Below are 288,358 nucleotides of genomic sequence, written 5' to 3' on the forward strand. Positions count from 1 at the left end.
AGGAGGAGGGAGAGACAGAGAGCGAGAGGAGGAGGAGATGGAGACGAAAAGGAGGAATTGGAGGAAACAGTAGAGAGAGAGGGAAATAGGTGGAGATGGGAGAGAGAAAGGAGGCAACAGCAGAGAGAGAGCTTTACATTTTCCACACTGCTCAGTCATAGCAGGAGAAGGCAGCGTATAAATGTGTCCTCATACACCTTGGGGTAAATTTACTAAGAATCAAGTCTGATCTAGTTTTTTTTTTAGCATCACCAAAACTTGGGTGATTTGAGGCTCCTGAAACTCACAAATTTACAAAGAAGTGAGTTTAGCTGAGAGTGATATGGCCGATGGAAAAGAAGATCGAGTTATCTCAACCGAGTAGCAAGTTTTGAAAGAGATTACTCACCCATGATTGCTGTGTTTTCTCTCTGCAAAACTCTCCTGAGCAAGCAGCCTGCACATTTCAGTGAGGTATGTGAAGGCTGCCTGTGTGTAGTAGCTTTAAAAAATTGATTAAATGTAAAAAAAAATTATGTAGGGGCCCCCCCAAAGACATAACCAGCCCCAGACTGCACAGCCAGTACTGGTTCCTAAAATGACGGGCAACAAAACGTTTAGGGTCCCCTCATAATTTAGGAACCAGCACCTGGCTGCAGGGCCTGTCCTGGTTTTAATATTAGGAGGAAAAATGCATAGAGGTCCCCCTATATTTAAAGCCAGCATCAGACCCGAACCGACCGGGGTGTATTGCCACAGCCAGTAGTCCCTATTACTAGGTCTCCAGGGCCAAAGCATTAACACCCTAAGCCGGTTAGCCCATGCCAGGGATCTCATGGGAGGTATGGACTCCCCCAAGAAGGGGTCCCCCCTCTCCCGAAACCCCTGGCTTGGACACCATCTAAAGTAAAACTTTATTACAAACCTACTTACCTCACTCACACATACTTACCTGTGCCAGCTGGTCGGTCCACTTCTCCAATGTAGAATCTGGAATCTGATCCGTATACTTACTGTAACAGTGTATCTGTGTGACCACATACACCCATCTCCTGACTGATAAGCGTGAACTGTCACGAGCCGGCAGCCAATCAGTGGCTGCTATCTGTAGAGCAGCCGCTGATTGGCTCTGGCTCCTGACTCACTGGCCAGCCCACATGGGAACTGTCAAGAGGCGGAGCCAATCAGCAGCCGCTCTACAGTTAGCAACCGCTTATTGGCTGCTGGCTCCTGACAGTTCACACTGATCAGTCAGGAGCCGGGTAGCAGTGTATGAGGTCACACACATACACCGTTACAGTAAGTATATGGATCGAGTTCCATATTTTTATTTTGCCAAGACCCCTGGATGCTACGGATACCAGCTGGAGGATGGTGGTGAGTATAGGATCTTTATTCCAGGTACTCCAAACAGATTCTACATGGGAGAAGTGGACCGATCAGCTGGCACAGGTAAGTATGTGTGAGTGAGGTAAGTAGGTGTGTAATAAAGTTTTACTGTATACGGTGTGTGTGTACTGTGTTTTTTTAACTATTTATTTTACAGTTGAGGTATGGGTACAGGCCACCTGCTGGCACTTGTAGTTCCACAAGTGCCAAAGGGCAGGCAAGCTGGCACCTGTAGTTCCACTGTAAAATAGAATATTTTATAACTATATAACACATTATTACCCCCAGTCCCACAGCCCAGGGGAGCGAGGAAAAGCCCCGGGCTTCAGACCAAGCCTGGGGTTTTGGGAGAGGGGGGCCCCTTCTTGGTGAGGTCCCCACCTCCCCTGAGATCCCCAGCTTGGGTTATATGTCTTGTGGTGTGAATGTTTTGGCCATGGAGCCCTGGTGACAGGGTCTCCTGGCTGTGGCATTACACCCTGGTCAGTTTGGGTCCAGTGCTGGTTTGAAATATAGGGGGCCCCGCTACGCATTTTTCCCCCCTATATTTAAAACCAGCACTGGCTCTGCAGCCAGGTTCTGGTTCCTAAATTACAAGGGAACTCTACTCGTTTTGTACCCCGTAATTTTAGGAACCAGGACTGGCTGAGCAGTCTGGGGCTGGTTATTCTTTTGGGGTGGACCCTATTTAATTTTTTTTTTATGTAACCCTTTTTTTTACTTTTTGCATGCAGAAACATACATGGATTACACTGATCTGTGTATGTTTCTGCCAAACTCGCAGCTCACAGGCAGGTGAATTGATTTCATAAATTTTTACAGGAGTGTTGTCCGCTCTCCTGAGAGTTTATAAATGCTCCTCTTGCTAAATTCCTGAATCCTATCTTCTAGTGAAAAGTTACTTGAGTTTAGCCCATGGTGAAGTAAAGAGAGTTTGCTAACTCTCCAGTATTTTAACGTAGCAAAGAAGATTTCTCTCCCAACTTTGTCATTAGTAAATTTGCGAGTGGAAAAAAATGCCCAAACTCTCCAGAGAATGCAAACTCTCCCAAACTCGATTCTTAGTAAATTTACAGCCTAGCCCAGTGGTTCCCAAACTGTGTGCCGCGGCACACAGGGGTGCCTCGGGAAACACTTGCAGGGGTGCCTCAGATTGGTGGTCCAGCACCAAATCAAATTCTCTATGGTCAATGTAATGTAAATATGTGCACAAACAGAAGCGCAAACCTGTCCACCACTATATAACCAAACCTAAGGATGACAGGTCAGCACAATTTACTTCACTGTACTAATTCACTACATTTTTTCCTGAATTTCTCAATAACAATCTTTTGGCTTAGGGGTGCCGAGAAAACAATGCTGAGGCACTAGGGTGCCGTTTCAAAAAAGTTTGTGAACCACTGCCCTAGCCTCAATACACCATGCAGCGTATAACATCTCTAATACTAACACAGAGGGCCAAATATAACAGGGTGAGACTTTAGAATATGTGAGAGAAAACTCTCACATTTTTAAACTCAGCCTATGTAATAAAGTCACAGAATATGCAAACTTGCATGTTTTTCAGACTCAAAAAACTCTCAAGATTTAAACTCTCATCCAGATGCTTTGCTTCTAAACTCTCACAGTTTCTAAACTCTCACCCTATTACATTTGGCCCATTGTGTCAATTTATCCAGGACTTAGCTATAATATTCCCCATTTGATTATGCAAACAGCAATGTAGAAACCTGTGCTGATTAAAAACACCTAAGGGCAGATAGGAGGGGTGCTAATACCAAGTAAAAGGACTCTCAGCCTTCAGGTGTACAATATATAAACATATTCTTAGTACATGTTTGGCCAAAAATAACATAATGACATAATGCGTTAGTATTAGGGATGTTAGGGACCCATTTAATGGGGTTCACCCTAATGTGGTGAATAGGCAAAACTTTTGGCCAAACATGTTCTACGAACCTCATTTGTACCTCATGTTAATTGTAGAGTTTATCAGGATTATTTTGACTATCATTGTTCTTTCTTAGAGGGCCTGATTCAGAGCTGAATGCTATTCCAATGTTCAGGCAGTTGAGTGACTATCGGTGGTCTGTGCATGTGTTCCAGCTGCATTGCGCACACGCTGCCTATGAATTGTGATTGCGCTTGCTGTGAGGATTCATTCACAATTGATTTACAGGAAGAGACCATTATGTGGGTGGTTACGGGGAGCTCCGGCCAAAATGCCGGCGTGTCTGTGCAGTTTCCTGGGTGTGTACTAGCCAGCGTCTGCAATCGCACACGCACAGAAGGAACCTCCAGCGTCTCAATTACCACAGCTATTCTGAGTGAGCATAGACTTACTCAAGCTGTCGATGTTATGAGGATCTGCGTAAAATGCTGTATTTGTGTACGCTGGTGCGGGCAAAAATGAGGGCTCCAGTGGGCGTCTCAATACAAAATCTGCCGCCTTTTGCATTAGCATATTTTAGCTACTGCGATCAGTGAGAGTATGCAGTTGCATATGCATTACCGTCCGTCTCTAAATCAGACCCAGAGTGTGCACCTGCATTTTCTTTTTCCTGCATTTTACTACAAGTATCAGCATGGTAGCACCTCTTATTATGTTTAAAATTAGGATGTGCAGTCCAAGCCCCCTCCCCTTTCCTAGCAAAAAAGCAAGTAACTTTGTATCTGGAACACACCATGTTGCAGTCCAATGGGTGCAAATATATTTAGTATGTTTGCATACAGGGTAAATACTGGTTGTGTTTGCATGTAGCCCACAAATGCTGGGCAGCTTTATTTTTACACTGCAGTTTAGATTTGAATTTGGACATGACCCTCTCACATCTATATCTCTCTGCACATTTACATCTGCCCCTCCTGCAGTGCAACATGGTTTTACCAAGGTACACAGTTACTTGCTCTTTTTTGCTTTGCTTCCAACTCAGAATCAGGCCCATTTTGAGCATTTCAATGAGAAAGCATCAGTCTTCCTGTGATTACAGTTACCCTTTTCTCTTAAGATTTAAGTCTGTTGAGAGATTTCTCGTGTGGGTAATTGTGGTATCTTAGATCTCACCTACAGTAGTTCAGTACTTGTCAATTGCACAAAAAAGTAATCTGAAAACATCACCTTGAGGGGTTTGTCCCCAAAAGTATCTAATTAGCATATTAATAATGTCAGAATGCAAATAATCATTAAAGTAACTTGATTACAGCAATAATTATAACAATTTAATGTAACCTTTCAAGTTTCATAGTTTAATGGAGAATTTAATTTGCAAGTACACTTAGGAGCATATTCAATTGGGCGTGAGGTTTATTCAGGTAAAATACCTTGTGCCCCTCGCGGACTATTTTGCGCGCTCCTGATACCCGCGGTATCCAATTGTAAAAAGTGGTCATGGGTTTTCAGCTCTGAAAACCCTGCGCCACGTAAAAAAAAAAAGAATTCTGCACTTACCTGCCTGGTGGTCTTCGCAGCTCCTGGTGGCCTCCCCTCTGTCGTCTCACTGGAGAGGCGGCTGCTGGGAGTCACAGGGACTGCTGGGAGGCTCCAGGGGCTGGTGGGAGGAGCACGGACTGTTGGGAGATGTAGTTCTCCCAGCGCTCATTTCGGGTGGCCACACTGACACTGGGGGGGACACACATACACCGGGACAGACACACACACTCATGCACATACACATACACACTCACACACACTGCATACTCGATGCTGCTGCTGGAGTCCGGTTCCTGACGCTGGATGCAGAAGACAGCACTTCGGAAGGTGAGTAATTGTTGACTAATTAAGCTAATTGGAAATTTCTAAAAGCTTAATTAGTAATTAGGAGGGGTGTCGCCGAGGTCCCAGAGCAAGTCCCACTGTTTTTTTTTCTAAAATTAGTGAATTTATAAAAAAATGCACTTGTTCTGGAGGTGCATGAAAAAAAACCTCCTGGCGCGCAAAAGAAAAAAAAACACACCTAATTGAATAGCTTTTCTCGCACACAATTGAATATGCCCCTTAGAAACCCACAAATTTTGGAAATGTTTATCCTTCCCCATGCCATCATTCTGTCCATGTGCCCAATTCCAAGAAATGCTTCAGTCTGTCCTATCCATCTCATCTCATCAAGACCACTTTGCAGTTGCATATTGATAACCAAGCCTGGGCAACTAATGTAAATCTGTCCAGCTTCAAATATTCTGGGAAAGTGTCTTCTGATTGGGCAGGAGCTTTGCCCACTCAGTGTATTGAACAATGTATTGAAATACTGTTAACTTATTGGGACCAGGGTTTCTGAATTCTTCTAAATAAAATTCAATTAGCTCTTGAATTACTCTATATGCTTTAGTATATATGGTTGTTTGCTATAATATTTTTGCAAAATCACTTTGGACATTTCTAGGAGGTATATTTACTAATCGCGACATTTAGCCCTGTCCCTTCCTCATGGACCCACGAATTGCAGCCTTTTCCCATGAAGGGGCAGTGCTTTACAGTCTGGCCCCGCCCCCCGAACCTGTCCGCAGCATCCTGGAGAGGAGAATTGTAATGGGTATAAACACTAAGGGGTAAATTTACTAAAGTGAGAGTTTTAGAAGTGGAGTTGTTGCCCATAGAAACCAATCAGATTCTAGCTATTATCTTCTAGAATGTGCTAGATAAATGATAAGTAGAATCTGATTGGTTGCTATGGGCAACAACTCCACTTCTAAAAACCCACAATTTAGTAAATATAGATTTGTAACTATAAAGAAGCCTGTTTTAGGACCTTATACTGTAGGTGATAGACCAAGTTGAAGCATGAAATGAAGTGCAAATTAGAGATATGCGCCAGACCATTTTTGCTGGTTTTGGTTCTAATTCGTCGTCCAGTTTTAATTTTGCCAGACGCTGTGACTAAAAGCTATAATCAAATAATTTGAGCCTGGTTTGTTCCTATAGTAATATTAAGAGAAAATGAATGGGTTTTGCTCTAATTTGATGTCTGTAAAATTTATATATTAATGTTATTCAATACTATTACCAAATATGGCAGAACCAAATAAGATCAAGATGCCAGAATAGTTTTAAATCTATTTATATGAAATAATCTAATTAATAAAAAACATAAACAGCATGCATATTCAGGTAACCTATACACTAACATGCTAAAAAATCTGCACAATTATATATAGAGGGGGGTACATCCAATAGCCGGTTCTAAACCTCAATACAATGTTAATGGAACAAAGTATGTCACTTTAAGATCTCACCACTTACCTCCTACCTCCTTATTAGTGATTGGAGGTAGTCCTTTGAAATAATTTGGTTTGTGGGAGCCCAAATAGACCAAGCACTTCAGCTACAAAAGTGGCAGTCCCTGTTGCTGAAGTGCTTGGTTATTTAAACTGCACATGTCCTAGCTTTTAATATCCAACATATAGGTGGGTGGGAGGGCCCAAAGACACTTTCATCTTGCACCACTGTTCTTTTCATAATGGACTGTATTTTTGAGGTGCATTGGGGATGGTCTATTTAGCATAGACAAACCACCTCAAATAAAGGGAAAGTTTACTGCTGAAAAATACACTGGAATCCACCATTATGGAAGTCTCTGTGCTTTGCTGCATTGGGCGGCAAAGGTCTTTCTCATATAATTTGAAATTAATTTTTTTTCACATTTCAGTAGATGATGAGGGTGTTAATTAATTACATTATAATTTTGTAAAATACATTTCATGAACTTGCCGCAAATGACATAACATAGATGAGGTGCCTAGATGGTTAATGCCTCACTAATGGAGTAGTTGTCTTCATAAACGTAGTCAGAATTTGGGTAAAAATAATCTCACATAAAGCGGTGGCTTTTTGGTCTTTTGCCCAGGAATCACAATCTCTTTCTTTTTATCATGGTCAAGAACTGCAGCCACTGGTGACTGACTTACACAAACAACATCATCAACATCCTCATCCTCAGTGTCAGATAGTAGTAGTACACACATATCCCCCTGATCCTGTTCTACTTCCACACAAGCATCCTCGATATCTATTATGTCCTCATCACCATATTTACTTGTACGGCTCCTCACATGTGCAGATGGTGCAGAAATGGTGGAAGAAGGTAAAAAAGACTAGTATCATCATGACTGCTGGCATCAGTTGCAGCAACAGTATTTGGTTACTCTTTTCTAAACTGAACATTATCCATTTTTCAATTTGCAGATCACTGCATGGCTTATATATGCATGTGAACAAAGCGCACAAGGGTAAAGTGCACAAAACAGTAAAAACAATAAAGTTATTTAAGTTATTTTTTATGTTGCAGCTCTATTCCTGCATGAACTGGAGCCACATGGCTTATTTATGCATGTGAGCAAAACAAAGCACACAAAACAGTACAAAAAAAATTAATTTTTTTATGGCATAGCTGTATTCCTGCCTGAACTAAATCCACAGGGCTTATATATGCATGTTAGCAAAGCAAAGCACACAAACAATATTTTTTTTTTATGGCGCAGCTGTATTCCTGCTTGGACTGGAGTCACTGGTCTTATATATGCACATGACCAAAACAAAGCGCACAAAACAGTACAAACAATACAATTATTTTTTGTTTTGATGGCATAGCTGTAATCCTGCATGGACTGGAGCCACAGGGATTATATATGCACGTGAGCAAAACAAAGCGTATAAAACAGTACAAACAATACCATATTTTTTATGGCGCAGCTCTATTCCTGCGTGGACTGGGGCCACAGAGCTTATATATATGCACATGAGCAAAATAAAGGGCACAAAACAGTACAAACAATACAATTATTATTTTTTATGGCACAGCTGTTTTCCTGCATGGACTGGAGCCACAGAGCTTATATATGCACGTGAGCAAAACAAAGCACACAAAAGAGTACAAACAATACAAATTATTTTTGACGGTGCAGCTCTATTCCAATACAATTATTAAAAAGAAAATTTGATGTTTCAGACGCAGCTCTATTCAAACTACGTGGAATCACAGGGCTTATATATGCATGTGAATGTCTTACTGATGGAGTCCGGACACAGCACAGCCAATACAGCAGAATACAGCAGAGCATAGCATACAGCAGCATGCACCCTCTATACACATTGACTAAGCAGCACAGCCACTTGTGACTTGTGAGTGTGGACACAGCCTATACAGCAGAGACAAAACAGCATACAGAAGTGTGCATCACCTATACAGTACACATTGACTAAGTAGCACCATCTCTTGTGACTTGTGAGTCTGAAATTTGGACACAGCCTATACAGCAGAGTACAGCACAGCAGAGTGCACCCCTTATATAAACATTAACTAAGCAGCACAGCCTACACAGCAGAGTCTCATCCACTGCGCCTTATATAGAATCCAAAACACGCTAGAATCCGATGCCGCGAGGATAACATTTTGCTTCGATGTGGAATCCGAGTCAGGTGGGAAGATCCAAGCCGCCACTCAGATCTACTAGGATTCCTGATGTTCATGCGAATTCGGATTCCAAGGAAGCTGAACCGCTCATCTCTGGTGCAAATATAACATTTGCAGTTCTGGTAAATCTCATATAGATGAATGTGCATGCAGCAGCTAAATTGTGCAATTTATTATTATATGAAAGCACATTAAATCACAACCTTATTCTTTAGTTTAGAAACCATGAACATTATGCTGATGAGATCAGATCCACAGCTGGCAAATGACAGGAACAAACGAAAGTATACTTGACAGATGGTATTGCTTTTCAAGAGGCATATTTCTGAAGGCTCAACAAACTCTATAATATGAATATTTTGAGTATTAAAAACCTTCTCATAATATATAATATAAAATGAACTGCAACAATATTTGTGATCCTCATGTCCTAGCACTGCATTCTACATGTGGCAAAGAAACAGAATCACATAAGCTCCAGCCCGCGGCAAACAGTCAGCTTCATTTCCCTCTGCATTTGGACAATGCCAAAACCCAATATTAATCACTTGAGAAGAATTACTTTTCAAATTTTCAAAGCAGACAGTGATTACATTTGTATGTGGCTGATTTGATAAGTAATGTCGAGTGCAGATGTACTACAGTGTACGTAATGTATACAAGTAAGTCATAAGCGGCTCACAGTTCTGCTCCTCCTGCACTTTATCTATCAGTACAGCAACTGTTTCATGGAGATATATTTTTACATTTCATTTGGACAATTTACAGGAAGCTTTGACTGAGTAAAAGGTCAGTAACAGAGTTGTGAATAACTTTGTTAGGCTGGATAAATTCTGTTCTCCAAGTAACATGTAAATGTGTCTGGGAGATCGCATGCACCCTGTGCATCCATTTTCCCTGTGAATGACAGCTCCTTCCTCTGTGCACTGGCAGAGAACCATTACATATGGATGTCAGGGTTTACAGCTTCCATGCACAGTGTTTTCATAAAATGTGCTCTTTATGCTGATCAGAGAAAGGCTGCTGTATTAAACATAGACCCCATAAATAGGGTTTTGAGAGATGTGTGGGTGGAGGGTTATGGGCTAGGTGTGGTCTGGCACTTACCAACTCCACCTGCTCTCACCTTCAGGATACTGGTGGCTCAGCAGCCAGTCCTATAATGCAGGTTGAACAGCTCCATAAGAGCGATGTTAAGACCAGACAACCCAAAAATACAGCCTGGGAATAGCCTGAGACCGCATCCTTATTGCTGGGGTGGGTATTATACACCCTATTTTGCCTCTAAAGTGCTTGCACACTTTGGTGAAACTCTTTGTCATAATAAATTACCCAGCATACTCGTGACGCACAGGGGAAACACTTAGGGGAAAGAGTGATACTTACCAACACAAACTCTGGTTACCTAGAGGGTTGCCCACTGCATCTCTGTATCAGAGCCCTCCCTCACAGCTGCTCTAATCCATCTACTAGGGTATAATATCCCACCCACTCTAGACTGACTATAAAGTATACTTGCTTACTTTTGAAAAAAAACACATTTAGGGAGATTGTGAAAGCAACACCTAGGGGGAAAATTTGGCAAAATTCCGTGATTTAGTGCGATTTTGTAAATTGGGAATTTACTAATGGTCAGATAGTCTAATAGAAAAGTAATAAAAATTAATTTTGAATTAACAAGTTTTATTATGTCATCACCTGCATATAATGTTTTTACAGGCTTTTGGTGAAAGTCATCTTGTTAAAAAAAAAAATACTTCAAAAAGGGAACAAACATATAGTAAATATAAAAAGCTCTGTTTTATTACAACATACAAATATAACAACTTTTTCCAGCATAGAAATAGAAGTGCAATATATTTGTTTTTTTTACTGCATACAAATAAAACTGGCAAACATATTAATCCACATTATTGTGAACATCTCTTTTTAGGTGGGTGACTAGGGGAGGATGATAAGTGGCTTGGACTTCCAGCTCCACCTCAAGTGCAGGCTCCACGCCTAGGTGGTGGTGGTGCAGGTGAGGGGTTTAAACTGCTACAGGTGCGACTTATAGCCTCAGGGAACCAACTCATAATGATGGACTAGAAGTTACCATGTTTTGATTCATTTAGAGTATTAGTTTGAGTTGGCAATATGTGTAAAAAACTTTCATTAAAACTAGAGATGTGCGCCAACCCCCGTGTTTTGGTTTTGGATCTGTATCTCCCCTGGTTTTGGATCTGGATCTGGTTTTGGATCTTTTTCCTTGGTGTTTTGTTTTTGTTGGTTTTGGTTTTAGATCTGTATTGTGTTGTTTGTGTTGGTTTTGGTTTTAGATCTGTATTTTTAAAAAAAATTATATAAACAGCTAAAACCACATAATTTGGGCCTGTTTTTGCTCCTACAGTATTATTAACCTTAATAACAATAATTGTCAGGCTTCTCCATGCATTTTTAACCACCTCACAGCTCACAATATTGATTTCACTATTTTTCACCAATATAGGCCAAAGGCTGCAGCGGGCTGGCTGGCTAAAGTAAGCAACAGAGCAGTGGCACAAACGCACGGCAGTTTAAAAAAAAAATAGGACATCTATGAAACATTGCCACACAGCAGTGGCAGACAGGATGGCAGTTTAATAAACTATAATAATGTTAGTCGGCAATGCCCCAAATTGTGCAAAATGTAAAGAAAAGAGGTGCAAGATGGAATTGTCCCTCCCACCCACTCTTATGTAGGATATTAAATAGGACATGCACAAACCAAGCATTTTAGCGACTAGGACTGACTCTTTCATGGCTGAACTCCTTGGTTTGTTTGGGCCCCCACAAAACATTTTTTGGAAGGACTACCTTAAGTTAGTGGCTGAGATTGCATGTGCTGGTCCAATCTGCTGGTAGCTGATACTGGACTGCTTGTTATTAATTTACAAATTATTATAATTTTGTTAAACAAATTGCATGAAATTGCTGCAAATGACGTAACAGGGAGGAGGTGCCTAGATGGTTAACGTCCCTCCCTCTGCTAACTTTGGCTTTACAAATGGAACAGATGCTTTCACAACTGTTGTCAGAATTTAGACTAAAATAATTCCACACCCAAGACGTGGCTTTTCTGGCTTTCTTTTTAACATGCACAAGAACTGCTGCCACTGGTGGCTGATTTACGCAAACCACATCCTCATCATTAACATCCTCATTAGTGTCAGATAGGACACAAATTTCCCCCTCATCCTCCTTTTGCACTATCATCCTCATTTTTTATTATTTCACAATCTAATACTAGCACAGCCATCCTGGCATCAGTGATCCGCTGTGGAACTGGGTGACAGCTGTTATACTTACTTCCTTTATCAAAGGACTGTTTAATAGTCAATTGTTTTTAAAATTACTATAAGTAGTAGTCTTCTTGGTCCCTTTCTGGGATGAAGAACCATCCCCAGCAGCAGCAACAGGTGTAGCACTCAAGGGTCCTTCTGAGGAATCACAGACAGGAGAGGAGTCAGTCATGCTTATGAAATTGGATGCAGGACTACTTCCGATCATGAATGAGGATGTTGATGATGATGCAGGTGTTGGTGGTGGAGATTGCAGGCGCTTGGATCCAGACAGAAGGATGACACTGGACTGATTGTTGTTCGTTTTTTTATCCCCAAAGTTTTAGAATTTGAAATACCTTTCCAATTTGATGAATGTGCTGCAAGTGCTGTAACAGGGAGGAGGTTCCAAGATGGTTAAGGTCCTTACCTCTACTCACTGTTACTTGGCAATGGTTACAAATGGCTTAGCAAAGTTTGTCCGGATTTGGGTGAAAATAATTCCACACAATGGAAGTGGATTTTTTGGTCCTTTGCCCAGGAATGGCAACAATGAGATTTTTCCCACCATGGGCAACAACTTTTTTTACACAAACATCCTCGGCATCAGCATCCTCCTCATCATCAACATCCTCATCATCCTAGTTGTTATCGCCAACTACATAAATATCCTCCTCATCCTGTGCTTACTACTGTTGTCCCGCACCAGTATACTTTGTATTAATTGTTATTTTTATGACAGAAGAATTGTCTGTTTCATTTGTCTTGATCCTAGACTTGATCCTATAATTATATTCATTTATAATGCCTTATTTTGAGGTGCCACCTTTAACTCTGAATTAGATACACATTTACTTAGAAAAAGAAGAAAAAAGCAGAGTTTTTAATTTGGTGCACTTAGGAACAATATTAAATTAGTATCCTGTCAATTAAAAAATTAAAATGTAATCAAAATTTATTAATTCCATCTTTAAAATAATGTGTTCAACAAGTCAAGAAATATTGCTTAAAGTAATAGTACATAAAGTTAGAGTGTGAAATAAATATTTTTTATATATTTTTAGGAAATTTTTAATTAAAATTCCCTTTTCGACACTGATCACTGTATATAGTTTCACTGCTGATTAGTTCCTCCACGCAAATGACTGGGACCCCACGTGTGTTTCTTCTTGAATCGTTTGTAATTTTTGCAGTATATACAGAAACATGTCTTATGTTAAACTTCTTCACTGTGCTACTTGGCCACTTTTTAGAGCAATTCCAGACGTGAAAACCTAAGTATGATTTTATTCTAAAATACTTAAGAAGACATTTACCTGACATTTAAAATGATAATGCATGGATTTTTTATTATCGATACTCACCAAATGGCTGCGCACAAGGAGGTGTCTGTGGTGTGGAGGGCAGTGCTGTGTCTTTCTATTGCCAAGAGAAGGTGGCAGTGGTGGTGGCTGCCTGGCAGATTGTCCAGCTGAAGATGGACCTTAGAGAAATGAAGCGTGTAAATTGCAATCCAAAAATGTGTCTATTCATTTACCAAGGCACAATCTGAAAAATGTATTTACCTGGCCATTTGTCATCCTGCCTTAAGCTTGGTCTGACATTTTTCTTTTTGCCACTACCACTTTTGCCTGCAATGTGATATTATAACAAATTATATTGATGAAAATAATGTTTTTGTTATAAAGAAAATAAGACTTACAAGGACATTATTACCAAACAACAAAAGAAAACCATTGTACATTGGGCCTGATTCAGCCCCGGACGCTATTTGCGTCCGCTCGCTGGCTAAAAGGGGCCAGCTATTTAAATCATGTGCTCACACTGCGTCGCATAAAGCCGCCCACTAAGTAATAGTGAGTGGCCGCACTATGCGCTCGCTCCTGTATAAAGACGCCCCTATGCCACTCGCAACACCCGTCATCTCCAGCAGTTGTAGGATTAATCGGGAACATCGAGAGCCATCGGAGCTGCTCGCAGCGCTTGTGGTAGCCTTTTCCCACCACAACAGTTCAGGCTAAAATACAGCCCAGTCACGTGTGTAATGATGTTACTTTGCTAATTATGCACACCCATTAAACGCCGTTCTGACGGTCGGGCACGCCTGTGTTCGCACATCCACACCCCCGTTTACAAGCACCTTCCCGTGTTACCACCCACGAATGGCACTATCTGTCACTCAAAATAGTGGCCCGACTGTGGGCTACGGGCAAGCACTTTCCCATCGCACTGACTGGTTCGCGCACGCACATTGCGAATCATACGCATGCGCAGATTGCGAAAAATCGCTCAATGCGAGCTAGCGGTCCGGGTCTGAATCTGGCCCATTGTCCAAAACATTAGCAGAGCAGACGAGCAGCTGTATTTAGTATCGGCCTAATGTTTTACTTTTTGTACATGTTCAACACAGTTGTAATGCACTTATAAATGGCACAAACAAATAAATTTGCCTTTTTCTTTGTCACCACTAAGGTTCATGTTTTCAGTTTTCTACCAAACAACATACAACATGTGCAAACAAAATAAAATAACCGTATGGTGACATATATTAGTTAACATCAATAATTCACACATGCAGGTATGCACATAATGTCACCGTAAACACATTAAAATGACATGAAAAAGATAATCATTAGGATATAACTCACTCTGCTTGGATGGGGCTTCTATGTCGTGGACATGCACAGCCTGAACCACCTCTGGAGGGATGAAGGAGCACAATGGTTCTTCATATTCAAGCCACACCTGCTGCAAGGGGGATCCGGCACAACTCTGCCTCTGGTGTTGGGCCGCTGTGGTCATTTTGTTTTTGACATGTCGCTTTATATCACAGAAGACCTTTTTACACATATCTACAGTGCACTTCAGTGTCCTTTAGCAGTTCACCTCCTCCAAGATCTAATGCCACATCAAGGATTTTTTGCAACCACTTGTTCGGGAGGAGTATCGCCCAAACAAATGGCCATAATGCCTCATGACCCCTTTGACGTGGGACTCATTTTCTTCATAAGCAAACCGCACATTGCAGCCACTCTTGATCTTGCTCCTGACCACTGAGCCATCATCCTCCTCCTCCAAGTCTGAGTCCAGCAAAGGCTGCTGCACAGAAGCCTCCTCCTTGTCGGACTCCATCTCCCCTGCCCTCCTGCTACCACTATCCTCCTCAGTCACAGCACAAAACACTTAACACTTATAAATAAAAGAAAATAAAAAAGCCTCCAACACCACCTCACACACACACACACACACACACACACACACACACACACACACACACACACACACACACACCACAGACACTCACACACACCACAGACACTCACAAACAGGGCCGCCATCATGCGGGGACTGCCGGGACTGGAGTCCCAAGCCCGGACACTGGCAGAACGCAAGGAAACACAATTTTTTGTAAATGTGTGTTTTTGCTGCGAAAAACGTTCCAGCGATAAGATGTGAGAATGGATAGCATCCCAACACGATTCTTAGTAAATTTCCCCCTTACTGAGCACAGCGATAAAGTGGACGTCTGAGAGGCGTGTCATAATACTGACTTACAAAATGTAAATGTGCCCCAAAGCAGTTAGTAAATCTACTTGTTGATGAAAACACACAGATACTTATCAGATCTTTTTCATGTATTTAGTCAGAAATTATTTCATATAAGTGGCCACGAGAGACCTTTTTTAAAAGTGCATATAGCCAAAGGGATCTTTGTGCCCTATAACCAATGCAGGAAAATAATACTTGTGATCTCATTTGAATGTATATATATATATATATATATATATATATATAATCTCTGATTTTTTTTATATAAAAGCTTCATAATGGGGGTAAGGTACAAACAGGGAGATTGCTGGACTCTTCAAGAAGTCAGGGAGATTGCTATTAATTCAGGGAGTCTCCTTAACAATCAAGGACTGTTGGCAAGTTTTGGCAAGTATGCTACAAAAATACATAGGCCCTACGATTGACCCCTAGGGAAGGGGTGTTTATAGTGAGGAGGGGGCCCATGTGCAGCCTCCATTACGGGCCCCCTTCTCTCCGTTCGGGAGCCGGCAACGCTGTGAGCTGTGTGTGGCCAGCGCCGGAGTTATAGACTCTGGACACTAGAGTGTGCCCAGAGTCTATAGTGTATGCACAGGTCACCGGGAAAATGGCCACGGCTGCCATTTTCCCTGTACTGTACATTCGCAAACGATGGGAAAATGGCAACTGCGGCCATTTTCCAGATATTTTTAGAGCGCTGGACCCCCACGCCGATGTGGGACTCTGGAGAGGTAAATATATTATGGGTGCAGGATGTGCGTAGCGGGACCCCCCTGGACCCTGGGGCCGTGTGCCCCGCACACCCTGCATCCATTATAGATACGCCCCTTCCCTAGGGGTATATTTACTAAAGTGAGAGTTTTTAGAAGTGATTAACAGGCAGGTAGTGTTTGGGCAGGTAAGGCAGGCGTGTCATGAAGGTTTCCGGGGCATGCAATATCCTATGCCTACAATCCCATACACAATAAACATGGCTAAGGTTCTCAGCGGCCATTCTGCGAGACCATAGACTTGCTCAGGACTGCTAACATCGAATGATCTGCGACGGATGCTGCGCATTTGCACTCAGATGCTTGTATTGGCAATGACACTGGTGGGCGTCTCTATACATATCCTGGCGGCTGCAACACCACATCTGTGTAAAGGATCACAGCTGCCTTGGCAATTGCGTACAACTCGGAATTAGACCATTATGACATAGAATGACAGGGAAGAGAAGGCAAAGACCCCACTCTAGCAATCTAAGAGGTGTGGGGAACACCTGATACTGTATATAAAAGTACCTAATTAACCATTTTAGCTGCTGGTAGGGAAAGTGTGAGCGACTACTGTACGAGTTGGTGCAGAAACTGTGACTATGGAGAATGGGAAGTGTGGGGGAAAAACTTTATGAGCTATTTAAAAAGGTTGCTGGAGATTTTCAGTTGAAAAAAAAGAGCAGAAAGATTATTGTGCAATCATACTGTATATTCAATTAGTTAATAGAGGGGTAGAAATTAAAAGTCACTGAAGTAGCTCAGAGGATGACTGGGAAAATATGAATGGGGTAATTAGAAAATACAGGAGTTATTGAGGAACTAAGGTATTGGCAGAGATGAAGAATGATGAGAAATGTAGGTGCATGCGTCTTGCAGCCACATTCATGATTGATTGCCATTGGCACAACCAACATATGGAGGTTTGTATTACTCAAGCTGCAAAATTATAATCTAATGGATCAAACCCTTGGTGTAATTTAGTGGGAGGAAATGAGACATTTTTGAGAATTTCTGCAGATGGAAGCAGCATAATTAGCTCAATGTAAGGAAAAGGAGAGAAAATAGTCGAGGAATAAAAAGAGACAGTGAACTTGGTGTCGAAGCTGAATAATTGGCTGAGACAAGTTCAGTTTAAAATTGAATCGCGGCGACGCCATCTTGCGAATGGCCGCAAGACGCCATCTTGAAAATGAGATCGCAAGATGCCATGTGTAGTACATGTGGCGATAATACTAATAGCACCATGCATTTGCATCTTTCACCATTTCTCATACACACATTAATACACACAATTGCGCTGTTAACTAGTCGCATATTAGCGAAAGCATAGGACTTTGTATGAAACCGCTGTTTTATTAGCTTTATGCGCACGCATCTGCCCCAAGTTAACTAGCGACCTTATATCAAACCCTGAATACCCACACATTACATATTCACACATAAGGTTCAATACGCTTTAAAGTGTATGATTTAAGTTGGTTCAGTTAGTTTAAATGCTGAGAAATAAAGATATTTGATAACTAAGGTATTATACATGCTAAACAAGTCGTGTTTGGAGTTGTACTGATGCGTACTCTTTTTACAGTCTTCCGGTGTTATCGGTGGGGAGATCGCATCATGCATTCTATAGTTATGGATCGCAGGGCCTACAAGCAACAAAATGTATATTTTAGGAACAACTGTTAGGATGTTGCAGGGGGCGTGAAGAGGAAGATCCCCAGCTGTTAAAGGCAGGGAGAGTCTATTTGAACTAGCCTGTTAAATGTGCTGTAACAGATGCTTCTCCCCTGGGAACCAATGACACCAGCAACAAACTTCCATATTGTCCTGTTTATTCTGGGGGGGTATAAATATGTGTGCATGAAGGCTGATTCTCAGTCTTCGTGCTGAACGCTGTATGACTAGGGGTCTCTTGCTGATGCCTATCTCCGGGTCCGGAAGCACCTGCGTATGTACACTGTACTTGAGTCTGTATAATTTTCCTTTTGCGCCTAAATTGTGTCTTGATCAATTGCATGTAACTGTCTGAACTTTTACCTGAATAACACTTGTGTTTTGGAATCACTGATTCCACGTCTAAGTCTTTATTTATGGTATGACTGCGTACGCAAATTAGCATCATCCTTAGAGGTTTATAGGAAGGGTTTTAGAAGGTACAGGCAGGGGTATATAGAGGTTCTGATCCAGTATCTTCAGTTGGGGCCTCGTATTGAAGTCACTTACCTGCTCACACGGTACATACATTTATCGATATTTCTGCAAAGGGTGGAGTGTCCACATGCAGGATTTGCCTGCAACCGCTTTGCGCTGAAAGATCGCTATCCGTCTCCGTGTGAATCAAGGATGTGCTGCTAATGGAGGCGCCGATCGGATCGGCCTGTCGTATCATGCATCCCCAGTACGGTACTTATGCAATAAGGTATTGTGATTTATGGTTTAATATGATGAGGAAGAGTGTTAGACCGTTTCCCAGAATTGGTAGTTTTGATAAAAATGTGTTAGACAATGCCCGGGATCACATCAGTTTGATGTGGTCCAGAGAGAAAAAGTTTAAATATTTTGAATGTTTAAAACTGTGGCAGCATGTAGGGGATGCGTGGCTTAACAATGTGCAAACGACGCAAACTAGCGTCGTGAGCACATTGCCAGAAAATACATCCGCGACGCTGAATTGCAATACGGGCGAGCCGCAAAATGCCGCGCACGTGCGGCAAGGTAGCATCATGGAGAGTATTGCCACCAGTTCACGCTCACCTCCCCCACCTTATGTGGATGGAGGTGCAAGTACAGTTACCAAAAATACCCATAAAAATGTAACAAGCAACTTGTACCCTCTCTTAAGCAACTATAAAGAAAATGTTCATGATGCGGATGATGAGCCTATTGTAATGTCTGCCATTTCCCATGCTGTGCAGATGATAGATGCTGCATCACCACAATCACGAGCGGTGCCGCCATCTCCATCGGTAACAGCAAGGGAAGTGTTAATGCCCTCTGCACCCGTAGAGGAAGTTGTTCATACCATACGTAGCAGCAGCAGACTAAACGCCCAGCCAGGTAATCAGGTCAAAGGTAGCAGCGCTACCGGTCTCATCCCATTCGGATGAGACCAGCGCTACCGGTCTGCATCCCATTCGGACAATAACTGTAGTAATGCATTGTCCTTGGACAAGAGCAGAACTAAATTCCATCATAAATGATTTCCCTGATCCCAAAAAGGAATTAGCCAAATGTCAAAGATTTTTGAGAAATTTGGGTAGTTCACATGAGCCCACTAATAAAGATTGGCGTGTGGTGTTAAGGGTCTGTCTGCCACGCAATACCGACGTGACAAAATTTATCACGGATTGTGTATTGGATGGTGACGTCCCCTTAACAGACTAAGTAAACCAAGGTAACTTTACCCTCTGTGCAAACCTCACAACACCACATGTCTTCACCCGAAACACGAACCTGTTTTAACTGTAAACAAACAGGACACTTAAGTAGAAACTGTACAGTAAAAGGAGTAGGGATCCCACATCAGGGAAGACCTAGATATCCCCATAAGGGATATGCACAGTGGCCAGCAAATGTTCAGCAGGCACCAGCTCCAATTGTAGCCGTAAATGCTTTATTGGAGAATGGTAGCCAACGCTAGGGGTCAGGTCATTGTCATTGTATGACATATCTGAATCAGACCTTTACTGCTAGACCTGACATACATGACACACCTTTAGAGAATGTGGATGTAACTTTTTATACGGATGGGAGTTGTCATAGACAAACAGACACAGGTGAATTATGTACAGGTTATGCTGTTGTAAATGACACAGACATCATAGAAGCTAAACTTCTCGGTCCTCCTCACTCAGCCAAGGTGGCAGAGTTAGTAGCACTGACTAGAGCATGTGAACTGGCAGCAGGCAAATCTGCTAACATTTACACTAACTCGAGGTACGCGTTCGGGGTGGTGCACGATTTTGGGGCTCTATGGCGTCTGAGAAATTTTATGACAGCAGCAGGCACACCAGTTGCACATTCCCGACACATAAAACATCTTTTAGAAGCAATCCAACTGCCCAAGGCAGTGACAGTAATTAAATGCAAGGCCCACACATGTGAGGATGACCCTGTGTCACTGGGCAACAACAGAGCTGATGAAGCTGCAAAATGGGCAGCAGGGTTAAAAATGTTTCCTCCAACTGAAACAATTATGTCATTTCAAACTATTGATATGCTGAAATTAATTGAGATGCAAAATTTATGTTCAATTCAGGAAATATCCATTTGGAAGTCCAAGGGATGTGGGCAAGAGTCCTCTGGGCTCTGGAGGGATGGACATGGTAAGCCAGTAGCCCCCAAGGCATATTACCCCAGCCTGGCTGAGGCAGCAAACAGCCTGACTCATCTGGGTAAACAGGGTATGTGCAAGTTGGTGAGGGCATACTGGTGCGCACCAGGTTTTTCTTCACAAGCAGAAAAGATAACAATGTCCTGTCTGACCTGCTTGAGAAAGAACATAGTGAAAGCGATCCCTACCGAACCGTCCCACATTCCACCGACTGATGGACCTTTCCAGGTGATACAAATTGATTTCATCCAGTTACCACCCTGCAGGAACCTTAAGTATGTATTAGTGTGCACAGATGCATTTTCTAACTGGGTTGAGGCCTACCCAGTGGCCACTAAAAATGCTGCGTTTACTGCCAAGAAAATAGTTCAGGAATTTGTATGCAGGTACGGTATCCCTAAAATCATCAAGAGTGATAGGGGTACTCATTTCACAGGTGATGTTTTTCACAATATGTGTAAGCTGATGGGTATTAATAGCCGACTTCATACCCCCTACTGACCGCAAGCCAGTGCCAAGGTAGAGAGGATGAATGGGACTATTATAAATAAGTTAAGTAAAATCATGGCAGAGACTGGACTAGTCTGGCCAGAAGCGTTACCTTTGGTCCTACATAGCATAAGGATCACTCCTAGACCTCCTCTGAATCTGTCCCCATTTGAAATATTGTTCAGTAGACAACCTCATTTGATTATAAGTCCACAGGAAGACGTGAAGGGTAACAACGAGGTAACTGTAAAGTATCTTATATCAATGAGTAAGCAGTTAAAGCAACAGCAGCAGAAACTGAAATTTTTGTCTAATGATATGCCTGAAACGAACTGTCATGATGTTGAACCAGGAGAATATGTAATGATCAGAAATTTCTTGCGTTCAGGTTGTTTGACTGATAGGTGGGAAGGACTGTACCAGGTGCTGCTGACGAGTACTACATCTTTGAAGGTGGCCGAGAGAGATACCTGGGTCCATTCCACTCACTGCAAAAAGGTCAATCAACCAGTGGAGAAACAAGACGGAGACAAGGCTGATAGTGTGGACCTGTCGCTCGTGAGCTTGTTCCGGGAGGATTGAACAGGTTGTAGTGAGATACCTGAACAAAAAAAAAAGAAATCTGCAGGTCTTGTTGTGACAATGGACGGGCCTGCTGTGTTCATTTTCATATTCTCTTTTAGAGTGTTCACCATCTTGGTCGGTTCGGGAGTATCCAGTTTCTGTGATGGGAGACCGATCAAGGAAATGGGAGCTGATGGCAGTGCTGATGGAGTGGAGTCAGGAGGAGTGTAATGCCAATCAGGGGAGTGTCTGACCAACCTTAGTACTGTTATCGTTAAGAGAGCTATCATTCCGGATACTTGGGGAAGGTGTAGAGGGTTATCGTCTGAAGAATCCTGTATTTGTGAGCTTTGTGGGTCCCTAGTCGATGAGAACTGTATCCAACGGTGCCAACCTAAATATAGCCCGTACTGGGGTGGGTATCCTTTAGAGGATTATCATAGCATGGAAGGCAAAGTGTTAAATCAAACTGATTGCTGGGTGTGTTCACATGTGCCACAGGGACAGCATAATGTAGGGTAGGTGCCATTTCCGCTAAATACCATGGAAATTTTAGAATTGCAAAAAGGGAAAACCCTGGATGGAAAATTACTCTTATCCAAACCACCTCATTTCAAACTCCATCAATTCCAAGTAGATAGATCACTTTTGTGCTTAAACATAACCAACCCCAATAGACCCGGGAGTTGGGAAGTGACGGGGAATAATCAGACGATGACCTTCTCACAAAGAGCTGATAATGAGTCCATAAACCATGATCTGTTATGCTCCATTAAGTCTGGTGGGAAACATTTTAGGTATCGGTATACATTGAGTTCCACCAAAGAAATTATTGGTAAGGTGCCAAATGGTTATTGTGCTAAAATAATACAGCCAGAAACTTGCATGTACCAGATGGAAGACCAAGAAATAGGATTGTTTGCAAGGGAAATGTGCTTAATGATAATGATGCATACCATTCCTTATGTTCTCCCTGATAATGTATATTTCATCTGTGGAAGAAAAGCATATAAATGGCTCTCCCCGAGTTCCGAAGGTTTGTGTTACCTGGGAAGAGTAGTCCCAGAAGTTATGACCCTCACACATGTTGAAATGCTGGGTATACATAAAAACACACCGTCACCATATCTTCACACACAATATGAAAACAGAGGCAAAAGAAATATGATACCTGGTGACGTACATAAAGCCACTCAGTTAATCAGTGAGACAACTGGCTTTCAAGTTTTAGTCGCATTGGATCCCACCAGGATTGCTCGGGGTACATTAAATTTTAGATATATCTAGGAACTTGCTAAATTGATAGATAATATCACCGAGATGTACGATGACACATTCAGGTATACAGGGAGAGAATTGCAAGCGTACAAGAAAGAACTGTTGCAACACAGGTTAGTGCTGAATTATTTAACTGCTGTTACTGGAGGGTATTGCGTAACATTGGCCACCCAATTTGGAGTAAAATGTTGCACCTATGATACCAGCGACCCCAAGGAGGTGATAGACCGAAGGATGGATGAAATTCTGCAGCTAAAATGGGAGTTTCGTAAGAACCATAACGCTTCAGTGGCTGAAGTAGGGGAGAAGATAGAAGGATGGGTTTTATGGCTGAACCCAGTGAAATGGTTCTCAGGTCTAGGGGAATGGGTCCAGGAAGTGATCGCCAGCATAGGTAAATTCTTGATCCTTATACTAATTGTCATCATAACAAATTGGCATATGCGTCCTGTGTGTTCCTATTGTGTTGAAGTGTGGAAAATGTAAAAATAGAGTAAAACGCAAGAACGAAACTATGATGGTGGTCAGTAATGACAATATGAATACCGAGGTAAATATAGAACTGCATTACAACCCTGAACTAGGAAATACCATCACTTAATGTATTATATTTAGCCATGCATAGAATGTATTATTGAAATGTTATTTTTAAAACACCTCAGATAATGTAAAGTCTAAATTCCACTTCAAGACTGCTTTTATAAGACTGGTGTATTCCCACACTTTTCACATGATCTTCCAAGATCCGCGGTGTGCGTATAATAGTAGTTTTATGTCCCCATCCAGAGACACATTATTGATGGATTAAGAACCACCTTGTGCCATCCCACAATAACACTAAATAATATGTAAATGTAAGCCTAAATTAAATTCTAATAGCAGATTGTGATAGCATGTTGTTTGCTATCAAAGCGTGGACTGTCGAAGCTGAGTAATTGGCTGAGACAAGTTCAGTTTAAAATTGAATTGCGGTGATGCCATCTTGCGACTGGCCGCAAGACGTCATCTTGAAAATGAGATCGCAAGGCGCCATTTTGCGAATGGCCGCCTAAGCGCCATTTTAGATAAACTCACATTTTAGTACATGTGGCGATAATACTATTAGCACCATTCGATTGCATCTCCCATAATTTCTCATATACACAATAATATGCATAATAGTGCTGTTAACTAGTCGCATATTTGCGAATGCACAAGACCCCGAATGAAAACACCGTTTAGTAGCTAAATGCGCTTTCATCCGCACCAAGTTAACTAGCGTCTTCATATCAAACCCCGTACACTCACACATTACATATTCACTTACAAGGTTCCATTAGCTTTAAGATATAAGATTTAAGTTTGTTCGGTTAATATAAATGCTGTGAAATAAAGATATTTGGTAACTAAGGTTTTATACATGCTAAGAAAGCCGTGTTTGATTTTGTACTGATGCATACTCTTTCCGGTGTAATCGGTGGGGAGATCGCATCATGCATTCTCGAGTTATGGAGAAGACTTCAAGCAACAAAATGTATTAACTGTTAGGATGGTACAGGGGGCGGGAAGGGAGAGACCCCCAGCTGTTAGAGGCAGGGAGAGTCTATTTGAACCAACCTGTTAAATGCTCTGTAACAGATGGATCCCCCTTGGGAACCAATAGCATCAGCAACAAACGTCTCTATTGTTTTACCTATTCCTGGGGGGTATAAATATGTGTTCTCCAACACTGGGTTTTAGTCTTCGTGCCGAATGCTGATAGACGAGGGGTTTCTTGCTGATGCCTAGCACCTGGTACAGGAAGCGCTGCGTATGTATACTGTACTTGGGTCTGTATAATTCCTTTTGCGCCTAAATTGTGTCTGGATCAATTGCGTGTAACTGTCTGAACTTTTACTTGAATAATATTTGTGCTTTGGAACCACAGATTCCAGGTCTAAGTCTTTATTTACTGTATGACTGCATACGCAAATTAGCGTTATCCTTTGAAGGTATAGGCAGGATATTAGAAGGTATAGGAAGGTGTGTATAGAGGTTCTGATCCAGTATCGTTAATTGTTATAAAAATATAGAAAAAAATAGAAAAAAAATGACATGAGGTTCCCCCCCAAAAGCATAACCAGCACTGGGCTCTGTGAGTCAGTCCTGGTTTTAAAAATATGGGATTTTTTGTGTGTTTTTTACAGTGAGACTACAGGGGCCAGTGTGCCCCCAGACTCAAATCTAGCTGGGCTGTAATGGCACACCCAGGGGACACTTTCAGTGGGTCTCCCCAGCCTAAGCATTGGAATGGGTATGTAACACCGGCTGTCGGGATGCCTCCTGTCAGAATACCGACAGCAGTATCCCGATGGTTGGTAACCCCCTATGCAGCATCCCTTCTTGTAGCCTAACCCTAACCCTCCCCACTCCGCACCCAGGACCGCTGCAACCCGCTCAGCAGAGCCTGAACTGCAGGAAGGTGCCGGGCTAGAGAGGCGCTCTCCCTACAGATTCTGCATGATGTCTTTCCAATAGTACCGGGCAGGTCGGGAGGACAGAGGAGCTGACAGCGGCGGGAGCAGGAGCAGGAATTCAGGTGTTTGTTTTTTATTGTGTGTGTTATAAGTAAGGGGCACTGTATAGGGGGGACTACTATTGGGGGCACTGTATAGCAGGGACTACTACTGGGGGCACTGCATAGGGGGACCACTACTGGGGGCACTGTATAAGGGGCACTGCATAGGGGGATCACTCTTGAGGGCACTGTATAAGGGGTACCATGGGGGGCACTGCATAGGGGAGACCACTACTGGGGGCACTGTATAAGGGAGAAAACACCTGGGGGTACTGTATAAGGGGCACTACTGGAAGCACTGCATATGGTGGACCACAACTGGGGGCACTGTATAAGGGGAATACTGGGAGCACTGCATAGGGGGGACCACTACTGGGGGCACTATATAAGGGGCACTACTGGGGGCACTATATAAGGAGCACTTATGGGGGTGCTGCATACGGGGACCACTACTGGGGGAACTGCATAGGGGGACCACTACTGGGGCATTGCATAGGGCATACCACTACTAAGGGAACTGCATAGGGGGACCACTACTGGGGGCACTGTATAAGGGGCACTACTGTGGGGCACTGCATAGGGGGACCACTACTGGGGGCACTGTATAAGGGGCACTACTGGGGCATTGCATTAGGGGCACTACTGGGGCTACTGCATATGGTGGACCACTACTGGGGGCACTGTATAAGGGGCACTACTGGGAGCACTGCATAGGGGGACTGCGACTGGGGCACTGTATAAGGGCCACTATATAAAGGGCACTGTATAAGGACCACTACTGGGGGCACAGCATAGGGGGATCACTACTGGGGGCACTGCATAGAGGGACCACTACTGGGGGCAATACATAGGGAGGACCACTACTAGGGGCACTGCATAGAGGGGGACCACTATTGGGGGCACTGCATAGGCCAGACCACTACTGGGGACACTGCATAGGGGGACCACTACTGGGGGCACTGTATAGGGGGTCCACTGCTGGAGGCATTGCATAGGAGGACCACTACTGGGGGCACTGTATAAGAGGCACAACTGTTGGCCCTGCATAGAGGGTACCACTACTGGGGCAATGCATAAGGGGCACTATAGAGGGGGGACAACTACTTGGGGCACTGCATAGAGGGGGAGCACTATTGGGGGCACTGCATAGGCCAGACCACTACTGGGGGCACTGCAAAGGGGGACCACTACTGGGGGCACTGTATAGGGGGACCACTACTGGGGCACTGTGTAAGGGGCACTACTGGAGACACTATATAAGAGGCACTACTGGGGGCACTGCATAAGGGGACTACTACTGGGGGCACTGTATAAGGGGCACTACTACAGTGGGCAGTGCATGTAAGGAGGCACTATTACTGTGTGCATTATATGTAAGGGGCACTACTACTATGGGCATTGCATAAGATGCACTACTACTGTGGGCATTATGTATAAGGGGCACTACTGTTTGACATAATGTAAATAAAGGACACTACTATGTGGTGTAATGTGGTGTAATGTATAAGATTGTGCCGCTGTGTGGCATAATTTGAATCGGGGGTACTAATGCACGACCATGCCCCTTTCTTGAGAGATCACGCCCATTTTTGCGAAGTGCATTTGTGGTGCGCTGTCCTTTTATAAAAAACTGCAAGGCAGGGTGCAAATTTATAATTTGCAGGGGGGCTACGAACATCCTAGCACCGGCCCTGCCCGCACCCTCCCCGTTAGTGCCTAAACCTAACCCCCCCTTCATGCCTAAACCTAACCCTCCCCCCTAGTGCCTAACCTTAACCCCCTCAGGTGTGCCTAACCCTAACCCTCCCCCCTAGGAGTGCCTAATCCTAACCTACTTCCAATAAAACCTAACCCTAACCCCTCTATGCTCCCTAAACCTAGCTCTCCCCCCCCTGCAGCTAACGCTAAAGGTGCCCCAGACTTATCTGATTCGGCTTGGAGGTCTTCAGCATTCCGGCGTCGGGATTAAGATAGGCATCGGTATTCGATGCCTATCTTAAGTCCCTTGTCGGGCTTTGGATGTCGGTATTGAGACCTGCGGCATCACAGCCACTGGTCTCATAGCTACGTCCCTAAAGATCAACACCCCAAGGTAGTCAGCACAAGCCAGGGATCTCAGGGGAGGTGGGGACCCCCCAAATGAAGGGGTCTACCCCTTCTGAGCACCCAAGGATTACGCTGAAGCCCGGGGCTCTTTTCTGCACCCCTGGTCAGTGGATGCAGGTGTAATAGTCTGAAAAATAGAATTATACTATTGTTTTTTACAATGGAACTACAGGTGCCAGCCCTTTGGCACTTGTGGAACTACAAGTACCAGCAGATGACCGGCACTGGCACCCCCACTATAAAAAAAAATATTCCTTAGTACTAAGCTAGAGTCTGTGGACCTCATTCAGAGTCGGTCGTTGCGGCCGCACGGTCGTAAGGTAAAATGGGCCGGATATGCAAATGAAGCGCTCGCAAGTCGCGTCGTTAAGATGGGATCGTTAGCTCGACGAGCGAGGGGAGGATGCGGCTGTAAGACTAAAAATACGCCACCTTCTCGTTCGCATTACACGTCATCTCCGGGCATATAAGGATTAATCGAGACCATCGGAGCTGCTCGTAGAGATTAAGGTTGACCATACCCTCTCTTAAGCACTACGATGAAGTCAGTGTAAAAACCTCCCATGTCACATGTGCCAGGACACTACTTAGTTAATTATGCACTCCCATAAAAGGCCATTTGGAAAGTCAGGCACGGCTGCGTTCGGATCTCCACTCCCCCGTTCACAAGCACCTTCCCCTGTTACCACCCACAAACGCCTCATCCTGTCACTCAAACTAACGACCTTTCTGTGTTCAAGGAGAGAGCAATTTCTGATCGTAATAGCTAGTTTGCGCACGCGCATTGCGAATTTTACACATGCGCAGTTTAGCGAACATCGGTGGCGTACGACCGAGCGGCCGCAATGACCGACTCTGAATGAGATCCTGTATGTATTGTGAATTGGTCCAGAAATGTTATGTAATTGTATTGTGATGCAATTGCCTGTCCCCTCCCCCCCTTGAGTTTACCTTTCTTTTATCTGTACCCCTTTACTTTTACTTTCTCTTGGAAAATTCTAATTAAAAAAATTATTGTTTAAAAAAAAAAAAAAAAAAGACAGGACACGCACGTAGAAAGTATAAGTTTATTACACCCTAACACACACATACATACTCATGTTTGTATATATCTCAATTTGGTCAGATACAATGTCTCTATAATATTTAAACCATCCGAATATATACTTATACTTATTAGAGATTGTTTAGCTATCATTCTTGGTGGATGTATTTTCTATGTGGAATTGCTATTAATATATGTATGATGGTTGACATCTGTAAATAGAGAATACATATTGGGCAAACTAAGGTGATACCATAGGATCTGCAACACATTATAACCCTTGTTCCTTTATGATACTGCATATGCAAATGCAATGTGATGCTATTTTCATAATGAGAATATTAGAATTGTTATGTCTTTGCATCTCTAAATTTTCTGATATGATAATTTGGGGATTGCTATTCTACCAATTTGGGAGAATATTTATTTATTTCAATGTGGAATCACAATTGCAATGTACATGATGATTTATATATTGTTTACATTTGGAACAGTATGTGCATATAGGTAGACTAAGGTGGCATTATAAGATGTGCAACATACCACAGTATACATTACTCTAGGTTAGTGACTGTATATGCAAAATACTAATGATGTCATTTCACAATGTGGATATAAAAGTTGAATATCTGATGGTTTAATCTGGCCATGTTTTCTCATGTACCTGTTCTAACCTACTGTAAACATTAAGATTTTATTGTATCCCTTATACATTTGGATTTCTTTTACATTATATTTAATAAAGGTTAAGTTTTGTTTTCTTGTGTATGGTTATAAGACAAGTAATTGCCCTGTAGATTTCCCCTCAAGTGTGGCCCCAAAAAGAGTCCTTTAACCCTTCCTTCTCTTAGGTTATTTATTACATACCAATGTTAGACTCTGAGGAGTACCACTGGTAGGCCATTCTATCTGATATCCCAGGAGGTGTACAGTACTGCTTGGCTCATTATCCAATTTAGAAATCAGTCTGTGGGAAACACATTATTTAATGCTAATTATTTCCTCTCATGTTCCTGTGCGGTCATTGTTTTCATCACACATACAAACTCACTTTTTCTCGAGTGATCGGTTCCCTTCTCCAGTAGTAATCCCCGATTATCCCTAAAAAGAAAAAACTCACCTACCTTCTGGCACAGGTTGGTTCTCTTCTCCAGTAGAGTCCCGGCCGTACAAAAATAACAAACTGGCTTAAACCAGACCACGGACAGAGAAGAGATGTATGTATTTCCACATACATTTCTCTTCCAGCAAATGGCGGACACATCGTGGGTAACATCAGTTGCCGGGCCTCCAGCCAAACAGAGGCCACTCTAGAGTAAGCGGTTGCTGATTGGCTGTGAGCTGTGTGGCTGTCAATCAACGGTGTCTTGTGTTTTTGGATTCCATATAAAAGTCCCTCCCATGTGATCAGGCACCATTTCACACAAGGGATCAGAGGGATAGGTGTGGACTGTGGGCTGCAGCACTATGAGTCACTTTTGGGCACTAAAAAAATGCCATTAGGAGCACTGTGTTAAAGGGGCATTGTCTATTTAAACAAAAATGCATAGGAGCACTGTGAGTCACTACGTTGTGTGTTCAGGGCTTCAGGCAGGTACTACATTAGAAGCACTGTGTTAAAGGGGCACTGTGTTATAAAAAAAAATGATAGGGTGCCACTGCCATAGGAGCACTGAGAGGCACTGTGTTGTGTGTTCAGGCACTGTGCTAAAAAAAGCCTTTAGGACCCCTGTGTTAAAGTGGCATTATTAAAACTTCATTAGGTTGCCACTGCCATAAGAGCACTGTGTGTGTTTCAGAAACTGTGTTAAAAATAACTAAAACACTGATGTCTGCACTGTGTTAAAAAAATCATTAGGGTACCATTACTAGGAGCGCTGTAAGCCACTGTGTTGTGTGTTCAGGCACTGTGTTAAAAAACAACATCATTAGGGTGCCATTAGTAGAAGTGCTGTGATGCAGTTTGTTGTGCGTTCAGGGCCTTCAGACAGTTAAAAATGTTAATATAGAACTTGTGTGTTAAAAATTATAACGTCATTATTAGGGTGCCACACGGTTTATACTAGGGGCGCTGTGAGGCAGCTTTTTGTGTGTTAAAAAAAATTACAATAAAACTTCTATGTCAAAAAATATAATGTAATTTCATACTCAGACTCTCTGGTGTACATCATAAATGTACTACAAGGGTGTGTAACCCAATTAGGAAGGAGGGTAGTATGGCCAGCTTCTCTTGTAACCCTTGTCAGTAATCCTTAGCTATTAATATTGTATTCTTTTATGCCCTTTTGTCTTCTCAGTTGCTGCAAAACAGCTCTTCCAAGGCCACGTCTCTAAATTTAATTATTTAATCGATCAATCATTATTTTCACCTGCCTTTCACTACATACTTCACCTCCATTTCCCTGTACTGCCCTCGAGCCTCTGAGCTAGTTCTTGATTAATGAAAACATTCTGTAACTTAGCATTGTATAGTTTATATTAGACTGCCATCCTGTCTGTTTTTATCAATTTATTTTTAATAAAATTCAGATCCAAAACCAAAGCACTTGAGGGTGGTTTTGGCAAAATCAAAATACAACAACAAAGTAGAACCAAAACCCAGAGGTCCATGTACATCTTTAATTTTCATATGTCCCCAGGCCCGTTGACAGGGGGGGGGGACTAGGGGCAGAGCTGTGATGGGCCACGAGGTTGTAGGGGGCCCAGGAGGGACCCGCACATAATACTTCCCTTGATCACTGCTTGTGCTGCTGCATGATCAGGAGGGCACAGCAGACAGGTACCGGCCGAGTCTTTACGGGGAGTCTGTGAAGGAGTGTAGCTTTATTGCACTGGTGGTGGCTAGTGCAATAAAGTCTTTTTTGTTTATCGCAGTGCAGTGCATGGCATCAGCCAGCGCCCCACTGGCACTACTAGCAGACAGAGGAGCTGCACCATGGCAAGTGTTGGTGCTGCACTATGGGGAGGTGGTTGGTGAGGAGAGGGCTGGCTGCAGGGAAGCGGGGATGGGGGGTACCTAAAAAATCTGTGTACTGGGCCCAATGATTTCTGTTACCAGCCCTGTATGTCCCAGCCTTAGTAGTGGCATATCTGGACTATTCTTTCAGGAGTTTGGTTTTGCCCTTTCCCAACCTCAGTTTAAAAAAAAGATATGTGTAGTCATTATAATATTGTGTCTGCCTAACTAATCTCTGTTGTAATAAAATAATCAGACTCTAGATCTCTGGTGGTATTATAATGTAGAACCATCATCTCTCAATCTAGTAAAAATACAAATTGGACTTCAGATCTCTGGTGGGATTGTAATTCGGAGTCAACCCCCAATCTTTCTCATAATACCCAAAGACTGGTAGATAATACAGAGCCCTTGTTTCCCTGCATAATCACTATGAAGCCAAAACCAGGTTTGTGGGTGCAAAGCAATTAAATTACTTAGGGCCTGATTCACTACGGATCGCTATTCTGCTTATATGCACACAACTGCGTTACTAATATCAGCAGCGTTATTTAAATGTTTGCATTGACATTGCGATCGCAGCCTGACATAAGGACGCCTACTTCCCTTACTCACATCCGTATATTTAAACAACATAGAGAAACAATCGGTAACATCGAGAAACATCGGACAGTTAGGAAAGCCCAAACCTTACTCAGGAATTGTTTACTTCAGCACACCCTATGAGACCTCAGGCGGCGTCTAGTATCACAATGGCTAATTTATGCACACCCATGCAATATGCACGCCTGCATTTGTCTGACCACCACCCACAAATGGCACTTCCTGTCAATCACTCTGCCATGGGTCTGAGTATCCTCTACGATCACAGTTCTGAGTGCAGTGGCTAGTTTACACAAACACAGTGCGATGCATATGCATGTGCAGTAAGCAACAATCGACCGATTGTGTGCATATAAGCAACTGCGTTCCCTGCTGAATCATAGTTTCTTGATGTCCTAAAGACAATCTACAGCCGGCCTCTTAGCCCAACCTTACACCCCTCTGAATCAACCAGAGTAACTTTAACCAATATCTATATTTCTATAGTTTTATTTTAAAGTTGTAATCTCGCTGACTTGGTTTCAAAGCTTGCATCTTAAATGTGTATTTCTATACATGTTTGCATATTGTCTTTTCTTGTTCTTCTTTTACTCTATTAACAACCCTTAGATTTAGGCATGTTTGACTGGATATCAGCACCTACTGTATTCACCTTTCTTCTCAGTAATGAGAGTTCACAATTTTAAAGTGGGCATGGTTAGAATTAATTTATATCCTGTCTACTGTATACACTAGAATGATTATTTGGTTAAACTAAACATATGGTTGTCTGCATTAGGAATTTTTCCATTCAATCATCTAGATTGATTAAAGTAAAAAATGAATACACAGGATTATTTTTATCAATATCTACCAAGTCTAAAACAAACTACTGCTGCTGTACGTACCTTCAGAAGTCACATAATTAGTGAAATGAAGTCGACCTGTGTGAAATCTAAGTGTCACATGATCTGTCAGTATAAACACAAATTTTCTGAAAGGCCCCAGAGGCTGCAACTCCACTAAACAAGAGGCATCACACCATGACGACCAAGGAGCTCTTCAAACAAGTCAGGGACAAAGTTGTAGAGAACTACAATTCTGGGTTGGGTTATAAAAAAATATCCAAATCTTTGATGACACCCTGGAGCACCATCAAATCCATCATCATCAAATGGAAAGAACATGGTGCCACAACAAACCTGCCAAGAGAGGGCCGCCCACCAAAACTCACAGGCTGGGCAAGGAGGGCATTAATCAGAAAGGCAGCACAGAGACCAAAGGTAAATCTGAAGGAGCTGTATAGTTCCACAGCAGAGACTGGTGTATTTGTGCATGTGACCACAATAAGCTGTACACTCCATAGAGCTGAGCTTTATGGAAGAGTGGCCAGAAAAAAGCCATTACTTAGTGATAAAAATAAGAAGACATGATTTGAGTTTGCCAAAAGGCATGTGGGCGCCTCACCAAATGTATGGAGGAAGGTGCTCTGGTCAGATGAGACTAAAATTTTACTTTTCGACCATCAAGGAAAACGCTTTGTCTGGCGCAAACCCAACACATCCCATCACCCCAAGAACACCATCCCCACTGTGAAACGTGGTGGTAGCATCATGCTGTGGAGATGTTTTTCAGCAGCAGGGACTGGGAACCTGATTCGAGTCGACGGGCAGAGATTATCATTTTATTATCATTTATTTATATGGTGCCACAAATGTTCCGCAGTGCCTTACAAAGCACATAAACAAGTTGTAGACAAGCGACTTACAGAACAATACAATACAGGACCAGGACATGGATAATACATATTGCTACATTAGTGATCATAACACCCAGATAAGCAACAGAGCATAAGCAGCCAAGTGTTAGGTGTCCTAGTGGTGAGTAAGAAGTAGATGAAACTAAAGTAGGGAGAAGTACAAGAGGTTAGAGGGCCCTGCTCATAATAGCTTACATTCTAAAAGGGGAGGGGAAGACAAACAGGGGTGACACAGATGGGGAGGAAGGTGTATGTATCAGGGAGTTAGAATGACAGCTGGAAGGCTTTGATGAAATAATGGGTCTTGAGAGCCCGTTTGAAGGATTGCAAAGAGGTGGAGAGTCTGATGGGGAGTGGGAGAGAGTTCCAGAGGTGGGGAGCAGTGCGGGCAAAATCTTGGAGGCGGGAGTGGGAGGAAGTAATCAGCTGGCATGAAAGGCGGCGTGCATTAGTTGAACGAAGAGAGCGGAGAGGAGAGTGAAGGGAGATGAGATCAGATATGTATATGGGGGAAGTTTGGGTGAGGGCTTTGTAAGTGATCGTGAGAACCTTAAATTGGGTTCTAAAAGGGAAGGGGAGCCAGTGGAGGGCTTGTAGGAGAGGGGAGGCAGATGTAGAGCGTTTGGAGAGGAAAATAAGCCGTGCAGCAGCATTGAGGACAGACTGGAGAGGAGAGAGATGGGATTTGGGGAGGCCAGATAGGAGGAGGTTACAGTAGTCCAATCTGGAGATGACCAGTGAGTGTATTAGGGTTTTTGTAGCATCCTGGGTGAGATAGGGTCTGATCTTAGAAATATTTTTGAGATGGAAACAACAGGACTGTGAAAGGTTCTGGATATGTGGTTTGAAGGAGAGGGATGAGTCCAGGATGACTCCAAGACAGTGCACTTTGGGGCTAGATGAGATAGTTATACCATCAATTGATAAAGAAATAGTGGGAAGTGAGGTTATGTGGGAGGGTGGGAAGACGATCAGCTCTGTCTTAGACATATTAAGTTTAAGAAATCGCTGGGACATCCAGGAAGAGATGGCAGAGAGACAGTTGGAGATACGAGTCAGAAGAGAAGGGGGAGAGATCAGGGGAGGAAATGTAGATTTGAGTATCATCAGCATAGAGATGATAATGGAGGTCAAAAGAGCTGATGAGCTCACCTAGTGAGGAAGTATAGAGGGAGAATAGAAGAAGTCCAAGAACAGAACCTTGAGGAACACCTACTGTAAGAGGCTGTGGGGGGGAAGAGGAGTCATGAGAGGAAACTGAGAAAGATCGGTCAGAGAGGTAGGATGACAGCCAGGAGAGGGCAGTGTCACATAGACCAAGGGAGTGAAGGATATGCAGCAGGAGAGGGTGGTCCACAGTGTCAAAAGCAGCAGAGAGATCAAGGAGAATGAGAAGAGAGTAGTGGCCCTTGGATTTGGCAGCAAGGCGGTCGTTGCTGACTTTTGTGAGGGCAGTTTCAGTGGAGTGGAGAGAACGGAAGCTGGACTGAAAAGGATCAAGGATGGAGTGGGAGGAAAGAAAAGTGGTAAGGCGTTTGTAGACAATCCGCTCAAGGAGTTTCGAGGCAAAAGGGAGGAGAGAGATGGGTCGGTAGTTAGAAAGAAGGTTAGGATCAAGGGTAGGTTTTTTAAGAATGAGGGAGACAAGGGCATGCTTGAATGCAGAAGGAACAGTGCCTGATGAGAGGGAGAGGTTAATGAGGTGGGCAAGATGGGAGCAGGCAGAAAGAGAGAGGAAGCGGAGGAGGTGGGAGGGGATAGGATCAAGGGGGGAGGTGGAAGGGGGGGAGGACCAGATAAGGGGCATGACTTCCTCTCCAGATACAGGGGAGAAGGATGCTAGAGTTGGTAAAGTTGATTGGGAGGGATGATCTGGGAAAGGAGGAGGTGGAGAGCTGGGGGACTGGTTGGATATGATGTCCTGATGTATGAAATCAATTTTAGATGTAAAGTAGGTAGAAAATTCAAGGACAGAGAGCAAGGAGGGGAGACAAGGAGGGGGTGGGCGAAGGAGGGAGTTGAAAGTGGTGAAGAGACGCTGGGGATTAGAGGACTGAGAGGAGATGAGGCTCTTGAAATATGACTGTTTAGAGAGGGAGAGAGCAGCACTATAGGATGAGAGCATAAATTTGAAATGGAGAAAATCTGCCATAGAGCATGATCTTCTCCACTGTCGCTCGGCGGTTCGTGAACACTTTGCAGGTATCTGGTGCATTTGGAATGCCAGGGTTGAGGAGTAGATCTGCGAGTGTGAGTAGTGATCGCCGGAGCAACAGAGTCCATAGCAAAAGTAAGGGAGGCATTGTATAGGGAAGTGGCTTGGTCAGGACAGGAGAGAGAGGATAGGGGAGAGAAGAGAGTCAAGCAGGGAAGAAAATAAAACTGTGTCGATAGTGTCAATGTTATGCTTAGTGATGGTGGCTTTTGGAGGTAGAGAAGGGGAAGGAGAGAGGGACAGGTTAAAAGAGAGAAGGTGATGGTCAGAAAGTGGGAAAGGGGAATTGGAGTGATCAGAAATATCACATTGGTGAGTGAAGACCAGATCAAGCAAATGGCCACTCACATGGGAGGGTGAGGAGGTCCATTGGGAGAGACGAAGTGAAGATGTGAGGGTGAGGAGTTTGGAGGCAGAGGATTCTGTGGGGATATCAATTGGAATATTGAAGTCACCTAGGATAATGGAGGGAAGGTCTGAGGAGAGAAAGTGAGGGAGCCAGGAAGCAAAGTTGTCAAGGAACTTGGAGGGAGGGCCAGGGGGACGGTAAATGACAGCTACTCTGAGGTGTACTGGGTGGAAGAGGCGTAAGGCATGGACTTCAAATGTAGAGAATGTAAGGGATGGTTCAGAGGGTATGGGTTGGTATGAGTAACCAGTGGATAGGATGACCCCAACACCACCACGATGGGAAAAGGTGAGGCCCCCAGAGGAGAGAGCTGCAGGAGAAGTGGTGTCAGAGGGTAAAATCCAGGTTTCAGTAATGGCTAAGAGATTCAGGGATTTGGAGATGAAAAGGTCATGGGTTGGGACCAGTTTATTACAGACTGACCTGGCATTCCAGAGGGCACAGGATAGAGGGACAGAGTTTGTTGTAGAGATTTGGATGATATTATCAGGGTTGCTATAGCGTGGAGGTGAGATTAGTTTGGGGGACCGAGATGAAGAGTGTAGCGATGGTGTGGTCTCCAGTGCTAGAAGGGGAACCAGCAGAAGGTGGGCAGGAAGGGAGATTAACGATATGTGGATGGATGTGGGGTGAAGTGACATGGAGAGGGGGGTGGGAGGAGGGATTAGCAGTGAGGTAGTAGGACCCCAGTGGAGTATAAGAGAATGAAAGTGGAGTAATGGGAGAAGATGGGGAGAAAGGTAAACAGAGAAGATAAGGGGAAGAGGAAGTGGAGGAGACAAGGGGTAAGCATAAAGGTTGAAGCAAGGGGCAGGACAAAAGATTAGGTAGACACTGAGTGAAGGTGGGAGTTGAAGAAAACATGGTCATGGTAAGGACGATGTGAATAAGGGAAGAAAAAGTTGAAAGTAGGAATGAAGAAAGAATGTGAGAGAGCGCAGATTTCCAGAAATGTAAGTAAGAGTACAGTGTGGGAAAAGTGTGTATGTAAAACAAAAGTTTATTATTGAGTATAATAAAAGTGGAGATTTGGCGGGAGCAGAAGTTAAATAATAAAATATACAGTGGTTGGAGCTAGATGATATAAGACTTAGAAACAGAGCTTAGGTAAAAGTACATTAGAGATGGATGGTGCTAAATACAGGGATATTCTTGAGCAAAACCTGTTTCAGTCTGCTGTGATTTGAGATTAGGACGGAGGTTCACCTTCCAGCAGGACAATGACCCGAAGCATACTGCTAAAGCAGCACTCCAGTGGTTTAAGTGGAAACATTTAAATGTGTTGGAATGGCCTAGTCAAAGCCCAAATCTAAATCCAAATGAGAATCTGTGGTCAGACTTGAAGATTGCTGTTCACAAGCGGAAACCATCCAATATGAAGGAGCTGCAGCAGTTTTGCCTTGAGGAATGGGCAAAAATCCCAGGGACAAGCACATAGAGACTTATCCAAAGCGACTTGCAGCTGTTACTGCCGCAAAAGGTGGCTCGAAAAAGTACTGACTTTAGGGGGGTGAATAGTTATGCATGCTGAAGTTTTCTGTTATATTGTCATAAATGTTGTTTGATTTACAATAAAAAAAACTCAACTTCACAGTTGTAGGCATGTTCAGAGAATGAAATGATGCACACCTTCAAACAATCCATTTTAATTCCAGGCTGTGAGGCAACAAAACATGAAAAATGCAAAGGGGTGTGAATACCTTTGCAAGGTACTGTATAAATGCTAGATCTAGGATACTGAACAGCCTCATGAAAGTTTAGTTTATGACTCTTCCCCACACAGACTACCTGATCTCTCTTGTCCAACTCCAACTTTACTTATGCAAACTGTTTCCTCTCCAGTTTAGATCTTATCTCACTCTTCACTTCCTCCCAGCTCATATCTTACATTACAATTTGAATTACTGAATCTCCCATCATTCCATCTATTCTCTTTAGTGCTTGCTGTTCTGATTTGGCTCCGCCCCTCGACAGTGTTGTGGGTTCAACTGTCTGAAACTGTAGTCTATTTTAATCACTGCGAGGCCGGGCAATTACCAGGAAAGTTGCTGCCTCATTAATTGGTCTGACCTAATATCCTTGTGGGATGCAATTTGCCCAGCCCTGATCTAAGGTGTAGTTAAAAGATGTGAAGCCTTGGGATTTTGCTTCTACAGGGGGACACACTGAAAAGAGTATAGTTGTGAGATAGTTGTGGTAGTTTGGTAGAGTGCAGTATAGAACACGGATACGTTGGCACTGTGTGCAGTGCATAGCATGCATTAAGGTATATGGAGGTGTTGGCACTGTGGGAACAGTGTGTAGCATGTGATGAGTTACAGAAATGAATTGATACTGTGGGAACTGCACGTAGCGTGCAATGAGAGGCACGGATGTGTTGGCACTGTAGGAACAGAGCACTGCATGCAATTAGAGGCACAGATTTGTTGGGACTGTGGGAAGAACACATAGCACTCAATTAGAAGCACAAACTTGTTGGTAATGTGTGATTAGTAAATAGCATGCAATGAGATACATGAAGTAGATGCAATAACCTTGGAGCTCAAAACCAGATGAGTGTATCAAAGTACTCTCATGCACATAGATCACAAATGCAAACAGTTGAAATTGGCGCAACCAAATACACTAGCACGTAGTCTAAGACCCCACTGACTTCACTAGGGATACCTGCAACAGGATATAGACTTTACTCAGGGTTGCGACCCAGGTCGCAACCCAGTGTAGTTGGTTTCCACCTTGAAAGCAACAGAGTACTTGGCTGGTATGAAGAATCTGCCTGCTAACAGCGCAGATGGAAATGTGGGCATGGATGTGCTGCTGTCAAGGAGACCGAATACTGGAGTTGAAACACTGGAAGCAAACTATACTGGAATGTATAGTTCTGAAACAGGAGCATCTATGAAAACACAATTGATACTCAGGCACTGGGGAAATGCACTGAGCAGGCTTTTATAGTAGTTGGCTGATAGGTGATTACCTGCATTAATCATCAGTGCTGGAGGTTATTGGTAACACTTGGGAGAGGTGTTATGTCATCTCTAGCCTGAGCCTAGCTGGGTTCTCTTGAGAATTACATGAGTCATTAATGCTGGAGGTTAGTGATAACTTCTGAGAGAGGTGTTATGTCATCTCAAGCCCGAGCCCAGCTGGGTTCTGTTGAAAATTCTGATTGGAAAGGCCAGCAATCAGTAACCTGCAGATTTTTGGGAAATAGGCCAGTCATGTCCATGCAAAAGAGAAGATAGGGGCGGGATCTTTTATATAGTGGGTAGCACGGTTAGACTACTAGTTAACATCACTGTAGCATAAGTTAAATTTCTTACCAAGGCACTATCTGTGTGCCGTTTGTATGTTCTCACCCTGTTTGCATGGGTTTCCTCTGTGTCCTCCAGCTACCTCCTACACTCCAAAAACATACTAGTACTGTAGGTTAATTGGTTAGTGTGCAAGCTCCACTGGGGCTTAACCAATTAACCTACTAGTATGTTTTAGAAATGTGGGAGGAAGCTGAAACACTTACTGTATGTGAATAACTGATAACATGTGTGTGCTATGCAAATAACAGTTAATACACATATAGCAACACTGGAAATGCTTAATATTATTTTATATTTATAAGGCAGCACAGAGTGTACGCAGCACTGTAATATTATGACAAGGCAGAAAAACATCAATACATTTGTACAAATGGAGTTGTATATGCTTACGTATATATGTAATAGATGTAAAACTTGCTGAAGTACCTGGCATTGCCCGGGTTTAAATCTTCAAATTATTAAGTTTTATTATGTGATGTCGTCCAAATCCATCCAGTGGAAGGCCCATAACAGGCTCCCTAGGTCAAAGTTCTGCCCAGCATACATGAATGGGATGTCTGACTTCGACCCCTTGTGTGTCTTCTGGGACCCAATGTTACCACTGTGAAGTTTTTGTCTAAATTATGTGATGTCATCCAAATCCTTCCAATGGAAGTCCCAGAACAGGCTCCCTGGGTCAAAGTCCTGCCCAGCGCACTCCGCCATGAGGTCCAACCAGGACCCTAAGCACTCCATTAGGCACCCCAGACCAATTGCCACCCCTCTGTGAAGTTTTCATCCAAATCCATCCAGTGGAAAGCCACGAACATGCTCCCCGGATCAAAGTTCTGCCCAGCATACCCAGGTCAAAGTTCTACCCAGCCTACACCAACAGGAAGTCTGACCTGGATCTCAACCCCCTAGTATGTCTTCTGGGAACCAATGTTACCACTCTGTGAAGTTTTTGTCCAAATCTTCCAGTGGAAGGCTTAGGACAGGTTCTCTGGGTCAAAGTTCTGCCCAGCGTACACCAACGGGAGCTCCAACAAGCAGAGGCATCACCGTGTCTGGTGAAACTCGGTGTACACTCCATAGCCCTGAAAATGGGGTGTGGTCTAACGTAAGGGTGCGTGGCCTAGCAGGAAATCCCAATTGCATCACTCCGGGGGTTGTGCCTACCATCCCCGGGATCCTAAGCTGCCCCCGGAGACCTGTGCCTTCATTGTTGGCTGCTCCTCTGTGACAGGAGCTGAGTGCTGCAGGATAATGTCACACTACAACAACCGTCTCCTGTCACTGAGGAGCCGGCATTTTTTTTTGTCACATCCTCCGAGGGTGACAACCTAGTGCGGCCCACAACCCCCCACACCCCCATTGTGACGCCACTGCTAACCGGACCTTAACCCCATAAAACCTGGTCAGGATCCAACAGGACCACCTTGCATTGGTTGTATCGCAGTTGGTGCAGAGGTGTCCAAATGCATAACCGAACAGACAGACAAACAAACATATAAACAAACAAAAACAAACAGACCAATGAATTTTATATATAAGATGCTCCTTTTGTGTATGCTTAATGTACACAGGAAAAAAATACACTCCATTATAGTTAAATTAACCTTTAATAGGAAATACAAAAAAAGATAATATTAAGCAATTAATATGAAATAGCAAGCAAAGGTGATACATTAAAACAGTTTTCACTTAAGTGTTAACATATCTTTAACCAAGGTCACAAATTAAAGGATGTCTCCATCACTTCTATTGGTGTAGCTACAAATGTAAAAATAGTCAATTTGGTCAGGAATTTTTGCACATTTTGGTTATGCACCGGGATCTCTTTGATTAAAAAGAACATTCACACACTAGTAATTAATAATTGCTTTATGCATTGCTTAATTTTCTCAAAGCAAATTCATTTTATTTTGGCATCAATTGTATTTTCAAAGATTACTCATTAATAATACAGAAAAAGAACATGCATCTTGCACAAGAACATAATATAGAAATACAAGCTTTTGTAACTAAGGTCAATTGTCACAGAAACTCTTTTCTCATTTCATTATACATTGTACATTGTTATCTTTACACATTTAGGGAAGGTATATAAGAAAAATAAAATATTTCCAACAAAGTATTCAGTAACATGACTAGAGAACTGAGGTTTAGTACATACAATTGCAAAGTATAATCCAAAAAACATGAGATATTACAGTGCAATTAAGTACTAGAATTGTCTCCATACTATTTCCATACTTCATTGCATGAAATTAAAATTAAATATATAAATATGTATAATGCCATTCTGCATTCAAGGGACAATATGTATAATACCATTAACCATAACTCTATAAATGCCTAAAAAGCATGTACATTTATAGGTTTTAGCATACATTCTTCTCATATATCTCCACATATGTACAAATATGGCACTAAGTAGCAGTAAATGTTTCATACTTATTAGGTAGTGCAAAGCAGTTCACAGATTGAGCTGTGCCTTTTGTAATAATTAAATAAATTAAACATAATACACATGTGGCAAAAATAGTTTTCAAATAATATTTAAAAGGAGTTTATGGTTGCAAATTACAACAGTAAATTATTTTGGATAAATATTGCATGTAAAATAAAATGCAGATACAATTTAATGTTGGGTAGAGTTCACTAGGATAACATGAAATGCAAAGATGTATTACATTGAGAGTCGTATTACCCAGATTTATCACATTCCCACGAAGGCACAGTCTAGCACTGCACTAATAATGCAGGATATTTTCAGATGCGCAGCACTGTTGTCAGTGACCAATCCCCAAAAACTTCACATAGGTAGGTGAGAAAAGTACAATGCTGACGATTTGGAGCCTTCAGATGAATCTTTTGGATCAGTGTAGGACTGCATCAAAAGTACCGTAGATCTCTGTGTTGTATCTCATCTAAGTGACCACTAACCAGAACTACATACAGTATTTCAATTTCTTTGAGTAAGAAGTAAAGAGTGCATTAATACAGAGGTGGCCCTCCAGCTGTTGTTGAACTACACATCCCAGCATGCCTTGCAACATTTTAGCAATGCCAAATAGCAAAACTGTTGCAGGGCATGCTGGGATGTATAGTTCTACCACACCTGTGGGGCAACTTATTGCCCACTCCTACTTTAATATGTACTGTAGCATCATGGAAATAAATATATTTACCAAATTTAGCTTCCCTGCTGTAATGTAGTGGAGAAATTGACTCTACTGAGTACAGTAGAACACCTCTATTGGTCATTCCTTACAAGTTCTATCAAAGCTCTTTGTAATAGTGAACAACTTATAGAAAGAAGATATGTTTTCCCTGGCATAAATCATTGTGATCAAAGACAGAAAGAAAGCTCTGTAATCACATTATTTGTTGAACCCCCTTTAAAATGTACTAATCTCAGCGCACATAAATGACATCCATACAAGACGCAGAGACTGATGAGTAAGTGGGAATGTCCGTGCCATGGAGCAGGCTTGTTGATGCTGTCCTGTGGTTTGTCCATGACCTTGTATGTCTTCCCATGAATATTTGGACTACACAATGTAATAAACTACCGGGTAACATAAATTTCTATTCAGCCATATTTTGAAAGTCCCACCCATGTTGTATTCACACAATTTGAAATATCCTCAATTATCAATTGGATATACAGATATAAAACAAGACTTTAGACATTGTTGCTTTCACTGATTCTATTTTATATTCCACCATGAAAAACATTAAAAACAGTTGACGTTATACAAAGACAAACAAATTCTTGCCTTGACAAAGACATGAAAACCTGATGCTAAACCCTTTCTTATTGTTGAATACCAAATAAGGCCTATCAGATATCTGCATTTCATGGATACACCTGAAAACTTACACGGTGGAAAGATTGAACCCTCTCTCTCTTCAAAGCCCAAACTGCAAACCTCACTTCACTTCTTCATTTACACTTTTCCAATTTTGCTCTTAACATACTGCTCATTTTAACCTAATTCATTTAGTGTTAAATTACAACTTTTCAAATGTAATCTAATGTACAATGTTCATACCATATAAAATCCCCAATCTAACCCTAATCTATTTTTGCATAATATTAAAACAAGTATACAGTATACATTTTGATATGGATATATGTATTTGATAGATATGTGTGCAACTGTCACCATTCTTCAACTTATTGACAAAAATCATCAGTCAATCAATCTAATGGCAATGGCTACATCTACTATCATAGTGTGGGGGGAGTAACTTCAATATTCATTTTAATCTGCTAAATTTAAATGACAGCATATTTTATGTGATGTATATACATTACATATTATTAAGACATTGTGCATATTCACTAATACAGCTTCTGTAAGTCTACAGTAGTAGCTACTTTCTGAATAAAATATACAAACAGACATTGGGAAGTGGCTAAAGTTTTTTAAGCACGTATAATGAATGAGTGACTTCCATGTAGCTTTGTCCAATACAATATTTACAGTTATTGTACCTCACATCAATATGACTTCCATATATGTTATTTTATACGGCAAAGTCCTTGTAGTAGTGCTCTCCCTGCTGCTCGTCTGGATGTCTCCACTTTGTAACTAGCCATTGCTTTAGCAATCTGGACACTGAAGATTGCATTCAACCTTTCTAATGGACCATTCAGTTTCTTTGTCTAGAGCTGTGGTTCCCAGACTTTTTTGAATCACGGTACTCTAGAGTATCACATTGTTTTCACAGCACCCCTAAGTTTAAGTTTGTTATTGAGAAATTCAGAAAAAAATGAAATTAAGGAATAAGTAGTAAAGTGAAGTTAATTGTGCTTAACTCTCATCTTTAGGTTCAGTTATGTGGTGGTGGACAGGTTTGTACTTCTGTTTGGCCACATATTTAAATGACATTGACCATAAATAATATGATTTGGGGCTGGGCCACCAACCTGAGGCACCCTGCAAGTGTCCCGAGGCACACCAGGGTACCACAGTGCACAGTTTGGGAACCATTGGTTTAGAGTCTCTTCCTCTCCTACTTTTTTTGATGAAGTTTAAGCACGTCCGATCTCCCGTCTAAAGTGACAGGAGATCGCGGTGCACTATTCAATTGATGCCCATTTTTGAGCTGATTGCGCTCATAATGGTCGGGTTTAGACGAGTAAAACAACTACCCCCGACCAAAGTGCAGGACGAATAGTGCCGTTTGGGTGCCCAAACAGGTCCCTTATGCCCGTTTCAGCACGCGCCCCCCTGGGGCTGTGAGCTGAAATATTGCACCAGCAGCTGATCGCGCCCGACAGGAGCAATACTTGATTAGGGCGCATAGGGAGGCGATACAATTGAATACCACCCTAAGACTCAGGGAACTGCATTCTGCTTTGGGGTTAACAAAGTTATGAATGTCTTTGAAAAAGACTTGATTAAAGGTGAAATGCGCCCATTGCAAAGGTAAGGACAATGGCTGACCATCAAAGTACAGGAGCTGTGAGAAGTAGCTGATTAAAGGTCTGGAACTCTGTTTATGTACTTTCCGTATGTATCAGTGGGATACATTGGCTAAATAAAAGAGTTGATTATACAGAAACTGACTATATTTTATTTGTCACCACTAGTTATTTAAGGAGACGGAAAAGAGAAATTGCGTTGCCAGTTGGTGCTAAGTGGGATAATGCTTCTGGCTGAATTGCTTCTGTAATGAATCTTAGGGGAACTTTTATCATTCTGGTTTAATTTGTGGACTAGTACATTTTGGATTAATAAGTACTTGTCAAATTTTGTATTTCACTAGCAAAACTGCCATTTAATGCCCTTCATACTAGCAGTTCATGATAATGCTCTTATGAATGACTTTATGATGTTATGTTCTATGTATGTCTGTGTCACGCCTGTCTGTCTGCCTCTCCGCTTTAGAATGTAAGCTCTCACGAGCAGGGCCCTCTTCCCTCATGTGCTTCTCCTTACACTTTCTTCTACTCCTTACGCCTCATAAGGGCACCTAACACGTCTCTGCCAACTCCCTGCAGCTTATTGTGTTTTAATCACTATTGCAGCAATGATTATAATGTCCTTCACTGTACTGTAAGTTACTTGTTTTTTTTTTGTTCACTTATTAGTTTTATGTCCCATGTAAGGCGCTGCGGAACACTTGTGGTGCCATATAAATAAAGGATAATAATAATAATATATATATATATATATATATATATATATATATATATATATATATAATTAATGTTTTATAGCCATCTTCATGGTTGTATTTGCCTCTTACTGAATTAAGTAGTGCTTTAGAAGTTAACTAAATATAACACACTGTATTTTTGCTAGTTTTTGCTGTAGGGTTATGATTGACCCCTCACATGTATTGCACTTACAACTGAACACTGCAGCTTTCCAGCCCATGCACTGGCACGTCGGAGTAATGGGAAGTAGAAAAGAGAGAGGGAGTATAAGGGATACTCATGGCTGCTTGGTGTGTGTAAACAATTTAGATCTCTCCCATAAATAAAAATTTACTAAAAGACAGAACATTTGCACACTTACGTTTCTGCACACAATACATATAAAGATTTTGAGGTTTGTGTCACTTTAAGCCTACTGTTGATTAGTATAATTCTTATCTTGGTGCTGTAAGCACCTTTTTTGAACAAAACTGTTTTAGGTATGTTTTAAGCTTTTAGAATCCAGATTTACTAAAGGATGCTAAAATCAATGTCTAGAAATGTATGTATTGTACAACAGCTAACGGTCAAAATAAAGCCTCCAGGAGAAGGAAGACTGTAGTATATTAAATATGACCATTCTATACTACTGCAAATACATTTACAATAATCCATTCTATGTTACTTTTATTTCCTATGACTCCAGCTTACGTTAAGTATGATGCTACATCTGTAAGGCATGCTTTGTTTTAGTATATTGATACAAAAATGTTTTCAAGTACTGTATGTCAGTATAATTCCACACAGACCAATTTAAAACTAATAAAGGGAAATACTACAGTTCCATTAATTATATCTTGTTAATTTTTAAAACAATACTGTAATGATACAGAACATTAGGATGTTAGAGTATATGTTTAATAAAAGGCTACTGTCAGTCACCTGCATTATCCCTGACCGCTGTACCTGACAGGTGGAGAACAGCAGGGAATTTGAACAGAGGTCATTCCGACATAAAGGGCACGTACCATGTAATTGTCTAGCTTTAAGTCACTTGCCAATGTCTCCCAAGATGGCACACGCCACCTTTTCTGAAGGCTGATTGCTGTCATATACTGCACTAGAGAAGGAGGGAGGAAGAACTGCGATGAATAAGTAACTATTATTACTGGGATTAGTCTGATCTCTACAAAGCATATTCACTTTTGCCACCAGGAATTATTTTTTGAATTTAGAGATGTGCTAATCATTAGTTACCGCATGTTTATCTGACCTTACATTTATGAACATTACGGTATTTCGTATCAGCCTGAAACATCTATTTTGTTGGGTTTTTTTTTTTAATGCGAGAATGACATTACACCCCCATAGCCAAAACTACAGTGTAAAAGTTTGTGTACCTATTTATGAGAAGTAATTTATGTAGTTTTACTATTTTATTGTCTATTTAATGGACAATTTGGCATATACGCTACAGCAAGGCCAAATGTATATATATATTTATTTTAGCTATTAGCAGGGCTAGGGAAATATGAAAAATTACTTTTTGCTAGTTTTTGTCTGACAAATGATAATGGCAGACAAAATGGCAGAACAGTTTAAAACTAATAAAGGGAAATACTACAGTTCCACTAATTATATCTTGAATTTGGCATACACAATGCATACGTGCGATGTTCTCTTTGCTCATTGTTGCCGCCCAACTGCCAACCAGAAACACGTGTTTAGCTGCCACCTGGAAATGACTGAAATGCATACGACTCTGAATCATGTGTAAGTTTGCAAGATGCGGCCTCATTAGAACTTGTGTGCTACTCAGATCATAATGTGCCACCATTAAATTAAAAGTAAGCAAACATAGTACATTCCCTCATGCACACATGCATATGAAGCTTTTTCTGAGGGACACAACTGGATGGGTGAAAAATAAAAATATATTAGCAATACTCTTGATTCTGCAATAAATAACTTTGCTGGGCAATTACAATGCAAGCAGCAATTTCATAATGCAATGAGAAGAATTTGAATTGGAGGAACATTCAATAGTTTCAATATATACAAATAAATGTTTCTTTATATACATTATGCTTTGTACATATATTTATAATTGTATTACAGTGCAACAATATACATTTATTAAATGTTAAATTTAAAATCTACAGCTCTCATTTCCATAGCTATAAATTAAAAGAGAAGAGTACTACATTAAATATTAACCATCATGTAATGAATCTATACTTGTACAGCTAGTTAAAATTACTCTTGTATGTTGACTGTTGTATGCATGTTGTAAATATGGCACATTGGTTATGTTACATGACTACATATGACTTGCTTTCTCAGTATTATTGCTTGCCAGTAAATGTGTATGTTATATTGCACACACCTCCATGGAAGATCCAGATTATGGTACATTACACTTCTGGTGTACACTGTTGGTGTTCTATTTTTCACTTAAGTATATGAAAATATATAAATTTCTGTCTATAATATGGATAAAGTGCTCAGCTTCACCTCATGTCCCTTTTTTACTGAAAACTAAAAATACAGTATGATATGGTGCATGATGGAAATTTACACAAAAAAAACAAGACCATTATACTTTTGAATCAGTAAAGGGGATGGGAAAAAAAAGTCAAAAAGTAAAAAAAAAAAAATCAATGAAAAATAAATACATATATAAATTAAAACAATTATCACTGAATTAAAAAAAATCAATGCTGTCAGCTTTTTATCTTCATAAAAATTAAACGTTTTCCCCTTAATGAAGTATTTAACTAAAAACACTGAAAGTTAGATTTATTTTACAGTACACAAGTTTGATAAATGTATGATGTCTTCAGTGAAATTGTTGATATGCATCCACTCTGATGCAGTGTTCCTTTGTTTAATCCATTTATTTTGTCATTACTAAGAGCTTGCTGATCAAACAAATTTGTGACCATAGCTATTAAGTTGTCTAGCAATGAACACTTTGATGTAGAGTAAAATAATATAAATTAAAAGCAACATAATGTATGTCTTCATATTCTACTTTATTTATTCTTTAGAAATATGTACAGTCTTCCCAATCTTGAATAATAAACCTGCAGTAATACTGTATTTAAATACTGTAAAATGGCTATAAAGGAAACTATCCCTACATGTTTTCATACAAAAGAAAAATAGTAGCATTTTAATTAAATGCTATCCCAGGAGACATTCAAGATTAATAAATTTGTAGGGTGTAAACTTTTTCAAAATAGTAAACACTTGTCACATAATAGTCAAATTAAATTCGTTTGACAATAAAGTTTTACTGTACCCACAGATGCTCCTATTGTGGCTTTGGGAAAAAATGCTGTAGAATTACACTGATTTGAGCTAATACAAGAAACGTGAAAATTAAAAGCATAATAATGATTGTACAATAATAAAATATAATAAACCTAAATATCATGGGACATAAGTTTTCTGGTTCCAGGGACTTTATACGACATTTCAAAAGCAGTGTCAATAACTGGTTTAAAGGTCAGCAATATTTAATCATCTCTTATTGAGAAGGGTGTTTTAACCCATGAATTACCTAATTAGTTCTCATCAGTTTCCCATGGACACATAGAGGCTGCATGGACCAAGATGCAGGAAATACAGTGATTGTATGAAAAGCACCACCTTACACAGAGCTGAATCATCAGAATGTTCCATACACCACCAACGACCCATTTGATTGCAGAATTTTAGGGCTATTGTGCTTTCATAGAAAATACATCTGCATGAGGGTTAAAATGCCCAGTTGAACAACTCCTTGTGTTATCATATTGAATATTGGAAAAAATTAATAAAGCACAGGGCAGTGTCTACATAGTAGTATAAAATAGAAATAATGGACCATTTTACTATATGTGATACTATTAATATTCATTTTATAAATTTAAACAAAAGCTGCTTGAATGTCAATTTAGTCAAAAGAATTAAAAAAGTAGCAAATAAATAAAGTGATTTTTGGGTATAATTGAAGTGTGACTCTATGGAACAAGCACATGTTAGTAAATGTTTAAATGTCTTTGACATATAATTTCCCTGGTCATTTTGTCTGATATCCAAAAAGCAATCCTACTGAAACTAAGTTACTCTTCGCTATATCCCATAAGGAAAAATTGATGGAACCTCAACATTTCTGACTTTGTACAGACATCACCATTGTTTCTGTGAAATAAATTATACACCTCTGAAATTAGAAAGGGCATTTAACACACAAGCATGTTGATTTACAATATAAAAGTTTGAAGTTCTAATTAACAAAATAGGGTCCCCAAAACAAATATGTACCCATAAATGTGTTCTCTATTAACAGGTAGCCATTTCTCATGAACTGCAGTACAACCTTATTCCAAAGTAAATATACTTTACGGCCAAGAAGGAACTGTTTCAGAAGCCATGAGTGCTACTGTGTCTATTCATAGCTGGTTCTAGTTAACAAAGTCCCCTCTCCTTAGGTAAGAGGTGCTTACTGTAAATGTCATTTTCATAAGTTAGCAGTTATTAGTCATACATACTAAAACAATCTGAGTCTCAGAATGACAATATATTGTTAGCATACGGGGTGCTTATTCTATTTTGAAAGGACAAGCCCTTCTATGGCAAGTTCCCTATTCAGGTAAGTGGCCCAGTATACCAAGTTAAATGTACCGAATAAAAGTGGAAATACTATTCTTGACATTCTGTCAATTTTACTAACACTATTGAATGTTTTCTTTGCTTCCTGTGGTTTTGCTTTGTTAGGATCTGCAGTTGCACTTTTTGATATTGTCGGCAGGGCAGAATCCTTAGTGATGTTTGGAGCGTAATTTGCTACAGCGACTGCATACGCATTGTTTTTCTTAATGACAGATGCTTTCTCTTTTTTCTGAAATAGAGAAAACCAGAAAACCTGTTAGCTGTCATTTTGCCAAAGCAATTTAAGAATACATTTTGTGACATAGATTTTTGTAAGTGATTGTTTTACAGAGCAATAATACAAACTGCAGTACTGTAAATACATATAATACAATCAGCACAGTACAATATTCAAGGCAGACACAAGGAAAGATAATGAAATATATAAATGAAAGGCAGAATGCAGGTCTTATAATAGATAATAATGTGACAGCTTGCTGCATTCTATTTGAGGAATGTAAAAAAATTTAGCTGATTTTATATGCAAAAAATACACAAGGGGGTATATTTGTTAAAAGTTGATTGAATCGATTTTGATCAATTTTAAATCGATCTAAATCAATAATGTGTTTCTGGGGTTAAGTTACAAATTTACATATGTGTCCTTGCACATCTTTACTGCAGTCGCGCTAAAAAGCTCCTCTCGGCGCACCATGTCCTGCAAGACTCTGCAAGAACCAGGCATGTTTTTTTGACGAAAATACGTCTAAGTCGCAATGTGATACAACTAGGACGCACCAGGAGACTGTGCTGCTTAATGGGATATGCAACATTTGTATATCTTGTGCGACTGAATCTCTGAATCTGTATACAAAGTGCAACAATGTAGAGGCAGCAGCTTTTTTCATTCTAAGTTCCATTGTGTTTCATATACAGACTCAAGTGCAGACAGATATACAAGTGTTGCATATCCAATTAATCAGCACAGTCTGCTGGTGTGTCCTAGTCTGCCCAATGCTAGCAGAGTCCCGCTAGACCTGGCGGCTCACTCTCGACAGGCAAGTCGCGCTGTGTGTCGAATTGAGGCTTGATACACATGTGTACTAACACTTAAAAAAAAAAAAAATCAAAACCTGTCTGTTAGTAAATGTGTGATTTAGTCCCAGAAACACAACATTAAATTTAGATCAAATTGAAATCGATCATAATCGACTGAAACCAAAACCAGGATCACGTCACTCTCTAAGCAGTAGTACTCAGGTTGAGCCTTGACCTGGAAGCATGGAAATATAATATATAAGCCAGCTTCGCCTTCCTGGAGGGATAGATTCCTAGCATCAGCTCAAACTGAATTCAACACTGATTAAGGAAAACCCTGCAGGCCATCAGATTTTGGAAGGTATCCGGATCTGATAAGTGGCGTCAGAAGCTAAAAGACTTGGTAACGAAGCAGTAGGAGCGATTTGATTGCCAGAAGTGACTTAAACATGTTCAGACTCTGCGAGAAACTCTGCAGAACTTGCAAATTCTGGACCTGGTTGATTTTTTGTTGCTCTGCTCAGTTGACCAGAGGCTGGAGAAGAAATCTGCAGGGATGTATTACCAGATGATTCCATGACCAGAGTATACTGTAATATTTTGTTTACCAGTTTAGAGAATTTGCTTATGCCTCCTGGAACTGTTCTGGCAGTAGCAGAGGAGTGGAGCAAAATGACCCCCTGGCCTTCACCAGTGACTACAAAGAGATTTAGATTCTGCTGCTTTAAAGCCTCCAGGTCAAAGCCCTCTGTCATGCCCCAGATGTAGCAGGCTGGTGTAGGTACAAAGAACGGTCATCAAACTAGAACTGGTACAGAAGCAGACTATCAAAGGACGGGTTGGAAATAAATTGGGAGACAGAAACAGAGCCAAATCAAGAGACATTAGAATGCAAAGCTGGTGAAAACACTGGAGCTAAGCTGGAAACAAGATCCTGGATATAGACAAACTGGAAGAAGGAAAGCAGGAGCACAGGTAATGAGCCTAAAACTCTGGCACAGGTTTGTGCACAGATGGGGTGATTCTGAGTCAGACTCATCTGTGGTCACTTTTCAGGATGGCCATGCCAGGCTCTTACTAGCGTATGCTAATGTGAGGATACGCCAGTGTATGCAGAAAATCAGCACGACTGCATGGGAAAGCCTAACCCGTCCACTGTCTTTTTGCCCATAGCTGTTGTATTTGGATTTGCCCCCAAAAGATCCATCTGAAAAAGGCATCCCACCTCCGTCTGCACTCTACGATCGAGCATGAAAGTCGGCCTACTTGCTCACGACACTCCCATGACACTGCTACAAGACCGAATAGATCCCTGCATTCCCTCCCCGAGATGCTCATTTCACAGAGAGTATAGTTTGTCAAAGAACGGATCAATCTGTACACACTACCGAACTCCATCAGTGCGAAGTCTGATTTGGCGCATGCATAGTTATCAATAATTTTTTTGACCCAAGATACATCTGCATTGCTACTTGTGTCCGACTCAGAATCAGCCCCAGAAGGGTTATTTACAGAAAGAGGAATTCCAAACTGCTGCCCTTGATGACATCAGTGGTCATTTTATAAAATTAGCACAACTGCATGTCCTGGCAGATAGAAGGGGCAGATTGCCAGAATCATTAGCAGGAGGATGATACCAGAATCTGCCACCATCAGACACGGTAACAAAATACTGGGCCCGGGGCCTAGTTATTTTGCTCCATGTACATTCACTAACATACACTATTAAATGATTGCAGTGTGGGGAGGGGTTATTTATAAGCCCAACGCTGATAGGAAATGTGATAAAAATAAAAGCAAAAGCTATACTGTAGGTAAAATTAGCATTATTAGAACCACAATAAATTAGAATCTTTGTCCTAAGTGGTTAACTCTAACCTTAGTGGTTAAGGTCCTAAGGTCATTATTCTGGAAGCATGATCTATCAAAAATAGAATGCTGAAGCACTTACTGTAGGCATACCATATCTCCTAACATTTCTGTTATCCCATTCTCGTACATTAGATCCCTACATTTTGGATTTTCTGTTCCTAGAATTCTTAAGTGTATATTTACTAAAGTGCTGGCTTTTAGAAGTGGAGAAGTTGCCCATAGCAGCCAATCAAATGGGCAACATCTCCACTTCTAAAAACCCACACTTTAGTAAATACACTCCTTAGTGTTTATGTCATTTTTGTGAATCTTGATTCTGTCTTTACTTTTATTTTTTATTATTTTCAAGTATTTTAATTGCTTTGGCATATTTATTTTCAATATAAATTATTTTTGAACTTTTGTTTGTGTCAAACAATATTATGGAATAGATATTATTTTGCATTCATCCTACTGAAGTTTTCAGTCCCACATCTTTTCACAGCAATAGTCTGGCACTAAGAGAACCATTACATTGCAACATTTAGATCATTATTCTTATGGGTTAGGTACGTGATCCTGATGGTCACAATGCCGACGGTCAGAATTCTGACAGCGGCATCCTGATAATCAGAATCCCAACGTATCTTGGTAAGTATTCTAACCCCAATCATAACTCTAACCCTAACTGTCCCCTCCAGCAGAATAATTTGAATCCTCTCCTCCCACAGCTTAATTAACCAGCCCCTACTGCAGCCTAGCCCTAACCCTCCCCCTGGTGCCTAACCCTAACCTTAAATCTAAAGGTGCATGTCCACTACATGACTAATGAACGACTGAACGATAATGCCATCATTATCGTGCAATCGTTCATTATACTGTGCAGAGGATATTGTGCCCACACTGAACGAAATATCTTCAGTGCAGCCACTCTCCCACATCCCCGAACCTGCACAACCTGACGATATCGTCAGGTTGGATAGCAGGTTCAGGCGATGACAGATGCCGACAATGACCAACGGGAGCGCACATCACTGTTCGTTGCCGGCATACTCACTGCACAATTAATCAACGATTGAACGATAACGATGTCGTCATCGTTCATTTATATCGTGTAGTGGATATGCGCCTTAACCCTAATCCTCACCGTCGGAATCTGTTGGGATTGTGACCATCGGAATTCCCCTTTCAGTATTGTGAATATTGGCATTCTAAACATCGGGATCCTGACAACATCGCATTCTTATTATTGTTATTATTAATAGTAATCATTTATTATTGGCATTATTTAGGATACAATACTAAAACTTATATATATTAAATACACAGGGCACTGATTCTGAGTCGGGGCGCATCTGCAGAAACAGACACATATCCCAATTTTCTGCTGACTGCACATGAATAAAAAATTCCAAACAGGGAAATAGGCATTTCTAGGTGACAATTGGGTGATGATTGTACAAATATACCATCTGTGCCTCGTGAGAGTGTACAGGAAGTGTCTTGGGCATGTAGCCTGACGTCAGTGCTTGTTTGAGACATCTGGATGCTGCTGGGACGCATGTTTCAGACGGATGTTTTGCACCCAACATGAGGTGGATTCAAGTGCCAATACTAAGGGTGATGGTGCGGCTGTGGATAGAAAAACAGTGTATGGTGGGACTCTGAGGGATGCAAATTCGCAAGGATGGGCGCATATTCACGATAGCCAAACCTAGTCAGTAGGCTACCCCGGCTGAACACAATAGCGGCCGACTCACAATCAGCCCCGGGATGTACACTATTCCAGATTTAAGAGCTACAGTGGATGACCACTATTGATGACCAATGAAGAAGAACCACACAGCTCTACATTTCACACCTAAAATCTGAAAATTTAGGCAAGAAGAACATGGCGATATTGGTCATTGAGAGGGCCTGTTCCTTCTAAAGAGGCACAATTGTGAACAATGGGCCTGATTCAGAGTAGTATGCTAATGCATGCGCAATTGCGAATTTTGTAGTTAAGCAATTGCTGGAATATGCTAATGCATCAGCCGGTGGAATTTGTATTGAGACGCCCACCGGTGCTCTCGCAGCTGCCCACTACTGCGTACACAAACGCAGCATTGGACATAGATCCTCAAAATATCGAGTGGGTCTATGGTCACTCAGGATGGACATAGTAATTAAGATGCTGGAGCTTTGTTCTCTGCGCAGGCGCAGGCTAGTATACACCCAGGAAACGGCCCCGTCATGCTCTCATTTTGGCCATCACTCCCTGTAACCACCCACAAAACGGTCTCTTCCTGTCAATCAATTGAGAGTTAATCCTCACAGCGAGCATGATCGCAACTCATTTGCCGTGTGTTCTCAATGCAGCTGCGACGCATGCGCAGTCCACCGATAATCGCTCAACTGCGTGAAAATTGGCATAGCGTTCAACTTTGAATCAGGTCCAATGAGTGTAGTTGCTCATTTCCATTGTAAATATAGGAATGTGCTCTTACCTTGTCATTGACTACACTTTTTCCATCCCAGGCCCATCCTCTTTTTGTAAAATAGTTAACTGTGGCAAATTCAATCAAAGCAGAGAATACAAATGCGTAGCAAACAGCAATGAACCAATCCATAGCTGTAGCATAAGCTACTTTTGGCAGGGAGTTCCTAGCACTGATGCTAAGTGTTGTCATGGTTAGTACAGTTGTGACACCTAGGAGAAAAACAAGCATCAATCAATGTATCATGTTAAAGTTCAGCTTTACAATTTTCCATTAAGAAGTTTATGGCCTATCTCCTTTCCTTTGACATAAAGCAAGGGGCGTTTTCCTTTCATCTTTTAACATTTACAATAGATGGGTCCGCAAGGAGTATTACAAGAAAACCACAAAGACAATTAGCCTTTTGCAGTCTCTTATTAAAGTGTTCCAGATGCATCAAAGATGTAATAATCCACATATTGCAATACATTGAAACGCTAGCCGATGGCGCCTTGCTTTCTGGTAGTTCTATTCTGTCTAATGAAATATATTGAACTAAATAATCAAATTTAGGCACTTTTAAAATGTACATCTAGAAGAAGATTTAGAGCATCTTTACATTCTAATTTGATATTGATTTCTGTCTTTCCTCCTTCAGAAGACATTTTCCTAAGTTGGTGTTTCTTTTGATGATTTCTTATTACTTCCAGTCCAGTGGGGAGTGTATTTGCAGCACGCAGCAGAGACTGCAGAGGTACAATTTTCTGGCTGGACATGTTTGCACAATTTAAAAGTAAAAGAAACGTGCACAGAAAAAAATGCATTTCAGTTGTATGAACCTTGAGATTCATGAGATATGACCACATGGGATGTAGTTATAATAACAACAGTCAGAATGCCGGTGCTTAGAATACCGCAGCCAGAATCCCGAACCTGTCAGAATCCCGGTGCCGGCATCCTGACGGTAAGTAGTCTGGATAGGGGGAGCGTTAGGAGTTAGGATTAGGTGCTAGGGGGAGGGATAGGCACTAGGGGGGAGGGTTAGGTTTAGGCTGCGGATGGGGGTAGTTAGGTTTAGGCACTGGGGGGTAATTAGGTTTAGGCAAGGGGGGGAGGGTTAGGGGTAGGGTTAGGATACTTACCAACATGTGTCGGTATCCTAACCTTGTCGGGATACCAGCGTTAGGATTCTGACCGCCAGTATCCCCAGCATCGGCATCCTGTACCCAACGCAACCACATCTGCATCCGCACTTTGACTTCAACAGTGAGCACTTGCGCCTGACCTATACTTAGTCCAAATATGGCATACAGTATTTTTGTTACAGTATATCAGGTTTGCATAGCCGCATTTGCGTGAACACATCCTCAATAAATACAGAGCCATAGCCCAATTCTACTTCTCTGGTCGTAAATGTAGATACAATCGAATAGTTTATGAGTATGCACTGCTCATACCTGCTGCAGCACCATAATAGGGCGCTGCTGCGTCCTGTGCTGCAACCGCCCCCTAAGTGGTGTTCAAGGCATCATAACTAAGCGCCCCAATGGGTGGGAAGGTGGGATCACCTTCTCCTGACACTAGCCTGCTCAGGGCATCCAAGAGAGGCTCTGAGTGGCAGAACAGATTCGTCTCTCCTCACGAAGTACAGAAGCCATGAAGCAGAGCAAGAAGCGGGTTGCAGCGGAGGTTGAGTATGTCTGGTACCTTTCTAATCGGATCCCGTCCTGTGCGACGGCAGCGGCTGCATCACCCTCCTTAGGGCCCTGACAGCATGCACCAATTATACACATTCACCACATTCACACAAACTGGTTTAGGTTCAACTTTGCATCATCTACTAAGACTGTTTGCTGTACTGCATTTGATAACACAGCATAGTAAGGAAAGATATATTGGCTTATTCCTTCCTTAGTATGAGTACCATGTCCATTCAACCTTGGTAGGAGCTCCATGTCTATCAAGCTCCTTTGTAGGAGCTCCATGTCCTGGTTACTATGTGACTTTCTTCCTTATACTAATAAATGTGGCTGGAACAAACCTGATCTCTATGGTCCAAAAACTACAGAAGAGTTTATGGTGCTATGTTAAAGCAATGCAGTGGGATTTATCTAACAAAATTACTGTAGGATGTGATCATTTTAAATACTACATATTATTTCTGTTTGTTAATTAGGTCACACAGTGCAGAATAAGAACAAGGAGTGTAGGTAAAATGGCATATAACACTACTTTGGTAACAACAAAGCAATTACAAAATTAACATTAAGACAAAATATGATTAAAAAAAAGTTAGTTTCACATACTGGGGTTGATGCAGATTTGGTAGCAATTATTCCCCAAATCGGAGACACAATTTGCATTTATTAAAAAAGCAGCAATAAACGAAGTGGCAAATATCTTAAGATGTGGGTCAGTCAGCAACAGCATCATATGTGCGTCATTTATTCCAGGCATATACACTTGTGCCTGTGCTTTCAATCATTTATTTCCAAAAAATACATTCCAATTTAGGTCTCAATAAAACTGATGACATCTCTAATACAGTAGAAACATCTTATGAACAAAAAAAAATCATGTGCCCGAACAATAAAAGAAAATAATCGCCACTCAGCACCAACTAAGCACCTGGAAAGGGCCAAATGGAGACTAAACTATAATTAGGTAACTTTGGATGTTTTTATTTTTCTCTATTACATGGTTCTGGTCTTCCAGCACTTAAAAATATTGTATCATTTCTAGGGACATATACAACATTCACACCATACTTGTCTACTCTGTCAGCTCCTGGGTTCATCTCCTGGCTGCCTGGAAGAGCATTCATGCTCCCCTGGCGCATCCATCCGGCTCTGCCCATTTTCCGAGTAAAGTGGGCAGTCCTGCATGGCCAATGATGTGATTCGTGTTGAATTGCATCATTTTAGCCACGCCTTTACAATGCTAAAAATCCCTGCGTTGACACAATCTCGCCATCACACCCCGCACTACACTCTCTACTGCGACATGCCCCCTACACATGTCCTGCTGTGCCGACCTGGCTGCCCCCTCTGGCAACTATGATTCACACTTAAGGGCCATATTCAATTAGCCTGAGAAAACGGGTAAGTGAAACAGGTGAAATGCAGGTGAATAAATTATCGCTGATTACGTCATTTTTGCCTGTTTCATTTATCCCCATATTCAATTACAAAGACTTTTCACTTTGTAAAAAAAAAATGGTGATAAGTTTTCACCACTGTTTAGGTGGCAAAAAAAGTGCAGAATTGGGGTTTAGGGGTGCAGAATAAAAAAAAAAAAATAGCCTGCAGCCTTTGTAATTTCCCCTTAAAGTAATCTGTGTAATTTAAAAAAAAAAAAATCTTTAGAAAAAAGGTACTTTAATTTTGGGTTGAAAAAAAAATATTGGGGGACAAACATCTAAACTAGCGAAATTGATCTCGGGGAGGTTCCCAAGTATGCGGCAGGTGTTTTCTAGCGGCAGGTGCATTTTTGAAGAATTTTCAAAATTCACTCTAGGGACTTAAAAATATGCTTGCACCCATTTTCATGTACCCCGAATTTGATGGACATAGTAATTTTTCCCCCGAGGAAAAAAACCTAAGTGCTATTCTTCACCACTTCGGTGAATACGGGGATAAGAGGGCATGCGACCGATACTTTATCCACTCCTAAAACGGCGATGATGGCGAAAAGTCCGACCTCAGACTTTTCGCCCCATATTGAATATGGCCCACATTATGCTTTGTTTCACAATAATTTAATGTTTAATAAATATTACTATGGGGCCTAGTCATTATGAGATATCGACCCATTACACATGCAGAAAAGCTAGTTTCAGCCTGCTTTTGTTAACGGGTCCATTAACTAATGCCATTAACCAATGTCCTACTCCTTTCTATGGAAAAGAGGGGTGGGGTTGCCCTGCAGCCGTGTTCAAGCGTGAACTCAGAACTTAAAGCACGCAAGCGCAATTGGCTGGATTGGCAGTGGTAAGTATCACTGCTACTGTAGCAGTGTTAGGGATCGCAGGGACAGCTGCCTTTCGGAGCAGCTATCCTCACACCGAGGCAATAATGAATTGCTCTGGTAGCTGAGTATTCAACTCTATAACTCGCAGCGAGTTAGATACTTAGCCATCCGACCCCCAATGATTAATAGGCCCCTATATGCATGCATAAGGGTGTTGTTATGGAGGCCTAACTTCTTCCATTGTTATGCATATTTTTTATGGGGTAGTGGGAATCATGTCACATATCTGGTAATATGAATCCTTATCTTACACACAAATATTTATAGGTTATCTAATTATTTGAGAATGAACTATTATTTTTTTTTTTTCAAATATGTCAATCACAATGATTATACTAATTCATAATAAAAAAAAGTCTGCAGCTAATGTTACTGACAATCTGGACATCTAAGCGGCAACACAAATGGACATTTCTAGATATACTTTGTAAGTCCATTGTGTGCAATCAATTTCTAAAACAGTCAGCCAGGAGCTTTATTTAAGGGCATACCAGTCACACATTTGCTAAAGCTACAGAGGTTTTGTTCAGATGATAAGACAGTCAAGCATACTGCAGGTGTGAATAATTGCGGGCCAAGTTTAATGAATGTGGTTATCCTATGTTATATTACAAAGTGCACTTTATAGAGCCAAGTGTACTGACCTCATTATTATTATTATTATAATTATTAATAATAATAATATATTTATTGTCTTGTACTTGCCATAAACAATATGTAGAGCAAACCACATGGATGCTTAGATGCTGCGCCTTTATCAAGAAACATTCAATGTTATAATGCTTGATGTTGTAACAATGTACATTTGTTTGTGATTATAAATTAACATTTGGTATACACATAGGGCCTGATTTATACCCCTTTTACACCAGAGCAAAAACCTGGGTTTTTGCTGGGTCTACCCAGGTTGCAGCTCAGTGTAAAAGGGTCCCTGAAAAATAACCCGGGTCAAGTGACCTGGCAATCCAACCCAGGTAGCTACCAGGGTTGGACCCTGGATGGACTCGGATAATGGTGCAGTGTAAACGGTGCAACCCGGGTTATCCGACCTGGGTCATGCCTAAAATGAGCCTAATTGGTGGTTGTGGAGCATTCACCTCCCACTTTTTATTACCTCACAGGTTTAGCAGGGCAGACCTGGGTTCAGTGTGAATGGGGTTGACCCGGGAGTAACCCAGTTCGAAGGTGCAGTGTAAATGGGGTCTGACCTAGGTCTAACCTGGGTTGGAACCATCTCCAAAAACCCAGGTCGAACCTGGGTTTTTGGTGGAAAAGAGGTATAAGATTTGGGGATAGAGTAAGAAAGAGCAAGTAATACCTCTTTTCCACCAAAAACCCAGGTCTGACCTGGGTTTTTGGACATGGTTCCAACCCTAGTCAGACCCAGGTCAGACCCATTTACACTGCACCTTTGATCTGGGTTACTCCCAGGTCAGCCCTGTTCACACTGAACTCAGGTCTGCCCTGCTAAACCTGTGAGGTCATAAAAAGTGGGAGGTGAATGCTCCACAACCACCAATCAGCTCATTTTAGGCATGACCAAGGTCGGATAACCCGGGTTGCACCGTTTACACTGCACCATTACCTGGGTCCATCCAGGGTCCAACCCTGGTAGCTACCTGGGTTAGATTGCAGGGTCACTTGACCCAGGTTATTTTTCAGGGACCCTTTTACACTGAGCTGCGACCCGGGTAGACCCAGCAAAAATATGAGATATGGTAAGAACTTACCCTTGTTATCTCTATTTCTACGAAGTCCATAGGGTTCCACAGGATACCTTGGGGTATAGGTGTGACGTCAGTCATCGGGCACCATAGAGTTAAACTTTCAGCTCCCAGGATGCACTAGGGTCCCCCTCCTATACCCCACCCCCGAGCCAAGGCACCTCAGTTAGTTACCAAGCCATAGGCCGGAGGAGGAGAAGGAAGAGAGAGAAAAAAGATCTGGACACACACAAGAATCACATTCTCACCAGAGGGAGATGGAAAAACCGGTGACCAGAGCAAAGCCCATCTGCAGCACAGGTGCGACAGGGCGGGAGTCCTGTGGAACCCTATGGACTTCGTAGAAATAGAGATAACAAGGGTAAGTTCTTACCATATCTCATATTTTCTACTTCAGGGTCCATAGGGTATCCACAGGATACCTTGGGGATGTCCCAAAGCAGTATCCTTTAAGGGTGGGGACACTCCTGTGCAGAAAGGAGAATCCGCCGCCCGAAGGAAGCATCCAGAGAGGCGAAGGTGTCAAACCTGTAATACCTCACGAAGGTATGGACAGAGGACCACGTAGCAGCCTTGCAGATCTGGACTGCAGAGGCACCACGTCGAGCTGCCCACGAAGGACCCACAGACCTAGTGGAATGAGTCTTCACAGAAGGAGGAACCGGCAGGCCTTCATGAAGATAAGTTTCAGAAATACCCATACGGATCCAGGCTGCCAAAGTTTGCTTTGAAGCAGGCCAACCCTTTTTACGGAAGCCATAGAGGACAAACAAGGCGTCCGACTTCCTAAACGAAGAAGTGCGGTCAACATAAGTCCTTAAGGCCCGCACAACATCCAAAGAGGCCTCACCCACGGAAAGACTAGGTGAGTTAAAGGCCGGAACAACGATTTCCTCATTAACATGAAACTGGGAAACAACTTTGGGAAGAAACTCGGGCCGAGTGCGGAGCACTGCCCTGTTCCCATGAAAAACCAAGAAAGGGGGTCTACAAGAAAGAGCCCCTAAATCAGAAACACGTCTGGCCAAAGCAATAGCCAGAAGGAAAACAGTCTTAGCTGTTAGCCATTTAAGATCCACTAAGCCCAGTGGTTCAAACGGCGGTCCCTGGAGAGCCCTCAGGACCACAGCCAAATCCCAAGGCGCCACAGGTGGAACAAAGGGCGGCTGAATGCGGAGAACACCTTGCATAAAGGTACGCACATCCGGGATTGTAGCAATCCTACGGTGAAACCAGACAGACAGGGCCAAAACCTGTACCTTCAAAGAAGCAAGGCGAAGCCCATGATCTAGTCCTGCTTGTAGGAAGGTGAGTATCCGAGACAGACGAAACTCCTGCGGTGCATAACCTCTCGGTCGACACCACTGGAAGAACGTATGCCACACGCGATGGTATATCCTCGCGGAAGACGGTTTCCGAGCTCGTAACATGGTACGCACTACAGAACTGGAAAACCCCCTGGACCTCAGCATGGCTGTCTCAACAGCCACGCCGTCAAAGACAGCCGAGTCAGGTCTGGGTGAAGACAAGGACCCTGTGACAGAAGGTCCGGTCGTAGCGGCAACCGCAGAGGACTGTCCACGGACAGACTCTGAAGGTCTGAGAACCAGTGCCATCTGGGCCACGCGGGAGCTATCAACAGGAGCATCCCTCCTTCCTGTTTGAATTTCCTGATTACCCGTGGAAGAAGGGAGACCGGAGGGAACAGGTATGCGAACCGGAACGTCCACCGGACGGACAGAGCATCCACCAGAGACGCCCCTTCGTCTCTTGTGCGAGACCCGTACACCGGCAACTTGTTGTTGTGCCGGGACGCCATGAGGTCGATCTCTGGAAGACCCCATCTGTCCACCAGCAGTTGAAAAACATCCGGGTGCAGGGACCATTCCCCCGGATGAACGTCCTGGCGACTTAGAAAGTCCGCCTCCCAATTTAGCACTCCCGGAATGAAGACCGCTAATATGGCCGGAAGATTGCGCTCCGCCCATACCAGGATCCGAGAGACCTCCACGACAGCCGCCCGACTTCGGGTTCCTCCTTGCCTGTTTATGTAGGCCACGGTGGTAGCGTTGTCCGACTGGACCTGTACCGGACGACCCTGGAGAACCCGATGTGCCTGCTGGAGAGCATTGAAGACCGCACAGAGTTCCAAGATATTGATTGGAAGCTCCGCTTCTGTCGGCGTCCACCTGCCCTGGAACAAGTGTGGACCCGAAACTGCTCCCCAGTCCCAAAGACTGGTGTCCGTTGTCAACAGGACCCAATTTGGAACCCAGAACGGACGTCCCTTGCTGAGATGGGTCATCTGTAACCACCAGGCAAGGGACAGGCGAACCTCCGGGGTGAGCACATTCGTCTGGGACTTCAGAGACTGAGGCAGCCCGTTCCACTTGGACAGGATCAGGTGCTGCAGAGGTCTGGAGTGAAACTGGGCATATTCCACCATGTCGAACACCGACACCATGGAGCCCAGTAACCTCATCGCCGAGTGTAGAGACACCCGGCAGCTGTGCAGACAACTGCGCACCCTCGACTGTAAAGCAGAGATCGTTTCCCCCGTCACGAAGATCCTTTGCTGTTCCGAGTCCAATAAGGCTCCGAGGTGCAGAATCCGCCGAGACGGGATTAGAGTGGACTTCTGCTAGTTGATTAGCCAGCCGTGCCGTTGCAGTAGCGCAATGGTCAGGTCCAAGTGGCGTAGAAGGAGCTCTGGAGATCCTGCCACCAATAAAAGGTCGTCCAAGTACGGCAACATGCGGACTCCCTGCAGCCGCAGAGAAGCCGCCATGACCGCCATCACCTTGGTGAACACACGTGGTGCTGTCGCCAGGCCAAAAGGTAACGCCCGAAACTGGAAGTGGTCGCTGCGGATTGCAAACCTGAGGAACTGTTGATGGCGCAAAAGAATAGGGACATGCAGGTAAGCGTCCTGTATGTCCAAAGACACCATGTATTCCCCAGGTTCCAGTGCCAGAATGATGGACCATAGGGTCTCCATCCAAAACTTCGGTACCCGCAAAGACTTGTTGAGAGCTTTGAGGTTGAGAATCGGACGATACGACCCATTGGGTTTCTGTACCAAAAAAAGATTTGAATAGAAACCCTGGCCCCTCTGGGAGAATGGAACAGGCACTATAACTCCAGCCTGGAGCATAGTGTGCAATACCTTCCGCAGCTCCATAGCCTTGTTCCGGTCTGATGGTAGACCCATGGTGAAGAATCGAGCCGGGGGTCTGTGCCGGACAGAGAGGGCGTACCTGTGGGAGACCACCTCAAGAACCCAAGTGTCTGTCGTAGTGACCAACCAACACTGGGCGAACTGCAGCAGGCGGCCTCCCACTTTGGGAACCCCCAAAGGGAGGCCCGGACCGTCAGGCCGCAGGCTTGTCATCTGGCTTAGGGGCCGGAAGTCTGGTACTCCATGCCTGCTTCCGGGGCTTGGCCGATTTCTTAGGGCCAGCCTGTCGAGGAAAAGACTGTGGTTTGGGCCTGCCCTGGGCACTATAAGACCGAAAGGACGATGGTCCAGAACCAGAAGGAGCAGCGGCCGATGGGAGACAAGCCGATTTGGCTGCCGCCAGCGTGGCCACAATCTTGTCCAGATCCGGACCGAAGAGAACTTCTCCGGTAAATGACAATGCCTCCAAACCCTTTTTGGAATCTGCGTCCGCCTTCCAGGATTGCAGCCACAAGGTGCGACGAGCAGCCACCGCTGCTGAAGAAATTCTAGACACCAGAGTACTAATGTCTAAGGCCGCCTCATTGATATAAGTGGCCGAATCACGGTGATTACCAATCAACTCCGCCTGTTCGGCCGGACAGTCGGAATCAAAAGACGCCTCTAATGAATCCGCCCAGCGCTCCATCGCTCTGGCAACCCAGCAAATGGCCATAGCCGGCCGTGCTGCCCCCCCCGCAAGGGAATAAGCGGACTTCAGGCAGATCTCCACCTTGCGGTCCGTAGCATCTTTAAGGGAGGACATGGATGGCATCGGCAATGTGGCACTACGGACAAGACGGGTCACGTGAGAATCCACCTGTGGAGGGGATTCCCACTTTGCAAAATAATTATCCGCGAACGGATAAGCCACTGCCAGGCGCCTCTGCGGCTGGTATCTTTTGCCAGGCTGTTTCCACGCCTCCTCTAAATGGTCCACTAACTGACCCGAAAGAGGAAAGACTGTGGCATCTCCCTTCACATCTTTAAAAAAGGCATACTTGGATTTAGCCGCTGGGGGAACTTCGTCCTCAATCACCAAGGCTGTGCGGACTGCCCGAATAAGTCCAGGAATATATACCTTGGACTTAGCGTCAGCGTCCTTAGTATGGAGAGGTTCCTGATCGTAAGGATCCAGAATCTCCCCATCATCAGACGTCCCCTCGTCATCCTCATAAGGAGCCGACAGAGATGCCACCGGCCGTTTATGTGGCCACATCACAGACTCCCCTTGCAACACATCCGACAAGTGCTGTACAGAACTCGTCAGGGAGTTAACCCACGTCGGCTCCTGAGAAACCGGGAGCGGGGAAATAGGGAGACTGTGGGGTACCACCAATTGTCGTGGGAAACCCTGCATGGGTGACGACACCACTGACTGCTGGGACAAACCCATCGGCGTAAACGCGGGCTGCGGAGCTAACTGGCCCACTAAGGTTGTAAGCGCCTGAGCGTAACAAGCCCAGGGCGGCTCCTGTACTGGTGCTGTAACCGTAATAGGCCGCGCCATAGACAAACACTGCCAGCAGAGGCCCTCCGCGCTACCCTCCCCCTCCGCTAACGGTACTTTACACGTAGTACACTGTAGCCGGAGAGGAAAATCATTTTCAGACATGATGGCACCAAGTATGTGACCCCTCTCACCAATTATATATTAAATAGGCGAGAGACCACCCTGCAGCACCGCACCGCAAGGGCTTAGCAGAAAGGACAGGGACAGTAATAAAGCTGACAGTTAGAAGAAAAGTTACAGGCAGCAGCGCTAGCACAGTCACATACAATGCAAAGAAAAATCAATTCCTGCACTAACAGCGCTGATCACTCAACTACGCAGACACAGGGCCTGGTAGGACACAGCGCAGCATACACAGACCTGACCCAAATCGGAGGAGAGGTATGCGGAGGGACCCAGACCACGATGCTTCCGTCCAGTGGTTCCAGCAGCGTTCACCATGCGTTGGAAAGATGGCCGCCGAGGAGCAGAGAGGAGGCTGGCCTGGGGGAGGAGCGCTGCTACAGGACCAGTCGGCAGTGTGCAGAGAGGGCTGTGTGCAGCGGGGGAGGCGCCGGCTGTGAGACAGGGAAGGCGCGCTCCCCTGGCATGCATTTAACCCCTGGGACGCCGCAGCGCTACCGCTCTGCTGCGGTCCGCTGTCCCAGGGGGTAGTGGAAGCGCAGGTTCATACCTGGCTCCACGCTGCAGCCAGTCCCCAGGGAGCCCCCTGCCTGGGGACTCTGGACCATGTAACAGCGGGGACCCACCGCGGGACCCCGCTGCTTACCTGCTGTCCCCCTTGAATCTGGCCATGGTCCGGAACATCTGGGGTCAATGCTAGCTGTGACCCCAGATGCTCACCAGCATCCCCGGATCGGTACCAGCGTTCTGGTACCGGCGGGGGTGTAGGGAAGACAGCATGGACGTCAGGACTGACTGTCCATGCTGTTCATCCAGATGTGCAGCCACAGCTGCATGAAGAAAAAGCTTCAGGGGCTCTTCTAGCCCCCACTCCAACTGGTGCACCCGACTCCGGCCGGGCACCAAACGAAACTGAGGTGCCTTGGCTCGGGGGCGGGGTATAGGAGGGGGACCCTAGTGCATCCTGGGAGCAGAAAGCTTAACTCTATGGTGCCCGATGACTGACGTCACACCTATACCCCAAGGTATCCTGTGGATACCCTATGGACCCTGAAGTAGAAAACCCAGGTTTTTGCTCTGGTGTAAAAGGGGTATAACTGTGCCTCTTGGTAAAACCATGCTGCACTGCAGGTGGAGCAGATTTAAAATTTTCAGAGCGATGTAGATTTGGGAGGGACGTGTCCTAACTGACATCTAAATTGCAGTGTAAAAATAAAACTGTCCAGCATTTGTGGGCTACATACAAAGGCAGCCAGTATTTTTCCCTACATGCAAAAGAATATAGGTATTTACACCGCTTCCATAGCAACATAGTGTGTTCTGGCACATAGTAACTTGCCCTATCTTATTCTATTCCCAAATCTGAATAAGGCCCATAATGTTTATTATGTGATACTTAGTAGAACCTTTGAATAACTTATACCACTATTATTCTAGAAGTTTATTTTTAAGATTAAACATGTAGCAGTCACGCTTTAAAATATGAAACATTTTGTATACTTCTGTATTCTTTAACATTTACTTTTCAAATCATGTTCACTGGTCCTTTAAGCACGAATGTTTTAGACTCCAGTCACTGCAGGGGTTAGCTGTGTTGACCTCTGAAGATGAATTAACCTTTGAGGAGGTGCCGGCTGTAGTGTGAAACTAGGTAGCATGCCAGTGGACCTTCTATGTTGCCCTGTATGCCCACGCTGTCACAATGAAAGATTAGCTTTGTTTGAAAAAACAAGCTTCCCGGTGATGCCTAAAAGTGAGAGTGGTCGTTCTGCTTGCTGTATTCCCTACTGTGACAGCAAGTTACATTTTGCAAAGGTTATGCTGGCACAAAAGTTCTGGTATGCGTATTATTAAGCAAACTGTCCAATGACAACACCTTCTGTATACCATTCCGGTAACAAACAAAATCTAATTACACTGCTCACAGACGCAGTGACTGGAGATTGATCTTAATGACTGAATTGCAAGGTTTATGGTCAGCTTAAAGAAGAAATTAATGTAAGGAAGCATCTATTTCAAGACAGTGGAATAAAGAATCAAACGGAAATATACTTAATCTTTATGCACAATGCTTTTGCAAATTTATCAGCAGAGCACTTAACCAAGTCATGTACTGTAATAGAAAAGTCCATCTGGACAGGTTACAAAGCTAGCTTAGCTACAAAGACTTTTGTCCCCTAAGGGTCTTTGTCAAGGGGTGTTGAACAAGACACTCCGATATACTCTTTAATATTTCATCATGGTGACTACCTGAAGTTGCTCAATGAATCTTAATGTTAAAATGTATCATTTGGGGTCATTTTTGGTGCATTCCCTTCATATATAAGTTCACTTACACATATATTACAATTGCATCTCTTATTCAGTAATTGATTGCCTTATGTACACTATAAAACTCAGCCTATTACCACATTGCCCCCTTTATTAATTAAAATTTTCAACTTTCGTCATTGCATCATTCCCATGGTCCATACAAAGGTGGTCCTATAAATATAGACACATGGTCAATAAACACAGTTTTGTCTCTTTCTCTGTGTTGCAGGTTTGTAAATTATTCCATGGAGCACATCACAGAAGGGGAAAGGGGTTCCCTGTATTCTGCACCATGTACTCTACTTCCTTCTGCTCTGAGCTCCAGCTGCGAAAGCTGTAGATAAGCCCAGTGATTGGGATCATGTGGAACAATGAGAGTAGCATACTAGAACATGTGAGTGGCTTGTGGGGAGGTCCAAGTAGCATGTGGGGGGGAGCATCAAGGAAGGTCCAAGAGAAAGATGGGGAGGTGTGAGTGGCATGTATGGAGGTGTGAGTGGCAGGTGGGAGAATTTATGAGTTTATGGGGGATCTGAGGATTTGTGTGGGTCTGAGTTCATGTGTTGGAATTTTGTGGCAAGTGATGGTCCTAGAGCATGAGAGAGTTTTGGAGCAACTATAGAGCATGTGGGGCATTTTGGGTGAAGTGATTCAGGGGTTGCTGATCTGGGACTAACTGAAGTTAAAGGCAAATTCAATTGTGAAATTTCCAAAGCAAAATGGACACATTTACCAAGGAGCCAGGATTTGCAGAGTTAACTTGTTCTCCCTGAGTACAGAAGAGGTGCAATGAGATTTCATATAACATAGCAATTGGCGTCGACAGCTATGCCTGACCATTCCCCCAATGCGAGAGGACTTGAACTCTGCAACAGCTCTAAAGTGGTGCAGTTGAAAGAGTTTGGACCCAGATCATATATGGGCCAGACCTCTGTTGGATGATATGCTACTCAATGTCCTTCTGATAAGCAAATATTTTTATATGATGCAGACAAGGACTACCACTTACAACAAAATGCATGGGAGCAGTGGCGTAACTAGGGTATTTGGAGCCCAGGGCAAATTTGAAAAGGGAGCCCCCCCTCCCCCATGTGCGCGCGCCGAAGACGTGCGCGTCAAAAAATGGGCGTGGTCACTTAAAAATGGGGCGTGTCACCATGACACACCCCTTTATTTTCAAACTGAACATTCCTATCCATATGCACCTTAACCCCAGTAGTACCCCTTATACAGTACCCCCAGTATGCAGTTGTGGTCCCTCTCATGCAGGCCCATAGTAGTGCCCCTTATACAGTATCCCCAGTAGTGGTCCCTCTTATACAGCCCCCAATTAGTTCCCCTTACTCAGTTCCCCCAGTAGTGGCCCCCCCAAATGCAGTGCCCCACGTAGTGTTCCCCCTTATGCAGTGCCCCCAGTAGCAGTCCCCACAATGCAGTGCGCCCAGTAGCGGTATCCCCTTATGCAGTGCCCTTTTATATAGTGCCCCCAGCAGTAGTCCCCCCCATGCAGTTTTCCCAGTAGTGGTCCCCTTATGCAGGCACCCTGTAGTGATCCCCCCTATCTAGTGCCCCCTGTAGTGGTCCCCGCAGTGCCCCTAGCAGTAAGCCCCTTATATAGTGCCCCCAGCAGTAGTGTCCCCCCCTCCCATGCAGTGCCCCCAGTAGTGGTCCCCCTGATGCAGGCTCCCAGTAGTGACCCCCCCCCCTATCCAGTGGTCCCTGTAGTGGCCCTTCCTATTATTGCCCCCAGTAGTGGTCCCCAGAGTGCAGTGCCTCTAGTAATACTAGGCCCCTTTTAGAATGCCCCCAGTGGTAGTCCCCCCCCCAAGTAGTAGTCCCCAGTAGAGTAGCCCCCCCCCAGTAGAGGTCCTCCCAATGGCACCCCCAGTAGATGTCCCCCCCAGTAGTAGCCAACCCCTCCCCCGTTGTGCAGATAGGTTTAAAAATAAATAAATATATATAAAAATATACTTACCTGATTCCACGCTGCTCCTGTCCGCGATGCCGCTCCTGCCCTCCAGTCTGCCCGGGCTGGCGCGCTCAGCATTATGGGACTGACGTCATGACGTCAGTCCCATTACCCACTGCAGGAGCCGGACGGAAGTCCGGCTCTTGCAGTGGGTGCTGCAGCAATCAATGAGAGTCTATCTGACTCTCATTGGCTGCTGTTTAACACACGCATCGCCGCCAGCGCTGGCGGCGATGCATGTTATGCACAACCTGAGCCCGCCTCCTGGTGCTATTGGGCAAGGGAACGGGCTCCGGCGTGCAGCACAGGACCGGCGCTGGAAGCCTAGCGCCGGTCCTGTGCAAATGTGTAGCGCTGACCGCACTCATTGCGGTCGGCGCTACACTGGCTATCTAGGGCGGGGCGGGCCGGTACCGTGGCCAGTCCAACGGCGCCCAGGGCACGAACCCCGCTCGCCCTGCCCTAGTTACGCCACTGCATGGGAGATACAGATATGTCCTCTTGCATTTTTCTGCATGGCGTGAGGTCTTCTTCCGACTCCATAGGATTGCATGGTTCAATTGCAGTGTGCACCATAGCATACCATAGCATATGCTGCTGCGGGTAATCACATGGAGTGATGCATGCGCACGTTTGTAGCGCAATCTTCAAGGATGTAAGAGGACACATTAAACTTGCAGATGAAGCCAGAACTCTGGCTTATTACAAATAGACAGGGCTATATTTCTGGAAAAATAGATTCAGGCACTGTGGGTGGAGCTATAGAAAAACAATAATATATATGTATTATCTATATTATATATACACATAAATATATATAGTATTTAGAAAAGAAGGCACTCAAAAGGGACTTTAAACTTAAACTTATCTTATGGAAAATAAATTTTCCATAAGATAAGGACATTACATCATAGTTAATGAGAGGTTCAGGAACTGAGGGCCTGATTCAGAAACGTTGGCAACAACTGTTCCTCATATACATTTTACATTTGAATTAAGCCTGATGTGAGCCTCCATCTGCCAGTTTATATATACATATATATATGTATTGATATTTTATATTTATTATTATTATTATTATTATTAACAGTTATTTATATAGCGCACACATATTCTGCAGCGCTTTACAGAGAATATCTTACCATTCACATATTTCGATTATAAGGTTAATACACATTCTTCGAGGACAAACATCAGTCATTTTCAATAACGTCCTCAACACAAATGACAGCCTTAGATTTCCAAAATGTATCCGTGGTGGTAGTATTCTTCAAATTTCTTTATGATTAAAAGTGCATTTCTCATGACCTGGATGTTTACAGATTCTATTGAAGTTGGGAAAAGTTCACTATTTTGTTTACGAATGCTACTCAACCGATATATTTTCTACAACAAAAAGTCACAAACTATTGACAAGTTTAAACAACACTATAAAGGCTGTTTTTTGACATATTTTGTAATTAGTATTAACATAAAATAATGAAATAAATTAAGACCTCTTAGTCCTCCACAATTACTAAAACAAAACGGTACCTCATTTTTAATTCCCAAAGCTTTAGTATTTCAACCAAAGTATAATATGTCTTTGTAAGGACTTTAGCCTTTGTTGATCAAAAGAAATGGGTAATACTACAAAATGATATAAGAGAGTGTAGGCAGTAATGTAATTTAAATGGTATAGATAGATAGAAACAACCCAATCAAAAGATTTATTTTGGTTGAGAAATAAACTTAATTTCAATCTTAGTTATTGTTTTAGCAAGATTCCAAAAATTCACATCTAAAACCATGAATTATCCTTCCCTTATTTTCACTCCATGTAAAACATATGTAATTGCTGATAAAGGTTAGGGATTGAGATGAAAGAATTGGTAAATTGGTAACTGTCAGTAAAAAATCATCTGCAGATAAGTATAGGTTATACTCAACAACAGTAAAAAAAAAACACCTTCAATTGTATTATCTGGTCTAATAGCTTCTACCAGGAGTTCCATCACTATTGATAAAACCAATTGGAACTAAGGGCATACAGTGCCATTCTAACGCCATACTGCGACTGCATCTTTCTTGACTGACTGCCCATTATCCTCAGAGAAGCAATGGGATGACTATACTAAAGACATTTAAGATAATAAAAAAACTCCTGAAATCCCCACCAGCTGCAGAGAAGCAGACAGAAAATCCCAACACACCCTACTGTATCAAAGGGCTTATGAACGTCGAATGATAAAAGAAACACATGCTGTCTTGATACTTTTGCTGTATAAATAATGTTGAAGAACTTCCTAATATTGTTTGAATAATTTACATTCTCAACAAAACCTACTTGGTCGTTGTGTAATTAGTAAAAAATTCAAGTAACCTCGAAGCAAAATTCCTTGATAGAATTTGTCTTCAGGTTTTTATCCTTTTTGTGTTGTTACAATTGGAGTAAAGGAAGAAGTAATAATGACATCACCATCAATTAACAAAATGCCTAAATAGTTGAACCACAACATGTCTTACTCATATACAAGTGTGCTTTATGTAATTAATTATGATTAATTCATTCATTGTAATTATGAGGTGTTTATTAAGTGTAATTGGAAATATTTTGTCACCTGCTTGTATACTGTATGTGTATATACAAATGTTCACAGTTGTCTACAGTCAGAAAAAGTTATAATTCTCTCTCTCTCTCTTTTTTTTTTTTTTTTTACTTTAACCAAACAGTGTAACATATATGATATACCATTATCACTTTGAATGGAAAAGTGCTTTTTTTTTTTTTGCACAGAAATTTTCCCTAAGGTGACATATAGGTAATATATTTGAATGATTTCTGTATTTCAATCTTAACTTACTATACTTACTATAGTTCCACCAATGCCTGAAATGTAGAAGGAATATATATATATATATATATATATATATCCACAACTGTGACCCACACTCCACACAACTTAGGCAATACCCGGGTGCTCACCCATGTAGCAAATTCGCTCCAACATAAATCCTGAGATGCGGATGGCACTCATGGGTTTTCAATAACCAGAATGGACACCTCCTTATAGCCAACGTTTCCGAAATTTTATATTTCTTTTATCAAGGATATATATATATATATGTATATATATGTTGTTTGTAGACCGGCACTCAGATCAATGAAATACAACTTGCCCAGGTGCTCCTCCAGAAATAACATATACACAGCAATGAGTGGATGGCACTCCGGGTCTCCACAGCAATAGAAAAAACAGACAACAGTCCCAAACAGCAGTCAATATTTATATATATAGTCTTGATAAAAGAGCCAAGAGCTCTGACACGTTGACTGCTATTTGCGACTGTTGTCGGTTTTTTCTATTGCTGTGGAGACCCGGAGTGCCATCCACTCGTTGCTGTGTATGTATAGATACAACGAGGCGCTCACAGTGTAGTATGCAAGTACCAATTGGTTTGAAATAAGTAATATGTATACATTTAATAAGAAATATTTGTGCTTATCTCAGTGGGCAGGAACCACCAACGCATTTTGTTTGAACCAAACTTACTCAGGGATCACTGAGGAAGTTTGGTTCAAACTAAACACGTTGAAGGTTCCTGCTTTTTGTCTCTCAAGACCACACACACTGAGGAAATATTACAGCTGTTGAGAGTTCCCAGTCATTTGTACCACTTTGGCTGGACCATCCCTGTCCTGGATTGGGTGAATTGTACTTGACTGATATGCGATTTGTCAAGTTTTTATTTTGTACGTGTTTTTAATCCCTATATCTGAGATAAAGTTGTTATATACTACCCTATGAGTTTCTTTCTGGTTTGTTTGGTGCTGGCTTTATTCCAGATTTGGAGGTCTTCACAAAGTGAAGAATAAATCATCTCAACAGAAGGTCGTATCCTGATTCATCATACCCCTGAATGGAGTCACACTGAGATAAACATATTACTTATTTAAAACCAATTGGTACTTGCATAATACACTACGAGCGCCTTCTTCTCTTTTTGTTCTGTATTAGATTTTAGATCCATTTGCTGGCAAGGATCAGACAAGGGGAGGAGGCTCTACATTATTATTCATTATTGTTTATTTATTCTTGTCTGCTCATTGTTTTATCAATAGCGCATTGAGCGTCTGTTATACAAGGTTTTTTATATTTTTCCCCAACTACTGTACCTTTTGGAGAAAAAAATAGTTTGTAAATTACAGATGGTCCACTTTTATGCATAAATCTAATGATGTTATACCTAACATCCTACATTACATGTCTCCCATCCTTGTTTATCTCCAAGCTTTTGCCAGAAATCCTTAATTATACTGCTTTTCTTAGAGCAAATTGAACATGGTGATTGTGGATGAGTGTGTATGAAATGTACAAAAGAGCAGGTGCAGGAATCTTACTGTGTATCGATGGATTATATCTCATTTCCTGGAGGATTCACACGAGCTCCTGTCCTACATTTTCAAAATGCCACGTTCTCCACATTTAAGACTCGCAGGTGGTTCAGGTTTCCTAGGACCTTCTTATTTTTCCCCCACTACAAATCTTTAAATCAAAAACTTGTTTTTTGATTCTTATTTTTTGTGGACTGAGAAAAAAATTGCACAATATTTTTATTTCCTTTATCAAATGTATGGGTGTTGGCAGAGTGCTAATTTATTTTACAAGAGTGATCATTGATCAGCATAACTCCCAAAGTCTAGGATCCCGGGCACCAGTACGGGCATGAGCTACATGAAAGTGAGTTTGGCCTATTGGGGTTGTTTGACAGGTCAACAGAATGCTTTTGATACAACTGGACGTATTGTTTCCCAATTTTTCTTTTATAATGTTGGAAGGTATGTATAAAACACAGGATTGTTAAAAAACAGAAGATGGATTATTAACCGGAAAAAGTACAATTTTCTGCACCTATCTTCTGATATCTGCTTAGTAAATAAAAGCCTGCGTATAATATAGGTATAAGTTTCAGAGCTCAGTTAGTTCTGTGCTCACCACACAGCGAAGAAAGCATTTTAATAAATGTGCAAAGGCACTTACAACCTAACTTCAGGGCCGGCTCTTGAAGCGTTCGACCAGTGCAGTCGAACAGGGGCGCCATCCCACAGAGGGCACACACCTCCCAACCATCCATATTTAATTGGGACAGTCCCATTTTGCTGGCACTGTTCTGCTGTTCCATCCGCAGGCTGAAGTTTCCCGTGTGCGGTCGGGAGACTGGGGGCCCCCACTGCCGCAGCTCTGCTTTGCTAATCAGAGAATGGTGGTGCCGGAGAAGCTGAATGGATGCCACATGCATGCGCACGGCGTCCATTCAGTGCAGGGAGATGGCTGGGGGCAGCCCAGCTGGTGACAGAGTGCTGGGCTTGAACCCAGCCTAATGTGAAAAGGACGCGTGCTATACGGGCATGCCCCCAAACGATGTCATATAGGGGGTGTGGCCCTTTTTGCGCTATATTAACGGTCACTGTCCAGTTTCTGCACAGGGTGTGGCTCCTCCTGGAGCCGGCCCTGGCTAACTTGCTACCTAGGGTGATGGCAGAAGGCTGTGAGCAATATATACTATATATAGCTGAAGTGATGCATGTTACGCAGAGAAAGTAAGACTTTAGCAATGTTGATTAGGAAAGTGCCCACAGTAGTTGTCCTCCTATGCATTGCCCCCAGTAGTAGTCCCCCTATGCATTGCCCCCAGTAGTAGTCCCCCTATGCATTGCCCCCAGTAGTAGTGCCCCTATGCATTGCCCCCAGTAGTAGTCCTCCCTATACAGTGACCCCAGTAGCGGCCCCCCCTATACAGTGCTCGTGCCCCTTACACACACACAAAAAAAACCAACACACAACTTACCTGAATCCCCGCTCCTGCCGTGACCGCCGCTGTTCGCTCCTCCCGGCCCACTGTGCACTATGGGAGAGACATCATGACATCTTTCCCATCACCCGCTGTGGGGTGGAGCCGGAAAGGCAGAGCTCCTGAGTGAGTTCCAGCCGGCTCCCTCCATGGACTCAGCAGCCAATGAGAGTCTGCCTGATTCTCATTGTCTGCTATAACAAACACACCGCCACCGCTGGCAGCAGTGTGTTTATTACTGTGTATTGCGGACCTTTCTCACTGCAGTCTGCACTACACTTAAACACTGTGGGGCCCGGGGGATGCTGGCGGCGGGTGCAGCGGTGCTGTTGGATGCAGGCGGCTATGGGCCCCTACACCACAGCGGGCCCCGATGCAAGCCACCGGCTGTGCCGCCGCTAGTTCCGCAACTGGCATAGCTACCAGTGTAAAATAGAAAAAAAAACACCAATACATATTGACTTCTTGACTTTTATAATAAATGCCAAGAAAAATCTGATTTTTCACAGCACTTTTTTCTTATAAACACTGAGTGAAATAATTTTTATTATGATCAAGTAAAATGCAGAACTGAACTAGGGAGTAGGAGGATAGCAAACTGTAGGCTTATTATTCTCTACAGAGATTTCACAAATGTAGAGGTACAGAGCAATAAAGTCCTGTCTTTAGTGACTCATCCACTAAAAACAACATAAAACAGGAAATGAAGGTATAGAAATAACAATAACAATTACAAAAGTGCCCCTGGTGGGTGGCACATGCCGAGCCTCTTGGTAACCATCTTGCACATAGGTAATATTTTAATATTTGTATTACTACTTGTTTATAATTGGTTATATAAATTTCCAGATTCCTAGTGGGAAATCATTGCACAACATTTGCCAACTTTGTGATTAACTAATAAGTACAGGGATGTATTGTGTTTGTTAAAGGAGAATTGAAGCCTGGGTTTCTTTACGAAGAATCCAATTCTCTCCAACTCATAGAACGATGGATGTCTCTCTCTCCAGAAGACCTGCAGTTACTGGGAGACTCCTCACCACTTCCATCAACCTCTGCACCTTATTCAGTGTCTCTCGCTAGCGCTGTGCGCTTGCAAGCGGCCCGATGGTTTGCGTACGGTCATGCGCACGCTTCGTTTTGCAAGTGCGCGAACTACTCTGTGCGATCACAGGCCGCTCGCTCACCCAGCAAAGACAGCCCAGTGAAATGAATGACAGGAGAGGCCGTTTGTGGGTGGTAACAGGGGCAGGACACTAATAACGGGGGAGTGGAGGTGCAAACGCAGGCGTGCCTGAGTGTTTCAACGCCGTTTTAGAGGTGTGCATAATTAACACGCAGCGTCATAGTACACGTCACATGCCTGTTTTTTACACTGAAGTCCTCGCAGTGCTTGCGGTAGGGTAAGGCAACCACAAGCGCTGCGATCGCTTCCGAATGTCCTCGATGTACCAATGTTTTAATTAGGGATGTGCAGGCTTGGATAGGTTCGAGTTTGCACGCCGAGTTCAGATTTTTCCCTCCAAAAAAACGGAACTCAGAAAGAGGCAAAACGTCATCTTGCATGGACAAACATCATCATTCTTGGACGTTGTCCAGGAATGATGATGTTTGTCCATGCAAGATGACGTTTTGCCTCTTTCTGAGTTCTGTTTTTTTGGAGGGAAAAATCCGAACTCGGCGTGCAAACTCGAACCTATCCGAGCCTGCACAGCCCTAGTTTTAATACACTTCCTGGAGATGACGTGTGCTGGTGAGCGGCTCTGCCTATGCGATTGGGCGTACGCTGGCCGCTCGCTAAGACACGGTGAGCGTGATTATGCCTTGGCGGACAATCGCTTCCCATGGCGTCACTTTGACAAATTTGCAATGCTGGGGGCGAGCGATCGCATCTAGTGAGAGACTCTGAATGAGGTCCACTGTTTCCTGTATTCTCCGTATAACTGAGCCTGTGTATTATTGTGCATACACACGATCAGATTTTTCCTTCAGATATGAACGATAACGATTTAAAAATCGTTCAGTCGTTCATATCTGAAGGAAAATCGTTCATATCTGACATGCCTGAACGATGGACGATCAACGATGCGCGTTCCCGTTTGTCAGATAACGATATCTGACATCTGATGGGTTTGCAGTCAGACTTGGACGATTCCATTCATTTTAATGCAGTCAAAAATCGTTCAAATCATTCAAAACTTTGGTAAAATCGTTCAAATCGTTCAATCGTTCAGTCGTTCATCTGACAAATCTGTCAAGTCTGACAAATCTGACCGTGTGTACGCTCCATTAGTGTGAGCTGCATAATAGGGCATTGAATGCACCTGATAAAAGAAGCTGCAGTAGCCATCAAAATAAAAATATCCGACACCCTGACTAGTGCGTCATTTACGGATTATGGTAAAAAAATATTAACTGACAACTGTTTAAATCCTGATACATTAGCCATAGTTTATGTTTACCAAATGAAATACTCGTATATGTTGGCACCATTAAAAAATATAAAGAAAATGTCACAATTATGGGATGCTATTATGTGTAAGCTATTCCATGCTCTCCAAATGTACTGGTACAGTACCACTTTTACAGTATATGTACTGGACAAATCTTCCTACAACATTTAGAAAACATTTACAGGAGCTGTAATGGACTGAGGACCTGACTCAGACCCGGACGCTATTTGCGGACGCTCGTTCTTAAAAAGGGGCCAGATATTTAAATTGAGTGCTCGCTCTTTGCGGTGTGTTGACGCCGCTATGTCTGGGCGAACGTCCGAAAAATGCGCTCGCTATTTTGTAAAGACGCCCCTATGCCGTTCGCATCACACGTCATCTCCGTTATTTATTAGATTAATCGGGAACATCGAAAGGCATCTGAACTGCTCGCAGTGCTTGTGGTAGGATTTACTTCCCGCTATAACTGCGAGCAGTTCAGGCTAAAAGACAACCAAGTGGTCCATGACGCTCCTTTACTAATTATGCACTCCCATTAAACGCCGTTTTGACCGTTAGGCACGCTTTCGTTAGGATCTCCACTCCCCTGTTTTCAAGCACCTTCCCCTGTTACCACCCACAAATGGTACATTCTGTCAATCAAATTAGCAGCCCCTCGTTGTTTTACGAGCGTATGATTTCGGACTGCAATGACTGGTTTGTGCATGTGCATTGCGAACCATACGCATGCGCAGTTGTGCGAACATCACTCAGAGCGAACGAGCGGCCACTTACGAGCAGCTCTAAATCAGGCCCTGATTCAGAGCCGCTCGCTCTGAATCAGGGTGTTTTTTTTTTATGGAGCGGCCTCCTGGCTGCTCGCATTGCTGTGGGTTGAAACCCACAGCTAATGTGAGCGGCCAGGATGATGTTCGCGATGGTCAAGACCATCGCGACCATCGGGCTTGCGACGAGACCCTTGTGGTACTGTCTTGTGGCCGCAAGCCCCAGAGAGCTTTCGGCTCAAACAGAGTTGAAAGTTATCCCACTAACATCACTTGTGATGTCAGTGGGGCCGCCCCTAGACGGTAGGCGTTCTCGTGGAAACGTGTCCGTCTGGGCAGCCACCCCCCCGGCCCGCCCACCAAAGGGGGCATGCTGTCACTCAACATCGACAGCACGCCCCCTTTGGTGCGAGACCCGGATTGCCTGTCACTATCCGGGTCTCGCGCATGCACACCACAGAGCCGTCTCCGTCGTGCACATGCGCACTGGCCCACGATCGACCCGTTTGCGAGCGCACAGCGCTTGCGACCGGGCCTGAATCAGGCCCTGAGCTCACTCCCAGCACTCCCTCCACAACTTGGCAAAGATGCACAACCCCAGTCAGTGTCAGCTGATCGTGCGTTTGGTGGGTTCTGACTAGTTTAATTGGACTCACATGGGTGTCAGTTTTGGGATGCTTGTGCGCTGCGCAGTGCTGATGTCTCTGCTGGAGCTCTGCAGTTGCCTTCCATGTGCAGGTATTGATGACAGAGAAGTAAGGCAGAGGAATATCTCTGGTTGAGAAAGACATTGGCAGAATAATCAATGTGGTGATGGATGCAGTGGGAAGTTAAATCAAATGGGGGTACAGCATATTGAGCAGCCAGTGTTGGTATCACAACATAAATATTGAGATCAAGGGAAGAAATGGATGTAAAGAAATTAGTTAAGAAAAGAGGAAGTAGAGTGGAAAATTGAAACAATCGGTGGTTTATTGATCAAGCTCTGCTGGCGTCACTGCATAATTACGTCCAATTAGTTGCACACATGGAGATCTCACAACACGTACTGTATAGCTAGGTAAGGGACTATTGTGCTGGGAGAAATGTATGTTCTGATGGAGAGCTAGTATGCGAAGTGGAGGGGAAGTCTGGAGGAAAAAACATGATGTGCGTGTGGGAGGGGGGATCAGAATGAGCTAGGGAGATTACCTGGGGAGGGTAAATCTGGTACTGTGCGGAACAATCTGTTAGACGGGAAGGAGTCTGTATAATATAAATATACTGTATTAATAGGAAGAGCAGCATGATGCACAGTCCAACAATATTCCATAATTTAATTGTATCACTTATGCTGAAAAAAACTAGCAAAGACTTGCACACTGTTGCTGGGCTCCTATTGATAAAATGATTCCTCAGCCATATAAAAGGTGACTTCCGAATAGGCATTAGGAGAAAACACTTTATGATCTTGTAGATTCTGCTCTTATTTATATTTATTTTATTTCACATTTACCCTGAATTCTGAGAGCTTTAGTAACAATACACAGTGCTCATTTATTTAGGGTTGTTGAACATTTTACCAATTATTGCAGGGAATGATTTGTGATGATGTGAAAAATGAGGGCAGAGAAACACAAGCCTCATGATTAGCTGGTAAAGAGAGACAAGGAGCATTTGCATCCATTTTTACTTTTCTTTTGCAATTGGCGCGGGATGTAGTCGGCATCCTAGCGGTCGGGATACCGGCGTTCAGAATCCCAGCGCGGGAATACTGTCAGCAGTCAGAATCCCAGCTCCAAAATCCCAACCGCTGACATCGCAGCGGTAAGTATTAGGGTTAGAGTGAGGCACTAGGGGGAGGGTTAGGCTGAGGCTGCAGGGGGGTGGGTTAGGTTGAGGGGGGGATGGTTAGGCTTAGGGTTAGGTTTAGGCTGCAGAAGGGGAGAGTTCGGTTTAGGCTGCAGGAGGGGAAGGTTAGGTTTAGGCTGAGAGGGGAGGGTTAGGTTTAGGGGTAGGGTTAGGAGTAGGGTTGGATACTTACCTACAAGCGTTGATGTTACCAACCATTCAGGATTCTAGTGCTGGTATTCTGTGCGCCGGGAACCCGTACCCAAAAAAATTAGCGCAAGTCACGCCTACTCTGGCAATGTGCTACTGTGCAAGCCATCAAGTATGTACCTTTTTTACCTGTGAAATGTATAAGTGTCTGATATTCCCAACTAAAATGATTTGCAAATAATTATTATTATACAAGTTCCTGTGGATTCGGATACGGTTCAAATCCCGACAGCGGCATCCCGGCAGCAGTGAAAATCCTGATCTTCGAGAGGTAATAACCTATTCGCCCCCCTAACCCTCCCTTAGGGGTGCCTAATCCTAACCTCCGCCCCAAGTGCCTAACCCTAATCCCCCCTCTAAATGCCTAAACCTAACCCCCCCTTCCCCGCCGCCAAAACCTAAGTCCCCAACACTATCCTCCCCCCGGGGGTGCCTAACCCTAACCCTCCCTTCCCCTAGCCTAACCCTAAACTACCAGGGGGGGGATGCCTAACCCCCCCCAGGAACCCTAAACCTAACCCCCCCCCGCGGCTGTCCGTGCCCGTTTTACCTTCGATCGGTAAGTCGGGTGTCTGGCTCCCGGCGTAGGTCAAATGACAGGCGTCGGGATATCAATGCCTGTCATTTAGCACTTGCCGGGATTAGACAGTCGGGAAGCCGACGGTCGGATTCCGTCCATCGGCTTCCCGACTGCTTCTCGTTTCTGCTGTCTTCTGTTGGAAAAATAATAGTATGTTAAAATTATCTTGAATGTACTTGTGAGCTGGAGATTTCAACTGACTTTAAAAAATGTGTTTGAATATAGAGTAGTCTTCACTCTCTCATGCCTACAGTAGAACTTCTAAGTAGTTAGCACAACTAATAGTTTTATTTAAATTTTATTGAAACAAGCTGTTGTACTCAGTAAAACTGCTTAAATGGGTATATCACAGCCATGGGTATAGGAACAAGACAACATCAATATGACAAATAAGTAGAGGCAAATCTGTGGTAGGAAACAGACACTGATGACTGGAGCGAACAGAGACTGACATGATTTGTGTAGAGAACAGGACAGGATACAGTGAGTGAACATAGAACTAAACACAAAGATGATGCTGAAGATGGTGCAGTCCCAGTGGACTATAAATCAAGTTCCTGTTTTTCAGGCTGATGGTAAGGCCAGGACACGTTTCACATAGGATATGGTGATTATGTCACTGGAGCCACTAAATGAAACATGTTGACAGCAAGCACTTTGAGTCCAGAATGTTTCAAAACCAGGACTTAGTCACTCTTACCCTGTCCGGCAGTGCTTTACCAAGGTGGGTCATTCTGTCCTAGTGTGCTGTCAATCCATTCTCTGAGGTTTATTGGCCATGTTGTCGCTGATCACTGATCAGATGAGCACCAATATACAGACTCTACCGGTCTCCTGCGCCCACATGACCACCTCATCCTATCCCTGACAAGAGCGTCTGTGGTTCTACTCCGGCTGTCTGCTACACTCACCGGTTCCACTCCGGTCTAAGACTCCAGTTCCACTCCAGTTACTCTGCTGTTAGCCCCAGTCCCATACAGGTTCAAGTCTCTGGTTCCACGCCGGCTATTTTACTGTTACCTTCAGTCCATTCCTCATCATGTCCAGTTCCATTCCAGTTCCACGTTTGTGACCTCCGGTTCTTATCAGGTTCATCTACTGTTTAAGTCTGTGAGTTATTCTGTGATTCCAGCCTGCTTGAATTCTGAAGTTTCCCAGGCATTACAAACACTTTCCTAGTGCTTCAGTGCTAAGTCTTCTGTCACAGTGACCATATCTACATGCAAGCAGGGGCTTCGACAGCCGCAGCGGGCCTGGGGGATGAAGGGGACATGGCCTAATCCTGGGAGGTGTGGTCATGCCCCCTTAGAAAAAAAAATGTAGCAGCGCCAAGAAGCGGCGTTGCACGCTGGGGAGGGGGGTGCTGTGAGCCCCTCAGCCCGGTGCATAGCCAGTGGGGGGCACGATCAGTGTGATCGCTCTCCCCACAGGCATAGGAGACTGCTATGGCTGCTATTAGCAGCCACGAGCAGTCTCCCAGTGCAGCCCAGCACACCGCAGCGTGTGCTGGGCTGCTTTGATGTAAGAGGGTGGGGGAGGCGGAGCTGGACTCAGGCCCCCACCGGGCCCCTCCAGCAAGCCCGGGCCCGGGTAATTAGTACCCGCTCCACCCCCCCTCTCAATGCAGGTTCAAGTGGACATTATCCTCACTGTACTTCAGTTTACTCCTGTCCTGCGTTATATTGCGTATACTTAGCAATGCAGCTCCTGACCTACTTTGGGACTCAGTACTCACTATACCATCGGTACCTCTATCGATGGTGGTTGTTGCCCTGTGGGTCCTCTCCTAGAGTGTTGGAGTTTGTGCTGAGTTTCTGCTACAGCATCCATTATGGTTGTTAGGGACTGGGGACCTCATTCAGAGGCGGTCGCTCGGGAGCGATCGGTAGCACCCAAAGTGATCGAGAATATGCAAAACGATCGCTCAGTCGCAACGCACATCGTAAGCGCGGAAACACCCACAACAATGAAAGCACACCTCCTATCTCTATGGCCTAATTCAGAGTCGGTCGCAGGCGGCAACCTACGTCAGCACGATTAACACCTGTTACAGTGTTAATTGCCTACAAACATCGGTTGAGGCAGAAACCATCGCCAGCACTCGCAATGCTAAAGGTAGACCCTGGGCTACCTTTAGCACTATGAGCAGTAGCATCGTAATTGCAACAAGATGACATGTGTGATGACTCGCTCAGTAATATATGCACGCCCTTAAAATGCCCTTTTTAAGGGCAACCACGCCTGCGTCCGCACCACCACACTCCCGTTCACAAGCACCTTCCCCTGTAACCACCCACAAACGGCATGAAATGTCAATCTCAGCTACGACCCTCGTAGTGACTAACGAGCAAGAGGATTGCAGTTGGAAAGACAGGCTGGCGCACGCGCACTGCCATGTACACGCATGCGCAGTTGAAAAAGACATCGCTCGCTACGACCAATCGCTCCGTGCGACCGCCTCTGTATGAGTTCCAGGGTGCTGGACCAAAGCTCCTCATTAAGGATTTAGGCTCCAATGCCTTAGCTCTGATAATCAGTCTGCAGCCTCTGTTAGCAGATTCGAGTTGGGATACCAATTACCTGAATTACTCTGCTCTGTCCCATGAGTTTTCAAACACTGGTTCCGAACCCTTATCCCAACATTCAGGGTAATTGATTGAGGGAGTCATTCAGACCCGCTCGCGAGCGCAGGACGCTCACAAGCGGGTCGATGTTACCCCAATGCGCAAGCGCACGACGGAGGGAGCTCCGTCGTGCGCATGCGCGAGACCCGGACAGCGACAGCCAAGCTGTCGCTCTGGGTCTCGCACCAAAGGGGGCGTGCTGTCGATGGTGACTGACAGCACGCCCCCTTTGATGGGCGTGCCGGGGGCGTGGCTGCCATGGGAACGCCTACCGTCTGGGTCCGGCCCCACTGACATCACTAGTGATGTCAATGGGAGTGATTTTGGCTCTGATAGAGCCAAAATCACTCCAGGGCTTGCGGTCACCGAGACCCTACCGCAGGGTCTCGTCGCAAGCCAGATGGTCGCGATGGTCTTGACCATCGCGACCATCTTTTGGCCGCTCGCATATGCTGTGGGTGGTCACCCACAGCTATGCGAGTGGCCAGAAGGCCGCTCCATTTTTAGGTAGGAGGGCACTGATTCAGAGCGAGCGCTCTGGTCAGAGCGTCTGGCTCTGAATCAGGCCCTGAGTTCCACTTAATTAGTTCCAGGGGTAGAATGACAGTCTTTTAGGTATCACTGACCTCTCTGAAGGCACAAGAGTCTCCTCACCCATGAGTAGATCTCTGATCCTACCACTTCTATTGTGCTACAACCCATCAGCCCAGTCCATGGGTCCTGACTCAGATCTAAATGTGACACAGAACATACTTACTTGCTCCCCTGTAACATCCAGGAGACTCTTGAATTGTGGGTAGTCCCCATGGACTCCCAGGAGAGCACTTCACACTCATGCATTCCGCCTACTTACTAGTGAAATGTGCTTGATGTGAGCATCCTTACACAAATCTCATCAAGCTGCACCATCATGGTGCTATTTGCTTTACCCCCACACTGGCAACCGGCATCTCCGTATCGGGAACTCTCCCGGGGGAAGAAGCAGGCAGATATATAGAACATTTCACTCATGCCTTTTAATTGATGTAGAGTGGCAGAGGCAACAACATAAGTCATATACTGATGACCCTTGTACAAAGGCTTAAAATTGCTACAGATATGCCCAGCTATTTTGTTGCCGCTAGTGCGGCAAATTGCACCACATATAGCGCAAGACGCGCACCAGCGAATGGATGCGTGCACTACGATCGCACCTGCTCCTCCATAGTAATGCATGGTGTGTTCGCAGTGCGCACCATAGCATACCGTAACATATGCAGGTGCGGGGAATCACATGGCGTGTTGCATTAGCACGTTTGTGGCGCAATCAGCAACAATGTACCTGGGCTCATCTGTAAGTACAGTAATAACTCTTTATGTTTTGCTTTCAGCTTCTGTAGATACTTACGAGATTGTCTTTAGACAAAGTTTAAATGTAGGATTTTTCTATGATGTTCAGATGTGTGACTGATATACAGTAAAACACAATGTTATTCTTTTTTACCATTAAAATACAATGTATACAAGTTCCTACAGCACCTAATGCTTAATACCCTTTAAATCTACTATGCTGCAATTAATAGGCATGACCTTGCACTTTTTATACACAGTTTACTAATGAGCTAGTAGTATTTATTTTAACATTATTTTTGACGGAGTACAAGTTAGCAACTGATTGCAATCAGCACAATACTGCTCACATTGCAAATTCTACAGGACAAGAGGTTATATTTTATAGCTAATCAAGACTGTTCAAAGATATTTAATTGTTGCATGAGTAGATGTGCAGCTATGTGGCAGTCAGATATTATATTATTAAGAATGTTCCATCATTTAATACATTATTCAGTGAGTATAATGAAAGAAATGCAGCCTTGTGTCAAAATGAATTCCTTCTCTTTAAGTTAAAAAGAGTCCGGGATGTATAAAAGTGCAGTTGTTGCAAACCAAGTTTTTTTATTGTGCCTTTTTTTTCTGTTTTTCAAACCAGGTCATTTATTATAAAAATAAGTAGAATAACGCATATCTAGAATAGATACATATTTTTAATTTGACAGATTGTAAACTACAATGCTGGTTTCACAACCCAAGATCCACTCCTTTAGAATGTAAGCTCTCACGAGCAGGGTCCTCTTCCCTCATGTGCTTCTCCTTTCCTTCACTTATACTATCATTTACTCCTAACTCCCCACAATGACACCAAACACTTGTTTGCTGACGCCCTGCTGCCTATTAAAGTATTATGATCGCTAATGCAGCAATGTTTATAAACCATGTCCTTGTCTTACATTGTTTTGTTCTGTTTTCTTGTATGCTCATTTGTTTATGTACTTTGTAAGGCGCTGTGGAACCCTTGTGGCGCCAAACAGATAAAAGATAATTATAATAATACAAACAGTGCAAGGTATCAATCTGCCTTTTGCAAAACGCCACAGAAAACTACAATAAGAGATGCAGCTTTTTTAGATGTAATAGGGATGTCCATTAGTGGGTTAACTTAAATGGTATCATCAGCGGTTAACATCGATGGCGTGAAACCATCTACAGAGAACCATTGATGGTTTGTACACAATGATGGTCATCCCTGCTGTGGGCGCAGTGGGCCATGGACTAATCAAGTCTGTGGGTGGGTATAAGTTCCATGCCCCCTGTATCTGAAAAAAAATCTCTGACAGGATGTCATCGATAGCGGGGAATCATCAGATCTCTGCCATCAATGGAAAATCATTGATAATTGTTATTGATGATCAATGGCCATCAATAAGCTGTAGTCTTGGCAAGATTGCTCTTATCTTATGCATTTTGAAAGTAATGCCTATAAAAATGTGCCTGATTAGGGGCATATTTAGTAGCAAGTGGTGTTAAACATAGATAAAAAAAATCATCTGTCTCGGTGATACTGGCTTGCCGTGGTTAGATTTAACGCACTTTTTCTCTGGGCATCTGCGCAAGCGAGATAGCGATAACAGAACAAGTGAGAGATTTATCAAATCTTGGAGATATATAAAGTGAAGAGAGAGAAAGTATCAACCAATCAGCTTCTTAATGTCATTTTACAGGTGGTGTAAGAAAAAAGAAGCTGATTGGTTGGTAATTTATCTTTCTCCAATTCACTGTATTTTTTTCCAAGATATGATTAATCTCCCCCTAAGTATTGCTTATCAGATAGACTTCCACATTAAATATCTGGTGAAACCTGGCAAATCCACTGCATCGGGTATGTTGTGGGAAATCACAAATTACAGAAATCACTGATTATGAATGCCGTTGGTATTTTACAAACTGCAGCTTCATTGCAAGCACTCTTTGATACATACTGGCCTGAATACTTTTTCATAAACAGAATATTCCATTATTCCTTCATAAGAAGTACCTTTATAAGAAATATGGAGGTCACAGCTTTGTGAGAATAAGTGACTGTCCCTTGCTTTGTAGCTAGAGGGAACTGTGGTCAGGAATTCACAAACAGAATCAGTAATATATACATGAGTGCCATTTACTCATCACTGGAATGTTATCTTCATCGCTCAGTGATCAGAGAGCAAAGTGAGCTAAGAAATGGGATCATTGATCACTACGCTAAAAGCACACTCTCTGTACAGTACGCAAGCTTTTTAGAAAATGATGAATGATGGCCCATGGCCTCAGCATGTGTCTTTACAAAGCCCATATTAATTGTATGCCTGATTAGCTATAGAATATGATCCATATATATTTCTCAGACAATTTCAGTGCTGGGTATATACAGTAGTGCCTCTGTATCCTTCCAATTATATAATTTTTTTTTTAAATAATAAGTTGCAGGAAAATTAATAAATTCCCAGTTACACTGACGTCATAAGGTATTTGAAAGCCCAGAATATCATGCACAAAAGCTAGAGTTCCAGTGCTTCAAAATTAATATGCTCAGAAAGCAAGGAAAGCTGGTGTTCATTTCTATCTGATCATTCATTCATTTACCTTACTAAGCTGCCAGGCACCTCTCTGACTCAAGAGGGAGTTGCAGCTATAACTTAGTAGAACCTAACAATTTCTAGATATTTTCTTCCAAAAGGTCTGTAAGTGGTATAGCATGTAGTGCAGACTTGGCCAAAACGTCGATTGCGATTTACTGGTATCTTGCAGGACATCCGCTGGTAGGCAGCAGTAGGGATGGCCATCGATGGTCACCATTGATGGTACTATCAGTAGTTGACATCGATGGTATAAAACTATTGACTGTGAACCATCAATGGTTTCATGCACCGATGGTCACCCCTGTTTTAATAATGGCCGGGCAGCGGGCCAATCAGGGAGTGGGGGCGGAACCATGTTGGTCGTGTTGGGGGCAGAGCATACTCCGTGTCCTGGCACATGGAGAAACAAAAAATATCACTTGGCTCTGTGCCATCGATGGCAGTGAACCACTGGATCTCTGCCATCAATGGCAAATACAGCAGCCATCGGTGGTTAACTATCAATGTTTGTTAACCATCAATGGTCAATGACCATCCCTGGATCATAGTCAACTTTCCAATCTCTGACCTCTAATGGCTTCTGTGGCCTCAGAAGTCCATCTCTCAATAGTGCAGCTAGTGGTGGACATCAGCTTGTAATAGGGATGGCCATCGTGTGACCTCCATTGATGGTTTCCATCAATGGAAAATACAGATGGAACCATCAAATGTATGAAATCATGCAATGGTGTGCTATCAATAGTTCCTGCCTGCCGCAGTGCAGGGCTACTGGCCGACAGCTCAATAGCTCTGCAGTGCAAGTGTGAGAAATAAAATACAAACATCAGGGTCTACAGCTACCATTGATGGTGGAAAACTATCTGCATCTCCGCCATTGATTGAAAAACCACATGCCATCAGCGGCATCCATCAATGGTTTCTAACAATCGATAGTCAATGGCCATTACTACCTTGCTAACCAGTAGTGCAGCATGTGGGTGATAATGGAGACACTTCTGCTGTGTCTGAGAGGCAGGCAACACTGCTGTGACGCACCTGAGTGGTGCACAAGGGGCGAGGCACCTGTGCCCGCACAGCTCTCTAATCAACGAGAAACCAGCAGAGGGAGACCCTGGTTACTGATGACCAATCCAATGCACCACAGACCTTAGGAAGGGACACTGAACAGGCCGTGGCTGCTGCTGGACTATTGGAGCAGGTAAACAAAATAAAGTGAAGGGAAGCTGCACTCAAGAGACGAGGGGGGAGGTGCATGGTGGACAAGAGTGTACAAAAGGGGTGAAATAAAGAAAGAAGAGTCCAAAAGGGAAAACTGACAGAAGGGGCAAAGAGGCACAGGGTCCAGTGGCACAGATAGGGCCACAAGGGGGCACCGATAGAGGCAAAAGGTTTTTTTTTGGGGGGTGGGGTATGGGTGTTAAAAAAATAGCGCTAAAATACATACCTCCCAACCATCCATATTTTGGTGGGACAGTCCCTACTACCCTTGCAGCAAGGCCACACCTCCTTTTTTTGGATGCGCTCCTATGGTATGCACAAATGTTCCTACCTGGTAGCTCGGAAAAGATTTTTGGCCTCTAGAGTAGATCACCAAAAGTCTGGCCAACCCTGTATTACTGCCTGAAGCACAGGAAACATGCTACAGTACATGATGTAAACTAAGGTTACTGTACTTTTCAGAGCACTGTCACTGGAGAGTTTCATTGATAGTAAAGCAAACTTACTAGTAGTAAGCAATTTAAATACCAGTGTGTGGAAAAATAACAAACTAACAACAATTAGTAAAGAAACAAATCAACAAATAGAGCTGTACCTTTTGACCAAGACATTTATCACAGATGTGTCTATGAATAACCTGAATGACAGAACTATAATGAGCCATTTGTCATGGCTGCAAGCAAGCGTCCACAGATCTTAACTAACGTGCCTATTTATCTGCATTGTAGACGGTAGCACTATATACACATATAGATTATTGTGACATAAATGGAAGAAGGTGACACTGGGATCCTTTAGAGTCCCCAAGACTAAGTGATTCCATGAATTTATAATGTGACAGAACTGCTGATATGCAGTCTAGATTAAATGATAGTTTATATAGCAATAGTCTATATGTTTTCATGAATTCAAGATGGTAAATAAAGTAACAATTCAGAAAGTCTGAAAGTAGCCATGTCTTGCTCTGAAGCTGCAGAGAATCATGAATTCAGTAACAGCTTATTTAAATTCTACAGGACTTTTAGTCAGTGTTGCATGCACATACTTATGCTATTGTACAGAGCCACAGTCCTCCAAAGATTGTCATAGGATATAAAAACCAGAAATAAAAAGAGTGACAGCACTTAAGTAAAAAATAAAACCCTTCTATGACCCCATACAAAAAATAATTATCCAGGTGTTGTTACCTGTAAGACCACTAAATTGTGCTGCATCTGTCTCTGTAGAGAAGCTTCCACCATATCACAGATATTAAGGAATTAAAGACACACTTAATATTGCTATAACCCTGCAAAAATTGCCATTGTAAATTCTTTGTATTGTAACACTGGTATTAAAAATACTGAACTGTAATGCAGGGAATATCGGAGATATCCGTACAGCTGCTCCCACAATTGTTTTGGGGATGGCAAAGCAGGACAATTAAACAAACAGTGAAAGCACACTCCATCTGAAGATGGTTCTGACCTAACCGGAGAGGGATCTTCTGAATGCTCCTCTCCTCCCACCTGTCAATAAATGTTTTTCTAATGGCCGTGAGTGAGCAGTAAAGAGACTGGGACAGATTCTGTAAGTATAGTGATAGCTATTGCTAAACTGTAGACTTTTATAGGAGGCACTGTCTCGGCGTGAGTTTAATGATACATTAGTCCAGTGGTTCCAAAACTGTGCGCCGTGGCACCCTGGGGTGCCTCAGGACACTTGCATGGGTGCCTCAGGTTGGTGGTCCAGCACTAAATCATATTATTTATGGTCAATACAATGTAAATATGTAGACAAACAGAAGCTCAAACCTGTCCAACACCACATAACTGAACCTAGGGATGACAGGTCAGCAGTTTACTGCACTTTATTACTTTACTACATTTTTTTCTGAATTTCTCAGTAGCAAACGTTTGGCTTAAGGGTGCCGTGAAAACAATTCTGTTAGTCTAGGGCGCCGTGATTCAAAATAGTTTGGGAACCTCTGCATTAGTCTATTACTTCATCACTTATTGCTGTAATAAGAGATGAAACTTATCAGCCCATTTCTAGAATTTTTCATACATAAGCCTCTTTATCTGAAAAGCACAAACAAAGCTACATCAGAATGGTTGGAGCAGTAGAAATACAGAGCTTTGGAATAGCCCAGTCAAAGTCTAGACATAAAGCTCGCTAAGATGTTGTGGCAGGACATGAAACAATCAGCTCATGCTTAAAATGTTGAAATGCCACTGAGACAAAACAGTTCTGCAAAGTGGAGTGAGCTGCAATTTACTGCACAGCCCCGGGTGGGACTGATCAATAATGACAGGAAATGTCAGGCTAATTATGGAAAAGAAAAAAGTTGTGAGCAGGGTAGCACCATTTTCCTCAAGTCTCTTTCCTAAGATTTATGGCAAGAGCTAAACATTTATAAAATTAGTGAATAATAACACCGGAAGTATTTATTAGGAGGAAGGGTGAATAGGTTTAGGAAATAAATTAATTAATAAGGATCAGTGCGGATTTCTTCTACATTTCTAAACCTAGGAAATGTCAGGCTGTAGTTACTGCTGCAGAAGGTGGCGCAACCTGAGATTGAGTTCAAAATGCCAAATACTTTTCACATGGGGAATTGTGCTGCATTTATAAATAAATTAAATGACTATATATTTGTTCTGTTTAGCCAGTTAAGATATTATTGGGTTTTGGTTGAAGATCTGATAATATGGAATAATGCAGAATATTATACAAAGGTACTCATCGCACTGTATTTTTGAATCCTAAATTCCTAAAAGTGTAATATGATGTATGGTAGTGCTTGTATTATTTGTAGCTGTTAAAATTAGGCTTTGTTTCATAGTGATGCTCATCTGGAACTCTGCAATGGTGTATTCATGCTATGTGTGTTTTGCTGACCCTTGACTAGGGGCAGGAAGTCTATTGTGTAGATGTCTGTTATGCGTTTTACAATTGGTTCTTTAGTGTAATGTTGTTTTATAAGTCAATAGAGGGGTGTGCAGAGCATCAGCTGTAAGGGGAGCTTAGGCACATTGTACCTGATGCTGAGATGGATGCATATTGAATATCATTTATGCTAAAAAAGCTGCATGGAAGAACAGAGTAGTAAGACTATATGCTGAGACATACACATCGCAAGATGCCTGTACCAGCATCATTAGATGGACTGTTTCCTGATACAAACTCTGGGACTCCAGGCTGTCAATGACGATCAGCAACTGCTTCCGTGACAGTGTTAGTGACTCTGTTTGTCTCTATAGTTATGCTGCAGACTGAATTAAACATAAACACACAATGGATTGCAGGAACTTGTCACAGAATAGAGACGAAATGATACAAAAAAACATGAAGTGATAGAAGGAAGATTAAAGTTAGAACAAACAACAACATAGCCCACCATTCAAAGTTTATAAACTGCATATTAAAAATTATACATCTAAGAAAAAAACAGTTAAAAGAAAGTTACTTTATTCTAACACAATAACAAAAAATGTTCCACTAATTACATAAATAAAATACAGAAATCTGTTAAAGTGATTTTGACCGCAAAGTAAGTGATTGCACAACCATGCCCCCGCACCACCCACTTACGCCACCGCCATACCCCCTGCTACACCAACCTGGCTGCCCCCTTAAGTCGGTAAGCATGCCATAGAGCATCACTAGGAAGTGGTGACATTACTTAGCCATGAGGCCAAGTTAGTTTCACTGGTTCCTTTTTTGCATTTAAACTGTAAATTATACAAAAGGAAGTTACATAGGTGGAATATAAATATTGTTTCAATACATAATTCTGCTTGCTTCACTGCTATGTGACATTTCATACAATAGGAACAATTTCCCAAAGGTGATTATTATTATTATTATTATTATTATTATTATTATTATTATATTTTATGTATAAGGTACCACAAAGAGTCTGCAGTGCTGAACAAGGGTATAAACATAAATAATTGCAAAATAACTGAATAACAGAGTAGAATTTTGTTCTTCTCAGAACAATTTTACTAAATAATAAATACAAAGCAATTTTTTTTTCCTTTAGTAAACAAGTAAATTTTCAAGGTATGTGGTTGTACAGCTTTTTTTTAAATATTTCAAATAAATATCAGAAAGTTGAACAAAACAACAGTTGCAGAAGAGAAATTGATGCATTCATTTGAATTTTGAATTGCAAAATTATACATGGTATATTCATCTCATGAAAGTGATACAATGTATTATAAATTCAATATAATTCTGTTTCTAATCAAATGTCAGCAACATTTTCTAAATATTTATGATTATGCTCCTTACAACTATCTACTATTAATGTGCTTTTTTACTTTTTTCAATATTAAAAAAGGGATTAAAAGTGTATCGAAAATAGGACAAAAGTCAAGCTGGTAATGTATACTATTTCTTATACGTTAAGGCCACTGCGTGTAGATTGCATTGGTAACAATGGAATGCATGAAAAGTATACCTAAACATATTTAAATCTCACATTAGAGGTTTACGTGTTTTGTAATCCATTTTTATGGTAATTGAGCCCTATGCATTTATAATGTTATTTAACTTTTGGTATTGTGGAAATATATATATGATAGAATATGATAGATAGATAGATAGATAGATAGATAGATAGATAGATAGATAGATTAGATCGATAAGATAGATAAATAGATAGATACCACAGGGGTGAGAAAAGGGAATAAGTTACTACAGGGGTGAGTGAGGGTAATGTATTACTACAGGTGTGAGGAAGGGATTGTATTTGTACACAGGTGAGGGAGGGGAATGTCAAATGTGTTACAACACGGACGAGGGAGAGAAATGTGTTACTACAGAGGTGAGCAAGGATAACGTGTTACTACAGAGGTGAGTAAGTGGAATGTGTTAGTACACAGGTGAGGGAGGTGAAGGAGTGGTGAGATGGAAATGGAAATAGTAAATATCTAAGGTCTGCCCGGGTGAAACCAGGTACATCAGCTATATATATATATATATATATATATATATATATATATTTATATATACTGTATGTATATATATATATATATATATATATATATATATATATGCATTGTATACCATTATAGAAACAGGTAGCAGATTACATCCTATGGGGCAGATGGTGGATCTTTGTTTAACATTAGCAGCAACCTAGCTAGTTTTATTAGGCAAAAATTTTATCGTACAACATCAAAGTACATAATGGTCGTTCTGGCACTTACTAACAATAAGTTCCTTTCGCTTTGTGGAGGACCTATTGACCAAATCACATACACAAAGGCTGCAGCCAAGTTGGTCTTACTTACATTATACTCAATAGATCTTTAACTTTTCTCTCTCTGCATAGGCTTCCCAATTCCACAGATAACGAGATAAACACGGATGTTCCACCACTTTGTTTATAAATTGCAGCTGCTAATCAGCTGCTGTCTAATTGTAAGGGCAGAAGATTGTTGGAGGGTCTCAGCGAGGGCCAGGATCAACTGCTGAGGAGAATATTTACATTGTCCCCCTGCAGCGGCCAGGGACTTGATTGGCTGATCGCTGGGAGCCTGTCACTCCGGGAGCTGGGGATGATTATGTGACATGAGCGGCAACAGGGACCCCAGATAGAGAGGACGCACCAGGGGATACCACTCCCACAGGTAACCAGCTCTGGGCCACACAGCGCAACCCTGCAATTCTCGCAATTATAGTTTCCTTTTTTTGGGGGGGAGGGGGGACATGACCACACCCCCTCCAATACCTGGGTCTGTCTAGCTCTCAAACAGCCCTGGGAATGGAGCCCGTCATTTCTCTCCATTCATTCCAGGAAACCATTTAGCCATCTCTTACTTGTTCCAAGCCTATGAAAAGCCATCAATCTATCACAAAATGAGCAATTTCCTTGGAGTTTCAAAAGTATAAAACAGGTATCTAGGACAACTGAGTGCGACTCTGAATCTGTGTTAGAAGAGCTACAATGCAGCAGACACGTTTTTTTCTCACACTAAGTTCCATTGTGCTTTATCTGCAACTTTCTATGTGTTTAAAACTAATTCCTGTGCCGTTAAAGTCCGAATTCAGCATCTCTATTAAACTTTGGGCCTGATACAGAGTTGGACATTAATACATCTTGCGGTAATACGCAAATATTACATTCAGCTTTCCCTTTGTGTACTCATGTGTGATGGACAGTGCAATCCCTGAGACCACTTTCAAACACTCCACCATTAGCAGACCACCACAGACACTTACGAAGCACTATGGCTGGGGCAGTGTCTACTTCAGAACTTTCTCTAATCATTATTATTATTATTATTACCAGTTATTTATATAGCGCACACATATTCCACAGCGCTTTACATAGAATAGTTGGCCATTCACATCAGTCCCTGCCCCAGTGGAGCTTACAATCTATGTTCCCTATCACATGCGCACACACATGCACACTATGGATATTTTTTTTTTGTTTGGAGCCAATTATCCTACCAGTATATTTTTGGAGTGTGGGAGGAAACCGGAGTACCCGAAGGAAACCCACTCAAGCACAGGGAGAATATACAAACTCCGCACAGTTAGAGCTGTGGTGGGAATCGAACCCACGACCTCGGTGCTGTGAGGTAGTAATGCTAACCATTACACCGTCTGTGCTGCCCAATCACGGTCTCTGTTGCTGCCGCTCTGCATTTGAGAATACAGTCACATTCAATGACAGCCTTTTTTGCGTTCACTTCAGGCTACCTCCAAGGAACGCCCAATGGCTTTCCGCTGTCAGCTTAAATGGGAGTCATCGCGTACGAACAGTGATCTCTGCATATACTCAGTGATACGCATGCACCGTGGGGGTTTCCAGGACTTGTGCAGTAGCAAATGACCGATTAACATGGACACTGTGTCCACCTCTAAATCAGGAGCTTCGCTGTGTATGCGACACAAAACTAAAATAACAAGATTGTACGCTACACCTTTTAGAGCACTCGGTCACGCTGGTCATCTTGCACCGTATGGCGTATAGACGCTAGATGTAAGAGGACACATCTGTATCTGTGTAAATTCTCTCATGATGACTGATAGACCCTTTAGTTATAACCGCCACAATATATTTGCTGTGTGTTGGTTTCTTTTTACTTACTTTTTCATTTTGCTAAATTTTATAACGTCTTTGGTAAAATATGTCTGTTACACAAAACATTTGATTACGAAATGTATTTTCTATTTCATGTTTAATTTAAACAATGCTTTAGGCTGATTTGAAATAATAAAAAATGTCTGTTTTTTTTTCTTAACATGATATATAAAGTACATACATGCGATATAAAGTAAGCTCTATATATTATGTATCATGACATCTCCCTGAAGGGTGGTACTGTAACATCTATAGCTTTTCAAGAATATATCTCATTAAGTGAAACAAAGAATTTTTGCTTTTCCACTGCTTGGACAGCATCCCTAATAACAGCCCAGACACGGGAAGAATCTTAATAGGGTAGGAGATTTCATTGTCAACTGAAAGGCAACCTCTGGGACTATTTATCACTGCACAATAACATCAGCAGTAAAATAAAGCAAAGTCTGCATGTGGTAAAAAGAAAAAAAGTGCACCAGCTGTGTACAATAAAAAAAACATGACAATGCAAAAGTATATTGCTAGGTGGATTTTCAAAATCATTGATGTGTATTTTGTATAATGATAATAATAAAAAAGAATATTATAGAGAATGTTTGAATGGGGTGTTTATGGACTAGAGACATTAACAATATTCCTCAATATTCCTCAACAATGATGCCTCATTCAATTGGGCAACTAGGAGTAGGACAGAGGATCTCCTGTACTGTACTATTGCAGGCACTACAATCCGGGCATCGTTAGAGTGCAGATAATGAAAATGTAGATTTTTAATTTTATGATATTTCTTTCCACCAAAAAAAAAAAATATATATATATATAAATATATATATATATTTTTTTTTTACGTTTTGGGAAAGATTATCTTATAACTCATCAGATAATGGTGACGTGTATTTTGCAACATTAAATATATTGATGAATCATATCATATATTAGTGCCTTAGAGATGGCTTGGAACATCTTGTGCACTTACTGCCCAGGTAAATTTGTTAATAATAGGTGGTAGGGATAGTTTTCTGTTGCCACTAGATCACAGCGATAGAAAACCTTCTATCGTATTATTTTATAAATATAATGTTTCCGAGGTGCAGAGTGATACTCAGCTGCCTTGGCTATACAGAACGGCAGTACATGCACAGCAGTTGGACAGCCAGCTGCAAAAAAAAATTATGTTCAATCGAAAACAAATCTAAAATCAAATTTAATAATATTGTTCTATTAATGCCCTGTGAAACAAATGCTTTATTTAGATGGTAAACCATTTTTAAAATGGCGTTTCTTCTGCTATCACCGATGGCGTACCTTTACTCAATAGGCATTTTTTTTACTTTATACACTATCTTATGTGAAGTTAAAATTAAAAGCCTTTTGTATGGGGACAATTATGTGGCATCTGTGCCTTTTATATCTAATTTTAATAACCTTTTTTAAAGTAAATTTAAATGAGTAGATCAGTAAATAGAGACCAAGCCAACAGAAAAAACTCAATAATAAAAATCACAAACAGAACAGGTACTGTATTCTAGCATTCAATTTTGTATTATAACGCTAATAAAAAGACAGAAGAAAAGATAAGAGCAAGTAAGAAGAAACAAAAAAGGGAAAAGAAAAACCTCTGGGGTGGATCCTAATGATAGAACCATAAAAAAGTTACTAGATATGGTTGGCTATTATAAGGCAAAAAGAGAAGGGGCGTTCTGAGAGGCTAACCAAGGGTTCCATATTTTGTCAAATGATTTAGAAGAGCGATTAATAATGCTAATCATATATTTCATTCAGTAGATATACCATATTCAGGATAAAATACACTGCACAGTATCTGCACTACATCATTACATATCAGTAAGCCATGCAATGTTTAGGTTGTTTAACAAGTTCATATGAAATAAATCTGTAAGGAGGACATAAAGGTTTCTACTTCCCTAAAACATACTATAGAGCTGGTGCAGCTTTTGCGTACTGTAGAGCACTTTGGTACTATATGATCCAACATGTCCTGACTATGATATTGTAGTTAAATACATATTGTACCTATTACTAAAATTCAACTATAAACTTTGAAATGGTACTGAGCATTAGGTAGTTTATTAATTATATTGTGTCCATTGTGCTATCACTTATTATGAACAGTTATGGAATTTTGGTGAATGTCATCTGTGATGTCATTAATGGTTTCACATAGTTTGCGGTTGTCAGCGATGTCACCAATTTTAATGTCATCAGTGATCTTCACCCATTTTCTCTGAAGTCAGCCATCGTGATGTCATCAGTTTTTTTAAATCAGTCGCATTTATAATATATCACCAGTCATGTAACCTACTTGATGTCATCATTTGTGATGTCAGCATTATACACATTGTTGGGCAAGTCAACTGTAGCACTTAGGGCTCTATTTACTACAATCCGCATTTGAAATGCAGATTGTAGTGTGATATTTTCGCCTAAATTCGTATTGTGAATTTAGGCCATATAACAGGAATTTATCAAAAATCCCATGCAGGGACAGAGCTTGCGATTTAGCACTGTCCCTGCGATTCCCCTCCACAATCTTTTCACTGTATTTTCAGAAAAAATACAGTGACAAAGGTGCTGCGCATGCGCCGACCGCCTCGCCTAACCTCCACCCCCGGGGTAGGGTTTGGAGTAGAATTTTACTAATTCTACTTCAATTGCCCTTTAGTAAATTTATATGATACTAAAATAATGTGAAAAGGGTGTGAAAACACCTTATTTTCACTTTAGTTTAGTAAAAATAATGTTAATAAATAGAGCCCTTAGTGAGATGTTAGTGATGCTATTCATATCATCCAGTGTCAAGTAATCTATGTTAATGTCAATGTCACCCATTTTACTGCCATTCATTGGGAATTCATCAGTGCTGATTATATTTTAATTCCTTCACTGTGATTTTATTTATGTTAATGTCGACAGTTAGGTGACCATTACTGTATGTCATTAGTGGGACCAACAAGTGCCCTCATGTCATCTATGATGTCTCCCCTTGCCATGTAATGTAATTACAGATGTCCTTTTTTGTGATGTCACCTATTTCATCTAATCGGTGATGTCATCTCAGTAGTGTTACTGATAGCTAAGTTATCTGATATGGAGTCATCATTTATGATATCGGTGCAGCCAGTGGCGGAACGCCCGGAGACAATGGAGTAATTTGCCGCCTGGCTCCATTGTCCCCCGGCCGTTCGGGGCACTGTATGGAGAAGGAGCGCCGTTCCTCCATTGGCATAACTACGGGCGGTGCAGTCACACATCCTGTACCCTCCATATGCCTGGCGCCCGCTGAGTGTGTTACCCGCGGGCGCCCGGCTCCTTCTCTTCCCCCCCCCTGGCGCCAGCGGCAGCCAGAGCTCACCCCTGGGTCACCCCTGGGTCCCGCAATGCACTATGGGAGTGACGTCATGATGTCACTCCCATAGTTCCGAGGAGCGGGCAGCAGCACTGGAGCGGGGTTCAAGGTAAGTATTGTTTTTTTTTTGCTCACTACAGGGGGCATTACTGGGGCTTACTACAGGGGGCACTACTGGGGCTTACTACAGGGGGCACTACTGGGGCTTACTAGAGGGGGCACTACTGGGGCTTACTACAGGGGGCATTACTGGGGGCACTACTAGGGCTTACTACAGGGGGCACTACTGGGGCTTACTACAGGGGGCACTACTGGGGCTTACTACAGGGGGCATTACTGGGGGGCAATACTGGGGCTTACTACAAGGGGGCATTACTACAGGGGCACTACTGGGGGGCATTACTGGCACTACAGGGGACATTACTGGCATTACAGGGGGCAGTACTGGGGCTTACTACAGGGAGCATTACTGGGGGCACTACTCGGGTCACTACAGGGGCTTACTACTTGGGGCACTACAGTGGACTTACTACTGGGGGCATTACAGGGGGCTTACTACTGGGGGCACTACAGGGGCCTTACTACTGGGGGCACTACAACTGGGGGCACTACAGGGGCCCTTACTACTGGGGGCACTTCAAGGGGCATTACTACTGGGGCACTGCAGAGAGCATTACTACTGGGGGCACTACAAGGGCATTACATAGGGGTACAACTACTGGAGGTGCTGCATAGGGGCACCATTACTGGGGGCACTACATAGGCGGGCACTGCATAGGGGGACCTCTACAGAGTGCACTGCACAGGGGGACCACTACTGAGGGAACTGCATAGGGGGGAGATGGCAGCTGGGGGTGGCATAGGTGCTGGGGGGGTTAATTTTTTTTTTTTGGGGGGGGGGCACCAACATTTATCTTGCCTCCGGACACCTGGGATGAAGTTACGCCACTTTGTGCAGCTCATTTTGATCTACGGTGTAGTCTTACTGTAATAATGTGTGAGAAGATAGTCACTGTGATGTCACCTTTTCCACAATATCACACCTCTTCCAACAGCAACGCAGACACTGGAGGAGTGGCACTGGGCAGCTGTCCATATATTAAAAGAGGGACGCTGGACACGTTCATTTATTATTGTAAAGGGTTGTGTTAAAATACAATTTACCTTCGCCTGAGCTGAAGGATTGGAAAATAGAATGAGGTCTAATTTGTAATTTTCTAAATGTTACTCCTAAGAAGTAATTCCACCATGTAGACGCCTTTGCAGCATCTGCAGAGAAGATAACTCATTTTTTATTGAATGTTTCAGCTGCAAAAATGCAAAGAGGCATCCACTGCTTCAGGAAGAAATACATTCACCAGTAACACAGACAGAAGTGTTTTATAGTGGGCTTGGCCAGGCCGTGAAATGCTCCACACAGGAAGGTGGTAATGGCAAATTAGCTAAATTGATTTATTAATAGATTGGATACTTTTCCCACATGGAATGGTATAGGTAACTATTACTAACTAATTACACTGCTGTGGGTATTGATCCATGGAATTAATCATATTGACATTTATTGGGTAACAAAGATTTTTATTCTCTCTGAAGGTAAATAGCAGCTGTTTCCTTTGAGTTTTGTTTACTTTTCTCTCAATTAACAAAATTTATAAATGGCAGAACCTAGTTATTGACTTTGTATCTTTATTCAAACTAAAGGCCCAGACACACTAGATGATGTGTGTATGAGCCGACTTAGTCAGCGCCGGATTTGACGGGGGGTGCTGGCATCGGCGAGTGCACACACTTGCTGATGCCGGAAACGCACTTACTGCCCAGGTAAATTTATTAACAATAGGTGGTAGGGACAGTTTTCTGTTTCCACTAGATCACAGCGATAGAAAACGTTCTATCGTATTATTTTATAAATATAATGTTTCCGAGGCACAGAGTGATACTCAGCTGCCTTGGCTATACAGAACGGCAGTACATGCACAGCAGTTGGATAGCCAGCTGCAAAAAAAAATGATGTTTAAATCAAATTTAATAATATTGTGATATTAATGCCCTGTGAAACAAATGCTTTATTTAGATGGTAAACCATTTTTAAAATGGCGTTTCTTCTGCTATCACCGATGGCGTACCTTTACTCAATAGGCATTTTTTTTTACTTTATACACTATCTTATGTGAAGTTAAACTTAAAAGCCTTTTGTATGGGTAAAACGATGTGGTATCTGTGCCTTTTATATCTAATTTTAATAACCTTTTTTTTAAAGTAAATTTAAATGAGTAGATCAGTAAATAGAGACCAAGCCAACAGAAAAAACTTCGATTATAAAAATCACAAACAGAACGGATATTCTAGCGTTCAATTTTGTATTATAACTGTAATAAAAAGACAGAAGAAAAGATAAGAGCAAGTAAGAAGAAACAAAAAAGGGAAAAGAAAAACCTCTGGGGTGGATCCTAATGATAGAACCATAAAAAAGTTAATAGATATGGTTGTCTATTATAAGGCAAAAAGAGAAGGGGCGTTCTGGGAGGCTAACCAAGGGCTCCATATTTTGTCAAATGATTTAGGAGAGCGATTAATAATGCTAATCATATATTGCATTCAGTAGATATACCATATTCAGGATAAAATACACTGCATAGATGGAGGAGTAGATTGTTTTCAGCCTGCCGCCAACTGACATGTTGTAGCAATAACTATATGGCGCATTCATTTAATTTGATGCCTAGTCAATGTAGGGAAGTCTAGAGGGGGAAGAAAATGTTTAGGGTCTTAGGGGCTCATTTTATTAACTTTTAATGACTTGTGCACATCAGAAAACCTAATTTCAGTTATTGTCAGAAAACATCAAAACAATGCCTCATCTCAAAAGACTCCATTGGGGCACACAATTGTAAAATCCAGTACAGGGGAAGCAAATAAGCAATTATACACTGTGCCATAATAACCACCAATATATCATTACATATCAGTAAGCCATGCAATGTTTAGGAAGTTTAACAAGTACATTTGAAATAAATCTGTAAGGACGACATAAAGGTTTCTACTTCCCTAAAACATACTATAGAGCTGGTGCAGCTTTTGCATTCTGTAGTGCACTTTGGTACTATATGATCCAACATGTCCAGACCATGATATTGTAGTTAAATACATATTGGACCTATTACTAAAATTCAACTATAAAATTTGTAATGGTACTGAGCATTAGGTACTTCATTAATTATATTGCGTCCATTATGCTGTGTGTCACTTATTATGAACAGTTATGGAATTTTGGTAAATGTCATCTGTGATGTCATTAATGGTTTCACATAGTTTGCGGTTGTCAGCGATGTCACCAATTTTAATGTCATCAGTGATCTTCACCCATTTTCTCTGAAGTCAGCCATCGTGATGTCATCAGTTTTTTTTAACCAGTCGCATTTATAATATATCACTACAAGGGGCAGTACTGGGGCTTACTACAGGGAGCATTACTGGGGGCACTACTGGGGCTTACTACTGGGGTCACTACAGGGGCTTACTACTGGGGGCACTACAGGGGCCTTACTACTGGGTGCACTACAACTGGGGGCACTACAGGGGCCCTTACTACTGGGGGCACTTCAAGGGGCATTACTACTGGGGCACTGCAGGGAGCATTACTACTGGGGGCACTACAAGGGCATTACATAGGGGTACAACTACTGGAGGTGCTGCATAGGGGCACCATTACTGGGGGCACTACATAGGCGGGCACTGCATAGGGGGACCTCTACAGAGTGCACTGCACAGGGGGACCACTACTGAGGGAACTGCATAGGGGGGAGATGGCAGCTGGGGGTGGCATAGGTGCTGGGGGGGTTAATTTTTTTTTTTTTGGGGGGGGGGGCACCAACATTTATCTTGCCTCCGGACACCTGGGATGAAGTTACGCCACTTTGTGCAGCTCATTTTGATCTACGGTGTAGTCTTACTGTAATAATGTGTGAGAAGATAGTCACTGTGATGTCACCTTTTCCACAATATCACACCTCTTCCAACAGCAACGCAGACACTGGAGGAGTGGCACTGGGCAGCTGTCCATATATTAAAAGAGGGACGCTGGACACGTTCATTTATTATTGTAAAGGGTTGTGTTAAAATACAATTTACCTTCGCCTGAGCTGAAGGATTGGAAAATAGAATGAGGTCTAATTTGTAATTTTCTAAATGTTACTCCTAAGAAGTAATTCCACCATGTAGACGCCTTTGCAGCATCTGCAGAGAAGATAACTCATTTTTTATTGAATGTTTCAGCTGCAAAAATGCAAAGAGGCATCCACTGCTTCAGGAAGAAATACATTCACCAGTAACACAGACAGAAGTGTTTTATAGTGGGCTTGGCCAGGCCGTGAAATGCTCCACACAGGAAGGTGGTAATGGCAAATTAGCTAAATTGATTTATTAATAGATTGGATACTTTTCCCACATGGAATGGTATAGGTAACCATTACTAACTAATTACACTGCTGTGGGTATTGATCCATGGAATTAATCATATTGACATTTATTGGGTAACAAAGATTTTTATTCTCTCTGAAGGTAAATAGCAGCTGTTTCCTTTGAGTTTTGTTTACTTTTCTCTCAATTAACAAAATTTATAAATGGCAGAACCTAGTTATTGACTTTGTATCTTTATTCAAACTAAAGGCCCAGACACACTAGATGATGTGTGTATGAGCCGACTTAGTCAGCGCCGGATTTGACGGGGGGTGCTGGCATCGGCGAGTGCACACACTTGCTGATGCCGGAAACGCACTTACTGCCCAGGTAAATTTATTAACAATAGGTGGTAGGGACAGTTTTCTGTTTCCACTAGATCACAGCGATAGAAAACGTTCTATCGTATTATTTTATAAATATAATGTTTCCGAGGCACAGAGTGATACTCAGCTGCCTTGGCTATACAGAACGGCAGTACATGCACAGCAGTTGGATAGCCAGCTGCAAAAAAAAATTATGTTTAAATCAAATTTAATAATATTGTGATATTAATGCCCTGTGAAACAAATGCTTTATTTAGATGGTAAACCATTTTTAAAATGGCGTTTCTTCTGCTATCACCGATGGCGTACCTTTACTCAATAGGCATTTTTTTTTACTTTATACACTATCTTATGTGAAGTTAAACTTAAAAGCCTTTTGTATGGGTAAAACGATGTGGTATCTGTGCCTTTTATATCTAATTTTAATAACCTTTTTTTTAAAGTAAATTTAAATGAGTAGATCAGTAAATAGAGACCAAGCCAACAGAAAAAACTTCGATTATAAAAATCACAAACAGAACGGATATTCTAGCGTTCAATTTTGTATTATAACTGTAATAAAAAGACAGAAGAAAAGATAAGAGCAAGTAAGAAGAAACAAAAAAGGGAAAAGAAAAACCTCTGGGGTGGATCCTAATGATAGAACCATAAAAAAGTTAATAGATATGGTTGGCTATTATAAGGCAAAAAGAGAAGGGGCGTTCTGGGAGGCTAACCAAGGGCTCCATATTTTGTCAAATGATTTAGGAGAGCGATTAATAATGCTAATCATATATTGCATTCAGTAGATATACCATATTCAGGATAAAATACACTGCATAGATGGAGGAGTAGATTGTTTTCAGCCTGCCGCCAACTGACATGTTGTAGCAATAACTATATGGCGCATTCATTTAATTTGATGCCTAGTCAATGTAGGGAAGTCTAGAGGGGGAAGAAAATGTTTAGGGTCTTAGGGGCTCATTTTATTAACTTTTAATGACTTGTGCACATCAGAAAACCTAATTTCAGTTATTGTCAGAAAACATCAAAACAATGCCTCATCTCAAAAGACTCCATTGGGGCACACAATTGTAAAATCCAGTACAGGGGAAGCAAATAAGCAATTATACACTGTGCCATAATAACCACCAATATATCATTACATATCAGTAAGCCATGCAATGTTTAGGAAGTTTAACAAGTACATTTGAAATAAATCTGTAAGGACGACATAAAGGTTTCTACTTCCCTAAAACATACTATAGAGCTGGTGCAGCTTTTGCATTCTGTAGTGCACTTTGGTACTATATGATCCAACATGTCCAGACCATGATATTGTAGTTAAATACATATTGGACCTATTACTAAAATTCAACTATAAAATTTGTAATGGTACTGAGCATTAGGTACTTCATTAATTATATTGCGTCCATTATGCTGTGTGTCACTTATTATGAACAGTTATGGAATTTTGGTAAATGTCATCTGTGATGTCATTAATGGTTTCACATAGTTTGCGGTTGTCAGCGATGTCACCAATTTTAATGTCATCAGTGATCTTCACCCATTTTCTCTGAAGTCAGCCATCGTGATGTCATCAGTTTTTTTTAACCAGTCGCATTTATAATATATCACTACAAGGGGCAGTACTGGGGCTTACTACAGGGAGCATTACTGGGGGCACTACTGGGGCTTACTACTGGGGTCACTACAGGGGCTTACTACTGGGGGCACTACAGGGGCCTTACTACTGGGTGCACTACAACTGGGGGCACTACAGGGGCCCTTACTACTGGGGGCACTTCAAGGGGCATTACTACTGGGGCACTGCAGGGAGCATTACTACTGGGGGCACTACAAGGGCATTACATAGGGGCACAACTACTGGAGGTGCTGCATAGGGGGACCATTACTGGGGGCATTACACAGGCGGTAACTACATAGGGGGACCTCTACAGAGGGCACTGCACAGGTGGACCACTACTGAGGGAACTGCATAGGGGGGAGACGGCAGCTGGGGCTGGCATAGGTGCTGGTTCATTTTTTTTTTTTGGGGGGGGGGGCACCAACATTTATCTTGCCTCTGGGCACCTGGGATGAAGTTACGCCACTGGGTGCAGCTCATTTTGATCTACGGTGTAGTCTTACTGTAGTAATGTGTGAGAAGATAGTCACTGTGATGTCACCTTTTCCACAATATCACACCTCTTCCAACAGCAACGCAGACACTGGAGGAGTGGCACTGGGCAGTTGTCCATACATTAAAAGAGGGACGCTGGACACGTTCATTTATTATTGTAAAGGATTGTGTTAAAATACAATTTACCTTCACCTGAGCTGAAGGATTGGAAAATAGAATGAGGTCTAAATTGTAATTTTCTAAATGTTACTCCTAAGAAGTAATTCCACCATGTAGACGCCTTTGCAGCATCTGCAGAGAAGATAACTCATTTTGTATTGAATGTTTCAGCTGCAAAAATGCAAAGAGGCATCCACTGCTTCAGGAAGAAATACATTCACCAGTAACACAGACAGAAGTGTTTTATAGTGGGGTGGCCAGGCCGTGAAATGCTCCACACAGGAAGGTGGTAATGGCAAATTAGCTAAATTGATTTATTAATAGATTGGATACTTTTCCCACATGGAATGGTATAGGTAACTATTACTAACTAATTACACTGCTGCGGTGATTGATCCAGGGAATTAATCATATTGACTTTTATTGGGTAACAAAGATTTTTATTCTCTCTGAAGGTAAATAGCAGCTGTTTCCTTTGAGTTTTGTTTACTTTTCTCTCAATTAACAAAATTTATAAATGGCAGAACCTAGTTATTGACTTTGTATCTTTATTCAAACTAAAGGCCCAGACACACTAGATGATGTGTGTATGAGCCGACTTAGTCAGCGCCGGATTTGGCGGGGGGTGCTGGCATCGGCGAGTGCACACACACTTGCTGATGCCGGAAACGATGAATAACGGCAGAGGGAGGGGGGGCATGTGCATGTGAAGATCATCTACTGCGAGATCACTCGGTCAGTCAGAGATGTCACAATGGGTGGTGACACCTGGTTCGGCACATAAAGACCTCTCGCATGTGAAAGGAGGCGTGGTCTCATGTCTGAGAACTGTGATATCACTGAGACACCAACAATGACAACACTGAGGTAAGAACAGTGATATTACTGAGATATGAAAAGTGACATCACTGATGCATGAACAATGACATAATTCAGCCAATAACAGTTATATAACTGAGACATCAATAGTGACATCACTGATGCATGAAGCGTGACATCACTGAGGGCCTGATTCAAAGGTGGACACAAAGCCGATGTTTGCAGAGTTGAGTGATTATTTTTGTACTGCGCATGTGTCCCAGTGGATTACTGATGGCGGTCGCAGAGAGGATTTGACTGCAGAGTGAGTGACAGTCAGTGAGGAGTAAGAGGTAACATGGGGCGGAGAGTCAGATGCAGACTTTGCGACTGTTTTGGGGGTGTCTCAGTCTGCAACTGCATACTGAATCGCAGCCGGATTTGCATGCACCTTTGAATCAGGCCCTGAGACATGAACAATGGTATCACCGAGGCAAGAACCGTGGTATTACTAATGCTGCGTATACAATATTATTATGTCAGTGTTGGCGGTCCTTGCAGCCAGTGAATGGGGCGGTCAACGGGTCGCCTGTACACAAAGCCAGACGAACCGATATATATCCTGAAGATATATCGGCATCGGCTGTGCTGCAGGGTCGACCTGATAGGTCTATGAATGGCGTTGTACCCATACACTCTCCGTATATAGTTTGTCGATCGAATTAACAACATATTGACAAGTACACAGCAGAATAAATGTACGGTGACCTCACTGATGTATAAACACCTCTGTTACTAATTACTCGAAAATTGATAGTTTGAATATTGGTGCAGCCAACAAAATGGCAGCCCTTCCTGTGAGTAAGGTACAGGTACATGTATAAACCAGAAAGACTGTCAGGGACAAAACAAAATTCTGTAATTTAGTTCCTGTACTATTTGAACAGTTAGCAACAACTGTATGATGACACAAATTCATGTCTCTTAACATAATATGATTGCCTTGGCTATCTCTTATATCATGTGCAAACATTTCAGCAAACTCTGTTATAGCAAAGTAAATATCAGTGTTCTAAAAAACACCTTATTTGTTTCATAACAATCTTCAAAGCTTACTTAGAGTGCACATTGCAATTTGTACTCACCAAACACTGTCCTTGCAGGCACAGATTCCCTGTTCAGCCAGAATGACACCTGAGACAAAATGACTGTCATGATACAGGGGAGGTATGTCTGAATCACAAAATAGCCAATTTTTCGCTTCAGATGAAAATGTGTTGTCATAACTGTGTACTCTCCTGACAGACAGAAAGATTCCAAGTGAGAATTTTGTTCACAGTACCTACAATTCATAGCACAGATTGGTATACAAAAGGGCAGGAGATACTGAGGAGGATCAGCAATGCTTTTATAAACAGCAAAACATTTCATTCACTCACACAGAAATAATAAACACAGTGACTGTATTGTGACTGTCGCCATCCTGACTGTCTGGATACTGACTACATACCGATATATAATACAACAATAGAAGAAAATAAGAGTTACATTATAATGAATCCCATGATAACAAATAACATCTTGGGGCTTATTCACAAAGCATCTGGTTCTAAAACCCAGCGCTAACAATCGTGTTTATTCCCAGAATTTAAAAAGGCGATGCTTTTACTAGACATATTTTGCTAGTAAAAGCATTGCCCTTTTAAATTTCGGGCATAAACGAGATCAGAAGCGTCGGGTATTAGAACCTGACGATTAGTAAATTACCCCCCCCCTCCCCAGAGAGTCATAAGCACATACAGTATTTAAAACATGCCAAATATAGGCACTGAAAGTAAGAAATGCCTCACTTTCTATAGCCATGGATGTAGTGTGAGAGGAAATAATAATAAAAAAATAAAAATAATAATAATAACAGAAAAAAACAGAAACAAAATATGGTGCATCTGGACGTAATCTGATAGGGCTACATCATTTGGTGCCTCTCAAATTAGCTTTTTACTATTCATTTACATAAACATATATATATACAGTGAGTGGGTGTGACCTGATTTGTATAGCCAGTAAAGTCAGATTAGATGCTGTGTATAAATTTGCGAAAGTCAGATTATTGCTGAGCGGTATGACACATTTATACTGTTAAATGCAGAAGTAAAAATGTATAATGTATTTTTGTCTGTGTCCCATTACAGCAAAATGGATTCATCTGCTGTGGTGTAAGTGCATGTGGATGTATGTGTAATTTACTTAGTGGGTGGATGACAGAGATGCGGGGATGGAAGGAGATGCAAATATGGGGAGGTATGTCTACATGGTGTTAAGATGTACAGTAGGTGGAGGAGGAGATATGTGGTAACCAACAAAGCCAGCCCTATAGCTAATCATTTCTCATAAATCCCATTTTGGACAATTTGGCTTCCATAACTGCAGAGCTATTGTATGCTGTATTATTAAAAATACGCTAATTGTTAATATTTTATTAGGTTTTCTTTTTATAATAAAGAAAATAAATCAAAAATGTTTCTGAACAAATTAATAATTTGACATTCCAGACCGGTTGAAATACGAGTGTATGTATGAACATTAACTGCTCGTGTCCTCACTTTACCCTTTCACTGCCAGGGTTTGACTGATGATGAAAGTGAGAAACCCAAGCAGTAGAGTGGGGTTATGGCAGAGTTATTACTAGAGGAATAGTACATTACTGTGGGATGATCGATGACAATTAACCCAATCTCACAGGCTCATCATGTTAAATAGACTCCTCAATATCATATCTAAGCACAACTAACTATCTTAGGCCCTCATTCAGAGCCGTACGCTCTGAGCAGAGCGCACGCTCTGAATGAGGGCCGTCCTCCATAATTATGGAGCGTCCTCCTGGACGCTCGTATAGCTGTGGGTCACCACCCACAGCCTATACGAGCGTGCAGGTTGATGGCCGCGATGGTCTTGACCATCGCGACCATCGCCACTGCGAGCCGGAGCCTGCGGTTCAGTTTCTCAACCGCAAGGCCCGGAGTGATTTTGGCTCTATCAGAGCCAAAATCACTCCCACAGTGGGCCGGCTTCTGACGGTAGGCGTTCCCTTGGGAACACCCCCATCAGGGAGGCACGCCCCCGGCACGCCCACCAAAGGGGGCATGCTGACAATCAACATCGACAGCACGCCCCCTTTGATCAGACACAACGAGCGAAGGAAAGTCCTTCGCTCGTCGCGTCTGGCGCATGCGCACGACGGAGCTCCCGCCGTCGTGCGCATGCTCAGTGCACACCATCGACCCACTTGCGAGCGGACAGCCGCTTGCGAGTGGGTCTGAATCAGGCCCTAAGTCCAATCTCCTACTCTTTTAGTACCATCCCTTTTCATTTATTTTATGTTCTATTTTTTCTCCTAAAAGGCTCATTGTTTTAGACTAATTTATGGAATGTGTTTCTCTCTTAAGCGTTTGTGCAAGTATTTATGCATTGCTTATAGTGCTCCCAGAAATGTAGTTTTTAGGTCGAGTTTCCAGATCTGGCAAGCAGATAAAGTCTGTCTTTTATTGTGCCTTAATTCACAATAGTACATACAGGCTTCCAATATATTGTATGGGGAAGTGAATCTTGTTAAATTGTAAAACAAAATGAAATAAATAAATACCAAAAATAATAATGAAATCACAGTTAATGAAAAGTTGCATGCTGGAGGTTAGCACTATACACATTCTGGATACAATATGGGGGCTCTGGCTGTAGACGTACACTAGAAATGAGCAAATGTTTTAATACTGATCCTTGAGATAATCGCCTTGTTTCTCTTTACCATTTTGGCATCAGAATTTAAATGCTCCCATTCTTACCCCAACACCCCCACATGGGAGAATGAACAGTCATCATCCTAGCAGAGATTGTAAATTCCACAAAATGCAAATCTACAAATACAGAGCAGGAAAGAATACTGCAGATCTGCCTTTAACGTGTGTTTATTGTTATGAGCAATATCTGAGTACTTACATTAATATTTTAATGTATGAATAATTGGTTCGAGGAGGTACAGTAAGTACCTTCTCAAACCAGTCCTCTACACACAGTATACAGTATGTATAAAGTATACTGTACAAATCAGTACTCTACATACAGTATACAGTATGTATAAAGTATACTGTACAAATCAGTACTCTACATGCAGTATACAGTATGTATAAACTATAAAGTATACTGTACAAATCAGTACTCTACATACAGCATACAGTATGTATAAAGTATACTGTACAAATCAGTACTCTACATACAGTATACAGTATGTATAAACTATAAAGTATACTGTACAAATCAGTCCTCTACATACAGTATACAGTATGTATAAAGTATACCGTACAAATCAGTACTCTACATACAGTATACAGTATGTATAAAGTATACTGAACAAATCAGTACTCTACATACAGTATACAGTATGTATAAAGTATACTGTACAAACCAGTCCTCTACACACAGTATACAGTATGTATAAAGTATACTGTACAAATCAGTACTCTAGATACAGTATACAGTATGTATAAAGTATACTGTACAAACCAGTCCCCTACACACAGTATACAGTATGTATAAAGTATACTGTACAAATCAGTACTCTACATACAGTATACAGTATGTATAAAGTATACTGTACAAATCAGTACCCTACATACAGTATACAGTATGTATAACTATAAAGTATACTGTACAAACCAGTCCTCTACACACAGTATACAGTATGTATAAAGTATACTGTACAAACCAGTCCTCTACATACAGCATACAGTATGTATAAAGTATACTGTACAAACCAGTCCTCAACACACAGTATACAGTATGTATAAAGTATACTGTACAAATCAGTACTCTACATACAGTATACAGTATGTATAAAGTATACTGTACAAATCAGTACTCTACATACAGTATACAGTATGTATAAAGTATACTGTACAAACCAGTCCTCTACACACAGTATACAGTATGTATAAAGTATACTGTACAAATCAGTACTCTACATACAGTATACAGTATGTATAAAGTATACTGTACAAACCAGTCCTCTACACACAGTATACAGTATGTATAAAGTATACTGTACAAATCAGTACTCTACATACAGTATACAGTATGTATAAAGTATACTGTACAAATCTGTACTCTACATACAGCATACAGTATGTATAAAGTATACTGTACAAACCAGTCCTCTACACACAGTATACAGTATGTATAAAGTATACTGTACAAATCAGTCCTCTACATACAGTATACTGTATGCAGAAAGTATGCTGTACAAATCAGTACTCTACATACAGTATACAGTATGTATAAAGTATACTGTACAAATCAGTACTCTAGATACAGTATACAGTATGTATAAAGTATACTGTACAAATCAGTACTCTACATACAGTATACAGTGTGTATAAAGTATACTGTACAAATCAGTACTCTACATACAGTATACAGTATGTATAAAGTATACTGTACAAATCAGTCCTCTACATACAGTATACTGTATGCAGAAAGTATGCTGTACAAATCAGTACTCTACATACAGTATACAGTATGTATAAAGTATACTGTACAAATCAGTACTCTAGATACTGTATACTGTATGTATAAAGTATACTGTACAAATCAGTACTCTACATACAGTATACAGTGTGTATAAAGTATACTGTACAAATCAGTACTCTACATACAGTATACAGTGTGTATAAAGTATACTGTACAAATCAGTACTCTACATACAGTTTACTGTATTTTAACTTTTGACAAGCATTTGGGGATTCTCTAATAGGTGCCCTGACAGCAGAAATGGTCAGGGCACTACATCAGATCTGGTCATTATATCAGATTGCAGTGCAAAGTACAATTGTATTCTTCAATAAGACCTGTTTACTAACCTGTGCTTGACTTAATGGTTTCTTTCCCAACTAAATGTCCTAAAAGTACATACTGATTTAATCTTGACCCATCTGGTGCCACCACAACTGACTCTGTGGCATTACGTGTCCATACATAAGTCACTTCTGAGGTGGTGTACGCATCTATAAAAAGAAATGCATATTTATTTTACAACAATGTCAGCTTTTATTCTTTTACTTATAATTGCTTATAACAGTGGTTCCAAAAACTTGGTTCTCAAGGTACCCTAGCATTCCATTTTTTAAGGAAATCCATGCTTGAGCACAGGTGACTTAATTAGAACCTCAGTCAATTTAATTTAACCACCTGTACTCAAGTATAGATATCCTTAAAATTAGGACTGTCAGGGTGCCTTGAGGACCGAGTTTGGGAACAGCTGGCTTATGATAAACATACATGAGATAGTGGTGGAAGCATTTGAATAAGTAAACTTGGAAAAAGAAAACAACCACTAATAATAATGGTGTACTAAGTTGGAAAATGTCTTGGACAATACACTGTACATGACAGCTATAGACAAGGATAATGAAGGAACACTCGTGCTGAAAAGGTATACATGCTGAGACTCAAGTGTGTGATTGTTATCTCCTAATAGGGGTTCTCAACTCCAATCCTCAATTACCACCATCAGGTCATGTTTACATGACTTTGTTAATCATGCACAGGTGACAATCTACTTTGATGGGTCAGTAATTATCCCACCTGCTGCCACATGCAGAAATCCTCAAAACATGACCTGTGGGGAAAACTTGAGGGTTGAGGTTGAGAACCTTTTGTGCTATTGCATTTCACATGGTACTTATTTTGCGACCTGCACCTGATCAATAGTTTGTTTCAGGAGTAGATCTTCTCATTCTTACTGATCCCTGACTTATATGAAACCATTTCTTCTAATCAACCTTTAGCTTTCTTCCAGACTAGCATTATAATGCAACTATTAAACCTCCAAGCAGTAGAAACCTTGCTACACACTTTACTTAACGACTATGATATATAAAGACAAGTAGACATAGGAATGGTAAAATAAAACATAATTATTAAAACAGGTTTTGAAAACTACATTTGGATAGATTGATTTTGAAATGTAAAATTTAACAAAATTATGGTAGCAGACTAAAGCACAAGTAGAGGCTCATGATGTGATTCAACTAACTAAGAGGATCCCAAACTCCACCATTACAGTCCACATTTTAAGGATATCCCTGCTTGAGCATAGGTGACTTAATTAGTACCTCAGTAAATTTGATTTAACCATCTGTACTCAGATATGGATATCCTTAAAACCTGGAATGTAATGGCGGAGTTTGTGAACCTCTGAATTAACCAACAACAATCAAGAGGTGGGATATAACACTCACACAAGCGCAACATGGTCAACAAATAAGTGCCTTCTCCCTTTCAAGTCATACTTGTCCACTTTCCCGGGAGTAGCTGGAGGCTCCCAATTTTTCGGGTAACCCCCGCACACCTGGAATAGTAGGCAGATCTCCTGCATCCCGTCCACTTTCTAGTGAAGTGGGCAGGATGGGGAGATTTTCAGCTAAATTTGCAGGTCCGTATGGAGGGGGCGGGTCTATATGACACGAATCACGTAATTTAGCCCCATCCCCTCGGTGGGGGGGTGTTTCCTGCATAGGGGCGGTGCCTAATGACGGCTATACTATGGCCCCGCTCCCCGAAGCTGAGAGCAGCTGGTCCTCTTTGGCTGCTCCCTGAAAGGATTGAAAAAAAGTTGGTAATTATTTTTCAAGTTCACCAACTTGAACCCCCCTTGCAGGTGATACCCATGCGGGTGATAACACCAAACATATACACTTTCCACATTGCAATTGACCAACTATCACCATATTGGCCACTGTTTGTCGCACATTACTGCCCCAAAAATAGAACAAACAACACAAGACAACATGCAATCACGTGATGCAACCACAAATCTATCAGGACAAGGCAGGAAGAAATTTACAGTCAAGAAAGGTAAAAGTGAGGTCACTCCCCCTTTTATAAGCCTGCAAGTCTCCTCCCCTTAACCCCTTCTCGCTGTTGAGGGTTTTCTCACCCTTGTGATGAGGTAATTTTTCCACAGTTGTGCTCAGCACATTCCAACATCTTGTCAATTATTTTTTTTTAAGGGGTACCCATACAAATTATACCATGTTTTTTTCCAGAAGTCTTTGCATTTTGAGAAAATACTGTACAGTACCATCAGACTTTTTACTCATTCTAGACAAGAAAAAAACACACACAAATTCTCCCAGCACACAGCAAAGGACCGCCAAATGTGATTGTCAGCCTATATGATAATATATATTTTATATTATCATGTATAATAATAGTAATGCAGAGATCTCAGTTACATATATTTGCAAATGTATGGTCAGCCACCAAGCCACATCAAGGCGTCTCTGCTTTGGTGGTCCTACGCTACATGATGCACCTGTGATGGACCAATAAATTAAATTTAACCCAAATATCTAAAACAATGTTTTCCATTAACATTTCAAGAAATGGACCCAAAAGCAAACAAGTTTTTTTTTTTTTTACTTTGTGCTTCTTGTTTCACCAATAATCCACCTTTCCAAAATAGTAAAAAGCAGGATTCTATGGGGTAAGTTTACTAAAGTGAGAGTTTTTAGAATTGGAGATGTTGCCCATAGCAACCAATCTAGCTATTATCTGCAGAAGATAATGTGCCCTTCCCCTAGTGATCACCAGATAATAGCTGTTAAGGGGGCTACATTAATTTTGGGCTGAAGAAGAGTGAGTACTATTGTAGCTTGCGTATTGTATTGAAGTTGCACTATACAAGTTAAGGTGCCCAGAGAAGTGGGACAGGGGAAGGAAAATATGTTCTACTGTACAGTAATGGCATGCTGGAACATTTGCAACTCATGCAGACCTGCAAAAACACACATCTGCTACCATTTCTGCATCATCCCATTATCTTATTCTTTCCAATATAAAGCATTAGATATTTTTGGAAACTGTTGGCAAATGACATAGTAGCACTGAGGAGTGTCAGCATACCAAAATTAAGGCTGTTTTATATATCTACTGAACTCTTGCAGCCACTGAGCTCAATTGTGAATTCTGTGGCCATCCCTGTTTGGCTGCAGCCCAACTGTCAGTGTATTTGTACAAGCTGCAGTGGTTACCTACTTTACTACCCCAGCCAGAGGGTAGTAATAGAGACTCCAACTCCTCCATCTACTCTTGGACCATCTCAAATAAGCAGCAAATATACTTTGCTTCCACTCCTTTCTTGCATAGAATAGCTCTCCTGGAAAAAGACCACCTATCTGTTTCCAACTTCTCCCAGGTCTGGGTCTGCACCATCTCTCACCTGCCTACTGCAGGACACACCATAATTCCATAAGTGTCTCGTGAGCTCGTTACTCAGTTACCAATTATGGTCCTACACCTTTTCAGAGTGTGAAGGCAGACAAGGTCACAAATGGATGGGGAGAGTATTGGGTGAGGGGGCTTTATAGGTGACAGTGAGGAGTTTGAAATTGACTTTGTAGTTAAAGGAGAGCCAGTGTAGTGCTTGGCAGAGAGGAGAGGCTGATGCACAGCAGCTGGAAAGAAAATTGAGCCAAGCAGAAGCATTGAGGATGGATTGGAGTGAAGATATTCAGGGGTTGCGAAGTACAGATAAGAGGAATAGTCAAAGCAAGTAATGATCAGTCAATGGATGAGGGTCTTTGTTGTAAGAAAGGGCCTAATCCTGGAGATATTAGGAAGGTGTAAGCAACAAGACTTGGACATGGTCTGAATTTGGGGGTTTAAAAAGGTGCAATCAAGGATAAATCCTTGAGAGCAGACTTGTGGGACAGAAGAGATGACAATGTTGTCAATGGATAGTGAAAAGAAGAGAGGGGATGGGACTTGAGTGTGGGAAGATGATGAGCTCAGTCTTATGCATGTTGCGTTTAAGAAAGCGCTGAGATATCCAGGAAGAGATGGCAGAAAGACAGCTGGAAACATGTAAGAAGAGAAGGAGCTTATCTCCCACTCACCTGTGACATACTGTACAATAAGTATAATTGGAAGTAATTTAATTCTCTCACCACATTCTTCCTCCCTTTTTCTCTCCATCATCTATCTTTCATATAAGGCTGAGATTATGGGAGATTGTTTCCTATACAACTAGAATATATATGATTTTATTATTGTCTATTTGTAGCACATAGACAGTGCCTGAGTGTGAAGAACTGATAACTACTGTACATCAATAGTTTATACTCAGCTACAGCAAATCTAATGGCAAATGTTTCAAGTTCTTTCAATCTATGGGAACATTTTCATATTTATTTGTATGTATGTGTTATACGCAGCTCTTTTATGTAAAACAACTTCTATTTTAGGTTAAGTAGTCCTCTCATTAATTAGCAAATATATTTATGCTACAAAATTGTTTCAATATCTGTTCTACCTCTTGCTGTGAATCTTACTGCAGATGTGTTACACATGCTTCATGACTCAGTCAGCTTCTGTAGAGAGACACATAAATAGCAGGTTGGTAGTGAGTGGTGTGCTGAGTATTACATCACGGAATAATCATTAACCCACACTCACATTACACATATCCTATAATAATAATAATGCAGTGGTAAGGAGAGATTAATATAGAATTTAGGATCAAGTCATTTAAATCTAAGAGACAGATGGACCCTGTAAGTACAAAGAAGCAGTGGCAGGACATATCTGCTCATCAAGGGCAGTCGGTTCCTGCATAATGTAGAAGGTGGAGAGAGTCACAATATGGTCAGTTCAACATTAGCCTACAATCATGGGCATATCTATAATAGTTGTAGGGTGTGTGGTGCAGACGGGCCCCTGCATCCAAGGAGGGCAACAGCTCACATTCTGCACCCATAGTCTATATACTTACCTTTTCTCCAACGCCACTGTAACCATTTTCACGAAGATTTGCGTATACGCAGTAGAGCATTTACGGGGAAAATGGAGCAAACTCTGTATTATACTTATCTATATATACACCCATCAGCCTTAACATCAAAACCACCTGCCTAATATTGTGTAGGTGCCCCTCATGCCACCAAAACAGCTCTGATTCAAAGAAGCACGGACTCCACAAGACCTCTGAAGGTGTCCTGTGGTATCTGATACCAAGATGTTAGCAGCAGATCCTTTATATCCTCTAATTTGGGAGGTTGAGCCTCCGTGGCTCTGACTTGTTTTTCCAGCCATCCCACAGATATTTGATCAGATTAAGACGGGGGGAATTTGAAGTCAACATTTTGAACTCTTTGTCATGTTCTTCAAACCATTATCCTGCTGAAAGAGGCCACTGCCAGCAGGAAATACCTGTGCCATGTAGGGGTGTACTTGGTCTGCAACACTGTTTAGGTAGGTGGCACATGTCAAAGTAACATCCACATGAATGCCAGGGCCCAAGGTTTCCCAGCAGAACATTGCCCAAAGCATCACACTGCCTTTGCCGGCTTGCCTTCTTCCTATACTGCATCCTGGTAACAATTATTCCGCAGGTAAAAGAAGCACACACCTGGCCATCCACATTATGTAAATGAAAACAATGATTCATCAGACCAGGCCACCTTCTTCCAGTCAATGGTCCAGTTCTGTTGCTCATATGCCAATTATAGGTGCTTTCGGTGGTGGACTTGGGTCAGCATGGGCACTCTGACCATTCTGCAGCTACACAACCTAATACGCTGCAAGCTGCAATGCATTGTGTGTTCTGATGCCTTTCTATCATAGCAAACATTACATTTTTCCACAGTTTATTCTACAGTACCTGATTAGTCAGGCTAGCCTTTGCTCCCCACACGCATCAATGAGCCTTGGGCGCCCATAACCCTGTTGCCAGTTCACCATTTGGTTGTCCATTCTTGGACCACTTTCGATAAGTACTAACCACTGTATACAGGGAACACCCCACAAGACCTTCTGTTTTGGAGATGCTCTCACCCAGTCATCTAGCCATCACAATTTGGCCCTTGTCTAAGTCACTCAGATCCTTTACACCTGTCCAGTTTTCCTGCTTCCAACATATCAACCTCAAGAACTATTCACTTGTTGCCTAATAAATCCCACCTCTTGACAGGTGTCATTGTAATGAGATAATCAATGTTATTCACTTTACCTGTCAGTGATTTTAATGCTATGGCTAATCGGTGAAGTTAACTACAAAATAATGCTGTGATTGTTCAATGTGTAATTAATTAAATACAGTATGATAGAAGCTTGAAAAAAAATGAAGAACTATCAGTTGCAGTAGATTTATTTTAATTGGATGAAGGCCAGATAGGAAATTACAAAATTTAAAATAAAAACCCAGGAATAAATCATGAATACATTAGTCGAACTCATTACTGATTTTTAATGGAGAGTAAGGTCATTCTGTATTCTAGCAAGAAAGCTTTAGAACAGTCACAATGGTATGCTTCTTGGTTACATTGGAAATCATAATTCTATATAATAATTGTAGGTCTGTCCCTTCTCACTAATGCGTGCGCAGTGGAAGCCAGGGATCCCGGCGGTCAGAATTCCGAAGCTGGCATCTCGACAGGTTTAGGATACCGACACCTGGCGGTCAGTATCCTAACCCGCCCCCTTCTCCCTACCGCTAACCCTCCCTTCCCGCTGCCAAACCTAACCTCCCCCACAATTACCTACACCTGACCCCCCCCCGCACCCTAATCCCCATAATTGTCCCACTATGTTGGTGTGATTGTCTCAATTTGTAGACCAGAAAATGGGTGTGGATTTGTGATAATGGACCTGATTCAGAGATAAACATAATGCCGATGTTTATGCAGTTTGATCGATTATCGGTGATCTACGCATGCATATGAGTCGCAGTGCGCATGCATCAAGTTTAATAATTGTTCTCGCTTGCAGTGAGGCTTTATTCGTAAAGTGATTGACAGTCGTGGACTGTGGGCAGCAACAGGGAGGTGGCGACTCAAACGCTGGTGTTTTCGGGGCGTGTCTCATACGCAGTGAAAATTGCTATGGTGTGTCATTTCCCATGGCCATTCTGCAACCGAGCTGCGTCTTTGTATGCAGTCACTTGGTTTTCTGCAGCCGCTGTTAGGCATCTCAATACAAATCCCGGTGGCTGCAACATTTGGATATTTTCGCAAAAACACTGCGTACAAAATCGCAGCTGCAGTGGCATTACTGTATATATCTCTGAATTAGGCCTATGTAGTTTGGGTCTATATTGCAGAAACAATCTATTTGCCCCTCAATAAAATGCAAAGTGAAAGATAAGTGGTGATACTGCATACAGTTTCATGACAAAGCAGCCCCCGTATATTACTATGCTGTAGTGAACAGCTAGCATTCCTGCTAGGCTGTTTCAGCGGGGCGCTGTGCCCTGCCCTATTTCGAAAGCGCAGAAAGCACCCTGCTCTCTGGCACGGTGCCCCGCTGAACAGACTGCGGGTTCTGTCCCCTCCCGCAGGCCGCAGTGTCCCGTGGTTGGGGAAACTGGCAGTGCAGCTTGGGAGCTGCATGGCATGTCCGCAAGTGTCGGGCGCGCCCCCAAGAGTGACGAAAAAGGGACGTATCATAAAGACACGCCCCTTTTCATTGGACACGCCCCCTTTTCGGATGCGCGCAGAAGTACCCTTTCTATAGGCCCGGCACCCTGCCTGGTGTAGGACCTAGAGTGAACACTAAACAGAGATACTCTCTATCACGTCTCTGTAGCAAATATCGTGTACAGTTCATATCGTGCACAGTATACAGTAACTCCAAGCAGTCTCAAACAATCCTAATTTCAATCTACTCCCATATGAGTTTGAGGCCTAGTTAGAAAGGAAAGGAAAAAAAAAGATAAAAGTGGGCAGGATATTTTTTTTTTCAATATGCTGGACAGTCTAAATAAATTAGTTTTTGTTAAGAGGGTGTCAAAAACAGCATATTTTCTACTCTGACAGCTGCAGGAAAATAGCTGATGAAATAAAATGATAGCTATTCCTAAAATGTAATTTTATTTATACTGCTGCTGCCTCATGAGTGAGTTCGCAGCTGCTGAGAAATGGCTAGGATACCTGCGCGACAATTCAATCAGCGGGGTTTACCCCGTGCATTAATACCCAGAAGTGGCATTTTCCTCGCAGCTCCAGGAGCTGCAAAGAAAAATCTGCAAGAAGAGGCCCTCTCTGGGGTTTAACACACGGGGACAACCCATTGATCCCGCAGTTTACACGGAATCAAATGTTTAGTGCGCGTTAACGCCCGGTTTACAGCGCGGGCAAAAGGTTAATTGAATAGCTTATTCCCACGAGGCGTGATCAATTAGCTATGGGGCAAGTCCCATGGCTAATTGAATTCCCCCCTATGTAGATTTTTTTTGCCAGCATAAAGCATTCTAGGAAGTTTTAAAGAGCTCCCTTCTTTAGCTGTTATTCTGCTGAGTAAACAGCTTTCATGTGACACCAAAATCTCTCAGTGTACACTTGGACAACGCTACAGAAACAACTAAACAAAAGAGCAGAAGGTGCCAGAAAGTAAAGAGAACAAAGGAAACAACACCTTGGAGCAAAAGAAAGGAGAAGGTACGGGCTAAGGCAGAAGACATGTACGAAAGACGGTAAAAAAAATTAGGAATCAGTTGTTACATGGGGATGGGGAGAGGATTTGTGTTTCATGTGTTTAGTGGGCACTAAAAAAAGGGTGATCCTATATAGGTATATCTTGGGGGGGCTTCTTTACCCTAACCATATCTGTATTGGGGTGGCTAGCAAGATCCAATCTTATTAGCAGAATGCAAATGAGTCAAATTGATTTTATGGACCCCCCCATTCTACTAAAAGTAATCAGCCCATCAATGAGTATCCCAGGAGAAGACTACTATGATTTGAAAACCTACATATTGTGTGTTCTCCAAAACCATAGTAGCCAGCCCATATTGGCTTACGCAGGGCTGCTTAGTAATGATCAGAAGCTTTTGAGGGCCATCTGATCATATCATGTTGCCAACTTTTAATGATTAACTTACCAAAAACAGCATCACGGTGGTGTAATTAGTTATAGGAGGAACAATTGTTTAATGTTTTTTCTCTCTCCACCATTTTTAAAAGCAGGTACTTACCACCTCTTGTAGGTGCTTGCTAGCAATATGCAGAGTGATTCACCCTTTATTTTTTCTCAATTAAAAATGATCATTCAAAGTTCTCAGCACTTTGGGGTTTGATCTTTGTTATTATGTGACACCCAATTTCCCATGTTTCCACAAATCTTATCAGACAACTGGCTTATGCACTTTCCAGAAGCTCAAGTCAGTATTATAGCCAAAATAAAGTCCAGTGTGACAGCGTTGCTATAAATTCCCACTGTGTCATGGACATATCTGGGCTTGAACAAAGGTAACATCATGCCAACATCATAATAGTGGGCCTGATTCAGCTTGGATTGCAGTTGCTAACTTGTGTGCAATTCTGTAGGCAGATCTTAGGCGAAATATGCAAATGCTGCATTCGCAATGCCATCGCATGGCTAACATACACACGCCCTCTGCCTACGCTCACATTCATGACACCGCCCAAACCAGGCCAAACATTGGACACATCAAAGGACTTCGAACCCACATCCAACACTGCGGCAGGTCAGACCTTACTCACAAATAGCTAACTTTCCAGGTCACGTGGAAAGCTCAGGGTAATTTATGCACGTCCATGTAACGGCATTCAAATGCACAGGCATGCCTGTGTTTCCCCGACCACCCCCCGTCACCAACCCCAAATGCTCTCTGCCTGTCAATCAATGCCCTGTTTGGAGTCCGTGGTGTCCGTGCAGCACGAAACAATCGACCGATTGCGTACACATTAGCAACTGGTATCCAAGCTGAATCAGGCCCAGTGAGGCTGAAGCGCAATGCATAACTTTCAGCAGCATTGGATTGGACAGGAGGAGTAATAGTCTATTACTCTTAATAAGCTGTCAGAATCGGATGCTCATTCATCAATCTTCAGGCCTGCTTAAACTACTTCTTAAAATTCACTCACTGCCATGTAATTGCTTGTGCTCCCGGCCTCTGAAAGTAGTAATCCTTTTGAACCTGATTTCCTGGTTTCTGACTCAGTTCAACCGTATCTTCTGATTCTGATGTAATCCTGTTCAATGTCATGTTGCTGATTTTCATTGTCTTTTTGCCACTTGTACTGATCCTGGCAGGAGCGTTTTAAAAGAGGAGGGGGCCCATGTGCAGCCTCCGTTTGGTCCCTCTCCTCTCTCTCAGTGCACTGAGCACTGTAGATTCTGGCTTCGTGCTAGAATCTACTGTGCATGCACGAGTCTCTGAGAAAATGGCACCCGCACCTATTTTCCTGGGGGATATCTTTTCTGCGCATGCGCAGATCACTGGGAAAAATGGCCGCCGTGGAGCAGCACATCGGAATCTGCGGAGAGATAAGTATATTATTAACTATGTGTGCAGGGTGTGCGGTGTGGGTCCATGGTGCACCGCACACCTTGCACCCATTATAGAGACGCTTATGGATCCTGGCTAGCTTACTAGTTCTGATCCTGTATGTCTTGTACGATTCTTTACTTTCTGACAACAGGTCCCCAACCCATGAAGTTTCCACAGCTACCTTGCACTATACCTGCCAAACTTCTGAGTTTCCATTCCTGGGAGAAGCCCGGCGAGGAGAAGCAGGCAGGCGGTGTTGGGGGCCAACGGGTTGCGTCATTAAACCATTACTCTAATAGAATTGCGTCATTAGTCCCCGTCCCCTGCGCACGACCAGCCAATCCCCTGGAATATTCTCCCCATTCTGACCAATTTACTGGGAAGTGGGCAGAATGCGGGATAAGTGCCTACACATCCGGGAGTCAGGGGGTTACCCAAAAAATTGGGAGCCTCCCACAGCTCCCGGGAGGATTGGCAAGTATGCCTTGCACCCTCCTGTTTGCAGAACATGTACAGTATGTGGCAAACATGTTACCCATACTCTACATATATGAGGGAAAGCACACAATTGTGCTTATCACCTGTTACCAAAGCAACCCAGCTGGGGCATCTTCTGATATATCCTCATGTCACTCACACTTTAAACAAAAGACAACATTCAGGCTCTCACATCAGCTACACTGTCGTGGCCTGACACACAGTGAGTCTGCCACAGCACAGTAAGTGCACTACCACAACCCAAGAAGAGTGCTTCATCGGGAAACTCAATTAGTATAACAATTGTGCTTTGTATTTCCAATTCCCACGGCAAAGAAAATGTGCTTTAATCAAGGAATTCTCAAAGTACAGAAAGTGTGCTTCATTAAGGAATTCCTATAGTACAGTAAGTGAGCATCATGAAGGAATTCTTATAGTACAGTAAGTGTGCGTTCATTAATTAATTCTCAAAGTACAGTAAGTGTGCTTTCATTAAGGAATTCTCAAAGTACAGTAAATGTGCTTCATTAAAGAATTATTAAAGTACAGTAATTGTGCTTCATTAAGAAATTATTATAGTGCACTAAGTGTGCTTCATTGAGGAATCTCAAATTACAGAAAGTGTGCTTCATTAAGGAATTCTCAAAGTAAAGTGAGAATTCCTTAATGAAGCACACTTACTTTACTTTGAGAATTCCTTAATGAAGCACACTTTCTGTAATTTGAGATTCCTCAATGAAGCACACTTAATGCACTATAATAATTTCTTAATGAAGCACACTTACTGTACTTTAATAATTCTTTAATGAAGCACATTTACTGTACTTTGAGAATTCCTTAATGAAAGCACACTTTCTGTACTTTGAGAATTAATTAATGAACGCACACTTACTGCACTATAAGAATTCCTTAATGAAGCTCACTTTACTATAAGAATTCCTTAATAAAGAACACTTACTGTACTATAAGAATTCTTTATTGAAGCACACTTACTGTACTTTGAGTATTCCTTAATGAAGCACACTTAAAGTACAGTAAGTGTGCTTCATTAAAGAATTATCAAAGTGCAGTAAGTGTGCTTCAATAAAGAAGTCTTATAGTACAGTAAGTGGTCTTTATTAAGGAATTCTTATAGTAAAGTGAGCTTCATTCCGGAATTATTAAAGTACAGTAAGTGTGCTTCATTAAGAAATTCTCTAAGTACAGTAAGTGTGCTTCTTTAAGGAATTCTTATACTACAGTAAGTGTGTTTCACTAAGGAATTCTCAAAGTACAGTAAGTGTGCTTCATTAAGGAATTCTCAAAGTACAGTAAGTGTGTTTCATTACAGAATTCTCAAAGTACAGTAAGTGTGCTTCATTAAGGAATTCTCAAAGTACAGTAAGTGTGTTTCATTACAGAATTCTCAAAGTACAGTAAGTGTGCTTCATTAAGAAATTCTCTAAGTACAGTAAGTGTGCTTCTTTAAGGAATTCTTATACTACAGTAAGTGTGTTTCATTACAGAATTCTCTAAGTACAGTAAGTGTGCTTCATTAAGGAATTCTCAAAGTACAGTAAGTGTGCTTCATTAAGAAATTCTCTAAGTACAGTAAGTGTGCTTCTTTAAGGAATTCTTATACTACAGTAAGTGTGTTTCATTACAGAATTCTCAAAGTACAGTAAGTGTGCTTCATTAAGGAATTCTCAAAGTACAGTAAGTGTGTTTCATTACAGAATTCTCAAAGTACAGTAAGTGTGCTTCAATAAATAATTTTCATAGTACAGTAAGTGTTCTTTATTAAGGAATTCTTATAGTAAAGTGAGCTTCGTTGTAGAATTATTAAGTAGGTAAGTGTGCCTCATTAAGGAATTTTTATAGTACATTAAGTGTGCTTCATTAAGGAATTCTTATGTTACAGTAAATGTGCTTTATTAAGGAATTCTCAAAGTACAGTGAGTATGCTTCAGTAAGGATTTATTTTAGTGCAGAAAGTGTGCTTCATTAAGGATTTATTTTAGTGCAGAAAGTGTGCTTCATTAAGGATTTATTAAAGTACAGAAAGTGTGTTTCATTAAGGATTTATTAAAGTACAGTAAGTGTGCTTCATTAAGGAATTCTTATAGTAAAGTAAGTGGGTAAATTTAATAAGATTTGAGTTTGGTCGAGATTGCAACCTCACGTAAGTTTATGCATTTTTTTCACCTCGCAAATTTACTAAAGATCAACTCGGGTGAGTTTGGTAGAGATTTCTATCTTTTCACTGAAAAATTCGGGTCAGATTGCAAACTAGAATAAACTCACCATCGCCAAACTCGAAAGTACTTTCACTGAAAAAGATACAACTCGGAAATTTACTAACAAATGAGATTTCAGTCTCGGGTGTAATTATAGCAAACTCGCAGCTAAATTGAAGTTTCAAATAGACCACCTCCTGAGCTACGAGTTTGTCAGAAACATACACAGATCAGTATGATTTGTGTATATTTCTGTATGGAATCAGTATTGTAATGGTTAATGAAAAAAAAAAAACGTAGGGTCCCCCCCAAAAAGCATAACCAGTACCGGGCTACTCAGCCAGTCCCGGTTCCTGAAATTACAGGGAAAAAATGTGTAGGGTTCCATCGTAATTTAGGAACCAGCATCTGGCTGCAGGGCCAGTCCTGATTTTAAATATAAGGGAAAAAAATGCGTAGGGGTCCCCCTATATTTAAAACCAGCACCAGACCCATACTGACCGGGGTGTAATGCCACAGCCAGGGGACCCTATTACCGGGTCTCCCCAGCCAAAGCATTCACACCGCAAGCCGGTCAGCCCAAGCTGGGGATCTCAGGGGAGGTGGGGACCCGCCCTGAAGAGGCAACCATTTCCCGACACCCAGACTTAGGCTGAAGCCAAGGACTCTTCCCCGCACCCCTGGAGCGGTGGGTACGGGGGTAATAATGGTGTAAAATTAGAGAAACTATTCTATTTTATAGTGGAACTACAGGTGCCAGCATGCTTGCCCTTTGGCACTTGTGGAACTACAAGTGCAAGCAGGTGGCCGGCACCCGTAACCCTGCTGTAAAATAAATAGTTAAATAACCACAACACTCCTACACCATGTAAAGTACAACTTTATTTCATACCTCTACCTACCTCACTCACACATACTTACCTGTTTCCAGCTGATCTGTCTCCTTCTCCAGTAGAATTCCAATGGGGTACCTGGAAAAAAGATCCAATACTCACCTCCTTCCTGGCGCGGCTCTCCGCAGCATCCCCGTACTTGGCAACATAACAAAACGACTGAGCCGATCCATGCTGGAAATACAGATGACAGATGATCGCTGTCATCTGTATTTCCCATGGACCACTAGCCAATCAGTGTTCCACTTGTAGTTCCACAATTGCCAAAGGACAGGCATGCTGGCATTTGTAGTTCCACTATAAAATACAATAGTTTCTCTAATTTTATACCATTATTACCCCTGTACCCACCGTTCCAGAGGAGCGGGGAAGAGCCCTGGGCTTCAGCCTAAGCATGGGTGTCAGATGAGGGGGGACCCCTTCGTGGGAGGGCCCCCACCTCCCCTGAGATCCCCGGATTGGGCTGACTAACTTGGGGTGTGCTTCATTAAGGAATTCTCAAAGTACAGTAAGTGTGTTTCATTACAGAATTCTCAAAGTACAGTAAGTATGCTTCAATAAATAATTTTTATAGTACAGTAAGTGTTCTTTATTAAGGAATTCTTATAGCAAAGTAAGCTTCATTGTAGAATTATTAAGTAGGTCAGTGTGCTTCATTAAGGAATTCTTATGTTACAGTAAATGTGCTTTATTAAGGAATTCTCAAAGTACAGTGAGTATGCTTCATTAAGGATTTATTTTAGTACAGTAAGTGCGGTTCATTAAGGATTTATTAAAGTACAGTAAGTCTGCTTCATTAAGGAATTCTCAAAGTACAGTAAGTGTGCTTCATTAAGGAATTCTTATAGTTCAGTAAGTGTGATTCATTAAGGAATTCTTATAGTTCAGTAAGTGTGCTTCATTAAGGAATTCTCAAAGTACACAAAGTGTTCTTCTTTGAGAAATTCTCAAAGTACAGTAAGTGTTCTTCATTAAGGAATTATTTTAGTAAAGAAAGTGTGCTTCATTAAGGAATTCTTTTAGTACAGAAAGTGTGCTTCATTAAGGAATTCTTAAAGTACAGTAAGGGGGTAAATTTAATAAGATTTGAGTTTGGTCGAGATTGCAATCTCACGTGAGTTTATGCATTTTTTTCAACTCGCAAATTTACTAAAGATAAACTTGGGTGAGTTTGGTAGAGATTTCTATCTTTTCACTGAAAAACTCGGGTCAGATTGCAAACTAGAATAAACTCACCATCGGCCAAACTCGAAAGTACTTTCACTGAAAAAGATACAACTCGGAAATTTACTAACAAATGAGATTTCAATCTCGGGTGTAATTATAGCAAACTCGCAGCTAAATTGAAGTTTCAAATAGACCACCTCCTGAGCTGCGTGTTTGTCAGAAATATACACAGATCAGTATGATTTGTGTATATTTCTGTATGGAATCAGTATTGTAATGGTTCATTTAAAAAAAACGTAGGGTCCCCCCCAAAAAGCATAACCAACACCGGGCTACTCAGCCAGTTCCGGTTCCCGAAATTACAGGAAAAAAATGTGTAGGATTCCCTCGTAATTTAGGAACCAGCATCTGGCTGCAGGGCCAGTCCTGATTTTAAATATAAGGGAAAAAAATGCGTAGGGGTCCCCCTATATTTAAAACCAGCACCAGACCCATACTGACCGGGGTGTAATGCCACAGTCAGGGGACCCTATTACCGGGTCTCCCCAGCCAAAGCATTCACACCGCAAGCCGGTCAGCCCAAGCTGGGGATCTCAGGGGAGGTGGGGACCCACCCAAGAAGGGGCCCCCATTTCCCGACACCCAGGCTTAGGCTGAAGCCCAGGACTCTTCCCCGCACCCCTGGAGCGGTGGGTACGGGGGTAATAATTTTGTAAAATTAGAGAAACTATTGTATTTTACAGTGGAACTACAGGTGCCAGTATGCTTGCCCTTTGGCGCTTGTGGAACTACAAGTGCCAGCAGGTGGCCAGCACCCGTAACCCTGCTGTAAAATAAATAGTTAAATAACCACAACACTCCTACACCATGTAAAGTACAACTTTATTTCATACCTCTACCTACCTCACTCACACATACTTACCTGTTTCCAGCTGATCTGTCTCCTTCTCCAGTAGAATTCCAATGGGGTACCTGGAAAAAAGATCCAATACTCACCTCCTTCCTGGCGCGGCTCTCCGTAGCATCCCCGTACTTGGCAACATAACTGAGCCGATCCATGATGGAAATACAGATGACAGATTGCTGTCATCTGTATTTCCCATGGACCACTAGCCAATCAGCGTTCACTTGTAGTTCCACAATTGCCAAAGTACAGGCATGCTGGCATTTGTAGTTCCACTATAAAATACAATAGTTTCTCTAATTTTATACCATTATTACCCCTGTACCCACCATTCTAGAGGAGCGGGGAAGAGCCCTGGGCTTCAGCCTAAGCATGGGTGTCGGATGAGGGTGGACCCCTTCTTGGGGGGGTCTCCACCTCCCCTGAGATCCCCGGGTTGGGCTGACTGGCTTGGGGTGTGAATGCTTTGGCTGGGGAGACCTGGTGATAGGGTCTCCTGGCTGTGGCATTACACCCCGGTCAGTTTGGGTCTGGTGCTGGTTTTAAATATAGGGGAACCCCTACGCATTTTTCCCCCTTTATTTAAAACCAGGACTGGTCCTAAAATGTTAGGAAACGGGACTGGCTGAGCAGCCCTGGGCTAGTTATGCTTTTGGGGAGGACCCTACATCATGTATTTTAAGAAAAAAACTTGTTTTACAGGTAGACCACAGAAGCAGCCTTTACATATATCACTGATATGTGCAAGTTTGGCAGAGAGAAAACAATGCAATCTCGGGGGAGTAATCTCATCTAAACTTGCTACTCGGGGGAGATATCTCGATATGCTTCATCATCGGAAAACACACTCTCAGCTAAACTCACTTCTTAATAAATTTGTGAGTTTCAGGAGCCTCAAATCACCCATGTTTCAGAGAGTTAAATCGAGTTTAAAAAGGACAAAACTCTACCAAACTCGAATCTTAGTAAGTAAAAAGTGGATAAGTGGTTTTGAATGGGCTACCCCTTTTTTCTCTAAAAGTTGGTGGAAAAGGATATGTTAAAAGACCAAGAAACATATATGTAATTCAACAATTTATTAAGATGTAGACCAGCCCCCTCTGACCAGGGGAACAACAATACTTCAATCAGAAATAAACACTTAAAATTACCTTGAATAGGGAGATATAGCAGGTATATATGGTTAAACAGGCATATTTACCCTAGTAAAAGGGAATAAAAACAACTGAATCATTGAATAAAAGAACTTAGATTAATCACTGCAGAAGAATATGATAGGTTCATACCATATCTATAAACATGGGGCCCCTTGACCCTCCGGACCTAGGAACTCCAAATGATTTTTCAAGGGAATAAATGAGTGGGCCTCAATTCTTGGATACACACAGTCACAGCCTGCAACTCGTTTCGACCAAACATCAGGATCTTTGTCTGGGTCTTAGTAAATATGCCCCTAAGTGTGTGTCATTAAGGAATTCTTATAGTATAGTAAGTGTGCTTCATTAAGGAATTCTCAAAGTACAGATATTGAGCTTCATTAAGGAATTCTTATAGTACAGTAAGTGAGTTTTGACGGGTAATTTTCACAGTACGGAAAGTGTTCTTAATAGAATTCAAGTAACACCAGAAATGTGCATTCTCAGTAAATTACCATAATTCAGCAAGTGAGAACCCTTAAGGAATTTTCATTGTACTGAAAGAGTACATCATCAAGGAATCATCATTGTACCACAAGTATGCCTCATCAGGGAATCACTGCAGTAGAATAAGCACGCCCTCATCTGGGATTTTTCACAGCCAGGCAAGTGGGTGTACTTTGGGGACTTCCAACAGAACTGTGGGTGTGCTTTATCATGGAATTCCCACAGCATTACAACTGTGCTTCACCAGGGAACTACCACAGTACAGTATATGAGCTTTTCTATGAAACTGAAAAGTCACATCGAGTTGGTTTCATCAGGGAGGTCTCATAGTATAGTTAATGTTCTTTGCGAATGTCTTGGAGCACAGCAATTGTGCATCATTAGGGAAGCTTCAGAGTACAACAAATGAGCTTTATCATTTCAATTACTACAGTATAATATTCTCCATGCTCCTTATTTATATAATTGTCAGTTTACTCTTATACTACATAATATATGTAATATACTGTACATATAACATATGGTTCACTACAGACAGCTTTACAAAACTGTTAAAAAAAATCCACATTCTATATTTTGATTTATAGGTAAATATGAATATTCAGTGCTAATACTACAAATAAAGGTTATACTAAACACTATGGGGTCATTAGGTGGAAACGGTGGCAACGTCACCTCATGTCACCCCCAATTCCCCCCCGGAAATGCAAAGTTTTGTACACAGCCCTATGCTATTCCAGAGCTATCATCAGCGCAGAATGTGTGTGCACTTTTTCATGGAGCAATCCAACTCATTCCAAGGTGGATCAACCCCTAAAGCTGAGGCCTCCTGTACGTACAGTCACTTACCAAGTATTAGGGACATGGTGGGCGAAATGTGTAATTGTACAATCTTACTTAGGGGTCTATTCATCATCACTTAAATTCTACAAAAGCAGTTGAAAATGCACATTGTAATTCATCAAGAAGGTAAAGTAGGAGATGTCACAGATATCTCCTGCTTTCCTTTCTCTCCAGGAATGGCTCACTGTCCCCATACACTAGTATGGGAAAAGAATTCATCTAGCTCCGAAAAATACAATATTTTCTATGCTTGACTGCGGGTGCATGACCTGTCTCACTGTTCCGAAAGGAGCATTAAAGCCGCTTACAGAGACAGCTGATTTTCAGATCAGCTGTCTCTGTGCCAGAGCAATGGTGAATTGCTCCGGCGCTCGCTGCAAGTTAATATGTTAATTATCTGGGTCCCCTATAATTAACATAATGAATAGACCGCTAAGACTACTATTGAAGACTGCCCCAGTGGCAACATTAACATATCGCAGGTTAAACGCTATAATGCTTACCAAGCAGAAATTATATACCTGCTGAGAAAGATACTAAGCATGACAAAATGCGTCCAGAGATTGAGGTGTCTAACAGGGGCCGTGGGGAATCTTCAGGATTAGATGACTTTATACGTTTATACACTGAATACAGAACGGGGGACTATATACCAACCAAGAGAACTTGTTATATGCATAAAATCTTCATGATTCCGGTACGAGTTCAACCAAACATTATGTACATCTTGTTATGTCTCTACTTTCTTCATTTACAAATGTGAGTGAAATAATTTAAGTTTTTCACAATTTTGAATCAAATTACTGGAAATAATGCACTTGTTTGTTCTTTTTTTGCCCTCCTATTTTTCTGTACATGTACATTCTGGAGAAGAGATATAGAAAGTAAAAGGTAATCCAAAATAACATATTCAAGGCAAATTTATCTTCTACCATAATGCAAGAGTATATACATCAGCTAGTGTGTGGTGGGTTTATTATTTATTCTGGAGATGGCTAAAAAGAAACACTGATCTCTGAAGCTTTAATTACAAAACGCATGGACTATCCTTTGATTTGTTGTTAATTTGATCATATCACACTATTGTATTTTGCCTTTAATTCTGTCTTTTTTTAATATTTTGCTCATTGTATCACATTGTGAGACAAAGGTTGCAGAGCTGAGTGGGGATTACCTTCTGGTGTTTCCTAATTGATTTAGAAGTGTGGAATGTAGTCCTAGTACAAGGATTCAATTTGATTAATTTTGTCAGAAGCTAATTATATTCATTAAAAGTCGGTTTTTGGATTGTGGGAGGAAACCAGAGTATCTGGTGGGAATTGAGCTCAAGACCTCAGGGCTGCGAGGCAGTAATGCTAATCATTGCTTCATGATTTGCGTACTGCCATTTTTATCATTTTGGTATTCACAGTGAAGCCATGCCCCTAGTTGTATTCCTGCCGCCTCTGACCCAATAACGTGAAGTTGCAAACTTGTGTATGAAACCAACTCTAAATAGTTGGCAAAAACCTTTCAGATACATTTTGTGATTTCGTATGCGTCTAATGCTGATACTCTCTGGCTGACATATCGACCGTTCAATTGAACTCAATTGGGGGTGCGTCGGCCAGTGTGTACAGACAATATGTCTGTGAACAACGTCGCTCATAGACATATTGCGTCGGCTGTGCATCACAGCCGATGGCAGATATATCTGCGGATATATCTGCACATCATGCCGTCTGTACGTGCAGTCAGCCAACTGCCCGTACACTTGCTGCAGAGACGCGGCCCCCTACCAGCAGGACCCGAGGCCAGAGGATGGTTGTTCAGGTTGTATGAACAACCATTATCTCAGATATATCGTTTTGGTGTGTACCCTACATAACACTGAAAGGTCAGTATCTTTTGTATATATTATACTTATAAATCACATATATGACTTATGCAAATTATTATAGAGGTATGGATTAGGGGCCCGATTCAGAGCCGCTCGCAAGCGCTGTGCGCTCGCAAGCTGCTCGATGTTAATGCCCTGCGCATGCACCGCGTTCGGCGTGCGCATGCGCGAGCCCCGCTGAGCGACTGAAGTTCAGTCGCTACGGGGCTCGCAACAAGAAGGGACGGCTGTCGATATTGATTGACAGCTCGCCCCGTTTTGTGGGCGGGTGGCCAGACAAACGCAGGCATTCCCTTAGGAACGCCTGGCGTTTGTTGGGAGGGGTTACTGACATCGCTAGTGGACTTCCTGTTCTATTAGAGCAGGAAGTCCACTCGGGCTTGCGGCCACTAGACCCTACCCCAGGGTCTCGTCGCAAGCCCGATGGTCGCGATTATCGCGACGGTCTCCTGGCCGCTCGCACAAGCTGTGGGTGCTCTCCCACAGCTTTGCGAGCGGCCGGAGAAAAAAATAAAATAAATAACCCCATATTCAGAGCGAGCGACCGCCCGCCGCGAGCGGCTCTGAATGAGGTCCTAGGTGCCAAATAAATAAAATCCACAAAATATTATGGTGAAATTAAAAACTAGGGATCTTTTGTTATTAATAAATGAGTCTACATTATGTAATAGCGAGAATATAATTGTGTGCAACAATAATAATAAATATAATAATGACACAAAACAAGATAGTACATTCTAATTAACAAATGACCTTCAAACAATGCCTAGCAAAATACTTACAGCTGCCAAATTTTAATGGACAGGCATGAGCATCCATAGGAAAATCTTCCAAATGCATAGGACATTCAGCCTGGACTGTAAGCCTGAGGAGGAAATAAAAAAACAAAACAATTATTTTCTAAAGATTAATACAAAAGGAAAATCTGTTCCACAATGCAGCACAACTTATGGTGGCAGAGATAAAATTGCTCTCTTCTGCTAATAACATCATTAACATTTAAATCTGCTCTTTTATTTCATCTGGTCCTTCAGAAGACATTTATAACATCAAAACAATGCAAATAAACATATTTGCATAATTTCCATATTTTATAGAAATTCACAAAAACTATCAGCAGTTGTCGTATTAATGCAATGATAGTTAGACACTGAGCTTATTGTGCCCAAATTAAATGGAATGTTTGTTCAACTCGGATAAAAATAATGTTTTATCTAAAACTACCTGAATTGTACTTCACAACAATTGTTCCTTATCAAAGCTCATTCTGATTTGTTTAATAGTCGAAACAGATTTTTCATGCAGCCAATACACTTAGTAAACTGTAAAATCTGAAATTCTAAGCAGCAGTTATGTACAGGGCCGTTGAGAGCCTGGTCGGGCCCGGGTAATGAAGGGGGTGTGGCCTAATCGCGGGAGGCGTGGCCACGCCCCCTTGAAGAAAAAAAAACAATCATCACTTTTTCAGCGCCGTGGAGGGGGGCGTTGTAAGCCCTCCAGCCTGGTGCTAAGCAGGGGGGGGCGCAATCAATATGATCGCTCCCCCCCACAGCCATAGGAGACTGCTCCGGCTGCTGCGGCAGCCGCGAGCAGTCTCACACAGCAGCCCAGCACAAGCTGTGTGCTGATCTGCTGTGAGGGAGGGGGGGGGGCGACGCCGGACCCAGGCCCCGCCGGGCCCCTCTAGCTAGCCCGAGCAAACTGTACCCGCTCCCCCCCCTCTCGGCGCCCATGGTTATGTACTGTAGTATAATTGTAGACTTCGTCTGGGGATTATACAGATTTAGATTTATTCAAGGCTGGTCCCCTTCTACCATAGTACCATAGTTTGGTAAGAGCCATTCTATAACATGGGGGTCGGGAACCTATGGCATGCTTGCCACAGAGTGGCACAAGGCCATGATTCGGGTGGCACTAGCCTGTCGGCCTGAAACTGTTACTTGGGAAGCTTTCGGGAGGCACAGTGCCGCTTGGATGCTCGGAATGACTAGGGAGACAGTCCCAAGCTCCGCCTACATCACGCATGTCAGGTTGTGCGGCTGCACCTTTGTCCCCACCTTTACTTTGTCTTAGGCCTTCCTGGTCCACATTAGAGCAGGCCTTTTCCTGCACCCACAATGCCATCCACCTCAGAGTGGAGCCTTTTTTTGAGCCCAGAACGCCATCCATCTTAGAGAGAAGCCTTTTTCTGCGCTGGGAACGCCACATAGTAGACTGACAGCCACACAGGAGACTGAATGCATGTTATGCGTACATGTGCAGGTCTCCGGGAACATGGAGCCCGTGCCACGTTCCCAGATACGTCTCTATTGTACATGTGCAAAACACCGGGAAAATGGTCACCACGCCAGTTTACCAGTGATTTCTGCTGTACAGCAGTGCCAACTGATGCGGGACTCCAGAGAGGTAAGTTTAATTATGGATGTTGGGTGTGTGGGCCCTCCTGGACACAGGCCAATGTGCACCCTACACCAGTGATTCCCAACCTCGGTCCTCAAGGCACACTAACAGTCCTGATTTTGGTGATATCCAGGCTTCAGCACAGAAGGTTAAATCAAAATAACTGAGGTACTATATATACCTGAGCTCCAGGCTATTCTCAAAACCTGGACTGTTAGTGTGCCTTGAGGACCGTGGTTGGGAACCCCTGCCCTACACCATGCACCCATTTTAGATATGCCAATGGGTAGTTGGTTGTATTTTGTGGAAGGGAGGGGGATAGATTGTTGAATATTGGGGGGAAGGAGGCGGATAGATTGCTAAATATACAATGAAGTCTTGCTCAGTGAGTGTGGAGGGGTCTTTAAGGCTGTATATACAAGTATATACCTCCTCACAAACCATTTCCTTCATATTCTCTATTATCAGCCCCTATGAAATTACCTTCCTTTCTATTTACTGTTAAATATTTTTTATTTACGGTCCCTAGACCGCCTGCATCCACACTGCAGCATATCAGCACTCATCTTAAACTGGGAACATTTTCAGGGGCCTCCCTCAACTATAGAGCACCAGTCATTCCAGCAAGCTCCCTGAATATGCAACTCGCTGCAAAATAGTTAAATTAAAAATCTCCTTATATTGTATTTTGGCTGCAACAATTTTTTGGTAACTGGTCCAAATCCAGTTGCCGACTGTTGCAGAGTTCAAGCCCTTCATAACTGCCTCCAAAGTCAGTTTGAATTACAGTGCGGAGATACCACCAGCTGCCAGCAAGTGCTATCTTAGACTGAAAGGAACAACTAATATAATCTGCAGGACTTTGAGTCCCCAAAGATTAGCTGTAATACTCTACGGAGATTGGTCAAATAAGCATATATAAGCCTACATCAATTCTTACGCATCCAACCAGCATGTCTGGGTAGAGCAGTTCGCTGGTATGGTGAACTGCCATCAACATTTTCAGCAATGAAGAAAGTTGCATTTTCTCTGTTATTTGCTTTTGGAACAAGGCTATGAGCAAGTTTTTTAAAGACTGAAAAACACACTAAGGGCCTGATTCAGACCCGCTTTCGAGCGCTATGCGCTCGCAAGCGGGTCGATGACGGCCCAGTGCGCATGCGCGCGATCCAGATAGCGACGGGCAATCAGTCGCTCCGGGTCTCGTACCAAAGGGGGCGTGCTGTCAATGTTGAGTGACAGCACGCCCCCTTTGGTGGGCGGGCCGGGGGCGTGGCTGCCCAGACGGAGGCGTTCCCATGGGAACGCCTACTGTCTGGGGCCGGCCCCACTGACATCACAAGTGATGTCAGTGGGAGTGCTTTCGGCTCTGTTAGAGCCGAAAGCACTCTGGGGCTTGCGGCAACGAGACCCTACCACAAGGGTCTCCTTGCAAGCCCGATGGTCGCGATGGTCTTGACCATCGCGACCATCATCATGGCAGCTCGCTATAGCTGTGGGTGGTCACCCACAGCTCTGCGAGCGGCCAGGAGGCCGTTCTGAAGAAAAATGCCCGGCCCTGATTCAGAGCGAGCGCTGTTATAGCGTCCGGCTCTGAATCAGGCCCTAAGTCCTAAACAAAGTAGATAACCAGTGCAAATTTCTGAGGCATGTCTTTGTCTGCAGACTACAAATTATCAACCAAACTTGAACAAATTAACTTCACGAAATGAAGAACTGGGAACCCACTAATGGTTTATGTAAGTACCCCTCTATTAATCTTGTTAATAATTATGTGTATAAACAGGGCAATTAGAGGTGTGCGAGAGGTGCTCTGCGGGTGGCACCGACGCTGCCCCAAGGTCCCTGCAACTGGCTAGATGGGTGAATGGAACAACACCCTGCAGCTAGTGTCACTGCTGTATCAACACCGGAGCATCCGCTGAACACTCCAGACATGCAACCGACATCCTCTACAGCACCCCACTCCAGCAGTGCCAATGTCCTTACTGGTGCTGGTGGCCCCACCCTCTTGGTATGACGTCATGCGACCAGGGGTGTGGCCGGACACAGGGTGCCATAAAGTCCTGTTAAGGCTCTGTGTATATGACATATTGTAATGGTGGTGACATTCTGGTGGTTTGACACCTGAGATTAAAAACGTTACCTACCCATTATATAACAGAACATACATTATTATTATTATTATTATTATTATTATTATTCGGACTGCTTGGGACTTGTTCCTAATCACAACCTTACACGCCGGGTTTCAGTTTTGTAACACAACAAAAGAGGAGTGGATTGCTCATTTGGTGATTGGGAATGCACACCTGCTGGTGCTGAAATCTTTGGGGTACTACCCTACAAGTTGTTTACTGGTAATGTGGACCACCTTGGTTAAAATATTTTGTAGTACATTTAAAAATTGCTACTACTTTGTATTTGTTATATGTGTCCTGTTATTTTGCTACAGTGTTAATTTTCTTATATATATAAAAAAAAAAAAAATACCACTGCTTTCTCCCTTCTGGCACTGGTATTTCCCTCATTACTATTTTTTAGCAGTGTCCCTTACATTGATTGTAAAAAGAGAGATAATTGGTGGTTGTAGTTGTATGTATAACATTTTCGCTGAACAATAGTTAATTATCACCTTACTTTTAGGCTGTATAACTTTCTGGGTAACATTTTTCTAGATAAGAGATGTCATGTATCATAATTTTCAAAGCTATAAGAAAATAATTAAACCAGGGGTTTTCAAGTCCTCAAGTACCATCAACAGGTCATGTTTTGTGGATTTTTTAATCATGCACAGGTGAGTTAATCTATTTTGCTCAAGCATTAATTATCCCGCCTTCTTCCACAGACAGAAATCCTCAAATCGTTACCTGCTGGGAAAACTTGAGGGTTGACATTGCAAAATGAATGAACAAAATGAAGGATCCCCTAGGAATACTGGGTAGATATATGGAAATTACTTCTAACTCATGGTTATTGGTCAACCAAATATCCAAAATTGATGGTTTTCAATGTATTGCTAGAGAAGCTGAAGCATAGGGGTGGACACTGGAAGCCCGTCATCAAATGGTGGAATGTTTCCCAACACTGAAGCTCCAATGCGATGGTGACTGACCATCGCATCAAAACTATGTAAGGGAAGTACCATTGCGATGGTATGTGATTTGCTCAGAATCCCGGGGTGCAGTAAATACCACAAAACACACAGCTGAATTCTTTGAAGACAATTGCTTCCGTACGATTCCAAGATGGCTAACATCACCAAGCCATCACCGAATGGAAACACCACTAGAATAGATAGATTGATGGCTTCTGCATATTACCTTCTAAAATATATTTTCCAAATCATAGAGTATAATTAAAGTCTAGACAATGTCATTTTTCTTAAGCTCAAATCTCACATGAATTGGTGTAATTCTTTTAACATGCTGAAACAACTAGAAAGCACCACCCATATAAACCCATTGAAATAGTGCCCCCCACCCCCTCCATCCAATGGCTAAATAGCACATGGCAAAATACTGTCATTATCCACCCAAGAATGTTTTCATACGACCCTACATTAGCCTATACATACACATACACACAAACGCAAACCTACACATTTATAAAGTTGAGGCGCTTTAAATATAGCCTGACATATTTTAATTTAAATTGAGCATCTCTATTTAAAATTAACAGGATTCAGTTTTATGTAATGTGACATTACAGTCAGATGTGTTCTATTGCAAACAGAACGGAATATGTTTTGCTTGAATAGTGTCAATAACAAGAAATATATGCTGTGCATGATTTTATATTACATCTGACACTGTTAAACTGCTGTGAAGCAGACAAAGTGAAATATATCAGTTGAGATGATTCGTTGGCGTTCCGGTGTCAATGTTCTGAGATTTGAGGTAAAAAGGCATGAAGCACAGTATAGAGTGTTGAAGTGGAACAACATAATACTGCTCCATTCAACATCTAAACCATCACATCAATGTCTTTTATGTAACAGTATTCTGAGCTAAACATGTTGGGGTCAACAGCTGTTGCATATTAAATGACAGAAAGTGTCTCTACACTACAGCATAGTGATCTCTCTTGAACAAGCGAAAGCAATATTTAAAAAAAAAAAAAAACACATTATCTGATCTTTACAGTCTTCTGTGTGTATTTAAACCACACTGACATGTCATATGCCTCCAGCTTCTCTATTTCTGCAGGGTCATTTTCTTTGCAGTGTGTTAGAAGGATCTACTATTTAAATACTTAAAAAGTTCTGTCAAATAAAAATAGTTTTTTCATTTAAATATCTATATCTATATATAAGTGAGAAAGTGTGTGTGTGTCTGTCTGTTTGTCCTTTATGCACGGCCAGAGTTCTGGATCTAGCTCCACCAAATTTGGCATGGTGGTGTAATTTGACTAGAATTAGGTTTTTGCCTAGGTTTGAACTACGTCAGGGCCACACATTGTCACACAATCCCTAAAAATGGGGACACTTTTAAATTACACAGGTTCCAGGGGAGACTCAAGTGGAAATTGACAGTTTGCCAAAAACCTGCATGAAAGCCACAAAAGTATCCTTTTAACCTCGCAGTCTGAGCAAACTTTATGACTCATGCAAGTTCATATTAAATCCAGAATTAGTCCTTATTAAAGTGACCATATATATTAGTCAGCCCTCTGTGTTTGCATGCAAGAGCATAACTAGAACTTTGGGGGCCACATAGCAAGATCTTAAAAAGGCCCCCCCAGAGATAAAAACACACATACATTTGCCTCGACACAAAGCCCACACAGAGCCCATTCAGGTTATGCCACAACAGTAGTACCACTTATACACATTATGCCACGCAGTAGTAGTGTCTCTAATGCCTCACAGTAATACCCCTTACACTACACACTAATGTCCCTTACATATTATACCACACAGTAATGCCCTTTACAGATTATGCCACATCGTAGTAGTACCCCATATAACACATTTTTCAACACAATAGTAGTGCCCCTTACACATTGTGCCACACAGTAATGCCCCTTACACATTATGTCCCCCCAGCAACTCACCTTCCAGTGTCCCTGCTGCCACCTTGCCTCCCCCTGTCTGCCATCAGCAGCCAGCAGGTGTGGATTTGGGGCCAGGCCACCAGCTGATTACAGCTGGTGAACTGGCAGGCAGCGGCAGACATGGACAGACAGCACCGGCACAAGTTTAAACTGGCGCTGTTCATGAGCCAATCAGAGGTCGCACACCGATAGCCAATCAGGAGCAGCCACTGCTGATTGGCTGACAGTACGCGAGCTCTCATTGCCTCATGACCAGCGGCGCTGTCTCTCCGTGTCTGCCTGCTGGTGTGCCAGCTGTAATCAACTGGCAGGCCAGCACCAAATAAACACCACTGCCACTGGCACTCTGACTGGACAATCCCACCTTGTGTACGTGACTGGGTGCAAGGGGAGTGGCAAGCCACAGAGGCAGCTCGGGTACCATAGTAGCCACACCCCTTGCACCGGCTGTAATTACACCACTGTTTGCATGCATGATAGCAAACTGTGGGGTTCTTTTCAGGATCAATGGAATGGGGTTATAGGACAATGTAAACAAATAAAAGCTGCAGGTGTACTTCAGGGTCCAGTCTTCAACCTGGCAACGCCGGGTATCCCAGCCAGAACTTTATTGTTGTCTGCTTATATTTAAACAAGCTTATTAAATGGTAATGCAATTTTTTTTTAACTATCATTTCAAACAAGGATGAAATGAACAACAGAACATAATTTACACCTACCAGTCATGTCATAGAGGACATTTAAAATAATTTTTAAGATTCTAGATTATATGAATATGTTTCAACTAAAGTGTGGTCATATTCAAAGATTCAATGGCAGAATTGCTGTCTAAAGATGGCATTATCGGTTGTCAACTTCAAAAGCTGTTTAATAAATACCGGTAGGCCCCTTGGTCTGAGGATTCTTTTAGACGTGTGGAATGTCCTATAATTCCTTTGCTGAATACAGTCATTGAGGTCTAAAACAATTTCATCGTGTTTGTTTTTGCTTGGGCCAAAGAAAGAAAATGTGGTTTAAACCATTGTTTTACTTGTTATTATACTACTTTCATTTATTTTATTACTCCAACTCTTCTGTAAGGAAAATAGTAACAATTCAGGTGTTCTGGATTAAATGTTTTCCTGACTACAATGAAACAAAAGTATTGATCCATCCTCTTACTTTGTTCCAAAATCTATTCACAATGGTGTAAACAGATATTCCCCCAATCTGGTAAATGCATGCTATTTGTCACTTTTTCCCACTGTATCTGCTTTATATATTTTTCTTGGTACCTCTATACGGTATATTGTGGAATATACAGGTCAGATCTGCACTTGAGAATTGTCGACATTTTGAATCCCTTTCTTTTCAAATCCTAGCAGTTCAGTATAAAGGAAAGCATCTATCTGGCCCTGCACATTAGTAATAAAATGGGATCTTTTTTTATTTTAAAAAGTGACCAGCATGGTAGAGTCTATATTGCTAGAGGGATTCCATGCTAATGTCATAAGGCATCTAGATGACGTGGCTATATTTTTGTGGTTTGCTAATGTTATAAAACTATCAATTGCCTCCCTGTAATGTAACAAATATTTAAATGATCTTTTTATCTCTCTGTAAAAGGAAGATTGTTCCTTGTGGATATATCAATTAACTGAAAGGTCTTAAAAATCCATTCTTGGGCCACAATGAAACAACTGGTCTACAATCTTGGATTATATAGCACTGGAAAACCAGAATTAATTGCAAAGCCCATAAAACATTATAAATTATTGACATCTGTTTTACTATAAAATTGAATTTATCATTGGAATGAGCTAAAAATGCTGATAAGATTCAATTGCTCTAAACAGAAATATTTGTAAGATGCTCTTTCGCAGTGACTGTCGGGTTTGGAGAATCTCTTTATGCACTCACTTATGGCATAAGCACATCTGCATCAGTTATATGCAAGTCTATACAGGCATTCCACATTTCCCATGGTAAGCTTTAATTTCTTAAACATGAGTGTGATGTTCTTGCTAATGTTCTATGTACCAATTCCTGCTTGACGCAGACAACAAAGTGTCTCACTCGTGCCAGGCGCCTCGTGCCACATGGTGTATTGAGGCTGGGGGGTATATTTACTAAAGTGAGGTTTTATAGGGGTGGAGATGTTGACCATAGCAACCAATCAGGTTCTTCTTAACACTTAACTAGCACCTCTAGAAGATAATAACTAGAATCTGATTGGTTGCTATGGGCAAAATCTTCACTTATAAAAACAGTCACTTCAGTAAATTTACCTGAGGGTGTCGTTATGTTTTACTTACCAGCAGGGGCGTCGGAAGGATTTTATATTGGGGGGTTGATATTTTACTACTACAGTGGAGGATATTTTTCCATGTAAAACAATCTAAACTTTACATGTTCCCACAGGTGGTGGAAATCTGGTGCTGACCCATATGTTCAGTGGGAAGCCTTCATATAAACCAGGTGCAAATTATATGGGAAAGGGTATTTATAGCTCCAATCTATCAATCTAATAAAAACCCTTAAAAGTGAAAACATAGCTTATAAAATGTAGGCACTTCTTATCACAGTCAAACTCAGGGGACACTAAAGGTAAACAGAATCCACCTTCTATACTTCACTTAAGCTCTATACCCGCCTTTACAATCGTAGGACAGATCTTCCATTTCCCTACCCATTTGTGAGATATTTTGCAAGTGTGTAGGTACCTATGATCATGTTTTCGCAGAATAAAACTAATTGCATCTGAAGATCTGGTTTTATGGGCGCCCTAACATTCATCAGATGCGATGGCACAATGTTTGACACACCAGTGTTCTGTCAGATGCTTCTGCCTATGCTCCTCCAGCAGTGTAGCCAGGTATCTGTAGAGTGTGTACAGGGGGTCAGCAGATGGTTTAGAGAGATGAGTTCTGCAGATCGCAAGTATTGCTGTAATGGTGTGTTCACGTGAATCTGCATGCTGATCGGGACTTTCGATCGTAAGTGTGATAGTAAGAAAAATCTGAAGGATCATAACTTTACTGGTAATATAATAATATTATCCTTTATTTATAAAGCACCAATATATTACACAGTGCTATACAGAATGCTTATTCATTGACATAGCACTGCCCCCTCCCCCCAAATTTTTTAAATAGGGGCATGAGATTTTGCACCTGAAAAAGGGCCATGGCCCAATGGGGAAGTGCCAGGGAAGAGATATGGGAGGCCAGGAGATGCTGGGGATAAAAGAAGAGGAAGCTACAAGTGAGAATGATAATAAACAGGATAACTGACAGGCCCAAACAGCGCCCTCTTCCCTGCAGTACCCCGTGCCATGGCACTGGTCGCACTACCCTAGTTACGGCCCTAATTAATATTTACAGTGGTCTAAGTGGGAATTTAGAAGTAACCCTGAAGCTTTAGGGATTATGATTGATATAAATTTATTTTATTCCTAATTTGAAGGTACAGTGATGTGTCTTTGGAATTTACTAAATCATATTATAAAGCATCGACCATCTCTCCCATGTTGTAACCACGTGGTACACACAGACAGACACACATGGGACACACACAGACACACATGGGACACATAGTCAGACAGATATAGAACAGAGGCTGAGAATAACATCTAGTATCCTAAAATCTGGCTCTATCAGCAAAGTACCTGCCTGTGGCATATTAGAAGTTCAGGTCTGTTCATTGCACCGAGGGGAATAAAGTTTTAATAATAAAGGCGTTATACAGCTGCACGGGAATATGTAAATTAATTATTGTCCCTTCTCACAAATCAAACTGGAGACAATTCTCTTAGTTGTGAGCAAGTGACAGAGGCATTACAGAAGACAGACAAAGGAAAAACAAGATCCTGCATTTGAGCACTCACAGGCTGACTTAACACATTAAAGCCAAATATGATTATTTGAAATAGTATTATAATATTATAATAATTTAACTTTTATTTATATAAAGTTAAAATAGTCTATAAAAGTGATCAATTCTGTTTGTATGAGACTAACATCATGCTGGTTGGAATCTCTATTTTATCTAAGATCAGCACATTCAATTAATTGCTTCAGTCCCAGTAATTACACTTAATTGGTTCTTCAATGTGGTGAAAAGTCACGACCTAACAATTTGTCACCAGGATAAATATTATTGGTATGTTCTGTCACCATACATAGAAAAGTTCTTAGATAGGTATTAGGATCCTGTACAGCCTCACTCCCCATATACTGATGTTAATAATATCAAAGGATAAATATTACACTGGTGTAAGTAACAATGCCATTATAATCCATTATATATAACAGAGTGTAATAATCCCTTTTGACAGTACAAGTGTCAGTGCAAGGGGATACATAAGACTTGATACAGTAAATATCACTCGTATTTTACATGGTTTCTATTTTCATTGGACAAATGTCTTTCATCTACATATTACCAAACAAAACGAGATGTTGTCTTGATAATTCAATGAATGGGTGCCAGTGAACAGAGGTGCCCCCCCCATGGTGTCACCCGGTGCGCGGAGGGATACTGTGTGCCAGGAAGAGGATGTGGTCAAGCGGGTAGTGGGGGTGGCCTCAAGGCTTGAACCCCGTGCTTCTTACCGGGGAGGAGGGGTGCAGGAGGTGTGGACTGCGTTGTGTGAGGGAGCCGGTGCAGTCCCGGCTCCCTCACAGTGTCAGTAGCCGAGTGCTGCACTAAATTCTACAGTGCAGCTCTTAGCTTCTGTCACTAACGGGGAGTCTGCACATTGGTGTTACCCAATGGCGGGTGACACCCGGGTGCGGCCAGCACTCCCCTTATTACGCCACTGTCAATGAATGAGTTCTATCCATAAGGACTGATACATTGATGTAAATTACAATTGATGGATAACTTCATTCATATGCTCTCACTCGCCCACAAGCATACTGTATCATTGCTATCTTAGTATTGGCTATCTCAAGCAGATCCTTGCAGGGTTAGGATCACTTGGCAGTTCCTATGCTAATACAGGGGCTATCTCGTATGATGGCTCACTCAGGTAAATGTCACTAATAGTGAACTAGAACAACAGAGCAATTTGGTAACAGGAACTACTATAACATATTAAAAGAGAAAAATACAAAGGGAGAGATTTATCACATCTTGGAGAGAGGTAAAGTGTAGATAGATAAAGTACCAACCAATCAGCTTCTGTCATTTTTCTAGCACAGCCTATAAAATGACAGCTCTAAGGCGGTTGGTTGGCACTCTGGGTCTGATTCAGAGGCAGACGGTAATGCATACGCAACTGCATACTCTCACTGATCGCAGTAGCTAAAAAAGGCTAAAGCAACAGACGGCAGAATTTGTATTGAGATGCCCACCGAAGCCCTCATTGTTGCCCGCACCTACGTACACAAATACAGCATTGTACACAGATCCTCAAAACATTGACAGCTCAAGTAATTCTATGTTCACTCAGAATAGCTGTGGGGAAGTAAGAAATTCAGGGTCAATAGATGGTGTAAAGCAGTACTCGTGTAATGGGTTCTATAAAGATAGAGCAGCATGGGAGCAATGTTAGGCATACTCTCTGTCTATTTGCTTAGCATAACATATTAAGATTGTGTTGCGTATGCCCAGGATCAGCACTGTGCTACCCCTGCCCCCTGATGTCATGCAAAGGGCGCATGGCCGCCAGCACCAGGAAGTGCAGCACTGCCCATAGCTTCCTGCAGTATACCTTCCTGTAGTATCCAAAGGACGCACCTGGCGGAACTACAGCAGCGATACTGGCTGCAGTAGCTAGTAGTAAGTATGGGCAGTGACAGTGCCACTTCGAGGGCCCTCCGCCCTGTGTGACGGTACATGTCACAGACATCCCTAATTACTGCCCTGTACAGGATAAAAGTGCCTACGTCCCTATGCAGATCTGACACTTATGCCTCCGTTGAGAGGCAAAATATGGGAGGGAAGCAACATGCAAAAGCAAAAGGAGTACAGTAAAGGTGTGCTCATGTAATTGCAAACTGAGTCAGACCTGCACTGGGACACATACAGTCAGGTGCATAAATATTGGGACATTGACAGAATTTTCATATTTTGGCCTCTATTCACCACCACAATGGCTTTGAATGAAACAAACAAGGTGTGCTTTAACTGTAGACTTTCAGATTTAATTTGAGGGTAATTACATCCAAATCAGGTGAACGGTGTAGGAATTAACTTTCACTTTTTAATACTTTGTTGCAAATCCTTTGCAGGCAATTACAGCCTGAAGTCTGGAACACATAGACATCACCAGATGCTGGGTTTCATCCCTGGTGATGCTCTGCCAGGCCTCTACTGCAAATGTCTTCAGTTCCTGCTTGTTCTTGGGGCATTTTCCCTTCAGTTTTGTCTTCATCAAGTGAAATGCATGCTCAATCGGATTCAGGTCAGGGGATTGACTTGGCCATTGCATAACATTCCACTTTTTAACCTTAAAAAACTCTTTGGTTGCTTTTGCAGTATGCTTCGGGTCATTGTCCATCTGCACTGTGAAGTGCCGTCCAATGAGTTCTGAAGCATTTGACTAAATATGAGCATATAATATTGCCCGAAACACTTCAGAATTCATTCTGCTGCTTTTGTCAGTAGTCACATCATCAATAAATACAAGGGAACCAGTTCCATTAGCAGCCATACATGCCCACGCCATGACACTACCACCACCATGCTTCACTGATGAGGTGGTATGTTTTGGGTCATGAGCAGTTCCTTTCCTTCTCCATACTCTTCTCTTCTCATCACTCTGGTACAAGTTGATCTTTGTCTCATCTGTCCATAGGATGTTGTTCCAGAACTGTAATGGCTTTTTTAGATGTTGTTTGGCAAACTCTAATCTGGTCTTCCTATTTTTGTGGCTCACCAATGGTTTACATCTTGTGGTGAACCCTCTATATTCACTCTTGTGAAGTCTTCTCTTGATTGTTGACTTTGACACATATACACCTACCTCCTGGAGAGTGTTCTTGATTTGGCCAACTGTTGAGAAGGGGTTTTTCTTCACCAGGGAAATAATTATTCTGTCATCCACCACAGTTGTTTTCCGTGGTCTTCCGGGTCTTTTGGTGTTGCTGAGCTCTCCGGGGCGTTCTTTCTTTTTAAGAATGTTGCAAACGGTTGATTTGGCCACACCTAATGTTTTTGCTATCTCTCTGATGGGTTTGTTTTGATTTTTCAGCCTAATGATGGCTTGCTTCACTGATAATGACAGCTCTTTGGATCTCATATTGAGAGTCGACAGCAACTGATTCCAAATGCAAATGTCACACCTAGAATCAACTCCAGACCTTTTACCTGCTTAGTTGATAATGAAATAACGAGGGAATAGCCCACACCTGTCCATGAAATAGCTTTTGAGTTGATAGTCCTATTACTTTTGGCCCCTTAAAAAGTGGGAGGCACATATAGAAACCGTTGTAATTCCTACACCGTTCACCTGATTTGGATGTAATTACCCTCAAATTAAATCTGAAAGTCTGCAGTTAAAGCACATCTTGTTTGTTTCATTTCAAAGTCATTGTGGTGGTGAATAGAGGCCAAAATATGAAAATGCTGTCAATGTCCAAATATTTATGCACCTGACTGTATATGCTTGTCAGTAGTCATATCACTTGCCAGTTCCTGAGGGATGGTGCAAACACACCCTGATGATAATTACTGCCAGCACGAGCTAGCCGGTTCTGTTTGCTGATTGTGAATTCACCTGTGAAGCTGATGGCTGCTTTCTTTATTTATCAAGCATATATTATATGATTTTGTGGGTGTTTTTTTTTTTTTAGCGACTTTTATTCTTAAGCAAAAACAAAAATTATATCTATAGTATTATAAAGGGCTTTGTTAGATAAATCATATTGCATTTCTCACTATCAAGACATGTTATAAGCCTTTTTTTGTGCGTGTGACCTGGCTAGGGGGATGTAGTTATGAGACCGGCGACCGCTATGCTGCCCGTCTCAATCCCGACGCTGGAAGCCCAGGGACTTAAGACGCTGGAAGACAAGGGACTTAAGATAGGCGTCGAAATACCAATGCCTGTCTTAATCTCGACGCCAGAATCCAGGAGGACGAACGAAGGTAAACCAGGACGCCCTTAGTGTTAGCGGCAGGGGGGGGAGGAGGGTTACGTTTAGGTAGCATAGCAGGGTTAGCGTTAGGTTTTGGGGGGAGAGATTATGGTTAGGCTCCCCTAGGGGGGAGGGTCAGGGCCAGGCACCACTGGGGGGCAGTTAGGCACTAAGGGGGGAGGGTTAGGTTTCGGCACAATGGGGGGAAACTCAGGTTTAGGCACTAACGAGGAAGGTTAGGGCACGAGGTGGGGAGGGTTAGGCTACAAGAATGGAGGGTTAGGGGGGAGAAGGTAAGTTTACCAACCATCGTGATGCCGCTGTCTGTATTTTGACAGTAGGCATTCTGACAGTCGGCATTACATACCAATTCCCTACGTATATGTGCCAGGTGTATGTGCGCCTGATGAAAACCTAGTACATATGCTGCTGGTGCAGAGTTGGACGCCTCTTTCTAATATATAAGCATATGGCGGTTGAAGGGTCGAATTTGCACAAATATAAATATGCTATACATACACAAATATTTCACAGTTAGTAAACAATTCTTATAACCTCTGATGTCTTGATGGCACGTTTCTTTTTTAATTAAACAGTATTTCCAAGTATCCAATGAGTTGTCAACTGTAATAAATATTTTATATGACATACTCAGTTACGCTTCTGACAGTTTTTATTTTTCTAAGTGTTTGACCTGGTTTTCAAAAGAGATGAAATATAATCTCCCTTATAACAATTTTAAATCAGCAGCCAATATAAGACTAGACACTGGGGACATGCCAGCACTCTTAGCCCATAATCTGAAAGGTGAAGTATAATGGAATATATAAAACAATCAGCAGTGGCAATTTAAGGAACACATCTTCATATAAAAAATGGTTTATAAATGATCCCACTGACAGGCAAGCATGAGCCTTGGCTTTTATACAACCAGATACATTAATATAGGACATTAAACATGCTAAGTAATCCCAGTAGAGAGTACATCATTCATTGCACTCAGCACAGTGAAATAATTAAGGAGACCTACTAAGAGCTTGATATATTATGAGGGGGACAAGGTGGGAGTGCTAAAGGAAGCACAGTTTCCGAGTAGCTAAGATGATGATAGATCGGGCAGTTAAGTTAATAAGGCCATGTAGGGCTAAGTCAGACCCGCAATATGGTTTGGGATCATGTCAGACAGATTCACGGTAACAAGACCTCAATGCCCATGGAAATTGTCCTTTCTGTAGACCAGTCAGGCTTTTGGCCAAGCCAGTGGTGAGTTCACTGATCATGAATACAGGCAATCAGAAAACGTTAAGGCTAAAGAGAATCAGGAGAAAAAATGGAAAACTACATCAAAAGTTTCCTAATGTAAACACTTACAGCACAGAGATAAAAAAACAATGTATTAATCCTTACCCTTGAACATAAGGGAATATCCACAACACGTATATGTAAACACAATAAGTTACCCCTATCAAAATGGAATACTAAAACATTTACAGTGTAAAAGACGTAACTCATCCCTAAGGTATAAGCACTGGGACTCCTTGACAACCGGTTCCCCGAATATCTGGATTTCTTCGAGGTGTTGGATAAGTGGGTCCCAATGCAAATGTGTCTGAAATTAGATTCAAGTCCAGTGCAGCTGAACACACCCTACTGCTGACATGTTTTGACCTAAATGGGTCGTTTTCAAAGCATAACGGTGTGTGTGCCAATAAAATTATAAATACCATTTTTTACTCCAGATTATATAATTTTTTAAGGTGGATCTATTTATGTCATATAGTATTTTCTATGTTTATTGTGCCTAGCACCATATATAGTCAGCCACCCCCCTACTTATGAGCTTTGGATTTTTTTGGTCCAGTTGGTGATTGGACCAGGGTGACCATAGGCTGCTTTTGCATGTTAATATTGCGTCTCCTAGGTGTCAAAAATACATTATTGATTTCTCTAAATAGAATCAGAGCATTCAGTAAAATTTCAAAATACAGTAATGATAAAGAGATAAAAGTAGAATGAAAGAAATCCATCTCTGAAATATCCAGAGAAAGACCCAAACTGTTGTGATGCACATTTCTGCCAGCATCGCCTTTGTAATGGGAACACTTTGCTGAATGCTGACATAAGGCTAACATTGTATGAAAAGTTTGAGTAACATGACACATTTAACTGTACATAAGCATGCTAACAAGTAGATAAAACTATGTGTTGCTAGGTAGGGATGCACATCGGCGCTACCTAATTGACTCTAAGGGAAACAAAAATGGACCAGTGCCAGTGGATCGGTCCATGGCAGAAGCATTGCAGCGAATTGCCTGAACTTGTGATTATGATTGAGTTTGTCATTTGCAGATGCAGGATTGGGTGTGCTTTCCCCACAACCACCTGTTACAGCAGCTGTGCAGTACATTAGCATCCCTGAAAGCTGACGCTTGCTCACAAACCTGTTTCTGGCCCAAAGAGATGTGTCCTCTTACATCCTTGCCGATCGTGCTACAAACGCAAACACGCATTGCACCATGCAATTACCCGCAGATAGCGTACACTACAGTACGCTGCGGCACGCTCTGCACTCACACCATGCAATCCTATGGAGTCACAGGTTACAAATGCAGTGTGCGTATCCGCTCACAGGCGCACACGCCTTGTGCCATGTGCGGCGCAATTTGCCGCATATGCAGCTAAGACGTTGCAGGACACATCTGTATCATGACTGATTTTCAGTTGGATGACAAGTTATTAACTTGTCCGGATCACTCTCCCATTTCAGTTCAGCTTGTCGCACTGTACGAGTGACCAACATAGGCAAATGGGTACAAGGGAAAGTCTAAAAATAACAAAGTTCCAACCCAGGCCTGGGAAATGGTTCTACTAATTACATGGTCAAAAAAAGCTGCTGACATTTAGAAGGAATATTCGGGTTACTTTGCTGTTACGCAGGTGCACTTATACACAAGTATGAAAAATAGCATGAAGACAGAACTCAGTTTTTAACATGTATAACATATAGGATAAGGACAGATATTGTGATCTGGACCAATAACATATTAGCTGACTCCTGAGATAGTGAGTGATCTTCCGGACTCCCAAGGTAGTCTGGAAATCTCACTGATGCCCAGCCAGAATGAGACATAGCAGTCGCAAAACAGCATCACAACGCAATTTCAGTTTCTGTCTAACCCACATCGTCACACCGCATATACATGCCTACTCTCCCGATTGGTCAGGACCCTCCCGAAAATCGGGTGCTGCTCCCGACCTCCTGGAAAAGTAAGCATGCCTCACGGCCCCTCCAGTTCCCCCCCCCCGCAATACCACCCCACACACCTGCAGCAGGGGGGTTGATGACGCGATTCTTGCTGAATCGCGTCATCATGACCCCGCCCCCTGCTCCACAATGCCGGAAATCTCGATATCAGCAAGTATGGCAGTAGGGGAAGCAAAATTATGCAAATTATGTTGCTGTGGGAAGAGTGTAATGATGTGACTCATGTAATTAAGGGCCTGAATCAGCAAGGATCACAATTGCAAAGATTTACGCAGGCAGCTTTGCAATTACGTCCTTGCAATAATGCAAATGCAGCAGGAGGTGTATGACACCCCCTGCTGCATTTGCGATCCCTGCACTGGGCCGGTGGTCGATGGTCGTGATGGTGGATGGCGCTGGGCCTCCGGCCAGCTGAGTAAGCCTCAGCTTACTCAGACGGGCTGGCTTGCGAGCCCAGGACTCTGCGTCGATCCACGCAAATCCTGGGCTTGCCACCCACGGAAAACGGGGCGGACACGCCCCCGTTTCTGTAAACGGGGCCGACCCCGACTCCGCACCGCCCCTTAAATGCCTCTGCCTGTCAATTAGGTAGAGGCATTGAAGGGTCTGCGTGCGACTACGCAGGACCCATTCTGCACACTCGCTATTCGGGATAATCGGGAGACTGCGATCAGAACTGCTAAATGAAGCCCTAAGTCCTGTCTGACCTAATTCACCGAGCTTACATCCTAATGACTAGTAATCAAAATCAATGCTGGACAACTGGTCAATATCAAAATCTTTGGGGCATTATCTATTACCACAATGTCCAGGTACAAATTCCCATTAAAAGTATTTTATTTGAAAATGAATATCCATTAGTAGCAATGCATTACTTACAAGAAGAGAAAAATAAACTTATAAGCTATTACATTTTTCATACCGCTTAATTCTTCATTCATCTTATATGTAATATATAAGGAAAATACCTCATTGTATATAGCAGAGTTCCATCATCTTGAATTCTTAGCAGTTTGTTAGGCATGGTCATGTTGTGGGCTATAGACTTCTTCCCATTGTGAAAGAAAGTGTCTGGAGTCCAAATTTTATTAGCCATCAGATTGTTTAATCGAAGAATACGCATTGGTCCTGTGAACCTCAATCTTTCATCTTCCCAATTTTGTCGAAAAAACACATCTATTGTGTACTCCTGTAATGCAATACAACATTAATAAGCTTAATAATAATTGATTAACAATATAATGTATGTTTGCAGATCTAATTAATTGCTGAGAACATTATCATTTGATTATAGCTAGTTATACCCTGCACAATTGTGTAGTAGACCAGCCAACAGTGACAGAGAGGAGTATACTGCCAGGAGTGCCTCCATATGCTAGACAATGTATGGAGGCGATGTCCATTCACAGCCTCAAGTTGGCTGAATGATGGTTGGGTGAATCAAAAAGGATTGAAAACCAAACTGAATGATCCAGACCATACAGTATATCGGCTGTTTTCAAGCTGTGAACGATCACCATTCATGTCCATACACTTAAACGATAACTGTTCAAGCCAGTCATTCATACCCCTTTTACACCGGAGCTAAAACCCGTGTTTTTGAAGGGTTATCCCGGGCAGCTCCCTGGTGTAAAAGGGCAGAGGGTTGGATCGCCGGGTCGAGTGACCCGGCAATCCAACCCAGGTAACTAGCAGGGTTTAACACGGGCGCAGCCCGTGAAACCCTGCTATGGGAACAGCGCACTCCGGGTCACGAAGACCTGGAGTGCGCTGCTAGCTGGCCGATTGGTCCGGCTTCAGTGGCGCTTGGAGATGACGTCATCTCCAAGCGTCCACTTTCACTCCGCAAAAGCCGGGTCTATGCAGACCCAACTGCGGTGTGAGCGGCGCTGACTCGGGAATATCCCGAGTCAGCGCCGGCAAAATTCCGGGTCTGATCCGAATAGGAACTTTGTTCCAACTCCAGGTCAGACCCGGAATTTAGGTGGAAAGGGGTATTACTGTGTAGTATACAGCCAGCTTTAGACTTCAGATTAATAATGTTTATTCCAAAGCATCAAAGGACCATAGAATAAATTGTATGTGACAGTTTGCCAAATATTCTTTCTCATGGTTGATGAAAGGGTCATTTATCCACATGCAAAGTCAAGATTTTATTTTTGGACAAGATATTTAAATGAGTGTTAAATGGCAGATAGGATGCATTTATGGTGACGTTCACTTGTGTGTGTGTGGTCCTAGAGGTCTTTTCTCCTTACAAAGGACTTCACATATCATCAGAGACAATAGAATTGGAATCTTAGCTTGCATTTTCAATAACACATCTTTTTCAACTTCAGGGTGCACTTTATAGCATAGTTCTAGGTGCAGTTCTATAAATGTAATAAAATGTTAATGTGTATAATAACACTTGGTACTGCCCTCCCCTTGCAATTTTTGATGCTGTATATTATATGATAGCGCGGCACAGTGGGGACGGGGCTGTGATTACATGATTCACAGCACCCAGCCACCCACACCTCCCACTTCTTTTTAAAATTAGGAAAAGTATGTTGGGAGAAAATCAAAAAAGTTTAAGGTACTGATGGGGTGGTCCTAAACTGGTATCAGTTTGTATTTTGTAGTGATGTTTTTACTGTTTTCTGTGTTTCCATGTAGAACTGCAACCTCACAAATGTAGGAACAGACTGATTTTTGTAAATGTCTGTAACACAATTCATAATTGTCTACTTAAAGTAATGCACAGTATCTCTGCACATGTTCTGCCTTTTCAAAGTAAGGAAAGGATAGTGATGAGGTCGCTGTAAATCCATGCCCTAATCTGGAAAACTATATTAGAAAGAGTTCTTAACTTGCTGGGACAGCTATAGTTTAAGTAAAGTATAATGTACAAAGTGCAGCAATCACTGGGCAATAAATTGGAACCTTACTAATGTGTATAAATCATGTCCTCAAAGCCACCTTTACAAAAGCAGAGTCACTCTATCTGACAGGAGAGGTAATGGATATTGGTGCTCCCATTGTCCCCCGCATTCAATCACTGTCTTTTTTCAAATCATTCATTATAGAGGAGTTTTCTCTCCTTCCTCACCCTCCATGTATTTGTTCTCCCAACTTTTCTATATTATTCATTTTAGACTGGTGCCCCCCCATGTTTTTCACAACTTTTCCAGGTCATTTATAATATCAGTGAGACATGTAGCCCTGCCAGCAAATGGTGTAAGAAGGCATTTTGGCACCAATATAAGAAAGTAGCCCCCCTCTGAACACCCCAAAACAGGAAGCTGTGGTGCATGCAGATTCCCCCCAGGCATGTTATTCGCAAGTCAATGAGGAATCAGAGAATACCTTTGGTCATTTTTTACACTAGAACAATTGACCCCAAGGTTTTTCCTGCAGGCACAAGGTTTTTGGTATTCAAATGGACAGGAGGATTTTTTTTCCCATAGCGGGGTGAGTTTGTTTTGCAGCTTCAGAGCAGGTGCAAAGTTTTTAAAAATGTTGGGACTTTCATCAGAACCTCTTGGACACCCCCTAATGACTAATAAGGCAACCAAAAGTTTCCAATTAGCTTAATTAGTCCAATAATTACACTGGTCTCAAGTTACCCCAAAATAACCTTTTTGTTAATTTGTGCACCCCAAATTTAATTAAAGTATTTATTTAAATGAATATGAATTTCTTTTGATCTCTTTTTTTATTTTTTAGATTTAAATTGGCCTCAAATTACCCAAAAATCACCTCTTTTGTAAAAAAAACTTTTTTTTGCATGTTTCATTTTTTTTTCATTTGTATTTAAACAAAAAGTTAGTTTTTTATCATTTATTCACTTTTTTATAAAAATGCACAAATCATCCATTTGCAGCATTTTTAAAGAGCAAAATATTTTTTTGAGACAGTAATAAACATTATTATTGCTACGTAATTTTATTTTTACATTTTTTTTTAGCCTACAGGCTGTACCCTAAAAAAATGTAAAAAAAATTTTCTGTGGGTATTTGCTGTAAAAATTACCGCAACCATTTTTTTTATCAATTGGAAGGTGTGGGAATCGAAAGTGTGCATACCTATGTTAATGAAAAATTATTGAGATGGCCGCGGTCACTTTTATCGCAAAAATTACGCATCTAATTGGATATGCCCCTAAGTTTAAGAAAGTGAGTAGTAACGCTGAGAAGTTGCCCAAAGCAACCAATCATCTTCTAACTTTCATTTATCTAGCATAGTCTTTGAAATGACAGTTAGCTGATTGGTTGCTTTGGGCAACTACTCCACTTTAGCTCTTTCCAAGGCTTGATACATCTTCCCCTTTATCTCCGGGTGACAGTTGAGGAAGAACCACCCACTTTCTCAGAAGGAGTGCATGGAGTTAATGGGCCATACAGACCAAAGCTGCGTGTCATTTTTCAAACATTCATTCATTATTTTAAAATATCTGTGAGTGTGCACCTTCTGTGCGGACATTGAGATCAATGCTTGTTATTATAAACTCTATTAGTGCTCTTCTACCCATGGGGACATGTACAGTATTAAATCTTCAAGAGCGATAAAGTGGAAAAATTGCCCCTAGCAACCAATACGCTTCTGTCATTTCATCAGCTGCTAGCTAGGACCTGATACAGTGGGTTGATATGGGCATCTTCTCCACTTTATCACTCTCAAAGGTATGATACATCTCCCCACTAGTTGTAACAGATGTACATGTAGTAGTTAAGTGGTTTAGGGGAAAGCAAAAAACCCCATGTCCAAGCACCCTAAACAGCTAAGCCATCCATTACTACTATGCCTTATTTGTATCACCAGTATCACATCTCACATTGTAAAATCTGAGGGCTGTATTCAGACCAATCATTTCCTATCATCAGAGGCATCATTAGATTTGGTGACACCCGGTGCGCACTCTGGATACCCTCCGCGTGCCGGAGGCATGGCCTAAATAAAGGGGGAGTGGCCTCGCGGGGGATCCCAATAACATCACTCTGGGGACAGCCCAGCATCACCGGAGATGTTGAGCTGCCTTCAGAGACTGGGCAGTCTGCACTATTGGCTCCTCTTCTATGACAGGAGCCGGCTGCTGCAGGAGAATGTCACACTGCAGCACCCGGCTCCTGCCACTGCAGAGGGGCCAATATTTTGGTGTCACCCCCTCCGAGGGTGACACCCAGGTGCTAGCCCACTCATGATGCCACTGCCTACCATACAGGAGCTTACAACTTTATTCATAATGAGCACAGTGCTACAAGTCTAGGCAGAATAGTGTGAGAAAAAAAGACCTGATTGATGGTGGATAACCTTTATTTTTCTTGTCCAGTTGTCCTGGAGTCAAACTGTGTAATTTTGAAGATCATCTGTCTTTGAGATAATCAGAAAAGATTTTTTTTTTTAATATATGGTTCATCCAGTTAACAAGTTTGGCAGCAACAACCAGGAAATAAGCACCTTCTGTCTCCTGTTACTCCCCCAGTCCATCACAGATCTCTCTTTTACAGCATGTAGATGTTAATAAAGGCAGGATGAGGCAATAAACAAAACGTAGCTGAGAATGTAACTAGCTTCAAAGTGTGTTTGCAAAGTGTGTTAATCGAAAGATTTTCAAATGCTAGTAGAAAAGACAAATCCACCCTTATCATGGAGGTATCCACAACCCTACTAAACCTTCACTACTGGTGGCTGATATCTATGTCCAGGTGTTGCATAACTCGGGCGTACTACAGCACACATACTAGACATGCTTATTGCAATGAACTTGTTTTTATTGAAGCATTGCCCATTTTGATACCATAGGACAGACAGACACATAACAGCACTGGTGGCACATATCAAAAAATATTAAAATACATGGAACTATGAAGACACAACAAGGGGCTAGAGACCCAAAGCCGAGTTGGCCTGATCCACTATAATTGGAGCATTATCATCCAGAATACGTATTGCATTTCAAGTTGTATATCTCAGTCATTATTAAATTAGAGCTTGCATATCCCCACGGATAATACTAATGTAACCTTCCAACGTCTCAAAAAGGATTATACTCTTTTTCTGTGTATAACTGTGTTGCTAACATACTCAAAGCTATGATAAGATTTTGGTAACTTTTATTAATACATGGATCACATGGGGTTACCCCAACAATTGTCCACTCTGGAATCAATGGTACATAAATAGATACTTTTCATCATAGTTTTTCAACTTTACCCAGAAACTCTTCACAATAGCACATTCCTATAACAAGCGGAAAAGGGTGGCATCTACTTCAGCCCATTTGGGGCATGTAAAGTAAAATGAGAGTGCCATCAGGAACCTCCTATGTGGAGACAAGTATCTGTTATGGATGGATCTTAGAAATATTTCCAAATATATGTACTGGCATTTAAATGTCAGCAGGAATAATTTAAGGTCAGCTAGGCTAAGGGAAGGAAAAATGGTAACCACTGAGTTACTCTAGACTGTACCTTTAGAATGATGTAACGCCTCTCAAATAATATTAATGAGTAAAGAGTATTAGTCTTACCAATCAGCGAGGAGGGTGGGGATTAGGAGAAGTAAACAATCCATAGGGCTGCTCCAGTCAGATTCTGATTATGCACGTATTACAGTACTGATGTCATTTTGGGCCTTTAGAAATGCTACTGGGTATGCCCCTAACATTGGAAACTGCCCATGAGAATATAAGCGGTCTCCTATGGCGTACCTTCAATAAGTGTTTAATAGTCAATACTCCATTTACTGTAGGCACCAAATGTGTGGGAAGCTATGTCATCCTGAACCTCTAAGTATGTATTAAGGGTAAGTGCATGGATTTATGGACATTTAATCCAAATTTGTGGCAGAAGAGATGGCAAATCTTTCTCGTACTCTGCAACTCATCTTAAATATCCTAGTCATGTTGGCGGAGAAAGTATGTTATATCCAAATTAGGCAGGAAATTATGCTCACAGAGGTGTTGGTGTAGTTTTCCTGATTATGAAGCCAATCTCTGATATACTTTAAAATCTCTGCATGATTGTAATTGACTATAGTGTTGATATTTATACTGCTACTATTCTTGGGTTGTATCATGTATGCATAGCTATTCTGGGTCTGCCACTGCTCAACAAGAGTTGTAGAAACCAAGATGTGATCATCTGAGCATTGTGTCTATTATGATTGGTGATAATTGTAGCATATAAAAGACAAGGAAGGGATACAATATTGATCAATTTGGCCCATCCTAAAAATGATAGAGGATGATGGTTCCAGCCTCTAAGTTCTTCAGATAATTGTTTAACCACCAGAATCACATTATAGCTGTAGTGTTTTGCCATACTCCTAGGTACTGTAGATGGATGCCCAAATAAGTAAAACTGGATCAGTGGCCATTGTACAGTGACCTAGGGGTTGTTCATTTTGAGGTCTAGTTAAAAGCAGATGGGTATCGACGATTTCCGATGTCAAAATACCTGCATTTACTTATGTGTCCACATACACTATTGCTGCAGTCAGCCAAACAGCCCCTTCTGGCATGCCAGGTCTCACGCGACTCCACGTCTTTTTCGCCGCGACTGTGATGCACTAAGGCACACCACGAGACTGCACTGATTCTTTTTATATGTGACACTTGTCAATCTGTGTGTGACTGAGTCTGAATCTGTATACCAAGTGCTATGATGCAGCAGTCACTGCTTTTTTCCATGCCAAGTTCCGTTGTGCTTCATATACAGATTCAGGGCCTGATTCAGTACCATTGCGCATTCATATAAGCCGCACTGCGCGTGTGCAACAATCACACTGCGAATATGAACGCACAGAGGAACCCATCACAGAGTGAATGACAAGATGTCAGTGTTTGGGAGTGGTGACGGGGGAGTGATTGGGGAAACACAGGTGTGCCTTCCGTTTGAACGCCGTTTCCTGGGCATGCATAAATGAGCTACAGCAATTGCATACACATGCTTGAGAGCCATCTGCGTGCGAGGAAACTTGCAGTGTCTGCAGATGGTCAGACCTGCTGTAAATGCTATGTGAGTGGCCGATGTGCATCGATAGTAAAGATGTTACGCAGAAAAGCGAGATTGGACGGATATGAGAAAGCAGCAGTGGGCGTCCTTATGCCGGCTGAGCTCTGGCAAGCATATGCATATTTTAGAAGCTGCGTTCCGTATAGATACGCATCTGCAATTGCAATTGCGTTCCGTACTGAATCATGCCCCCAGTCACACACATACAGTATATTCAAGTATTGCATATCAGTGCAGTCTTGTGATGCATTATAGTTGCATCGCATTGCAACTAAGATGCATTTTGGACAAAAAAACATCCACAGTCTTTGAAAAAACAAAACAAAACAAAGAACTAGAAGCTCCAATCAGTGCATTTCCATCTATTTATAAAGAGAGTGACCGGGAGTGACCCTGTCATTTTCTCCAGGTGCTCTCTACAGAGCTAGTTGTTGTTTTTTTGCAAAGAACGTGGATGATATATGGACCGAAGAGTACTAAATTGTATTAATTTAATAATCTACAGGCTACAGAAGCCAGTGGCCCCTTAATGTCTGGGCATGCTGGGACTTGTAAGCCTCCTGTAATAAGCAATAATATTTAGCTCTTTAATGACCATGAGCAGGGGGGACCCCCTTTTTCTTTTTCTTTTGGGGGGGGTTCCCTACTGCCCTAGGGATTCCAGTCGTGTGCTGACTAGTTTGGGGCTGGTTGCCATTATGGCAGGTGTTATCCATGCTGTGTGCCTCCCCCGGCTGGTTTACCGTGGCAGGGCTGCCATCATGAGGGCACTGCCAGGACTGGAGTCCCGGGCCCAGACAGAAAGGGGGGTCCGCCCCTGGTTCCTACCACCCAGGGCCACTGGGAGCTCGGGATAGTTCCCAGCGCTCCCCTCAGTGGCTTGCTAGGCCCACAGCTCCTTGCTCCCCATGTCATGATGATTCTAGAGTCCCGTTGGGCTACCTAGCTCCACCCCCCTTAGCTCTTTTAACTGTAAATTGGTACTTTGTTGTTAATGATTGCGGTACTTTTGCTCTCTTGTTGCTCCTTTGTTTTGCGCTGTGGTTGTTGTTAGACGTAAGGGATGATCAATAGAGATAAGGCTGTAGTATTTCTACAGCAGAAGGACATTTTGAGCAGCATCTGCAAATGGACCGAACCTACATGCTGCCAAGTTATACTAAGCACTACTTAGGGCCGTATTCAATTTGAGGCGAAAAGTCAGTTCCGGCGAAAAAGTATTGCGGGTGATGTCATTTCGCTAGGCGGAAACTTTTCACCGTATTCAATTTCAAAGACTTTTCGCCTAGGTGGAAAGTCAATGCAATGGACCCGGCGGAAAAGTTTCGCCTATGAATAGCAGGCGGAAAAAAGTGCAGAATTGGGTTTTGGGGTGCAACACTGCGGGAACCCCCATGCAGCCTTAAGACAGTCCCCCAAAGGTAAACTGCGTCAATTTAAAAAAAAAAACACTTAAGAAAACCCCAAAAAAGTACGTTCGTTTTGAGAGCGAAAAAAAACAAAGTTGGGGGACAAAGTTAAAAACTAGCGAAATAGACTCCAGGGTGGTCCCCAAGTATGCCCCAGTTGTTTTTTTTTATTGCAGGTGCTTGCGGCAGGTGGATTTTTCATGATTTCTTAAACTTCACTTTAGCAACTTTTAAATATGCTAGCCTCCATTTTCAGGTACCCCAAATTTGCTGGGACTAGTTATTTTCACACAAAAAATGCTAAATGCTATTCTTCACCACTTATGCAAAGACGCCAATTATAACCTATTGAGAACATTTAAATACCCCAAATACCTTCAGCAGGCCTATTCGGGGGTACACTCAGTGATCCCCATGTCAGGCTGATTTCCCCAAATCTGACAGGACTTTTCGCCTGTTTCAGTTTTGCCAGGTGCCGTTTTCGTGTCCTTTGAAATTGAATAGGGTGAAATGCGGGTGCGCGCGCAGAAAGTGTTTTCTCCAAAAACATGTGATGTAGGCGGAAAGTCCGGCAGGCGAAAAGTCCGGGACTATTCGCCTCAAATTGAATACGGGCCTTAGTATTTAATTACATACAAGTTTAAATGGTACAAACCAAAATGTTACAGTTTTGTTAGGAAGATGTATTGTTTTGTTAGGAAGATGTATTGTTTTGTTAGGAAGATGTATTGTTTTGTTAGGAAGATGTTATTGTTTTGTTAGGAAGATATTATTGAAACATAATTTTGATATGAAAAACTAAAATCAGAGAAAAAAACAGCAATAAAAGGTATTCCCTTTAACAGCAAAGTACCCTTTGTTGCTTTGTATGACTACCTTTACTTCACCTGAAATCCCTTTTGTCCTCAGGCTGGTAAAGGCTTCTATTATGTCAACAGTGCATTCTCTATTATATCACAACACACTGCAAATAGATAATTACACATGACCACCGGCGATGGTCAGTGACCCACTGAATTAGGTGGATCCCTGGACAAAGTAAATAATATTGTATATGTATGTTTAAATATGCAATTAGGCAGATGAGCCACCAGATTTCTGCAAATAAACATGTATTTGCACGGTGCACTTTTGCATGTTCAAGAATGACTTGCTGTCTAGTTGACTGTGCATCTAAAATAATAATTAAAAAAAAAATGTAGCTCTACAAAAGCCTGCAGCAATAGGGACCATATTTTCAGCTTCTAGCAAACAATGTACAAATATTGATATACCATGCCTTACCATATCTGTGTCAGAAACAGGTCCAAAGCTTGTCACATAGATATCAGTGTGGACTTCTGTAACACGGTCTAGAATTGAAAAATAAATTAAAAAACAAAAATGTAAAGCTCTGCAGGGACAGATGCTTAACAACAGAGTTAATCAGCATAAAAATGCTGTTAAACATGACACATACTGTACAGTTTGGTTTAGTACAGAATAAGTTTATTTCCCAATGGTTGCAACAAAATCTATAACTTAATATTGAACTGCAAAATCCACAAGAAGGGTGATGGACAAGTGAGCTGTGAAACTGTCAACCAAGAATGGCATTATCTTCCTATCCTATCCATATAAAGCAGTACAGTAAAACCTCTACAACTTACATTTTAAATGGCAAAAAAGCACTAAATGATAAAAAAAAATCTTCTGGCACTTACATATCCACATGTTCTTACTGGCCTTTAAGGTCACTGTTGTTCCCTTGCAGACATAAAGAAAATATAGGAACATAATACAAGAGTATCTAACCTCAGGTCTTATCAAAAACTGTGACCAGGGCCATAAGAGCCAGCCCAGGCCTGGGGGAAGGGGGCATGGCCTAATCACGGGAGGCGTGGTCACACCCACTTAGGAAAGAAAAAGGAAAGAAAAACATTTGCAGCGCCGCGAAGGGGCGCTGTGAGACCCTCAGCCCTACACCAATCAAGAGGGGGGTGCGATCAGTGTGATCGCTCCCTCCCACAGGCAGTAAAGGCTGCTGCTACTGCTGCTGTGTGCTGGGCTGCGGACAGGAAAGAGGAAGGGGCGGCGTCAGACCCAGGCCCCTCCAACAAGTAATCGGGTAATTAGCACTCGTTCACCCCCCCTTCTCGGTACCCCTGGCTGTGACTAGAGTGAGACCAAAAAGGGGAGGATGCGCCTACAGGTAAGTTCTGCTCACAGTGAAGCTGGCTCAGAGTTGCATGTAATACATACTTACCGACTTTCCTATCATTCTCTCCGAGATCAGTCTGGAGAGGAGACGCTGCTGTCAGCTTCGGGGGCGGGCCCAGATGTCATTAGGTCCCGCCTCCTTAACAGGAAAAGGCAGTGATTCGCGATGAGGGGGTGAGGCTAAATGATGCAATTTGCATAATTTTGCACTGCCCCCTACCCGCGGACCTGCAAATTCCCAGTAAAATCTCCCCATCCTGCCCACTTCACTAGGAAGTGGGCAGGATGTGGGATATCTGCCTACTCTTTCGGGGGTGCGGGGGGCTACCCAGAAAATTCTGGGAGACTAGGCAAGTATGATGTAATACTGCAGCACAGCGTGCTTCGAAAAAAAAGAGCATTATTTTCCTGCATTTACAGTGGGCCGCGCATCTTGTGAAAGTAGTCATCATCATTATCAGTGCTTATTTGCACCGACAATAGCCCTATTCCTGATGCCAGAGATGCATCTGAAATCAGATGGATCTCTGTATACGCTCAACTCTGAGTAGCCGACTCTTATGCACAACTGAGTTATGCATAAATCGCAAAGTAGGATGCATGCCCTGTGTGAAACATTGCAAGATCTTTCTGCAAAACTGTCTTGCATGCAACTCTGAGTACAGAGGTTACATTTATCTTACAGCAAGGCTGGACAAAGCCCGGTTGCCATGTCACCATGGTATCTAAATAATATAATTGATAACCAGATCATGTACATGCTTAAAGACAGACTCCACTGCAATGCAGCATCAGGGAGCAGCAACTACAACTGGTTCCTGGTGATTAGAGATTACAGGCACAACGTTATGACATGTTTTGCTATTAATGTGGCCAGAGCTGCTGTCCTGTATTTACCTGGATATCTGATATTGTCATGATCAGGATTTCACTGTGTGATGCTATAGCTCTGACAGCTGTACAACACAGAAGATAACGCTGTCCGCGGGCATTCTAACTACTTCTGTATTGCAGAAGAGTGCCATACACTGGTATAATGTGCCAGCGCCATAACAGGGCTTTACGGCACCCTGTGCCGGCCACACCCCCAGAGCATATAATGTCCGACACCGTGAAGAACAGCACTGGCCAGTGCATCCTCAGGATGTCATGCTGATGTACCTGTTTTATATGGAGGTCTGGAGCTGTAGTCCCACCTGACCCTGGGCATGATGGCCACTATTGTTGGTAGTATAATTTGGGGTAGGTTAATTATAATAAAATAATGGGTTATTGGGTAATGTTTAAGATTTACAGGCTGTGAATGTCTGATCAGGTGTGGTAGGGAATACATTTGGGTAGCAGCACAGGAGAAGCCTTGTAAGTGGGAATGAGAGATGTTTCCCTGAGATAAGAATATCTGCAGAGATTTAAAAGTTTGGTTGGCATAGCTAAATACATTTTGTAGAATATGCAGGAGTCAATAGTGCTATTTTACATTAAATCTGTGACCTTATTTACTTCTGTAGTGGAGCATGTGACTTTGAGTCATTATAAGGATTTCAGTTTGTTTCCATTATATATTTGCTTTTAAAATTCATTTTTTCCAGGAATATTAAAATTATTTATAATAATGTAAATGGTTTACAGGAGCAATATTTTATTTTTATATTATGGAGGCTTTATAGAGGCCAGTATGGAGGCCCTTTGTCAAAAATGAAAAGGGCAGATAGCTACCAAAACACTGCTGTATCAAATATACTGCATGCCTAAAAAAGCACGTTGGTGTTTGGAATCTGATCCTGGAGACTATTTTCTGCCCATGAACTACATAATTACTATATATCACTCACTTCTTTATGTATTTTGGAGTGCCCATCTCCTGTCTATAATTACAGACATACAAACAGATGTATAGATAACTTCTGCTGCTTTGCAAGATATCTTCTTTTGTTGTTGTAGTTGTTTTTGCTCCATGAGGTAGTAGCCATATGTTAGCATAATATGCATATGCAGAGTGCATTAGGGGTCTGGTATAATATGATAATCATTAAAGCAGTATAATATCTAACCAGTTGTTCAGTTTTTGTGTTTCTTTTCTGTTTCCCACAGGTCTGTCTCCAGGGGCGTTTCTAGAGAGAAGGGGGCCCATGTGCAGTCTCCGACACGGGTCCCCTCCTCTCCGCCGCGGCTCCCCAACAGTTCAAGTTTTAGAGATATCCATGGTTGAGCACAGGTGCATACCGATTTTTTGGGTAACCCCCTGCACCCCCAGAAGGGTAGGCACTTCTCCCACATTCTGCCCACTTCCTAGTGAAGTGGGCAGAATGGGGAGAATTTCCGTGGCAATCGCGGGTTCCCATGTAGGGGCCCGGGGCTTAATGACGCGATTCTCCACGAATCGCATCATTTAGCCATGCCCCCTATTTAAATTAGTGCCAATTGCGGTAATTTACGGGAAGAGGGTGAGACTTAGTGGTGCAACCCATCAGGCCACACCCCCGTTGCAACCCACCTGCCTCTCCTCCCCGGGCATCTCCCGGAGAAGAGACAACAAAGGTAGGCAAGTATGGTGTAAACCAGTGGTTCTCAAACTCTGTCCTCAGGACCCCACATAGGATGTAGTCAGAAGCCGACGGTCTAAATGCCGACCGCCGGCTTCCCGACTGTCAAATCACAGCAAGGTACTAATGACTGGCATTGAAAACCCAACGCCTGTCATTAGACCTACGCTGGGACCCCAAAGCCCGGCATACCGAACGAAGTTAAGCCGGGCCCGGAAAGCCACGGGGGGGAGGGAGGGTTAGGTTTTAGGGCTCCCGGGGGGACAGGTTTAGGCAACCCCTGGGAGGGTTAGGCTAGGGGAAGGGGAAGTTAGGGTTAGGCACACCCAGGGGGAGGTTAGGGTTAGGCACCCCCCGGAAGACTTAGGTTTAGGCTGCGGGACGCGGGTTAGGTTTAGGCACTTATAGGGGGGTTAGGGTTAGGCACTTGGGGGGGGTTAGGGTTAGACACCCCTAAGGGAGGGTTAGGGGGGAAAATAGGGTTAGTTATACTTACCTTATTAGCGATCGGCATCTTCACCCCTGCCAGGCTTCCGCTGTCGGGATTTCAAGCGGCCGGCGGTATTACACACTACACCCCCCCACACAGATGACGTTTTCCAAGTCACCCAGCAGGTGCACAGGTGTATTCATTAGTCACTGACAAATATTAAAAGATCCACAGGTGGAGCTAATTATTTCACTGTGATTCTGTGAGGAGACCTGGAAAACATGCACTGTTTGGTGTCCTGAAGGCCGAGTTTGAGAACCTGTGGCGTAAACAGCTCATGAATGAGACAATTCATTCACTAATCACCTTGGTTATTGAGGTACTATACCATATTGCTATAACAAATTCTATCAATAAAATACAGAAAACAAAAAATATTGCTTCACTCTCAACAAAAGTAAAATACAATTGTATCAGGAGAAGCAATATAATACCCCTTTTACACCGGAGCTAAAACCCGGGTTATTGCAGGGTTAACCCGGGCAGCTCCTTGGTGTAAAAGGGGTGAGCGTTGGATCGCCGGGTCGAGTGAGCCAGCAATCCAACCCAGGCAAATAGCAGGGTTTAACACGGGAGTAACCCGTGAAACCCTGCTGTGTGTACGGCGTACTCCGGGTCTTGATGACCTGGAGTGAACCGCATGTCGGCCGATTGGTCCGGCTTGAGTGGCGCTTGGAAATGATGTAATCTCCAAGCGTCCACTTTCACGCCGGAAAAGCCGGGTCTATGCAGACCCGACTGCGGTGTGAGCGGCACCAACTCGGGAATATCCCGAGTCGACGCCGGCTAAATTCCAGGTCTGATCCGGATAGGAACCCTGTACCAACTCTGGGTCAGACCCGGAATTTTGGTGGAAAAGGGGTATAAGATATTAAAGATTCAGGCACACAAGTGCACACACAGGGTCACATTCAGACCCGGTCGCAAGCGCCGCTGCGCTCGCAACCAGGTCGATGGTCCCCACAGAGCATGCGCACGATGGAGCCGGCTCCGTCGTGCGCATGCGCGAGACCCGGCTAGCGACGGGCGCTCCGTCGCTAGGGGTCTCGTAGCAGACAGTGTGAGCTGTCGATGTTGAGTGACAGCTCGCCCCATTTGCTGGGCGGGCCGGGGGTGTGCCCAGCCAAACGGAGGCGTTCCAGTCGGAACGCTTGCCGTTTGGGGGCGGTCCCACTGACATTATTGATGATGTCAGTGGGGAACTTCCAGTGGGGAAGTTTCCTGGGGCTTACGAGTGCCCAGACCAAACCTTAGGGTCTGGTCGTAAGCCCCGATGGTCGCGATGGTGATGACAATCGCGACCATCACCCTGATCGCAAGCTAAGCTATGGGTGGTAACCCACAGCTTAGCTTGCGACCTGGAGGCAGCACTTCAAAACAAGAAGTGCCCGCCCTCATTCAGAGTGAGCGATCGCTTCTTGCGATCGACTCTGAATGAGGGCCACAGTAATTTGAATTGTCATAAATTTGAGTATAATTCTCACACGTCTAAATTCTCTTGATGGTTTTAAATAAAAGCTATAACAAACATACAATCTGCATGTGCCTAGCTACTGTATAGCATTAAGATTGGTTCTAGAGCATAATAGTCTCCATTTTTGTGTAAAAGGGTAAATTATTTATTTTAATAGACTTTATAAAACTATGCAGTGCAATAAAAGTAAATCACTTCAGGGAATAAACTATGTCTGAACTAATGAAATAAAGTATTACACAATAATATTTCTCTCAAGAGTGAAAAAGTGCTTTGTGCCCAGAACAAAGCAACAGCATAATAAAAATATAATAATTCAAATATTATGTACATAATACAATATCAAGGGAGAAGTACATTTCAGATTATTGTTTTATTATTTAAAGTAAACACAAAGTTATGTTTTTGATTCACTCATATATAAAAATATCTCTGTATTATTTTCTTAAATTATATATTATTATTTTTTACTTTCCTCCTTTTTCCCCATTCAATAAAAAAAAGTAATGATTTATCTCTTAATTGTTAGTTATACATCTCACATTGTTTTAATCAATCAATCAATGAAACTGTGGAAGTCATTTGTTGAGCACAAATCAAAGCACAGCACAGTGGAAAATCAGCTTTGGTTCTGCCGTGATCCTTTATTTGTGTGTTGGGAATGTGGAGCTTATTCAGAGGTGGCCGTACGGTCTACGACCGCACGGCCGCCTCGATGTTTTGCCAGTGCGCATGCGTGAGACCCGCTACGACCGACAGCGCTGGTCGTAGCGGGTCTCTTTCCAAAGGGGGCGAGCTGTCGATGTTGATTGACAGCTCGCCCCGTTTGGAAGGCGGGCCGGGGGGGTGGCAGGCCAAACGGAGGCGTTCCTATGGGAACGCCTGCCGTTTGGGGGAGGCCCCACCGACATCACTAGTGATGTCAGTGGAGAGCTTCCGGCTCAGACAGAGCCAGAAGCTCTCCGGGGCTTACGACAAGTGAGACCCTACCCTAGGGTCTCGTCGTAAGCCCCGATGGTCGCGATGGTCTCTGACCATCGCGACCATCACCCGAGCGGTCGTTAGAGCTGTGGGTGTTAACCCACAGCCTAACGACTGCAACAGAGGCGGGCGCGCGGTCAGGATGCAAGTGGCCGCCCAGTCTCTGAATGAGGCCCTGTGTGTGCAGCTTTGATGATAAGCAGAATATTGTATACACCAGCGGTTAATTCTGTAGGCAATGACCAATCAAGTAACTTAACCATACTTACCTACTTTTGAAAAAGCATTTCGGGGAGATTGTGAAAGTAACACCTATAAGCGCAAATTAAAGTGGACGTGTACTGCTACATTTGAGGGGCGTGTCATAAAATTTACTTACATCCAAATGTAAACGAGCCCCAAAACCGTTAGATCTACTTGTTGATGAAAACACACTGATACCCTTTTTACACCAGAGCAAAAACCTGGGTTTTGCTGGGTATACCCAGGTCGCAGCTCAGTGTAAAAGGGTCCCTGAAAAATAACCCGGGTCAAGTGACCCAGCAATCCAACCCAGGTAGCTACAAGGATTGGATCCAGGATGGACCCGGGTAATGATGCAGTGTAAACGGTACGACCCAGGTTATCCGACCTTGGTCATGCCTAAAATGAGCTGATTGGCGGTTATGGAGAGTCACCTCCCACTTTTTATGACCTCACAGGTTTAGCAGGGCAGACCTGAGTTCAGTGTGAACAGGGCTGACCTGGGAGTAACCCAGATCGAAGGTGCAGTGTAATACCCCTTTTCCACCAAAATTCCGGGTCTGACCAGGAGTTGGAATAGAGTTCCTATCCGAATCAGACCCGGGATTTAGCCGGCGCCGACTCGGGAATATCCGGAGTCAGGTCTGCATAGACCCGGCTTTCCCGGCGTGAAAGTGGACGCTTGGAGATGATGTCATCTCCAAGCGCAACTGAAGCCGGACCAGTCGGCCGGCTTGCAGCGCACTCCAGGTCATCGTGACCCGAATTGCGCTGTTCTCACAGCAGGGTTTCACGGGCTATGCCAGTGTTAAACCCTGCTATTTACCTGGGTTGGATTGCCGGGTCACTCGACCCGGCGATCCAACCCTCTCCCCTTTTACACCAGGGAGCTGCCCGGGTTAACCCTGCAATAACCCAGGTTTTAGCTCTGGTGTAAAAGGGGTATTAATGGCGTCTGACCTGGGTTGGAACCATGTCCAAAAACCCAGGTCGGACCCGGGTTTTTGGTGGAAAAGAGGTATAATACTTTTCAGAAAATACATGTGGGGATCACTGTGCCTTATAACTAATGCAGGGAAATGTTACTAATCCCATTTGAATGGATGGAGCAGAGCCTGAAGCAGATTTGGGGTGCAGAGAGCTCACCAGCTAGTGACTCTCCTCTGTAGGGTAGCGGTGCAGGATATGGAACACGTGTTACAGCGGGGTGATTACGCGGGTCCCTGGAGCTGTGAAGAGAACGTCTGTCCTCCACCATGTCGCTCATACACAGTGGCAAGATGATGATTTGGAAGGTGCAAGTTTGTCCCTAAACTCGCAAATGTAATAGGGTGCGAGTTGAGGGTCCCAGTTCAATGCAAAATGCAGTGGCTATTGCATCATTCACGAAGTACCACCCTTGCAGGAAGGTACATATCTGGTGTCTGCATTTTTTATTTTAAGAAGACCAAGGATGCCAACACGGACCGTAGAGAACAAGAACCAAGGGGTAGGTGAGTGGGTTTATTTTACAGATATCAATGTGGATTCTACTGGACAAGGGAACAGACCAGTGCTAGGGACAAGGTAAGTGTATAGTGTTAGTGCAGGTGAGTGTCAAAAAATCATCTTTCATGGACAAACATCATCATTCCTGGACAAAAGTTCATGAAAGATGACGTTTTACCTCTTTCTGAGACCTGATTTTTGGCGGGAAAAATCTGAGTTTGGCAGGAAAATCCGAACTAATCCGAGCCTGCACTTCCCTGCTTATAAATTGGTAACTTTGTGATGTTTATATTACATTCTGCTCCATATGTTTTTGCTCATTTACTCATAATATGATTATTTCCCCACTATGTACATGTTGTTGTTATTGATTTTTATAGTATTATCACTTAGTGTGGGTGCCATGGGGGATCCTAGCGTGAGTGGCCCTTCACGCCCTGCACTTTAAGTACTTCTCTACTATCTTGTATTCTTCCAGCAACACTAAATGCTCTGTCCACACTGACTCAGATGGTTGCTATATTATCTTGACTGGAAGGCTGGGCTACCTAGATGTCACCATAGCTACAACCCCAACATAGGTCAGCAATGTTTTTCTAAAACTCTGGTTTTCTTCTCCTTGGGACTTTAACTGTGTTCTGAATCCAGCTTTAGATAAAACTGTCTCCTGGGCCCACCTTGGGGTATGCCCTCTTTCTAGATCCCTCACAAACATGTCACAGAAGCTAAGCTTTTCGATGCATGGAGCGCTCTAAACCCAGGACTGATCTCCTCTTCTGTAGCTCATCCATCTCCAAGCACCTAACTGATTCAGAGATTATCCTCAATCCCTGGTCTGGCCACTCTATTGTCACCTCCACTTTTGACCTCTTGGGTACCCAGACCTCGAGGCACCTCTGGCACCTTAATGTATACTTCTCCCTTTTTTCAGAGTCTGGTTGATCTCGTCTTCTCTGGGAGGCCCATAAATCTGTTTTTCAGGGTCATGTTATTAGCTACACCTCGCACAGGAACAAAAGGCCTGATTCAGCACGGATCACAAGTCTGCAATTGCATGCACCTGCTCGCTGCGAAAATATGCAAATTATTGCGATCGCATGGCAACCGCAGCACTATACCAAGATGCCCATCAGCTTATAAACGTCCCATTACATACATCCGCAAGTCAGCGAAAGCATCGGTGACATCGAAAAACATCGGACCCATAAGCAGAGTTGTGCTTGAGCTTGACATGCCTCACAATATGCTAAGCTTCCTGTCGCCATGTAGTGCTCTGGCTGCGTATGTCGTCGCTGGGGCTTAATTATGCACATCCCTGTAACGGCGTTCAAACACACAGGCATGCCTGCGTTCCTTCGACCACCCTCCTCTCCACCGCAAACGGTGCTTCCTGTCATTAATTTCTGTGTGCCGCTGCATGTCGGCTGCATTCGTATACCCGATCGCATTGGTCGGCATGCGCACGTACACTGCGATGCATAAGCATGCGCAGAACGCAAACATTGGCGTGTGTCTGCAGCTTTGTGATCCAACCTGAATCAGGCCCAAAGAGCAGACACAACTCTTGCAGTTTCAGGTACATTAGTTGAAATCCCTTCACAAACGTACCCCCACTGACGTGATCTACAAACAACTTACCTCATTGAAATCTGCACTTAACGCGATTCTCTCCAAATAATTTAATTTCAAAATCTCTTCACTGGCTTGACCAATGTTTCTACGAGAAAAGTAATAAGGCAGACTCCCTTGTTGCCAACCACCTGAAAGCTATGAAAGACATTTCAGCTGTACCAGCACTTAAAGACCCTACTGGATCCCTTCACTACAACACCTCTGAAATTAACTCTATCTTTAAGGACTACTATAATCAACTTTATAATGCTCGAGATCACTCCTCCCAGCAGACCAATCCCATCTCTTCTGTTACTGATTAGCTGTCATTCTGTACCCTCCCCCATATTGAATCCTCCATCTATGCTGAATTTTGTCTCTCCATTATCAATGAATAAATCTGTACAACTCTTCAATCCCAGAAACCCCCCAAAGGTGCAGGCCCAGACAGTCTTCCCTTTTCCAACTATAAAACCTTTCAGGGCTCCCTCGTTTCCCACCTCATGACCACTTTTAATCAAATTCTCAAAGGTAGCTTCTTCCATTCAGACACTGCCAGAGCTAAAATTAGTCATCCCGAAGCCTGGTAAAGACCCCTAATTGGTTTTCAATTCTCGCCCAATCTCCCTTCTAAATACCAATTTTTAACCCCATCACTACAGTCAGTGCGAACGGACTAAATACCATTCTCCCCACCCTCATCCATCCGGATCAGGTGAGATTTGTACCAATCTGACAAGCTCTTGATAATACCAGACGCAAAGTGAACTTAATTCACCATAAAAATATGCTCAAATTCCCCTTCCTCCTACTAGCCCTAGATGCAGAAAAGGCCTTCAATAGGGTTTCATGGCCTTTCATGATCCACACCAATTCCTTCAGGCCATTAAAGTCCTCTACAATATCCCTCCACTTCTGCTCGTATTCCTTCAGTGTCTCAAATGGAAATAGACAAGGATGCCCACTTTCCCCACTTACAGATGTGTAATTTAATGGTATTTATTTCAGCGGCTGTGACACTAACGTAGCATTTTGCATGCAGATATAACCGCAGTTGCACACATAATACAGTATACTGTAGGCATGCCGCAAATTATTTTAATCAGTAGAGGCTGCTTGTGCATCCTATTTGCTTTGCGAATAAGACGCATTTGTAGGCCTTGATTAGAAGGGATGTTTAATGCACAAGGAAGCTTGCTGTATGCGGACACATTTGTATATTTGTCCTAGTCATTGAACCCCTTGCCTGTCAGATCCGATTCAACCCAGACATATATCTGTCATCTCTATCGGGGGCTCTCAATATAAACTCTCACTTTACACCAACAACGTCCTACATACCCTCACTAATCCCCTGATCTTCCTTCCAAACCTCTTTACAAGAACTCTCTCTTTACGAGCAACTGTCAAGCTACAAGGGCAATTATGACAAGTCAGAAGCCTTGCCTCTTCATATCTCTAAACTGCTCAAGACCTCTTTCAAATTAACTGTGCTTTTATATGGCTGAAAGTCTCCATAAAATATCTTGGGAACCAGTTTAGCAAATCCTACATTAGACTGTATAAGGTCAATTATCCTCCCATCTTCTGGGCAATTGTACAGGATATCTCTGGTCTATAGTTGGAGGTCTTGGTCTCCCGTAGAACTCCAAATACTATCAGGCCTCTAGACTTAGTCAGTTGGTGGCCTAGCACTCCCCAAAAGGCACTAAGCGATGGGTCGACTTGCAGAATGATATGACTGGAGTGGCATCTGTTTACGATCTCCCCTGGCTCCTTCACAAACACAGGTCCCTCCCTGTCCTATTGGTTCCTCCAGCTGCTCTCACTCTATCCGTTTGGGACTCTCTCACCACCAAGTACACTCTCTTTACCTACCCCTCCCATCAAACACCCTTGTGCACCACCCCTCTTTCCACCCTGGCCAGTCATCCCACATAGCTTCACTCTGGACAGCTCCTGGCATTACCCGCTTTTGACATGTTCTAGGTATATTTGCCCCACAAACTTTTGCAAATGTACAGGAAAGACATTTTTTTATCACATTCCTGCTTCTACCAATATCTCCAAATTCTGAATTTTTTTCTTTCATCCCTTCCCATCCCTGACTCACTTTGTAACCCTACAGTGATGGAACGCCTTTGGCTTAATCTCCCAGCTAACCTATTTTAACTCTGGATCAATCTCCTCTGGCTATCATGAAATTACTTGGGAAATGGATTTGGGCATTTCTCTGGGGGTGGAGACCTAGGAGAGTTTTTTAAAAATATCAAAACGCATTGGTATCTTGCCCGGAATGCCTTCATCAAATGTATCCCAATACCTCTGACCTATATTAGCATTACTGCGGTCACGTAGGAACCCTCTTCCATATGTGGTGAGCTTGCTCACATATTGGGCCTTTTTGGACGATGGTTAAATCAATCATAGCATCTGTTGCCCTTTAAGCTTTCCCTTTACCCCGGCCTCGCTTCTTCTCTGTGCCCCAGTCTGCCAGTTACCCAAACATGTAAATAAACTAATTCTGTATATATCTTGTGCAATGAAAAACCAAATGTCTTGGGCCTGGAAACAACCTACCCTCCATCCTGACAAGCGTTTCTCAACAGAATATGGCTTTGTATCTAAAATGGAGTATATAATGAGTCTCCAAAACAACTCAGTGGACAAGTTCCATGCAATTTGGCCACCCTGATCTTTGATGCATAATGAGACCCTTCCTGGCCTTGTTTAACTACATATCTTCTGTTCCCACTATAACTGCCAACCCCCATCTCCCTCCCCTCTTTGCCCACGACTCGCTCCCTCCTCCTGGTTCTCACCCCTCTTTTTCCCTCTTCCATCCTCTCCATTTTCTCTCTAACCCCGCCTAACCTCCTTCTTTTCCATTAATCCTATCTCATTCCTCCCCACTCTCATGGATTGCTGAACATATGTACATATGATTTCATGTCTCCAATATTTGAAATGTTTCTAGTACTCCTTCTTGTACCTTTCAATTTCTTTCTTACCCATTTAGGGATCTTATCCCCCATCCTTCCCCTTTTAGTTTTTCTCTATTTGCCCCTATATCGGGGCCCCCACACTCTCTCATTCCCCCATAAATGCATGAGATGAATATGTTCAACTCCCCTCTTACTACTTTCTTTCTTCCCCACAATGGGTCGTATTCAATTCTTTTTGCACCCGCGATACTTATTCGCATGCCAGACTTTTCGCCGACATCGCCAGTTTTGCATGCGAAAAAGTATCCCGCTATTCGCCTTATTCAATTCCAAAGCACGCGAGAACGTGTCTCGGTGAAGCTCTAACAGGCGAAAAGTGTTGGCAGAATTGGGGAAATCAGCCCGACGCCCCTCAAAAGATGCACTAACATTGGGGATCAATCTAGATGTCCCCGATTAGCCCTACTGAAGCTATTTGGGGTACTTAAGTGCTGTCAATTGCTCCAAAATAGCAGCTTTGCACAACTGGTGAAGAATAGCATTTAGCAGTTTTTTGGGGTGAAAATAAGTAGTCCTGTCAAATTTGGGGTACTTGAAAATGGGTGCAAGCATAGTTAAAAATCGCTAAAGTCAAGTTTTAAGTGCCGCAAAAAACGCACCTTCAGCAAACAATTGCAATAAAAAAAACACCTCCCCCATACTTGCAGACCCCCCAAAAGTATATTTCGCTAGTTTTTGCTTTTGTACCCCCACTTTGCACTTTTTCGCCCCTTTTTCAAGTGCTTTTTTGGTGTGATCCTCTTTTTTTCCATTTTTTTTACGTAGTTATCCTTTGGAGGGCTGCCCAAAGGGTGCAGAGTGGTTTCCACACCTTTGCACCCCAAAACCGCAATTCTGCACTTTTTTCTGCCGGGTATTCAAAGGCAAACCTTTTTTGCATATTACGTTGCATTGACTTTCCGCGTACGTGAAACGTCTTTGCAATTGAATACAGCGAATAGTTTCCGCCTAGCGAAAAGATGCATTCGGCGATACTTTTTTGCCGATCACGGCTTTTCGCACCTAATTGTTGTTTGTACCTCACCCATGTTTCCAATGTATTAAATTCTCATGACATTATTCATATTTGATCCCCTGTATCCTTCTTTATATTCTCAATAAAATTATATGATTTAAAAAAAAAACGAAGTAGTTGCCCAAAGCAACCAAATAGGTTCTGTCATTTTAAAGTCTATGCTAGATAAAGACAGTTAGAAGCTGACTGGCTGTTTTGGGAAACTCCTGTTACAAGCTGCTTCTGAGGCTCTGCTTTGCAGCGGGCTGATGGTCGCTAGGCGATGGGGACTCAGAGCGGGCGCAGGGTGTTCTGGCCCCAGTTCTTACCTGTTAGACGTGCAGCATCACATCTGCTTGGGATCTTTCACTAAGGGAGGCTGGGCTTTCTGGCTGGCATCACATCTGCTTGGGATCTTTCACTAAGGGAGGCTGGGCTTTCTGGCTGGTATCCTTCACTGTTATAAGGCCTCCAGCCTTACTGCTCAATGCTGGTTATAGCTTCTTGCTGGGAATTTGCCTGCTGACCCTGGTATATTCAGTTCTGTTGGATTCCTGCATTGCTGTCTGCCTAGCCAGTCTGATCTCTGGTCTCATGCTTCTTACAAAACATCTATTGCTAAATATCACCTTATTTACTTTTGGAACCGTGATAATTGTTGGCTATCACCCATTACAGTCTACTTTTACTAGTTGCTGCTGTTATTATCCACGTCTCATGTTTTTTGCAAATATCAACTGCTAAATATCACCGTACTTACTTTTTGGAACCGTGACAACTGTTGCTATCACATGTTACAGCCTGCTGTTATTAGTTCTTGCTGTTATTATCTACGCACATGTTGGACTATTAAACTCATTGTATTGCTAGTGATTTTCTACTAATCCAGCCTTGTTCACGTGATCAACTGTCATTTGAATAAACCTGTACTATGCTGAGTTTAAGACCTAGCAGCATCTCAGTACCGGTGAGAGTATCTTTCTCTAAGGAAATGAGGGCAGTTGTTGTAGGCAGAAGACCTCAACTATGCTAGAGTGTTTATGCAAGATAGGCAGGTGTTTCATAACACCTTCTCCAAAGAAAAAAACAGGAAAGTACCAAGTAACTCTATCACCCTATCACCTGCAATATATCCAGCAAGGTCCTATGAGTGGTGAGTCAGTTATACATACAAGATAAAACACCAAACAGCAAAACTGGACACAACAACTAATTGGAATAGAAATTGCCTCCCTGAAATATATATGGGTATCTTGGGATCCCTGTGTTACCTTTGGTCAGGGCCAGAACTAACACTAATAGAACTAAGATAATCCAGGGCACCTAGATTGTTAACTGCCTTTGGCGAAAATATAGGTTGACTGTTTATGTGAAGGCAGTCACTGTAGCACCAATCACAGGAGAACTCATTCCAGGGCAGTGTAGCTGTCGGTAAAAGTAACCTCAGTTGGGCTAAATATAAACACATCCTGTATATAAAGTTTAATGTCATAACCTAAGGCGGAAATACACAATATATATTAACAGGCATGCTGGCACCTGTAGAACCACTGTAAAATACAATAGTTTTGAACTATTTTACACATTACCCCCCCCCATACCCACAGCCCAGGGGTACAGGGATGAGCCTCGGGCTTCAGCCCAAGCCTGGGGTTTCAGGAGAGGGGGGAGCCCTTCTTGGGGGGTCCCCACCTCCCCTGAGATCCCCGGTTTGGGCTGACCAGCTTGGGATGCAAATGCTGTGGCCATGGAGACCCAGAGATACACCCGAGTCGGTTTGGGTCTGGTGCTGTTTTTAAAATAGAAGGACCCCTACACATTTTTTTCCCCCTATATTTAAAACAAGGAAAAGCCCTGCAGCCAGGTGCTGGTTCCTAAATTATGGGGGAACCCTACATATTTTATTCCCCATAATTTTAGGAACCAGGACTGGCTGTGCAGTCCGGGGCTGGTTATGCTTGGGGGGGACCCTACATAATTTTTTTTTACATTTTACCCATTTTTTACAGCTACAATACATAAGCAGCCTTCACATATCTCACTGATATGTGCAGGCTGCTTGCTCGGGAGAGTTTGGCAGAGAGAAAACACTGCAATCACGGGTGAGTAGTCTCCTTCAAAACTTGCTACTCGGGAGAGATATCTTGATCTGCTTCACCATTGGCCATCTCACTCTCAGCTAAACTCACTTCTTTGTAAATTTGTGAGTTTCAGGAGCCTCAAATCATCCGAGTTTCAGTAATGCTAATCGAGTTGATAAAAAAAAAAAACTTGATCAGACTCGATTCTTAGTAAAGTTAACCCTAGTTACACTACCATTCAAAAGTTTGGGGTCACTTACAAATTTCCTTATTTTTGAAAGAAAAGTACTGTTTTTTTCAATGAAGATAACATTAAATAAATCAGAAATACACTCTATACATTGTTAATGTGGTAAATGACTATACTAGCTGCAAACATCTGGTTTTTAAAGGAATATCTACATAGGTGTAAAAAGGCACATTTCCAGCAACCATCACTCCAGTATTCTAATGGCAAATTGTGTTTGCTAAGCGCTCTAGAAGACTAATGGATGAGTAGAAAACCCTTGTGCAATTATGTTAGTACAGCTGAAAATGGATTTGCTCATTAGAGAAGCTATAAAACTGGCCTGCCTTTGAGCTAGTTGAGTATCTAGAGCATCACATTTGTGGGTTCGATTATACTCTCCAAATGGCCAGAAAAAGAGAACTTTCATGTGAAACTCGATAGTCTTGTTCTTAGAAATGAAGGCTATTCCATGCGAAAAATTGGCAAGAAACTGAACATTTCCTACAACGTGTCACAGCACTGCCGAATCCAGGTCTCTCTTACACTGGGGTCCGGGCTGGCGTGGGACAGTGGGCGGGAGATCCCAGGTGCCCGCTGTCAGCTGTTCTTCTCCTTCCATGGCAACTGTGTGCAGGCGGCCGCGGCTTCCATAGGAGCGCGCGCGCCGTTCTGCTAAAGGATTTAAAGGGGCAGGCACAGGAAATAGGAAAGTGCTGATTGGGGCTAGTTTGAACTTTGACCTATATAAGGAAGCTCCTGGGAGCACTCTAGTCCCAGATTATAGGCTCCATTACCATACTCCAGCATTCCTGTGCATATCCGGACTATTGGTTCTGACCTTGGCTTTTTCGTGACTCCGATTTTGCCTGATCCCTGGTTCTGCAGTGATATCTGGTTCTGACCTCGGCTATTCCCTGTGATCTGTTTACGCCTGCTCCCTGGTACCATCTCGTCTGTTTGGTTCTGACCCGGCTTGTTGACTACGCTAAGTCTCCTGCACTCCAACCAAAGTTCAACAGCACCTGTATAGGGAAACCTAACCCAAGGGCCACGACCTGTGTATCGGACACAGCCAAGTCCATACCTTCTTGTGAGGGTCCCTGGTGAATACCGCCGGCACATTAGACTCCACGCCTCAGGAACAGGTCTAGTCAATTCCCTAAATACGGGTTGCGTCCACAATCCGTCCAAGAGTTTGTGACAGAATACTCTGGCCCAAAAACATGGATGCTGCTGGTAACCAATCACCCCGAGACTTGCTCGAGAGTCTACTTGCTAGAGTCAAGAAACAAGAACAAGATCAGTCTAAGATTATGCAGTGTCTGCAGACCTTAATGTCACAAGTCAGTACCGCTCAACCGGCACTGGTACTATCAGTTCCACCTCCTACGGTGACTGTACAAGCTGCAAGTGCTTCGGCACCATTACGCATCCCGAATCCTACAAAGTATGATGGGGACTCAAAGGACTGTCGGGGATTCCTGAACCAGTGCTCAATTCAATGTGAGGTCCAAGCCGCAAATTTCCTGTCAGAAAGGACGAAAGTGGCCAATGTTTTATCGCTGCTGTCCAGTCAGGCTTTGGCTTCTCCATTATGGGAGAGAAATGATCCTTTGGTTAACAATAGCGCAGAGTTCCTGAAGGTTTTCCGAAGGGTCTTCGATGAGCCCGGTCGAGTATCCTCTGCGGGATCGGCTATTCTACAGCTGAGACAAGGCAATCAATCTGCAGGACAGTATGCTGTGCTGTTCCGAACCCTTGCCTCAGAATTGGGGAGGAACAATGAAGCTTTAGTTGCCACATTTATGCAGGGCCTGTCCGATCAGATCAAAGATGTACTCTCATCCAGGGAACTGCCAACTGCTTTGGATGACTTGATCTCCCTGTGTACCCAGGTGGATCTTCGCAATAGGGAGAGAGCAAAAGAAAAGGAACAGTCTCGTCGGTTTACCTTTAAACTCACTCCACGTTTCATGGCACCAGTGGAACCTCCAGAAGAGCCTATGCAGGTTGGGAAATCACGCCTTCCTGTCGCAGAGAGAGAAAGGAGGTTTAAAAACAGACTTTGTTTATACAGTGGTGAACCAGGTCATCTTCTCTCCGGCTGTATTCCAATCATGCCACTTCAAACACCTCTCAGTGTAATCGGGGTGGATGGGAATAAACTTCCTACAGCCACCATCCACTCATGGACGACAGAGATTATCATGCAAGTAGGGGTTCTCCATCGAGAATCAATAGCATTCTATATACTTCCATCAGCCGAGAGTCCTGGATCTTCCTTGGCACCGCAAGCATTCTCCTGTGCTAGATTGGGAGGAACCTCAAATTCTGTCGTGGGGGCCTCAATGCCATGGTTCCTGTTTGTCATCCATCAAACCTCCCCAGCAAGCCATTCGGAGTTCAGTTGTCTCTCCGGAAGTTCAGCTTCCAGCTTCATACCTGTCAGTCTGAGATGTTTTTAGTAAGAAAGCCGCTTAGACACTTCCTGCTCATAGGGACTGGGATTGCGCTATTGACTTATTACCTGAGAAAGAGCTAACTCGTGGGAGGGTTTTCCCTCTTTCACTTTACAAGTCCCAATCAGTGTCTGAGTATATTCAGGAGAATCTGGAACGCGGGTTCATCAGGGAATCCAAATCACCTGCGGGTGCCGGTCTATTCTTTGTCAAAAGAAAGATGGAGGTCTAAGACCATTCATAGATTACCGGGGCCTGAATGCAATTACGGTCAAAGACCGGTTTCCATTACCGTTGATATCTGAACTTTTCAACCGAATTAAGGGAGCCAAGATTTTTACCAAGCTAGATCTTTGCGGGGCCTATAATTCAATCAGGATTTGGGCCGGAGATGAGTGGAAGACTCGTGATGGTCACTTCAAGTACCTAGTCATGCCCTTTGGGTTAAGCAATGCTCCAGCTGTCTTCCAAAAATATATGAATCACATCTTCAGGGATTTTCTTTATAAATACGTTGTGGTAAAATCTGGATGACATCCTAATATTCTCAGAGGATGCAACAAGTCATCGTCTGCATGTATGTGAAGTGCTGACATGACTTCGGGCCAACCAGCTGTTTTGCAAACTTGAAAAATGTTCCTTCGAGCAAAAAAGAGCTAACGTTTTTGGGATACATTATTTCTGGTTCCTGCCTTCAGATGGATCTGGCAAAACTAGCTGCCATTACTAACTGGCCTTGCCCTGTTGGGTTGAAAGCAATACAACGCTTCCTGGGATTCTGCAATTTCTATTGCCAGTTCATCAAGAACTACTCGACCATAGCAGCCCCAATCACTGTGCTCACCAAAAAAGGACAAGATACTCGGAGATGGTATTCTGCAGCTGAAGAGGCCTTTGTTCTTTTAAAACAACGCTTTATGTCAGCTCCTATTCTAAGACAACCTGACTGTAATCTGCCTTTCTTCTTGGAGGTGGACGCCTCCATGGTTGGAGATGGGGCTGTATTGTCACAGAAGGATGAGTGGGGCAAGTAGTACTCCTGTGGATTCTTTTCCCATGTTTTCTGCTCCAGAAAGGAATTATGCAATTGGCGATAAGGAGTTACTAGCTATTAAGCTTGCATTGCAAGAGTGGAGATATTTGCTGGAGGAGGCAAAATTTCCGGTGACAGTTTACACAGATCACAAGAACCTCACTTATCTCAAAACTGCTCATTGCCTGAATTATCGCCAGTCCAGGTGGTCGCTGTTTATTGACTGTTTTAACCTGGTTATTACCTATCGTCCAGGTTGCAAGAATGTAAAAGCTGACGCCCTGTCTCGAGCATTCAATTCTGCCCAGGAAGATGAAGTAAAGGAAGACAAACCAATTTTAAATCCTGGGTGCTTTGTTGCAGTTACTAAGGTCAAGATTCCGCCAGGGAAAACATCTGTAGCACCCGAACTCCTATCTAAGTTACTCCAGTGGGCCCATTCTTCACGTTTTTCAGGTCATGCGGGAGTGGGGAAAACTTTGGAACTGATCCTTAGGAGTTATTGGTGGCCGACTGTACGTCGTGATGTCAAGGACTTTGTGGCAGCTTGTACCATCTGTGCTCAGCATAAGATGCCTCTTCAACTCCTTTTATGTCCACTTTCAGTACCTGATCGTCCTTGGTCTCATTTATCCATGGACTTTATTACAGACTTACCCTCCTGCCAGGGGTTTAATACAATCTGGGTAGTGGTGGACAGGTTCTCCAAGGTCACTCACTTTGTCCCATTAAAAGGGTTACCTTCGGCTCCGAAGTTGGCTGAGACATTTATAAAATAAATCTTCATGCTACATGGGTTTCCCAAAGACATTCTTTCAGACCGTGGGGTACAATTTACTTCCAGGTTCTGGAGGGCGTTATGTAAATGCTTTAATATCAATTCAAGTTTTTCATCTGCATACCATCCTCAGAGTAATGGTCAATCAAGATCTAGAGAAATTCATTCGGATATACTGTATGTCTCAGCTAATCAAGACGATTGGATTTCCTTGTTGCCATGGGCTAAATTTGCTCACAATAATTTGTACCATGAGTCATTGGGGTACTCTCCATTCTTCATTCAGTATGGGCTACATCCCGTGATACCAGAAGTACCTGCTCTTTAGTCAGTATCTCTCCCAGCTGTTGGTGGTACAGCAAGTCGGTTCTTCAGGATTTGGAAGGAGGTGAAAAAGAGTTTGTGTAAAGCCTCTTCCAGGTATAAGCGGGTGGCAGACAAGAAAAGAAGAAAGAGTCCTTTGCTGAACCCCGGTGATAAAGTCTGGTTATCCACAAAGCACTTGCAATTAAAGGTTCCCACCATGAAGTTTGTTCCCAGATTCATTGGTCCCTTCCAGATTCTTCAGGTCATCAATCCAGTGGCTGTTCGTTTAAAACTTCCTGGTTCTCTTAGGGTTCCCAACGTATTCCATACCTCTCTTCTGAAACCATTGGTGCTTAATATTCGAGACAGTGCAACCCTCCCACTGCAATTCCAGTGGATCACCAAGAGGAGTATGAAGTTAAACGGATTTTAGATTCTAGAATGTCCCAAGGTGCAGTTCAATTCCTGGTGGACTGGAAAGGATATGGGCCAGAAGAACGTTGTTGGGTTAAGGCTTCAGATATTCATGCACCTCAGCTCCTTCGAAAGTTTCATCAAAAGTTCCGTCGCAAGCCATTTGTGGGGTGTTCAGTGCCCACCCCTAGAAGGGGGGTAATGTCACAGTGCTGCCAAATCCAGGTCTCTCTTACCTGGTTCAGTGACGCTGGGGTCCGGGCTGGCGTGGGACAGCGGGTGGGAGAACTCCGGCGCGTCCGCTGTCAGCTGTTCTTCTTCCCCGGCAGCTGTGTGCAGGCGGCCGCGGCTTCCATAGGAGCGCGTGCGCCGCTCTGCTAAAGGATTTAAAGGGGCAGGCACAGGAAATAGGAAAGTGCTGATAGGGGCTAGTTTGAACTCTGACCTATATAATGAAGCTCCTGGGAGCACTCCAGTGCAGAGTATAGGCTCCATTACCATACTCCAGCATTCCTGTGCATATCCTGACTATTGGTTCTGAGCTTGGCTTGATTCTGCCTGATCCCTGGTTCTGTGTTGATATCTGGTTCTGACCTTGGCTATTCCCTGTGACCCGTTTACACCTGCTTCCTGGTACCATCTCGTCTGTTTGGTTCTGATCCGGCTTGTCGACTACGCTAAGTCTCCTGCACTCCAACCAAAGTTCGCCAGCACCTGTATAGGTAAACCTAACCTGAGGGCACCGAACTGATTCAGACCCGCTCGGGAGTGCTGAGCGCTCGCAAGCCGGGTCGATGTTAGGCCAGTGCGCATGCGCACGAAGGACCCGGCTCCGTCGTGCGCATGTGCGAGACCCGTATAGCGACGGGTAAGCCGTCGCTATGGGTCTCGCTACAAAGGGGGCGTGCTGCCATGGGAATGCCTACCATCTGGGGCCGGCCCCACTGACATCACAAGTGATGTCAGTGGGAGTGCTTTTGGCTCTGATAGAGCCAAAAGCACTCTAGGGCTTGCGGAACACGAGACCCTACCACAAGTGGGTGACTCGTATAGCTGTCACCCACAGCTATACGAGCAGCCAGTAGGCCGCTCCGAAAAGTACGAGGGACGGCCCTGATCCAGAGCGAGCGCTTTGTCAGAGTGTCCGGCTCTGGATCAGGGCCCGTGTGTCGGATGCAGCCAAGTCCATACCTTCTTGCAAGGGTCCCTGGTGAATACCACCGGCGCATTAGACTCCACACCTCAGGAATAGGTCTAGTCAGTTCCCTAAATACGGGTTGCATCCATAATCTGTCCGAAAGCTTGTGACACAATGGTGCGTACTACTCCCTTCAGAGAACAGCACAAACAGGCTCTAACCAGAGTAGAAAGAGAAGTGGGAGGCCCCGGTGCACAACTGTGCAAGAAGACAAGTACATTAGAGTCTCTAGTTTGAGAAATAGTCGCCTCACAAGTCCTCAACTGGCAGCTTCATTAAATGGTACCCGCAAAACGCCAGTGTCAATGTCTACAGTGAAGAGGCAACTCCAGGATGCTGGCCTTCTAGGCAGAGTGGCAAAGAAAAAGCCATATCTGAGACTGGCTAATAAAAGGAAAAGATTAATATGGGCAAAAGACATTGGACAGAGGAAGATTGGAATAAAGTGTTATGGATAGACGAATCGAAGTTTGAGGTGTTTGGTACACACAGAAGAACATTTGTGAGATGCAGAACAAGTGAAAAGATGCTGGAAGAGTGCCTGACACCATCTATCAAGCATGGTGGAGATAATGTGATGGTCTGGGGCTGCTTTGGTGCTTGTAAAGTGGGAGATTTGTACAAGGTAAAAGGTATTTTGAATAAGGAAGGCTATCACTCCATTTTGCAACGCCATGCCGTACCCTGTGGACAGTGCTTGATTGGAGCCAATTTCCTCCTCCAACAGGACAATGACCCAAATCACACCTCCAAATTATGTAAGCACTATATAGAGAAGAAGCAGGCAGCTGGTATTCTGTCTGTAATGGAGTGGCCAGCGCAGTCACCAGATCTCAACCCCATTGAGCTGATTTGGGAGCAGCTTGACCGTATGGTATGCAAGAAGTGCCCATCAAGCCAATCCAACTTGTGGGAGGTGCTTCAGGAAGCGTGGGGTGAAATTTCTTCAGATTACCACAACAAATTAACAGCTAGAATGCCAATGCTGTAATTGCTGCAAAAGGAGCAGTTTTTGACGAAAGCAAAGTTTGAAGGACAAAACTATTATTTCAAATAAAAATCATTATTTCTAACCTTGCCAATGTCTTGACTATATGTTATATTCATTTTGCAACTCATTTGATAAATAATAGTCAGTTTTCATGTAAAACACGAAATTGTCTGGGTGACCCCAAACTTTTGAACGGTAGTGTATCTACAATGGGACTGACACTGTTGCATTCTATTTTATTTAGTTTTTTTAGTGAAGATATTACACGAGAAAGACTTCAAGAAGACTGAAATACTTAAGATTGGTTCCAGAATGACACTAACGAGTCTATTTCTAAAAGTTGATAAGAATGTTTTTCTCCAGTGGGGTCTAATGCCAGTGATAGCCAGCATGAGCCCATTGATCGATAGGGAGAGGGTGTTTGCACCTGAGAAAAGGATTTTCTTCACTAAATAGACCCATCATTGATAACTAAATAAGGACGCAAACTAAATTACCCATAAATAAGGTGTAAATGCAATAACATAGTTAGTCGATCTCAGCCTTTTCCCTGGCTGATCCCACTGATGAGAGCACAGACTCATATTGCATGACTGCATAATGGAGCAGACACTAGTCAAGAGTCCTGCAGAGAAAGAACATCTCACCCAGCAGAAGCATGACGTGAGACACATGCATGGTCTCATTAATCTGTTGTTTTAAACAACATTTACTATTTCGCTCTCGGACCTGAGTTTACTGTGTATTACCGGCTCCTGGCTTGGAGATACGGTACCTATTGGGGCTATCAGTGTTGACATGTTACCATTTTCAATAAGCTACCAGTTTACAGTTTAAGCTGGCCACATTATTCCACCCGGGCTATATAGATAGGTACTGCATCTGCAGATGATCTTGTCCAGCCAATCATCTTTGTAATTGTAAATTCGATAATCTTGTTGTATTACCATCTAGAGGACAGTGGGTTCCCGGCTGCTTGCATTGCACTGAATAACTAGTGCTCATGGCTTCAGCCATTCATTTTACTCAAGGGAAGAGATTAATCTCCATCCCCTGCTGAACTCACGTATAGCTGGAGCATTTGGAGGACAGTAGCACAAAATATTCATAGCTGTCTGGACAAATGTCCAGGTTGGCAGGACAACCTGTTAGAATTAAATCTGGACAGTTCGGAGGTATGCATTGGGCCATAAGATGGGCTTTACAATGAGGTTACAGCTCAGGGCAAAAAAATTAAGTGGGGCAAACAGAGACTATGGGGCATATCCAGTTAGCCGCGAGATTTTTGTAGCAAAAATTACTGTGACCATCATGACCATTTTTTCATTAACATGCGTGCACCCAATTCCTGCGCTATCCAATTGGAAAAAATTGTTGCACAAATTTTCCTGCAAAATACCACAGGAATTGTAAAAAAAAAATTGGGGAATTGGCAATAAAAGTTGAGTACTAGTGAATTCTCCATTCAGTGGCGTCACAAGGGGCTTGCGGGGGGTGCGGGCAACACCCTGATGTCACCCGCCAAGGGATGACACCAAAGTGCAGACTCTCCCTCAGTGACAGGAGCCGGGTGCTACACTGTAGAATTACGTGCAGCACTCGGCTCCTGTCACAGTAAGGGAGTCAGCACTACAAGTACAGTGGTCCACGGGGGCAGCCCGCACCTCCCGGACCCCCAGAGAGACCTAAACCGGGGTTTGGGTGTGTGACCCCACCCACACATGTGAGGTCATGCCCCCTTATCAAGAGGCCATGCCCCCTTTTTCCTGGCACACGACTACGCCATGCACACTGCTCCGCTGCCCGCTCCAGGTGCATCTAAAGGTAGGGACGCCACTGGCTCCATTTAGTGGAAAGTAAAAGAACTATTAACAATGCTCCCCACTAGAGCTTTTCTTAGCATACCGGTAGTCGGCCTTGAGCCACCGGTATTATTATTCACACCCTAGACCACCAGGGCTGTCTTGTGCTAGGCTCATGGATGGAGTCAGGTCTCAGGCATGTGCAGCAATTAGGCAGGCCGAAGGCCTGATCCGTCTTAATAAAGTGACTCTGGGCATTAGACCAAGGTCACTGTGTCACTATTTAGGCAAGCCAAAGTTCTGAGCCCCCAGGTGTAAGTGACTCTGGAGATTAGGCCTAGGTCACTGTGCATAAGATTAGGCAAGCACTTGTAATAGCTTGGGTATTAGGCCTAGGTCATTTAAGAGAGCCGAATAGGCTTCGTAATAAAATGCAAAATCAAACACACCATCTGGCATCTGGATTGTATGGCATACTTCCAGGACATTACATATAAAGGGTATACATCTGGCCTTTATGATGGAAGCTCCTACATTTGTCCAAGTCAAGTCTCTGCTCCAATAGTCTTATAGGTCTAAAATCATTTTGACAGTTGATAAAATAATTTTAACTATATTTCTTGCAATTAGGCTCAATGCAGTTTCCCCTAAAATAGTCAATATATTATGTATATATATATACACACATGAAGGCCGAGACTCCTTCAATCTGGACTAGCACCCCGTCCACCTGTCTCTGATGTTTTTAATAGGGACCCAGCATTTGCTGACTGCACAGTCTGTAAAGTAAGTCTGTAAATCCTTTATGGATTTAAAATTATATAGCAGGTCAGTTGTGGGGTGAACTTTGGGGCGAGGGGCCCCTTGAACTGCTCAGGCTGGACTTCTTTGGGGCATCGCCACTTAACACTTATTTTTAACACTTTATATCACTCTATGTTTGATATTTATTTATGTTACATTTTCACACATTTTTCATTTTTCTAACACTTCCAACACTAAGCAGCCACTTTCACTTACCTAACACTTCACTGCTATTTTCTTTTTATTTGTGTGGTGCCCTGGGGTGGTTTGGCTGGGATGGTTTGGGGATGCCCACGCCCCAGACATGAACCCCATAATGTTAGGGACTTACCCGATAAGGTTACCTTGACGTTGGTGGGTAAGCTCATAACTGTGGCCAAGTTTATGCCAAAAACCTCGTATATGATGTATAATTATTAATGGTTGTATGGTGCATCTGCTCTCCTCCATATTTTCTATGTTGTAGTACTAGGTCTTAGCTAGGTAGCACATCCCATTAGAAAGAGCTAGGGTGTGCAGTCCAGGCCCCCTTCCCCTATAATAATCAATATATTATGTGTGTGTATACACACATGAAGGCCGAGACTCCTTTAATCTGGACTAGCACCCCGCCCACCTGCCTCTGATGTTTTTAAATAGGGACCCAGCATTTGCTGACTGCACAGTCTGTATAGCAAAGCAACAGGTAAGACCTATATGCATTTAGTACTATATAGCAAGTCAGTTGTGGGGTGAACTTTGGGGCGTGAGGCCCCTTGAACTGCTCTGGCTGAACTTCTTTGGGGCATCACCACTTAACACTTATATTTTAACACGTTATATCACTCTATGTTTGTTTTTTATTTGTTACATTTTCATACATTTATTTTTAATTTTTCTGACACTTCCAGCACTAAGCAGCCACTTTCACTTACCTAACACTTGAAGCACCGATTTTTACAACCCGACACTTTGTAAATAAATCCCCTATATCTCTGATAGTAAGAGTGTACACTGACTGTTGGTTTCTGACTGCTACTGTATTCCATTAAGAAGTAGAACTCCTCAGGGCTGACCTTTATCTGCCATACTTTATGCTCCTGTTAATGAACACACAGCATCTTACATGATTTTACAGGTCCTCTTGCCGTTTAAACACAGAAAAATAGAGCCTACGGTATATATAGATGATGTTTCTTTTCTTCAATGAGCTGGTAATTCCTTTCTGTTGCCTGGTTGTTTTCTAAGAAATGGAGAGTTATTAAAATCTGACCCCATTATTCCCATAAAATCTTTAATTTTTGCCACTGACACTTTCCCCGCTGTGACATTCCTTACAATAAAGCCTTGCTAAGAGACTGAGGTAAATTAAACCTTGAGGCTATTGGCGGAGTTTTAGTGCAGGTCATGTATACTCAGTAGCCTGCTAGGTTGTAATGGGGTGGCTTGTATCATTCTTTTATAAGCTCTGGCTGCTGGTCCACAGTCTCTTTCATTTGTGAGTCTTCCACACCTTCCCTACCCGGATTTTGGTTGTTTATGTTTTTCTGTTGTCATTGGCTATTTTGTGGCAGGAAAAGAAAGGCAGGTCATCAAGTTAGGTGCAATAAGTTAATACTGGGTGCACTCAGTTTCGTTGACTGTTAGTTTGGCTGTACCACCAAAAAAGGGGGCAGATTTATCACACCCACGGTTGGGTAGTTAAGTTAGAGGGTTGACTTGGAAACCCTTGGCGGTATCCACCTGCAATGCATGTTACTGTTGTGGTGCATTGATGTGTTGCATTGATTCTGACTGTCCTCCTCTTTGCCATCAAATTGTTCTTTCCCCTTTTTAGTTTTAATGTGTTTATTTAAAATGAAAAGCTAACAATTTCTGCTAAAACTATATTTCACCATGTCTTTATTTTAGAGGTATAAGGTTTTATATTACGTTGAACTACAAACGTGCAGCATATATAAACAAAGGGGCTAAAAGGGCAAAGCGGCGTGATTAAGGGCATCTGTATGGCACACTTATGGTACCGCCGAATTTGCATATTTGTGTTTGCAGACCCATAGGGCTGCGTACAAAAAAGTGCGAGTCTGACACGAGAAGAAGCTGTGAGGGGTGCGAGAATGGACACTGTTGCACCGGCAATGGCAACTCATCCCCTTCATAGGTAATTAGATTGACCCCAAATATTGGAACGTTACAATGGTAGTTAAAAATTCTTTGGTACTAAATGTATTTACCCTATCACCTGACACCCTGGCTCCTCTCCACTGACAGGCCAGTTCTAATCTATGATCCCAATGATAACAGAGAAATTACTGACAGAGAGAGAGCCCAATAACATAAATAGATATCATAGAAATGAGTCATAGAGAAAGTACAATAACAAAACTAACATGTCATTGTCAAAATGTTTCTAAGACAAGAAGTTGTTGGACAGATGGGAAAAATTGCTATCGGTAACTATGAAAGAGAGAGCAGTACATCACTTATTTCCGTCTCGGAACAGCAACTGGTAAAAATAGAAGGAGAAACTGGTATCCCTACCAATACTGGTCAAAGCAGTGGAACCCGTAAAGAGTAACACGAATTGCCACAGGACAATATTCAACAATCAAGTAAAAGCAATCATGGCAACAGTGAGTGTGAGTTACATGCACCAGCCACTGATAGGTAATGCAATGTAAGGGTATTTTAATTTTTCAGGGGTGCACTACTGAGGTGCAATGCATGCCCCTCTTGTAACATGGCCACACCCCTATCCCGCCTGCAGAATTTGGTATGTTGGGGCTTGGAAAAAATAATTTTCCTTTAAAAAAGATTTTGCTGGTTTTCTTACACTGCTTGTATATAAGAAACATAGCAGTTATTTACCAACAAAGTGTCAAATGTGCAGTAAGCCGTGTCAGTCGACAAGACATTTGCTTTCAACGCTTATATTTGGCATATATATTATACATAATGCGCTTAGGCTTTGCTGTTTTTGTGCTGATCAGTGTAAAGTGTACAGTTACACACAGGTTGTGACTGCTGTTTTGCTGCATGAAACCAAATTGAATTATTAAATACTATTCAATATTGTGCTGACGTTTGCACTTTGTTTAAAATCATATTGTTGATAATGCTAAAAGTAACCCACAGCACAATGCAGCAGGAGCACCACTTCAGGTAAAGATTCCCTAAAGTGTGTACCAGTAAGAGGAATTTATTATAATCTGCTCCGTTTGTTGGCAACATTTGTTATTTATAGGCGTAGACGAGAAACTTCTGTCTCCCGATAAGGAAACAACAAATGAAAGCATTAAAAGGTGTCGGGATGAGCTAACGAGGTCATTCAATCAGTGGAAATGCCCTGCCACTGACAATCTTATATGTCACCATAGGAGATCATTTTGCTTTCTAGTGCACCTTCAACAGGATAAAAATATTATTTTGACATGTAACGCCGTCTTTCCTTGAAATACACTACACTGTACGTGAACAAAAATTTGCATCTCAAATATATAAACACATAGCATACACCATCTATAATTTATTTTAGAATTGCAGTCAGGACCCTAGGTCCCTGCTTACTGGCTAATGGAGAAAAGTGGGTCTCCATACTGTTTAGAATACATTTTTTGGTGAATACCGCCGGCACATTAGACTCAGCGCCTCAGGCATAGGTCTAGCCAATTCCCTAAATACGGGCCGCATCCACAATCCGTCCGAGAGATGCGACAAAAACACTTTCCCCATCCCGGCAGAGACCGTATTAAGACTGAAACCAGCGATCCCAAATCTTATGATACTTATGAGCAGCATTCCTAGTGGTGTAAAGGCAACTTTCATGGTCATTAACAAGAGCCTGCCACATATGTAGGGAAAGGGGATCCGGCGCAAGCCAAGTTCTAGCTATCACAACTTTCGCCAGAGTGGTCAGGCACACAACATATTTGTATAAAGCATTATGAAAAGCCTTCTCAAGTGCAATACCAAAGAAACAAACCCTGAGTTGTAGAGGGGGGAGAACAAGAGCAGTACTGTATCTCTAACACAATCCCAGACACTTGTCCCAAACTGAAGGACACCTGGATACTTCCATAGCATATGCCAGAAGGCACTATCAGTGTAGCAGCACTTGGGACAAACCGAGTCAGCTCAGAGACCCATAGCATAAAAATTAATTTGTTTGAAGCAAAGGCAAGAGGTGGTGTTCCTAGTGAAGCCAACAATCTGTTTCCAATTCTCGCCAGACAGGGCACTGATGTCAACCTCCCATTTTATTTTCAAGGGCAGTAGCCCTAACCCATCCGGGATGGACTGAGAATTAAGACTGTAATATAAAGATGAGATTAATTTAGAAGAGCTCAGCCTCTGCAAAGTAGTCTTAAGTGGAGAATAGCATAATTTTGGATGGTTGTCCTTGAACTGGACAGATAGAGCATAGTGAAGTTGAAAAAAATTATAAAAGGAAGTGTGAGGACGTCCAAAATATTCACATAGCTGTTTGAATGATTTGAGATAGTCAGCATAGTAAATCTGTCCAATGGTAACAACACCATATCTAATCCAAAAGTTATCAGTACTCATCTTGCCAAGCTCAGAGAAGGTCCCATTGAACCACAATGGCATATCACAGTCAACTCTGACACCCCCAAGGAGAGAATATGCAAAATAAGAGTGAGGCTTGTCGGATCAGTGGTGCGACGTTGGACGATCTAGACATTGTCAGCAAAAATTGTAGATGAGTAAGGGAAGACCCCGTCCGCTCATCAAGGAACCTGTCCAGTGTGCTACCGCTACAATCTCACAACCACTTCTACAAATGAATTAATTGGGAGACTACATAAAACAACTTTAGAGCAACATAATGTGTCAAGCTTAATTCTAACTTTTTTTATCAAATAAATGAAGAAATAATCATATTAATGGCAGAGGAAACTGTGTTGGGAGTATAAAAAGAGAAGTGTTGTAATAAAAAAAAAGATACTTAAGCTGAGTGACCATTTTGATAAGATTTATTCTGCCCGTGTTCTTCCAGAAATTCACATTCTGTTTAAAATAAGAGTTAGTGGGAACATATTGAGAGACCAATTGCATAATCCAGACCCTAAAATAACGAATGTCCATTGAAGAGGGCAGGAAAGGGATGAGTGATTCAGGATAGAACAATGAATAGGAACTATATGTGATTTAGTCTGATTGGTCCTATGTCTTGAATAGATCCCAAAACTAAAAAACCTGAAGGAGTCTATCCCATTAACCTGGAAGAGGAGCATATCATCAGCATATAAGGCTATTGTGTCTACAGCAGAACCTGACTGCAAGCCGTGAATGCGAGGATCAACATGAAGTAGACATGCCAAAGGTTCAGTGGCTAACGCAAATAATGCAGGATTGAGTGGGCAGCCCCCTACTCAAAGCAAATGGAGTTGTAGTGTAACCATTAACACAAACACTTGCAGCAGGGGCAGAATACAGTAACCACACCCACTGAATGATATTAGGGCCTACAGCAAGCCAAACTTATATAGTACCACCCAAAGATATGCCCACTTTACTGAGTCAAAGGCCCTGGCTGCATTTAAGGACACCAGCACGGCCCCTTCCTTGGCTTTGTGGGACATCTGTAAGTGGGAAAACAGTCTGCAGAGATTTTGAGTGTCAGATGTACCAGGTATACAGCCTGTTTGATCAGTGTGCACTATTTGTCCAATGACACTATTTAGTCAATTGGCCACAATTTTAGCCAGAATCTTACCATCAGTAGATAATAAGGAAAGAGGCCTATATGACTGGCAGAAGAGGATCCTTATCAGGTTTAAGGAGAACAACAATCAAAGCTTCGACCATATAGGGAGGAAGGGACCCTGCAGTGAAGAGGACATTAAAAGTGTCCAGAAAGTGTGGAGCGAAGTCTTTAAACTTTTTGTAAACCTCCATGGGGATCCCATCCACCCCATGGGCTTTGGAATTAGGGAAGAAGTCAAGGGGGAGTGTGCTGGGTAATGTACAGTGCAGGACAGGAAAGTATAGCTTTGTTCTATTGGCTCCTATCAAGCTACTCTGGTGTGGGAAAAAATAATGAACTCCGGACTTGGAATTATGAACCATGTACTTAATTTGCATCATACTTGCAAAGCAACAGGTTTGCCTAAACATATGAGAAAAAATAAATAAATGTATAAAACACTCCAAAATATTTACTGACTGTGTGCACTGCAGTCAATTAAAGCCCTCATCCAGAGGCTTCAATACAATGTAATTCACAACATACACTGATGAATCCCATGATCATCTCTGGAACAAAAATAGTGAAATCGGATTAAAAAAAAAATGCAATCTTTCAATCTTCTTTCTTGTCCGTAGTTCTAGCTTTTGATAGTCATAATTACAAATATATCAAAAAAATTGAAAGATTAAAACGCCTTTTCCAATCGATCACCTTTTACTGGGGCTCAGTGAGTCTGTTATATAGATTTTACACTGAACTCTGATACATGAGAAGCGGTGGAAATAGACAATCATTTGTTTTTAAGAGTATTTTTACTGAGTGGGAATGTTTCCCTTTTACCCAAAGCCAAAACAAAGGAAGATACGATACATATACGCAATATTTTGGAAGTAAAAGGATTTCTTGGATTTTTGTTTCCTCTCCTGATCTTCACTATTTATTTCCTGTGATAATCATCAAAGAGGAGCGATAAGCGATAGTGCTAATTACTGATGCTTTAATTTCTCTATGTGCTTTAATTGTTAATTGTTAAATCAAAAGATTGCCTTATGAAAAAATCTTTTGATTAAAACTCATATAATCATTCCGAGTGTGAGTACCTTAAGGGCTTATCTGGACACCAATTTATTTTCTTGTTGTGCTCTAAATGAAACACAATGTGAAAGAAAATTACAAGGAAAGAAATGTCAGTCTAGGTTTCAGCTGATCTAGAAAGCGAAAATGTGGGAGCGCTGAATAGAAATTGGATGATAGTAAAATGAGTAAATGACAAATAAATAATAATAAAAAATAAGAAGTAACACTCCTTAATTTAAAGAAAGGTTTTATATATATATATATATATATATATATATATATATATATATATATATAAAACATATATATATATATATATATATACATATATATATATATATATATAAAATCTATGTTGATCGCAGTATTCTTAATCAATAGAAATAGGTATATATAAAAATCAGTTCACAGAGTAAACACAAATATTAATGCAGAGACAATTATCATATTGAAAATATATTCTTTGTTAACGGGGAGTATGTATTTTACTTATAGCAATGTCCGCAGATACGATGAAGAGTTCTGTGAAACAGGATAGATTCAAATCTCTATAATTGAGGATATTCTTAGTGGAATTAGAATTTTTTGGTTTGTAACAAATGTTGTTGTAGAGTCAGTATAAGTGTGTATCTACGACCCTATATGGGATAATGTAATAGTCCCGCTTGCTTACCTGCTCAATATGAAGGTTTATGAGCGGTATGGTGGAGGACACACTAGCCCCACTTGCTAACCTGCTCGATGTGTGTCTGTGAGCAGTGAAGTGGAGACCACCAGTAGGTATCTTTATATAATTCGTCCCAGCCAGGGTGAAAGCTCTCGCTGCAACATATATTTTGCTCGAAGTGAGCTCCAGGCGGTGGTGCAGCTGTGATGGTATAGGTGTCTGTGCCATCCGTGTAGCTAGTCTCCATACAGTGCTCCGGAGCCTGTGAGTGGTGCAGGGCTGGTTGTCAGCAGCTGTTCCTGCAATATAGTGGAAGTAGGTGGGAAAACCTAGGCTGCAGTATGTGTTCTGTTCAGATGAGATCCGGGTGGTAGTGTGGCTGTAATAGTATCGCTGACGGAGCCGGCTGTGCGGCCCATCTCTTGTATAGTACTCCGGAGCTTGTAAGTCCAAATGGATAATATAGGGCTTGTTGTCAGCAACTGATCCTGAAATAGGGCAAGGATGAGTGAGGGAACCTAAAGCGTTTCTCGGCCTCACATAGACTGGCCGTTTCCTCAGAGGTAATCAGGTTTCAGCTGATCTCTATGGTGTCCAATGAGTTCTGCCATAATATATAAGCAAGTAGGTGGCAGTAACCTTGGTGTTTGCCTGCCAACTCCATCTCACATATATAGCTACTGTACATAGGATTCGCAGCTCATTAGAGATTGCTGTCCTTCACCATTCCACTCAAAATATACTCACACTGGGCCTGATGCTCACTTGAATGGAAATCAGACATTATTGCTACTGCATTGTGTGCATGGAAATAATTGCACATATTCATCCATACGCAGAGTTGTACACATCTTTGTACACATTTTTGCTGTGCACCCTCTCCCTTTCCATACATTTAGTTTGATACTTATCATCAGGGCGCACTTGCTAGCACAATCCTATACACGATGCAAATGAAGCACCTTCTCTCCAACTGTGCATAGCCGTCAGATGTACCGACGCACTTTCTCTGAGCTTTGTCTACATGAGAATTACAGCTCACTTAGGCCCCTTCAATCATTAACTCAGCATCATCAGTACTGGTGTACATTTAGTATTAGGGCATGTGCCATGCAAAAACATGCAAGACTGGTGCCAAATAGGTGTACATACAAATCAGCAACGGGCCCATTGCGTTAGTTTTGAAGCACAGGCATACATGGAGACGCATGTACAACTGTTCTTAGCCACATCTGTTGTGCTTTATTCATCAATAGTGCATATATTATAGTGTTGTTTTATGTACAGGAGAATGACAGCTGCATTTATGTTGTTTTTTTTACTTTGTTCAAACCTAACAGGAGATGCACGTTTCGCTATTTTTATGTTTACAAATAAAATGAGTGTAAGTGTACCTGATATACAGTATGTCTGCCATAATCCTGGGACATTATGCAGAGTGGCACAGAAATGCAGATCCTTGTGAACGCATGTTACACATGATTTTCTTTTGTCATTTAAACTTAGCATCCGCCCCTCAATGCCCAGAAATGATGAGTGGGCAGGCTCCACATTGCCATACTCAGATAACAATTTATACTTCAGCAGATGTGTTCTTTCCTAATGACCAATAATAAACTTCATAGAATTCATAGGAAATTGTGTTTTTTGCATCTCCATTTAAAATCCCAAAAGAGAACTACATAGTCCAGTGGTTCCCAAACTTTCTCAGTTCAAGGTACCCTTAGGGTCTCCATCATTTTTTCAAGGCACCTCTAAGCCAAAATAATTACTGAGCAGTCCCGTTTTTTAAGTAGTTGGGACAAAATAACATAATAAGTATTTAAGAAAGAGGAAAAAAAACAAGAAAAAAACCAGTGCTATTCTTACCCACTGCCCCCTCCGTATCCCTCCTATTGTCCCATCCGCCTGTCTTCTATTGATCCCTGCCTCTCTCTTCTTATTGCCCCCTCCATCTTTGTTCTTATTGCCCCCTCCATCTATCTCCCTTTGTCCCTCATTGTCTCTTCCTTTGCCAACTCTATGTCTCTCCCTTTGCCCCTTCATGTCTCTCCCTTTGCCCCTCCATGTCTGTCATTTGCTCCCTCCATGTCTCTCCCTTTGCCCCCTCTATGTCACTCCATTTGCCCCTTCATGTCTCTCCCTTTGCCCCCTTCATGTCTCTCCCTTTGCCCCCTTCATGTCTCTCCCTTTGCCTCCTCCATGTATGTCATTTGCTCCCTCCATGTCTCTCCCTTTGCCCCCTCCATGTCTCTCTCTTTGCCCCCTCCATGTCTCTCCCTTTGCCCTCTCCATGACTCTCCATTTGCCCCCTCCATGTCTCTCTCTTTGCCTCCTCCATGTCTCTCTCTTTGCCCCATCCATGCCTCTCCCTTTGCCCCCTCCATGCCCCCCCTTACATACTTATAGTTTTGATAATCAGCACCATTCTGCAGCATCGCTCCTCAGATCAGATCAGACATGCACTGCGCTGTAGGACACCATTCAGCAACAGGCAGCCTCCGGATTCACTGCCTGTTGCTTTATCGTGACAGCTCTCCCTCCGTTCAATGCAACTCCCCCACCCCGACGCCCCTCCGCTTTACTCTGCATCTCCAACCCCTCTCCCACCCTTGCAAAAAAAAATGTTATACACAAAAAATAATTTCACTGGACAGCCTGTTTAGGCCACTGCCCCCAACAGCACCCTGGTGTTAGCGCTGCAGCACCCCAGGGAGCCGTGGCGCACAGTCTGGGAACCACTGACATAGTCCTACTTAGCAGAGGTGTGGTTATATTACTTGGGCTTTTGAAATGTTGGTAATGTTAGCTATTGATTACCAGATACACTGAAGACATTTCCATATACACTGCTTTATTAGTGCATAGCCGTGTTATAAAACCGTAACCCACAATGGGAAAAATTCCACAGCAAACACTGTTTTCCCTTTGCAAGAGGAACCATATAAAAGATAATAAGTTATTCAGCTCTTTCAAACATCCAATTTCATTCCTACAAAATTACAAAGTATTGGCAAGGCACGAGACGTCTTTTAGGTCACATAATGATTGGATGCAGTAGGAAGTAGTGTCGCAGGGAAGTAGTGATGCGCCTCTCCAACTTCTTATTACCAGTTATTTTTATAGCGCACACATATTACGCAGCACTTTACAGAGACTATTTGACCATTTACATCAGTCTCTGCCCCAGTGGAGCTTATAATCTATATTTCCTATCACATATACAGACACACACTTATAGACAAGGATTGATTTGTTTGTTGGGAAGCAATTAACCTACCAGTATATTCTTCAAATAAAGCTCATGTACAACTGTAAGATAATACTATATAAAGTAAATGTTGAATTTCTGACTGTTCCTTGTTGAAACAAAACTTTATTATTGGAGCATAAATATGTTTAAAATGTGCTGTTTAGAATATAGCTGTCTCCAAAGTACCCTGGCATATATTATCATAGTTTCCTGGAAGTTTTAATAATTCACATGTAGGTATTACTAACCTAGGGAATTATTTATGATTGAGATGTTACCAACAATGAAGCTGTGCTTGCTGTAGGAATGAAAGCATTACGGTGTGATCATATTCCTATGGATAATTATGGCAGATAGCCATAATAAATATAGTGTTGGTCTCGCATATAAATTCTAGGTGAAAATAAAGACATAAGTAAGCAGTAATGTATCTGGTAAAGTACAGGTTGAGTCTCCCATATCCAAAATGCTTGTGACCAGGGGTATTTTGGATATCGGAATATTCCGTATTTTGGAATAATTGCATACCGTAATGAAATATCTTGGGAATGGGACCCAAATCTAAACACAGAATGCTTTAATGTTTCATATACACCTTATACACAAAGCCTGCATGTAATTTTCTACAATATTTTTAATAATTTTGTGCATCAAAAGATGTTTGTGTACATACATGAAATGTATTTATGTTTCATATACACCTTATACACAGAGCCTGAAGGTTATTTTATACTATATAATAATTGTGTGCCATAAACAGAGTTTGTGTACATTGAACCATCAGAAAGCAATGGTTTCACTTTCTCAGCCATGCTAAAAATATTCCGAATTTCGAAATATTCTGTATTTCGGAATATTTGGATATGGGAGACTCAACCTGTAGTACTTTATCATACATTATGTAAGTATTTTTTGTTTTGTCTTTTATGACACAAATGACCACATCCCATCCCTGTTAACCAATGGGAAAATCACTAAAGGCCATTTACTGTATATAGAACAAATGCTGCTTGTGATGACATTTGCTATTAGAGTTCCTTGCAGAATAAGGACTGATCACACTTGTGCACCTCACAATATGCCTGTATGCAAAAATGGGACAAAATATTTAATTAACATTAATATTCAAGGGGTTTAGAGAGCACATTTAGGGTGTTTCCTTGGTGAGCACAGATCCACAAAGCTTGTATTTGTTTTTAAGGATGCTTGGAAGCGATAGAGATCAGGCTTCAGCCTATGCTTGGGAGACCATTTGTACCTCCTGGGCATACATAATGACGGAAATTGTGCAATTCCACCAATGGTATAAGCACATTATTGTGGTCCCCACATTAAATACTAGCCTACTCTCATGGAATGCACTGTAGACTCCAGAGAGAGTAAATCAATCCCAGGGATATTGGGGACAGAGATGAAAGAAAGAATAGGATGAAAGAGAGGAGGACAGAGATTAGAGAGAGACAGACAGGGGGAGGGGGGAAAGGAGGGAGAGATGAGAGAGACATGGAGGGGTTGCAGAGATGGGAAGGTGGGGTAAGACACCTGCCTGTGCTTCAAGCTGAATCCCCCCCCTCCCTTTTCAACCCGCATGCAATCCCTTGCAGTAGGTGTGAGGCTGTAGAGAACAATGAAGGATGGGGGGGTGGGGGGCGAGCCTATATGGTGGCCGCACTAATTAGGCTTGGGTCCCACAGAGTGTTACTCGGACACTAACCATGAGCAGCTCATATATTGCAAATACAAGACAAACCCTGACTATATATACATATACATGCGTGTATTCTCTCACAAGAGGCACATCTGTGCTTATAATTGACATGCTCTGATAAGAGCCATGACCCCAATTTAACTATTGGAACGTCACCTAATGAGAAAGGGAAAATTGCCCGTAGCCAGCAAAGCTTTAAATAACTACTTCAGTGATGCTAAATTGTTAATTGCTTATCTGCCTCTGTTCAATTCTAAAAATGGATTTATAAGCACAAGCAAAGAATGTCTTTATGAAAATGTTACCATCTGTGACTGCTAAGAACTCTATTGCTATGGAAACCACTGACAACAGCATAACCTCATGTTTATTATCACATATATAAGTCATACATTTAATTCAACATACATGATGTATATTTGATGGTTTGTGCTGCAGACAGGACTAAACTTATGCAGAAAAATATAACTGCCATGTTAGCCTCAAAAATATAACTGTTTATATGACGTTCATATGATTCTAACTAGCATAGAAATATAAAATAAAATACATTTTGCAATACCAATTTAGATTTCTTTTTTTTACGTTAATAAAAATTGCCCATATGCCTAGAGTGCGTAAAAACTCTCTCTTAGCTATTTTTTGTCACTGTGAGTAATAGACCGGCAACCTTGGGCGAATAATAAGCTTGTGGCTCTAGAAAAGATTATTCAAACTCAGCGAATAAAAGTGTTTTCTTCATATGGGAAGACAGATCATACGGAGCAGATTATTAATGGAGGTTATGATAGCGGTTACAATAACTTAGAAAATGTTTAGATACTGTGTTCTGCACCTAAAGAAAAGCAAACAAGCAAAAAAAAAAGAAGGATGTTATCTTCTAAAGATGTAACACAGGCAAAATAAGACAGATCTAGATCTGCTATTTTTATATTTGGAATGTACATTACCCCCAAAATAAAGTGTATTTGTCACCTCCAAGTAAAAGCGTTGCTTATTGTAGGCTGAACTATTATCCATGAGACTATAGTCCATCAATTGACGTGGAAATAGCAGTATCAACTGAGGCCTGAGGGACAATTATATCTATGAAAGATTAAATAATTTGTCCACTTTAAGATGGCTTTGATTTACTGTACTGTTATGCTAAAAACTTAACTTTATATGAATGACAACCTTGTCTGCTCTAGCCATGTGGGTATTACTGCAGGCAGAGTTGGTCATTTTAATTCCCCCTCGAAACAACAAAAAGCTGCTGTCTCCATACAACTACTGTATACACTGTACTATGTATAATAACATAGTACAGTGTATACAGTGTTCATTCTAAGGTGGGCAGGGGGCAAGTTGGCTATCATAGCAGGGCACTCCTCTGCGCGCGCCCGAAAAAGGGGCATGGTCACTAGAAATAGAGGTGTGTCCTTGAGACGCACCCCCTTTCATCATGTGTCAGGGGGGCGTTGCCATAAGGGCAGGGTGCATTTAAGCGATTTCAAATGGGGCAGGAAACAAATATAAATGAAGTTGTGTAAAGGTGATCAGTCCCATTTAGATCTAAGTAACTTATATACTTTCAATAGAGCAGGGCCCTCTTACCTCTAATGTCTGTCTGTTATTAACTTATTACCCAGTCTTGTCCTAATACTGGTTGTTCCCAATTACAAGGAGCAACAGAATATGCTGGCGCTCTATAAGCAACTGATAATAAATAACAATACTTCCTCAGCCTCTATTTGCCACTCTTCCCCGCCGGTTAATGCCTGTGATATTTCAAATCCCTTCTTCATCCCTGCTCATGGACCATTTCACCAAATGTTTACTTTTATTATTTTGTTTAGAATGAAATACTGTAAACAATTTGTATTTAAATCTGCTTCCTTTTATTGGTCCAATAGTACAGAATCCAAAATTGCCCTTTTCTCATGCCTAGCTTCCAGAAAATGTACACAAGGTTCTATTTCTTACTCATACAGGATTGCAAAGACTCGCGAGTTAGCAGTAAGCAATCATTGCGCATATGGCGGCAGAGGGGTCAGGAAACATTCTGAGTTGGTCGGATGTCTTGGAAGGACGTAAATGGTGAGCTTGGCGCGCAGCGCATACGCAGATTCAAAATATTCCATAAGTCCATCCTATTCAATTTAATCAATTTACCATTTCGCTAAGCCAGTCGAAAGGTATATGTGCATGCTCGTGGACTGAACCTTTGTAAAAATAATCCATCCGCCCACACCCCCTGCAGCCTTTCACTTACCGAGCAAACGTGGGTGGTCCATGCGGGGCGATGACGTAATTCGCTCAGAATCCCGTCTTCATAGCCCAGTGCTCGCTTTACAATGCCTGCGATCATGACACTGTGTAGCTGGGGGCGGGGTCCCGATGAAGCGATTGCACCACCTACCTATGCCGCTGCCACGACCCCTGCTGTTGTGACCTGGCTGCCCCCTCCCGAAGAGGACAGCCAGAAAGTTGGCAAAGTTGTCCTATCCATTGATTTGTGAAAATAGCAGTTACCGCTATCATCACAATCCTTGGTGCAAGCTATCCATCTGAAATCACCAGGATCCCTAATTCCGCCTACATATCTACGACACTTCACTACACTTATCCTACGTGTGAATGCCTAGCTGCCACCCATTACACCCACTGAGCCACAAGTGGAGATTTGGCTTAGGTGCATACGACTGTGTAGTTGTTCAAAGTTGCATATACTCAGTTGCCGTCTATGCATGGTGCGGAAAACTGCAAGCTCCGACCATAGAAAGGCTTCACGTGCAACTCTAAATCAGGTAATTTTCCGTATTTTTTATATAACTGTTCTATTCAGCAATGTGATAATGGAGAAGATAACGCAATTATCTTCTCCATTGATTCCCATCTCGCTGAGTACCGCACTGTAGGGATCAGCCATTGATCTCTACAGTGCTTTAACACTTTTTGCTATTCAGCAAAGCAAAAAGTGTTAAATCACTCGATAAATATTTCCTTTATATAATGCCATTTCAGAATGGCGTTATACGAAGAAAATACTTAAATATCCAGAAAACTGCAGGGACAGAGGGAAATTTTCCCATAAAGTCCCTGCAGCATCTTGTAAGCCCGCCCAGTCTCCGTCCTTGCTTCACAGTGATCGGCGGCAGGTAAGTCACTCTAGAGCCTTTTCAACCTCCCGAAATTGATTGATATGTGTATACAGGCTTTATACTAGCCTGTATACATGTATATTTATGTGCTTTTATATTTGACAATTCTATATAAATGTTAAAAATAAAAGCACATAAATATACATGTATACAGGCTAGTATAAAGCCTGTATACACATATCAATCAGTTTCGTGAGGCTGGAGCTGTACTTAACCCGTCGGCGGTCACAGCAAGCAGGGACAGTGGGCCTGATTCAGACCCGGTCGCAAGCGCTGAGCGCTCGCAACTGGGTAGATGGTGGCCCACAGCGCATGCGCACGACGGAGCCGGCCCCATCGTGCGCATGCGCGAGACCCGGCTAGCAACGGGCACTCCGTCGCTCCTGGTCTCGCAACAAATGTTGAGTGACAGCTCGCCCTCATTGGTGGGCGGGCCGGGGGGGTGGCTGCCCAAATGGAGGCGTTCCCATGAGAACGCCTGTCATTTGGGGGCAGCCCCACTGACATCACGAGTGATGTCAGTGGAGAGATTCCGGCTTTGTTAGAGCCGAAATCTCTCTGGGGCTTGCGGCCACGAGACCTACCACAAGGGTCTCGTCGCAAGCCCGATGGTCGCGATGGTCTTGACCATCGCGACCATCATCATGGCCACTCGCTGTAGCTGTGGGTGGTCACCCACAGCTATGCGAGCGGCCAGGAGGCCGTTCTAAAAATTCAGAGCAAGCGCTGTCAGAGCGACCGGGCCTGAATCAGACCCAGAGACTGTTCCCGAGCGCATGAATGAGCATGCACAGAAGTACAAACATAAGGAATTGTTTTTGGAATCCCGAATACAATACCTTCTGTGACATCGCAGGGACATTGTGTTACTGCAACCACTGTTCCTGCTCAAAATATTGCTGCATAGCTTACATATTTTATCATAATTGATAAAATCTCGTGATGATGTTGCCCCATAATATTTTGGGCAACATCACAGTTGATGAATAGACCACTTAATGCTTATGGTGTTGCAACTTGATACAATTTGTTTGTTTTGTTATTTCTCTGTTCCTTAATACTTTTATTTGTGATACATGTCTGAGGGGCCTATTCATCAACACTAAATTAACGTTTTTAAGGACATTTTCCTTAAATAACGTTATTTTAGTATTCATGAAGCCAATTAGCACAGAAGATAACACTGATATCTCCTTGCTAAGTTCCCCTGCGTTAATTTCCATACTCCCCATACATTAGTACATTAGTATGGGGATATGGAAATTATGATATTCATCAAATTCCAAAAATTATGTATTTTCGGAATTTGATGGAGTTACTATCCGCCACTGTGAGGTGGTAGCAGGTGAAACTTACCTACTTACAGCTGGACATGTCCCCCGATGTCTCCCTCTGGCGCTCTGGTGCGTCCTCTGGCTCCGGAGGCTGGTCGGACACTGTGTTCTCCCAGCAGAACACAATAAAGATTAGAAAAAAAAACTTTTTTTTTTCTAATCTGTACTGTGGTCAGCTGGGAGACCACGTGTCAGACCAGCAGGACGGAGCCGGAGGCTGCTGCGGGGCCAGGTAAGTGCGGGACGGGGGGGTAGTGAGCGGAGGGGGGAGGGTGGAGAGGGGTTGGGGGGGCACACATACTTACCGCCACTGTAGGTAGTGCTGCGCATGCGCTGGGTTTACGAATGTAACAGCGCATGCGCAGCACTGTTTCCAGCTGCGATAAGTTAGAGTAGACAGGGAAAAGTATCTATTTCCCGAAAAGCTGTCATCGGAATAGATACTGATAGACAGCTTTTCGGAATAGATACTGATGGAGAGGAGGAATGATGAATTCCTCCGGTAATTAGGTAGAACTCCATGCGAGTTCTAAACCTAATTATCTCCATCGAATTTTAAGGTATGATGAATAGGCCCCTGAGTATTATAAGCTTCTACAGAATAAATCAGGTTAACTCACTTAACCAACAGAGGGTGTTTAAAAACTACACTTCAAAGATTTGCTTCTCTACTTTTCCATTTTGTCTTAAAAAATTTGTCCTAACTAACAATGAACGCGAGGGTCATTACATGGGTTATGTATAAACCTCCCTTGTCTTTAAGCCACTATTGCCACATACCATACTAAATTTGTTCAGAGGATGGTACCATTGGAGGGAAAATTCAAAGACTTTTGTATGTAAGTAGACTATCTAGTTCTGTAGAAAGAGCTACTTCAATAATTCTACTAATTACTACTGGCACTTAAATCGGTTATGCAAGTAAATGAATGGAAAACTTAACAATCAAGGTAAATATTTACCTAGAAAATCAGTAAGAATTTTGTGAATCACAATACTCAAGAAAAAGCATACTGCAATGCAGTAAAATGTTCATTATTATTGCAGCACCTCCTACTAACATAAAAAGTCTCTATAATTAGATTACTAATAAAAAGACAGCAATATATCTGGATTAAACTTGCATCATACATTACATAATGTTCTCAGTAAGTTTTTGCATAAATACTGTAGAGTATACTGAGCACAACAGTTCACATCTCTCATCGAACATGACTTACAGAGGCATATATAATGGTATCATTATTATAATGGATAGTTTGGGCATTTCTATGGGCTCCAAACAGCCTGCAATCTCAATTCATATCTGATTTGCGGGAATGGTGTAAAAGCATTTGGACGATGATCACAATATGACATTGTGCATGGTCTAAACCAATGGAATTGTCTGGGCCAAACTGCAATCTATGCTTTGCCTAAACTGCAGAATCTGCAACAGCATGACCATATCACACTTATTATTATCCACAGTCAACAGTGATCTATCAGTAGATATTTATCATGTAATGGACAGATGGCATTTAAACTCACCCATGGATGCTGAGCGCTTTCATAAACCTGGTGTCTATAGAATGGGAGTATATGTGCCTGTGTGACATACAGTAAGTGGCAATTTACATGAAAAGAGATGAGAGATGTGGATAGAGATAAGAGAAAACCTGTGTAGAGAATTATGTACCAGACACCAGAACATAACAAGCAGTTTAAAAGTATATAGATCAAAACCAGCAGTGAAAGGATTTAAAAGTAGAACTGTCATAGATTAACAGAACTGTCATAGATGAATCATTTAAATTTGGTTATAGAACAAAAGCAGCCTATGTTTAATTGAGCCCAATTGTTTGTAGATATAGAGAATTACATATATTATTATTATTATTATTATTTATTTATTAATATGGAGCCACAAGTGTTCCACAGCTCCTTACATAGTACATAAACAAATAGGTTGACCAGTGGCTACAGTAGCTTTTTTACTATTATTATTATTTTTACTACTATTATTATTATTATTATTATTATTATTATTTACTTTTATACTTGCCTCCCGTTTATGTTATTGGATGTGCCTTGCTAAAGCTAGTAATGTAGCGCTGCTCATGGACTGTTATAGAAATGGCTTTATATGTTATATTATGGTCAATGACTGCAAACTACTGTACATATGTGTGCAAACCACACTCATTCATATGATCTGGTATTTCGGTACTTGGCTTGTTTGCTATACAATGTATGTGGCTGAATTGGACACTAATGCAGTTACTTAGGAAACTATCCTGGATCTGCCTGTGTGTGTACAGCTAATGGCTAACAGTACTGCTTTTAACTGCAGTTGTGAATTCATTCCAGATACAGATACTTTGCTGAATTTTATTTTTATAGGCGTACAGTTCTCTATTAAATTATATTTGGAAGATTGATTTGCACATTTTAATATTTTATTTTATATTTTTGCATTGCATAAACCAAACAATCTATTGATATACAGATTTTAGTCTGAATATGGGTGACATTTTTTTAATTTGATAAATTGTTTTAATTAGATGAATTCATGTACTTAACAGATGTATGCTGAATTCATGCATTAGCAATGTGATTAGCTATATGATTAACATGGCAATAATATTCTTTACAGATCTGTTGAAGAGGGTTGTGGGGATTCAACTGCCAAACTCTACCACATGGTGCAAGAAATAATGCTAATAAAACTAAAATAGATATAACTTATATGAAATAAAGTACTTTGCATAGTCTCAAACGAATAAGTGACTATTGCATTAAAAGTACCATATTTCTCCCATTCACACAGTAATAGTGAAACTAAGCGACCATAAGCTTGGTTCACAATGTTACTATTATATTTTAGAATAAACGTTCAGTAAATTCTTTTTAAATTTTAGTAGCAGGGTTGAAAACAGATTATTCTGTTTCCACTAAAGGTAATTTGGAGAGAATATTATAAAGCAAGGATTTGTTATTATTTAATAATGTTTTACTTTAAGAAAAACACACATATGGTATAAATATTCAGAAATCTAGAAGTACAGTTCTCCTGTTAGAGTAGGCTACATTTGGCATCTTATTCAGTTGCAATTGTAAATTCTGACATTACATTCTAACACTCTTAATAAAACAGTAACCTTTAAAAGAAAACATTGATCCCCATACACCTCTCCCTAGTAGTATATTTACTACTACTGCCTTCCTGATAACACATTTGCTGTACTGTAATTGAAAAAACAAACATAAAAAAATTGAAAAGAACGAGAATCTATGTTCTTTCAGATGAAAGAAGCACAAGGAACATCAGAATGTCGCAGATCCAACAGTGTCTTCCAAAAAGTGACAACAAACCCTACTTACAATAAAAATCACAAGAAAGACCTATTGTCCCCCAGGCTTAACAAATAAAGAATAATGAGTCTCTCATGGTATAGGATCTTTAATGATCCCATGTGTATGATGGCCCTATAGTAATAAAAGTGCAACAGAGCGCATGTAACACGTTATTAAAGGAATTACACAGCTAAGCAAAACAAAAAGGTCAAATCACCAACTAAAATATTTAGTGTGCAATAAAAACATGCTTAGTAACAATAAAACGTTCAATAAACATATACATGCATATTAAATGCAACGTTTAACATGTTCGGCAATGACCGCAGTGTTCCAATAGTATCACATACAGGTAGTTACAGTAGAATATAGAAATGTATACAGCACTGCAGTATAATAGTACAGCCCTAGAATGCAGCCGTTATAATATACCACACATGATAGCACACATAGGCATGGCATGGCAACTGCAGATATTGGATGAAGATTAATGTAATTGTTTTCAGGCTCTTTTGTAACAATTTTACTTACGATCAGGTTATTTTTATTACATTTTGTTGAATACACTATAAAATTACCGTTCACACATCACCAATTTAAGATTGTATAACCTTATATTGCTACAAGTAAGACGAGCTAAATTTACAGTAGAGATAGTAGACAACTATAGTACTCCAGTTGATCTGGGACTACAAGTCCCAGAATACCCTTTCATACAGCTTATAGCATTCCTAGACTTGTTATGCAACAACAACATTAGAGTCACTTTTGTGTTACAACAATATAACTTCTTACAGTACTCTGTACACAAGCTCCCCTTACAATTAATGCACATACAATTGCCATTATAGAAGCATTACCTCCCAATCCAGGCCTGAGTCGATTATCATATCCATCCAGCAGTCTGTCTAAAATTCTTGTGAATATGGTAATATTATTTTTTGCGTCATCATCCAAGGTGTCTGCTAGTACTTGCCTAGACAAATAATGATATGTATGTAAAGTTTTACTAACTATACTAGTATACAGCAAGTGTACATTGTTTGTTAGCAATATGTAGAGCCAACAGGAGACTTTAGAACTAGTTTTTGCATAGCAGAAAATCCGCCAACATGATTGAACTCTAGCCAAAGAGACACTCTATAATAACAATATTATAGTTTATATTTTTTTAAGGTAATGATCATAAATTAAACTTGATAATTTCCTAATCGCCCTGTGACTCTGAATGATATATACTTTGGACTATTACTGAAACAATATTAGATATATAGTGCTAAAATTATATACTCATATAATTATAATTGAAGTATTATATAATGACTAATGTATATTAAAATGGCTATTTAAACTATAATAAAACAATCCTCTTATAGAGCTTTCTTTACTTTCAATCTAATTGACAGAGCATAAGTATTTATCAGAAACCATGGACACACAAGTGATTTAGTTTGTACAGTTCAGGACACTTCTTGCTATAAGAACATAATGTCAGCAGTAATTAAGTATTTGGAGGAAATGTATCAAGCAATGGAAAGAGATAAAATGGAGAGAGACAAATATAATACAAAGATAGTACCAACCAGTCAGCTTCTAAGTGTCATTTTTCAAGCACAGCCTGTAAACTGACAGAAGCCGATCGGTTGGTACTTCATCTGTCTCCAGTTTATCTCTCTCCAAGGTTTGATACATCTCCCCTTTTAAACCACAATTGTCCTAGAGAAATATGTACATGCATGTAATTATACATTATACATTTATGATGTGTCCCCTGGTAATTGAAATTTATATATTTTAGAAAAAGGGAAAGTTAGAGTAACATAGTAATATTATTCCATATTCTCTGTCATAACTTCTTGAGGTTCTACCCTGTATTTATAATTGCTTTTACATTTCTATTTCAGAAATTGTTTTAGATGCATACACTTCCACTACCGGTAGTACGCAAACTAATGAAAAAACTCATTTCCAAATTGGCTACAAAACTATCAGTAAAACATATATATAATTAGAAGGAAAAAAAAGAAACTGTTTCTAGTGTGCAGAATAATAATGAATGCTAAGTATATTTTATGTTTTCACATGCTGGATATTTTAGGGATGTTATTTAAAAGGCACAATTGATAAAGCCGCATGCAGCAGCAGTTAACTTAGCCAGTTTGCTAAATAGACGTATGGAACGTCACGATAAATACAAGTTGTAAAAAGGAAAGGAACACTTGCTATGTATTTATGCTGCCATTATAAAACAAGAAAACAATGAGAATAACTTGTCTCATAAAGCAACCACTGTTTTATTGTGTGAAAGCTTGGCACTGTACACTAGCTCCACCTAGAGTTTACTGGGGTCTTCATTTCCAGAGACCTGTACATAATCTACCAAAGTAACCTCATCTTAAATTCCAGAAACTCCATTCACTTTTTCCTTTCAGTGCAAAAATGTGTTTATGTTTTATGATATGCAGATGAGCAAAAATACAATATTTATACTGACCTAGTCCTGACTTTTCGACACATCATGCAGCCTACAATTTGTGGAGTGAATATACAGATGTGTCGTCTTGCATCGTAGCCGATCGCACTGCAAACGTGCGCACACATCACGCCATGCGGTTAGCCACGGCCGCGTGTGCTACGCTACACCATGTCGCACCATGCAACCCTATGGAGTCGCAGGTGCGAACACAGCCCGCGCATCCATTCACGGGTGTGCGACCAGCGCCATGTGTGATGCGAATTGCCGCACAAGTGGCAAAGATGCAAGAGGACACATCTGTAATTCATAGAGACCAATAATGACTGTTCTGAACATCTATAGGACCTTGTGTACACCAGCTCTGTATTTTCCATTAAACTAAATGTGACTTTACAAAGCATAAAGCTCCAATTATCTCTACTTTGCTAAGTGCAGGTAAGCTTTGTTCTAAGGAAAACACCATGAAAAAAAACCACGCTAGCACTAATAGTTACAGTAACTCATAGGAGTCTCTTTATGTAGGAGCTGCGTTAACTGAAAATAACTATTGTCGTTAGCTCCATGTGTGCACAGTAGTTTCGCTAGTCCCTCATCGCCGGCTATAGGTACCGCTATCTGAAGCTTTCGGCCACTTGTTAAATTGTGCAGACGTTAGTGCCCCCATAGCAGAGAAAGGGGTTAACAGTGATTCATAAGTAGACCCCTAACTAATGTGAAAGATATCAGAAGACACATTATAACATCGGCTCACCTAGAGAAGTCCCACATCACCAAGGTGATGAATAGCACTAGTTTCCTCCTGCAGGATGGCAGCTTGCTCCCCATACTGGCACTTGGGTTGGAGCGAAGACCCAAAACCTGAGACAGAGAGAGACAGTGTTACAGGTGAGACCTTACAGGGGGACAATGAGCTCTAAGGCAGCCGGCAGCTCTGAGTGCCGTGTCCATGGGCACTGGCACAAAGTCCGCAGGGACTGTAGTGACCCTGAGCTGTTGCCTGCCACACAACCATGTGCTGCTACAGTACCAGCTCTTTACTTAGCATTGTGCCCCTGCTATGCACATGGTCTGCCCACACCACAGGCTGGCACCGGAGCCAAGTGAAGCTTGATACATAAAGCAGCACCAGGGATGGGTACTATGTAGAGCAGAAAATATCCGGGCAGCTGGAGAAGCTGGGGCTCAGACAGCCATAAGTTGCGGAGCATCCTCCAGACTGGGAAGGGGAGACACGGAGATGCTGTGTGGTACCTGGAAGGGATGATGCAGCGTGGTAGCCGAGCTGCAGAGGAATGATGCAGCGGTGGAGCCGGGTTGCAGGGAAGGATGCCGGGGCTGCAGCAGGTGCAGAGAGGATGCAGTAGCCGTCGCTGAGACACAGATCCTGGCTGCTGCTGCTGATGAGTGGAGGAGGGTCTCCGGCGGCGGGGGCGAGGAGGAGGAGGGCAGCGGCGGGGACGCGCACCGGGATCAGCACTGTATAGTACGCCGGGAATGGCGTACGGTGCACGGTCTCTCAGTCAGCTCCCTGCGGTGGTATTACCCAGCCTGGTCGCTTCCTCTCCCCTAGCCTTCCCAGTTCTTCCCAGTATCTCTACTGCTGCGGTTGGAAGCGGGAGGTAGGGCGCCTGCGCGGTCTTAGAACCCTGCAGCTGCATCCACACACTGTGTGACTCCTCCAGACAGTGTCATGATGCCAAACCCGGCATTGCACGCAGAGATAGGCAATTCATACAGCCCTTTGGCTATTCCCAGGCATCCACCATTCCCCTACATGCAGCATGCGTTACCTTTATAATCCCTCAGCTCCATGTCAGACCCTAAGCATGTCCTCAACCCACAGAAAATAAGCCTGTACTTACCCCACAGCAGATGACCCTGTCTTCACTCCTCAGCCGATCAGCTTGTCCTCAACCCACAGCCGATAAAGGTGCCCACACACTTGGCCATGTGCTCACGATCAGACATTGTGTCCGATTTCCCCTTGAACTCTCCCCAGCAGCTCCCTGGCAGTCGTGGGCACGATTTGGTGTTAAAAACTGTCCAATGTGACAAACGATCTATTGTGCCTCCTAACTATTCCAGTGCATTGTGACTGAGATTGGCAAATCTGCCCTACAGCATGTCAGATCTGAAGATGCGATGTACGACCAGCGGGTACGCTAATCGGCATCATGATCGTGGGTGCATATAATACACGATTTGTCGTCACGATGCGTCGGAATCAGGCACATTGTGTAAAATATCGCTAAGTGTGTAGGCACCATATGTCTGTCCTCAACCCACAGCAGAAGACCCTGTCCTCAACCTACAGCAGAAGACCCTGTCCTCACCCCACAGCAGATAACCCTGTCCTTACCCCACAGCAGATAAGCCTGTACTCACCCCACAGTAGCAGACCCTGTTCTCACCTCACAGCAGATAAGCCTGTCCTCACTCCTCTACAAAAGACCCTGTCCTTACCCCACAGCAGATAACCCTGTCCTCACCCCACAGTAGATGACCCTGTCCTCACCATAGAGCAAAAGACCCTGTCCTCTCCCCACAGTAGAAGACACTATATTCACCCCACATTAGAATACCCTTCCTTACTCCATAGCAGATCTCAACCACACAGTAGAAGACCCTATTCTCACCCCACAGTAGTTCACACCCCTTAGCAAAAAAAAACCACAGCAGCATGATCCTCTGCAACCCAGCTCCTCCGCTGCATTATTATCCCTTTCAAGTACCACATAGCATCATGGTTAGGACAGAGTCATACCACAGCAGATGGCCTTGTCCTCACCACACAGCAGATGACCCTGTCCTCACCCCACAGCAGATGACCCTGTCCTCACCCCACAGCAGAATATAATGTTGTCACCCAACAGCAGAAGACAATGTCTTCACTCCACATCAGATCTCACCCCATAGCACAAGACCCTAACCCAGTGGTTTCTGAACTGTGCGCCGTGGCACCCTGGTGTGCCTTGGGACACTTGCAGGGGTGCCTCAGTTTGGTGGTCCAGCACCAAATCAAATTATTTATGGTTAATATAATGTAAATATGTGGACAAACAGAAGCACAAACCTGTCCACCACCACATAACTGACCCTAAGGATGGCAGGTATGTACAATTTACTTCACTTTACTACATTTTTTCGGAATTTCTCAATAACAAACTAAAACTTAGGGGTGCCGTGAAAACAATACTGATACTCTAGGGCACCGTGATTCAAATACGTTTGGGAACCACTGCGGCCTAACCTCAACACACGGCAGAAGAACCTGTTCTCACTTCACAGCAGAAGACCCTGACTTCTCGTCATCCCATAGTAGAAGATCCTGTCCTTACCCTAAAGCAAAATACACTGTCCTCACCCCATAGCAGATCTCACCCCTCATCAGAAGATCCTGTACTTACCTCACAGTAGAGGACCCTGTCCTCACCCCACAGCAGAAGATCCTGGACTCACCCCACAGTAAAAGAGACTATATTTATCCCACATCAGAACACCTGTCCTCACTCCACAGAAGATCTCATCCCACAGCAGAAGACCCTGTCCTCACCCCACAGCAGAAGACCCTGTCCTCACCCCACAGCAGAAGACTCTGACCTCACCACACAGCAGGGGACCCTTTCTTCACCCCACAGCAGAATACCCTGTCCTCACCTCACAGGAGATGACCCTATCCTCACCCCACAGCAGATGAGCAGTTGCAGTAAATTTAATCGCTGCCAACTTGTAATTGTCCCCTGTCACTTTGGGTATTGCTGTACCCAGCTACTGGAAACACAGCCAGTTCTGCATATGCACAGGTATTTTGTAGCTTTTATTTAATGCATGGTACTAAAAACTTTCTGAAATGTGCAATCAGTGGACTGTTGAGTGCAATTATTCCTGTGTGGATCACCTCAGTGAGATTGAAGGGAAGTACCAGCTATTTAATGACATGCAAAGTATTGCTCGGTTCCCAATATTATAATGTGTGTGGGTGGATAGAGTATCCCTGTGGAAATACACTCCTGGTTTGGGCATGAGTGGGTGGCTGTCCCCTCTGCCTAGAGCTTGTTGTTTTGGTTTCAGATGACATAAGTATGTTTTCTTCCTTTTTGATAATCTATCTTCTTGCTTTATTTCTGTCTGAAACACTGTATACTTCCACTCCAATGACTGTATTCCACATAGGAAAGTGCTAGTAATTACACATTCTGCAAATAGCCATTACTTTACATTTTTGGTTCATTAGTGCAATGTATTAATGAACACCCATTTTTATACATATATTACTTTATTAGTCACGTAACCTTAGAAACTTCCTTTTCTTTCCTTTGTTGTGAATAAATAGTAATACAAAAATTATTTAATCTCAGTGCCCTACCTCTCTGTAGTGTACTGTAAAGAACAATTATTTTTTTAAAATGTACTTCTCTTTTATTTCTATTGAATTATACTTTATATTCAGTGCATCAATACTGATTGCAAACAGTACCTGGGCTCTCAGGGTTATGTCTGCTGCCTCCCTACAGACATTTGGCGATGTAAAATAATATAGCAAGATAAAAAGTAGCATAGAATATATTTTTATGACAGAACAACGTTCAAAAAGACTGCATTCCACACTTCACACTTTATATCTGTTATATGCCACTGTCTGTCTATCTATCCATCCAGGGCCGGCACAACACACTCAGCAAAGGCATGCATTGCAGGGAGGCACCAGGCTGGAGAGGCGCTCTCCCCACCTACTGCTTAGTTCACTGTTGCTGTCAGTTGCCGCTGTGCCTGTCAAACCGTATGACAGGCAGCGGCCGGTGCAATGTATAATAGTAGAGGTGCGCCCGGCTGCTGCCTGCCCTGTGTGCTCCGCCCCCTTACCCTGTCTCCTGCAGTGTCTGCAGGGACTGGAGAGACGTCATGACTTCCCTCCATAGTCCAGTCCTACAGGGCCAGGCGCAGAGAAGCCATTCCGCCAGCAGCAGAAGAGGTGGCACTGTGAAGGACACTGGAACCCTCCCCCGCAATGGCGGGCGTGCATGTTTAGTCTATTATATATTAACCTATCTATAAATAATGTTAATAAAATACTGCATTTAACACTGTACCTTGTATTTCTCTAGCTATCAATCAATCTATCTATTTATCATATCTGTCTAATCTAAGCATCTTGAAGTCCAATTGGAAAAAAGCGCTATATAAATAATATTATTATTAGTAAACCTGACAGATAAAATGTAAATTGTTGAATGAACCTATGGGTAATCTCAAAATCAAATGAGGCAAATATTTCACAGTTCCAAAGATTTCAGGCAAATGAATACCCCAAAAAGACAGCACTCCATATATAATGCAAAAAATTCAATACAAAATGTATTGTAGAAAGTCAAAAGAAGTCATCATTTCATAAGTGTATAAAGAATACTTATCGGGTCAACAACAAAAAAATTGTGTAAAACTAGCATAGGCCTTTTTCAAGGACTCACATAATACAATTGAGCAGCAGGAATCGGTATGAAATACCGCCGGCCGCATGGCAGCCCGACACTGGATCAGATCCCGGCAGCGGCAGCCCGACAGCGCTGGAAATCCCGATCGTCGTAAGGTAAGTAATGACTAACCTAACCCTCCTTAGGGGTGCCTAACCTAACCTCCCCCCCAAGTGCCTAAACCTAATCCTCCCTGTAAGTGCCTAACACTAAACCCCCCCTTCCCCACTGCCTAAACCTAAGTCCCCAGGGGGGTGCCTAACCCTAAGACCCCCCGGGGGGTGCCTAACCCTCCCTCCCCCTAGCCTAACCCTCCCGGGGGGGTGCCTAACCCTAAGTCCCCCCCGAGTGCGCTAAACCTAACCCCCCCCCCCCTTCGGCTGTCCGCTCTCGGCGCCCGGCATCCCTTTGATCGGGATGCCGGGCGCCGGTCTCCCGGCGTCGGTGAAATGAGCGGCGTCTACATCTAGACGCCGGGCATTTCACCCTCGCCGGGATATGATAGTCGGGAAGCCGGCTGTCGGTATAATGTCAGCCGGCTTCCCGATTGCATCCCGAGCAGCATGTACCTAAATAGGGCTTGATGGAACACAGCCCCACATCATCCCACCAATTTCTGATTACAGGTGCTACAAAAACATGTCTATGACCCAGCTTCAGCATATATGAAAGAAATTGATGGAATTATTAAATTAGATCTGATCAATGGATACTGCAAACATTTTAACACATTATTACAATGCCAGTTCTTTAAACAGCACCCCTCCCAAAATGCATAAGTATTTGAGTAAACCCCAGGCAGAGCAATAATTTAATTGTGTGGCTCCCTTTGTAAAAATCCTCTTTCAATTTGTTGATTATTTTCTCCAGCTGGAGGTACATAACAGCTTTTTTCTTAAAAGACACTGCTGATTTTTTTGGTAAAACTGTCCAATTTTGGGCCTACACCCTATGATTGTTTTCTGTTTATGCTTGATGTAGCCACCTTATGTATGAACATTCCCCATGAAGAGGAGATGATTGCAGTGAAGGACATCCTTGCCACCAGTACACACTATACCGTTCCTCTGATTGGGTATCTCATGTACTAATTGATGTTGTAATTTAAAAAAATGTACTCTCTTTAACAAATCATTTTATCTACAACCACAAGGCACAGTGATGTGGTGTAATATGGCCCCATTGTATGCCAATCTTTTTATGAATGCATACAAGAAGGTTCACATTATGGGCAATTCAATTTCCACAAAGGACATTGATTTATACTTTTGGTATATTCATTACCTTTTTATAGTGGGGATTGGTTGAGAGAACAAACTCAACAAATTTGCTGATTGACTAATACACTTGCTTGTACAAGAAGGTTTTCTTTTCTTACAGTCTCAACACAATATGGTACCTCATACATCACAAAATAGAATGTTTAACACATCAGTCTATAAAAAAGCAACTTATAGAATACATTATTGGCTTTTATCCTAAAACCACTAAAAATTACTTACCTAGATTACCCCTACTGGTTTTAAGCAGGTATCTGACATTTTGACTGCACTTTAGTAAGAGGCACAATCTAGGTAAGTCCTAAAAAATTTTATACTGTAGTGCAGCTATGGGTTGATTTTTGGGGCGTGGGTCCCCTGGATTGCTTTGGTTGGGCTGCGTCAGGGCATCACATTATAAACACAATTTTGTTTTCTTGCACTTTTAGCACCTCTGTTGTTTGTTTAATAAATATGTATTATTTTCACATCTTCATTTTTCACCCTACTATATGCAGCAGCAGCTGCTCTTATCTATCTAACACCTTTTTACACTTCACCTTTCCTCATTAGAGTGATGCCCTGGGGTGGCTCGGCTGGGCTGGTTTGGGGGTGTCCTGCACTCTGGATTTCAACCCCAGTATGTTAGGGAACTACCCTCAGAGGTTACCTGGGCATGGTGGGTAGGCCCATAACCATGGCCATGATTATGCCAAAACCTCTATTTATTGCAAAACTCTATTGCAAAATGTATAATATTATATATAATTAGTAATGTTGGAGTTGTGCACTTGTAATTCTTCTTTTTGTGCTCTAGAAAAACTATAAGAATACTTACATGTACTTCATAAATGGGTGACATCTGTTCTGACACGTTCATCTCAATTATGTTGTGTCAAATAAAAAAGCAATTATAACCCCAGTCTTAACCAAAAGCCAGACTAACAACATGGCAGCTGGGACAATAGCCCCACATAGCTACATAACCAGCATGGAGGGTTCTTATGCATATGTGTACTGGGATTTCTGTGTTGCATAATGTGAACGGGGGAACTATAGTGTGTTTATCACGTTTGGTGCTGGGAGCAATTACATATTATACTTTTTAATAATATAACAAGCATATCTTATTAACAATTGTATTGGTAGGAGCCCACACAAGTTAGTTGACCTAGGGCCCCCACAACCCTTAATCTGACCCTGGTCTTAACTAAAAGTGTTAATTCAAATTCTTACTTTGCTCTTTCATTAACCCAAGATTTAATTATCTAAAGATTCATTGATAGGCTTAACATCAACCTAAACCCTAATTCACACCCAAGTCCTCACTATAAATCTAACTCATGCTCTAACACTATAATAAGTCTTAACATAGCTATACATTTACTTCCACAAATTCAGACCTACAGTATATGAACAAAGTTTTGTAGAAGTTCAAAATAGGAAAAGCATGTTATGTGCAACTAAGGGTCTTAGGGCCTGATTCAGAGATCGATGCAAATGCCATCACAGCTGCCATCTCTCACAATTGCAAAAAGATGCAAATAACTCACTCGCCGTCCAGTGCTTAGAGACGCTCACTGAAAGCATCTCACATTCGCCGCTCACACACAGAAACATTGAATGCAGATCAGGCGGCCATCAGCCTGCTGAGTAGGTCTAAGCAGTGGCAGACATGCTGTAGCGGGTCCCCAGACACGCAGAGGGCTCTCCTGCTGCCAGCAAGGACGCAGAGAATAATTTATGGATGCCCAGAAAACAGTGTTTAAACGGTCAGACATGCCTGTGTTTTTCTATCCACTCCATGTTACCTCCCCCTAAAGCTGACCACCTGTCACTCACTATGTGTGAGCGTATTCGCAATTAATTCGCTGTGCATTTGCAGTGCGGCTTCCACGTGCCCAGATGCAGCAAAAAGCCACTCATAGTGTACTAGAGACGATAAGCTGCGACTTTAATCGCACAGGAATTGGCTTTACACATGGACAAAGTTGCAGATGAAGCACAACAGAGCTTGGCGTGAGGAAAAGCCATGAGCGCTTGCATCGGAGCTCTTTATACACATATTCAGACTCAGCCACAGTTAAATTGATCAGTGTAAGCTAGCAATGTAGTTTTGTCCCTCCAGATGTGTTATTTATGGTATGTGAATAAGACGTACTATTTGAGCGAGAAAGAAGCTTGGAGCAGAAGAGTCACACAGGGCCTAAGATTGACTATTTGGTGCAATTGATGCAACAGTAAGAAACGACACATCTGTATATGTACATATATTGACGCAAGGTTAAGAGGGCCATCTCGGGGTAAATAGTAGCACTTTTATTTTCGAGCAGCATCAGATTAACATCAAACCAGCCCAGTACCTTTGTACAAGTAGTTGCAGATAGTTTTTGTTTTTTAGCATAAAATAAACAAAACAAAAATAAATCCTGGTGTGTCAAGCACTAACTAACCACAGGCATCCTTCTCTAAGGGTGAAAGAACGTAATGTCCAAATTACAAAACAGAAAGTAAACAGATCACTTATATTCACCAGTAATAGTGAATCTCAACAGGCCTGCCAGCCTGCTCCTCAGGTAGTGAGAGACAGACTAGCAAACTTAAGCTAGACACACAGCTCAGCAATCCGGTGACCCATCAATACAACACCATGCATCAATATATTCCATCCGTAATCACTGCACGACCCGCTGTATGACAATGCAATACATTGTTACATACTTGATGTAACCACTCCACGTCATACATCGCATCGTTCCATCTGATGCACAGGACATCACATGGGACAATGCAACCATTCAATGAATCAAATTATGAAATGTGTGTACACAATGCACGATGGTTGTGCAGAGTCATTGCAGGTACCATAATTGCACGACAAATCATGTAGTGTGAGATTTCATTCAGGAAAGGATCAGCACAAACATGCAGTTTTAATGGGTGGATGTTTTATTTTTTTTATGGCTCTAGCACCGTTTTATATATATATATATAATTTATATATATATAATTTATATATATATATATATATATATATATATTTTTTGTACCTGTGATTAGTGCTGCTTTTAAATATATTCACCATGAATTGGGGGGGGTATGTATGGGGTGCGGCCGAGATGGAGCATGGGGGATATATATTTATATATATATATACTAACTGGAGTACCCGGCGTTGCCCGCAATTTTAAGAATGTTTGTTTACACATTAAGACAGAAGGACAAATTTTGGACAACAGCAGTCAGTATGTTTTGCCTTTCCGCCTTAAGTACAGTTACCAATTGTGACACCGAAGAAGGTTGAGTTGGCCTAGAACGCACCCGTTGCTGAAATTCATCCCAGAAGTTCTCAGTGGGGTTAAGATCTGGACTCGGAGCTGGCCAGTGCATTCCGGTTATCAAATTTTCGGTATACCAGTCCAGCATCACCCTGGAAACATGACAAGTGGCTTTGTCGTCCTGATAAGGATTTGTTGTTTCTGTAGTACTGCAAGTGCATGGGCCTCCCTACGAAGTGTTCTTGTCGAAACTGCCACATTAGTGCCCATTTGTAACTTATGTGCAATGGTATGCATGGGACTTTTACGGGGATGTCCAATCACTTTTATTACACAGTGTAAGTAAATATATACAGTGCGGAACAGCCCTGAGGGCTGCGGTATAAGTCAGGAAGATCTCCTGCTCCATTATTGGGAGAGACTGTGAGTATCCATTTGGTTGGAATAACTCCTCTTTGGGATAATTAGAAGAAGCACAGCCAGCAGAGTGCTTCTTTCCCTGTTAAATATCTGGAGACAAGAGATTGCTGTACAGCAGGTGCTATATAAGCACACAAATACTTTATGAACGGGTATATTAACAGAGACTCTGATATTAAGGCCAATTTAATATTTCATCAGCTAATATCCTAAAGGATTCAATATAGCAAGGATTTCTACAATGCTTGTGGAATTTTTTCATTCCAGGATTTAGTATATCGAGTGGATTTTTTACCTATTTTTTAATATTTGTGTCGACACATTAATAGTTTTGACCATATAGGTGTGGTCAATTACATTGTTCTGTATTGTTCATTATTAATTCCATATATATGCTATAGTGTTTTATTTATTTGTTTGATATAAAGTATCTTTATTATTATATTCATGGTGTTTTGAGGTTATTTTCTGCCATTACAAGGATTGGTAAGCACAACCAAATTTCTGTTGTTTACTGTGATATCATGCAATCTCTCTATACCAGTAAGCCTGTCGGCAGCTGCAGAGATTTTGTGGAAAGAGGAGTGTGGGCAGCAGGGTCCTCAATCTGAAGCATAACTTGCAGCAGAAGGGGGGGCTATAACAATGTAATAATACCTTTATCACGGTCCACAATACACCCTTCCAACACACACCAGTGCTAAATATACATAGACCGCGCACCTACATAAAACTGTAACATTAACAGGACCATGTTTGAATATCATAAAAACAAAAATAATAAATACTAAAGATGGAAAAAAATAGGTGTAAAATCAACTACAATTTATTTAGCACTCACACTACCTCAGGGCTTTTGTCAGCATAGTAGGATTGTCACAAATTAAACACTGAAGTCTCTTCTATGGCAGTCAGAAGTCAGTCAGTCTGAGCCTGAGTCTCTGAGGCATGCGGAGGACATGTAGGAGTAGACGAGTCGTGAATGGAGGAGGGGGCAGGACCACACATGTACAGTTAGCCACATACCAGGAAATGTAGACTGTGCCCATGTACTGCAGTGATTGTAAATGGCCACAGAGCCCGACCCGTCGGACCACCTGCCATATTAAGCATTCGTTGGACCTGGGGCATTTAGGACAGGGGTCTCTCTAATTCTTGTCAGCATCGCCCCCTGGCTGTGCCCGCTTTCTGCACCGGTCCTATCTGCACTCCTGCAGCAAAGATAGTCTCTGCAGCCTCCTCTAGGGCACCATGGGGGGCAATTCTGCTTGTCAACAGCCTCCACCAGTGACAGCAGCTCTACCAACAGCATAGCTGGGAGAGTTTTGTTGGGTCACCTCTTATTTTCCAATTGTAGCCCATATTTTTAATGTTTGGATAAGAGGGTGTTTAACCACTTACATCATAAGTGCTGACACTACCTTTAACAGTTTTATATTGCTAGCCTCACATTTCTGGAGACTAAGGGGGAACCTCCTGCCCTGGGGCCGTATCAGGCCCTCGGAATTATTTGGTCTGGCCCTCTGAGCTTTTTTCTGCTATCCTCATCTGGCTAGCAGGGTGCCTAAAATGGCACACTGCAACTAGAATCTATGCAGCAGTGCTGCCTGACGTGTCCTTAGGACACTTCAGACGGTCACACCGCAGCCCTTACAGCTCCTGAGGATGCTCTGGGCATTGCTGTAATCACCAGCGATTGTGGCCACGCCCCCATGTGACATCATGCGGATGGGACATGGCCTGCACCGGGCCCGCGAATAATGTTATATGTATCAAAATGGCCCTCGGCAGAAAAGAGGTTCCCCACCCCTGCTTTAGTGTGTGAAGTCTCATGTCATCTGTATGCTGATTATTGTCTGCATACCATATCCTTGGACTTACAGAATGTCCTCTTATCCCCTTTAATAAATTTGCCAGATTATTTTGCTTATCAAGGTTGTCACATGAAGTCATTTTACTGATGTGTGGTATGATATATCGACATTCATACACACTGATGAAATGTCGACGTATCGTCCATGGTGGCCCAGCAGTGGATTACCTGCTTTTGGCAGCTGCAGCAGCTCTAACTGCCTGTCCCAGGTCCTGCTGGTCATGTGATCGTTACTTCCAGGTCAGAGCTGTGATCCTGCAGAATTTTGGTAAGTATTCTACTGCTATCCTTAACCCTAATTCCCACCCCTAACTCCTCCTCTAGTGCCTAACCACAACCACCCCTATGCCCACAGTCTAACCCTAACCTCCACTCCACAGCCTAAAACTAACCCTCCTGCACCCAACCTAACCTTAATGTTGACATTCTGACAATGCCCAGCGCCGGATTAAGGGGGGGGCAACAGGGATGGTCGTCCTGAGGTCCCCACACACATAGGGCCCCCACCACTAGCTCAGGCTGATGAAGCAACTTCCCCTGCTGCAGCAGTGCTGCTATCGTGGCCAAAGTGGAGGTGGGGCCAATACGGTAAGCCCCGCCCTCATTTGACCCACAAAACGGGATTACAGCGTGAGGGGGCAGAGCCTAATGAAGGGAACAGCAACTGCATAAAATGTAAGTGTATGCATACTGTTTTATTGTTTATATACTGTATGTGTATGTATGTGTGTGTTTATGTGTGTATATGTTGTGTATATGTGTTTTTTTGTGTATATATATATGTATATATGTATGTATGTGTTTAAGTGTATATACAGTATGTGTTTTTGTGTATATATGCAGTGGTCGAAGTGGGGAGGTATACGGCGGTATGACATACCGCCACTTCCCGACCCCACTTCATTTTAGCTGCAGAAAAGAATGCACCAGCGCTGGGATGCAGTATGGCATCCCAGCGCTGGAACAGCGGCGGAAATGTGTAGAGATGTGTCCCGCAGGGGACACATGTCAATCGGCGGCAGCGGACACGCTGGCATGTAGCTGGGACAAAGCATCCGGTTCCGGCTACAGTCAGCACACGCTGGCCACCAGCCAATCGCAAGGCTCGTGGCTGCAAGCCAATCACGGGGCTCGCAGCCGCCAGCCAATCACAGGGCTCGCGGCAGCCAGCCAATCACAGGGCTCGTGGCCGCCAGCCAATGAGAAGCTGCCAAGTGGCAGCTTCTCTTTGGCTCGCACAACTGCACCAGCAACGTGGGACCTGGTGCTCCTGAGTCCTGGCAGCTCCGTTCCAGCAGCGCACTGAGCGCAGGACAGAGGTAAGTAGTGAGAGGGAATAGAGAGAGGGGAGGATGTGAGAGGGAATAGAGAGAGGGGCAGACAGAGGGAGGCAGGCAGTTAGTATTGTAGGGGGTGACAGAGAGGGAATTAGTGAGAAGGGCAGGGTGTGAGAGAGGGGAGCAGGCAGGGAGAGTGGGGGGGGGTGAGGTTTACAATGGGGTTATATGGAAGCAGGGGCCCAAGGAGAGGGGGGGGAAGAGATTCATTCGCCATACCCCCATCTCTAAATTCCCACTTCTAGCACTGTATATATGTGTATGTAGGTGTTTATGTGTATGTATGTGTTTATGTGTAAATATGTTGTGTATATGTGTTTTTGTGTATGTATGTGTTTATGTGTATATACAGTTTGTGTATGTGGACCCTGTTCCCGGATTGGGGCTGAGCTATCGCTGATCTGTGTTCTGAATGCAACAGCACAGTCATCGACGCCGTATAGAGCGCAGAGCGGCTCCCGAGTCCCCTCATCAGCATCACGTGACACATCATGTCTGTGACGCTGATCACTGAAGTCAGGCTTCAGGAGCCGCTCTGCGCTCTATGCAGCAGCGCTGACTGTGCTGCTGTATTCACAACACAGAGCCAGAAAGTAAGTAATCAGGAGGGTTAGGGGTAGGCTCCGTGTGGAGGGGGAGGTGGGGTAGGCTCCGTGTAGCTCGGTGGGGGCACCCACAACTTAGTTGTCCCAGGGCCCCCACAAGCCTTACTTCGGCCCTGCCACATGCACATGTCGATATTCGGAAAATTTTAACAATGTTGATATAATAACTGTCAACATTGTTTTGTCAACCGTATGAATGTCAACATTGTACTGTACATATTGACCTAATGAGTGCATGCCTTTTTACTATGTAGATGGCTAGCCTCTCTGCTACCGTCTGAGAAGGACAAGCTGGTGAAATCATTGCCAGGAGAAATGAAGATCCGCTGGTGTTGCTATCTGTGCCCACACTTCCACCCTGGAGTGCCGCACTGCTTAGGACTCTAAAGCAGTGGTTCTCAAGCTCGGTCCTCAGGACCCCACACAGTTCATGTTTTCCAGGTCACCCAGCAGGTGCACAGGTGTATTCATTACTCACTGACACATTTTAAAAGATCCACAGGTGGAGCTAATTATTCAGATTGTGATTCTGTGAGGAGACCTGGAAAACATGCACTGTTTGGGGTCCTGGGGACCGAGTTTGAGAACCTGTGCTCTAAAGCATCACTGCCTTGTTTCTCTTTGCAGCTGTAATGTTGAGGAAATATTTAAAGTCCCCATTTTATGCCTATTATGCTAGGGAGGGTTAAAGTTTATATCAATTCAGCTGGGAAGCTGAACCATTGGGGCATATTAATTCATTATTGGAACCTGGTCCTGATAATTTTTTTATCACTGCTTATCGTGGCAATGAAAAATTAAGGATCACAGGGATATAGCTATTTTTACATCTAGGAACAGGCCCTCCAATAGTAGCCTGTCACTGTGATGTGTAAAAAGAAAGTGATCGCTAGTGTGATCACCTTATTTCCAGGTTCGGTACCACGCCACACTACTGCACATATGCGGTCATCAGACCATGTGTATACTAGGGGTGTGCACCGGCCACTTTTCGTGTTTTGTGTTTTGGTTTTGGATCTGGATCTTTCTTCGTGTTTTGGATCTGGATTGGTTTTGCCAAAACCACCCTTCCGTGTTTTGGGTTCTGGGTTTTGTGTTTTGGATCTGTATTTTTTTTAAAAAAAGCATAAAAACAGCTAAAATCACAGAATTTGTAGGTTTTTCTGCTCCTATGCTATTATTAACCTCAATAACCTTAATTTCCACTCATTTCCAGTCTATTCTGAACACCTCACACCTCACAATAGTGTTTTTATGTCCAAAACGTTGCACCGAGGTAGCTGGATGACTATGCTAAGCGACACGAGTGGGCGGCACAAACACGTGACCCATCTAGGCGTGAAACTGCAGTGGCAGACAGGATGGCAGTTTGAAAAACTAGGCCCCAAACTGTACATAATGCAAAGAAAAAAAAGAGGTGCAAGATGGAATTGTCCTTGGGCCCTCCCACCCACCCTTATGTTGTATAAACAGGACATGCACACTTTAACAAACCAATCATTTCAGCGCCAGGGTCTGCCACACAACTGTGGCTGAAATGATTGGTTCGTTTGGGCCCCCACAAAACAAGCTGGCAATTAATGTGTCCCTGCACAAACTGGCTCTATGGAGGCAAGATGTCATCCTCATCCTCCTCATCCACCGATTCCTCACCCTCTTCAGTGTGTACATCCTCATCCTCACAAAGTATTAACTCGTCCCCACTTGAATCCACCACCACAGGTCCCTCTGTACCTTCTGGAGGCTGGTCTCCCTGGAAGAGCTGATAATTCATTTTGATGAACATCATCTTCTCCACATTCTGTGGAAGCAACCTCCTACGCCTTTCGCTGACAAGGTTCCCGGCTGCACTAAACACTCTTTCGGAGTACACACTGGAGGGGGGGCAACTCAGGTAAAATAGAGCCAGTTTGTACAGGGGCCTCCAAATTGCCTCTTTTTCCTGCCAGTACAGGTATGGACTGTCTGCCATGCCTACTTGGATGCTGTCACCGATGTAATCCTCCACCATTCTGTCAATGGTGACAGTATCATATGCAGTGACAGTAGACATGTCAGAAATTGTTGCCAGGTCCTTCAGTCCGGACCAGATGTCCAAACTTGGTCCTGCCTGCCCTGCATCACCGCCAGCGGGTTGCTTAGGATACCTAAGTTTTTTCCTGGCAGCCCCAGTTGCAGGAGAAAATGAAGAAGGAGCCGTTGACGTGTCACGTTCCGCTTCAGCTGACAGTGTGTTCACCAGCAGGTCTTTGCACCTCTGCAGGCTTGTGTCGGCCGGAAAGAGAGACACCACATAGGCTTTAAACCTAGGATCGAGCACGGTGGCCAAAACGTAGTGGTTTGATTTCAACAGATTGACCACCCTGGAATCCTGGCAAAGCGAATGAAGGGCTTCATCCACAAGTCCCACATGCCGAGCGGAATCGCTCCGTCTTAGCTCCTCCTTCACTTTCTCCAGCTGCTTCTGCAAAAGCCTGATGAGGGGAATGACCTGACTCAAGCTGGCAGTGTCTGAACTGACTTCACGTGTGGCAAGTTCGAAGGGCTGGAGAACCTTGCACAACACGGAAATCATTCTCCACTGCGCTTGAGTCAGGTGCATACCCCCTCCTTTGCCTATGTCATAGGTGGATGTATAGGCTTGTATGGCCTTTTGCTGCTCCTCCATCCTCTGAAGCATATAGAGGGTTGAGTTCCACCGCGTCACAACCTCTTGCTTCAGGTGATGGCGGGGCAGGTTCAAGAGTGTTTGCTGGCGCTCCAGTCTTCGGCACGCAGTCGCTGAATGGCGAAAGTGGCCAGAAATTTTTCGGGCCACCCAAAGCGTCTCCTGCACGCCCCTGTCGCTTTTCAGAAAATTCTGCACCACCAAGTTTATTGTGTGAGCAAAACATGGGACGTGCTGGAATTTGCCCAGATGTAATGCCCGCACAATATTGGTGGCGTTGTCAGATATCACAAATCCCCAGGAGAGTCTAAGTGGGGTAAGCCACTGGGCGATGATTTCCCTCAGTTTCTCTAAGAGGTTGTCGGCGGTGTGCCTCTTACTGAAACCGGTGATACACAGCGTAGCCTGCCTTGTAATGAGCTGGCATTTCTGAGATGCTGCTACTGGTGACGCTGCTGCTGTTGCTGCGTAAGGTGATACATCTACCCAGTGGGCTGTCACAGTCATATAGTCCTTAGTCTGCCCTGTTCCACTTGTCCACATGTCCGTGGTTAAGTGGACATTGTGTACAACGGCATTTTTCAGGACAATGAGGACACTTTTTCTGACGTTTCTGTACAGTCTCGGTATCGCCTGCCTAGTGAAGTGGAATCTAGACGGGATTTGGAACCGGGGACACACTACCTCCATCAATTGTCTAAATCCCACTGCACTAATGGCGGATACCGGACGCACGTCTAACACCAACATAGCAGTCAAGGCCTCAGTTATACGTTTTGCTTCAGGATGACTGCTGTCGTACTTCATCCTCCTCGCTAAGGACTGTTGGAGGGTCAATTGTTTAGTAAAAGTAGTGGTGTTCCTACTTCCTCTCTGGGATGATGAACGACTCCCAGCAGCAGCAACAGCAGCAGCGGCAGCAGTAGGCGTAGCAATGCAGGATCCTCCAGAGGAATCCCGGATAGGAGAGTCAGTCATGCCAGTGACATGGCCTGCAGGACTACTTCCGATCCTGACTAAGGAGGAAATTGACGAGGAGGGAGTTGACGGTGTGGTTTGCAGGCGCTTGGATACAACAGGACAACGGGATTTAGGTGTCCCTGGACTGCTTACGGTCTTAGCCAAAGTTTCTGAACTTGACAGTAACTTTTTATGAACGCGCTGCAGGTGCCGTATAAGGGAGGATGTTCCTAGGTGGTTGACGTCCCTACCCCTACTTATTTCACCTTTACATATGGTACATATGGCAAGACAGTTGTTGTCCGGATTTGGATAGAAATATTGCCAGACCAAAGAGGTGGAATGTTTGGTCTTCTGCCCAGGCATGACCGTGATGGGCTTTTTCATCCCACGGACAACAACTGTCTCCCCCGGAGCCTGATTTAAACAAACCACATCACCATCAGAATCCTCCTCGCCAACTTCCTCCTCAGCGCCAGCTACACCAGTATCCTCATCCTGTTGTACTTCAACAGTGACATCTTCAATTTGCATATCAGCAAGTGGACTGTGGGTGCTCCTTTCAGCACTTGCAGGGGGCGTGCAAATGGTGGAAAGAGCCACCTCTTCCCGTCCAGTGCTGGGAAGGTCAGGCATCGCAACCACCACCACACTTGGACTCTCCTTGGGGATTTGTGATATCTTCTTAGAAAGCACAGTTCTTCGCTGTGCTTTTGCCAGCTTAACTCTTTTGATTTTTTTAGTGGGAGGAGGGCTTCCATCGTCATGTGAAGCTGAACCACTAGTCATGAACATACTAGGGATCGACCTTAGCCGTTCCTTGCCACTCCGTGTCGTAAATGGCATATTGGCAAGTTTACGTTTCTCTTCAGCTGATTTAAATGTCTTTTTCAAGGTCATTTTCCTGAACTTTGCCATTTGGGATTGTATGTGCCCTCTACTATGACATTGGGCATCGGCCTTGGCAGATGACGTTGATGGCATGTTATCGTCTATGTCATGACTAGTGGCAGCAGCTTCAGCACTAGGAGGAAGTGGTTCTTGATCTTTCTCTATTTTATTTTTATCGGAGAAAGTTTGGTCCTCCATTTATGTTATATCGATTTGATATATACGTGCGGCTAAACACAGAAAATATTTTTTTTTTTGGTTTGGACTGGAGTGTACTTTGTGGGTTAGAGCACCCTTTAACGGTCAAGCCAGCCGGCCCTTTACTTATGACACAGGCGCACGCTTGGCACTACTTTGTTGATGCACGTGCGGCTACTGCGCACACAATTCACAAACACAGAAAATATTTTTTTTTTGGTTTGGACTGGAGTGTACTTTCGGGGGTTACAGCACCCTTTAACGGTCAAGCCAGCCAGCCCTTTACTTATGACACAGGCGCACGCTTGGCACTACTTTGTTGATGCACGTGCGGCTACTGCGCACACAATTCACAAACACAGAAAATAATTTTTTTTTGGTTTGGACTGGAGTGTACTTTCGGGGGTTACAGCACCCTTTAACGGTCAAGCCAGCCGGCCCTTTACTTATGACACAGGCGCACGCTTGGCACTACTTTGTTGATGCACGTGCGGCTACTGCGCACACAATTCACAAACACAGAAAATAATTTTTTTTTTGGTTTGGACTGGAGTGTACTTTCGGGGGTTACAGCACCCTTAACGGTCAAGCCAGCCGGCCCTTTACTTATGACACAGGTGCACGCTTGGCACTACTTTGTTGATGCACGTGCGGCTACTGCGCACACAATTCACAAACACAGAAAATAATTTTTTTTTGGTTTGGACTGGAGTGTACTTTCGGGGGTTACAGCACCCTTTAACGGTCAAGCCAGCCGGCCCTTTACTTATGACACAGGCGCACGCTTGGCACTACTTTGTTGATGCACGTGCGGCTACTGCGCACACAATTCACAAACACAGAAAATTATTTTTTTTTTGGTTTGGACTGGAGTGTACTTTGGGGGTTACAGCACCCTTTAACGGTCAAGCCAGCCGGCCCTTTACTTATGACACAGGCGCACGCTTGGCACTACTTTGTTGATGCACGTGCGGCTACTGCGCACACAATTCACAAACACAGAAAATTATTTTTTTTTTGGTTTGGACTGGAGTGTACTTTCGGGGGTTACAGCACCCTTAACGGTCAAGCCAGCCGGCCCTTTACTTATGACACAGGTGCACGCTTGGCACTACTTTGTTGATGCACGTGCGGCTACTGCGCACACAATTCACAAACACAGAAAATAATTTTTTTTTTGGTTTGGACTGGAGTGTACTTTCGGGGGTTACAGCACCCTTTAACGGTCAAGCCAGCCGGCCCTTTACTTATGACACAGGCGCACGCTTGGCACTACTTTGTTGATGCACGTGCGGCTACTGCGCACACAATTCACAAACACAGAAAATAATTTTTTTTTTGGTTTGGACTGGAGTGTACTTTCGGGGGTTACAGCACCCTTTAACGGTCAAGCCAGCCGGCCCTTTACTTATGACACAGGCGCACGCTTGGCACTACTTTGTTGATGCACGTGCGGCTACTGCGCACACAATTCACAAACACAGAAAATAATTTTTTTTTGGTTTGGACTGGAGTGTACTTTCGGGGGTTACAGCACCCTTTAACAGTCAAGCCAGCCGGCCCTTTACTTATGACACAGGCGCACGCTTGGCACTACTTTGTTGATGCACGTGCGGCTACTGCGCACACAATTCACAAACACAGAAAATAATTTTTTTTTGGTTTGGACTGGAGTGTACTTTCGGGGGTTACAGCACCCTTTAACGGTCAAGCCAGCCGGCCCTTTACTTATGACACAGGCGCACGCTTGGCACTACTTTGTTGATGCACGTGCGGCTACTGCGCACACAATTCACAAACACAGAAAATAATTTTTTTTTGGTTTGGACTGGAGTGTACTTTCGGGGGGGACAGCACCCTTAACGGTCAAGCCAGCCGGCCCTTTACTTATGACACAGGCGCACGCTTGGCACTACTTTGTTGATGCACGTGCGGCTACTGCGCACACAATTCACAAACACAGAAAATAATTTTTTTTTGGTTTGGACTGGAGTGTACTTTCGGGGGTTACAGCACCCTTTAACGGTCAAGCCAGCCGGCCCTTTACTTATGACACAGGCGCACGCTTGGCACTACTTTGTTGATGCACGTGCGGCTACTGCGCACACAATTCACAAACACAGAAAATAATTTTTTTTTGGTTTGGACTGGAGTGTACTTTCGGGGGTTACAGCACCCTTTAACGGTCAAGCCAGCCGGCCCTTTACTTATGACACAGGCGCACGCTTGGCACTACTTTGTTGATGCACGTGCGGCTACTGCGCACACAATTCACAAACACAGAAAATAATTTTTTTTTTGGTTTGGACTGGAGTGTACTTTCGGGGGTTACAGCACCCTTAACGGTCAAGCCAGCCGGCCCTTTACTTATGACACAGGTGCACGCTTGGCACTATTTTGTTGATGCACGTGTGGCTACTGCGCACACAATTCACAAACACAGAAAATAATTTTCTTTTTGGTTTGGACTGGAGTGTACTTTCGGGGGTTACAGCACCCTTAACGGTCAAGCCAGCCGGCCCTTTACTTATGACTAGGGGTGTGCACCGGCCACTTTTCGTGTTTTGTGTTTTGGTTTTGGATCTGGATCTTTCTTCGTGTTTTGGATCTGGATTGGTTTTGCCAAAACCACCCTTGCGTGTTTTGGGTTCTGGGTTTTGTGTTTTGGATCTGTATTTTTTTGAAAAAAAGCATAAAAACAGCTAAAATCACAGAATTTGAATTACAGAAATCACAGAAATTAGAATTTCTGCTCCTATGCTATTATTAACCTCAATAACCTTAATTTCCACTCATTTCCAGTCTATTCTGAATACCTCACACCTCACAATAGTGTTTTTATGTCCAAAAGGTTGCACCGAGGTAGCTGGATGACTATGCTAAGCGACACAAGTGGGCGGCACAAACACGTGACCCATCTAGGCGTGAAACTGCAGTGGCAGACAGGATGGCATTGAAAAACTAGGCCCCAAACTGTACATAATGCAAAGAAAAAAAAGAGGTGCAAGATGGAATTGTCCTTGGGCCCTCCCACCCACCCTTATGTTGTATAAACAGGACATGCACACTTTAACAAACCAATCATTTCAGCGCCAGGGTCTGCCACACAACTGTGGCTGAAATGATTGGTTCGTTTGGGCCCCCACAAAACAAGCTGGCAATTTATCTGTCCCTGCACAAACTGGCTCTACGGAGGCAAGATGTCATCCTCATCCTCCTCATCCACCGATTCCTCACCCTCTTCAGTGTGTACATCCTCATCCTCACAGAGTATTAATTCGTCCCTGCTGGAACCACAGGTCCCTCTGTACGTTCTGGAGGCTGGTCTCCCTGGAAGAGTTGATAATTCATTTTATGAACATCATCTTCTCCACATTTTGTGGAAGCAACCTCCTACGCCTTTCGCTGACAAGGTTCCCGGCTGCACTAAACACTCTTTCGGAGTACACACTGGAGGGGGGGCAACTCAGGTAAAATAGAGCCAGTTTGTACAGGGACCTCCAAATTGCTTCTTTTTCCTGCCAGTACAGGTACGGACTGTCTGACATGCCTACTTGGATGCTGTCACCGATGTAATCCTTTAACAGACAGACGCACGCTTGTCGCTGCTGCTTTGAGGATTCAAGTGCGGCTACAGCCCACACAATTCACAAAGACAGAAAAAAAAAAGAATATTTTTATTGTTTGTGGAGCACACTTTGAGGGTTACACCACCCTTTAACAGACAGACGCACGCTTGTCGCTGCTGCTTTGAGGATGCAAGTGCGGCTACAGCCCACACAATTCACAAAGACAGAAAAAAGAAGAAGAATATTTTAATTGTTTGTGTAGAACACTTTGAGGTGTCACCACCCTTTAACAGACAGACGCACGCTTGTCGCTGCTGCTTTAAGGATGCCGGGGCGGCTACAGCCCACACATTTCACAAAGACCAAAAAAAAAAGAACAATATTTTAATTGTTTGTGTAGAACACTTTGAGGTGTCACCACCCTTTAACAGACAGACGCACGCTTGTCGCTGCTGCTTTAAGGATGCAGGTGCGGCTACAGCCCACACAATTCACATAGACAGAAAAAAAAAGAACAATATTTTAATTGTTTGTGTAGCACACTTTGAGGGTGTCACCACCCTTTAACAGACAGACGCACGCTTGTCGCTGCTGCTTTGAGGATGCAAGTGTGGCTACATCGCACACAAGTCACAAACACATTAAAAAATAGTTTTTTATTTTTTGGAACATTTTGAGAGTTACACCACCCTTTAACAGACAGACGCACGCTTGTCGCTGCTGCTTTAAGGATGCAGGTGCGGCTACAGCCCACACATTTCACAAAGACCGGAAAAAAAAGAACAATATTTTAATTGTTTGTGTAGAACACTTTGAGGGTGTCACCACCCTTTAACAGACAGACGCACGCTTGTCGCTGCTGCTTTAAGGATGCAGGTGCGGCTACAGCCCACACAATTCACATAGACAGAAAAAAGAAGAATATTTTTATTGTTTGTGTAGCACACTTTGAGGGTGTCACCACCCTTTAACAGACAGACGCACGCTTGTCGCTGCTGCTTTAAGGATGCAGGTGCGGCTACATCGCACACAAGTCACAAACACATTAAAAAAATAGTTTTTTATTTTTTGGAGCACTTTGAGAGTTACACCACCCTTTAACAGACAGACGCACGCTTGTCGCTGCTGCTTTAAGGATGCAGGTGCGGCTACAGCCCACACATTTCACAAAGACCAAAAAAAAAAGAACAATATTTTAATTGTTTGTGTAGCACACTTTGAGGGTGTCACCACCCTTTAACAGACAGACGCACGCTTGTCGCTGCTGCTTTAAGGATGCAGGTGCGGCTACAGCCCACACAATTCACAAAGACAGAAAAAAAAAGAACAATATTTTAATTGTTTGTGTAGCACACTTTGAGGGTGTCACCACCCTTTAACAGACAGACGCACGCTTGTCGCTGCTGCTTTAAGGATGCAGGTGCGGCTACAGCCCACACATTTCACAAAGACCAAAAAAAAAAGAACAATATTTTAATTGTATGTGTAGCACACTTTGAGGGTGTCACCACCCTTTAACAGACAGACGCACGCTTGTCGCTGCTGCTTTAAGGATGCAGGTGCGGCTACAGCCCACACAATTCACAAAGACAGAAAAAAAAAGAACAATATTTTAATTGTTTGTGTAGCACACTTTGAGGGTGTCACCACCCTTTAACAGACAGACGCACGCTTGTCGCTGCTGCTTTAAGGATGCAGGTGCGGCTACAGCCCACACAATTCACAAAGACAGAAAAAAAAAGAACAATATTTTAATTGTTTGTGTAGCACACTTTGAGGGTGTCACCACCCTTTAACAGACAGACGCACGCTTGTCGCTGCTGCTTTGAGGATGCAGGTGGAATCTAGACGGGATTTGGAACCGAGGACACACTACCTCCATCAATTGTCTAAATCCCACTGCACTAATGTCGGATACCGGACGCACGTCTAACACCAACATAGCAGTCAAGGCCTCAGTTATACGTTTTGCTTCAGGATGACTGCTGTCGTACTTCATCCTCATCGCTAGGGACTGTTGGAGGGTCAATTGTTTAGTAAAAGTAGTGATGTTCCTACTTCCTCTCTGGGATGATGAACAACTCCCAGCAGCAGCAACAGCACTAGGAGGAAGTGGTTCTTGATCTTTCCCTATTTTATTTTTATCGGAGAAAGTTTGGTCCTCCATTTATGTTATATTGATATATATACGTGCGGCTAAAGCGCACACAAACACAGAAAATATTATTTTATTTTTGCTGGAGAGTAGTGCACTTTGTGGGTTACACCACCCTTTAAGAAATGAGCCAGCCGGCTCTTTACTTATGGGACACAGGCGCACGCTTGGCGCTGCTCCTTTGTTGATGCACGTGCAGCCACAGTGCACACAATTCACAAACACAGAAAATAATTTTTTTTTTGGTTTGGACTGGAGTGTACTTTCGGGGGTTACAGCACCCTTAACGGTCAAGCCAGCCGGCCCTTTACTTATGACACAGGCGCACGCTTGGCACTACTTTGTTGATGCACGTGCGGCTACTGCGCACACAATTCACAAACACAGAAAATAATTTTTTTTTGGTTTGGACTGGAGTGTACTTTCGGGGGTTACAGCACCCTTAACGGTCAAGCCAGCCGGCCCTTTACTTATGACACAGGCGCACGCTTGGCACTACTTTGTTGATGCACGTGCGGCTACTGCGCACACAATTCACAAACACAGAAAATATTTTTTTTTTTGGTTTGGACTGGAGTGTACTTTCGGGGGTTACAGCACCCTTAACGGTCAAGCCAGCCGGCCCTTTACTTATGACACAGGCGCACGCTTGGCACTACTTTGTTGATGCACGTGCGGCTACTGCGCACACAATTCACAAACACAGAAAATAATTTTTTTTTTGGTTTGGACTGGAGTGTACTTTCGGGGGTTACAGCACCCTTAACGGTCAAGCCAGCCGGCCCTTTACTTATGACACAGGCGCACGCTTGGCACTACTTTGTTGATGCACGTGCGGCTACTGCGCACACAATTCACAAACACAGAAAATAATTTTTTTTTTGGTTTGGACTGGAGTGTACTTTCGGGGGTTACAGCACCCTTAACGGTCAAGCCAGCCGGCCCTTTACTTATGACACAGGCGCACGCTTGGCACTACTTTGTTGATGCACGTGCGGCTACTGCGCACACAATTCACAAACACAGAAAATAATTTTTTTTTTGGTTTGGACTGGAGTGTACTTTCGGGGGTTACAGCACCCTTAACGGTCAAGCCAGCCGGCCCTTTACTTATGACACAGGCGCACGCTTGGCACTACTTTGTTGATGCACGTGCGGCTACTGCGCACACAATTCACAAACACAGAAAATAATTTTTTTTTTGGTTTGGACTGGAGTGTACTTTCGGGGGTTACAGCACCCTTAACGGTCAAGCCAGCCGGCCCTTTACTTATGACACAGGCGCACGCTTGGCACTACTTTGTTGATGCACGTGCGGCTACTGCGCACACAATTCACAAACACAGAAAATAATTTTTTTTTTGGTTTGGACTGGAGTGTACTTTCGGGGGTTACAGCACCCTTAACGGTCAAGCCAGCCGGCCCTTTACTTATGACACAGGCGCACGCTTGGCACTACTTTGTTGATGCACGTGCGGCTACTGTGCACACAATTCACAAACACAGAAAATAATTTTTTTTTTGGTTTGGACTGGAGTGTACTTTCGGGGGTTACAGCACCCTTAACGGTCAAGCCAGCCGGCCCTTTACTTATGACACAGGCGCACGCTTGGCACTACTTTGTTGATGCACGTGCGGCTACTGCGCACACAATTCACAAACACAGAAAATAATTTTTTTTTTGGTTTGGACTGGAGTGTACTTTCGGGGGTTACAGCACCCTTAACGGTCAAGCCAGCCGGCCCTTTACTTATGACACAGGCGCACGCTTGGCACTACTTTGTTGATGCACGTGCGGCTACTGCGCACACAATTCACAAACACAGAAAATAATTTTTTTTTTGGTTTGGACTGGAGTGTACTTTCGGGGGTTACAGCACCCTTAACGGTCAAGCCAGCCGGCGCTTTACTTATGACACAGGCGCACGCTTGGCACTACTTTGTTGATGCACGTGCGGCTACTGCGCACACAATTCACAAACACAGAAAATATATTATTTTTTTAGCACTTGGGGGGAGCACCCCTGATGGACAGAGCACCCCCTGGACAACACTACAGCACCTCTTTAGGACTGGGACACTGCACAGGACTTTGGAGTGGACACAGCCCCTATGGAGAACTGACTGCACAACACAGTCCAGCCAGCCCCTATGGACTTTGAAGTAGTGGACACAGCCCCTATTAACAACAGCAGCACAGCACAACACAGCCAGCCCCTATGGACTTTGAAGTAGTGGACAACAGCAGCACTACACTACACTACACTACACAGCCCTAACTCCCACCCTCCCTCTTCACTGTCCACAGCCGAGTGAGAAAATGGCGCCGACGCGGGTACCTTATATAGGATCCAAAACCCGCGAGACTCGGAAGGCGGGATGATGACGTTTTGCCTCGATTTCAGATCCGAGTCAGGCGGGAAAAGTCGAGCCTGATTCGGATCGGACTCGGATCGGGGGGGCTCGGGGGGGTTCGGATTTCAGAAATCCGAACCCGCTCACCCCTACTTATGACACAGGCGCACGCTTGGCACTACTTTGTTGATGCACGTGCGGCTACTGCGCACACAATTCACAAACACAGAAAATAATTTTTTTTTGGTTTGGACTGGAGTGTACTTTCGGGGGTTACAGCACCCTTTAACGGTCAAGCCAGCCGGCCCTTTACTTATGACACAGGCGCACGCTTGGCACTACTTTGTTGATGCACGTGCGGCTACTGCGCACACAATTCACAAACACAGAAAATATATTATTTTTTTAGCACTTGGGGGGAGCACCTCTGATGGACAGAGCACCCCCTGGACAACACTACAGCACTCCTTTAGGACTGGGACACTGCACAGGACTTTGGAGTGGACACAGCCCCTATGGAGAACTGACTGCACAACACAGTCCAGCCAGCCCCTATGGACTTTGAAGTAGTGGACACAGCCCCTATTAACAACAGCAGCACAGCACAACACAGCCAGCCCCTATGGACTTTGAAGTAGTGGACAACAGCAGCACTACACTACACTACACTACACTACACTACACTACACAGCCCTAACTCCCACCCTCCCTCTTCACTGTCCACAGCCGAGTGAGAAAATGGCGCCGACGCGGGTACCTTATATAGGATCCAAAACCCGCGAGACTCGGAAGGCGGGATGATGACGTTTTGCCTCGATTTCAGATCCGAGTCAGGCGGGAAAAGTCGAGCCTGACTCGGATCGGGGGGGGTCGGGGGGGGTTCGGATTTCAGAAATCCGAACCCGCTCACCCCTAGTGTATACTAGCAGCCATAGAACGCGCTCTTCCAGTAAATTTTGCCATCTCTAGCCCATAGACTGCAATGCCTAACGCCATTTAAAGATTTGGCGTTTGAGCGCTTGATTGCTCAAAAATGGTTCCAAAATTTATGATATCTGCTGTAGCCTCCCAAACATACAATCAAGTGATACTTAATATTTGTGGGTACTTCCCCAAAAAGTGTGTATTTTGGGGGATATCCTGAAAAAATATTTTTTTAAATATGCCCCTTTAAGAGACTCATTTAAATGATCCCAGGTTACAAGGTCAATTCTTTTTCAGCATCTAATGGCATAATTAGTTTAAGGTCCATCTCCCACCACCCAGATGACCTTAATTATTGAATTACTGTCAGAACTTTCCTGATATTAACAAACTGGTGGCACCAAGTGTGGGGCTGCAGCTCAGGCCTAAATTCAAATATGGGAGCCATGTTTGGCAGCATTTAGGGCAGGGGCATTTTAAGAGAGGAGAGGGCCCATGTGCAGCCTCCGTTTGGGCACCCTCCTCTCTGTCATCGCACTGAGCGCTGTCGATTCTGGCTTCATGCCACAATCTACTGTGCATGCGCTGGTCTCCGGGAAAATGGCGCCAGTGCCTTCTTTTCCAGGGACATTTTTTCTGCAAATGCGCAGATCACTGGGAAAATGGGCGCTGCCATTTACCCAGGGAGTGTTTGCTGATCTGCAGCACCGGTCCAACACTGCGGAGCAACACTTCCGAATCTGCGGAGAGGTAAGTATAATTTTAACTATGGGTGCGGTGTGGGCCCAGGGGCCCGTGTGCACTGCACAACTTGCACCCTATTATAAAGATGCCTATGATTTGGGGTGGCTCCCTTATTTGAATTTTGGACTGCACTGCAGCCCCACCTGTGGAGCCACCACTGTTACCAATTCATATCCTCCCCAGACAAAAACTGTTTGGCCTTTGGTGATGATAGTAGGTGATGATAGTAGGAAGGATAGTTGTCACTGCTAAGATTTTGTGAATATTTTTTAGTCTACATCTAAAAGCGAGACTGGCCTGTAAGAGCCTGGCAGTTCCAAGTCTCTGCCTAAGTTATGTAGTACTTTGACAGTAGCAAAATTAAAATAGGCTTGAAAAAAGGTTTCATGCTTTATAGTGTTGATAAAATTTTCCAAGATGTCTCAAATTCAATTAATTTTATAAAATTATCCACTTAAACCTTCTGTGGTTATTTGTGGAATTTGCATTTTTTTCCGAAATGTCTTTTTATTTTCACCCTTATAAGTTCTTGTTGATAAAGCAATTCATAAAATCTTTTTAATATAACTATTAAATCCTTCCTTTGTAAAAGAGATATCCCCTGCTAGTTCCTTAGAACTGTGGTGTTACAGGATTTCCTCTATCCTCTCAAGAGATTGGAGAGACGCCTTCCTGGTTTTATTATCTAATTTAGGAAAACTGGTACCTTCATTTTTCTTATTATATCTATTGCAAATCTGTGATGCAAGGAAAGGAGTAGAAGTATATTTGTGGATGGCTACTGCCAATGCGCATTCAATTATAAGTATAAGTCTTTCTTATTGTGCTGTTTCACAAAAGAAATTATTTCACCTCTTAGTATTGTCTGTGCTGCTTGTCAATGTACTAAGGGCCTGATGCAGAGATGTACGCTAATGCGACCGCAACTGCGTCTCCGTACGCAACGCAGTTGCAAATATATGCTAATGTTAGCTAAGATCACCCAAGCATAAAGACGCCCACTACTGCCTTCTCACCTGCGTACAACTACGCATACCGACTCAAACATCGGTACCATCGAAGTACATCGGCAGCCATTTTACCCCTGCGGCAGGCCTTACCTGACGCAGGCCAGGAAGCTCTTCTGCCACGCAGAGCTGTGTATACAATTATGCACTATGGCTAATGTATGCACACCCACGTAACGGCATTATAACGGCCAGCCACGCCTGCGTTTTGCACCACCTCTGTCTCCACCCCCAAATGGTCACTTCCTGTCAAACAATCTGCAAGGGCCTCCGTGGTCTGCGTGAATACACAGCTGACGCACTGCTGCCTTCGCACATGTGCACTGCGATGGCAAATAATCACATGATCTGCGTGCAAATTGCAGTTGCGTTTATCTCTGAATCAGGCCCTAAAATTTTATTGCCTTGTTCCTGATGGTTTATAACAGTGGTCAGGAACAGTGGTAAATTACCCCACATGGGGTAAAACTGAAATTCCTGGGGGTAATGGATGCAGGGCTGGAGGTGCATGTGAACCGAGTGCGCTGCTGCATCCGGCGCCAGTGACCTCCAGCCCGGCGCCGCAGGGAGACTCTAAACCATACACCAGCTGAGATGTTATTACCAGCGGGCGCCCGGCTCCTTCCCTGCAGCGCCGCGTTAGCCGGAGGCTGGAGTTCTCTTCTGAACTCCAGCTTCTGGCTCTCCCCATGCGCACTATGGGAGAGACGTCATGACGTCTCTCCCATAGTTCCGAGGAGCAGCCGGGCGGACAGGCCGGCGGTGGATGCAGGTAAGTGTTGTTTTTTTTTTTTGTTCAAGTGGCACTACAGAGGCATAACTATGGGGGCACTGCTACAGGGGCATAACTATGGGGGCACTGCTACAGGGGCATAACTATGGGGGCAATGATACAAGGGCATTATATGGGGGCATAACTATGGGGGCACTACTACAGTAGCATTATATGGGGGCACTACAATAGGATTTCCTTCCTTTCAAATCAAGGGGGTAACATCGGCGTATCTAAATATATTTTGGGGTAAAAGGTAAAAAAGTTCTCTGACCCCTGGTTTATAATGTATGTTTGCCACGCAGTGTCCAGAATGTTTCCAAATTTAAGGAAACATTCTGGACACTCTGATTGAAGGTGGGAACCCTTATTGTTTGCATATGCAGGGTGCATTTGGATTTTGTAATTTTAACCAAAATTTGTGCATGATCCCCAGTGTTTGGGATATATTTACTTAAAATTTATTTTAAAAGATTTTTATTGATTTTAATCGATTTTAAATTGATCTAAATTGATGTTGTGTTCTGGGGCTAACTTACACATTTACTAACACTTAAAAAAAAACAAATCAAAAATTATCTGTGAGTAAATGTTTGATTTAGTACCAGAACACAACATCGATTTCAAAATTGATAAAAATCGATTGAAATCAACCTTTAGTAGATTTACCCCCTTTTACTCTAGCAGGTAATCAATTCATGAGAGTATAAGAGTATGCTATGCTGTATGTTGCAGATAAACATGGAAATTTTGAATCCAGCAGATGTAAGTTCTCACGAGCAGGGCCCTTCATCCCTTGGTTCTGACACCGCATTTCCTGTATGCTCCCACTTTGTGATATAAGTAATGATTGTTGATATCATCTGGCACGTGATCACAGAATGCTTCTTCAAAGAATTGTATCTCATTTTGTTGTATATGTTTTTCACAGTTTGGTTTTTGCCCTTGTTTAAGTCTGTATTATCACTTTTACAATTATATTAATGTTGTATTGTTATTTATTGTAATCAGAGACAGTTTAAGGGATGGGCATGGTGCTCCTCTCTCAGGCCAGACCACACTGCTGCACTGTGTAATCCTGTGCATTTTGTAAGGACTTAATAAGTGGGAGAGGGTCAAGCGATGAGTGGGAGTGGGCTGGATGATGAGTGGGGGTGGTTTGGGCTAGAGGAAGAGGCCTGGAGGAGTGGGAAGGGATCCCCTGGTCTTAAATGGCCCAGGCCGCCCAAAGCCTTAATCATCTTTGATTGTAATTCTTATATGGGGGTGCGTACATTTTATAGCGCTATATCAATAAATTATAATAATAATAATAAAGGTGTAATATTTTGGCACAATAATTGGCCACTACTTTGAGTAGCTTTTGCAACAGGTGTGCTTGTTTGCTTTGTCTCTTTTGAAGTATAAAGTACAATGCAACAGTAGGAGATGGAATTGGTATGTAATGCCCGCGGCTGTTTAGTTGCCGGATCAAATACCGACAGCGGCTGCTTGACGGGTCGAAATCCCGATACCTGGAGGTAAGTACCCCAACCCTCCCATCTCCCCCCCCAACCCTCCCTTAAGGGTGCCTAACCCTAACCTCCCCCCTTAGTGCCTAACCCTAACCTCCCTTCCCCTGGCCTAACCATCCCCAGGGGGGTGGCTAACCCTAAGTCCCCCCGGGGGTTCCTAAACCTAACCCCCCCATCCCCGGGCTAAGTGACAACTTACCCGGCAGAGAGGACGATTGGTCCGGCGTTCCGGCGTCGGGGTTAACATAGGCGTCGGTATTTCGACGCCTATGTTAAATCCCTTGCGGCCGCTGGTCACTTAACTACATCCCGTAGGAGATGTTGCATTTTGCCACTAGATGAGGCCAGGTCCGGATTGGCCATCTGGTACTTCTGGCAAATGCAGTAAGGGCCAATTGCCTGATTGGACGGTCCAGTCTGAAACCTGGCCAAAAAGTTCCATCTCTCGGTGCACTGCTCGACTGGGATAATAACAGATGGGGGCGTGCCACGAGGCCAGGCCCCCGTGACTCACGGCACACCCCTGTCAGATCTAACCACTCCCGTGAGGTGAGGCCACGCCCCCTTTTACCCGAGCGCGTGCCGTAAGGCTGATCAAGAGCCCCAGTCCATCCCTGGATGAGGCTGTATTGGAGGTGAGTTCCCTGCCATACCTGTTAATGTAATGATGTTCAAGCGGTCTAGATAATTGTCTATTCTACAGTATTTTGAGTGTTGTTTGACATATATTTTAGACTCTTGCACATGCGCTGGATGATGGGATTGTTCGAACACCTGGATACAGATGTGTTCACATACACCTATCCTCAAATCACTCCAAATAGCCTAGATTTGCACACCACAGACTTTGTAACATAGCCATAGCTATGCCAGGTGACTTTTTCTTAAAATATACGTCTTGATCAGCAACTTTACACCAATTCCTTTTGTGACAAACATACTAATCCTAAGTACTTTGTACATTATAAGCTAATTAAGATGCAAATTTCAGTAAACAGTACACAAACTGGAGAAAAAGGCAAAAGACAGAATCTGATATGAGTGACCCACACTATGCCTCATGCCACTTATCATTATGTTTAATCTGCGACATTATACCAATTACTTTTTCAAGAAAAATACTGATCCTAAGTATCTATTATACTATAAGTGAATTTGTATGTGACTAAGGGGCATATCCAATTAGCGCCTAATTGTCATCTCTGCCTTATTTAACCAGAAGCTGTACAGTATCCCCTGCGCTTTCAGGGCCCGATTCAGACCCGCTCGCTAGGAAGCGTTCACCCGGAGCCAGAAGATTCTCGCATTGTGTGCATGCTTATGCATTGCAGTGCGCGTGTGAAAAACTAGTGCGAGAAATTGGGAAGCGTTCGCTCGCTGCAAATAGACAGCCAAGCATAGTGAGTGACAGGAAAAGCCGTTTGTAGGTGGTGACAGGGGCTTGCTGCTAGAATCAGGGGAGTGGAGATGCGAAAGCAGACGTGCCTGAGCGTCTCAACGCCGTTTCAGAGGCGTGCATAATTTAGACGCAGTGTCATAGTACACATCACCTGGCTGGTTTATACACTGAAGTGCTTGCAGTGCTTGCGGTAGGGTATGGTCAGCCACAAGCGCTGCGATCGCTTACGATGGTACCAGTGGTTGCATACACTTCCTGGAGATGATGCCTGCAAGTGGGCGTCTTTAGACTGGCTGGTGGGCATCTGCATACACAAAGCAATCGCACGATAAGACTTAGTGAGCGTACTAATGCCTTGCCGTGCGATCGCCTGCCCTGCTGAATTTGCAAACGCATCGGGCGAGCGAACGCATCTAGTGAGCGGGTCTTAATCAGGTCCTAAGCCCCAAGGTTGCACTTTTCCTGGCAGCCGCAGGAGCTGCGAGGTAAAATCCACATTAGAGTGCACCCTGTTGGATTTCGTGCTTTGGGAAACACAATGATTCCGCATTTTATTCCTTTTGCATTCCTTCGCCCCTCTCTGGATCTTTGAATTACAAGTCAACAAGACCTCTGTTTAATATATGTGAAATGCATCATACAATTGGCTAACTGTATCTAAGTAAATAACAAGGAGAAGTGAGTTTGTTACATTACAGGGCAGATTCAATTAGCTGGTTGGATCCCATAGCGTTGTAACCAAAATGTAGCACTATTTTTCTTACTATTATACCAAGAAATGCCTGCAGCCACAATGGACTAAGGGCCTGATTACACACGCGGTCTCACTGTGAATATATGCTAATAATTGCAATCACAATGCCGTTGCATCCTAACATAAGTACGCCCCCTTTACCTTACACACATCCGTAATACTAAGCAAGATTGCGAAACCATCGGTAATATTGAGTACAATCTAAGCCTTATGCTCACTTGTACAAGGTCAGACCTAACTCAGGAATTGCTAACCTCATCGCACGCAGTGAAAGCGCAAGCTGCATATGGCATTGCAGTGGCTAATTTATGCACGCCCCTGTCTCAGCGTTCACACGCTCTGGCATGCCTGCATTTCACCGACCACCCACCCCCGTCACCACCCCCAAACGGTCACTTTCTGTCAAACACTCTGCGATGCAGATTGCAGTCCCGATCGCAGTGGAATTTTCGTGCAAGCCCACTGGGATGCAGACGCATGCACACAACGCAACAATCAGCCCATTGCGTGCATAATCACAGTTGCGATCTGTAGTGAATCAGGCCCTAAGGGCCTTATTCAGAGTTGGGAATAGAGTAAGAAACAGCAAGTAACAGTGTACCTGGACAAACCATGTTGCACTGCGAGGGGTGAACATACATACATTTTGTTAACTGCAGGGTAAATACGGGATGCTGGTCACAATCGCGACAGCGGAACGCTGGCTAGGGAGTTATGATAGGCATCAAAATACCGACACCTATCATAATCCCAACGATGGGATGTTGAGGACGACATCCCAAATGAAGCTAAGTCCGAGGTGCCCTTAGCGTTAGCCGCCGGGTGAGGGTTAGGATTAGGGAGTCTAGCAGGTTAGGGTTAGGTTTGGAAGGGACATTATGGTTAGGCACCTCCAGGGGGGAGGGATAGAGTTAGGCACCCCCAGGGAGAGGTTAGGGTTAAGCACCCCCCAGGAGGGTTAGGCTTAGGGAGTGGTAAGGGGGGGTTAGGGTTAGGCACCCCCGGGGGTAGGTTAGGGTTAGGCACCCAGGGCTGCCATCAGAATTGGTGGGGCCCGGGACTGACAAAATAGGCAGGCCCCCCCCCCCCAGGTTATTAGATCCAGTCTCAGCCCAGCATTTTTTTTTCCCACTCCCCCCCCCTTATTAGATCCTGTGTCTGCCCAGCATTTTTTGCCCACTTTCACCTTCCCTTATTAGATCCAGTCTCTGCCCAGAATTTTTTTTTCCCACTCCCCCCCTTATTAGTTCCAGTGTCTGCCCAGCATTTTTTCCCACTCCCCCCCTTAATAGATCCAGTGTCTGCCCAGATTTATTTTCCCCACTTCCCCCCCCCCTTAGATCCAGTGTCTGCCCGATGTGCACACCTTTCTTGTCACTTACCTTAATTCCTTGAAGTTTTCGGTTTCTTCTCTGCCTCTTCCCCAGCACTGCAGAGTGACGCTGGTCCAGCTTCTCCGTGGCTCCTCCTACCTCAGGCTTTCCCTCCAGAGGCACGGCACGACGTAATGACGTCACATGCGCCGACTTCAATGCAGCAGCAGCACACTTTATTGACATTCCAGGGCAGACGGATGTTGGTTGGTGGAAGAGCAGCCCGAGCGGACCCGCTGCCTCTTCCATATGGGGACCGGGGTGGCGGCCGGTACCAGCGGCGCCGGCGGTTGGGCCCCTTTTCTTCTGATCGCGGGGTCACTTTGGGCTGCAAGCTGTGCAGTGCCGAAAGCGGCCAGGCGCCGGCGGGCCCCCCCTCCAGCCAGGGGCCGGGCCCGGGACTCCAGTCCCGGCAGTTCCCCCCTGACGGCGGCCCTGTAGGCACCACTAAGTGAGGGTTAGGGGGGGAAACAAGAGAGGTTACAATACTTACCTGCCTCTGTCGGGATCTTGATCCTATCGGGCAGCCGCTGTCGGAATTTGAACCTGTGGCTAAATAGCCGCCGGCATTTCAATCGCATTCCGGTAAATACTGGCTGCTTTTGCATGTAGCCCTCAAATTCTGGACAGCTTTATTTTTACACTGCAATTTAGGTGTCAGTTAGGACACGCCTCTCCCAAATCTACATCTCTCTGCACATTTTAAATCTGTCCCACCTGCAGTGCACCATGGTTTTACCAAGTTGCACAGTTACTTGCTCTTTCTTACTCTATTGCCAACTCTGAATCAGGCCCTAAGTTTCAACCTTGCAGCTAACTGAATATGCATTCATCGCACTATGGGCCTGATTCAGAGCTGTTCGCATGCGCCCAGAGCTCGCAAGTGGCTCGAAGGAGCCCCACTGTGCACGCGCCGCATCCGGCGTGAGCGTGCGCGAGCCCTGTCCAGCGACTGCAGCTTAGTCGCTGCGGGGCTTGCAGCAAGACGGGGCGGCTGTCGATGGTGACAGCTCGCCCCGTTTTGTAGGCGGGGAGGGGGGGTGGCTGCACAAACGCCTTTGACCCTTAGGAACGCCTGGCGTTTGTGGTAGGCCCTACTGACATCACTAGAGAGCAGGGAGCCCACTCCCTACTGACATCATCTATTAGAGCAGGGAGTCCACTCGTCCTTGAGGTAGCCGAGACCCTACCACAGGGTCTTGTCGCAAGGCCGAAGGTCGCGATTATCGCGACGGCCTCCTGCCCCCTCGCACATGCTATAGGAGGTCTCCCACAGCTTTGCGAGCAGCCAGACAAAAAAAAAACACGCCCACAGACCCTGCGAGCTTCCTGCGGCAGCGAGCGGGTCTGGATCAGGGCCTATTTCCCATGAACAAGTGTTAGTAAACTTCCTATACTCTATTCAGGGGAGTATTAACACCGAGGGGGCGTGTGTGCAGTGGATCCATTCCTCTAAGCATTGGGCCCCACTGCCCCGGCCCCTACATTTCCTTGCTCCAGCATGCGAAGTGGGTTCCTCCTCCTCCTCCACAGCGCCATCTTCCCAGTGATATTCAGGAAGAGGGCACATGCGCACAAGAGAGCAAATGCTCTTGCTTTGTTGACACTTATCTGTCTGGATAGAACATAATAAGGAGCCACATTAAACATATGTATTACTATGATACTAATTAATACTCAATTAAAGGCCCCCCAAATAATACAATTATTGATGAGCCATAATTAGTTAAATGTTTTATTATTTAGGACAATAATGTTTAAAAATTATAACATTTAAAATGCTGTGGACAATAATATTTTATGTTAACTGATTGAAACATCAATTATATTACACATTTGTGTGTACTTTTATAATTAAATAATTAATGGGGTCTCAATCAACATCAAAATAATACTGTCTGCAGAATTTAAAATATTCTTATTTTTTCACATTATTGCCACAGTTATAAATTCATTAAATAATTATGGCCCATCAAGATATTTAAGTCCCCCTTAAAAGAGTATTAAGTCGTGGCAAAGTATTGTGGCTATTTGTTATGTTCTGCCAGGACAGAAAGCATACCTCCCAACTGTCCGTTTCAATGTGACAGTCCTGCTTTTCAGGCACTGTCCCACCTGCAAGCCGCAGTAGCCCGTGGGACACTCTGTCACATGAAGAGCAGCAGTGAATAGATGGCGCTTGCATGCACGTGTAATCCACACTGTTTCGGGGGAGGCTTGGAGCTGCATAGGCAAACACGGGGGGGGGGATTCCGGTTGCCTGGAAAACCCTTTCCCAGCCCACAATAGAAATAGTATATAATACGATTTTACTAGTGCTGCATGTTCTTCTCGGGATCAAAAATAAAATAATTAACACCACCTATTAATCTTTTAACATGTGTCAGCCAGTAATGATTACACCTGTGCACCAATTAGGAGATCTGGAAAACATGCACTGTTAGGGGTGCACTGCTTTAGACCATCTATAGGGTTAACTATTAAAACTGTTATCCAGTGCATAAGGAGACCAATATGTACATACAGTATATGTCCAGGGCAGTGCTAGGCTCTTCTCTTCTCCCCCAGACTTCCATTTCCTCCTATGCTATGGAATGGTCCCCACATGTGAAATAAAGACATTCTGCTCAGGCAAGATGGCCCTGTTGCCAAATCTGATAACTTACTGTGATCGCTGGTCCTGTATATGTTGGAATTATGACATACACTACACTTTGTATGACGCATATAAAAGCTGGTTAAGTACTAATTATGCCATCTTTATGGACTAGCCACACTCACTCTAAAATCAAGCATCTGGAAACCCCCCTCTAGAAAACCTGTGTTTGCCCATGGGCTGCTCAGCAGCTTCCGGAGCACTGAACAAGACATGTAGACATGACATGTGGTCTCGACCAAAAACATCATGTGCAAGGGGGTGTGGCCTCTTAAGCACATACTTGCCGACTTTGCTACCCCCTCCTTCTGGAGGGAGCAGCTAAGTCGGCACAGAGGGGGCATGGCAGCTGCAAAGGTGGTCTGTGCAGGGGGTGTGGTGGCATGATTGCATCATCGTGGCCGCGCCTTTCGTTAAATATCGTTTCGAAAACAGGCATTGTATTGCAGGGGACAGGGCAACGATGAAGCCATTCAGCCCAAATCGCAGTAGGGCCCCCCCGGACTGCCTACTAGTGCTCTGTAAGTGGGCAGCCTCAGGGACGAGCGAACAACAGGCAGGAGACTTGCCCACTTTTTCTCCGATGGCTGGGAGCACCACCCAATTTTCTGGAGCATCCCGGCTGTTCCAGGAAAGTAGGAAAGCATGCATAAGCATGAGACCACACACCCTTTCTTCACTTATCTGCTAGGGTTGGGAGGTATGCAGAAAGCATAACATACATGCCATTTGAGTAAACTCGTAGGCACCTCTTGTGTTTTGCGAGTTTGCAAGTCACAGGATATTACATATGACAACTTGTATGTCCAACATGACAAAAATAGGGACGTGACTTGTATTTAGTGAAGAGTGATTATGGCAGATTTGTGTTGAGTTTACCTCTATTTGGAGGCTATTACATGTGGCCACATCAATCTCACTGGAAAATCATCACGTTTCAAAAATTAGAGGCTATTACATCCCCCCTTAGATTCTTTTCAGCACTCAGGACAGTAACTATTCATAGTTCACCCAATACAGCAGAAAGAAAGATCTGATTATTGTCAAAAGCATCAATTGATTTGGACCTGCCATGTCATTGATTGCACATGACCCTTGTGTATAGCTTCTCCATTTCTCCTGAATCCCTGTATTTCTGAAGTTTGTTTTCTCTTTAAACAAATACTTTCATCATGAATCTGAAATGTTCTAATACATATTATACAATCTATCTTTTAGCTAATCATAGTCTATGTACTTTAGCAACAGAAATATAATCTGTGTATTAGCAATGTCTTTCCAAATCAACCACAATGTAATTTTCATATAAATTTCAATACCAACCTACAGTGCAACTTTCATTGGTGCAGCTGATGGTGGCATCTAAAGATGCACTGATCGGTATTACAGCATCTGAAGACGCTCAAAGCAGGAGTATCGGTCCTTGGACAGTCAGACACATGCCTATACACAAGGGAAGGGCTGACACTAGCATTAGCATATAGTCACAGGCGGGAATACGGCAAAAGCCGCTAAACGGGTTGCAGTAGCATGTGACTCATCCCTAAAAACTCACGTATAAACATGTTTTACCTCGAATGTTTAAACATACAAAAAGAAAATGTTTTCTCTTCTGGCACTGTGAAAAAACTAAATAATTTTCCTTTTGAATCATATTACTTTCTATATTCAAAATTTCTGTGGATTTCTTTGGATTGGTTACAATTTGGATATAATCCAAATTATCATCTATTTTCTTTTGTAAACATTAGACACTTAGGAGTCTATTCATCATCACTTCATTTCTACAAAAGCAAGGGGTGAAAATGAAAATTTTCACCTGCAATTGTAGAAATTAAGTTATGAGGCCATTCCTCAAGAAGGTAAAGCAGGAGATATCACAGACATCTCCTACTTACCTTTCTCTTGCGGAATGTCCTGCTGTCCCCATACACTAGTATCACAGATATCTCCTGCTTACCTTTCTCTCCGGGAATGGCCCGCTGTCTCCATACACTAGTATCACAGATATCTCCTGCTTACCTTTCATTCGCCGAATGTCCTGCTGTCCCCATACACTAGTATCACAGATATCTCCTGCTTACCTTTCTCTCGAGGAATGGCCCGCTGTCCCCATACACTAGTATCACAGATATCTCCTGCTTATCTTTCTCTCGAGGAATGTTCTGCTGTCTCCATACACTAGTATCACAGATATCTCCTGCTTACCTTTCTCTCGCGGAATGTCCTGCTGTCCCCATACACTAGTATCACAGATATCTCCTGCTTACCTTTCTCTCGAGGAATGGCCCGCTGTCCCCATACACTAGTATCACTGATATCTCCTGCTTATCTTTCTCTCGAGGAATGTTCTGCTGTCTCCATACACTAGTATCACAGATATCTCCTGCTTACCTTTCTCTCGTGGAATGTCCTGCTGTCCCCATACACTAGTATCACAGATATCTCCTGCTTACCTTTCTCTCGAGGAATGGCCCCCTGTCCCCATACACTAGTATCACAGATATCTCCTGCTTACCTTTCTCTCGCGGAATGGCCCGCTGTCCCCATTCACTAGTATGGGGACAAAATTCATCAAGCTCCGAAAATATTATATTTTGGGACTTGACTGCAGGAGCATTCGCCATCTTCACATGGCATTTGCTCCTGCTTGCTGCTCGCAACACGCCCCTTTCTAGCTCCTTCCGCTGGACGTCGGGGTTCTTGTGTGCATGCGTGTCCTGTAGGTTACGCATGTGCACTTGTCTCACTGCTCCGGAAGGGGCAGTGAAAAGATTCACTGCTCCGAAAGGAGCAGTGAAGCCGCTCGTGGGGATATTTTCGGATCAGCTGTTTCCGCACTGGAGCAATGATGAATTGCTTCGGCATTCGGCATTTGCAGCCGCTCGTGGAGATATTTTTGGATCAGCTGTCTCCGCTCTGGAGCAATGATGAATTGCTTCGGCATTCGCAGCGAGTTAGTATGTTAATCATCAGGGTCCATTCGGACCCTGATAATTAACATATAGAATAGACTCCTTAGTCCTATTTACTGCTTGTGCTGCTGCATTTTTCTTACATACAGTGTACCATTTTCTCACAGCATCATGTTGCTGTAATAAAAGGGGCTGATTCTGTACAGATGTGAATTATTTACACATTTTTGCAAATGTCCGGTCTATTCTGTCATGCGGAAATTGTCCGGTTCTGTCTTTCTGTGAAATTAGGCTTTTTGGGGTGGCAACAATGAGTTTGCAACCTGTCTTTTGGGAGTGTCATGCAAATGTTTTGAGTGTCTGTCCAAAGCTCCATGTGATACTGTGTCATGCGTATGGGGAAGGTCGTGTGTATGTGGGGAAGGGAAGCCTGTTCCTGATGGACTTCTTGCACTTACTGTAGCATCAGGCTGGTGAAAGTGTCAACACTAATGGTCACAGCTGTGACAGCTGGTGTAAATTCAATGAGCGGCATTGGTTTCTGCTTGCAGATGCACAAAGCCCCCTCCTTAGCCCTACAGATTCTCACATTAGTATAAACCTACGAGCCATGTATTATCAGCATTAGGCCCTAATGCTGATAATGCATGGCTCGGATTAGGGTATATACAGTATGCATATACAGGTCATGGTTAGTAACTTGTGATATAACTGTCTTACAAGCCCTTTGCGCGTGACGCAGAATAAGCCCCAATGTGCGCAAATCTGTATGCTGCATCAATTGGCCAAACTTGCCTTTCAGGTTTTCTGCTTCTTTAACTCAGTTATGGTATATTTGCATACTGTATGTCTCTGCACTTCATTAGATCATTGCACAAAAAAGGAATCTATTATAATCAATGCCACCTCATATCCCATTCTCCTACACTGGATATAATCATTTCAATCATTGAGGCTAGTCCCGGTGGAGCAGATAAGGCATGTTGAATACAAAGTGTTAATCAAGCCACAACAAATATCTCAGTTAAAATTATATTACATAATCTAATAACACTTCACTTAGCTTAGGATATAAATGGTTTCTCCGAGTCCAGGAGCCTCTGTCTCCGGGTTGAGCTGGAATTTCGAGATAACGGTCTCTGGGTGGGATGCAGCAACCTAAGTAATGCCATACTTGCCTACCCTCCCGATTTGGTCGAGAGCCTCCTGAAAATCGGGTGCCGCTCCCGACCTCCCGGGAAGGCAGGCAAGTCTCCCGGCAGCTGCCGACCCTTCCTACCCCCCACCGCAATTACAAGAAGCTCCCCGGCAGAATCGCGTCATTTTGGCCCCGCCCCCTGCTTCACACTGCCTGTAATATCGGCAGTGTGTAGTGGGGGCGGGGCCAAAGTGACGCGATCGCGTGGCTCCGCCCGCAAACTCTTGTAGTCTGGCCGGCCCCGCCCCCATCTGCGGTCCACGCCCCCCCACTCAAGCCGATCTGGCTGCTCCCTCCCGGAAGGGGCAGCCAGATAGTCGGCAAGCATGAGTAATGCTAAGTAATGTTGTCAAAACCCCAAAATGCAGGTTTGACCGCATTTCTCATATGCGATGCACTCCGGTGCTTGGTTGCGGTGGGTAACGCCATCTTCCTGATGCCTATGGGCTTCTATTGGGAGAGTGCTGAGAGAGGGATCCAATCGGATCCCTCCAAGCACCCCCCTGTGGCACTTGCGTCCTTTTGCGCATGCGCAGAAGGACACCAGAGGAGCTTCTGGGTCATGGACCTGGAAGTCCCTCCATCGCAAAGGGACGCTCTTACAGAGAGCCATCCTTTGCTGTGCTTGCCATGCATAACAGCGTTACCAATGCCAGCATGCATGTGAAGGGCGGCAGGATGCATGGCATTCCATCTGCGATGCGTCATTCATCCCGCCCTCTGTCTGCAGGTCAATCTCAGACGAGGCTGACTGGAATTTGCTTTGTACTAACTCTTATACCATCCTGCTATTGGGCTCCAGAAACAACTTACAAATATGGGTATAAACTTGTTCCAACTACATTATTGGTTAAATATTGACAAGAAAACCTAAACATTCTAGCACATGCGTAGATACTGCAAGACAACGCTCTGGATATATATGACATGTCTTGCTTACACATTCCTTGTACCATCTAATGCCTGATATACTCATAGAACACTGAAATAAAACATGGCATTCAGCAGCCATTTTTGCCCTCCCATGACAGAGGCACATCGCATGCACTTGCTTATTATCTTTTCCTTTCAGTCTTTCTCTGGTGTTTCACCAGGTCGTGTCATACACTCATGCCATTCTGTTTCATGAACAATGGTTATAGCATGTCTGACTTGTCTCTGATCTTATATATAGGCATGACTCTTGCTATACAACATATCAGATAAGGGGGTAGAGGTATGATAGCGGCACATAACATGTTGCTATACCGCTTTCCGCTTCGCCTCTTTACCGAGGCAAAGCAGGAAGCACTACCGATGAGATGTAAGAACATCTCATCGGCCGGAGAGGGAGAGCATTAACTCCCTCCTCCGGCGCTACCCACTAGAGACCACAGCGCATCAGCCTAGTGCTGATGCGCTGTGTCTCAGTCCCAGCCGGTTCCACTCAGAATGCGCGGGATCTCGCAAGTATCGCGAGATCCCCGCGTGCAGCCCTGGAGCTGGCAGCAGCCCCAGCAGGGACAGCGCTGTCCCTGCTGTGGGGGTAGGGCAGCGCCAGGCTGTAGCTGTCGATAACGACAGCTACAGCCAGCCGAACGGTCATGCGGTATGACCGTTCGTACATGGCCCTGCCGCTCGGCGCTGCTATCTTGTAGATAGCAGCGCCAATAATGACAGGGGCGCATAGTGCCCCTGTCATTTAACGCCCAGACCCCCGATCATACATCGGGGAGAAGCGGTATCAGCGCACATAACGTGCGCTGATACCGCTTCTAGACTTCGTACATCTACCCCCTGACACAAAAATCTTTTACCACAGCTTGGGGAAAATACCCATGTATCTAGAGCACAGGTTCTCAAACTCGTTCCTCAGGACCCCAAACAGTGCATGATTTTCAGATTTCCTCACAGAATCACAAGTGAAATAATTAGCTTCACCTGTGAATCTTTTAAAATGTGTCAGTGAGTTATGAATACACCAGTGCTCCTGCTGGGTGACCTGGAAAACGTGACCTGTGAGGATACTGAGGAACGAGTTTGAGAACCACTGATCTGGAGATTGATGAGAATCATCTATTGGTGGTACTTTAGTTGAACCCAGGGACATGCCCACTTGTTTTCCTTGTACCAGGTGCCTTTTCAATTATCTTGAAACTAATATTTTAGTTACGTACCTTCATAGTCGCCAGGTGGGATATACCAGAGGCGTTCAGGTAAGTAGGCCTGCAGCTCTTCTGGCTTTCAAGAGACTCGACCGTCTCTCTCTAGAACCTTTTTCTTTGATATGTTTCTTACATCACATTGAACTATCTCCAAGCTTTCCTTTCCAATTAGATCCTTTTAACATCAGGATCTTATTGTCATTATTATTTCTATAATGTTAATGTTAATGTTACGCACTGCTGTATAGAGAAAATTTAATCATTCGCAATAGTCCTTGGCCTAGTGGAGCTTATTTTCTAAAGTCCATATTATGCGCACACAACCTATGGGTCAATTTATTCAGAACCTAATTAACCTAACAGTTTGGTAAACTGAAGCACCGATGTAACCCCCAGGAATATCACCAAGCCTGGGAATATTCCTCCTGTCTCTAGTGCATACCCCAAGACTGAAAAGGGGATAACACAGCCTTTTTACACTCTCAGGATTACCAAGGGTTAATGTGGCTTCCAGGCAATACAATGTTGCCAATTGCCTTGCTTGTTGCCTGCAGCTGATTGGGTGCCCTAAGGGCAGGATGCCCAGATATAGAATGTTACCCTGGATCTGCAGAAGGGATATATATAGCTGCTGCATAGGCTGGGAGGTGTTCAGATACAGCATGGAGTGTATCAGCAAGGAGTGCTGGGAAGGAAAGTTTGTGTGAAGCATTGGCCGGTGTGTGCAGCCACGGCAGCAGCTCAGCATGAAGCCTGTACATTCCGCATCAGCAGTGAGTGACGTGTAAGCAGCCGAACCAAAGACTCAGAAGACAGAGCATCGGCCACTTGCACCTGGAACAACAGCACTGCAGCACTAACCCCGCAGCGGGAGACCTGCGGAAGTGGCCGAAGCAGCCCTGAGACCCGCTGGGTAGCGGTGGTCCAGGCAACTGCTGGGAAGACCGGCATCCGCCCGTCCCATGAAGCTGCAAACAGGAGCCATACAGCGACCATCTGTGGACTCGGGTAAGACAATCACCCCTCTGCTTTTGATGACCCCTGTTGCCAAGGGACACCCCCCATAGTTGCCATAGTGGCATAAGCAGGAATGCTGGGTACAGAAAGTTGGTGTGTGTGGAGAGTGCTGGCTGCACAGAAACTGGGCTGGGAGAAGCAGCAGTAACCTTACATTACAACCTGATAATTGCCAAGCACCCTTAAGCTAGCCACACACTAGACCAACTTTCATCCAACCATCCAACTAGTTGGCTGGTTGGAATGAATATCTGGTAACGTATGGGACTAACTAATGATCAGCAATTTGCTCCTAAATGCCAGAAAACAGATGAAAATGGTAGTTCAGACAAGTTTGTTAAATGTTTGATCTAAACAATTTGTTCAAACAACAGTTTTTGCCCATTTTCCGGCGTTTGGGAGCAAATTGCTGATTGACATTTGCTTTCATACCTTACCAGATTTTCATTCCAACCAATCAACTAGTTGGATGGTTGGATGTAAGTTGGTCTAGTGTGTGGCCAGCTCTACACAGGATTAAAGGCTAGTATTCCACTACTGCAGTAGTGACTCTGATTAAATATTACAGCAAGGTACCTAGTTCTATTTGTAATACTACAGTAGTGACTGACCAAATACAAGAACGATCTCTCTCTCTCTCTCTCTCTCTCTCTCTCTCTCTCTCTCTCTCTCTCTCTCTCTCTCTCTCTCTCTCTCTCTATACAGTCAGGTGCATAAATATTGGGACATTGACAGAATTTTCATATTTTGGCCTCTATTCACCACCACAATGGCTTTGAAATGAAACAAACAAGATGTGCTTTAACTGCAGACTTTCAGATGTAATTTGAGGGTAATTATATCCAAATCAGGTCAACGGTGTAGGAATTACAACGGTTTCTATATGTGCGTCCCACTTTTTAAGGGGCCAAAAGTAATGGGACAAACTAAACAATCCTAAATCTGACTTTCACTCTTTAATACTTTGTTGCAAATCCTTTGCAGGCAATTACAGCCTGAAGTCTGGAACGCATAGACATCACCAGACGCTGGGTTTCATCCCTGCTGATGCTCTGCCAGGCCTCTACTGCAAATGTCTTCAGTTCCTGCTTGTTCTTGGGACATTTTCCCTTCAGTTTTGTCTTCATCAAGTGAAATGCATGCTCAATTGGATTCAGGTCAGGGGATTGACTTGGCCATTGCATAACATTCCACTTTTTAGCCTTAAAAAACTCTTTGGTTGCTTTTGCAGTATGCTTCGGGTCATTGTCCATCTGCACTGTGAAGCGCCGTCCAATGAGTTCTGAAGCATTAAGTATTGTTGAGCTCTTTTATGTACATTTTCTAATGTCTGAAAACTGATTGCTACTGTGATTTACTAAAGTGCTTTATTCTTGAATGACAATATATTTGTATACCCCTGAATCTGTTTTGCACTATTTGATCTTTGATGCAAAGATGTATGTATATGTTTGGATTTGAAACTGACAGTGTACTTGACTATTGTTGAAATATGCATATTAACAAAATAGAGTATACAGTTGCTGATTCTTACAGACCAACATCTTCTTCAAATAAACCAGCTTTCAATGAAGGCATCTGTTAAAAATAATTTTCATGTAGTCCCATCTTCCTCACCTCTCTGAACCGCACCTTAGAACTAGGGATGTGCGCTGGACCATTTTTGCTGGATTTGGATTTGGTTCTAAATCGTCATCCAGATTTGGATTTGGATTTGCCAAACTGCGGTGACTGGATTTGGATTTTTTTTTAAATTGACAAAAAAAGCTAAAATCAAATAAATTGGGCTTTTTTTTCTTCCTAGAGTGTTATTAACCTCAATAACATTAATTTCCATTAATTTCCAGTCAATTTAGACCACCTCACAGCTTATATTATAGTTTTCACCATTATTGGCCAAAGGTTGCAGTGAGCTGACTGGTTACCAAGCGTCAGAGCAGCAGCACAGTGGCACAGACACCACAGTTTAAAGCACATCTATGAAACATTGCCACACAGCAGTGGCAGAAATGAAAGGTAGTGCAAGATGGGATTGTCCTTGGGCCCTCCCACCCAGCCTTATGTTCGATATTAAAAAGGACATGCAGAGTCACAGTGCTTTTATACACAGAGGACTACTGCCCAAAGAAGTCACAGTGCTTTTATACACAGAGGACTAAGGCCCTCATTCAGAGCCGGACGCAATTAGCGCTCGCTCGTCCTGAAAATAGGGGTGGCTATTCAAATGAACCGTTCGCTGTTTGCGGTCTGTTCACGCCTCTAGGTCTGAATGAGCGAACAAAACGTGCGGTCATTTTTGGGAAACTACGCCCCCTGGCCACTCGCATCCTACGTCATGTCCGCTATTTATTAGATTAATCGAGTACATCGAACAGGGTATGAACTGCTCGCTATTCTTGTGGTCGGTTTTTGCTACCACAATTTTGCGAGCAGTTCTGGCTATAAAATAACCCAGTGACGTGGTCAGTGACGCTGCTGTTTTAATTATGCACACCCATAAAATGCCCGTTTTGACATTTAAGCACGCCTGCGTTCTGATTTCCACTCCTCGTTTTCAAGCACCTTCCCCTGTTACCACCCACATACACCTCATTCTGTCACTCAAATTAGCAGGCTTTCACTATTTTGCGAGCACATGAATTTCGACCGCACTGACTGGTTCGCGCATGCATATAACGATCCGTACGCATGCGCAGTTGGCCAAACATCGCTCGGAGCGAACGAGCTGTCGCTTACGAGTGGCTCTGAATCAGGCCCTAAGGCCCAAGGAGTTACAGAGCTTGTATACAGTGGGCTAAGGCCCAAGCAGTCATGCAGCTTGTATACATAGAGGGCTTATGCCCAAGAAATCACAGTGCTTGTATACAGAGGGCTAAGGTCCACGGAGTCACAGAGCTTTGTATACAGTGGGCTAAGGCCCAAGCAGTCACAGAGCTTGTATACACACAGTGGGCTTATGTCCTTTCATGGAACTTGTATACACACAGTGGGCTTATGCCCTGTCATGGAGCTTGTATACACACAGTGGGCTTATGCCCTGTCACGAGGCTTGTATACACACAGTGGGCTATGCCCAGTAAGGTCACAGAGCTTGTATACACACAGTGGGCTTATGCCCAGTAAAGTCACGGAGGTTATTTATTTTTTATATGATTGTGTTATCACAGTCAGAGGGCTAATGCCCTTTAAAGTCCAGCGGCAAGAACAAAAGTTGGAAGAACTAGTCTAGTTACTGCCTTCCTACTACTCTCTCTAGTCTAACTACGTCCGTCCTCACTGTCCGAGAAATGGCACCGAGTCCCGGGCGCCACGCCTTTTATAGAGGCTGAACGTCACCCAGGTCTTGCGAGAATCCGATGCCGGCCGGGTGAGGTTCAGCCTCGTGGTGGAATCCAAGTCAGGCGGGAACACCCGAACTTGCGTTCAGGTGGACTCGGATTCCACCTGTTCGGAGCAGTTCAGATTCTGAGGAATCCGAACCACTCATCTCTACTTAGAACCTGTGCTGGGTGGAGAAATTCAAGTACCAGGTAAAGTGAGAACATTACTGTTTGAAATTACTCTGACACCGTTAACCGGGGTATCACACCTGAGCACATACAGACTCCACACAGATAAGACCCTGTTTGGATTCAAATGAATGATCCTAGTGCTGCGAGGCAGCAATTCCTCCTGTACCACCTTGCCTATGGTGCTCTTCCAGAAACCCCTAGTTTCTAGCTAGCAATTCAATGTGTAGGTTTCAGGCTTTTTACCCCCAAAAATTAAGATACTCGATTAGTTATAATAAGGAGTCTTTCATGGATTGTGCTGTTCACTCAGGCAATAAAAGCATATATTACAGTAAGGGCAGATAAGTTACACTGGACATCACATCCTATTTACAGATACCTACAAATATGGTAGCATCTATGACCAATCACTTTCCTTTAAGAAACATTTCTAACTTTTCTAATTTACTCAATCCTGATGTTAAACACATATACCAGCTTCTAGTAGTCATATCAGGGAATATTGCAAATTGAATTTATCCAAGATAAAGACAATCTGGCTTACAAGGCTGTGTGAGATATGTTGCATGTCCTACTAAAGCGGTTACACACTATGCGATCCATTGCACAATATATTATTCCGACGTGGATTGCGCAAATCATAGTGCATTGTGTGTATTCCCGGTCACGCACAGCACAGCAGCTAAATGCAGCATGGAACTACACATTGCGCTGTCGATCACTGTATTGTGCAGTGTGTACGGACGGCGCAATGTATCGTGCCTTCGCGTTGCGCCGTCGCATCGTGCCATCGCTGGGTACACACATTGTGTAATTGTGTACCTAACTTCACTTTGAGAAAATATGCAGTTTTGGAATAAAAGGTGGTTACAAACAGTGGCCCTGATTCAGAGCCGGATGCTCTGAAAGAGCGCTCACTCTGAATCAGGCCGTTTTTTTTGTTTTTGGAGCAGCCTCCTGGCCGCTCGCATAGTTGTGGGTGACCACAGCTGACAGGGTCTCGTGGCCGCAAGCCCCAGAGAGCTTCTGGCTCTAATAGAGCCGGAAGCTCTCCCACTGACATCCCTGGTGATGTCAATGGGGCATGTCAGTGGGGCCACCCACAAATGGCAGGCGTTTGCATGGGAACACCTCCGTGTGTGAAGCCACCCCCACGTCACTCCTCCAAAATGGTGTGAGCTGTCAATCAAAATCGACAGCCGTCCCCTTTTGGTGCGAGACCCAGAGCGACGGAGCGCCCATTGCTAGCCGGGTCTCGAGCATGAGCATTTCAGAGCCGGCTCCGGCATGCGCATGCGCAGTGGCCTACATCGACCTGCGTTCGCGAGCGGGTCTGAATCAGGCCCAGTGTACATAGATGTAGCAGAGGGACAATTTACTGCTAGAGTTACATTTACATTTATCAAGTATTTTGTTAAGTGGACTTGAACATTATGACTTCATGTGAGTTAATGTAGAGATAATGTGATGTGACTACCATTTAGGTAATTACTTCAACTAAAGCATCTGCCTGAAAATATAAAAACCATCATTAGTACAACAGAAATGCCACTGTTTTATGTGCTTGATAAGGGGAGAAAAAAACAGCCAAATGTATATGAAACGTAGCTTCTCTATTATGTACACAACCTAATCTACAAGTAGTACAGCCAAATAATGCACCACAAATATACACAACTGATTCAAGTTATACCTAATACGTAACATTGTATGGACTGTAAACCAATGTCTACCACAATTAGGTTCAAGAAAAATATATGTTTTCAGTATTTTTAATTAGATTTCTTATTCTTCCTGATAAAATATTGCAGCTAGACACAGTTTATATTATGAATGTTATATGTATATATATTAGGGGTGTGCACCGGCCACTTTTCGTGTTTTGGTTTTGGATCTGGATCTTTCTTCGTGTTTTGGATCTGGATTGGTTTTGCCAAAACCACCCTTCCGTGTTTTGGGTTCTGGGTTTTGTGTTTTGGATCTGTATTTTTTTTTAAAAATGCATAAAAACAGCTAAAATCACAGAATTTGTGGGTTTTTCTGCTCCTATGCTATTATTAACCTCAATAACCTTAATTTCCACTCATTTCCAGTCTATTCTGAATACCTCACACCTCACAATAGTGTTTTTATGTCCAAAAGGTTGCACCGAGGTAGCTGGATGACTATGCTAAGCGACACGAGTGGGCGGCACAAACACATGGTCCATCTAGGAGTGACACTGCAGTGGCAGACAGGATGGCAGTTTGAAAAACTAGGCCCCAAACAGTACATAATGCAAAGAAAAAAAAGAGGTGCAAGATGGAATTGTCCTTGGGCCCTCCCACCCACCCTTATGTTGTATAAACAGGACATGCACACTTTAACAAACCAATCATTTCAGCGCCAGGGTCTGCCACACGACTGTGGCTGAAATGATTGTTTCGTTTGGGCCCCCACAAAACAAGCTGGCAATTAATCTGTCCCTGCACAAACTGGCTCTACGGAGGCAAGATGTCGTCCTCATCCTCCTCATCCACCGACTCCTCACCCTCTTCAGTGTTGTGTACATCCTCATCCTCACTGAGTATTAATTCGTCCCCGCTGGAATTCACAACCACAGGTCCCTCTGTACGTTCTGGAGGCTAGTCTCCCTGGAAGAGTTGATCATTCATTTTATGAACATCATCTTCTCCACATTTTGTGGAAGCAACCTCCTACGCCTTTCGCTGACAAGGTTCCCGGCTGCACTAAACACTCTTTCGGAGTACACACTGGAGGGGGGGCAACTCAGGTAAAATAGAGCCAGTTTGTACAGGGGCCTCCAAATTGCCTCTTTTTCCTGCCAGTATAGGTACGGACTGTCTGACATGCCTACTTGGATGCTGTCACCGATGTAATCCTTTAACAGACAGACGCATGCTTGTCGCTGCTGCTTTGAGGATGCAGGTGCGGCTACAGCCCACACAATTCACAAAGACAGAAAAAAAAAGAAGACATTTTTTTATTGTTTGTGGAGCGCACTTTGAGGGTTACACCACCCTTTAACAGACAGACGCACGCTTGTCGCTGCTGATTTGAGGATGCAGGTGGAATCTAGATGGGATTTGGAACCGGGGACACACTACCTCCATCAATTGTCTAAATCCCACTGCACTAATGGCGGATACCGGACGCACGTCTAACACCAACATAGCAGTCAAGGCCTCAGTTATACGTTTTGCTTCAGGATGACTGCTGTCGTACTTCATCCTCCTCGCTAAGGACTATTGGATGGTCAATTGTTTAGTAAAAGTAGTGGTGTTCCTACTTCCTCTCTGGGATGATGAACAACTCCCAGCAGCAGCAATAGCACTAGGAGGAAGTGGTTCTTGATCTCTCCCTATTTTATTTTTATCGGAGAAAGTTTGGTCCTCCATTTATGTTATATTGATATATACGTGCGGCTAAGGCGCACACAAACACAGAATTTTTTTGTTGGAGACTAGTGCACTTTGTGGGTTACACCACCCTTTAAGAAATGAGCCAGCCGGCCCTTTACTTATGGGACACAGGCGCACGCTTGGCGCTGCTCCTTTATTGATGCACGTGCAGCCACAATGCACACAATTCACAAACACAGAAAATATTTTTTAAATTTTGTTTGGAGTGCCCTTTGGGGGTTACAGCACCCTTTTACAGACAAGCCAACCGGCCCTTTACTTATGGGACACAGGCGCACGCTTGGCACTGCTCCTTTGTTGATGCACGTGCAGCCACAGTGCACACAATTCACAAACACAGAAAATATTTTTTTATTTTGTTTGGAGTGCACTTTGGGGGGTTACAGCACCCTTTAACGGTCAAGCCAGCCGGCCCTTTACTTATGACACAGGCGCACGCTTGGCACTACTTTGTTGATGCACGTGCGGCTACTGCGCACACAATTCACAAACACAAAAAAATATATTTTTTTATTTTGTTTGGAGTGCCCTTTGGGGGTTACAGCACCCTTTAACGGTCAAGCCAGCCTTACCTATGGGACACAGGCGCACGCTTGGTTCTGCTCCTTTGTTGATGCACGTGCAGCCACAGTGCACACAATTCACAAACACAGAAAATATTTTTTTAATTTTGTTTGGAGTGCCCTTTGGGGGTTACAGCACCCTTTAACGGACAATCCAGCTGGCCCTTTACTTATGGGACACAGGCTCACGCTTGGCACTGCTCCTTTGTTGATGCACGTGCAGCCACAGTACACACAATTCACAAACACAGAAAATATTTTTTTATTTTGTTTGGAGTGCACTTTGGGGGTTACAGCACCCTTTAACGGTCAAGCCAGTCGGTCCTTTACTTATGACACAGGTGCACGCTTGGCACTACTTTGTTGATGCACGTGCGGCTACTGCGCACACACTTCACAAACACAGGAAAAAATATTTATTTTTTTTGCACTTGGGGGAAGCACCCCTGATGGACAGAGCACCCCCTGGACAACACTACAGCACCCCTTTAGGACTGGGACACTGCACAGGACTTTGGAGTGGACACAGCCCCTATGGACAACTGACTGCACAACACAGTCCAGCCAGCCCCTATGGACTTTGGAGGAGTGGACACAGCCCCTATGGACAACAGCAGCACAACACAGCCAGCCCCTATGGACTTTGGAGGAGTGGACACAGCCCCTATGGACCACAGCAGAACAGCGCAGCACAGCACAGCACAGCACAACACTACACAGCCCAACCAGCCCTAACTCCCACCCTCCCTCTTCACTGTCCACAGCCGAGTGAGAAAATGGCGTCGACGCTGGTACCTTATATAGAATCCAAAACCCGCAAGACCCGGAAGGCGGGATGATGACGTTTTGCCTCGATTTCAGATCCGAGTCAAGCGGGAAAAGTCGAGCCTGACTCGGATCGGCCTCGGATCGGGGGGGCTCGGGGGGGGGTTCGGATTTCTGAAATCCGAATCCGCTCACCCCTAATATATATATATATATATATTAGGGGTGAGCGGGTTCGGTTTTACTCGGATTTACTCGGATCTTTAAACGGCATTTTATTGGCTATCGCCTATCATGTGTTTTGGATAGCCAATATAATAAATCCGAATTTGCGGTAAAGTGGCGATAAGAACCGAGTAAATCCGAGTAAAACCGAACCCGCTCACCCCTAATATATATATATATATATATATATATATATACAGACCCTCCAACATGACCCGTTCCATTAGATACACAATGCTCTGCTCCTGGATTTCATTCTTAACTGATAATTGCAGCCACCTGTGGTGAAACACCTGTCTCATCAATTAACTGGCTCAACACAAGTGACTGCAATCATAAATCAGGTGGAAGTCCAGGAGCAGAGCATTTTGTACCTGATGGGAGGGGTCATGTTGGAGGGTAGATATATATGTTATGTTTATTGTGACAACTCTCCACTGTTGAAGATGGACATATGGTTATTCGGTTTGCTCATTGCAGGGGAGGCCCCATGGGTAAATGTACAGCACATAAAGTGTTGCTATCTACAGTGGTGTCACAAGGGGGGTGCAGGCCGCACCCAGTAGGTGACACTATAGTGCCAACTCCTCAGTGACAGGAGCATTACTTGACTCCTGACACAGTGAAGGAGCCGGCACTGCACACAGATTGGTCCCCGGGGACAGTCTGCCCCTCCGGGACCCGTCCCAAAGAGATTCAAACAGGGTTTCGGGCCACAAGGCCACGCTCCCTACCGCAAGGCCACACTCCCTACCTGCGAGGCCACGCCCCCTTTTACCGGCGTGCGGTGAAGCCACATGCACTACAGCCCTCCCTGCACCGGCTGTCACCTCAGGGAGGGATGCCACTGGCTATCTGGAGTTCTGGACAATGACATGTAGTCAGGCGATGTATTCATGAACTCATTGGTTTCAGCATGCAGCGTGGGTGATGGGTACCGGCATCATATAGGGATAGTATAAGATCGACATGTATTGTGTGACTATGGGGAAGATGTATCAAGCCTTGGAGAGATATAAAGTGGAGATGTTGTTCAAAGTAACCAATCAGTTTCTGTCATCATTGTCATAGACTGTGCTAGATAAATGGCAGTTAGAAGCTGTTTGGCTGCTTTGGGCAGTTTCACCACTTTATGTCTCACCAAGGCTTGATACATCTCCCCCACTATGTTGTCATGTTGGTTTCTGAAATATTGCCAGGTGGTCACAGGTAAAGAATCATAACCATGCATAGTGACATCAATTTCTGGTAAACTCAATGGAATATGGGGTAAGTCATTGGTTTCCATCATAATATCAAGGGTTATAGCGGGGAGGGACTCATCATTACCATTACCACTCCCCTTCATTAATATCGGACAGTTCCTATGCTTCAAAGAGAGCAGGTGTACTCAGTGCACCAGTCCAGCAGTGGGCACCTATGTCTAGTAAATGAGATAAAAGTCTGCCTATGGCAGTGCTAAGTGACACAGGTGTAACACAATATTCTAACCTGCTATTAGTGTGTGACTGAGCCGCACTGAGAGGTGTAGCGTAGCATCTTTTTCTTTAGCTTTTGTGTCTAATTCGCACTGGAAGTGTACTACAGATGCTGGGCAGCGACTTTAACCACACAGGATTTAGGGGTCTATGTACTAAGCAGTGATAAGTGACAGAGTGAAAAGTGATTAGTCTGTGATAAGTGCCAGCCAATCATCTCCCAACTGTCATTTTTCAAACACAGCCTGTAAGATGGAAGCTGATTGGCTGGCACTTATCACAGACTTATCACTTTTCACTCTGTCACTTATCACTGCTTAGTACAATCTAGCAAAGTAGTTTTGTTGTTTCACAGCCCTACCGAGAGGGGCTGTTTGGCGTGACTGAAGCCACTATTGTATGAGGCAGTGGCGTAACTAGGGGGTCTCGAGCAGGGCACATGCCCTAGGCGCAGTAACAGGCCCAGCGCCGCGGCCAGGGCAGTGTATCCTGAAGTTGCCATTTTACAAGAAACGACTCTTTGCAATGTAACTTTCTGATCTGTGAGGCCCGGGCCAGCATCTCCTCTCTGAGTCTGACACATTTCCTCCCCTTCAGTCATATTCACATTTTAAAATAGTCATAGATGGGAATCAAGCCTGTCCCACTTTATGCTTTGCAGTCAGAGCTGTATGCTCTTACAAGGGAAGCCTGTGAATTCTAACTACAGTATATCAAGCTACTTTACATTCTCCTTAATTTATCGTTGTGGGTCATTTCAAAAGAAACACTGACAATGTTATTGCAAACAGAATTGGGAAATTATATATTATTATTATTATTATTATTATTATTATTATTAGCAAACAGACTGTGGTGTCTATTCAGTAAGAGTGACAATGTTTCAAAGAATTTAATCGGGCAACATCGTCACAATTTTTTATGAATTATTACATTTTAAGTAAGCTATTCAGCATTTATATTCTGCAGGGACAGCGGTTGCGGTAACACGCTGTCCCTGCGATGTTACAGAAGGTATTGTTATTGGTTTCTGAAAACTATACCCTCTGTTCTGCTACTGCGCATGCTCAGTCATGTGCTTCCGAACAGTCTCCGTCCCGGCTTTGAGGTGACCGTGGATGGGTAAGTTCAATTACAGCCTTTCCAAAGTGATTGACATGTGTATACAGGCTTTATATTAGCCTGTATATTTATGTGATTTTATATTTAAAATGTATATACATTTTAAATATAATAGCACATAAATATACATGTATACGGGCTAGTTAAGACCTGTATACACATGTCAATCACTTTCTGCAGGTTTAACATGCTCTAATTGGACTTACCTGCCGGCGGTCACCACAAACCAGGCATGGAGACTGGGCGGAGTTACAGGATGCTGCGGGGACTTATGGAAAAAGTTTCCTCTGTCAAGCCTGTACCACTTTATGCTTTACAGTCAGAGCTGTCTGCTCTTACAAGGGAAGCCTGTGAATTCTAACTACAGTATATCAAGCTACTTTACATTCTCCTTAATTTAAAATACAGTCATGGGGGTATATTTACTAAAGTAAATGTTCTTAGAAGTGGAGATGTTGCCCATAGCAACCAATCAGATTCTACTTAACATTTATCTAGCACCTTCTAGAAGATAATAGCTAGAATCTAATTGGTTGCTATGGGCAACATCTCCACTTCTAAAAACTCTTATTTTAGTAAATATACCCCATAGTTGGGAATTGACCCTGTCACAACATGCTTTGCAGTCAGTCACCTTACCAATTGAGTCACCGGCTACTATAGCAAAAGCATGTAAAGTCTAATTATATCAAGCTGCTACACATTCTTATTAAACTAAAATACAGAGATATGTAGTTGGGCATCGAACTAAGCACCATCATACCTTGCAGTCAGTCACCTTACCAATTGAGCCACCTGCTAGTACAGTGAAGTCCTGTGAATTCTGCCCATATACATACCGACTTTTTATCCAATTTGGCCGATTTCGACGAATCGTGATGACGAATCGTGTTATAAAAGTACAAATCGTGAGTTAATACTCATGAGCACGATGCCGATGCGCGTCCCCGCTCGTCGTACCTCGCATCTTCAGATCTGCCGTGCTGTAGGGCAGATTAGCCAATCTGAGATACAATGCACTGGCTGCAAGATAAATCTTAAGTCAGATTGGACATTTTTAACTCCAAATCGTGACCACGACTGCCTGGGGAGAGTTCAGGGGAAATCGTGTACATCGGCTGATTGGGAGCAAGTCGGTATGTGTGTGGGCACCTTGACTATATCAAGCCACTACACATTCTTATTAATCTACAATACAGTCAGGTAGCAGGTGGGAATGCCCATTTTTGAAACGCACGCTAAAGTGGTAAAGTGGAAAGCACTTTCTCATCTTGCCCTGGGCACCAAATACCTCGGGCCTGATGCAGACCTACTAGTGCTCGCAAGTGAGTTGATGGCCGGGCTGTGCGCACGTGCGGCGTGTGCACTGCGCGTGCATTAGCCCCGTAGCGAGTGAATTTTCACTCGCTGCAGGACTCACTACAAGACTGGGCAGCTGTTGATTGTGTTTGACAGCTCGCCCCATTTTGTAGGCATGCAGGGGGGGTGGCTGGACAAACAGAGGCATTCCTGAAGGAACGCCTGCCATTTGTGGGCGGCACTACTGACATCACCAGTGACATCACACTGTCCTGCTATCCCACCAGCGGACTACAGTGTCCTGTAAGTGGTTGTGAAGTTGGGGGACATTCTTATTAGCGCTGCTTTGCTATGCAGAGCAGTGCGGTGCTGAGGAAGGTGAATGAATGCAGCGCTCATGAACTCGCCATCCATTTAGTACCAGGAGGAGGCTGGGGGCAGCTCAGCAGCTGCCGGAGTGCTGGGCTCAAGCCCAGTGTGGGCTCAAGCCCAGTGTGACGTGAAATGTAGGGCATGACATGTGATTACGCTCCAAAATGGCATGCTACAGAGATTACTCCCCCTTTTGCGCGTGTGTAGGCAATCACAATGTACTATTTACGAATGCTGGGTGCTGGTATGCTAGAGAGAGAGAGGGGGGGAGAGAGAGAGAGAGAGAGAGAGAGAGGGGGGAGAGAGAGAGAGAGAGAGAGAGAGAGAGAGAGATCCTTTGACTTCATGGCAAATGTAATTGTCAGTGGTTTCTAAATATGCCTCACACAACTTGAAGCACTTTGGGTAGGATAACTTACACTGGCTCAAAGGAGAAATGTGTTTATGTTAATTTTTGGGATGTTTTTTAGCAAAGACCTTTTAAATGACTTAGTATATATAAAGGAGATATTAGTTAGGGCAGCAACTCACATCGATAGAGTGGTATAATATCTATAATGTAAAAAAAAGATGACAAAACATTACTTCTCTTACACCACACAAAAACACATTTATTTAAGAGTTTGGAGAATTTACTTACATGTGAAGTACTGATACAGGAGACAGATACATTCAGCTCAGTTGCATTAAGTGCTACAGCTATACTTACAACCACACAGAAGGGAAATGCCCTCTGGGCACGGTTATAGAGGTTTTACAGTATAGAGGCTTTTATGAAGCTTTAAAATGTGTTATAATAGAAGACGTGTGTTCTAGGCTTCAGGTATGAATATACCTCAAACCTTCTGGACAAACGGAGGCGTTCCTGAAGGAACGCCTGCCGTTTGTGGGCGACCCTACTGACATCACCAGTGATGTCAGTAGTGAGCTTCCTGCTCTATTAAAGCAGGAAGTTCACTTGAGCTTGTGGTGGACGAGACCTTACCACAAGAGTCTCGTCGCAAGCCCGATGGTTGCGATGATCGCGCCATCGCCAGGCCGCCCGCTAAAGCTGTGGGTGGTCACCCACAGCTTAGCGAGCAACCTGGAGGCCGGTAAAAATAAAAAACGGCCCACCCTGATTCAGTGCGAGCGCTCGCAAATAGCGAGCGCCTCTGAATCAGGGCCCTAGTTACACCGCTGGTATGAGGACACATCTGTATATCATACCTCCCAACCATCTTGATTTTGGACACTGTCCTGCTATCCCACCAGCGGACTACAGTGTCCTGTAAGTGGTTGTGAAGTTGGGGGACATTCTTATCAGTGCTGCTTTGCTATGCAGAGCAGTGCGGTGCCGAGGAAGGTGAATGAATGCAGCGCTCATGAACTCGCCATCCATTTAGTACCAGGAGGAGGCTGGGGGCAGCTCAGCAGCTGCCGGAGTGCTGGGCTCAAGCCCAGTGTGACGTGAAATGTGGGGCATGACGTGATTACGCTCCAAAATGTCATGCTACAGAGATTACTCCCCCTTTTGCGCGTGTGTAGGCAATCCCAATCTACGATTTACGAATGCTGGGTGCTGGTATGCTAGAGAGAGAGAGGGGGGGGGGGGAGAGAGAGAGAGAGAGAGAGAGAGAGAGAGATCCTTTGACTTCATGGCAAATGTAATTGTCAGTGGTTTCTAAATATGCCTCACACAACTTGAAGCACTTTGGGTAGGATAACTTACACTGGCTCAAAGGAGAAATGTGTTTATTATGTTAATTTTTGGGATGTTTTTTTAGCAAAGACCTTTTAAATGACTTAGTATATACAAAGGAGATATTAGTTAGGGCAGCAACTCACATCGATAGAGTGGTATAATATCTATAATGTAAAAAAAAGATGACAAAAAATTACTTCTCTTACACCACACAAAAACACATTTATTTAAGAGTTTGGAGAATTTACTTACATGTGAAGTACTGATACAGGGGACAGATACATTCAGCTCAGTTGCATTAAGTGCTACAGCTATACTTACAACCACACAGAAGGGAAATGCCCTCTGGGCACGGTTATAGAGGTTTTACTGTATAGAGGCTTTTATGAAGGTTTAAAATGTGTTATAATAGAAAACATGTGTGTTCTAGGCTTCAGGTATGAAAATATCTCAAACCTTCTTGCCTGAGGACAGTCCATTGTTTCCACTGACTTTACAACTCACAACCTATTATATCTGGAGAGTTGTATGCTTATCCTAGTAAAACCTGGGATGTTGACTTTTCTCGCGCCCAGATTGATAGTGGTGCACTTCTGATGAGTTAGACTGTATTCTCATTCTATTACATACGCCAACTTGAAACTCATCTGAAATATGCTGGAAACACGCCAGGTTTGTAAACTCTGACCCTACTACTTTAACCCCATAGTGACTTTATACGTATTCGGCTGTGCATAGGTCATTTGAAATACCTAGCACTTTGCAGGTTACATTATAAACGTGGAGCATATAATGCACATCTAATACTGAGCAATAGAATAATGTACCATATGAAGTGCAGGGCAGTGGTGTAACTACATAGCAAATATGTCTAGGGTTCAAACATGATTTTTAGAGACTCCTGGACTTTTGTAACTCTGCAATATACTTCTCCATTGAGCCATTCGCAGTTTCACCGATTTAATGAGCCATTTGCAGTTTCACTGTACCGTCCTGCTGTAAGTGCCACCTACTCAATGAGCCACAGCTGCTGTCTTGGAAACCAGGTTACAGCAACCCTCTCTTTGAGTCAATCATGGTCTGCTTCCCATTAATTATTATGACAGCAGCCATGGCCCATTTACAGGGGGAGCTTGAGGCAGACAGAGGAAATGAACAGTTTGTCACAAAAGAACTGTATGATAGGGGAGGTGTACTGGAGATTAGAGTATTGTGCACTGTAGGCTACATACTGGATATTATCTATAATGGAGACGGGGCTGTCCGCACTGGAGACATGAAAGTTATGTCTGGTTACTTGTGGTGATATTGGTGGTTGTGTATTTGAGACTGAGGTGCTGTATACTTGAGGCATGGGAGCTGTGTACAAGGGTGATGTTTACTGGAGTATGGGATATATACTGAACACTGCAGAGCTGTATACTGAAGTTTGGGAGCAACAATGTTTAAAAGTACCATGGTCAAATGTGACTGTATCCTAAGCAAATAATACCAATGGTCTAAGTCAACCTTAACCTAACAGCGTTAGCCATAGCAATAGCATTATTAAACCCATCTCTATTAATATTCTCAATATTAATAAACACTTCTACGTATTGTCATTGTCATGTTGGGAAGCTCTGTAGTCCATTTGGAGAAATTGGCAAATGCCTATGTACATCACATGCCTAACTCAGGAAGTGCTTCAGGAGTTTCTAAAACTATGGTGATTATTTTGGAAACATAAATCTTATGAAGAGGGAAACTTATGGGTTCTTTTAAAATGAGTATTGGTGCCAAACTGGTTGTCCCCACGTGGTGCGTAAACAGATGTCCAGGACAAGGATGATAAATAGATACCAGCTGCTATGGCAGTCCAAATGAAAGAAAATCATGGATATTTATTAAGGCCATGTAAAGAACACATACTTTGTACGGTGTCTTTTTGTTTATGTGTCAGTGACCTGCAAATGTGGCATTTAGCAATTTTGCAGAAAGTACAAAGTTGCAAATAATGGTTCTATTATATATTATTATTATTATTATTATTATTATTATTATTAGCAAACAGACTGTGGTGTCTATTCAGTAAGAGTGACAATGTTTCAAAGAATTTAATCGGGCAACATCGTCACAATTTTTTATGAATTATTAAATTTTAAGTAAGCTATTCAGCATTTATATTCTGCAGGGACAGCGGTTGCGGTAACACGCTGTCCCTGCGATGTTACAGAAGGTATTGTTATTGGTTTCTGAAAACAATACCCTCTGTTCTGCTACTGCGCATGCTCAGTCATGTGCTTCCGAACAGTCTCCATCCCAGCTTTGAGGTGACCGTGGATGGGTAAGTTCAATTACAGCCTTTCTAAAGTGATTGACATGTGTATACAGGCTTTATATTAGCCTGTATATTTATGTGATGTTATATTTAAAATGTATATACATTTTAAATATAATAGCACATAAATATACATGTATACAGGCTAGTTAAGACCTGTATACACATGTCAATCACTTTCGGCAGGTTTAACATGCTCTAATTGGACTTACCTGCCGGCGTTCACCACAAACCAGGCATGGAGACTGGGCGGAGTTACAGGATGCTGCAGGGACTTATGGTAAAATTTCCTTCTTTCCCTGCAGTTTTCGGGGAATTTAAGGCATTTTCTTCATATAACAGCATGCTGAGATATAAAAAGTAATGATTTTTTGAGCTTTAAAACTTTCTGCTTGGTTGAATAGCAAAAAGCATTAAAGCACTGTAGAGATCAATGGCTGATCCCTACAGTGCGAGATGGGAATTAATGGAGAAGATAATTGCGGTATCTTCTCCATTATCCCATTGCCGAATAGTGGATTTACATAAAAAAATGCGGAAATGATGATTTCCGCATTTTTTATGTGAGAAAATCATTGCTGAATAGACCCCTGTAAGTGGTAGGGGTGTTGAGAAAATGTATGTAGTTCCTAAACCAGTTTTAAATGAACTGTGGTAGTTGTTAAGAGCACGTATGAACATCTATATTCATTTGCTGAATGAAAAAATCTTGAATGTTTCTTGTTTTAAGGTCAGTGACCAATTCATAGTGTGTGGAAATATAATCAGTGGCCACACACACTTACCTTGGAATGGACATCAGAGTTATTAATACGTAAGGCAAAAAAAAGTCCTAATACTACTATAGTACAACCAGGTAACTATATTGGATTACTTGCTACCTATTGCAAGTAGGCTACATATTCAAACAACTTAAAGTCAATAGCAGCATCATAACCTTGGAACATTTGATTGTGATGAATTAATATTACACTGTATCAGGACATTTTCTGATTTTTCTTGGGATCCAGAATTTGTGATTTACCAGCATATGTGCATTATATGTTTTAATTTGCTAATTCCTATTTTATATATCCATGAAATAACCAGGTTCTGCATATAATAAAAACATTACCTAAAATAAAATTATTATCTTCTGGATATTTATTAGATGTTTTGAGACAAAAATCCAACTATGGGCCTTTCAGAGTATCATGGTAAGTAGTAGCAGCTGAAGGAAAAAGGCGCCTTCTGCCAGCTTCGCAGATCTGATGCCTGCGTCTGAACACACAGCATTGGATCACCAAGTGACCATTCATACACGCAGTCATCGCCCATCTGAGTAAGCAGAGAGGAGCTAAGTGCGCTGTCATGTAGCTGGTAAGAGGTCATAAATATCTGAGAACCAGCACTTATTGGCAGTAAATCTTATTAAAATTGAGAAACGGATACATGAAATAAAATATCAATCCACATTTAATACAATAAAAATTATTACATAATAGCAAAAAAGGAGCTCATCACATGGTAATATTTTGTCAGCTGCTAGGAAAACTCCTGAATGTGTGTGTAAATATTGATGGTAATTAGGACTTGCTCTCAAAAAGTCTCTCAAAGTTCATAACCAGCAAATATTTACCATGTGGTCAATTGATGTAGAATAGTCCTATTAGCAAAGAATCCACAGGTGGTACCGTACAATCCATTTGTAGCTGTATAACTGAATCTGGATAGAGCAGTGCCATCCAAAGTGCACAGTCAAATGTCCATACAAATTCAGGTGTCACATCCAGTCTTTAAGCGGCAATAATTATATCTATAAATCGCTTAACACGTTTTGCTGGATAAAGGACATCCAGCTTCATCAGAAACATAATTCAAATGTCCCATGGAGACTCCTTATATGCCACTTAGATTGGGGAAACATAAATCACCTGTACATACATTATAAATACTAATGAACAATCATTCATTTCTCATATAAAAGTGTTCAATAATCTAAAGGCAATCTTACCTTATTTCCTTAGTGGGTTAGAGAATCAAAAATAATAATATAACATACCTTTTTTCTATGCAGTTGAATGATCTTCATATAAGCCATGATCGTACACTCCCCAGATCATGTAACTCTCTGTCCGGTAACATGATCGCGAGCAGCCAATCCCAAAACCCAACCATATGTTTATATTGTTTTCCAGTAACAGCGAGCTCTCTCGCTGCGTTCTGTATGATGAGTTTCTTTGAACACTTTATTTTTTCTGGCCTATCATCATACCTCCCAACATGACCCTCTCCAGGAGGGACACAATGCTCTGGCCTGGGACTTGCCTGGTAAGAGGTGGGGCTGCAGCGCAGTTCAAAATTCAAATAGGGGAGTCACACCAACTGTCGTTTCACACGCTGCCAAACATCACTGGCTGGGACTCACTGGCAGTTGGTGTGACTCCCCTATTTGAATTTTCGACTGTACTGCAGCCCCACCTCTGGAGCCTCCACCAATCATAAATTACCAGGGAACTCCAGGACCAGAGCATTGTGCCCCTCCTGGAGAGGGTCATGTTGGGAGGTATGTATCATGGGCCGATACTCTATGTTTATGTTCAGAGCGTTTCCTAGCAACGGTCCGATCTTCAGTACTATTCCATAAAGCAGAGTTCCTCAGGATTTATGATTAGATTTTATTCAGTTTATTCAATCATTAATCATAAAGCCCTGATTTCCTCAACACGAGTTTGGTAAGTCTTATCTATTTGCTCCATATAAAAGACAATGATGAATCATATCCAAAAAAATACCACACATTCTCAATTATGGATAATCTGACTGATGTACCAATAGTATTAAAACCTACGATCAGGCCGTAATTAGATTTATAAAAGATCCAGTCACTAAAAGACTGGATATAAACTGAGTATCCTGTAAAATATTAATAGTCTCGACCACATGGTCTGTCATAAACAATCAGAGTATCATTAATATAATCTAATACAGAAGAGGAAACATCTAGTATCTACATTGATCAGCAAATATGTTTCAAATAGACTTGTCATACAGAATGTAGCTAGAGAGCTAGCTGTTACCGGGCAACAATATAAAACATATGGTAGGGGTTTGGGATTGGCTGATCGTGATCACGCAATCATTTTTTATTCTCTAACCCAGTAGGGAGATGGGGTAAGATTGCCTTTAGATTATTGAATACTTTTATATGAGAAACAGATGATTGTTCATTAGTATTTATAATGCATGTACAGGTGATTTCTATTTCCACAGTATAAGGGGTATACTGTATAAGGAGTCTCCATGGGACATTTGGATTATGCTTCTGATAAAGCTGGATGTCCTTTATCAAGCTGAACGCATTAAGCAACTTTTAAATATGATTATTGCTGCTTATAAACTGTATGTGACTCCTGAATTGTGCGGACATTTGACTTTGCACTTTGGACGACATTGCTCTATCCAGATGCAGTTATACAGCTACAAGTGGATTGCTATTACAGCCCCACCACCTGCGGATTCTTTGCTAAGAGGACAGTTCTACATCAACTGGCTGTAAATATTTGCTGGTTATGAAACTTTGAGAGACTTTTTGAGAGCAAGTCCTAATTACCATCAATTTTTACACACTCGGCCTGATTCACTACCGATCGCAACTGCAATTGCAATAGCGATTATGCACACAGTCTCACTGCGATAGTGTGCTAATCCATTCCGATCACTATGCCACCGCAGCATAACATAAGGACGCCCACTTTACCTTGCACACATCAGTAATGTTTAGCAAGACTGCAAACCCATCGGTACAATTGAGTACCATCGCAGCCTCACGCACACTTGCACAAGGTCTGACCTTACTCAGGAATTGCTAACTTCATTGCACGCTATGAGTCCTTAGGCTGCGTAGGGAATTGCAGTGGATTATTTATGCACGCCCCTGCAACGGCGTTCAAACGTACTGGCATGCCTGCGTTTTGCCGACCACCCCCCGCAGTTCCACCCACAAACGGTACTTCCTGTCAATCACTCTGCAATGGGTCTGCATGGTCACTGCAATCGCAGTCCCGATAGCAGTGGCCGGCTTGTGCACGCGCACTGCGATGCATGCGCAGTACGCAACAATCAGCCGATTACGTGCTTAATCGCAGTTGCGATCGGTAATGAATCAGGTCTTAGTCAGGAGTCTGCCTAGCAGCTGACAACATATTACCATGTATTGAGCTCTTTTATTTGCTATTATGTAATAATTTTTATTGTATTAAATGTGGATTGTTATTTTATTTCATGCATCCGTTTCACAATTTTAATAAGATATATTTAACTTTACCCATATGAGTACATCTAAGCCCATCTGTGCAGTGCAAAAAATGCTTCTTTCACTTCTCAGTGATTTAAATCCTTTACACCTCCATAGTATATGCATGTTGTCATGAGAACGTACAGTTTTTATTGTAGAGAAACACAAATTTCTAGAGCAGAATTAGCATTCAAGCCTTTAATTCTTTGCTTAATAAAGCCTTATTGCTGGTTTTAGAGTGCCTGTAAATTAAGCTTTTGGGAATCACTGAAATGGGTGTTCTATTTAAACAAAAAAAATATTATTATTATTATTATTATTTTTTTTTTTGCATAAAGGAAAAGTTGGAATAAAAAATACCTACAATCATAATACATATTTAAAACCTTTTACAGTATATGCTTCCAAAAGTAAACATATAATACAGTAAATACTGTTAATGAAGAGTAAAATGTATTATCAATAGTCAGGACTGTGGACCTCATTCAGAGTCGGTCGTTGCGGCCGCACGGTCGTAAGGGAAAAGGGGCCGGATATGCAAATCATGCACTCGCAAGTTGCGTCCTTAAGATCGGATCGTTAGCTGGCCGACCAAGGGGAGGATGCGGCCGTAAGACAATAAATACGCCCCCTTCTCGTACGCATTACACGTCATCTCCGGCCATATAAGGATTAATCGAGACCATCGGAACTGGTCGTAGAGCTTAAGGTTGACCATACCCTCTCTTAAGCACTACGATCAGGTCAGTGTACAAACCACCCATGTCACGTTTGCCATGACACTACTTTCTTAATTATGTACGTTCGCATAATTAGGCACGCCTGCGTTCGGATCTCCACTCCCCCGTTTTCAAGCACCTTCCCCTGTTACCACCCACAAATGCCTCAATCTGTCACTCAAACTACTGACCTGGCTGTGTTCAAGGAGAGAGAAATTTCTGATCATAGCAGCTAGTTTGCGCACGCGCATTGCGAACTTTACGCATGCGCAGTTTAGCGAACATCGGTAGCGTACGACCGTGCAGCCGCAACGACCGACTCTGAATGAGGTCCTGTGTCCTTTTCCACAGTTATGGGAAGGTGTCAACATGTGTAATATTTAACTATTTGTAGTATTTTTAAAATAAATAGCATCCTTTCATCTGGACAAACTTGGGTAAAAGTTCAACCTAATATTTGTTTTCCTGAATTATAGATGTAATTGCATTTTTTAGGGTACAAATAATTTCTCATTAAACAGATTGTATGCTTGCTTTAAAATGAACCCAAAAAAGGAAATGGGGCTAAACTGCATGTGAAGTGTTACCGGTTTGAGATCAATTGATACATACTGTATGACATGTCATGTAATGTGAGCAGTCTACATGGACAGTAAGAAAATACATGGTACTGATAAGAATGCAAATATATATCTGATATATAAGATCTAATATGATATATAAGATGACAAATATTAATTTACTGCACATAAAGTTTGAATACAGAGTAAAAGTCTGGTGTTATTGTCAGACTATTGACACAGAACAGCTATGGGCTATCTACCCTTTGACCATCCTAATACAATATACATCGGAAGTATGTTCACACCCAGACAAATATCTGCTGAACATAGATTGAGTTTATTAAATGTAATTTCATCAGAGAAGCTACATATCTTTTAAGAATAGTTTAGCTATAAAGCTACAAGCATGTAACTATAGCACAACAAGGTAACAGAAACAGATTGATACATACACAAGCCAACTCCTGGAGTACAATGCAATTGCCACAATGTTTTGTCTCTTTTCCCTGCTGACTGTAACGCCAAACACTAAATTCCCAAAATGAACCTCTAGAACCTGGCCAGTGATGTTCTTTAGTATCAACCTTTCCCTTAGTGCTGGTGTTGGTCACTAGTATTCAAATCTTATTAGATAATATTCTGAATTACTTTAAAAGACAATTTAATAATTATATGAATGCTTAAGGAATTTATAGCTTATAGGTTGCATCATATCTTGCAATGCAAGATATCTGTTACTAATCAGTGCAGATGCGTAATTACCCTACATTTATGCAACTGAATTAAAGTCATTGGCTAAATAGAGTGCCAATAGAGAGGGATGTGCTAATGGAGTAGAATGTGACAATGGAGTATAATGTGACAATAGACAGGTATGTGCCAATGGAGAGGAATGTGCCAATGGAGAGGAATGTGACAATACAGACGAATGTAACAGTGGAATAGAATGTGACAATGGAGAATAATGTGACAATGGAGAGGAATGTGACAGTGGAGTAGAATGTGACAGTGGAGTAGAATGTGCCAATGGAGAGGAGTGTGCCAATAAAGAGGAGTGTGACAATGGAGAATAATGTGGCAGTGGAGTAGAATGTGACAATGGAGAGGAATGTGACAAAGGAGAGGAATGTGCCAATAGAGAGCAGTGTGACAATGGAGAGGAATATGCCAATGAAGAAGGGATGTGACAATGGAGAATAATGTGACAATGGAGAGGAATGTGCCAATAGAGATGGATGTGCTAATGGAGTAGAATGTGACAATGGAGAGGAATGTGACAATACGGAGGAATGTGCCAATGGAGTATAATGTGACAATAGACAGGTATGTGCCAATGGAGAGGAATGTGCCAATACAGACGAATGTGCCAATGGAGAGGAATGTGCCAATGGAGAGGAATGTGACAGTGGAGTAGAATGTGACAATGGAGAATAATGTGACAATGGAGAGGAATGTGACAATGGAGTGGAATGTGCCAACAGAGAAGAATGTGCCAATGAATAAGGAATGTGACAATGGAGAATAATGTGACAATGGAGAGGAATGTGACAATGGAGTGGAATGTGCCAACAGAGAAGAATGTGCCAATGAATAAGGAATGTGACAATGGAGAATAATGTGACAATGGAGAGGAATGTGACAGTGGAGTAGAATGTGACAATGGAGAATAATGTGACAATGGAGTGGAATGTACCAACAGAGAAGAATGTGCCAATGAATAAGGAATGTGACAATGGAGAATAATGTGACAATGGAGAGGAATGTGACAATGGAGTGGAATGTGCCAACAGAGAAGAATGTGCCAATGAATAAGGAATGTGACAATGGAGAATAATGTGACAATGGAGAGGAATGTGACAGTAGAGTAGAATGTGACAATGGAGAATAATGTGACAATGGAGAATAATGTGACAGTGGAGTAGAATGTGACAATAAAGAAGAATGTGACAATAAAGAGGAATGTGACAATGAAGAAGGAATTTGACAACAGAGAGGAATGTGACAATAAAGAGGAATGAGACAATGGAGTAGAATGTGACAAAGGAGAAGAATGTGCCAATGGAGTGGAATGTGACAATGGAGAATATTGTGACAATAGAGAGGAATGTGCCAATAGATATGGATGTGCTAATGGAGTAGAATGTGCCAATGGAGTGGAATGTGCCAATAGAGAAGAATGTGCCAATGAATAAGGAATGTGACAATGGAGAATAATGTGACAATGGTGAGGAATGTGCCAATAGAGATGGATGTGCTAATGGAGTAGAATGTGACAATACGGAGGAATGTGCCAATGGAGTATAATGTGACAATAGACAGGTATGTGCCAAGGGAGAGGAATGTGACAATACAGACGAATGTGCCAATGGAGAGGAATGTGACAATGGAGAATAATGTGACAATGGAGAGGAATGTGACAATGGAGAATAATGTGACAATGGAGAGGAATGTGCCAATGGAGAGGAATGTGACAATGGAGAGGAATGAAACAGTAGAGTAGAATGTGCCAATGGAGAGGAATGTGCCAATGGAGAGGAATGTGCTATTGTCACATTCTACTCTACTGTCACATTCCTCTCCATTGTCACATTATTCTCCATTGTCACATTCTACTCCATTGTCACATTCCTCTCTAATGTGCCAATAGAGAGCAATGTGCCAATGGAGTAGAATGTGCCAATGGAGTAGAATGTGACAATGGAGAATAATGTGACAATAGAGAGGAATGTGCCAATGGAGTAGAATGTGAAAGTGGAGTAGAATGTGAAAGTGGAGTAGAATGTGACAATAGAGAGGAATGTGCCAATAAAGAGGAATGTGTCAGTGGAGTAGAATGTGACAATGGAGAGGAGTGTGACAATGGAGAGGAGTGTGCCAATAGAGAGGAATGTGCCAATGTAGTAGACTGTGACAATAGAGAATAATTTGATAGTGGAGTAGAATGTGCCAATAGAGAGGAATGTGCCAATGAAGAGGAGTGTGACAATAGAGAGAAATGTGCCAATGAAGGAGTAATGTGACAATAGAGAGGAATGTGCCAATGAAGAAGGAATGTGACAAAAGAGAAGAATGTTCCAATGGAGTAGAATGTGCCAATGAAGAATAATGTGACAATGGAGAGGAGTGTGACAATAGAGAGGAATGTGCCAATGAAGGAGGAATGTGCCAATGAAGAAGGAATGTGACAATAGAGAGGAATGTGCCAATGAAGAAGGAATGTGACAATAGAGAGCAATGTGACATTGGAGAGGAATGTGAAAATAAAGAGAGGAATGGGCTACTTAAATGGTCTCAATAGCTGCTAATTAGCGTCTTTGAAGAAGTGGTGAAGAATAGCATTTGGCAGGTTTTTTTTGCAGAAAATACCTAGTCCCAGCAAATTTGGGGTACACGAAAATGGGTGCAAGCATATTTTAAAGTTGCTAAAGTGAAGTTTTAAAAAACATTAAAAATCCACCGTCCGCAAGCACCTGCAATTTTAAAAACACCTGGAGCATACTTAGGGGCCTCCCTGGAGTCTATTTCGCTAGTTTTTAAGTTTGTCCCCCAACTTTGTACTTTTTCATCCCCTTTTTCAAAGTAATTTTTTGGGGTAATTATTTTTTTTTTAACTTTTTTTGACACAGTTTACCTTTTGGGGGCTGTCCCAAGGGTGCAGGGTGGTTCCCGCAAGTTTGCACCCCAAAACTCCAATTCTGCACTTTTTTTTGACAGCTTTCATAGGTGAAACTTTTTTGCCTGTTCCAGTGCATTGACTTTCCGCACCGGCGAAAAGCCTTTGGAATTGAATACTAGCGAATTGACACCACCGGTGATACTTTTCCACAGAAACTGACTTGTCACACCTAATTAAATATGCCCCTCAGACTAAAAATTGAATATGTACTAAGTCTTTCATTTCATGCATTGTAGACTTCTTATTGATCCCATTCAGGGCAGCTTTGTTCTGAGGACTATGCATAACAAATCAACAATGAACATGGTATTAAAGGGGTGTTTTATAGGGGAGGGAAAGAGGGCTGGTGGTGGCACAGTTTTTTGGAAAGCACTGGAAATGCTTCATGTTTGTATTTTCCTCAATGTAAAAGGTTGGAAGGTATGTATATACTTATGTGTATCATGACCACATAATGTTTTTTGTAAAAAAATACCCAAAAGCTGAATAACTGCAAGTGATCACAGTTTCCATACAGAGGACTTATAGTCTTAGTATGTGTTATTAATATATGCTGATTATTTTCTTTCATCTACTTTAATGCCATAAGAGGTGGAAGGAATACTTGTATACAAGAAAATAAATCGCTGTGTATTTCTGGTCCTCAGAACAATTGTTTGAGAATATTATTTCTGATTTTAGAACAAAACCATTTTTATGCTTTTTTGGGGGCTTTTATTGTCATTTCAGTTTAGAACTGAAAGTTTATTTTTTCTTACACAGACAATTGGTTAAATGATAAGCAGTTTACAGAATTGTTTCAGTGAATGAAAGGAATATCTGTACATGCTTCGCTAAGACAGAAACACAAATTAATCACATACATGTTTACATTGTTAAACAGCTTTAGCTCTCGTGCAAGATTGCCGAAGTGTGTAGAGATCCTGTGACAGAATAAATAAAAATCATTACTGAACGTGGAGTATAAAGAGCTGAGGGAGTTTGTGTATTGATAATTGTAATCATAAAAAAGATGTGCAAGTGATTTTTCAAAAGAAGCATAACCCCATGATGAGCAATGGGCAATAGTGGGTAATTCTAAGTAATTTATCACTCCGCATCACTCTTGCAAGTCATCACAACATAATTAATGGCTAAGGAACATATAACACAAGAGTATGACATTTTCCTACACCCAATAATTATTAAATGAGGTTAGTCCAATTGTAATCTTGGTATGTCAATTAAGTCCTAGTTATAATTTATACTTATTGATTTAATATTTGAAGAATTTAGGTTATTCCATGCAATATGTGGGAACTCAAATGTAAGGTGCTTCCTTTTGCACATCATAGGTTAGCTCCTGCGTCTAATTACTGTAATGGAGTCAAAAGGGGTATATTTACTAAAGTGAGAGTTTTTAGAAGTGGAGATGTTGCCCATAGCAACCAATAAGATTCTAGCTATTATCTTCTAGAAGATGTTAGTTAAATGTTAAGTAGAATCTGATTGGTTGCTATGGGCAACATCTCCATTTCTAAAAACTCTCACTTTAGTAAATATACCCCAAAGAGTCAATTATCAATATGCAAAAACATGTCCCTACATTGCATTTCTCTGGCACAACATACATGGGTGTACATCCACGTTACATTTAAAAAATAATAATATTCTATTGGTTTCAAGAATAGTAACTAACAAACTAAACCATATAAATCAGTGATCCCTAAACTTTTTTTAATCACAGCACTTTAAAGTATCAGCATTTTTTTTCACGACATTCCTTTGTTTTTTTTTAAATCAAGTAAATGGTGCTTACCTGGCATCCTTAGGTTCAGTTATGTGGTGGTGGACAGGGTTGTGCTTCTGTGTGTCCACATATTTTAGGATTGGCAGCATATTTGGAAAGTGTAAAAATTTCACTTTAAAGTCCACTACACAACACTTTATATCATTAGGACCATTAACTTGTTTGTATGAAACATATTGATTTTTTCTAAAATATTACTCATTTGATTATTTATATGTGTTACTTTTGTATGTTTTTATTACTTTTGTATTTGTGCATTTATAAATGTCTGTGACATTCACCCTAAGGGTGAAAAAGCATCCCATTTAGCATACAGGGCAGCAACTAAGTATAAGCATCAATGAGCACTTATTAAAGTTCTTTTGTAGGGTAGAAGAATGTCTTCATCAACTCGCAAACTAGGAAACCTAGATAACTTCTCCACTTGTCCATCTCCAGTCTTTACAAGGCTTGATACATCTCCTCCTTAGTTACAAAGATACTGAACCCCACTGAAGCTACGAAGATCTGTACATGCCTTAACATTTTGCTATAGCTGGTTATGTTTGTTGGAGCATAATGATAATGATCATATTATGGCATATTGCATATTATGTTCTTTTGAGGTTGTGTTATAATTTTGTCCACTCAGAAAAATAAGAAGTTTCAATTACTCTCATGAAGTTTTGTGGTGGTCCTGTGTAGTTTAAATTAAAATGCACAACCCTTATGATGTCCTGTGAGAAGGAAAAGTCAATTACCTGACAGGAGATAGTAAACATGAACTTTTGTCTATGTTTGCATATACTGTAGATGATTAAAGTATGCTTACCTGGCTTCTAACAAAGTGGGAGGCTAACAAACAGTTGTCTGGTGTAAATGGAGATCAAAGGATCAACATATGTTATCTGTTTCTGATTAAACATTTATTTTTTTACCACAGCTATGGGTTCCCAAAATCATTGAAATGTACTTTTAGTTAGTATATTGAACTGCTGTGATTTGATAGTCATTAGGATGTATGGTTTCAGAGACATGAGGTATCTAACTAATCAAACAGCAAAGAACCATCTTGTTTATACACATATTACATAAATAAAATAGATTGAGAACATTTCATATTTCATAAAGCTATTACACAGGGAAAATTATGTACAGGCATTTCTACTTAGGTTAAAAGTTATGTTGCAGTACTGGGATGGACATGGTCATCATGCAGTCATCAGGGACTTGGTCATGACCTCACTATGGGAGGGGGAATAGATGATAAAAAGTATGGCATGTTGCTCAAGGGTCAGACTTAGGGATCAATTTTTAGTTGTAGCCTGTACCTGCATTTTCCTGCCATGCCCCCCAGCCCAGAAAAGCTGAGTGTAATTCTGTATAAGGTTCTTCTTTTTAGTATGAAATTGCAACACAAGTTTGTCTATGTGATCTGTAACTCTTTTTATTTATATTGTTAAGTATTGTACTTTCTTTTGTAAATACAGTGTTCCTTTATTAGTAAATATAGTGTTCCTTTATTAGTAGGCTCAGCAGGGCATCATCCAGCATCAGTCAGCGAGGAGAGAAGGAGCCGACCGGGAGAGGACATGTGTCTTCCCTGCGCATCACACTGCTGAAGGAGGAAGCGACCATGGAGCAGAGGTAAGTCGCGGGGAGGGAGGGGTGTGGGTTAACCTAGGGGGCTCGAGAAAATTTGTTATGAGGCCCCCAAGGTCTAGTTAAACCCCTGTATAGAGTGTAACATTCATGTATAAAGATAAAAGTAACACTTCATGAGGCGATCAAACCATGCAGCCACTGTCCAACACTTCTAGCAAACACTACAAAAATTTGCAATACAGGATAAAAATTTAAAAAACCATGTGAAAAGGCACAGGAGGTGCAGGTGTAACATGCAGATGTATATAAAAAATGTATATACTCAAATGGGTGGAGAATTAATGAGTCAATGAAGAGAATACCCAATTGAAGACACTTCTTGTGATGAGAAATCTTTTCTAGAAGTCAGATACAATCGGCAGCAAGAAGGTATATGTG

The 288,358-nt window shown here is 42.9% G+C and overlaps 1 protein-coding gene across 1 annotated transcript; it reads right to left on the reverse strand.

Annotated features, from left to right (window-relative positions):
• Window positions 1–49,133: 49,133 nt before the first annotated feature.
• GABRA2 (gamma-aminobutyric acid type A receptor subunit alpha2) lies at window positions 49,134–214,423 on the reverse strand. The gene is made up of 10 exons (XM_088450552.1): window positions 214,350–214,423; window positions 213,850–213,956; window positions 211,483–211,598; window positions 164,577–164,644; window positions 154,855–155,075; window positions 135,886–135,968; window positions 114,652–114,795; window positions 109,885–110,037; window positions 56,122–56,324; window positions 49,134–50,993 (listed from the first exon to the last, which is right to left on the reverse strand). Exons 2-10 carry the CDS (start codon window positions 213,921–213,923, stop codon window positions 50,700–50,702), a joined length of 1,356 nt encoding a protein of 451 aa, XP_088306678.1. The 5' UTR covers window positions 213,924–213,956; window positions 214,350–214,423; the 3' UTR covers window positions 49,134–50,699.
• Between the last annotated feature and the right edge of the window lie 73,935 nt (window positions 214,424–288,358).

This window comes from Taudactylus pleione, unplaced genomic scaffold, assembly GCF_031769625.1.
Source record: "Taudactylus pleione unplaced genomic scaffold, aTauple2 ptg000519l, whole genome shotgun sequence".
Taxonomy (NCBI): Eukaryota; Metazoa; Chordata; class Amphibia; order Anura; family Myobatrachidae; genus Taudactylus; species Taudactylus pleione.

What these genes read in the sequence shown, in the direction of transcription:
- GABRA2 (XM_088450552.1), bottom strand. Translation starts at nt 213,923, where the DNA reads ATGGGGAGCAAGCTGCCATCCTGCAGGAGGAAACTAGTGCTATTCATC. An exon ending in CTGTTTCTGACACAGATATG is followed by an intron (nt 155,076 to 164,576) that starts GTAAGGCATGGT and finishes ATTGCATTACAG; the next exon opens with GAGTACACAATAGATGTGTT. An exon ending in GCCTGCAAGGACAGTGTTTG is followed by an intron (nt 56,325 to 109,884) that starts GTGAGTACAAAT and finishes TTTTTCTCCTAG; the next exon opens with GTGTCACAACTGTACTAACC.